Below are 248,037 nucleotides of genomic sequence, written 5' to 3'. Positions count from 1 at the left end.
TAAGTTTAGGGTCTAAGGGTCGGGTCTGGGTCCAAAACTTTAAGACCCGGACCCGGGCCCTAAAAAAATTACTTGGACCGAGACCCGGACCCTTAGGGTCTGAAAAAGTTGGACCCAGACCCTTAAATTAGGGTTGGGTCCAACATGGTCCGGGTAGGGTCCTGGACCCATGCCCATCCCTAGTTGAACCCAAGAGGGGTCCTAGTTCGATAAGGTCGTCATCTTACCTAAAAAAACTTATAATCTAATGAAAAGAAAAATCTATATCTATACTAATATATTAAAAGACGTTTCTAAACAAGAAAATGTACGTGCCATGTGACACTCTAGCTCTGAGTGTTTACTTCATGTAAACCACATACAATAAAAAAGAAAAAGAAAAAGAAAATGCATGCTATGAGATTTGTTCGCATGACTTCAAACTTATATAATTACATAATTTTAACTACTAAACCAGGTAATATTTGATATTATAACGTTAAAGTAAAATATAATTAAACGAAAATTACAATTATTCGGGACATAACCGACCTAAAACTAGTTATTGGCTTAAATAGTGAAATTTAACTCGGGCTATCATCTGCGCTAACAACGAGTTTATAAGAGAAAGAAATAAGTGGCCGTTCTTTAAATATGATATGAGAAAATATGAAAAATAGAAATTCCTAAAAATTGAAAATATTGTGAGTTGTTTGGTTAACAACAACAAAATAGCAAAATGAATGAATTAAAGATTCTAAGAATTTTGAGTTTCACCCAAAATGGAGGAAGTTACATTTCCCCATTATCAACTAAACAATTTAACCAACTTCCCATGAATTTGATTAAGTAATCTATATATATCTAAAATCCAAGACAAATAAATGTCATAACTCATAACCCATGACCTTTCATTTAATACGATAATGTACTAATCAACCACATTACAATACTCATGTTGGTCTTTGTGAGGGAAAAAATTATTTGAAGACGAGATACTATTTCTATTTTTACAGACTTCAAATATACATTGATAAATAATCCATGTTATTCATGACAAAAACTAATTTATTTCCTATAAATTACAATTTCATGCAAACGACTTCTCATGTAAACCAAACGAACATAGAGTTTTATGAGACAACATAAATCATAGCATCAACACTCTATTCACTATTCAGTCTATTCTTCTCTCTTTTTTTTTTTCCCGTCTCCACAGTCAACTGCTGAAGTGAAGAAGCAGCTTTCGATAATGGAGTCACATGGAAATCTTCCACCTTTCATCCCCAACCCATGGGATCCACCACTTCCACCACCTCCGAACTTCCAATGGGGAAATTCTGCTTTTTCCGGCGACGTTTTCCCCCAATTTCATCCCTACCACTCTCCTTCCGATCACTCTTTCGTTGCCGGCGCCGGAAATTTCTGTCCTCCGAAACCTAATTTTCCGAGAAAACGCAAGTTCGGTAAATTTCTCCCTTCTTTTCGCTTCAATGTGTTGAATACTCTATTATAGTTTGATTTTTGCTCTTTTGTTTCGAACAAGTTATTTTTGTTTTAGATCAATCATGTCTATAATCTAGCTTACTGATGTTTAGGCTTCTTTGCTGGAACAAACTCTTTGATAATTTTGTCGAAATTGTGCGTAATTTCGAATGATGGCGCTCAATTTAGTTTGCAGTGATGAATTAGGTTTTTACTGAAGAATTGATTTTTCTGTAGTTATGTTATGAATTTGAGAAAATAAATGAGTTTGGAGAGTGCTTTCTATGAGGAAGTGAATTTATATGCTTTTTTTAAAAAAATTTGAGATATGGTTGGTGATGCTATTGCTTTTTTTTTGATAGATAGAGCTGATGATGGAAACTTTGTAAAGCTCTACGTGGCCGGGGTACCGAGAACTGTGACCGAAGAGGAGGTGTGTTTATTGTGGATTCATAAGTCATTTATTTTGTTCATCTTGTGTGCTATGTCAACTCTACATTGTGTTGCATTATAGAGATTCCATACAATATGGAAGTGGGCAAGAGAAGCAAAACCTTGTTTCTAGGTAGATATGTGGATTATAAAGCTTTTTTACTATCTGTAAAATGTGTGTGACATGATTCTCGGTGTTATTATTGGAAGCATGAACGAAAATATACAACAACAATAATAAAACTTTCTCATATCTAGAATATAATTCAATAGCTATTTTCTAATAGTATATATTTGATCAGAGGGAATAACAAGAAAAATAGAAGAAGCAAATCCATGTAATTCACAGACTAATCATTTGCGTGTTTCAGATTTTGCAGCTGTTAATATCTAGCTGTTATCCTTTTACACTCCATTTCTTCTGTGTTTTATCTTACCTCTCTCCTTATGCATAAATATTCTGCAATTCCTTGTGAAGTCAGCATACTGCATACCTCAATCACACAGCTTATGACTCACATTTATTTTCTTCTTTTGACTCATATACTTCATGTATCTCAAATAACTGTCACTCTTCACTTCTTGAGAATTGCGAAAATTGTCATTTTCTCATGAAATTACTCTTGACCCCCTCCATCTGTCCACCTCGTGGTTATTTCTTATATATTTGAAGGAAGAATGCAAATTCTGTGCACAACAGCAAGAACATCCTAGTATAAATTCTGTCAAGGTATCAAGGCAATGCTTGGCGAGGTCCATATTTACTCAATCTTACTCCTAAATACTCGAAACTTCGTGCACTAGCAATAGTTATGTCTATTAAACTTTTTCCAGACTAAGGGGTAATAAAGGAAATTGAATAATCATTGTGTCATTAGCACCTTGAATTATCAGAATAAGGGGAAATGAAATCAGTAAATCCATAAAAAAAAGTCGATTTTTGTATTATCTTAGGACGTGACAATCAATTTAGATTCATTAACTCATCAACTATATAAAGAACAAGTCTTTTTTTTTTTCTTTCTCTTTTTTTTTTCTAAAATTCACAGTTCAGTATACATAAAACTCTTATGCAAGCGTATTACAATATATTACTTTATTTATCTGAGTGATCTCGCTTTTGTTCTTGACATCGTAGATTTGTCACTTGTTTGAAGCTCATGGAAATGTTATGGAGGTCGTTCTTCTTTCTGATAAACGGACTGGTCAAAACCAAGGTATATTTACATGTATGCAACCGTTAACTTGTGTGCTTTAGCATATATGATCACTTAATACTCTCTTAGTCCTTCAACATCTTCTCCCCTTTTGATTCTTGTAACGTCCCAGAGTGGTGTCCACTTCTAAATTTCTAGAAGTAAATGTTAAAAATTCATAAGCTCTCCAGATTTCCTTTGATTAATAAAAGAGTTTGCACTGTATCACATATTTATCTAGTCAGACATGTAATGAAAGACATGCATTATTTGTGGTTAATATGGAGCATTATAGATTTCTATTACAATTGGGACCTTTTTGATTGATATCTCTTTAAAAAGTTGGATCTTTCATAAGGGACACTTTTTTTAGAGGGAGTAGTAAATAGTGTTTTACCTAAACCACCATCAGCAGGAAGCCAGGAACCATACTTCTTATAGTTTTATACTTATATTCCACAAAGATTTATCTTGTGTGTGTTCAGTGTTCAGTATAGTTTGTGGATTATTTAGTGTTGTGGATGTATACAGATAGATCTCTCAAATGGTCAGCCATAGTTAGTCTGGGTTGTTATTGCTGTTTGTTTTGCGACTCTTTGGGTTGTGTATTTTTTTCTTAGTAACCTAGTATATGTGGTTTAGTTTTTTTATTACCTTACTACTACACCTTCTGGATCATAATCATAAAGGTTTGTGATAGTTTCAAGTTGTTTGCTAAATGATTCTCCTCTGCATGCCATATTTGGTAAGCTCATTTGACTTTTTTTAACTAGCAGTTGTTTTGACTCTGATTTATTCTAGAAGTTAGACAGCTAAAAATTTAAGAGCGATAAGTGGTCAAAGATTTGCCTTGAAGATCATAAAGTATCAGTCCGGGAGTTAATATGGGACATAAGTAATAGACCTTTTTCCGGTTGATGTTTTCCAAAATCTACCTTTTAAGTTCTTTTGATAATAAGGTCTCTCTAGAACAAAGAAGGGAGGTTAGGGGTGGGGGGGGGGGGGGAGGAAACGGAAATGCTAAGGGTAGAGTACTGTATTAGTTTCCAACTTAACATAACTGTGATGCTAATATTTCAAATTTTCAATGATTGCAGAGTATTGTTTTGTGAAGTATGCTTTAGTTGAGGAGGCTAACAGAGCAATAACAGCTTTGCACAACCAATTTACTTTTCCTGGAGTATGTCAATAGAACTTGTTATTAGATTTTTTTTCTTTCACTTGCTGCATGAAACCTGGAGGAACCGCCTTTAAATTACTTCTTCTGTACAGGCTGTGCTTCCCATTACAGTAAGATATGCTGATGCAGCCAAGCAGCGACGAGGTATTCCCTTAATGTGTATCATGTAGAACATATCTATGTTTTCGCTGATACTTTATGTTATATTTACTGTGATCTTTGTATATGAAGCCTGCATCCTGGGTCTGCCAAGCAGTTTTTTTTTTTTGACTTACAATTTTTCTTCCCCTGTAAATTATTCTATTTGCTATCTTTCCCCACTTCACCTTATCCTATCTTGTCTCTCCTATTTTGTTGTTTAACCCATTGGAGTTTATGATTGTTGGAGATTCAGGATGCCAAGCAGATTTTTTTTGACTTACAATTTTTCCCCCCCTGTAAATTATTCTATTTGTTATCTTTCCCTACTTCACCTTATCCTATCTTGTCTCTCCTATTTTGTTCTTTAACCCATTGGAGCATATGATTGTTGGAGATTCAGGATGAAGTACTACTGATAATAGTTTGAATATGATTTTTCTTTTAGTGTTTTGACCATTTGAAAGCATTTTTTTATTGATCATCTGGTGTTTTGTTAATAGAATAAATAGGAACAATATATGGTTTCTTTATGCACGTTTGTTCTGTTTTTCTTCCCATACTTATTCGTGCGTGCATTTTCTCAAGGTTTGGAGCGTCCTATGCAAAACGAGTTATGCCTCTCTAGATCAGGTATTTTTCTTAAGAAAGATGATTCATGTTCGCTCAATCAGTGATTAATATTTTTTTTTTGCTAAGTGCTACCTTTTTATGGGGTGTATACTTTCCAGGCTTGATGCAAAAGGAATCACCCTTTTCCGGACCAGGTATATTCTTCTTTAGAGCAGAGAATTTATGTTAATCTATTACTGATGTTCCTGCCTATTCTGAAAAGTTAAAGGATATACTGTCCTAGTGTGTTATTTGCTGAGCAGTTATCTTTGTTGTTTGTTTATTACAGAAATTGTCGGAGAGACTCTGCACAAGTTATATGTAAATGGCCTAAATAGAGAAGCATCAAAACAGGAGATTGAGGATGTATGTGTTCTTTTTGTATCCTTGGCCAATTGCTTCAGAAATAATTGATATCTTAAATCTGATGAGTTAAACGCTTATCATGCCGGAAGACATTGTAATTTTGTGATGATCGGATATCTGTCAAAGTTACACTGACACCTTTTGCCTTTTTAAATTATTTTGATGTTGGTATCTTTTAAAAGAATAGCTGTTTAATAATTCTTTTGTTTCAGATTTTTTCTTCCTATGGTGTTGTTGCTGATATTTACATGATGCGTGATGATTCAAAGCAAAACCGTGGTTTGTTTTTGTATCCTTACTTCCTTGCCTTGATACTTATGCATTTTTTGTGAATAAAACTATAAGAGTGTTAATTTGGTAATGGTTTATTGGTTTTTGTTACTGCTGTTCTTGGCCATTCTCAGCTTTCCCCTCAAAGATTCACCTTGGCTTTTATCTGTCCCACATTACTCCTTACATTTATCATAGCACGTAGAGGATAAGCTGTTATTTAGTTATCAATTGGATTTTATTGAGAAGGTAGATGTGATTGGAGTTAGTGGGGCAATATTTTATATTTATATTAGGATGAGACTTGATAGAGTGTGGTGAGTCATGTTTGAAAAGTACAAAGATCCAAATAAGGTGGGCCATGTCCAGAAATAGAAGAGTAAAGACTAAAGAGTAATGTGGGTTGAATGAAACTGGTAAGTATAAAGAATAATGTGGGACGGAGGGAGTGGAGTACTTTTTTTAATGACTTAGAATCTAATTATTTACAAGTGCTACTACTTTCGCATGATAACTTTTCTCTGTATTGATAGTTCATGATATAAAATATGTTAATCAGTTATACTATTGTCTAAGAGTTTCATTTCTATTGTTGTTCAATGTGAGGTACTATAGTAGCTATTGTTGTTTGAAGTTTTATTGAACCTCTATATGCTAACTTGGATCAGAATTTTCCACAATGAAAACAAACAATATATGCTTTTGCTTTCTACAGTAATGCAATAACTTTTAATCTTGTTAGACAATGCCAGCCCTTCTTCATCGTCATCAGGATCCTCATTGTTGGTGTGGTGGTGTTTTTCATAAAAAGAAATTTGTTCTAAATGTGTATGCTTTCCTTTGTTGACTTTGTAGAATAGTTATCTTTTCCCCTTTACTAATTCCCGTATTGTCATATTTAAAACATGCAGGATGCGGTTTTGTAGGCTTTACTCAAAGATATATGGCAGTGGCAGCAATCAACGGGTTAAACGGCAGTTATGTTATGAAAGTACACCTACATGTTTGACTTTTCTTGTTTGTTCCTAGTCCTCTATGTTGATGATTGAACTTACTCATTATAATTTTCTCAGGGGTGTGACAGACCATTAGCTGTTCGTTTTGCTGATCCGAAGAAGCCAAAGAACGGAGAATTCAGGTGGTCCTTTCCCTTCTCTCACTTGGATTTTTCCCCTGAAATTCAGACTGCTTTTGCAATCTCTAATTTTTAATGGTGCAATGCTATTGTGTAATGTATGGATGCCTCTAAATCTAGTGAAAGTGATGTTGAGTTCAAGTGAATCTTCAGTATTAGAGCACATCCAAACAGCTTATGATGTAGTAAAATGTCTTTGGTTGATTTTCTATGAGCCTATAAGGGAATTCACGTTATTTCATGAGCACATATGCTTAGATAGATTTAGAGCGGCTACAAATCTCTAGCTTTTTATCCCTGTCCTTGTGGTCGTTCTACATTCTTTGGAGACCAGCTTGTTCTCCTACGTATGCACTGTCTGTCTTTCCTTAGGACTTTAGTGGCTTCTTTTCTCTCTGACAGATTTTAATTTTTAGAAGATGTAAAAAGGGCAGGTAAGGATTGAACTAGCATTTCCTCTGTTTGGTTTAATGTAAATGCTTTCCTATTTAGTTTTTTTTAAATGATAATTAATTCATTGATTTGAAGCCATACGACATCTATAAAATAATTAAAAACCAACAAATACATATGAAATTGGTCAAACAAAATTCTATTATGCTAAAATCACGATCATTGATAAGATTTAACAATTTGACAAACCCGCTTCCACATCGTTGTTTGATACAACCTTCTATGAGGGGGTGTATTGTTCTAGAACTTGATTTGATTAAACTGATTGTAGACGAATAATTGACATGTCTCCTGTGAAGCCGTACAAATTCTTATCAACAAATCAATCTGCAAGAGAACAAAACACCAGAAGCAAAGCCCCAAATTCTTACAAGGCGAGAGATAAAATACAATATGTGGCTAGATATAACCCAATATATGGGTAGAACAACTCTTTATTAGAGAGAGAATAAAGTTTTATTGTAAACAAAAACTTAAAGAAAACGATAAAGAGAACAAACGGGGATTACCACCACAATCCCTAGATTAAAAAAGAGAACTAGGGTTTCTAGAGAGAGAATGGCTAGGGTTTTTAGACGAGACTACCTCATTTTGGATACCATCCCTATCGAGTTACTTAATTATAGAGTATTTGTTTTTTTTTTTGTTGGAGGGATTTATGTTCTGAATTTTTTATCATAAAAAATCCGCTGATTTTGGGAGGAAATAGAAGTGTGGATTCAGTAAAGAAGTAACAGACTTCTTTTTATTATTTCCGTTCCTCTACTAGTTTCCATTATTAAATTTGAGAGCAAATATGGGAAAGCTATCTTCTTATTCTTCTTCCTTTATTTTCCATCCTCTTTGTTCCTATTAAACGAGCTATAAAAGATGTCAAATTGAAACTGCTTTCGTAAGGGACTCCAACTTATGGGGACATTTTTCTTGTGGAGGTCACTGGATTTTTGTCTTATGATGGATGTTTCTGCAATTATTTTCCATCTCTCGAGAAAGAGAGAACAAATTTCTCTGAATTTAGCAATGATACATTTTTTAGCAATGATAATAATGGTACTGTCCAGCGAGCGAGTTGCTTCTAGACTCCACAGTCGATCATGGGCATATACTCTGTCCCATCTGATGGGAGGTCTTTCTGAATTTGAAAGATTATCAATGGGGATTCTGTAGGTGGAAGGGTCATTGTTCTGTGTTCTATAATGGGTGTTGGCTTCTTTTTCATTTTGTTGTTTACTTTGCAAGTTTGCATATGGCTTCCATGTATTGTCAATTATTTTGTATGCTTGCAGAATTATGTAGTATGTTTCTGCCTTGTCAAGTAATTCGTTTTGCGTCTACTTACATGATAGATTGACATACATAAGCACAAAAAGTACAAGGAAAAACAATAATATATTCATCATTGCAAACACATATAATGTTTTTTTTAGCAACTACTCAGAGACTACTTTCTGCAGGCCAGCTCCAAATCCCATGGATATGCGGGGGAATAATGTGTCTAATGGTCTACATCTGGTAACTACATACACGTAAAGTGAGCTTGCAATTATATGTTTTCTTTATTGATAATGCTGTATATAAGCATGAGCAACTTTCTGGCAAGAATTCTCTTATGATTGTTTCTCAACCTCTAATATGCAAAATCTTGAAATGCAAATGCTCTCCTGGTAATTATTTTTTGCTTAAAGTAGGTCTGCCAATTTCATTTTGATCTCCGTCATATCACCATATCTGTATTTGCAAATAACATATCAGTAAATAAGTGCTCGTTCATTCAACTATTGCCCTAACACCTTTAATAGATTTTTCCTTTTTCCCTGTTGGAAGCACCTATTGGAGACACGGCCTATAGGCTATAGGTGTATACTCTGCAGCAAGTGAATGCATACAGCAATCTTTGCGTTGGCTACTGCTTTGGGTGTCTTCTATTATCAGTTGCTTAAAGTTATGTGCATGGGCTACTGCATATATATTCTTTGCCGCAAGTAAATGCATACAGCAAATTTTATTTTGGCTGCTGCGCTGTGTCTTCTATTACCAGAGGCTTAGAGTTGTGTGTGTGTGCATCTTTGAACTTGTTCAGTTATACTTCTGTTTACTAAGTTAAGTTTGCTATGTAATATTCACTTTCGGCTTGATGGAGATTCTTTCGGATTGATGTCGGGAATCCGATATGGGTACTTGAGGTAAAATTTAAAGACCAAGTAACATTTTGTCTGGCTCCTACATCCATCCTGACTATCTCATAGTTATATTGTATGCTATCTTCATGGAATTATTCACATAAGATTCCTGCTTTGAACTTTAGCTCAATAATATGTGTCTGTGGAAGTCTGTGGCCTTCTATTAGTAGCAGGAAAATCACATCTAAGACTTATTGTGCACTGGACATATCTATAAGCTCTCATTAGCTTGATCTAGAACTCTTACACAATTCAACACCACTCTTTCTGTCCCAAAGTATTTGCTCTTGTTGACTTTTCACATATACTAGAAGTATAATTAATGAGTGGGATTTAACCAATAGTTTATTACTATAAGTGAACAGAGTCTCTATTTGATTAGTATGCATTGGTATTGACCAAAGTTGACAATAAAGTGAGAAACCAAAATCGAAAGGAATGAATTGAACACTTTGGAAGAAAGGCAGTACTACATCTCAAAATATTAGCTCTCCTCTAATTTTGACTTTTAGTTAGTTTGAAATATCGTACTGTTTTAAATGTACTCCTTTTCTTCCCATATCTAATCAATAAGTTATCTAATTTATTTATCTTTAGGTGTACTTTTTCTTTCTCTAATTTTGACTTTTAGTTTGTTTGAAATATTTATTGATGAAAATTGTATGATTTCTTTTATTCATTTATTGTTAGTAGTACCTTTTCTTTCTCTACTTTTGACTTTTAGTTTGTTTGAATATTTACCGAGTACTCCCTCCGTTTCCTAAAGATCTTCCTTGTTACTATTCCTACAGATACCAAGGAGGATCCATTTGTGTGGGGTGTGGGGTGGGTAAAGTAAGAGAGAGAAAAGGGTTAAGATAAATAAACAAATAAAAAAGGGTTAAAGTAGGAGAGAGAAAGGAGTAAAATTGAATTAATAATGTAATGGTGGACCATATGATAGAGACATGAGAGGGTAAAAAGGGGAAAAGAATTCCAAATAAGGAATAAAGTAAAAGAGGGAAGATCTTTTGGAAACGCACTTAAACGGAAAGAGGGAAGATCTTTAGGAAACGGAGGGAGTAAATCTTTGTATCATTTTTACTGAAAACTATAAATGAATTATGTAAAATCTTTAAAAAAAAAAGTCATATATGGCTATTGTTTGAAATGTAGTAGATTGCTAATATTATATAAATACTATAATTTATCTGGTTTGTGCTTTGAGGATAAATATACTTCCTCCATCCGATAGATTGTGTGATTGTCTCTTAAGTCATGATTGATATGTCCTCCTTTAATAGTTGCAAACATTTTGACTTTGCATTATTCACATACCTCACTTTGACCATATTCTTTTATTAATATATTAAAAAAAATGTAATTATGTAAAATGATGTTGAATTTGTTCTCAATGTAAATTTACAAATTATCAACTTATTCTAGTTATTTTTCCTAATAAATAGTTGAAGATCCTAATTGTCATGGTTGTGTGTTGGTAAATATAAAAGCCAAAGTGTGTCAATTTTGAAAAATAGAAGAAGTTTCTTAGAAACATTAAGGAACTTATATATTACTTCTGTGAAAGAGGACAATGAAATAAGATAAATGAAAACCAGAATTATGGCACGTCCAGATGAATAAAAGTAGTTTATAGTTAGCAATCTGGTGTAAAACAAAAATGTGATAATTGGAGGCCCTAATTACATAGTGATTTTCATTAGCAGACCTTTTGTTTCCCATCAAACTGCTTTCCAGTGGTTTGCAGCTCTTTTGGTGCATATAAAAGTGGTACCAAATGTCTCTGAACAAAATAATCTAATTTCCATGTACCAGTGAGCTCAGGAGCTGTGTTGGGATTTATTTGTTTATTTTCAAGAAATTTATATTGTGGAGGAATTTGTTTGTACATTCTGCAGGGAAACCCATCAACTTCCATGCAAATACAGTCTACAGGCATACAGGCTGACAGTTGTCCTACAGTGGCAAACAGGTTGGAGTGTCCTGTTTCCTATGAAACACAGAAACCACTTCAGCAACCAATTTCACCTTCACGGTTTTCTCAGATGTCATTACAACAGTCACAGCTTTTGCAGGGGAGCCCTCAGTCCTCCAGACAATCTGGCTTTGAATTACCGACTAAGCGAACATCAAATAGCAGCATAGAGCAGCAGCATGACCATCAGGTTTGCTTGAACTCGAAGTTAATTTGTTGCTGTGTGTGTCAAGGCACTGAGCTGTAAGTAGTTATATGTAGGGACTACAGAAGCTGGACAAATAGTAGCAGCATATAAATACCCTTAATTGGTTAGTTTGGTTAATTATGTGACTGTAGAAGTAAAAGGCTACAAATGGGGGATGGAAAGAGGACAGAGGACTGAGAAGAGTATTCACATGCCAGATGACCTTCATCCTCTGTTATAAACTTACCATGGTGCTTTTTCCTTGTAATGGACTGTGAATCCTGTTAGGCAAACGATCTCCCCACCCCCCCCAATGCAGAGAAAAATCTAACCGTCCATGGCTTAACCAATACCAGGAATGATGTCAAAACAAGGCTGCATTGTATCGTATCGCCCGTGTCATAAAGGTGTAAAAAAGCCGCATTTTAGGCGGGTTCTAGTAATATTTCATGGGTTTAGCCGATATTCGGCGGTACGACAACCGCATCATCCCCGTTCCCGTATCACATGACCGTTACCGCAATCGTAACTGAAACCGCATTTTCAAGCTATGACACCATCTAGTCTCTATAAGTTGTAACCCCTTCCAAACTCCCTCAAATAAAACTGGTGAAATATTTCTCTATAAACTATTTAGTTTCATCTGAATAGTGAATAGTTGCCTGCCCTTGTGTGACTTGTGCCGAAGGTGTCTCTGACAACATGCACACGATCTGTCACAAATCATATGTGCATTGATAGTCCACATGCCTCTTTCTTACTATCATTGGTTATTAGAGATTTGAGATGAAGATGGGGAACTTGTACTCCCTCTATCCCAAGATGACAAATATTCTCAATTTGATCGTCTCAAATCATATTTTAAAAATTTTCATGATAATTACACAATAACAAGTGATATATCCTTCTTTTCCCTGGTTTTCTAAGTATGTTTGTCTTTATGGAGCACATGTAGTATATCCATTAAACAGCTTTCTCTATGTATGAACTTTTTCCGAATTTGTATTTACTTCTTTCTCTTGTGTATTCTGTTTCCAAACACTCCAGCCTTGCAGAGATACTGGGTCAAACTCGGCTATGCTGATCTCTGAACCTGCTTCGTGCTCTCTATCTAGAAGTGATCTGTCAGAAGATCCTCTAGACTGTGATTGGAGTGAACACATCTGCCCAGATGGATGCAAGTACTACTTCAATAGTGCAACATGTGAAAGCAGGGTAATGTTTCAATTTCTCGGCTTTATTTCGTTATTTCAACTCTGGAGCTGTTCTTGCTTGTTCAATTTTTCCAAAAATTTTGTAGTGGGAAAAGCCGGAGGAGTTTGTCTTTTATGAACAACAGTTACAGAAGAGGCAGTTGCAAAATCATTCTTGTCAAGACACCCATGCCTCAACTTTGGAGGCTGCATCTATCGAAGAAGACTGTCAAATCCTAGCAGGAGAGAAGCAGAGGGAACCCCAGTTGGCAATGTCATGTGCGGTGGTTAGTGTTATTTGTGTGGCCCTTTGTTTTTATATTGTTCGCTTTGCCTGGAAAGAATTATCACATATGCATTTTTGAATATCTGGGGAAAGCTGTCACCTTTCCTGAAATTATCCTATATAGGATGTTTATGGATAGATGTTCTACTTTCCACGTAAAGTCCCTTCATCCTCTTAAATGACTCCCTCTTCTGCTTTTGCATCTCCTCACCTGTGCCACTTTGTCAATAATTTCTACTTGCCGTCCTAGAGTAGTTTGAGCACTGTCCTTTTTTTGTCTGTCCCAGATTAGTTGAGCAAATTTCATATTGGCATGGTCCCACTATTATCATATTAGTTTTCTAACATGTCTTCTTAGCCCAAAATTTTAAAGCCCATGGGCCTCCTATTCTAAAACACCCGACTTTCTCTCTATATTAATAAAAAGATGCGGATCAGCTCCTATCACTTCTACCTTTTTAGTAATATGTCATTTGATAACCACACGACAACTTATCTCCTTAAACTACGTATCTTAATAAGTGTTCAAATTATTTTGGGATGGAGTAACTTCTTACTCGTAAAATGCACGTTGAACAGATTTAGAACATCTAATTACAAATGGAGGGAGTTTGTTTTGTGATTGGACCTCTTGAAAATATCTTACAATGTCTATCCTTAGTTGAATCATGTCATATAGTTATGACTTATGACGCATTGGGATGATACAAGTATCTACACACAAAGTGAGAAGAACTCCTTGTTAGCGGATCACCCATCATACTCTTACCTTTATTTACTCATATTTGGTGTGAATCCTCTGTAGTTTGGTGCTAGAGAAAAAGTTATGTTTGAATTATGTTGCTTGGTAGTTTAATAACATAATCTGTGACGGAGTTATTCTCATTGATGGCGATCACTACTTGGTAGCCTGTAACATAGAATGATATTAACAGTGTGCCATACAGTGGGGTCTGTGGGCATTACCCCAGTGTCCAATTGTATTTGATATTAACATATCTTTTGAGATGAGTTATTTTAGTTTTTCAGGAACTGTTTTGGTCCACTATCAATTACAGACGTATTAGCTATAACTAGTAACTAGTACCATTGGAGAACAATATGGATTTTCGAATGTAAAATTTTCCCTTTGTTTTATCTTTCATTCTTTTTTGAAAAATTGGCTCGTACTACAACTTTTTCACGCTATTACTCTACTAGAGTTCTGCCGTATGCGGCCAGAGGCCTCTTGCAATTGCTTGTGAAAGTTGGATGTGAATCTATGTTTATGTTTTTCTTGTATTTACCGCAGGAACACAGTCATGACAAAGTCCAAGTAGAGAACAGTGCAATTGGTGGTCCAGCTTTTGTTCAATAGGTAGCATCTAATCTTAATTTTTTTCTTTTTATAATCTTATTTCCTTCCCTGTAACTTGTAAAATCGTGATGTTAGATCTCTATATGAACAACACAGGAAAGTGTATCGAAGAGAAACTTCTTTTTCTCAGTTTTTGTTACCTGCTAGATCTGAGTGAGCATTATCTTTGTAGTACATGTGCTCTTGCACTTGCTCATTGGTACTATAAGTTCATGAAGTCCAATAATATGTTGCTTCTGAGTTCGGTATATACCCTGGTTTAGCGCAAATTAGATCCTACAACTGGAACATGATATATATCTTGCTTTTGATAGCACATTAATTCAAAGTAAAAGATCATTGAGTTTTGAACAATGAATTTACAGTTTACGAACATAATAGTATGGTAAAAGAACTTGAAATAATTATGAAAAGAACATCAGCTGAGACTGTAATTTGCATCTTGCACTTTTTAGTCCATAGCGTCAAAGGTGGTGTTGATCTTAACAGAAGACTCTTTTAGCACGACGGAAAGCCTGTGTTCATTGTGGAATAATGTAGTTGAAATGTCCATATTTCAATTTCCTTGTTCTTATAAGTGTTTATTAATCAAGGAAGTTGCTTAGTACCGAAAAGAAAGTTGAGCAAAACATGGTTATTCAACAGTGATATGGCTTACTTGAAGAATGTATAATAAGAACCTATACTGAAGGATATAATTGTTCATTGTAAGATCACAATGACATAATAATTTATTGTAAGATCATAATGATGTTGTTTACTGTAAGGTGACTTGTCTCTTCTTTTTTCTAGAGGTAACTTTTATATGTTGCTCAATGAGTTAGTGTGAAGGGGTTTTGCGCCTCTTTGGCACCAAAAAGAAACAGTAAGGGTACGTTTGATTCAACTTATTTATCTTATCTGAATCTTATTTGATCTTATCTTATTTGATCTTATGTTATCTGATCTTATCTTATAAGATCTTAAATAAGTTAAAATAAGTGGAACAGAACATAAGTGCGAGATAGTCTCACTTGAAGAATTGCTCATTCTTAAGAATAAGTTGGTGTATTCACAGTTACATGGAAACTATATTATTCGTATCTTGTTTATTACTTCCATCTTTTCATTCATTTACTAATAATTTAGATAGAAACTGTACTCTTCCTTGATGGACAAATACTTCAAGTGGTTATTTACTTCCACATTATTCACGGCAATGTCTTGTCTGCCTGTTTATTTACATATCCCATGTAGGACACATATAAACATGAGGAATATTCCTTAACATTTAACACCAATAATCATAAAATATGTACAAACAATCGAGACAAAAGTTACAACGTAACAATGCTTTTATGTTTCACTAATGTATGCAATTTTTGAACCAAAATTCCTAGTAAAAGCTGTAATGTACTGATGTTTATAATGTTTCCACGTCTTTAACACATTCAATGAAACAAAAGTGCAAGAAACAAAGAGGAAAGAAGGTTAGGCTGCAAAGCATGCACGAAAGTAGCAAAAAGGATGCACATAACTCAGCGTGGTAGGAGTGGGTCAGTTGTTGCCTCAACCTATTATTTGCTACTGTCCTTCTGTTCGTCCTCTTTAGATGAACTCATTTACTTCTCTTCCCTCGTCAGTGAGATACTAGTAACTAGTAAGTATTACATTCGTCTGGGTCCGGTTCGTATCTAGTTTCTTTTATGAACTAAAATCTTCAGGTTTTAATATAACGATTAGATTTGCATGATACGAGAACCAGGAGTTCTTGAGTTTATTTATACTTTCTATAGTGAGATGTTGTAATATGAAGATAGGAACTGAAAGAAAATAAAATTTTGTTTGAAATTATATTATTCGAACTTATGTTGTTTAAACTTATTTTGTCTAAAATTGTCTTATTTATGTGTTACTAGGCCAAAATTGTCTTCTTTATGTGTTACTAGGCCAAAATTGTCTGAAAACATCTAATTTTGCCTGAATCTACCAGAATTTATTTTGTCTGAACCTAAGACAAAGTAAATTAAAATAAACGGATCCTTAATAGTCAAATTATGTATCAATTTGATGATGATTTGAATAAAGAAATATAAAATATAGTGTGCGACATGGCGAATTTAATGGTACCATTTACCTTGCGTAAATTGCTGTATTTTTTTTTTTCGAAATCTTAGCCTAATTGTTCACTGCCTTAAGTCTTTAATAAAATTCTTAATTAATATACCATGCTCTCCATCTCAAATAAATTTGATCTTCCCTTTTAGCATAAAGATTAAGAGTATTTTTTATTATTATAGGCTATTGCTTATATCTGCTGACTTTCACAATCAAATTATTTTTTACTTGATATTTTTAAAAGATTAGGATAATTAATTTTAACGGAATATTAATTTTGGCGGGAATTACTATCATTGATTGATTTCCACTTTTGTCTTGATTATAAATCAATCAATAACCATGAAAAATGGTATTTTTCTTAATATTTGAGCAATATAGTTTAACTCCTATTCAATTTGAAATCAAAATAGTACAAGTATCGTCTTATTAACCTAAAAATTTGTGATTCTAATCAAGGAAAAGAGTGTTTGTGGACCTTGATCTACTTTATTTAAATTTTTTTACTTTATGTATTACGCTCAATTCCCTAGATGAACAATGCAAAACCGAAAGTTTCTCTGTCTTTACGTACTTTGTTGCATCTATCAATGGCAAAACCCTAGCTCTTCCCCATTTTATCAACAAATTCAATGCATGTTCCTCCAAATAAACAAACAAAGATTTTAGCCCACATGTTCATCTTTACCATTTATAGGTCTACTTCAAGTCTCTATTTTTGTTACCAAATGTTTACCTAAACAATAATATAATGGAGAGGACAAAAGTACAAACAAAGAGGATGGCTTCATTAAATTCATAGATATAATATTCATGTATATAGAAGTTATTGAGTAGAAGATAATAAGTTCAGCAACCAATAATCAACCCATTATTATGTGTGTTATGATTATGCCTAGTGGAGTCTTTAAGAGAATTTAGACTTTGACCATGTATTAATAATATTCATTACAGTCCTACCTAATGCAATCCTTTTCATACGGATCAGGGTTAAGTCTTTAAGAGAATTTAAACTTTGATAATGTATTAGTAATGTTCATTACGTCCTACATAATGTAATCCTGTTCATACAGGTCAGGATTAAGTCTTTAAGAGAATTTAAACTTTGATCATGTATTAATAATGTTCAATATATCTGTCCTTAATAATGCAACCCTTTTCATACGAGTCGGGGTTAGGAAAAAAGTTTATATATGTGTGTATATATGTACATATATAGGAGACTTCTAGCTGTCAACTAGCTTAGTGGTAAGCCGTGTGAAGGTGAGACTGGTATTCATAACCCGCTATTTATCTTGTCTACATTAACTCTTGATATTTCTTACAAATTAAAAAATGGCATGACTTGAGAGAATCAAGTTATCGAAACTAAGGGCTTGTTTTCTTCGGCATAAAACAACTGAACTGAAATGAATAGTGATATGTGAGAGTAAAAATATTGTCCAAAGCTGAAGTAAACTGAAAATAAGCTGGAGAAAACAGGCCCTAAACGGCTAAACCTGTACATCATTCAGTTCTTGGAGAGGATTGCCTTGTATACTTCTATATCATACGTGTATGTGCGTGTAAAAATGAGAATTTCAACTAAAAAACTCATATAGACTACGAAAGAGATAAATAAAGGGAACTAAGTAGTGTTTCCCATTTCATACCCCAATAACCAAATTTGATACAATGACAAATTCCTCATATATCAAGTACACCAAATTACACTAGCTAAGATCAGTGAGAACATAACTACTAAAATTACAGACCTAGTTAGCAAATAAAATAAATAAAAGTTGAATAATCAGATAAATTACACAGCAATATATATGAATAAATACTATATATATATGATCTGATCATCTACTCTTCTTTCTTCATAATTGAAGGAACTATGTCTTGTAGAAGCCCATGATCTCTAAGCAAAGCTGCACTAACTGGTGCTAATCTTGAACAACTAGTAACCACACTAGTATTAGTATTAGTATTAGTAGAAGTGTTTGATGATGGTAAATTACCAAAATGGTTAAGCTGATGAGGAACCAAACTACTAATATAATTCATCTGGAAGTGATTACTATTAGCCATTTGCATTGGCAGGGCAAAGGGTGAGGCTGCACCGGCACCGGCACGAATACCGATGCCGGAACCGAAACCGGGGCTCGGCATAGCACCACGAGGAAGGACAGTACAAGGGTGAGTGTGCTGACCTTCATAAGTTGTGACAACAATAGAAGGGTCAGTGTAGGATCTCTCTACTCTCTTCTTCACATTACATGATGCACTGGTGCAACGGTAGTAACTCCTACATATACAACAACAAACAACAAAAAACCCATAAACTAAATTCAGTTTTTACACATAATACAACATTTGAGCTAAGAAATAAAATTGAGTACAATTAATCAATTATTATGCTTTATTTCAGTGACAAAATTTTTACACACTGAAATTCATGAGTTTTAATTGGATGGTTAAGGTAGTGTAAGAATTAATATAGTACAATAGAGTATATTATATACCTTGGGAAAGGGCTGTTTTTTACAGCTTTTTGGCCGTACTTTCTCCATCGATAACCATCTTCTAGATGATCAACCTCACTCTTTGTCATGAAAGCAAATCTTGGCTCTCTCTGCCGTTTCTGATTTGTCTTTTTAGCCTTTGTGGATCTTTAACACACCCAAAAAGAAATAATAGTATAATTAAGGTCAGAAAAACTCATAAAATTAAGAGGTTTTTTTAATTCATCAACTTATTCTATAAGTATATATAAAACTTGGCATTATTATAAAATCAAATTATGCACAAAGCAAAGACCAATATGTACAATATCATTACAGATTTAGTACCCACAATTTTTTTTTTTTTAAGAAAAAAGGGAAATCATAGAAAATAGAAAACCCCTTTTTTTCTATTTTAGTGTGCATTTCACCTAAAACAAAAAGTACCCATTTTTCCTTTCACACTTCTTTCAAATGGGTTACTCTCAAAATCCCAAAAAAACAAACAAACAAAAAAAAAAACTTACTGTTTTTTTGCCTTTTGTTGTTGTTCATCTTCATCTTCATCTTCTTCTTGCTGCTGCTCATCATTGAGACCTTCATTAGAAGCAGAGGAAATTGAAGAAGAATTTGGAGTTGTGGGAAGATTACTATTAAGCACCTCAGAAGCTTCTAGATTTACATTAGAAGTAGTTGAAGGAGGTGGAGGGGTAGGATCAGGTGCACAAGGGTCCATACAATTAGTGAAAACTTCATTATTATTGCTTCCACTATAACCATTATTCATCATCATCATATCAAACAAAGATGGGTTGATATTAATCATATCTTGCATACCCAACAACTCCATAAACCCTGTTGTTGATGTTGTTGGTGTTGTTGATGTTGTTGTTGTTGATGTTGTTGTTGTTGTTGTTGTTGTTGTTGATGAGTTGTTCATCTTCTCAAAAACTCCAACTTGAGAATCAAAAACCAAATTTGTAGATAATGATGGTGTTGTTGATGATGAATGATTTTCACTTAAATAGTGATAATTATTACTACTAAGTGAATTTCCTCCTATGAAAGTTTCCATCTTCAATGGTTCTTTCATTTCCATTTTTTTTGTTTAAAAAATAACAAGTTTTGTTTGAGCTTGATTTAAAGATTGTAGCTTTTAATTTTTTTTCACCTAAATTGATTCTCTCTCTAGCTACCACCTTAAATTTAGAGATGAGAGAGAAAAAAATGAAGATGAAAATGAAAGAGACTTGAGAAAGAGAGAGAAAGGAAGAATGGGTGTGTTTTTAGTAGTAAAGAGTTTTTTGGTTTTAGGACTCAAAAAGTGGGAATGGGTACAAAAGCAACACAAAATACAAAATTGTACTCTAGTATACGTAGTAGGTTATATATATTTATTACTAGCTATATATACTTGGTGCTAGGTTTGAAGGACTCCCTAAAAGATTTTTTAAATGTATGGTCTTGAAAATTCCAATTTGGCAAAAAAGCCCATAAATTAGGATTTGAATTCTTTACAACAGTTCTTATTATATACTCCCTCCGTCTCATAATATAGTGTCTATTTTATTTTTAATTGGTCAAATATTCTCATTAATATATACAAAAAAATCTATTCATATGAGATCTTGTTAGATTCGCCTCTGTACTTTCATAATATCAATTTTTTTATTAATACATAATTAAATATATTACTTAGCACTCCTCCTTAAGCAAACAAGTAAACAGGTCGAAGTTACATATTGGAGACCGTGTAAAAAAAAAAAACAAGCAGTATATTATGAGACGGAGGGAGTAATACAATAGTGTTATGTTTTTATAAATAGGTAAATCGAATTTCCTTGTAAGGAGAGGTTGGGAGTTCCTCTTACAATGGCTGAAAATCGAAGATGATGCATATGAAGACTATTAGCTTGATTTCAGTACAATCTATGAAGGTTTTTTATTATTTCTTGTGGGGGATGATTAATTGACAACGTAGATAATCCTCCCCCTCCATAATAAACTAGTGTGGATTTATCTCTTTTGTGTATCAAAGATTTGTTTAGTGACTCAATTTGACTATGTCAAAACATTAGTAGCTTTAATAATTTGTTTTAAATAAGTAGAAGAGTTTGGCATGTAGACTAGAATACAAATAAATGAATTGGCTTAATTAGGAAACTATATTGATTTGCTTTTGAACATAATGAGCTGCATTTTTTTTGTATTCATCTCTCTTTGCCCTTTTACATTATGGTATCCTAATAAGAATTTTAATATTCTCAGCTTCGTAAAACTAGAAAATAGAAATGACTTATACTATCATAATTAAGCTTTCCTAAAATAATTTGCACTTTTTATCGATTTTAACTGTTGGCATTTTTTTTTTGACCGGAATAGAGATGATCTTATTACGAAAGAGGCTTGTCAATCATTAAAACACTACAAACTTCCGGAGCGAGGAAAATCCTCTAACCACACTCTTAGCTTCATGGCAGATTTGCACATTTCGGTTGTAAATAACCAATCACATTTTATTTCCTTTCTAACTAGTGTTTTCATATAACACTATAAAAAGATAGTAATAAAAAATGTTTTGACCTAATGGTTAAGATTGAGGTGTTGAACGATCGTGATATATATGAATAAAAGAAACTATAAAAAGATGGTATATTCTTAATAAATTCTTTGGTGGTAGGAAGTTACATTGAAATTACTAATTAAGAGATATATTTTCACATATATTACTTCGAGCAAATAAGTGAAAAGCCTTTCTAGTAATTTGATTCTGATCTTAATCATATTCCCCCACGGCTCCATTTCTTTTTACAAAAATTATTAAAAGAGACGGTTTAATTTAATATAAAAGTAGACCTAGCTAGTTACTAAATGAATTAAATTAGTTACCGAAAGAAATTAAACTAGTCACTATTATATTAATTCTCTTTTTTATATTACGCTTATCAATGCCTAATTTTAATTTAAAAGTAGGCGGTTTCTTATAAGATAAACTCATATTAAGATAATAATATTATGAAAGTTTTTTGCTAAAATAAATCTAATGATATAATTCTTATAATATATTTTTCATATTATAGGAGATGATTATGTTTATGATTAAAAAAATCAAATTTTCAAAATATATAGTTGTCTTATAGTATTTAGTAAAGGTAATTATAAAACTACTACTATTGATGAACATTAGTGGTAATGACATATTGTGATTAATTAGTGTAAATCTCGGAGGAAAAACATGTTTAACAGACACGTGTCGGTCAACTATGAGTACGGATAGAGACGTGGCCTGGTTGGTATTAAATGCGAAAGAGTTTGGTCGACGAAAGATGCTAGCGGGTCGCCGTTTTTATACTGTTTAAGGTTTGACCAAAGATTAATATATTATACTCCATCTGTCTTAAAATATCGTTCATGTTTCTATCTTGTCTCATGTAAAATCTTGTTAGATTTTCGGCTCAATGTGTACATTTATAATATTAAGTTTTTATATTTTTTACAAATACGAAATAAAAGATATAACAAGTCAAAGTTACGTATAAAATACTGTGTAAAAAGAAACCGATGAAACTATGTTTTGGAAGGGAGATAGTAGTGGAACAAAATAAACAAAAGAAATAAAAAGTATAGTTTATGTGAGTGTGAATGGAGATTTGTGGTTTAGGGGATATTTGGCATCACGTGAATTGAGGCTCCGCCGATTAGAGGAAGAAGCTTCGCTCGTGTGCATGTGAATGTGAATCCTCCAATAATACTCTACTACCACTAAATTACCTTTAATGGTTTTTGCTTTTCAAATTTCAAAAATTTAAAATGCCATAGTGGTTTTACTTGTGTTTGTACTCCTAATATCCTCATTGTTTACTTAATGTGTACTAATATTGAATGATCTTATATATTCTAGTAGTTCTTTTGGGAGACCTTGATGGTTATGCTTGTTTGGTTGTCCTATGGTAGTTGTTGTTGTGTTCTTAAACTCTACAATGCAAAGTTTACCACCTATATTACATATAGTTACGCCTTACGGTAGGGAGGTTAGTTGCACGGTTCGATGAAGAAGTCCATCGCGTCGAAAAAGTTTGAAATGATTTCTACTTATGCCTTCGGTGTTACAATTCTTAATAAAATACCTTTTCAGAAAGGAAAACGGGTTACGCACGCAACTCACTGCTACGCTATGAATTATAGGCTTTTTAAGCCATACGAGTTCGTGTAGGTCCCAAAAATAACATTATAATAATTTCTGAATTTTGTTTTTACTTAATTTTCGTATTAAGATTTTTCTAAGACTATTTAAATGTTTTAAGCTGTCATTAGAGGTAACTATTCTTATAATAATAATAATAATACTTTGAGAGTTCATCTCTTTTCTGGTGGATTCCAAAATCTTTTGACAGATTTATCGCTTATAAACTTGTTTGTTGATACTAGGAATTGCGTTTGCTTTTACTTCATTAATTTCGACTGATTCCCACTCCAAGGTGTTATGTCACTTGTTCAATTTACTAGCTATATATGTTGGAATGGCATAGGGGTAATAATATGTGTAAGTTTGAAGTGAGAACAAGTACTAGCTTTTAATGGCAAGAGGTACACTTTCATGCACCGAGCACAAACATGCATCAAAGCACTTTAATTTGAGAAAGTAATTTCATATACCCATGCAGAAAAGGCTTTACTAAGACAAATAGACAATATGCATGACATGCATGATCCTCCAAAATCCTTTGCTTTTTTTCCCCTTTGCTTTTCTAGAAGGCCAGATTCTTTTTTCACCGATCCCTAGAAAGACTTAGGCAAAGAATATAATAGTGCGTGGGAGGATTTTGATGAATTGATGGATCAATATTATGTGCATATGTTATTGGGAATTTCTGCCAATTATACATTGCAAAAATTCCTAAAAAAGTTTAAAAGTATTATTTAGAATGTTTAAAGGTGTCAAAAATATTGGATAAAGGAGCTCTTTTCTCAAGGTACAAATGCAAATTATTAAATGAAATAATTTGGATCTAAAAAAGATAAAAGAAAAACCGTGATGGAAAATAAACGATTAACATGAAAATGTGAAAAAATAGAAAATAATAAACTTATGAAATCAAATATCTAGGACAAAAACAATAATAACGAAGAAAATTAAAGAAAGAATAAGAAAATATCATCTCCTTTTTTAGTTCAATATCAATTGCAAAACCATAAACACTAGAGATTTTTACAAATTAGTTGATTGTACGATGTGAGGCAATGGCTAACGACATAAATAGAGTAACTGATAAAAAATTACTATGGTTGTAGACTTGTAGTAGGTTATTAATTAATGCTAATATATACATAGAGTATTATTACATTCGACAAATATACTTGAAATAAAAAAATACTATCGGAATCAACTTTATACGTGTGACATATTACCAAAAAAAAGAGCCGAATCATCTTATGATTTAATTACTTGAAAAATATATACTAAAGTGAGAGAAGGGGTTTAATTAATAAAATATGCATGCATTCTAGGGCCAAAATTCAGATTCGAAGTAAGGTTTTTATATAAACTTATCCCATATGCTAAATAAGGACCATAATAAATAGCTCTTTTAATTTGCTTTGAACCTAACCCAAAAATCATGGCAAACATAATTGATAGAATTTAAAAGAGAACAAAAGAAAAGACAAAGCTTAAATTTGCAAATGCTTAAAGAAGTTAACAATAATGGAAGATAGCTGGTTTTTCTTTTGAGGCCATCCACCCTTTATTTCCCAAAAAGAAAAGTAGAAATTAATAATTTCAAAAGTTTTACACATATTTCTTACAAAGCTTCTGCACGTGTGACATAGTGTTATTTCAGGCCTGTGAATTGTGATCATCAACATGATTACGTGCTGAGGTAATTTACGTGCCTATCTTAAAGATCTTTCCCTTCCTCCCCGCCTATAATTTTGCCCTCTTTTAACTTTCTCATCTATAAATATTCTTGTTTATTTGGCATGCTCTACATGCAAATGTACTTTATCGACACTACCTCCATTTCATATTATTTGCAACAATTCGACATAAATAGAGAATGAGTAGAAATTGTCTAATTGTTGCAAATAATATGAAACAGTATAGTTTGGATAAGTAGCAAATACTTCATTTGTTTCTTTTCATTCAATTCGTTACACTTTAACTTTTACGTTTATCGATGTATTATTTTAACTATTAATATCTTTAATAGTTAATTAAAGTAAAGTATCAAAAATTGATTTTATGAAAACATGTATTGAGACGAATCTAACAACATATTACATTATAATTTTTTGATTTTATCTAATGAATTAAGGTCGAAATTCCCTTTTACTTTAGAGATTTGTATTTATTTATATCTTATCTTCTTCAACTAATATCCACTTATATTTTAATATTTTATCAATTTGCTCAATGATAATCATTTGTTTTATTGTGAAATTAAAATTTGAAGTATGGTGAACCCTACTTATCTTTCATCATTTGTGGCAAGCAATCAACTTTCATTGAGATCAGGAAACATGGAAGTTACAATTGAGATTAGATGGGTTATTAGAGTAGACATGTACGTAGACTTGATGTATTCATAATAGATAATCTGGCGGCTGGCCCTGATCTATTGTAATTGCTCTAATACTTTATTAACCAAAATAATATTATTTTAACTATATTATGTTAATGATAAGCGATCAAATATACACTTTTTGAAATTTTATATTACCTCGATTCGAAATAATTGAAACACTTACTATTTAAGTAAATGAAAAATTACTTTATTTGCTATTTACTTCTCTATATCTCTCTTCAATCTTTATCATATGGTCCCTTTTATTTCGCTCAAATCCTCTTCTCTCCTTAATCGTCGTGCCTCCCCTTTATCTTTCAATTATTTTAAAATGAAGGAAATATATCATAATAAGTAATTTTTCATGTGTTTAAGTGATTGTATGCAATGATGTAGATGATATTTAGTTAGAGATCTTGAGCAATTATAATAGTTGATACTATACAATCAATTGTGAATAGGGTGAGGAATATTAAATATAGAGGATACATAAATAATGTTGCATGGTTGCATCATCATATATTGTTCAAACTCATTTGACATTCTTCTCCTTAGATGTATGATATATTGCGTGTAATACTTTTAGTAAGAGGCCATACTAGCTAGTTTGTTCGATAGGCCGAAACATATTGTATTCATTTAACCATGGCTAACTAATGCTACGATAATACTAGTATATTATATAGCATTAATCTATATATAGAGATAATCAAGCTTGCTTGGTGGAAGTGGTGGGGAACTTACCTTATGACTTGGAAGTTATAAGTTCGAACCCCACTAACTATATATGCTTGGGAGTAGGCGTAGGGATTCCCTTACACCCCCCTACTCTCAAGCATTGACCTGTGTAGCTGGACTGGCTGACCTAAGCGAGGTGATGATCCAATAAGGTCCTTCTTCTTACTGACGGGTCTTCAATGGGGCCAAAAAAAAAATCTACATATAGAGATATATAAATATATAATTATAATCTATTTTTAGTACGTATATATTGATTCCCTCTTGATAAGTTATATTATCTTTTTAATTTTTCTAACATGCATCATATGACAATTATCATGCAGTACCTTGTATACATGCATGATCAACCGACGAATGCATGCAATTTTGTATGGGGGCCAACCGACGAGAGTGATCACTTTTGAGTATGACTTTATATTAAGTGATCCAATGAACAACCCCTTTTTATTATTGGGATCAGCATCAAATATATGGTAATTAATGATAATCTTTTTATCTTTGGTTAGGAAAATAATAAATTAAGTAATACTACCAGTAAAGTAAAACTCATCAAAAATTCTATCAATTCATGCTAAAGCAAAACTCATGATGGTTTGTATTCATCAAATTAAAGCAAATAACACCTTGAGTATGTAGCTTTTTTGGTGGACTATAAGAGGGGCATATATCAAATCAATTAGAGGGGCCAAATGGATAGGTCCTATCCTCTTAATTAAGTGACTATATGTTAGATGTGATAAATGAGGCTAGACTAATATATATATGTGTTGGAGTTAGTAGTTCACTGATAGTTTTCTCATTTCAAGTTTTGCTTCAAGAACAAAAAGCTCAATGTTTCATATTGTTGGTTTTATTGTCTAGCTCCTACATTCTTTATATAAAGTTTTCTTTTTTATATATTTGTTGAACGTTTAGAGGGAAGGAACCAGTCACCACACCTGCGTTGGATAGGTTCAGGTGTACTGTGTAGACATAAAGAAGATCGATCGACTCTCCTCTACAATTCTTAAACACGTTCTTATCATTCTCCGTTCTTTTGAAAATTGTTTGAGCTGTAAGGCAGTGTTGTTTCATGCATGCCATGACTTTCAAATATATTTGTTAGAATTGATCTTCCAATTTTAGTTCCTACGATATGTTCGTGCATGAAATCTCGAATAAGGTTAATTTGTAATTCAAATCCTTTATTGTAACTAAATTATCTCCATTGATTCAAAAGATATGGTCACTAATTTCTATCTCCTCTCAAGGATAAAAAAAATATTACACAATTTTGTTAACTGACTTCTAATCTAAATTCTTGCAATAAGAGCCTCTTAGGTCTAATTATGTGAGGGAAAGTTACCTAAGTATTAAATGTTTTTAAAAAAATAATTTAAATCTTTTTTTTTATGATTTCACTTTAATCTTACTCTATTTATATAATATACTCTTATGGTTATCTAAAGTAATGAGACAAAATCCATGCCAAAACATAAAATTAATGCTTTGGCAAGTTATGCTAACAAGTAACAAGTAAACAATACATGTCTAAATAATTTTAGCTATTTAATAATGTAAGAACTATTTAATTAGTAATCTAGAACAAGGGAATGCCTTGATGGGATTTTGTTTTCGTGAAACGAAATGGGCCACGCCACCTTCGGGCCCGGGTCGCCATCGCGTCGCGGTTCGATGCCAAAATGTAGGTGGGTTCTATCCCGTCGTTACCTCCCACGTGTATATTAATATTGAGCCCCACAAAACACATAATCCCACCACATGTTATGATCCTATGGAAGTATGGTGGTAATTCATCTTCTTCATGATAAGCACTTGCACGTGCGTATTTTGCAAATACTTCATTTAGGTGCTAATAGAGATGGCGAATAGTGCGGGTCAATCTAATCCAGTCAACCCAGTATGCTTCTTGGGTCATATGGGCTGAGCTCACAACAAGTTCAGTCCAGGTCAAAGAGTCGTAAAATTGGTGTGTGTTCTTGGGCCAATTTTTGGAGCCAACCCACGAGAGTCCACTACTAAAATTGCTCAGTCCGGTCCACAAAACAAGTCCAGCCTAGCCTATGAATCGGACCGGACCAGCTTATCCCAAGTAATTAATCAACCAAATTGTCTATATTTTAATCAAATTGTACATAGCGCTCCTTACCATTCTTGCTCAATCTTTGCAACGACTGGGAAGGCAGTCGTAGAAGCAGAGCATATTTTATATATTATAATTAAATCAAATTCGAAAATAATGAATTATTCATTAATATCAATAATTGTATATATTTTAATTAATTTTAAAGGTTTTGTGTAACAATAATAAATGATTCCAATGGATAATAATTTTGAAAAAAAAAAATCCTCATGTCGGCTTGCCAGCCCACTGTCCTAGAAACCGCCAGAATTGCTTTCTAAGCCGTGAGAATCGGTAACAGACCGATGTGAGCCAAGATTTTTCAGCCCGTGGATCAGCGCGTCCAACCGTAAATTTGACGGTCCGATCCTGGGCCGAATAATCCCAGCCCGGCCCACCATGGCCCGCTAACCAGCTCACCCAGCCCGCACTAGTGGCCATCTTAAGGTGCTTGCTTGTAGAGAAATGATAAAATGCTTATAGTGAGCGAACAATTTGTCCACTTACAAGAATAAATATAATGAGTTAATAACTATCAACTAATACAATTAACTAACAGCAATTAGCTATTCGCCAAACAAGGTCAATAACAAATTAAACGAACCATTACAAATTTTGATTTCAGTTCTTAAATGTTTAACCAAATACCCGATGTAGCTCACCTCAAATTATTTGCGTTGATATTCAGTACATTGTATTGGATGTCCCACAACAATTATATATTGTTTAGGTTATCCTGAACATACCACTAGTGGACTGATTGGTGCTTTTGCTTCTAGTTTACGTTTGGGAGCACCAAAAGGGACACAAATTGCACTACACAAATTTAAAAAATTATAAAGGTCTTTTTTTTGGTTGTGAGAAGTCACCTTCTCCTAATCGAGTTTCCCATTTATATAACAGTTACACATACATATTGACATATTGTAGTAGAAGTATGCTAAATAACACATGAATTCCCCTTTTTAATTTTTATACTATCTTCATGACTCGTATGAATAATAAAAAAAAAAACACACGACCTCAAAATGGTAAATTGAGATTATTATAAAGAGAAACGAAATTGAAAATTGATATTGTTGGTAAAGTCCTAATATTGTTCCGATTTTGTAGAATGATATATTTCGGATAGAAAATTATTTACATTCAATGATACAACTTTATTTTTGAATCAAATGAGTGGGTATATGTAGAATTTTCACACCTTCAAAATATACCAAAAGGGTGGATTGGGTATTGACTTTATTATGTAATCTTGGGTTGTTTCTACATACTACAATAGTGAATAATGACCCAACAAAGTAGGTTGCTTGTAACAATCGTTAATAAATGAATCTTGTCTTAGGCTCCCGATTATTGTTTCTTTTTGGGTTGCAAGAGGGTGATATAAATGAAAAGAATTATGTCCATGAATATTATGGTTAGATAGATATCGACATAGTCAAATAGTATATATATACCTAGTCTTTTAAAATTGGTTATTATATTAGATGTTTGAATCAAGTCATTTGAATTTAACTTTTTTTTTTGGACCAGCCATAATTATATGTATTTGGATCGATTTCACATAGGGTTAATTAATTAGGATCATGTTTCGCCAAAATTTAATCAAGTCATTTTCGATTTGGCCGGGTTAGAATTAGATCACTACATAACTATTTATTTATTTATTATTATTATTACTATTACTATTATTATTATTATTATTATTATTATTATTATTATTATTATTATTATTATTATTATTATTATTATTATTATTATTAGGATCATTATTTGTGTGTGTAATCATAAATATATAAAAATTCTTGTTTAGTCAATATTAGATCTTGTTGAGTCTTTGTGACCAAAAAATGTCTCTGCGTCTATTAAATGCCTATCCCTATCTTAATTACTAAAAGAAATGTGCTTATTGATTAGGATTAACAATTCAATTTCAAAATTATGTTCAAACTATTATGTCAACAATATTTGTTTACACGGTCTCTTCTAAATAATTTTGCTTGGATGGGACTCGGGAGTAGTTATTAACTTGTTGCAAGAGGAGAAGCTCGTAATTTTACGAGCTCAATGCAACTATCTCAAGTAAAGAACAAATTTTAACTGATTCGTTTTATAGGCGAATATAAAAGCGTTGCTAATGAACTATATCTTCAAACAAGAATAAAACATGATCATAAACAAGAATAAAACAATCATTCTATGGATAACTATTCGTCATAAAAATTAGTACTATAAGTATCTTAAAATCATACCTAGAAGAAGTAAAATCTAATTTTAGAAGGGAATATTAATACGAAAACACGTTTTCTATATATAGTAAATTTCAACTCAACCTTGGTAAATAAGATTTTGAATTCTATAATTTAGACTTTTAGAGTATTATAAATCCACAAAATTAAATAAGCTCAATAGAACTTGAAAATCAAATAGATAAATATCACAAAGCATCTGCAAGACTGAAAGTTAGTGAAATTCCTAATTATAAAACTACTTGATCGGAGAAATCTTTTTAGAGGAACTAAATCAATCTAATTGATTATTCCATGCTGTTTTTTTCCCTTTAAAAAATTATTCCATGCTTAAAAAAAATCATTGATTCCTTGATTATGGAGGAAAATATCAAATGCAGCTATCAGTTAGGTTTTTAGTGGGCCAGGCAACTATCCCAAGACTAGGCATCTGTCCTATCTAACTAGAAGATGTAGCTGATAGTCCTCCACCATTAGCGGGCTAGTCATAAAATTGATTGCCACTTGGTAATTTAAGGTACGTATATCACTTGTTTTACTTTCAACTTTTGTGTACGTATATTAATAGGGGGTGTGTATTAATATTCCATGCGATCCGTGATCCGGTCGATTCAATCCGATTGACTAAATATTTAATTTGATTTTTAAGTTTTAATTATTTTGGATAAGATATTCGAAATAGTTGATTTTCAGATTTTTCGAATATCTGGTCTAAAATATCCGAATATATCTGTCTTCAAGACCGAATATTCGAATTACTAGATGATTTGATCCGGTTACAACTTATTTTATGAATTTTTTCTTTTGAACTCTTCAATATTTAAATATCAGATATACGATCTGACCCCAAATATCGAATATCGGGTTTTTCCGGATTGGATTTGGACAACATTTTCCCCACCTGCAATTTCCAATCGAATTATTCGAAATGAATACCCCTAACGTATAGTACTAAATAGAAGTATGAAAATATCAAGTGTAGTGCTAAACATCAAGGACTATACATAAAATCAAATAATATGGTTACTAACAAAATTGATTTCTAAATATTACTTCCTTCCTCCTTAAATAATACTTGTTATATTGGATTTTGATGGTCTCCAATGTCTTACTTTGACCATTAATATCATACTACTAAAAAAAATCTCTTTTTTTTTTTCATTTTCACTTTCTTGTACGCGTTTCCCAATGTACATCTTTGAATTTAAATATATATCTTCCATTATATATTAGTAAAAATTATAATAATTGAATATTAATATAATAAAGTACTAAGTAAGACGAATCAAACAAGACTCCACATTACTATATTTTTTCTTATAAATTGAAAAAAATTGAGAAAATTCTCTGTAAGTATGAATAGTGTCAAGATTCCAAGTGAGAATGATAAAAACACAGAGGGAGTACAATATTGAAATTTAAATTAGACGAGTCAACTAAAAAATAAATAATGATATTTTCATACTTACACTAGTTAAAGTTTATGGTAAAAGATTTTGCATGGAATTGATGAAATTTGTTTTTGTCATAAATTATACGTATAATCCTTCTATATCTTTTTTTACTTTTCTCACTTGGAATCTTGACACAATTAAATAATTTTCAATCGGTAAAAGGAAGAGTCATGTGGGGTCTTGTTTGATTTGTCTCAGTTATTAGTAATTTATTAATATTCAATCGTTATGAATTTTACCGATATGTAATGATGAATGAAAGATATTTGAGTTCAAAGAAGTGTAAATAGGTTAGAAAAACCGTATATATACATATACTGTATATACTAGTGGTAGGAGAGTTTCGAAACTTTCATGGTAGTTGCACACTTATTTTTTCTAGGTATTTTCCATAATCTTGTCAAATTTTAGCCATTACAAAAATTTGCAAATTCGGAATTATACTCCCACTAGCAAATAATGGAGTAAACTTTTTGCTATGATGTATTGATGTGTACAACTCGATCTTGTTTGTTCGAAGCTGATGCTGGTTAGTTGTCGTGGTTGATAAACTATGTGGGCTTATTGATTTGTCTTCATGTGCGGGTAATAGTAATACGACGTCGATTTTCTGGCATTCTACGATGATGCTACAATTTTGAAGCACATTAAGTTTAGTTTTCAAGCCAAAGTATGTAAAAATCTTAAGCCGACATTGTCTTCTGCGGGGATATATATGCATCAAACAACTTAGCGCCCCATATGGGCGTATCCACCCAAAGGCCAAAAGTAGTGTTTTTTGGAATTGTGCAAAATATAACTCTTAGGCAAGTGAATTATATGGTGAATCAAAAGCACTGAGTTATCGGCATGTGATGTACTATCACATTTCACATACTTAAAAATGGTGTGTGTACTTATATGTTGTTTTATGATATACATGTATACTATATATCATGTATCATGAATTCATGATCTTATTACATACGCTGATATGCATAGCACACGTCGTATGTGGATGGTGTATGTCACTTACGTACCAATTCATGACATACGTATAGGGATGGCAATGGGTCCTGGACCCGACCCAGACCCACTAGGACCCGACCCATTTATAAGGGTCTGGGTCCAGAAATTTTAGATCCAATGGGTCCGGGTCGGGTCTGGGTCCCGAAGAGCATGGGTCGGGTCTGAGTCGGGTCCACGTATGCTAGACCCATACCCGCCCCGCAGACCCATTTACATATTAGAATTTTTTTTTTTTTTACCTAAACTCTAAAATTTTATGAGTTGTGATTTTGTGAACTCGTTAGTGTTGTAACTCCACTAAGATATGTAGCTTTGTAAGTTGTAACATTTTAATATTTTATGAGTTAATTCTTAAAATTTTATTTAGAGAATGCTTTAATAACCATGGATACAAGAATCTATATATATTAGGGCGAAAATTTTTAATTACATATATTCAAAAATGTGATGAAAACTTAAAACTAAGAAGGACCCATTTAGGACCCAGTAAGGACCCATGGACCCGCTAGACCCAGCGGATCTGGGTCTGGGTCTGAAAAATCTAGACCCAACGGATATGGGGCGGGTCTGGGTCTGTGAAAAATAAACGGGTCTGGGTCCAGGTGGACCCGACCCAGACCCGCCCCATTGCCATCCCTACATACGTGCATTGCACGCATGTGTATTGAAAATGCTGGTACTATATGTATGTACATGGTCGGGACTCGGGACCAATAATATATAAGTGTAGTGTTAAACGTTACTTAAACCCAATATTTCTTATGCACGTACATATGAATCGTCCCATATTGGAGAAAGAGGAGAGAAAATACCACTTTGTAAGCTAGAGAAGCTACTTCTACAATTGTCAATTGGTTTTAGTATGAAACCTTCGTTGAACTCCTTGTATGTGGACCGAATTTATCAGATACAAGAATATTTGAAAGATAAGGGGAGTTACAATCGTCAAAGACCTTTGACAACATTGATAACTAGTAAATTGTCGCCTTTTATATGGAGATGAATGTTTTCGTGCATATATATTAAAGATAGATACCTTTGTGAAGTGTTGAGGCTTCAGCTACCAGGTGCGGAGGTGTTGCCTAAGTTAATGGCAATTGCATGATGAAGGGTGCCCTTGTGATGTCGAATTAAAAAATCCCAGCTGTCGAGAAAGAAGGCGATGCGTTGGAGAGGGGAGCAACATGCTTGACGGAGCCGTCGAAGTTGAGTTTAAAGTAGTTGGGAGGTGGTTAGGGTGGGAACATGTTGTGGATGGGGTTGGCACGGTCTCTAAAAACATTTTTGGCTATTGTCATAATCATATCGTATTCTACATTATAATTTTAAAAAAATTGGTTTATCATATTGCACATTATATATCAAATATAAGTGTTTCGAAAGATAACTTTAAAATCATATTTAATTTGAAAAATATAAAGTTGCTATAATCCTAAGTCATTAATTATCAAAGTTTCAAGTTTTTGAACCACGAAAAAATAACGAGAAACTCATTTTAAAAAAAATTAAGGGTTACCATTTCTTAATAATGGAAGATAAAATTAAACAAAATTTTTAGGTGTAACTGTTACACCATAACTTGTGTAACGACCCAAAACTCCTATAATCTTATTGTTATGCACTTATGCCTATGTTAATCATAATTAGCCCTAAGTACGATTCCACTACCTCAGAATCGTGTACAAATACTCCTAACTAGTTAGTAGCTAACATGATTTGGAGCTAGGATTGATTATACTCTCAAATAACTACTTTATTAGGGAGGTGCGTGGAGAGATTGAGTACATTTGCCATGGAAATTGGAGAGCAATTAAGACACGACTAAGACATTTCTTTTCGTCGTCTAGGAGGTTGACTTAATCTTTGATTCGACAACAGATTAGATTTTACGGTTAACTCAATGTTCAGCATCTCTATTATATACTTCCTCCGATCTTTAGTAGTTTACTCATTTCTTTTATATAAAGTTTTAGGAGAAACAATATTGTGGGACATAAAAAGAAAGAAAAACTATTATTTTATGTTAAAGTTGAATGTATATGTGATGGAAAGTTAGTGGTCTCATTCCAAAAATAGAAACGAAAGAAATGAGTAAACTAATAAGGGACATCCCAAAAAAAATACGGGTAAACGAATAAAAACCGGAGATAGTATATAACAGCACATTGCGTATATATAAGACTAGTAATCTTATTAAGCTAATTCCTCTAATTATCAATGACAATGAGTCATCACTATAATCCTTTCTTAGATTTGTTGTAATATCAATAAGTAGCACATGCATGAGAGATATATTCCTCTAACTACCACGTCGGAAGTCATGGGGACACAAGTTATATAAAAGAAAATAGAAAGGATGAAGCCCGTATAATATAACAAGTTTATGCTTGCCTTGTCTTATATGATCATTAATATAATATTTTGACAAGACGAGAAATAGACAAATCAATATACATATTTGCTTAATTTACGCATTAAAGCCCATCATTCTGTGATGAGTTTGGGATCTCATGGATCAATTGTTATCAGTTAGTTTATCACTCTTACAAGTTACAATATACATATTGCTTAATATAATAATATACATAGTACTTAATTAATAAACATATAGAGTAGAAATAGACAAATCAATTTACATATTGCTTAATATACATAGTGCTTAATTTACGCATTATAGTCCTCCTATAAAATAAATGTTAACTAGATTAGTTATAAAGTCACATAGAGTAAGAGTAATATTTATGATCTAGAATTTGATGTAATTTGCACCATAATACTTAATATAATATATATTACCTTTGTTACTAAATAATAGTTACACTTCACTTTTTACGCATGTCGATGTAAAATTTTGAGTACTAATATCTCTAATTTTGTATTTGTAAAAATTATAAAACGTTGATTTTATAACAGTGCATATTTGAAATGTGTTATGACAGACGTGAGAAAGAACAAATGATTGAATGCAAAACAAAGAAATTCGCACACAGATTTACGTGGTTCACCAATGGAGTGTTGGCTACGTCCACGGACAGAGAGAGAATAGTTTTATTGATGTGAGGAAAACAAAATTACAGATGTGATTAGTGTTCTAATCGACAAAATAACAAATTAGGTTGAGGCTATTTATATCAACGGACACGGAATCGCCATCCCTCGTCAAAACGGGATCCGTCCGGTCGCCCGGGCCGGGCCAAGCTGCCCGATCGGGCCCGTAAACTGTTTTGACGATCTTTCTGGCCGACTCTCGCCCGGTCCCTGGGCCAATTCGCCTGGGCGGGCGACCCCGCCCGATCGGGCCAGACTTTACCCGTTGACCAAGCAAGCACCCATCTCCTCTTTTTTTGCCGCATTTTCACCATATTCATCAAGACATCAATCTTACAAATCTCCACCTTGACTTGAATCCTCTCACAACGAACCAGAAAATCAGATAACAAATGCATTGAATACAACCCCCAGATTCTCCTTGCAACTTGCAACCAAGTTTGCCCTGAAAGACAACCAAACCAGATTTGTCCCTTAAGGACACCAGATTAGCCCCTAAGGCCCCCAAATTTGTCCCAAAAGGTAATTAACAATCACGAACACGGGGGTTATATTTAGGTTAATATACTATATAAACCCTATTATTAACCTCTGTCTCATTCTATTCTATAATCTGTATTCTCTCCTAAACCTTATAAAACCGTTTCGCCTCTATATGTGCACGTAGCTAACATATTGTTACTAAACCACGTTAATTTTTGTGTCAATTATTCATTATTTTTGCTATTGTTAATTACATCTATCACACCATAGATCACTTATAGACGTTAACAAGTCAACTAGATGCATGAGTTACTTAGTAAAGGAGTGGGGAATCAATCCTTATCCTTACAATCTCTCTTCCATGCGTACAACTCTAACAAAACTCCACCTCTAATATTACTAATAAACAGTAGTTTTTTTTTTCTTTTCTATTTCAATTTTCCAATTATTGGAATGGTAAGATCGAAAACCAAGTTTCCCAAGGATAGCGTAAACAAGTAGAAAAAGTACAATTGCACATATCAGGCTAAAGAATCCATACTGCGGTCCAAAGCCTATGTAAAATAGGTGTGTATGTATTCTTATCAATCAATTTTTTTTTGGAGTAGGACGTTTATGGATTATATAAGCCAATTCTTTTTAAGTAGTCCATGGTGCAGCCACCACCACGACCTTCTTATAATGAAGAGATTGATACAAAAACAAAAAAGTTCTAAAATTTGCTGAGGATATTTAGCTTGAAATAAACTTAGTTAATAGTTACCCAATTCATCATAAACTCAAATTTTATTCAAGAATAGTGGATATCAGATGTCTTAGTTGCTGAAATTGTAGGAAGATCAAATTGCTTTTCTATTATTGCCATGTAGGGTTTTGGTGATTGTAGAACTACTCCTTCCGTTGTAATTTATAGTGTTTGTTTTTTATTTTGCGTAAGAATTAATTAAGGAACTTATAATTTGTTTTAAATGTTTATAGTACTTGTATTGGAAAAATAAATATTAGTATTGGATAGTACAAATGTTATAAAATGAACATGTGGTAACTGGTTATAACTTTTCATGTAAAAATGAGCATAAAACAAGAATAAAGTACCATAGGCGAAGTACTTAATATACCATTTTTTCTTTAAAAAAATGTGTCTAATTAAAACTTATCCGAACACATTTGAACTTAACTGAACTTACATATTTGAAAGTAAATCAATATAAATTGATCGAAACACTATTCAAAAAAGCAACTCCAATATTATTATTATTATTATTTAAAAGTGCTCAATTCAATTCAAAACATAAAACAACTTAAGCATGTGTACACATATATTATTATCATATTATGTATCTATTAATTAGAGATACTGAAAACAATCTTGATATTTAATTGTAATATTACCTTAATTAGTTCTGTATACTTTCTATCTCTTTTCTATTATATGAGTTCCTAATCTATTTGTATTTCTCTTTTTTATACAACTTCCTTAACAATATGTGTTAAGAATACATGTAAAAATAGTGCAGTGGAATGGAAGAAGTATATAGGAATTGAACCAAAGTTTTGAGTTTCTAGTTTTGTCTTCTACTAAGTACTAACAAAACAAAAAAAGACTAGTACACTGTACACAGTTTTCGGGCTTTACCAATAGTGGGTTACACATTGTAGATTTGCCTGAAATTTGCAAGGTATGAGGTCCATTACATTTATTGCTCAGCGTTTAAATCCAGTCCAAAAAGGGCCATCAGTGGACTATCGGTTGACCCATAGTGTTACTTATCCAACTTCTTTTTTTTTTACGAGAATCAATATACATTCTTCGTTTTTCTCATTTTACTTGCAACATTGAAATAGGAGAATTTAGGAGAGTAAAGAGATAAAACAAAAAGAATCCCATCTTCTAAAAGAGACAAGAGAAAAAGAGAGAACTTATTGCCAAAATAAAAAACATTACAAGTAAAAAAATCGAAAAAACTAGTATACGAGTTTAAATCTGTACGATTTTTTTTAGCAAAGTATGTCTATACTATTTCATTCTGAAAGAGGTTTCTTTCTTTTGAAATTTCCTTCTAAACATATCAAAAGTTAATAAATGGTTGCATTGAACTTTTAGATAGATGATTTATTGAACATAATTCACCATTTGCATTCAAAATCAAACTTTAACTGAATACTACCAATTATCTAACAGTTACAATTAAAAATAGAGTTTATTTCATAATTGCCAAGATATCTTGCATATGTGTATTAATTGGAACTCGAGCATGGCTCAGGCGTAACCCGCAACGTTACAAGTCATGTCGGCTTTCCTAGGAACGTTTCAGGAGAAAATATGGCCAGGTCCGGAGAAGTACAAAAATGACCCAAGAACAACCAAAATTGAAGGTTATAATACACGCTTTCGGAATTTCCCAAGCCCCGAGCTCCAAACGCCATGGGATTCCTCCTAAGGACATGGGAGGTCATTGGAAAAGAGTCATGTGGCTTCGAACCAATATGTCGATGTCTTTACGTTCATTTCGAGACAATTTTTGGTTTCACGAGAAATGAAAAAATGGGATGTTCATAAGCATTTCGAAACAATGCAAACAGTGCCAAGCACCCAAGCAACCTTACAAGTCACATCGATATTCCTAGGATGTTTTGGAAGAAAGATATGACCAGACCTGGAGAAGTTCAAAAATGTCACAAAACAGCCAAAAAACAGCCAAAATTGAAGGTTATATACACGCTTTCGGACTTCCCGGACATCGAGTTTCGAACGCCATGGGATGCCTCATAGGGACACGGCAGGTCATTAGAAAAGAGTCATGTGGGTTGAAACGTATATGTGGATGCCTTTACGATCATTTCGAGACAATTTTGGGTTACACGAGAAATGAACAAATGGGGTGTTCAGAAATGGGGTGCTGAGAGGCTTTTCGAGGCAATGCAAATTGTGTCAAGCACCCGCGCAACGATACAAGTTACGTCACCTCTCCTAGAAATATTTCGGGAGAAAATATGACCAGGCCCAAAGAAGTCAAAAAATATCCCAAAAACAGCCAAAATTGAAGGTTATAATACACACTTTCAGGCTTTCCCGGGGTCCGAGCTCCGAACGCCACAGTATGCCTCATAGAGACATGGGAGGTCATTGGAAACGAATTATGTGGCTTGGAACGAATATGTGGATGCCTTTAAGTTCATTTCGAGGCAATTTTGGGTTTCACGAGAAATGAGCAAATGGGGTGTTCAGAGGCTTTTCGAGGCAATTCAAATTGCGCCAAGCACCTGTGCAACATTACAAGTCGCTTCGGAAGTCCTAGGAATGTTTCGAGAGAAAAATATTACCGGAACCAAAGAAGTAAAAAATGTCACAAAACAGCAAAAAGTGAAGGTTATAATACACGCTTTTGGACTTTCCCGGGGGCCCGAGCTCCAAACTCCACGGGATGCTTTGTAGGGGAATGGGAGGTCATTGGAAAGGACTCATGTGACTTGGAATGAATATGTGGATACCAATACGTTTATTTCAAGGCAGTTTTGAATTTCACGAGAAATGAACAAATGGGGTGTTTAAAGGCTTTTCCTGGCAATAATAATGGTCTAAGCACCCACGCAACGTTACAAGTCACTTCGGCTTTCCTAGAAACGTGTCGATATATAGAAAATATGGCCAGGCCCGGAGAAATTCAAAAATGTCTTAAAACAACCAAAGTTGAAGGTTATAATACACTCTTTCGGACTGTCCCGAGGTCCGAGCTCCGAACGCCACGGGATGCCTCATAGAGACATGGGAGGTCATTGGAAAGGAGTCATGTGGCTTGGAACGAATATGTGGATGCCTTTACGTTCATTTTGAGGCAATTTTGGGTTTCACAAAAAAAATGAACAAATGGGGGTGTTTAGAGGCTTCTCAACGCAACACAAATGGTGCAAGCACCCGCGCAACGTCACAACTCACGTCGGCCTTCCTAGGAACGTTTCGGGAAAAAATATGACCAGGCCCGGAAACATCCAAAATTGTCCCAAAAACAGCCAAAATTGAAGGTCATATATACACGCTTTCGGATTTTCTCGGGGTCCGAGCTCTGAACACCACAGGATGCCTCATAGGAACATGGTAGGTCATTTGAAAGTAGTCATGTGGCTTGGAACTCATATGTGGATATCTTTACGTTCATTTTGAGGCAATATGGGTTTCACGAGAAATGAACAAATGGAGTGTTAGAGGCTTTTCGATGCAACACAATGGTGTCAAGCACCCGCGCAATGTCACAACTCACTTCGGCCTTTCTAGGAACGTTTCGGGAGAAAATATGACCAGGCCCGGAAACATCAAAAAATAGCCAAAATTGAAGGTATAAACGCTTTCAGAATTTTCCAGAGTCCGAGTTTCGAACACCACAGGATGCCTCATAGGGACATGGTCGGTCATTGGATAGTAGTCATGTGGCTTGGAATGAATATGTGCATGTCTTTACATTCATTTCGAGGCAATTTGGGTTTCACGAAAAATGAACAAATGGAGTTTTAGAGGCTTTTCGATGCAATGAAAATTGTGTCAAGGACCGACGCAACGTTAACAAGTCACCTCGGCACTACTAGGAATGTTTCGGGAGAAAATATGATCAGGCCGGAGAACTCAAAATATGTCCTAAAAACAGCCAAAATAGAAGGTTATATATACTTCACGCTTTCTGACTTTCTCGGGGGACCGAGCTCTGAACGCCACGGGATGCCTCATAGACCCATGAGAGGTCATTGGAAAGGATTTATGTGGCTTGAAAAGAATATATGGATGCCTTTAGGTTCATTTTGAGGCAATTTTAGGTTTCACGAGAATTGAACAAATGGGGTGTTTAGAAGCTTTTTGAGGCAACACAAATGGTGTCAAGCACACGCGCAACATTACAAGTCACGTTGGCCTTCCTAGGAACATTTCGGGAGAAAATATGACCAGGCCTGGAGAAGTCCTAAAATGTCCAAAAACAACCAAAATTGAAGGTTATAATACACGCTTTTGGACTTTCTCTGGGCCCGAACTCCGAAAGCCACGGGATGCCTCCTAGGGATATGCTAGGTCATTAGAAATGATTCATGTGGCTTGGAATGAATATGTGGATGCCTTTACATTCTTTTCGAGGTAATTTGGGTTTCACGAGAAATGAACAAATGGGGTGTTAGAGGCTTTTCCAGGCAATGCAAATTGTGCCAAGGACCCGCACAATGTTACGAGTAACGTCTGCACTCCTAGGAATGTTTCGAGAGATTATATGACCATGCCCTGAAAAGTCCAAAAATGTCATAAAAACAGCCAAAATTGAAGGTTATAACACATGCTTTCAGTCTTTCGCGGGGTCCGAGTTTCGAACGCCACGGGATGCCTCCTAAGGACATGGGAGGTCATTGGAAAGGAGTCATATGGCTGGTTTGGAACGAATATATGGATGCCTTTACGTTCATTGCGAGGTAATTTTGGGTTTTACGAGAAATGAACAAATAGGGTGTTCAGAGGCTTTTCAAGGCAATACAAATGTTGCCAAGCACCCGCACAACGTCACAAGTCATGTCGACTTTCGTAGGAATGTTTTGGGAGAAAATATGACCAGGCCCGGAGAAATCCAAAAATTTCCTAAAAAACAGCAAAAATTGAAGGTTATAAGTAGCAAAAACTAAAAGTGACCCAATCTGATTAAAATTTGGTTGAACTAAGACTACCTCCGTTCTTTTTTTATCACAACAATGTGTTTGGACACAATTTTTAAGGATTTGGAACAAATTAGTAGTTTAGCATAAACGTAACTCTTTAATTAACTAGAGTAGGAGAGAAATCATCCATAGAAAACAAATGTAATTTTATAAGACAACATGATTAATGATGGTTTTAATAAGATAAAGTAAAGGCAATATTGTCAATTAAAGTTGCTTTTTATACCAAAATTGGAATTGTTGCAATAGATGTGAAACTACCCAAAATACTAATTATTGTAATATAAAAAGAATGGAGGAAGTATATATATTGTAACCTCGTCTCATGTACGAATCTATAATATGTAAACTTTTGTATAATATAGGAGTTTTAGTACTTTACCATTTAATACTACCATACATCATTTATTCTAAAATAAGTAAGATTTTGATGGAGACTGTGGAATTAAAGAAAGCAAAGAGATAGGAAAAAAAAAATTGTGAGTTTGTGACCTATGTGCGGAAATAGTCAGTCTTATATTATAAGATACCATCTAATTTTAATTTAGAATTAATAAGTTTTTTTTTTTGGTAAAATGAAGGGGACTCACTTGAGGGGGAGATATGAGAAATTACTCAAATGAGTCATATGAGGTTTGATCCATATACCATTATACCTCAGGGATAACAGATGGGAAACGATACCACTAATCCACCACCTCAACGTCAAGTCGTCAATTAGGCAACTATTCAAGTTCAATATTAAGAAGAGAACATACCACTTTTTGAATACATTTAAGTTATGTCGATTAACAAAAGTAAAATTAGCTTGCAACAAGATTTGAACCCGTGACCTCTTGCTATTATAACATGACACAATTACCATGTCAGCCAACTTTTAATCATGCTTTAAATGTCCATATAATAATATTTGTATCTTTTAAATGTTGAGTTTTCCTTAATGTATTTTAGTGGGAATGGAAAAAAATGGATAGCAAGTTCAGAAACACAATACCAACTCGGGGTAACGCCCGGGCCCAATTACTAGTAATATCATGACATGGAGTATAAAATCTTGACATATTTATCAGCATGAGACAGTCCAAAATTCTTTCTTCTGTTTTTTTATATAAAAAAAAAGTACTAAATTAATAACAAGACATACTCCCTCTTTTTCAAAATATAAGACATTCATGTTTTACGAAGATTTCATTTGATCATAAATATCTCTCATAATATGATAAACAAAAAATTATAAAAATTATATTTTCTAAATTTTTTATCAACATAAATTGAGAGTAATTAAGGTCAAAGTTCGACCTCAAACATCATACATGCCTTATATTTTGAAACGAAGCTAGGGAGTACAAATTAAAATTACATACATACAGAAAAAGAGATTTCAAAATAAATAAATTATTTCAACCAATAATTTTGAATCATAGCCTCATAAAAGATGAAGCATTGAATTCCAGTAATCAATTAATTACTGGGTCCATATCAAAATAAAGTCACATTACACACAAGATTTCCAAAAGAAAAAGAAATCGAGATCATCCACTATAGCCTCTTAATAATGTAGCTAACTAAGACCTCTATCCTCCTGTTCATCAACACATAATAAGTTAATAACATAACTAATATCTGGCCTTTCTCCTACACCAGACTCTATCATATCACAATAAAAATTATAAGAAGAGAAAAAAAATAAAATTACAAAGTAAACCCAAATTGTAAAGAATGTATCAAACTTTACAAGCAATAATAAAAAGTTTTTCTTAAAAAAAATTTACTCATCATGAGCTTGAGTAGTATCCAAGACATCAACCATAATTTGCATAACCCTAACCCTCATTTGCAAAGACATAATATAAGAAGCTGTATCTCTAAATAAACCATCTAACCCTTGATCAGACTCCCGCTTAGGGATCAAACTCTTTAGGGTTTGTACCTTGCTTCTAATTCCATTTTCGTCGCGACGTCGAATCATTGATGATCTTCTTCTCTTCATCAATACCCTTCTGTTCTTCCTCAAATGCATTTGTTTCTTCTTTGTTTGCCTTAGTTTTTCAGTCCACAAAGAAGTGTTTGATATTAGGTTACTACTATTATTATTGGTAGTAGTACTAAAACTTCCCTTATTTCCTAGGACAATGCCCTTTAATTTAAGTGAATCAAGGAGAAAATTTTGAGGTGCTCCCATATAGATATATAGGGTATAATATAAAGAGCTTGTTTTGTGGAGAAGAAGGATAATGTATATTTTTACTTTGATGAGTTTTTGGGATATTTTTGTTGTTGTTGTTGTTAAGAGAAGCTACAAATGAGAGCAACAAAGGCTCCTTTTTATAGGTTAAATATGAGGAAGGTAGGGAAATGATGAGTTGTTTGGCAATTAAGGATAAACATGGGATTAGATAATATAATTAGTTTAAGAGTAAAGGACCTACAAAAATGACAATTTTATTAGAAAGGCTTTAATACTATAGGTTAAATCAATCAAAATATGCCATGTGTATATTTTTTTTTTTTTTTTGAGATTTATTATTAATTAGCTTCTTTTTTGTTCTTATTTTTAATTTTATGTTGTAATTTTAAGATTTAGCTTTTGGGCATGTTCTCCTACTCTAAAGGCACATGCTTTCACATGATTTAATTTTAGGAGCACCACTACCCCTCTAGTAGTCCTTAAGCCATGCACCATGCCTCCCTTAAAATTAGATCTTAATCTTCCTCTATTTCTTTTGCATTAGCAACCTCTAATCTTGTCAAAACACTCTGGATTATTCCTTTTCCCACTTCCAAATTCATTGCATTTTCCATTTAAGGAAATTATACAAAAATTAAGTCTTTCCAAAATTAAAACAAAGAAGAAAAAATATTAATATTTTTATATGTTTAGTTTTACAGCTCAACAAGTTATATTATGGCCATATAATTAATTTGTTAGGCAGCCTACTTTATTTAATTAATTACCTAAAATATATTGTTCTAAATGGTGAGTTGTACCAATTCTCTGCATGTTTCCAAACAGGAAACCTCTTAAATTATTAAAAATTTAAGAGTATGGTATGTAGTGTCTTGGAATTATATTTCATGTACTGTATATTAAAGTTTGTCAAAAGATTATTATTATTATAGGCTAAAATTTGAGGGGATAGGGGAGTTAAGGAATGTAATATGTATACGTCATTTCATTTTTAGGTTTGGATAAGAGGGATTTGATGATGCATGATATTCTGACAAAAGCATTCATGAATCTGATGTACTTAGGTACAATATATAATTTCCTTCTTTCTTCCTAAATCCATGCCAATTATTCATGTGATTGCCATGTCTGGTTCAGAGCACTCCACACATACACCAAAATTTTTGTTTGTAAATTCAATTTTCACACTAGTAACTTTATGCTTGTTCTTTTCGACATAAAACAATCGAATTGAACTGAAATGAAAACTGATATGTGAATGTGAGTGTAAAAGTATTGTCCAAAGCTGAACTTAACTGAATTGAACTGAACTAAAAATAAGTTGAGAAAAACATACGCTAAATTTATGATCCATTCTTTTTTATGGTACCGTCTTTACAAAAAAAGACCACCAAGTTAAATTTCATATAAGGCAAATTTACAATAATGCATTATGAGTTCGAGAAAACTTTTTGTATATGAAGGAGGTGATTTCTTACTAGCTATTCAGATTTTAATATAACTTTTAATATCTTACAAATAAACACTTGATAATTGCTGAAAGCCTGAAATGAGACACGAAACCATTTAAGATATCGACGTAAATTTGGATGTCATTTTTTTCAATAATTTTGTATCAATTATATCAGTGCCATTCTTTAGTCATTCCATGCATATTTACAAGTAAGTGTGATATTCAGATTTGTGTATTCTCCTTATATATTAATTATATGAGCCGTCATTATATAATATGTTAATGTCATTTTTCATTTATGTCATTATTTTAAGATGATAATAACAATTTTCAAGTTTATGGAAGACAAATTGTATAAGAAAATCACATGAGACATGAGTATATGTAAAATGGTTATTAGCATGATATATTAGGTGTCAAGCATACTAGTCATTCTAAGATGTGCCAAATAAAATAACCGCAATATCCTAATCAAAGCTAGTTATTATTATCCAAATCTTAATCTTAAATTAAGGCCAATAATCATACGCAAAAAGTTTGGCAGTTTTGTGTAAAACATAGGTGATTGTATGATCCCGACTTTTCATGAGCGGCTTGTTTTCTAGTAAGAAGGAGGTGACTTGTAAATGAATCTTTTTCTCAAAACTATGAACCTGTTGCTTCAAGTCTCAAACATTCAACCTATGTGGTTTTCAAGTTTTCTGGGCCAAAGAACATGCATGCACATGCATGTAACAATATACTCCCTTTCTTTCAAAATATAAGACATTCACGTTTTACGAAAATTTGCTTTGACCATAAATATCTTTTAAATACAATAAATAAAAATTATACCGTTGGATTCATCTTGAAAAATACTATAATAATATTATTTTTTAAAATTTTCTATCAACATAAATTGAGAATAATTATAGCGATCAAAGTTCGACCTCGAACATCGTGCGTGCTTTATATCGTGAAACGGAGGACGTATTCATTTACTCTCTGTCTCTTTCTATATAGGCATGCAAATCCATGCATGAACATTATAATGTGGTTCAAATTATTTAACTATATTACCTAGCTAATCAACTTCTTACATTTTCAGCTAATATGATATATAGTAATTGAAATTAGCAAAAACCAGTTTAATGGATTGTAAAAATGAGTTTTGATCATCTAAAATCGATGAGTACAAATGGTAAACATAGTACTAATAATTGAGCAAAAAATAATTTTATTAGAAATAATTAAGATAAGTTTAAATCTATAAAAAAAATTCCTTCTCAAAAAATTAATTATGTATAATCTTGTTTACATTTTAATAAATTTAGTTGAAGACAATGGTGCCGACCCTAGTAAACAAATATTCTCTTATATTGATATACAGCTAGTTTTAAAAGTTGGTGCATGAAATGACGATCAAATTCTATTAATTATTGTACATTTTCATTTGAGGTAAAAAGCAAAGAAGACAAAAATTGGCTATAATAATCTTATTGTAAACTCCTATTAGTAACAAACATATACACCTACGAACCTCACAGCTAGATTATATTCCATAATAAGATTTGGATTGGCAAATTGAGAGGAAAAGTGGGTAGCTAGAAATGTGGAATGCACCCTATCAACGTCCCATGGTTGGTATTTTAGCAATATCTTTGAGATAAGTGGTAGATTGGTAGTTTTAGTATATTAGGCAGCTATTGAAGCAAAACAATATAGGATGACGGCTGTGCACATGGATGATCGATGGATATATATCCCTTACTCAAGGTATATTGTCTAGCTAGGATTGATTATTTATTGTTTAAAATCTTACATATAGTGCGAATGTATCAAGTTTGGAGCCAAATACTATCCAAGAAAAAAAAAAAAGTAGAAGCCAAATCAACCAATCAATATCTTGTCCGTGAATTAAGCTTGTTTGGTAGAGATGGTGGGAAACTCATTTTGTAACTTTGAGGTCATAAGTTCGGATCCCAGTACCTACTTGTGCTTGGGAGTTGGGATTCCCTTATATCTCCCTACTCTCAAACTCTCAAGCATTAACCTGTGTAGCTACGCTTGCTGACTTGCAAGAGGTGTTTGTAATATTCCCCTTCTCCCTCCCTTGTTCAAGTAGTTAGGTTAGTTTGCATGAGCAGGTGTGGCCGGTTCAACGGAGAAGCGTCAGCATAGTGAAGACTTCGAAGGTTGTTTCTTAGTTATGATGATCGTTTCTTCAGTTTGGTTATGTTATGTTCTCTATTTTAATGTTAGTTTAGTCATATCCAGATCCAATTATCCTTGTCATTTTATTTATGGTTGTGCTAAGGTGATATAGCTATATAATAGTACTAGGTGGGTAATAGAAGGATCTTGGTTTCCTAAGACGAAGGATCATCTAGGAAATAATCTGATCCATATATAGTAAAGTTGCTCCTAAAATTGTACATCGACAATTGTGCGTAATCAATATGATGTATCATTTATGAAACAAAGAACAAACATATTAAATAAAGATATGTAGTAAAAAAAATTTAACCTAAAGTGAACCAAAAATTAGAAGGATTTCTTGACACAAAAGGAAGCACCATGCTGCCATGCATGTTTTATTAGACAACTAGGATGTAATGTTTATTGCTAATTGATCCCTTCAACTAGTTAAACTTGTATATTAATTTTATTTCAGAATAAATTTACATTTCCTGGCATTCTTCCTACTTTAATTTCTCACTCGATCAAGCTCATAAAACTTCTTTATAAGTAGTCCTATAAAAACATTAAGAGCACCTACATATACATACTGGAATCAAGATAAGGTGCATGCGTCAATAATATATTCTTAAAGTTCATGAAATGGTTGGCTTAGATGGGTGTTGCCAATGTATATGAATTGTATGAAAAGGTTAAGGACGTAAGGCAAATAAACTGCACATGGGCAATTAGGGTAGATAGTCATGTTATAAAATTAAATAGTAAGTAAAATATTTTAGACACCATTTAAAGAAAAAGGATTGAATCTCATCCAAATTATATTCTTCACCCATTTTGAATTGGAAATTCGACGGAAGAATTAAATGTCACTTGTTGTTATATAAAGAAACTTAAATATTCCCTCTGTTTCAAAATATAAGGCATTCACGCTTTACGAAAATTTACTTTAACCATAAATATCTCTCAAATACGATAAGTAAAAATTATAAAAATTATACTGTTGGATTCGTCTTGAAAAATACTATAATAATATTATTTTTTAAAATTTTCTATCAACGTATATTGAAAGTAATTAATAGTCAAAATTCGACCTCGAACATCGTGTGTGCCTTATACTCCCTCTGTCTCTTTTTATTTGCTACAAACACTTTATCACAAAGACCAAGGAAAAGGGGGGGGACCACTGTACAGTGTGTGTACAGTGGGTGTGCAGTGAGTGTTTTGAAGAAAAATAATGGTGGTTAATTAAGTTGTGAAAAATCAGATTAGAAGGCAAAAAAAATAGTTGGCCCACATTTTTTTTAAGGAAGGCGCCAATTACATATAAAAAGAGGGATTTCATTTCCCTCCAAAATTTGTATACAACCAATACAACTAAACTACTCCTATTCTGTTACAATTATACAACCAAAGGGAACAAAAATTTTCCCTCCAAAACATGAAAACCACCTAAACTATTCTGTTACAATTGAAATTTTACCAAGAGGCCTTTGATCTTAACAGAGCACCAGCAACATCAAGTGAAGAAGAAGAAAATAACTTCTCAGCAATGGAACATGGGAATGATGAAGAAGAGTTGGTGGCTGAATGGTTAGATGATGATTCAGATGTACACGTCTCAGAATATGAATGGACAGATAGTGGATCAGAGGAAGAACATGAAGAACATGAAGAACATGAAGAACATGAACAACATGAAGAACATGAAGTTGGGAGTCCCCACTCATCCATATTACTCAACACATGCTATTAAAACAGAGGAAATCATGAAAAGAAGAGCACAAAAAATTGGTGGCAACATGAGTATACTGGTCTTAAAAGGCATAATGTCCTTAGTATAAATCATCTGACCTCATTCATCATTGAGGAACATAGTGCACCTCTCATGTAAACTTTGTATATGTCATTAAACCAAAATTGGACAGCCAAACAAAAACCAAAAATAACACAAATGCCTCATCAATTCTTTATACTACAATTCTATTCATTTGACCACTGATTAAATGCAAAATGGAGTAACTATTTGGATGTAACATCCTATTTCATCATAGAGGATCACACCAACACACACACAAATAAAGACAAATTAACATATATATAACAAAATATCATATAAACAGAACAAATCAAGGGTCAAATGCACAAGTTTTAACAAATCAAGGCTAAATATCATATAAACAGAACAATTCAAGGATTCAATGAACATGTTTTAACAAATGAAGGCTAAATATCATATAAACACAACAATTCAAGGATAAATTTAACATGTTTTAACAAAACAGGGCTAAATATCATATAAACAGAACAATTCAAGGATTCAATGAACATGTTTTAACAAATGAAGGCTAAATATCATATAAAAACACAACAACTCAAGGCTTAAACTAACATGTTTTAACAGATCAAGTGAAAATATCATATAAACAGACCTAATGGAGGCTAAAATCAACATATATAAACAGATCAAGGCAAAATATCATAAAAACAGAACAACTCAAGGCTTAAACTAACATGTTTTAACAGATCAAGTGAAGAAATCATATAAACAGACCTAATGTAGGCTAAAATCAACATATATAAACAGATCAAGGCAAAATATCATAAAAACAGAACAACTCAAGGCTTAAACTAACATGTTTTAACAGATCAAGTGAAAATATCATATAAACAGACCTAATGGAGGCTAAAATCAACATATATAAACAGATCAAGGCAAAATATCATAAAAACAGAACAACTCAAGGCTTAAACTAACATGTTTTAACAGATCAAGTGAAGAAATCATATAAACAGACCTAATGGAGGCTAAAATCAACATATATAAACAGATCAAGGCAAAATATCATAAAAACACAACAACTCAAGGCTTAAACTAACATGTTTTAACAGATCAAGTGAAAATATCATATAAACAGAACAACTCAAGGCAAAATAAACAGAAATTAAACAAATCAAGCCAAAATAAACGGAAATTAAACAAATCAAGGCAAAATAAACAAGTTCATAAACAGATCGAGGCATAAACAACATGCGTATAAACAAATCGAGGCTAAAACATGAAAAAAACACAAAAACCTAAACATGCAATCTAATCAAACGCAACCCCACAGGCAAAGCAAGTTAAAAAAACTTCCTAAAATTTTAAAAACAAAGATTTAAGTTAAGGAGTGGACCGATCTGAGTCAAAATTTGAAAGGGGACTCTCCGAAACCATTTCGAGATGGTTTTTATACCAAGAGAGGTAAGCTCGCCATGATTTAAAGCCTTCCGGAGGTGGATCTTCCAATTTTCCAGGTTTTTTGCCCTCAAATACACCACCAAATTCAAGATCTGGTGGTTTTCTTGAAGGCGCGCCACAAGACCAACAAAACGAACCAAAATCCAACGCTTTTTTTGCAACCCTAGAATTTTTAGCCTCCGCATCTAACTCGTCCATCAAATCAAAGAGCCGTTTCTTTGATTTGGAGTAAACTCATCCATGAAATACCCAAAATCACTCAAAAATACCGAAGAAACAGGGGACTCGTTTCTGAAATCACTCCAAAATGACAAAATCTAGGTTTATAATGATCGCAGAGAAGAGTAGATAATTAATCTACTGTTTTTTTCAACAATTTTGGAGTAAAAAACCCTAGATCTGAGGGTTTGAAGAAGAAGAAGAGAGAGGAAAGTCACAGTCAGAAGGAGAGAGAGAGTCAGAAGGAGAGAGAAGAAAATGACGGAAGTTATGAGATTAGGGTTTTGGAGGGAGTGGTTATAGGGGGTTGTGGGGGTTTAAATGGAGAAGTGGGGTAATAAATTGAGTTAGGTGGGTTGGGTAGGTTTAGGGAATTTCATTAAGTGGGCTAATTTTTTGGGCTCAACTTTTTGATGTTTGTTTTATTATCATTTGTAGTAATGTTGGCAAATGTAGCAAATAAATTGAGACACCTCTAAATGGCAAAATGTAGCAAATAAAAAGAGACGGAGGGAGTATTGTGAAACGGAGGGAGTAACTTTTCTTCTTACTTTCTCGAAGAGTTTTTTTTTTTTTTTTGGTTGAGTGATCTCAGAAAGAATTACTTAACAAGTGTGAGTATTTCAGTCGTGAACTATTTCATTGTGAGCAAATAAATTAATTAAAAAAAATGCACAATCAAATTCAACAAAATCTGTTTTCGTGAAGAAAATCAAAAATTACTATTTAGGCATCATGACAATCAAGACACTTCTTTCATTAGTCATTATGAAGTTCAATTAACAACCGAACTTAATTAAGTGATAACTAAGCGAACAAATTACACAACCACCTTATTAAAATAAATACAATGGAATGAAACAAAGAGTGAACAAAAGGGCTCCACAAATTATGCGACAAAAAAGTAAAATGTTTCCCAATTGTAGCTGTTTATGGGACAAATTAGAAAGATAATACTCAACAACATGCCATTACTAAATAAAGGAGGATTCTATGTAATTTCTCGAAAGATCATATCATTCTTTGATGTGGAGTGTGGACCAAAAGAGAGTGATCAAATCATATGTATATTGTTGGAAAGCCATGTTCTTCATGTGGTTCTTCACTAACAAGAAGGTGTCACCCATGTTCATTTTTCTTCTTTTCGTGCAATTTGCACATATGCTTCTATTATGGAAAATGACTTATCAAAATTGCGCACCTTTGTTTTGTTATTTTTTGAGCTACACTACAATAGCTGTATACAAATAATTTAGTAAATTTCAAATTTTCATAAGAAAAAAATAACTGTCCATAATTGATTCAAAATTAATTTTTTATTAATAAAATTTTCGACGAATCAGTCAGGCGTCTTAAAATACATCCAAGCTAAAGCTAGAGCTAGAAGGCTAAGACTTTTCTATGGGACCTACAAACCATGGTCAGGACATCTCAGAAAGACGTCCCGAGTCCCGACCATGGCTAAGACATGTAGACATCCCATAAAGACGTCCTCAGCATGGCTTGGACTTCTTTGTAGGACGTCAGGCTAGTTTTTACAATAATATAAAATTAGATAAATATTAATTTCGACCGATTGCTGTTTTTAAAATGTAGGTTAATGTGCAAGAATATATATAATCGATACAATTAAATAGTGCAGTGATGATAATTAGGAAAATTGTAGAAAATTTTAAGAGCTTTTTTTTTAATATAAGAGTATTGGAAGGTAGAACAGAGATTAGCATTAGATTAATGAGTATTAATATAATATATATATTTGTATTTAATTATTTCAATAATAGAAATATTATCTTGTCTTCAAATAAATTTGTTTCCCCGAAAAACCAACCAATATGAGATTGTATATTAGTTTGTTACTACATTTCTATTTCAAATGAGAGGTTATGAGTTTGAGTTATATAACAATATGACACACATATTTTTATTATTTTATATGTCTCATTTGATTGTGTGGGGAAAGGGAAGAGTACATGCGGCGACATACCATATTTTTGATGATTTGGGTTATATATATGTAGATTAGAGATTGTAAAGTGGCATTTGACCGCTCACTTGTTTTAGATGATTAGATGTATCCTTAAGCATGATTATGCAAGGTACTTTATGGAACAAATTGAAGGGGCCAGGATTGCTGAAGCTAGGAAACGTGGCATATGTTTGGTTTACCAACTTGGATTATATGCCTTTCATGTGCTTATGAGGTGGTCACATGATGCTAATGATTTTTGCTAATTACTAGCATTTTTAAGCATGCCAGGGTTACGTTATTGCTAGTGAGAGCTCACCCCTTTTTCATGCGCTACTAATTAGATCTCATTCCCATCTAATTAATTAGGATAATAATCTTATCCAAACCATGCAATTTGCATTTTAATAAGACTTGTAATTTTCATTTATGCAGCGAATTGCTTATGCTCTCCAACACAATTTATGGTGTCAGAAATTTGTTTAGGTTACAAGTTGCCATATGCAAAATGAGCTCAAGCCTTACCAAGTAGATAATAATATAAGTTTTTGTGGCTTTTGAAATTGTAATTGTGAGTTGGAAGCAGATTATCACCCAATTATTATTTTTCATAAAAGTTTGACACACTTAAAAATATCATGCAAATTGTCTTGTAGTCTATGCGGAATGTTAGCATTAAACGTGATTACATGCATGTATAGTAGAGATGGTCAACAGTGCGGGTCAATCCAACCCAACCTATCTTTTGGGTTGTGTGGGCTGAGCCCGCAAAAAGCTCGTTCCATCCCAGTTCGAATCATGAAATTGGTGGGTGGATCGTGGGCCAGATTTTTTGAACCCAGCAAACGAAAGCCGACTACTAAAATCGCCCAGCCCGATCCACAAAAGCGGTCCAACCCAGCCCATGAATCGGATCAATCCAGCCCAAGTAATTATTCAACCAAATTGTGTATATTTTAATAAAATTGGATATATTATAATTCAATCAAATTCACAAATAATAAAAATTAATATTAATAATTGTATATATTTTAATTAATATTAAAGGTTTTATGTAACAATAATAAATATAACTCTGAAAAAAATTCTCATGATTCGATGAACTGATAATCGGATCGTGGGCCAGCCCCATGAACTGATAGAACCGTGAAAATTGGTAACATACCGGTGTGGACTAAGATTTTTCAGCCCGTGAACCAACCCACACAAACCGAGAATTTCACGGTCCGGTCATGGGACGTGAAATCTCAGCCCGACCCACTAGGGTCCACGGATCAGCCGCACAAGTGGTCATCTCTAGAATACCACATTTGTTCATTTCTCGCGAAATCCAAAATTGTCTCGAAATGAACATCAGGCATCCACATATTCGTTCCAACCCACATGAATCCTTTCCAATGACCACCCATGTCCATAGGAGGCATCCCGTGGCGTTTCAGGGCTCGGCCCCCGGGAGAATCCGAAAGCGTGTATTATAACCTTCAATTTTGGCTGTTTTTGGGACACTTTAGGACTTCTCTGGGCCTGGTCATATTTTCTCCCAAAACATTCATAGGAAAGCCGACATGACTTGTAACATTGCGCGGGTGCTTGACACCATTTACATTGCCTCGAAAAGCTTCTAAACACCGCATTCATTCATTTCTCGTGAAATCCAAAATTGCCTCAAAATGAACGTAAAAGCATCCATATATTCGTTCCAAGCCACTTCACTCCTTTCCAATGACTTCCCATGTCCCTAGGAGGCACCTCGTGCCGTCTGGATCTCGGGCCACGGGAAAGTACAAAATCAGGGTATTTTTGGACTTTTTCAGGCCCGTTCATATTTTTATTCCGAAAGTTTCTAAGAGTGCCGACATCACTAGTAACATTTTCCGGGTGCTTGGCACCGTTTGTGTTGCCTTGAAAACCCTCTAAACACCTCATTTGTTCATTTTTCGTGAAACTCAAAATTATCTCGCATGAACTTAAAGGCATCCACATATCCGTTCTAAGTCGCATGGCTCCTTTCCAATGGCCTCCCATGTCCCTAGGAGGCATCTCGTGGCGTTCTGAGTTCGGGCCCCAGGAAAGTCCGAAAGCGTGTTATAACCTTCAATTTTGGCTGTTTTTGGAACATTTTTGGACTTCTCTGGACCTAATCATATTTTCTCCTGAAACATTCCTAAGAGTGCCGAAGTGACTTAATTGTAACGTTGCGCGAGTGCTTGGCACCATTTGCATTACCTCGAAAAGCCTCTGAAAACGATATTTATTCATTTCTCGTGAAACCCAAAATTGGCTCGAAATGAACATAAAGGCATCCACATATTCGTTCCAAGCCACATGACTCCTTTTCGATGATATCCCGTATCCCTAGGAGGCATCGTGGGGCTTTCGGAGTTCAGTCCCTGGGAAAATCCGAAAGCGTGTATTATAATCTTCAATTTTGGTTGTTTTTCGGACTTCTCTGGGCCTGATCATATTTTCTCCCAAAACGTTCCTAGGAAAGCCGACGAGAGTTGTAACGTTGGGCGAGTACTTGGCATCATTTGCCTTGCCTCGAAAAGCCTCTAAACACCCAATTTGTTCATTTCTCGTGAAATCCAAAAATGTCTCGAAATGAACGTAAAGGCATCCATATATTCGTTCCAAGCCACATGAATCCTTTACAATGACCTCCGATGTCCCTAGGAGGCATCCTGTGACGTTCGGAGCTCGGTAACTGGAAAAATCCGAAAGCGTGTATTATAACCTTCAATTTTGGTTGTTTTTGGGACATTTTTGGATTTCTCCGGACCTGGTCATATATTGTCCCGAAAACATTCCTAGGAGTGCTGACGTGAATTGTAACGTTGCGCGGGTGCTTGGTACCATTTGCATTGCCTCAAAAAGTCTCTAAACAACGCATTTATTCATTTCTCGTGAAACCCAATGTTGCCTTGAAATGACCGTAAAGGCATCCACATATTCGTTCTAAGCCACATGACTCTTTTCCAATGATCTCCCATGTCCTTAGGAGGCATCCCGTGGTGTCCGAAACTCGGGTCCTGGGAAAGTCTGAAAGCGTGTATTATAACCTTCAATTTTAGCTGTTTTTGAGACATTTTTCGACTTCTCCGGACATGGTCATATTTTCTCCCGAAACATTCGTAGTAGCGCCGACGTGAATTGTAACGTTGCATGGGTGCTTGGTACCATTTGCATTGCCTCGAAAAGTTTCTGAACAACACATTTATTCATTTTTTGTGAAACCGAAAGGTGCATTGAAATGAACGTAAAAGCATCCAAATATTCGTTCCAAGCCACATGACTCATTTCCAATGATCTCCCATGTCCTTAGGAGGTATCTCATGGCGTTCGGAGCTCGGGTCCTGGAAAAGTCCAAAAGTGTGTATTATAACCTTCAATTTTGGGTGTTTTTGGGACATTTTTGGACTTCTCCGGACCTGGTCATCTTTTCTCCCGAAAATATTCCTAGGAGTGCCGACGTGAATTATAACGTTCCGCGGGTGCTTGGTACCATTTGTATTTCCTCGAAAAGTCTTTGAACAACGCATTTTTCATTTCTCGTGAAACCCAAAGTTGCCTTAAAATCAACGAAAAGGCGTCCACATATTCGTTCCAAGCCACATGACTCATTTCCAATGATCTCCCATGTCCCTGGGAGGCATCCCGTGGCGTCTGGAGCTCGGGCCCTGGAAAAGTTCTAAAGCGTGTATTATAATCTTCAATTTTGGCTGTTTTTAGGACATTTTTGGACTTCTCTGGGCCTAGTCATATTTTCTCCCGAAACGTTCTGAGAAAAGCCGACGTGACTTGTAACGTTGCGCAGGTTGTTGGCACCATTTTTGTTGTCTCGAAAAGCTTCTGAACACCGATTGTATAGGTAGAAATTTGCATGTTGTTATAACATCGTTATTTTTTTTTCACATTCTCCTAAATTAGAAGATAGGAAATTTGCGAAAAGATATGATACAATAACAGAAAAGGACGATGTAGTTAATTTGATGATATATAAGGTGTTAGTATATTTGAATACTAGCACTATATGCACGCGATGCGTGCGATAGTAAATTAATATTTAATTTTCATAAAAAATTGTTAAAAAACTAACTTAATAGTATAATGTTTATGGTGAATATTTTTTTCGAAAGGAATGTTTATGGTTAATATTGATGAGAGTTGTGATTATTTATTTGCATTGCTCTGGCGTAAAAAATAATGTTTTTAAGAAAGGACTATCTCAAGGTAGGATATGTTATCTTGTATTTGATAGATAATTCAACAACTCTCCTTTTAACAATGATCTAGGTTATTTTATTTATTTATTTGAAAATACATATATTTTGATTTATAGGCGTGTTTTATGAATAGTAACTTCAATTTGATTTTACTTGGTAATTGAGGTTTTTAGGCATACTATTGTGAGTAGTACTTCAATAAAAAATAAATTATAAATTGATATTATCTAATGATCTATGTTTATCTCTTTAGTTATTTATTATATAAACCGATCGTGAGCCCCAACAAATAAAACAATGAGCTATTATATAGATCATTAGATAATATCAATTTATAGTACTTCAATGTAAAATTTTAGGAAAAATTGATAATAGAGGTCTGAACTTTGGGTGATAATTTTTAAAAGGCCTGAACTATTAATTAACTTGTGTAGGTCCCAAGTCCCAACTTTAGGGGGTCTTAACTTTTAGCGGGCCTTAGTGACTTAAAACTGGCTTAATATGTCATCACTTGTAAAACTTGGATCACATCAGAAGGATTAATTGAGGGAGGGATGTAGGAACTAGGTGAGATTAATAAAAAAATCTTCAGTTTTAAGTCGTCGAGGCCCGCTAAAAGTTAAGACCCCCTAAAGTTGGGACCTACATAGGTTAATCAATAGTTCAGACCTTTTAAAAATTATCACCCAAAGTTCAGACCTCTATTATCAATTTTTCCAAAATTTTATTACTCGAAGGACAAGCGACATCTATAATAAATAGCGCAACATTTTGAAACACTTAAAAAAGGAATTCGAGCATTACATCATGGGACGAAGAGAGTAAAATTTTCCTTTTTTGTGTCTCAATATAGTTGTCAAGTTAAAAACATTAAATATTCCTCTAATCTCAACTTCTATCAGTCAAAAGTACTCCCTCCGTCCCAAAATATAGTTCCCATTTTCCTTTTTTCACGGTAATTTATGCAAGTAGAATATAAGAGGGATAATAATGATTTTTTGTTTATTTAAATAAATGTTGTATGAGGAAAGATGATTTTAGGAGAGAGAATGGAGAATAATTGGTGAAAGAATATTAATTGTAACATTTTGGTTGAATAAACAAAGGAAAAAACAAATTTCAAGAAGCAAATAAATGATGGGACACGGTTTTTCTAGACAAATTACGGGAAAATGTAGAACTATATATGGAAATAGGAACTATATTTTGGGACACCCAAAATGGAAATGGAAATTATATTTTGGGACGGAAGGAATAATATAAAAAGTGAAAACTGGAAAACACCATAATAAATGATGTTCTTTAATTTATTTTCATTCCCTTAACATGACAACTAATATAGGACAGACAAAGTAAATATATGGTTAAAATTAAAACGTAAATAGTGTAAAGTTAATACTTCCTCCGTTCCATTTTAAATGAAACGTTTGCTTTTTCACGCAATCCAACGCGCTTCTTTAGTCATTAATATCTTTAGTTGTGTACACGTAAAAAATATAAAAAAGTTATAATTTGATAGTATGCATCGAGACGAATCTAACAAGATCCCACTTGACTATGTTTTTTCTTTATATAATAGCGATAAATTGGAGTCAAAATTGATCAATAAATAGTGTCATTTCACCCAATGTTTTATTTAAAACAGAATGGAGGAAGTATGATGCATCTAGGGGAGAAAGTAGTTAGGTAGTTGTAGTTAGATTCCAATGATTCCCGCTTATAAACCCAACAAAATCCTAAAAATAGGGTTTTCTGTCTCACATTGCCGCAAAATCACATTTTTTCCTCTTCCATTTTCATTGAAACAGAGGAGCCATATTTTAAGTTTGTTCGCGGATCTAACAATTTAAATCCCTTTTCACAAATTCATCCATTAGTTGAACATTTGTTGAAGGTTTTTGTTAGATTCACGCACAAACTCGTAATTTGTCTTCTCTTTTATCTTGTTTATCTTATTCAATTGACTTCATATCATTTCAGTTGTCATTTCCCTGATTGAAATTGATTCCAATTTGGGATCTTTGATTCATTTTGGTTGGTGGGTAATTGGGTATTTTGTAATTTGAAGGTGGTTGTTTGAATCCTTAATTTTTGGTTTATTATATGATTTTTTGATGCATGAGATTTGAGTTTTATGGAGTATATGATTTCTTTTTTTGTTTTTTGATTATTGTCTATCTATTATAAGAAGCTTTATCTGGAATTTTTTGCTGATTGTGAACAGTTTGACAGTGGTAAATGTGATTTTTGTTCTTGCTTTGAGATTAGATTTATGAGGGTATGGACCTATGAACATATTGATCAGTGTTTGTGACCTTTACCTGAAATAGATTGGCTTATTGTGATTCATGATGTAGTTAGAGATCTTGGAATGTCAGTTGGGCTTTTAAGTTTTTGAAGGGGTGGGTAGTGAGCCACGTAGAGCAGTGATGCAAACGAGATTCAATCGTAGGTCACCTGATGTCTATAGATCTCTGAACATATTGATCAGTTTATGACCTTTACATGAAATGGATTGGCTTATTGTGATTCATAATGTAGTTAGAGATCTTGGTATGTTAGTGGGGATTTTAAGTTTTTGGAGGGGTGGATAGTGAGCCACGTAGAGCAGTGGTGCAAACGAGATTCAATCGAAGGTCACCTGATGTCTATAGATCTCTTGCTTTTCTTGGAAGTTCCAATGTGTTAGTGTTACTATATGAAGTAGTTTTTCTTCGCCATAAATGTTATATCTAGTACTACTAGTAGATCTCTTGCTTTTCTTGGTATGTTAGTGGGGGCTTTTAAGTTTTTGGAGGGGTGGATAGTGAGCCACATAGAGCAGTGGTGCAAACGAGATTCAATCGAAGGTCACCTGATGTCTATAGATCTCTTGCTTTTCTTGGAAGTTCCAATGTGTTAGCGTTACTATATGAAGTAGTTTTTCTTCGCCATAAATGTTATATCTAGTACTACTAGTATCTCTGTTTCTGTAATAGTCTTACCCTCTTTGATACATTTTTGCATTCATTAAGATTTTATGGGAAGAGCATAAAAATGCATCTTATCTTCCCCGATTTTTAAATTTTTTGTTAAGCATTTTTGGAAGCTTTAAACTGGAACTTGTTTCCAAAATCACACATTCATGCCCCAAACTCTTGCTTCCTTTCTATAGCCAATTGAGCTTGTTTATGTATATGTTACTGTGCTACTTGGTTTTGTAGATGCATAGGGTTGAAAACAGTGAATTAAGGGTCAAGCACTGGCTCCCCCCCCCCCCCCCCCCCTTTCTCAAGGGAGATCATTGTGCTTACTTTTCAACTAGCTTGAAGTGTGAGCTCTCATATTTCTTGGAGTACTGAGAGTCTGAGAATTATAAGTATGCTGTAAAACTCTTTTGACTTCAGTCTAGGATCTAGATCGTTGAGGGGAAAGAGTGTCACATCTGGGATCCCCCCATGTTGCGAATCATAGTATGGCTTTGGCTGGGGTTGAGATATATGTCCCAATATGTGTATTGTCCTGTACCCCATATCTTTAGGGTTTTTATTGGTGAACTTGGATGATCTAGCACAATTAGCAATTATGGGACATAGATTGGACACAAAATGGGACAGGGGATCTCTACTGATCAGTTTGGTGGCTGTATTGAGTAATACACTTAACATCAGCCAGTAGCTAGGCTTGCATACAAAAACACCTCTCTTTGGGGTTGTGTCGAGCAGCAATCTGCACCTTGGAAATGGCTTTAGGCTTCATTGTTCACATAAATTTTTACTTAAGAGCATCCTCAACTTCTCATCATCCCTAGATGTAGGTGTTTTTACTAGGAGCCATGTCTTCAGTTTAATTAGTCTCCTCTCATAAGTGGACAACTTGACATGTAGATCATGCCTAAATAGACAAGAAATAGTATATATGTCCTTGGAAATGGCTTTAGGCTTCATAGTTTACACAAATTTTCACTTGATCCTCAACTTCTCATCATCCCTAGATGTAGGTGTTTTTACTAGGAGCCATGTCTTCAGTTTAATTAGTCTCCTCTCATAAGTGGACAACTTGACATGTAGATCATGCCTAAATAGACAAGAAATAGTATATATGTCCTTGGAAATGGCTTTAGGCTTCATAGTTTACACAAATTTTCACTTGATCCTCAACTTCTCATCATCCCTAGATGTAGGTGTTTTTACTAGGAGCCATGTCTTCAGTTTAATTAGTCTCCTCTCATAAGTGTACAACTTGACATGTAGATCATGCCTAAACAGACAATAAATAGTATATATGTCCTTGTTTGGTTAAACTGGTGGATGTCTCTTATAATTCTTTGATTATGCATTACTCACTTACAAGAAGAATAAGTTATATGTCTTACAAGTAGATGAGTACATCATGATCATAGACAAGTCCTCCCATGTTTTTATCTATTACACTGGTACCATGTACCCAAAGATGATGGAGACGTACATTTCCCTGGACACAGATCCTTTGGTTGAGTGGCCTGGTCTTGGAATTTTTCAACTTCTTCATGTTGTCAACTTTCTCCATGATTTTCTATAAATTAAACTCTCACCTGCCTCTAGAAAAATCCAATTCAAAATACACAGTAATTCGTCATATGTAGTTATTGCAACACCTCATGCAGGTACAGATTTGCATATACCAAGTTTTTAGATTTCATCACATTCTATTTTACTTGAATGTTGTTAAGATGTTTCTTTTCCCCTTGACGAATATTATCTCAATTTCATTACTAGTTCTATAATGTTTGCAATGCTTGTTTAAATCAGCTTTTGCAGTTTCGTCTGGTACTAGTTTCTTGCTTCTGTCTTATTTCTGCATTCTTAAGCTGTGCTTTCCAGTTTTGTTTTTCATTTGACGATGGGCCAACCAAATGATGCTGTCTGTTCACACTTTAAACCTGAGCGTCTAGAAAATATTTTAGATTTATCCGATGATGGGAAATTCAGAGTTAAAGGTGTGAGTTTGCTCACAGACATCCCCACCAATGTCTCTTTCACTGAATACTCAGGTTTCTGTAAATCCTCTGATTCAGATGCACCTCCTGCCTTACTTCGCTTTGTCGATTCCATTTCCTATAGAGGAGGCTTCTTGGGCTTCCAAGTAGAGGTGCCCTCTGATAGGCTAACTAACTCACTAGGGAAATTCACTGACAGGAATTTTCTTAGCATATTTAGGTTCAAAGCATGGTGGTCTTCCCAATGGGTGGGAACTAATGGGTCGGATCTAGAAATGGAGACTCAATGGGTTCTTTTTGAAGTTCCCGAGATCAAGTCCTATGTTCTCATTGTGCCTATAATTGAGGGTAGTTTTAGGTCTGCCCTTCACCCAGGGGATGATGGGCATGTCTTGATCTGTGCCGAGAGCGGTTCCACCCATGTGAAATCATCATCTTTTAAGTCCATAGCTTATGTTCATGTTAGTGATAACCCTTACAACATAATGAGGGAGGCCTATAGCGCTATTAGGGTTTACCTTAATACATTTAGGCTCCTAGAAGAGAAATCTATCCCAACAATAATAGACAGATTTGGTTGGTGCACTTGGGATGCTTTTTACTTGACTGTCGATCCTTCTGGTGTATGGGGTGGGGTCAACGATTTTGCTGAGGCCGGAGTTCCTCTTAAGTTTCTGATCATCGATGATGGGTGGCAAAGCATCAGTTTCGATAGCGATGAACCTCCTCAAGACTGCAAGAACATAGTCCTTGGTCGGGAACAAATGACAGCAAGACTTTACAGACTTGAAGAAGGAGAAAAGTTCAGAAAATACAAGGCAAGATCCTTGCTTGCTCCCGATGCTTTTGCTTCCTATGATCCCATGAGGCCAAAGAATATAATTGCCAAAAGCATCGAGATCAGGGAGACCAACATTGCAAGGAATAAAGCAAATGAGTCCCAGATGTCACTGCTGGATGTAAAAGTTGATAAGTTGAAGCAAGAATTACATATGATGTTGAAAGATGTTAGAATATATGACGGAAAGGCCTGCAAAGATGAAGCATGCGGTATGAAGGCATTTACCAAAGATCTCAAAACTAAGTTTAAGGATTTGGATGATATTTGGGTATGGCATGCCCTTTGTGGTGCTTGGGGTGGTGTAAGGCCGGGAGCAACCCATCTTAATTCTAAGGTGATGCAAATTAGAATTTCCCCTGGACTTGATGGGGTGATGGAGGATGCTGCTTCAGTAAGAATAGCCGAAGGTGGGATTGGACTTGTTCATCCCGATCAAGCCACTAACTTCTACGATTCAATGCATGCTTACCTTGCTAGTGCAGGTATTACAGGTGTTAAAGTGGATGTTTTTAATGTAAGTTCAATTCTCTCTCTCTCGCTCTGTCTTGATATTAGTGATTGTTTGGTTGAACAAATGAAATTTATTTCCGAAAGTTGTTTTTAATCTTTTTTTTTCTTCCTTTTTTCTTTTTTGAGTATCTCATGTAGTTTCATCAACTAGGAAGTGCAAATTGTTAGTTTGGTGGATCTATGTACGAAACATCCTGCACTTGGTGGGAAGTATACTTCCTATGTTTTGGTCAACAAAACAAATTCTGATTCATTTCCTAGGAACTTATGCTTCCAATGTGTACTATATCAACCAAAACAACACTTAATCTATTCTTTAATTTCTAATTAGGCTATCTTTTTGATATAATCTTGATCTGACCCAAAGTTTTCTGAGACTGCTCGGTGATCTGAACTGCTCTAATCAAATTCTAAGTGGTTAACAACAAGAAGTTGCTATTTCCAGAATAAGGCTATATGCTCAAATCTTTATGTCTAATATGATTTGATATGATAAGTGTAACTCATGCATGACAGACCCTTGAATACTTGTGTGAGGATTATGGAGGTCGAGTCGAGCTTGCAAAGCGTTACTATGATGGGCTAACAAAATCAGTGAAGAAGAACTTCAGCGGCATCAACATACTCTCAAGCATGCAACAATGCAATGACTTCTTTTTCCTTGGAACCAAACAGATAGCGATGGGGAGAGTAGGTGAGCATCCTTTCTATGATTTTTATTATCACACAAAAGCTTGTATACAACATGTGTAATTTAATCACACCAAATTACAAAATTTTGCCGTTTACTCTTGGATTATATGTGCTTTGGAGAGAGTTTGTATATACACACTTGTAATCATGAATTTCATGCTCGTGAATAATAAGTTTAATCGATATCATTCTTTTCTTAACGAAAAATGAAACACTCCAACAAATGTTCTAGGGAACAAATGAAAGCAGTTAACCAACATGAATTTAAGCAAAGCTTTAGGGACATTCTTAAAATCTCGAATGTCAAAAGTGCAGCATCTTGGCTCATGATCATCTCTGATTCTTTATTTGTCAGCTGACGACTTTTGGGGAAAAGATCCTTATGGTGACCCGGAGGGAGAGCTATGGCTACAAGGGTTGCATATGGTTCATTGCTCCTACAATAGCTTATGGATGGGTCAGATAATTCACCCTGATTGGGATATGTTTATGAGTGATCATGTCTGTGCGAATTTTCATGCTGTCTCACGGGCCATCTGTGGTGGACCTGTATATGTGAGCGACTCTCTTGGATGCCATGACTTCAATCTCCTCAAGAAACTCGTTTACCTTGATGGAACCATCCCTATATGCCAACACTTTGCTCTCCCTACCAGGGATTGCATCTTCAAGAGCCCTCTTTTCAACAACACTGTCCTCAAGATTTGGAACTTCAACAAGGTAATGAAGATCTGTCTGCTCTATTAAATTTCAAATATTTTGGTGTTACCTTCCTTTATATCATAATTCTATCTTGCACCCCTGTGCATACTAGTCATAATTCTATCATGCACCCCTGTGCCTACTCAGTCAGATATTTTGGGCAACACATGCAGACCAGCCCCCTAAGTTTGGGTAATTATGAATATACAACTAGGAGTAAGGTTTATATAGCTCGGATTCTTCATTTTACCTTAAATTCTAGTGTCGGGTCCTTGACACTTCATTGTCGTCCAAAACCATGGAAATTTCTTTAATAAAAATCCCTTGTTGAACTCTTGGATATGTATCTGCACTCGATAAGAGTAATTGAGTCCAAGTAACATGGTGAAATGTAGAAGTGTTGCTTGTATGTATCATACAATCATTATATATATATTTCACTGTCCTAATTATACTTTGCTTTGGGCCGGAACAGTATGGAGGAGTGATTGGGGCTTTCAATTGCCAAGGAGCGGGTTGGGATCGGAAGGAGAGAAGGTTCAAAGGTTACAAACAATATTACAAAACTATAGAAGGTTCAGTTCATGTAAATGACATAGAATGGGATCAGAAGTTGGAAGCACTGAAAATGGGTTATGCTGAAGAATATGCAGTCTATCTGAATCAAGAAAACTTTGTTGTTTTGGTGAACCATGAATCTGATCCTATTCAAGTTGTGCTAAAACCATCTTCCTTTGAGCTTTATAGCTTTGTACCCATCAAGAAAATCAAAGAAAATGTAAAATTTGCACCTTTTGGTTTGACAAATATGTACAACAGTGGAGGAACAATCCAGGAATTAGACTACAAAGAAGAGGGCATTGCCAAACTGAAGATAAAAGGAAGAGGGTCTTTCTTGGCTTACTCAAATACATCTCCAAAGATTTGTATGGTGAATGGAGTTGAAGTTGAATTTATATGGACTCACCAAAACAAGATGGAATTTGACATTCCATGGGTTAATGAAACTTGTGGTGTTTCTGAAGTGATTGTTCGATTTTCAATTTAATGCATATATTCATGTGATGTCTTATTTTCGTTATCAAAAAAGAGAAAGGAGCACTTTAATAATGGTACTAGTGTATAAGCTAATCTCTCTTTTTTCTCTTGTTTGGTAATAATTAGTTTGTTGTTTAGTTATACTTTTTTTTAAAGCTATTTCTACTTTTTCATTTTGATTTTTTAATAAATGTTAGACAGAGTGTTGATCATGAGAACAGATCTAAAAACTTCACTATGATGTTATAACATTAAAGAATATACTTGATTACAATTGTAATTAACTCGAAACTTTATTAAGATTTCTAAACTGCTCTAATAAAAGTGTACAAGTTGAGTCAAGTAACCCCGAGCTCAAGCTTTACTTATTAAAACTTCAATGAAGGATTTTTTTTTCTTTAAAATAACTCAATTAATTTATAACTTCCAATGCTTGATATCATATAGTATAACCATCTAATATACTCTTTAATGCTTGCTTGATATTGTACACGTGACAAATAGATAAATAGAACAATATATTTCTTATCTCGCCCAGGGCGTCTGTTAGCGGGATCGATAGCATAATGTTGAATAGTTAAGGTTCTACTTCCTAGATATCACAGCCCAAACTTCTTCCACAAAGTTGACTAAAACACATCTTTAAACCTCTTCAACACCAGAAATGAGTGGAATGATTAAAAATTAAAACACACGTTCAATATCTCCAAAAATGTCATTAGTTTCTAATGAAAATCCAAAGGGTAAATGAGATTATCCAATGTGAAAATGAAATTATTGATCAGACAACTATAAGATTATCCAATTTAAATGCCACTGTATAGCTACTAATCATATGACAATAACAATCATTTCAAATTCTTGCCCATTACTTAAAAACAAAAGTAAAAGAGTATATGTATTATGCCTCATCAATAATAAAAATAAACGCTAGAAGGAGGGGTCGAACCTCCGACCTTGTGGTTAACAGCCACACGCTCTAACCAACTGAGCTATTCCAGCTTTTGTGAATTCATAATCATATTTACTATATTTATTTAATTTCTTTGGTTTATCCAGAAAATCATGGGAATTTCTCTCTTTTAGGAAGTGTGAGATGAGGTATTTATCTATACAAATATATTAAAAGGCGTGCATAACAATGTATACATGCTACGTGTCACCTCTATTATTCCACTATATATAATTATTCAATGTGTACATAAGTCACGTCGATTAACAAAAGTAAATTTAGCTTGCAACAAGATTTGAACCCGCGACCTTTTGCTATTATAACATGACACAATTACCATCTCAACCAGCTTTTAATCATGCTTTAAGTGTCCAAAATATAAAATAAATAAATCACCATATAGGAAAAGACATAATATAATAAGAAGCCACCACATAATCAACCCTCTTGGCAAAAATAAACCTGGAGGCCATCGCTTTGCATTATGAGAAAAGAAAACCTCACTTACAGAACTACATAAGTAGAAGTAAGGATGTGTAAATCAATAAACCCCGCTTTTGGAGTTTCTCAGGGCTCGAGCTCCGAACACCACGGGATGCCTCCTAGGGCCTTGGGAGGTCATTGGAAAGCAGTCATGTAGCTTGGAAGGAATATATGGATGCCTTTACGTTCATTTCGAGACAATTTTGGGTTACACGAGAAATGAACAAATGGGGTGTTCGGAGGCTTTTCGAGGCAACACAAATGGTGCCAAATACTGCCAAGGACACGCGCAACGTTACAAGTCACGTCGGCTTTCCTAGGAACGTTTCGGGATAAAAAATGACCAGATCCAAAGAAGTCCGAAAATGTCCCAAAAACAACCAAAATTGAAGGTTATAATACACACTTTCGGACTTTCCCGGGGTCCGACCTCCGAAAGCCACGGGATGTCTCCTAGGGACATGGTAGGTTATTGGAAAGGAGTCATGTGACTTGGAACAAATATGTGGATACCTTTACGTTCATTTCGAGGCAAATTCGGGTTTCACGAGAAATAAGCAAATGGGGTATTTAGAGGTTTTTCCAGGCAACACAAATGGTGCCAAGAACCCGCACAACACACTTCAAGTCACGTCGGCTTTTTCTAGGAACATTTCGGGAGAAAATGTGACCAACACCGTAAAAGTCCAAAAATGTTCCAAAAACAGCCAAAATTGAAGGTTAATACACGCTTTTCGACTTTTCCGGGCCCGAGCTATGGACGCCACGGGATGTCTCCTTGCGACATGGGAGGTCATTAGAAAGGAGTCATGTAGCTTAGAACAAATATATGCATGCATTTACGTTCATTTCGAGGCAAATTTGGGTTTCACGAGAAATGAACTAATGGGGTGTTTAGTGGCTATTCCAGGCAACACAAATGGTGCCAAGCACCTACACAACGCTACAAATCACATCAACTTTCCTAGGAACGTCTCGGGAGAAAACGTGACCAGCCCCGTAGAAGTCCAAAAATGTCCCAAAAAGAGCCAAAACTGAAGATTATAATACACGCTTTCGGACTTTCTCGGGGTCCGAGCTCCAAACGACACGGGATGCCTTTTAGGGCCATGGTAGCTCATGTGGCTTGAAACGAATATATGGATGCATTTACGTTCATTTCGTGGCAATTTTAGGTTTTACGAGAAATGAACAAATGGGGTGTTTAGAGGCTTTTCGAAGCAACACAAATGGTGCCAAGCACCCGCGCAACATTACAAGTCATGTCGGCTTTGCTACGAACGTTTTGGGAGAAAATATGACCATGCCCGAAATAGTCCAAAAATGTCCCAAAAATAGCCAAAATAGAAGGTTATAATACACGTTTTCGGACTATCCTGGGGTCCGAGCTTCGAACGCCACAGAATGCCTCCTAGGGACATGGTAGGTCATTGGAAAGGAGTCATGTAGCTTGGAACGAATATGTGGATGCCTTTCCGTTCATTTCGAGGCAATTTGGATTTCACGAGAAATGAACAAATGGAGTGTTAGAGGCGTTTTGAGGCAATGAAAATTGTGCCAAGGACCCGCATAACGTTACAAGTCACATCGGCACTCCTAGAAATGTTTCGGGAGAAAATATGACTAGACCCTCAGAAGTATAAAAATATTCCAAAAACAGCCAAAATTGAAGGTTATAATACACGCTTTCGGTTTTTCTCGGGGCCCGAGCTGCGAATGCCGCGGCCTCCTAGGGCCATGGGAGATCAATGAAAAGGAGTCGTGTAGCTTGGAACGAATATATGGATGCCTTTACGTTCATTTCTAGGCAATTTTAGGCTTCAAGAGAAATGAACAAATGGGGTGTTTAGATGCTTTTCGATGCAACACAAATGGTGCTAAGCACCCGCGCAACGTTACAAGTCACGTTGGCTTTCTAGGAATGTTTCGGTAGAAAATATGACCAGACCCAGAAAAGTCCAAAAATGTCTCAAAAACAACCAAAATTGAAAGTTATAATACACGCTTTCAGGCTTTCCCGAGGTCCGAGCTAAGAACACCATATGATTCCTCCTAGGGAAATGGTAGGTCATTGGAAAGGAGTCATGTGGCTTGGAACGAATAAGTGGATGCATTTACGTTCATTTCGAGGCAATTTGGGTTTCACGAGAAATGAACAAATGGGGTGTTTGAGGCTTTTCGAATCAATGCAAATTGTGGCAAGGACCCATGCAACGTTACAAGTCACGTCGGCACTGCTAGGAATGTTTTGGGATAAAATATGACCAGGATCGGAGAAGTCAAAAAAGTCCCAAAAACAGCCAAAATTGAAGGTTATAATACACGTTTTTGGACTTTCCCCATACCCGATCTTCGAACGACATGGGATGCCTCCTAGGGCCATGTGAGGTCATTGGAAAGAAGTCATGTGGTTTGAAACGAATATATGGATGGTTTTACGTTTGTTTCGAGGCAATTTTGGGTTTCACAAGAAAATGAATAAATGGGTGATTAGAGGCTTTTTGAAGCAATGCAAATGGTGCCAAGCAGATGCGCAACGTTACAAGTCACGTCGGCACATCTTAGAATTTTTTCGGGAGAAAATATGACAAAGCTTGAAAAAGTCCAAAAATGTCGCAAAACAACCAAAATTGAAGGTTATAATACACGCTTTCAGACTTTTTCGGGGCCCGAGCTCCGAACGCCACGAGATGCCTCCTAGGGACATGGGAGGTCATTTGAAATGAGTTATGTGACTTGGATGAATACATGGATGCCTTTACGTTCATTCGAGGTTTTGAGTTTCACGAGAAATGAACAAGGATATTTAGAGGCTTTTTGAGGCAACAAAAATGATGCGAAGCACCCGCGCAACGTCACATTAGAGTGTGCCTGGACCTAATACCATCATCTGAGAAATGTAATAACATTCGTAAAGGATATCCTAGTTATAATATATACTCAATTGGGATACAATTGTACATCGCTTTATGGTGTTCTGATGCATGTTGTACCTCATTCAACACTCTAATTTTTTTCCCCACATTTATTCTTTCACTTTTTTAAGAGTTGTATTAAGTCATTGATAGTAATTTTGTCTATTAGAATGTAGGATAAGAGAAAGGGAGAGAAATTTAATTGAAATGAGTCAATTTTTAAAGACATACTAAAATTAAAATAAGGCAATCTTGTAAGAATAAATACTAAAGAGAGTAATTTGTACCATGAGCAACATTCAAAATAATGACTCACGAGTACGCATGCATGCATGATGCATGGACTATTGCGTAATTTGCGTGCAACCGTGCTTGAATATGGTAATACCACTTGTTCTAGTCAATATGACCAATATGTAAATTTCAGAATTAGGTTTAAATCAGGATAATGTTTATATATTGCTAACTGTTAAGCGGTTAAGTTAGTTATAAGTTATGGTTGGTCGGTCGAAGGACTTTCACCCCTTTCTTCATGTCGTTTAGCAAATCAGTAGGCCATAAACATTCAGAAGTATATGCCTGCAAAGTTACACACTCTTCACGTAATTGACTTGTCTTTAGATCATATCACTGTTGGATTGATCAACTTTCTGACAGATAAGCCTCTTCTTAGGCTACTTGTTAATTAGTTGTTGGGGGGGTTTTAGTAGCTAGGAACAAAGGTTTATCCATGAATGTTTATGTAATTCTAATAGTTGGCGACTTGAGGAAGAGTGATAGCTCAATGGAGTATTATCTCGAATTTCAAGGTATTGTTCAGGCCAGGGTTCGAATTCTCATCCTGATAATATATCGGGAATTTAATTCTGGGCTATTTGGCCTTATATTCAACCTCTGAGCTGGCCTGCCCTGCAAGCGAGTAGCCTAGTAGGGGTTGGTCTTCGAACCAATTATCGTTCTTAATCAAAAAAAAAAAAAAATAGTTGGCCACCTAATAAGAGATACAAAAAGAAAAGAGTTTTTTTTGCGGGAATATATCAAGGCAATAGAGCATTTTGTGGGGGATATACGTCACTAAATTTTTTTGTGGGGATATACTAACCTAAATTTAAATTTTGTTAAAAGATACCAAAAACACTATTTTCGGCGAGAAAGTCAAGTTTTCGGCCTTTAACCAGGGCCGTCTCATAATATTAGGGGCCCTGTGCTAAATTAAATTATAAAAATTACATTTTTTTTTTTGGTAAATAGGAAGAGATGGGAGGGTCATTAATGGTCTTTTTTAGTCTTTTTTGGAGAATAGGAGGAGAATAAACACCAAACAAAAAAATAAATAAAATTTGCATCCAACATTACACTCTATAATATTGGAAATGAATAGTTTTTAATTAGAGTTAGGTTTTTTTTCTCTTTAAAAGGACAACTAATAAAACTGGGCCCCTTATATTTGGGGGCCCTATGCAGTTGCTCTCCCTGCACATGGCCTTAGCCGCCTATGCCTTTAACTATACACAAAATCAAACTTTGAAATTAAAATTTATATGCAAATTTTTCCTCATCAATCTCCACTCCAAATCATGTAGTTATACTTACAATTTACACAAGTGAATTACATAACACAATTATAATATAATGACAGAAAATAAAATAATCAAACAAAAGGATTCAATGAAACTAATAAAACCAAAATATTAGTAACTCTCAAAGTGTCCAAAGTATATGTCACTGATTCTTCATCAATATTGAACAATGACTTCAGAAACACCACCAAGCTCTTCAATCCAAGGCAAATAAGTCACCAACTTGTTCTCATCATTAGACCACTGAAATTCCACTTCCTCATTATTAACAATGCACTTCTTTGGTGCCTCATTTGAATATGCCAACAAAGTACCTTTTCCTTTGATCTTCATCTTTGCACTTAAGTCCCCAAACTCAAGTTCTTGGATAGTTCCTCCACTGTTAAACATGTTGCTAAGGCCAATTGGCGCGAACTTGACACCTTGTCCTAGCATCTTGACCGGAACAAAGCTTAAAAGTTCGAAAGATGAGGGAATCAACACGACATGAATTGGGTCGGAGTCGAGTGTCACCAACATAAGTGAGTCTACTTGGTTAAGGTATACCACATATTCGTTAGCATAACCCATTTCTATGCTTTCCAATGTTTGGTCCCACTCTATATCCTTTATACGTATCAAACCTTCCATAGTTTTGTAACATTGCTTGTAACCCTTAATTCTTCTTAGCTCCTTATCCCACCCTGCTCCTTGACAATTAAATGCTCCAATAACAGCTCCATACTTCAAACATAAAAAATACACACATGTGAGCTCTAAAATACATAAAATTAATTACTTATTCTCAATCTCTCCAAGCAAGTACCGAAACAATGATGATACAAGACATAGTCAAATAACTTTTTTGCATGTATCCAAAAAAATCCATTTATAACGCTCTGAGTTCCTTATTCTCTTGGCGAGACACTCACAAACTGAGAATGAGAGTTGTCCTATCAATTCAGAGTCCCGACTAAGAAAGAGGACAAGTGCCCTAATTTATTTTCCTATCGAAAATTATTGAACGGACAAAGAAAAAGTCTAAATAAAGTACTTTGTGTCAGTTGTTGTATTTGTTGATATATTCGAGCATGGAATTTCATAAAAATATAACCTAATAGAAGATCAAGAACAATACCTTATTGAAGTTCCATAACTTAAGAATAGATTCTTGATCAAAGAGTGGGTTCTTGAAGAGAACATCCCTAGTTGGAAGTGTAAAATGTTGACATATAGGGATGGTTCCATCAGGGTAAACAAGCTTCTCAAGGAGATCAAAGTCATGGCCACCAAGTGAGTCACTAACATAGATCGGTCCACCACAGATGGCGCGAGCACCGGCGTGGAACTTAGCACAAACGTGATCACTCTGGAACATGTCCCAATCAGGGTGGAAAATCTGACCCATCCATAAGCTATTATATGAGCAATGGATCATATGCACCCCTTGTAGCCAAAACACCCCATTTGGGTCCCCATTTGGATCTTGGAACCAAAAATCATCACCTAATTTTGATGTTTTCAACATCATAACCATCATTAAAACCGAGTTAGTACAAAAAATAAATCAATAGGATATTGAAGACCTATCTGATAGAGTATTAAACTATTCCTGAGACTCCAACCATCATCTTAAGCTTTTGGTTGAGTTGGTCATTTGACATGGTATCGGAGCCAACGTGACATAAAGGTCACTGGTTCAAATCTCATCCACCCCCTCCTTCCTAACTAGAATATTTAGTGCTAGGTGAGGGGGTATGATAGAGTATTGAACTATTCCTGGGACTCCAACCATCAACTTAAGCTTTTGGTTGAATTGGTCCTTTGACACTATCTTTCTCGACATTTGAAATAAATTCAAATAACTTCGTATAGGGAAAATTCAAGTGAAAAGAACAGATTCAATTTTCTTATTACCTACTCTTCCCATGGATATTTGTTTAGTTCCAAGGAATAGAAAGTCATTGCATTGCTCCATACTAGAAAGAAGGTTACTACCATTGAAATTCTTCTTCAAAGATTTGGACAATCCATCATAATATTTCTTTGCTAACTCTACCCTTCCTCCAAATTTCTCAGATACATATTCAAGTGTCTGCAAAAAAAATTCGACTGCAAAACTTAACATCCTATCACTATATTAGTAAGAAAATAGGAGAAATTTAAGGTTAAAAGTATAGATACTTACTTGTATAACATCAACTTTAACACCAGTAATACCAACACTAGAAAGATATGAATGCATAGAATCATACAAATCACTAGCTTGATCAGGATGAACAAGTCCAATTCCACCTTCAACAATTTTCTCCACAGCAAGATCATCCATTGTTCCAGCTAAACCAGGTGACAATTTACAAGGTATTACACTTGCATTAAGATGTGTTGTTTCAGGCCTAACACCACCCCAAGCACCACAAAGAGCATGCCAAACCCATATATCATCTAAACCCTTAAACTTTTTCCTAAGATCCTTAGTAAAAGCCTTCATACCATATTCTTCAACTTCACAACTTTGATCACTTGTATCGCCCTCGCTTTGATCATCTCCTCCCATCAACTCATCTAGCTCTTGCTTCAACATTAGGATCTTCTCCTCGAGGGCTGATAAATCGATATCAGCCCTCATTCGTTCCTTCTCAGCATGCTCGATCTCAATAGCTTTCGAGATGATCAATTTTGGCTTCATAGGATTGTAAGGTAAAGGGTTAGACCCTAACAACATACCACCTTTGTATTTCCTAAACTTTTCTCCTTCATCAAATCTATAAAGTCTCAAAGTCATTTGTTCACCACCAAGAACAAGACTCTTATTCTTATCTTCATGTATGTTATCCTCATCACAAATAACACTTTGCCATCCATCATCAATGATCAAAAACCTAATTGGAAACCCACCTTGAGAAAATTCATCCACTCCATGAAAAACACCCTTAGGTTCAACACTCAAATAAAATGCATCCCAAGTACACCAACCAAATTTATCCACAATACTAGGAATTTTCTTCTCTTCTAAGAGCCTAAATGTGTTAAGATGTACCCTAATAGCACTAAATGCTTCTTTCATTATATTATAAGGGTTATCACATACATGAACATAAACTATAGCCTTAAAATTGGACTCTATAACTTCACTAGAACCACTCTCAACACAAATCATTACATGCCCATCATCCCCAGGATGAAGGGCAGACCTAAAAAACTATCCTCAATCAGGGGCACAATGAGAACATATGACTCGATTTCGGGTACCTCGAGCAACACCCATTGAGTCTCCATTTGTAAATCTGACCCACATTTTCCTACCCATTGTGTAGACCACCATGTTTTGAACCTAAAGATGCTTAGGAAGTTCCTATCATGGAATTTTCCTAGGGAGTTAATGATCATATTGGCGGGTTCTTCGACTTCGAAACCGAAGAATCCGCCTCTATGAGAGGTTGATTGTACACGTTGAAGAAGAGGAAAAGGAGCATCTGATTTAGAGTAGTTGCAAATAGAGGAGAATTCAGTGAAGGAGACATTATTTGGGATTTCAGACAGTAAAGTCACACCTTTGATACTTAGTTTTCTATCACGGGATAAATCAAAATATTGTTCCAAGGATTTTTCTTTGATTAGACTAATGATTGGTACATCTAGGTCATTTGGGGGAGCCATGGATGAATTAAGGTAAAAAAACAGAGAAAACAGGGGAAAACAGAGGAAATATTACAGGACAAAAAGTACAAGATTTTTAACAACCAAAAAATGCAGGGATTTTTGTGCTGTTTTTTAAGAAGTTAAGCAATGAAATCAATGTTTTTAAGGTTAAAACAATAAAAAATTTGTGGGTAGTAAAGTAACTAGTAAGTATATGATATAAACTTGCAAAGGAAGTATAGGCTTGAAATTATAGTATGAAAATCGATTATATGCACAAAAAAAGATTGTGTTATAAACAATTAACACAAATATTAGCAACTTAAAACAAAGGAAGTTACTGGAAAAAGAATTAGTTGAGCTGGTAAGCAAGCAATAAAACCAAGGAAGAACTTTGGAGGAGAGAAAAATAATGAATTAGAATTCTGTGATGATAAGTGAGAAGCCAACGCAATCTATAAATAGAAGATAATGTGTAGGACCCTTTTCTGGAAATATATGTTAAGAAATTTTTTAGAGCTCAAGTATTTTCTAGATCATTCAATGGTAGCTACATACAATACTTTGTTGCTATTTTTTTTATTGGTTCTTTTAAGGGAAAAAGTGCTATGAATGTGACATGAAATGCATATGGATATAGTCTAGGTTGCAGATAAGGGTGCGGATTTGGATACAGGGACAGAAAACGGCAAGAGTTTGAAATTTTTAGGAACGAATACGTATACGGATACAGGTACGAGTACATCACCTAGAAAAAGTACTCATGCTATATAGGATATAGTAAGGTAAGGTGGCAGGGACTGAGATTAATATACATACTATCATGGCATTATTATCATCATCATAATTATATACTTCATGGATATATATTATTATTATGGATGTGAGAAGAAGTATATAATTATCATTAAGGTAACATCATGAATGTCATTTCATCATAAGTATGTGTCTATGTGACTGTGTCAATTTATCATGTTAATAAGTTCATGCATGGATAGATGTTCACTGTACATACGAAGAAGAGGAGCTGGTGGGTCATCAGATGGAAAGAAAGACACTTGGCATTGAAAGTAAATGTTATGAAAATTTTGCCAATAAAAGTCTCTTAAGATTAGGAAATAGCAAGTACTATGCATAATGTAATACTAATATTACCTTTTCAAGATTCAGATGCGTAGAGTTTATTCTCTCCTTGCATGAGATTGAGAGGACAAAGAATTATTCATGGCACCAAGTTTTACGTTATCTATACAACTATACTGAATACTGCATGATGCTATAAAGTAGTAACCGTAGACTGCATTAGGAGTTCCCTCGAGCGGAGATTCTCCTAATGTTTTTTTATCTTATTTTAGAGAAAAAAAATAATACCATAGAGTTATAGACGCGGTTTGTATTGTAACTCGAATTTTTCCTACTTCCCCTAATTATTGTGTGGAATGCCAACTTCGATCTAGGTTAAGGGTAGGCGAAACGTGCAACCTCCTCCGGGCAAGCCTATTGACCAAAAGGGAGCTAATAGTTAAACATGCAAATTATCAACAATTAAACGGGAAACATGGTATAAGTTGGAAGCTCAACTTACCCAAGCTGAAAGTCCAGTGACGCATCCAGAAATTGAGTCACGTAGGTTTCGGAATTCTTTGAACTTGAAACTCAAATTTATTGTTGTGTTAAGTTATATTTTACATGCTATTTTGTTTTTAAATATTTTTTTTTTAAATCTTAATTAAGAGCATTTCGATCTTTTTTGTTAGTAATAGAAAATTCAAAATGAGGATAACTTTTACTAATTCCTCATTTATAGTAAATTCATTTGATGTAAAAACCTCCAAACATAAGTTTTCTTGCTAGCTTTTTGACATTGGTTGCACTCGAATGTCAATTAAAATTTTGGAAATTATAGCAAGAGGCCCCTTTCATTTATATCTTTGTCTATATTTAGAAGTTTAGGTGAGTGATTGGGGGTGAGTGGTGACCAAAAATGACATGTTAGTTTATCTTCATTAGGTCGGCAAGAAAACAACAAGAAATAAAAAAAATTGGGATGTTAATTATGAAACTATGGCAATCTAGCAGGAAATTAAAATAAAATTACTACTTGAAATTAGACAAATATGAAATCTTTTCTAAATTAAATAAGGCAGGCCACAAACATTCTAGACATTTGCAAGTTGGCTATAAAGTACTTGATCAATGTGCAAAATGAAGTATAAAATAATATTATATATGTCACTCATGACTTCTTCCTCAAGAAACTAATAAAGTAAAAAAATTTAACCATCTATACTAATATATTAAAGACGTGCTTAAACAAAAAAACGGTGTCACGTGGTGACCTCCTTAAGGGAGTTTTACTCCATGCAATCAACAACAATAAAAAAAAATAGAAATTGCATAGTATAGAATTTGATCCCGAAATCTCAAAAACATATACAAAAGTCGTCTTAATCACTAGACCTGTACATTTAGCGGTTATCATCTTAAAAGTATAATATTAATAAATGAAAATTTTCCTTATTCGAGACGTAATCCAATCCTGTTTAACTTTCTAAAAATTTATTAAAATAATCATTATGGGGGTGGCGTTAGTCAACATAACTTATGAGGGGGTACCCTCTTGTAGCTTTGTCCACCTTTGTAAAGAAGGGGAGTGGATTTCTCTGGAACATTTGAGTTGGCCAATAAGGCAATGAAAGCTAGAGTATTCGTTTTTCGTAATACTATTAAAAAAAGTATATGTTTCTTTTTCAGGGTGGAAAAAAAATACAAAAGTTACCCCCATATTATTGGTAAACTAATATATGAAATGGTTTCACATGAGTAATGCATTAGACTAAAGTTACTAAACCTATTTTATGTTTACTAAACCCTAAGTATATAGAATATTTCGTTTATTTTTTTATACTTGTAATGTTTCTCATATTAAAAGTTTTTTTATTACTTGTAATATTGACAATTAATTTAGCAATATATATTTATTCTTTCTCTCTCTTAACATATAGGGTTCTTTTTCTATCTAGCTACACATCTCATTTCCTAGGTTTTTGTAGTTTGTAAACTTTTTAATGTTGCGAGTATTAAATTATAACGTAAAAAGTATATAACTACATGCGGATTCAACCTCCAAATGAGCAACTTCGTTGTTCGTTTATTATACAACACACATAATTGCTCATTACATTTCTATAATATTTGTGATTTTTTTTTATTTAAAGACATAATAATATTTCTATTTTAAAAAATTAAAAAGTATGATTAATGTAGATGTTAAATTTATATATTAACACTTTAGAAGTTAGATCTATGATATACAAGTGCACATTCAATCTCTGAAAAAGCAACTTCATTGTTATTTTATTAAGCAAAACACATAATTGTTCATCTATATTTCGAAGCATTAAAGGTCACCCTGTATTATCTGAATATACACATTAATATGGCTTGGCGATATGTAATTCAATTATTTCATTAAAAAAAAAATGAATTATATGCAATGACTCGGAACATAGCCTGAGTTAAGCCAACAATTAATTAAGTCCTAAAACAATTGAAGTGTCAATTTTTAACTACTTTTTTTATAGGATTCGAATGTAATATTTAATTATTGATCATATGCAACTTATATTAAATTATCCTAGTAAAATAAAGACAAAAGGCTACCATAAGTATTTTGTTTGCTGAGCTTAGAGGGATTCTCCTTTTTATCACTTGTGTCGAGTGGGCCAGAATTTGGCAATTGGGCTTGAGACGTATGCATGAACCAATTGAGACCAAAATCATGGCCTTACCCAAAATTATGAATTCTACAAAAGCTCATTTCTTTATTATCCGCTGATTTTGGAGGCCCATCTAGAGGTGAGTGAAAATCCAAAATACTGTCACAACTTTGTTTTGGCACACTTAGGACTCATGAGCAAAAAATGGTAGCCTAATAGGTGAAAAATGGCGAATTAGCAATGTTACTTAGAATAAGACTTTAATTTTAATATAATTTGTATGTTTTTTGCGATAATAGATATATGGATATTGAAATTGTTCGAGAAATATTCTATTAAATCACATATATATTAACTCATCAAGGATATATATCATAATAGTAGAAATTTTTTTGCACGAATAACATCCTTTGTCTTTGTAAGTCAACCTATAGACCTGATAGAATGGCCAAGACTAATTAATTATATTCAAGTGTAGATATCAAATTGATTTTTAGAGGAAAAAATATTATATTTTTTAGGAGTGCACATAGATATATGAGACAATATCGAGTTACAAAATGTTTTATGGATTTTACTAGTAAGACAATGTTAAGTTTAATATTTTATTACGAGCTAACTTTTTTTTTTTAAAGAGATCTTTGTAAACTAAATATAAGACTTACAAGCTAACTTGAATATAACACTTATGCCTTTAACGTCTTTGTAAACTGAAAAATGAGCTTATCCAACTCTATATATTTTAGGTAGTACTTATTGAATCTTCAATTAATTGCTAAAATATAAGTTGAAGGCAATTATTATATCGTGTTAGTGTATCTCAATGATTTTTTCTTTTGAAGTTGTATATGAAGGGTTTGAATTGCTATGTAATGGTATTTTGTTCAATTAACTGTCTTATCTTCTTTGCTTGAATTACATAAAATTGTTATCTGAGTAATACATATATGTACATAATATTTAATTTGGACAATGAAACAATGTAGTTTACTAATTATATGTAGCAATGTGCAAATTTTTTGTATGTAGTATCTTGATGTGTTGGTTTCATTGTCATAAAAAACTTTCTAAGAACATGTTATCTAAACAACCTTTTTGGTTCTAATATTCTAGGAAATTAGACTTATTTTTTCCCCGTAAAAAAAACTTATTTTTTTCCATAAAAAAAACTTATTCTTATGAATTAAAATGTTAACTAAATAACACCTAATCATGATATAGTTTAACTTGAGACAACTGCTTTGAATTATTATTTAAAATAGTCACTTTTTATAGTTTAACTTGCGAGGATATAGTTTTGTGAATGTTTAGTTAACATATTGCATATCTCTAAAGTGCAACGTGAACAAAGTCTAACAACAAGGTAACAAATAAAAAAGCGCAAAGTAAGACGGCAATGATTAACTAAATCATGAGCTTATGAAATTTATAAAAAAAGGAGCAGAATTCTTGATACATATTCTAAGATATCCAGAAGCAAACGATTGTGAAAGAAAAAAGAAAAGGTACTTTAGATGACCTTATTTCTTACAAAAGCTTTAGTCTTACACGGCCAAATTTACGAACTAACAATGCATGTGCATGCACATGCATGCATGGCTTATACAATACCTAACTAGCTATCATAATTGAACTACTAGTAAACGCATGATTGCCAATGGCAAACTTTCGGAGATTTTATGAGCTCTACGTTAGACGGTTCCACCTTAGTAGCCACCACCTCCATATCCTCCTCCATGACCACCACCATAGCCCCCTCCAGCTCCTCCACCGGCACCACCACCGGCTCCTCCCCCATAGCCACCTTCGTGTCCTCCTCCATAACCGCCTCCAATACCTCCTTCATGACCACCTCCATAGCCGCCACCTGCACCACCTCCATGTCCATATCCACCACCGACTCCTCCTCCTACTCCACTTCCATGACCTGCTCCGTATCCACCACCAGCACCTCCTCCGACACCACCTCCGTGACCACCACCAATTCCTCCTCCTTGGCCTCCACCAATACCACCCTCATGACCTCCTCCATAGCCTCCACCAACACCTCCTCCTACACCACCTCCGTGGCCACCACCAATTCCTCCTCCTTGGCCTCCACCAATACCACCTTCATGACCTCCTCCGTAGCCTCCACCAGCACCTCCTCCTGCACCACCTCCGTGGCCACCACCAATTCCTTCTCCTTGGCCTCCACCAATACCACCCTCATGACCACCTCCGTAGCCTCCACCAGCACCTCCTCCTACACCACCTCCGTGGCCACCACCAATTCCTCCTCCTTGGCCTCCACCAATACCACCCTCATGACCTCCTCCGTAGCCTCCACCAGCACCTCCTCCTACACCACCTCCGTGGCCACCACCAATTCCTCCTCCCTGGCCTCCACCAATACCACCCTCATGACCTCCTCCGTAGCTTCCACCAGCACCTCCTCCTACTCCTCCACCTTTGCCTCCTCCATAACCACCACCAACTCCACCTCCATGACCACCTCCTTGGCTACCTCCTCCATAACCACCACCAACTCCACCTCCATGACCACCTCCTACACCTCCTCCGTAACCACCACCAACTCCACCTCCATGACCACCTCCAACACCTCCACCCTTGCCTCCTCCATAACCACCACCAACTCCACCTCCATGACCACCACCAATACCTCCTCCTGCACCACCCCCATGACCTCCTCCATAACCACCTCCTACACCACCGCCCTCATGACCACCACCTATACCTCCTCCTGCACCACCTCCATGGCCTCCTCCATAACCACCTCCTACACCACCACCATGGCCACCTCCAATACCGCCTCCTACACCTCCTCCATGACCTCCTCCGACACCACCTCCATATCCACCACCAAGGCCGCCTCCTTGGCCACCTCCATAACCACCCCCTTTGCCACCACCAATGCCGCCACCATAACCACCTTCCTCTCCTACACAACCCTCCTTACCCACATTGCTCGTTTGCTCCAATTGTCTTCCCTCAGCCAATCCTACAAACAACACCGCAACTGATAACACTAAAAAGGACATTCCTAAAACTCTCAAAAACTTCCCCATTTTCTTTCAGCTCACTCACACACTCTACTTATCTTTTTGCTGGATTGAATACTAAATTGCAAACTTACGTACCCTATTTATAGGAAAATTAGTGCTAGGAAAATGACAGTACAACCCCACTAAATTGGATATTGCAGAGTAGTACTAGTGCTACTACTCTCTCAGAAGTGCATACGTGGTATTGTGTGCGGCAAACAGGCAAAGATCATTTTTCAAGTTGCTTGACCTTGGTTGATCCAAACATTTAATAGACGGTGCTTATTTTATTTCATTTTTGATTAAGATATATTACCTAACACCTACTTTCTACCCACTAAGAGTGTGAATTATCAGCTAGTAACTACTACGCTATACGTACACTCCTAATGCATGGAATATTGGAACACATATATTAACGTGTTAATATTACTCCAGATCATTTTATCATCAAATAATTCATATAAACTTTCGTCAAAGATAAGGTACATAGTTTTTGCAATTCCATGTGGTTCTTTAATTGTATCTTTGAAAAACTGGTAAATGTATAAACTCGAATAAAATTTAAGTTGTCACTTTTTGTCGGTCATGATCAGTCTCATGACTCATGATAATGCTTTTATGATCTAGATATTACAGCATTAGCATTGTCTTAGCTTGTTTTGGTGTTGTGATTCTGATCAAAGATATTGTAGTATTTTGCTTTAAGCCTAAAGTTTTTGTGGTGCACTTTTGGAGTATTTTTGTAACGTTATAGTAGTGTGACTAGTGTCGGCAGTAAGATTTATAACAAAAAAAGTTCAGTTCAATATATAAGCTTATGCTTCAAAGAACGTACACTTCAGTGATTATTAACTTAAGAAAAAATTTGCTAAGACCATTTCATTAGTTATACGAGGTTTTGTCTATATATATTATCTATTTAAGAAAATTTCATATTAGTCTATACATATTTGTTGTCAGTTATATCATATCAATTTATACAAATTTGTTATCAATTTATAAACTGATATAAGATATATGTATAAACTAATATATATTTGTTATCTGATCATACATATTTGTATTTAGTTTATAAATTAATATAATGTATAAGTTTAAAACAAATATGTGTAATCTTATAAATTCATACTAGTATGTTTGAACTGATAACAAAAATATGTAAATTGATAAATATTTTGCACAAAGTACTGATAACAAAACATAAATAAATTAAACTAATTAAATGGCTGAAGCTTGTCTAAGTAAAGATGCTTATATTAATGATTTGTCTTTCGGTATCATTGCAGCTTGTTTGTTTGATAGGCAGTAATAAGCGATGATAAATTAATATTACTATATATGCAATTTTGTGAAGATTGTCATGTCATATTCATGGTAAACTTTTGTCCATCTTTAACTATATACATGTGTTTTCTTTATTGAATCATTTACGCGACAGGGTATTGTAAGTGGCAGAGTGGCCTTGTGGCCACGATCCACTGAGATTCAACTCTATGTCGCTTCGATTCGCCCCCCTCCAATAACCCCTAAAATCCTAAATAAAAATGACGGTGAGGTTCGACTCGAACACTATGTGGCATCAAGCTTTTGTTATATGGTGAAGTATACCACTTAACAACAAAAGAAAATGATGGACGTTTTGCATAGGATATCTCAAAGATAAGGGAAAAGTGATTGATGATTCACCGCACCCGTGGGGTTCATGCCGCTGGTGGATATTGGATAATATCGTAAGTACAACCAATATATTTAGAACTTACCCCTTGACTATGGTTGCAATACACACATATGACATGATTACAATATACATATAAATAATCGCACACCCGTGCCTTAGAATGGGGAATGGGGAGCCATCCGGAGGCCCTCCTAGGCCGAGAGTAGGTCATCCCAAGCGAGCCAAGGGAAGACAAAATTGGGAAGGAAATGAAGTTCTGAGGCCCCATGCATGGGGGATCCTCAGGCAACCCGGGAACCCTAGGGATGTCCAGGCCGAAAACATCCGTCGGGCCTGAGAAGTCGGAAAATGGCCCAAAAAGGGAAAAATCATGGATTGTAGTCTACAAATTCGGGCGCCCGCCGGGCCTGGGCATTGGTGCCCATGGGGCGCACCCCGGGGTCGTGGGAGGCCCTCTCAAGGCACACTCATGCCCTGGAAAGGGGAAGGTGGTGCCAACCGGAGGCCCTCATAGGCCTACCGAGGGTCATGCAAAGCGAGCCAAGGGAAGGAAAAAGTTGTAAAGAACTGAAGCTTTGAGGCCCCATGGGGGATCCTTAGGCACCCCAAGGACCCTAGGAAGGTCCGGGATGAAAAAACTCGTTGGACACCGAAAAGTCAGAAAATGGCCCGAAAAGTGGAAAAATCGTGGATTATAGTCCACGAATCCGGGAGCCGGTGCTCATGGGGTGCACCCCGGGGGCGTGGGAGACCTTTTGAAAGCACACTCGTACCGTCGAAGGGTCGTTTGGTGCCATCCAGAGGCCCTCCTAGGCCGAGCGTGGGTCGTGCCAAGCGAGCTAAGGAAAGGCAAAATTGGGAAGGAAATGAAGTTCTGAGGCCCCATGGGGGATCCTCAGGCATCCTGGGAACCCTAGGGAGGTCCACGTTGAAAAAATCCGTCGGGCCCCGAGAAGTCGGAAAATGGCCCAAAAACAGGAAAAATCTTGGATTATAGTCTACGAATTAGGGCGCCTGCCGGGCCCGTGCACCGGTGCCCATGGTTTGCTGATGTGTTTTAAAATATACCGCAAGTGCACAGTGTCTGTTTAGCAGAAACTGGCAAATACGGGTCGATCCACAGGGAGAGGAGTTCTACAGATTTATGTTCAATTATCTAACTACTTCTAGAGAGGAAAAATAATTGAGGAATTAATAACTAAACTAGAATAAACTAGAACGCAGAAAAATGGGAATTTATCAAATAATTAAAGGCCTAGGGCAATTGATCGGTACATCGTGCTTATACCAGTTTAATCAATATAATAAAGTTCAACAACACTTGCTCAGGCATTAACAACTCTTAGATTAACATATGCCAGTACGGTCGCTCAACATAATCAAATCTACCTATTGTAACAAGCCTCTAATGAATACGATCTTTCGATTCTAATTCTTATTAGCTAAATATAACTCATGATATTGCGCAATTACATGAATTAAACAAGTATAACAAATCAACAGGAATTATTCTAATTCAATCCAATTATTGAAGAACATCAAACCACTATCAAAAAGGTATAAACATGCTTCCCTCTCTAACCCTAGAAATAGACTACTCACTGATGATATTAAACTCAATAAACATAATTAAAGTAAACGAATTCATTAAATTAAACTAAGTAGAGAAGAATACCGAATGATTGAAGAACAATGAAAAGGAAATCAACGATCTCTATAATCTTGTAATGTAAAAGTTCATACAAAATTAGAGAGAGAAACTAAGTGTTTAGGCCTAAAAACGTAGAAAATAAGATAGTCTAAACGAAAATATTAAAAACCTATTTATACTCTTTACAAAACCGGCTAAAAAACCCGAAAAAACGCGTCCCAAGAAGCTGCCCAGTCGACCGGGCGGCGGTGATTAGGAAATTACGACAAAGAAGCAAAACCGCCCGGTCGGGCGCGCAAGCGATTTTGGCTCTTTTCTCGCCCGGTCGACCGGGCGAGGAAACTGCAATTTTGCGTCAACTTGTGAAGGCTGTATCTTTCAAACCAGAAGTCGGTATTGGGCATGTGACATATCATTGGAAAGCCCTTGAAGTCTAGTTTCCAACCCAACTGGAATTTCTTGATTATCAATTTTCTAGCAAAAGTTATGATCAAAATAGGGAACAGGTGTCAGTTTTGACACTTCTTTCACTAACTCTTTGCTTCATTCTAACTCGAAATTGTCCCGAAAGGATGCATTGTAACCCTTGTGCAAGATATCTTCATATTTAATGATTAATAGGCTTGATCTTAGGTAATCATAATCAATTTGCATCAAAGTAACCTGAAAATGATCAAAACACGCAAACGGGAAGTAGTAGAGCACAACTTACGTAATTTATGCCATTATGCACCTAAATGCTCTAAAGGGAGTTCCAAATGCAATCAAATACATTTAAAAACTATATATAATTATGACATATCATTTGCACCCCAGGGTTGTGGGAGGCCCTCTGAAGGCACACTCGTGGCCTGAAAGGGGAAGGTGGTGCCAACCGGAGGCTCTCGTTGGCCTAAAGAGGGTCATGCCAAGCGAGCCAAGGGAAGGAAAAAGTGGGAAATAATTGAAGGTCTGAGTCCCCATGGGGGATCCTCAGGCACCCCGAGGACCCTAGGGAGGCCCGGGAGGAAAAAACTCGTCGGACCTCGGGAAGTCGGAAAATGGCCCAAAAATTGAAAAAATCTTGGATTATAGGCCACGAATCCGGGAGCCCGCGGGATCCGGCCACTGGTTCCCATGGGGTGCACCCAGGGGCCGTCGGAGACCCTTTGAAAGCACACTCGTGCCTTGGAAGGGTCATGTGGTGCCATCCACAAGCCCTCCTAGGCCGAGCGTGGGTCGTGCCAAGCGAGCCAAGGGAAGGCAAAATTCCGAAGGAAATGAAGTTCTGAGGCCTCATTATAGATCCTCAGGCACCCAAGAAACCCTATGGGGATCCAGGTTGAAAAAGTCCGTCGGGCCTCGAGAAGTCGGAAAATGGCCCAAAATAGGAAAAATCGTGGGTTATAGTCTACGAATTAGGGCGCCCGCCGGGCCCGGGCACCGGTTCCCATGGATTGCACCCCGGGGTTGTAGGAGGCCCTTTGAAGGCACACTCGTGTCCTGAAAGGGGAAGGTGGTGCCAACCGGAGGCCCTCGTTGGCTTAACAAGGGCCATGCCAAGCGAGCTAAGGGAAGGAAAAAGTGGGAAAGAATTGAAGGTCTGAGTCCCCTTGGGGGATCCTCAGGCACCCCGAGGACCCTAGGGAGGTCCGGGAGGTAAAAACTCGCCGGACCCCCGGAAGTCGGAAAATGGCCCGAAAAGTGGAAAAATCGTGGATTGAACGGTGCCCATGGGGTGCACCCCGGGGCCGTCGGAGACCCTTTGAAAGCACACTCGTGCCGTGAAAGGGTCATGTGGTGCCGTCCGGAGGCCCTCTTAGGCCTAGCTAGGGTTGTTCCAAGCGAGCCAATGGAAGGCAAAAGTGGAGTCGCCTTCCTTGTCTGCTGAGCGGCTTGTGTGGGGCGACACCTCGGGGGGGGGGGGGGCAAGGTTCCCTTATTGAAAAGAGGTCTGGGATGCATGTTGTGAAAAAACAAAGTCGATGATGCTAGGTTGTCCAAGTTGATCCCTGAACATCGAGTCTTGATCGGTAAGGGGAATGCTTCCTCGAAAGCCGCACAAGCGGTTGGTAGGGGGCTTGTTCTCGAAAGCCTTGGCGAGTCAGTAGGGGGCTTGTCCGTTGACGGTACTTGGTTGCCCAAGTTGCCTTCTGAAATCCGGTTCTCGGTAAGTAATAAATGGGTTTGCCTTTCTAAAGCCGCACAAGCGGTAAGTAACGGACGGCTTTCTGCAAGCCATTTTCTGTGTAAGTAGATGGCTTACCCTTAGATAGCCGCGCAAGGGGCCAGTAGAGGGGCTTGTCTTTCGAGAGACGCGTACGAGTGTGAAGGGGTTGTTCACCCGCACCAGGCCCTGCGAACATCCGTTGACGGCAAGTAACGGGTACGCACTCAAAAACCCGCGCAAGGGGTTTGAAAGGGCTTAGCTTGCCTTTCGAAAGCTATGTCTAGTTAGTAAGGAGGCCAGTGTATTAGTGGATGGTAACCCAAGGAACATCAGTTCATGGTAAGTAACGGGTATGTCTTTCGAAAGTCGCGCAAGCGATCAGTAGGGGGCTTGCCTTTTGAAAACCGGACGATGGTCGAGTGTGGAGGACCCCTAGTGCCGCGGTGGATGATGACTCCGGAAAATCAGTTCATGGTAAGTAAGCGCGTGCCTTTCGAAAATCGCACAAGCGGCTAGTAACGGGCTTGCCTTTTAAAAGTTGTGCTCAGTCAGTAAGGGGACCCTAGTGTCTTAGGCTTGTCGCTCACAACATTCTAATACCCTTTGGTTGTGAGTGGTATGCATGCAAATCAGGACATGATATTTACATGTAATAATCATTTGAAAAAAAAAAAAAATAGGACGAGCGATCCCTCTACAATTAGGACGTGATATATTCATATAGAAAAAAAGAAAAACAAGAGGGATCGCACACACTTACATCCTTACTTTAGTTCTTATAATCCTTTTAAAAACAATAATCATGAACGAATAACTCAATTTAGCCAAGTTTTGGTAATGTAGTTGGTGGGGAGATTGGATCCACGCCTCCACCCTAGACAGTTCTACTCTATCTTTTGTCGGTAAATACCAAAACCATTATGTTTACTGTTCTTTATTATTTCAGTTAACCCTAATAAAAAAGATACGTCCTCATTATTCTAGCTAGAAGCTAAGCTACTAATTATGGTAGAGGGACTAATAAGGGGAGTTAACTACCTAGTAAGGACCTAAAATATGAGAGTTTTTCTAACAAGGACCTCAACAATGTTTTTGATCTACTAAGGACCTCATATATACTATGGTTACATTTTCCATTCAATATTATTAACTTTGTTTTCTTTTTGTTTTAAAAAATTGAAATGGTCCCACCAACTCAATTATTCTTCATCTCTTTCCATATTCCTCTTAATTTGACTTTAACTTTTTTTTCCATAAAACAATGAGTATTTTTATCAAATTGGTACTCTAAGATACATTATTTGATCACACGAACATATTTTAAAAAATTATCACATGTGTGTATTTTCAAAGATTTTCTTTAGTCATATGAGTATTTCTTAAAATTTGGACTACTTATAAGTATTTAATAAATCTTCATTGACCATATAAGCCCTTTAGCTAATGTTATATATCCACCTCTATTTACATCTTATATATTCTTAGAGTAATTGTCACAGAAGAACTCTAAAGAATCTATAATTATATCTCTCTCAATTCTTTACCTTTTTTCTCTTTTCTCTCTCGAACACTAATAAAAAGTCTCGGGTCAGTAGTTAATGAATTCATGCCACAACTATTCACAAAAGCATGATAAAGGGCAAAAAATAAGGGGTAAAAGAAAAAAATACAGAAATATAAAGAAAAATAAGAACATGTATTTTTAATACGGAAAATGTGTTTTTAATAAATTTCTACAGCATCTTATATGTAGTCGAAATTTTAAGAAATACTCATATGATCAAAGAATGTATCTTAAAGTACCAATTTGACAAAAATACTCATAGTTTTATGAAAAAAGAGTTAACGTCAAATTAGGAGGAAGATGGAGAGCGATAAAGAATAATTGAGTTGGTGAGGCCTTTTCAATTTTTTAAACAAAAAATAAACAAAGTTAATAAAATTGGATGGAAAATGTAACCTATTGGATGGAAAATGTAACCATGGTTAATTTGAGGTCCTTAGTAGATCAAAAAAATTCTTGAGGTCCTTGTTAGAAAAAATTCTCATAGTTTAGGTCCTTATTGGGTAGTTAACTCCTAATAAGGGATTAAGGAGTAGTTATTTAGTATTTACTAGCGAGTATTGCCCAACAGCTGGTTTTTGGTAATCATTTCTTGCCAATAACTTGTGAACATAGTTATTTACCTAAATGTTCTTAACTAAACAAGAGGTATACCTTTACTTATTTAAGAAAACCATTTATTCATATATAAAACAATAAGAATGTGTAGGAAAAGGCTTTTAACAAGTTTCAAAAAGATCTAACTTTATCTTTAACCAAATACTATTAACATACAAAAAGTAGATTTTATCAAACATTCTTATCAATAGCTAATGTTAACATTTTGGTTACACAACCAATACAACAAGTATGCTTTGGCATTTTCTTCTATATGTCTATTACTGATCATACTTTAATTATAATATATATATCTGAATTAAACTTGATTACAATAATATAGAGTATATGTTGATAATGATAAATATAATAATCATAATTTAAAACTAAAAATAATCTAAAATTGTAATTAAAAAAATTACTCCCATCAACTATAAAGATACCTAGAGGCCAGCAGAGGGAATAATTATTAAGAGTTTTTCTTCTAAGAGGCCACCTATTTATCAATTAAAAGTAGGTAATAATAAGTCCAATATTAAAAAGAAAATTAGTCCATAGTGACTAGGTTAATTTCTTTCGATAACTTGTTTAATTCATTATTTAGTAACTAGGTTTACTTTTATATTGAAATTAGGTCGTCTCTTTTAATAATTTTTGAATTGATAAAGGGTGGTGGTGCTAGATTTCCATCACAAATTACACACATAGTCCTATCTAATCTTTATTAGGATTAAGTTCTATAATATTTCTCATTTCATGGCCGACGAAGTTTCTGGCTTTCTGCATAATAATTTGATAGTGGGGGTATTATATACTACTACTATATAACAACATGATGGCTTATAAGAAGTTTCTGGCTTCCTGCATATAACATTTGATAGTGGGGGATTTATAACAACATGGTGTGGTTCATAAGAAGATAGACTTATGTATTAAAGGGAGTATTTGATTTGGATGCTTAAAGTCACACTTATTAGGATACTGTCGAAAAAGAAAGGAGGCAGGCCTTCATTATAAAAAATAAAAAATAAAATAAAAAAAAGAAGTGAGTTATTATGAGAATTTTATGAGGTTCATGTTCATAAAATAACAAGAATTTGAAGTTTGAAGTCAACTATAAATAGATGAGTGAGTTTTTAAAAAAAAGTATACAAGGTCCTAATAATTGTTAACTAACATATTACTATAAAGTAGGTTATTGTGGTTACTTATAATTATTAATGCAAAATGTTTAGATTAATGTCTTAAAAACCCAAATTTAATCTAATACATATAAATCCCTATCCTGTATTAATTTTAATCAAGTGAAGCAACTCGATTTTGATTTTGCAAAACTTGTATAGAATGGCTAATATTACAACAAGTATCAATGAGAATCATATCGACTCTCAAATGACTTATCTAGGGGTGTGTAAATGATGCGAAAGGAGTTTGAGTTTGGGCTAGCTCGAGTCAATTCGACTCATCAGCATCTTGAATCGAGCTAAGTCCGGCTCAGTCGAATCGAGTTTTGACCGAGTCGAGCTTTTATCGAGTAGCTATCTTGTAAGTGTCTCGGGGTAAAAACAACCATAAGATAGAAATTATGTCAAGTTCTATAGATAATTAGGTAGTAGAACTTCTCACGTGTTTTCGAGTCCATTATTAAGTTGCTCGACTCGACAACATCTAGTCGTGCTCGAATTCGATTCGAGCTTATTCAAATCAAGTTTTAATCAAGTTTTCACCTTATCAATCTCAAATCGCTAGCGAGTTGTGTCGTCTCATTTATACGCTACACTTACCTTTCCTTTAATAGCTAGCTATACAAATCAGTCGACATAGACACATGGTCCTTCCACAAGTCAAAAGTTTTGGTAATGCTATTACAACTTGCTAAAAATATCTCATACATTTAACCAAAAGAATACTTAACCAATCATGAAAAGGAAAAGGCAATACGCGGAAAGAGATCAATTAGGAACTCCCATTAACTCAACTCAATATGTGTGACAGATTTTGCGGGAAGAAAATCTCATCTCTCAACTGCCTCCACTCTTAAATATTCAAACTTATAGCTTACTATATAGTATATTTTCTGAAGCAACCTAAACTTCTGCCATATCTCACAATTATATAAGATAAGATATACTTCTCAATCACGAACTTCTAGGCAATTTTTGAAGAAAAGAGGTAGAAAGTAAAAAGAAAAGAGACTCATGTAAGAGGAGAGAAATAAAGAGAGTTTATTGCCCGAAAAGGAAATGTAGCAAGTAATATGAAACTTCTCATAATGAAAAGTGTAGCGAGTATTATGAAACGGATGAAGTACTGTATATCAAATTGGAATGACACGCAAATTGTTGTGATTTTATTTAGAAATATTAGTTGAGTTAGTGACCCATAAGTGGTTATATAAGAGTCAATTGTGTCGGGAGTTCTGATTAATTAAAATTGTCTTATTAACCCTACTAGCTTGGTCCCTAATACTTCCATTAAATCAAAGTTTACGTAAAAAATTAACATTATTGGTGTTGGAACCCAAGGGAACACTCAAGAAAGGGGGGTTGAATTGAGTGACGAAATCTAATCGATTTTCGCAAAAATCCTTTCACAGCTCAGTGCCAGGCTCTGAGCTGAACACTCGAAAATTGCTATTTTGTGATTTTGCGAATAATAAACTTAAAAGATATTAGATTTGACACAAGATATAACGTGGTTCAATCTCACCTCTGAGATCTACGTCCACAAGAAACAAAAACTCTTTTATTTCTTTGAATCCTATAATATCAAACTTGATACAATACGATTCCCCTCACTACTAACCCTAGTAATGACTCCCCCAACACTTAACTCTAAGTGTTGGCACTCTCAATAATGTAAAAGTTACAGAAAAGAACGATCCTCAAAGATGTGCTTCTTAGTCAAGCAAATAGAGGACAATTACACTTGTGAAATAGTAACTTAAACCTAACAGCTCAGTGCTACGCTCAGTGCCAAGGAAATAGTTTTCAGATTTTTTCTTAGACTCGATTTTGCTCTCTGAAAACGTGAGATCTAAAAGTGAATTATGAATCCCTTTTATAGAACATGGGTTGGACGAATATCCTTCCAAAGGATATTTTTCAATTCCTTAATTCAAGGGATTTAATTCTTTTAGAAAATCAATCTTTATCTTTTTCATCTTTATCTTTATTCTTAAAAAGATATGTTTTCCATAACAGATTTTCTATTCAACTCAAAAGATATTTTCCAAAACAAAATCTGATTTTATGAAACTCTTTACAAACACGTTTTGGAAAATCTGGTTTTATAAAAAATCTTTTTAACAACGTTTTAAGGAAACGTGATTTTTGTAAAATCTTTTTCCTTAAAACACGTTTTATAAAATTCTGTTTTTATAAAAAATCTTTTCTTTGAAAACTTGTTTTATGAAAATCTTTTCTTTAGAAAAACACGTTTTTATCAAAAACTGATTTTTATTAAAATCTTTTTCTTAACTCGGTTTTATCAAAAACTTATTTTCCTAATCCCTTTTGATTTCTGATTTAGAAAACTTATTTCCTTTTTATATAGAAATATAATTTTAATATAATTATTTACTTTCTTAACTCAAAGAAGATAATAATTATATTAACTTTATATTTCTATATTGAGCACATTGCATATTACTAAGCATATTACATTTGAATCTAAAGTTACTATTCTAAGAAATTATAAACTCGAACTTCATTCTTGATTCTTCTTTTCTTCAAAGTCTTCGTTCATCAATTTCTTTCTTCATGCATCTGTTGCAACTGTTACATACTTTCATGCTACAACATATTATATTAATTTTCATCATCAAAACATAACATGTACATGCACAACAATTTCCCCCTTTTTGATGATGACAAACCATGAATATAATATTGTTAAATAAACATTTGTTCCCCCTTAAAGTATGCATATTGAATTTTGTTCCCCCTCAAACAATGCATGGATTGATTATTTACCCTTTTAGAACCTATCCGTACATCAGATTAATAGCTTTCAATTATTCACTTGTCCCTACATGCTCATTTATATTCAATTCACATTAGCTCAACCTAGGATATCATCAAGACACAAAGTCAATATTATATACCTTCTTTTCCCCCTTTTGTCATTCTCAAAAAGTACATAAAGACAAAAAAATCATTCACACAATCAGAAGAGTTTAAAATAATCCAATAGCTCAACTAATTAAGCTAGTGATGCTGGTGCTACAACCAACACCAATTCACAATCTCCAAAATAATCCAAAAGAACATCCAAAAAGCATCAAAACAGTTTAACAAAAACGACATGTTTTTCCAAAAACTACAAGGCATAGACAAAAGTACATAGTAGGACTAGGATAAAAGGAAAAGTGTTTATGGTTTAGACATAGGTTGGCGATGTCGTTGTGCATCTGTTTCTTCATGTCACACACTTCTTCCACCATCTTTAAGCATCCCACATACACCTCCCTTGCGTCGTGAACCCCAAACAGTCCTTTTTTAGTAACTCATCACCCATAACACATAAATCCATACGACTCAATATATTATCACTCATTACATAATCATTAACAACATGAAATATCTTGGTGAGCCACAGTCCATACAGATAATAAAGAGGGGTGATGGACAAGTTTTTCATATGGTGAAATATAAGATGTGGAAGGCTAATCGGTATCTCGTTAGTTAACAACCATATAAGTACCTGATCCATTATTAGGCACTCTCCTCTATTTTCAATCCTGGGAAGAATAGATTTAGTAATCAAGTTTCGAAGGATTTTGTGTTTGGCTGAGATTCTAAAAGAAACTTCACGACAGAATTACCTAACCACTGTGTGGGAAAGATCCGACCATATAGAACCCTTGGAGAACTTTCATATTCCGAAACGCCTAGTTGTTTAGAGGAGATAAGCTGACCGGAACTCACCCCTTTCCGTTTGCGAGAGTGAGAGGCGTCAGGAGGTGTAGCAGCGGAAGTGGTCGGAGATCGCGTAGGTCGGCAAGGAGAAGTCGCGGACGGTTTTTCTTGAGCCGATCTTGTGCCGGGTTTTGGAACGGGTTTTTTTTTTTTTTAATTTCGGGGCCGGATTCTTTTCAGGTGGAGTTTTCTCGGTTTTTTTTCTGGGCCGGATTTTTCTTGACCGGAGGTTTTTGTAGTTCGATAGTTTTCTGAGCCGGAGGTTTATTTTTTTTTTTTTTTTGAGAGGTGGGGTTTTGGTCGGTGATTTTGGGAGAGGCGGTGCGGTGATAACGGTGGATTTGGAGAAGAAGTGGCAGCGGCGGTGGGTTTCTTGGGGAACCGCCTGGTAGTCTTCCTTCCCATGGTTAGGGTTTGGAGGTGAGGAAGGAGAGAGAATGTGGAGATTTTTAGGGTTTGATGAGAGGGAGGGGGACCAGTTATTTTGAAATGATGGGAAGGTGTTTTTTAGGTTGGAGTCCACTAAGCCCTTCTAGTTCTAATGCCTTGCATAATTTTCGAAAAAAAATTTTGAAAAACAAATTTTGAAAATATTTTAGTTTTATCAAAGCAACATCAATGAATATTTTAGAAAACATGATACTTTTGGAGTTTTTCATAGAATTTTTCTAGAGCAACTTAAGTGTCAGTTATCAGGACAGCATCAATAGCCTTTTCAGGAGTCTTGGATTAAATCAAAAATCTGACTTAGTGTAGATAGAATCTTTCGAACTCTTAAGCATGTAAAGGGGTCAAATAAGCACATAAATCAACTAAGTACCAGAAATCAATCCCAAAGCTAATCTAAGTTTTTCAAATCTTTCACGAGCAAGTGGTTTAGTGAAAATATCAGCTATTTGGTCTTCAGTACAAATAAATTCAAGGGCTTCCTTTTCCTACATGATTACTTGTTTGTTTTAGGAACCCATATTTTCTGGTCCCTTTTTCTTACGTTGAGCATCTAGTATGTCTTTCCTAACCCATATTTGAGTGACATGTTTAAGTTCTTTGCAATTCGATTTTTCTTTTTGTTACAGTCTCAATTAGGTGTCCATTATTTCCACAAAAGTTGCAAATAAGATATTCAGGAAGGCCAACATATTTTCTTTTTCGAAAGTCTCTTTCGAAGGGTCTGGCACTGAGCCTGGCACTGAGTCGCTGGTCAGAATATCCTAATCCTGTTTTTTCATGTTGTTTGTGGTGCAAGTTAGGTAATTTAGAGCATTCTTCCCATTGGTCCATTTTTCGTGCATCTTTCGAGCAATAGAAAGTTGTGATTCAAATATTCAACTGAGGTGTTCAAATCACTACTTCTTTTTCGGGAAATCTCTAAGTCCTTTTTAACCTTTTCCAGTTCTTCTTTTATTTTCTCATCACTAGGTAGCGTGAGTGGACAATTTCAGATTGTTGTCTTGAATTTTTAAGTTCATTCAACTCGTGATTTAAATTTTCAATTTGTTCCTCAAGACTAGACTTTTCAGCTTGGAACTCAGTGACTGGCACTGAGTTGTTTACGAGATTATCAACTAGAGTCTTTTCTTGTTTTAGTGTGTTTATCTCTAAGTCTTTCTCGTCAATCCTTTTTATTAGAGTTTTGTTTTCTTTCAGCAATTCCTTATATTCTGTTTCTAATCCAATTTTTAGCCTGGTCAAATTTTTTATTTCCTTTTTCATGTTATCAAAATTATCATTCATGTTTTGACAATCATCAATTACGTTTTCAAGCAATATGACAAGCTTACTTTTGGAAAGAAGATGAATTGAAGGTTTTAAAGAAGTTAGACTTACCTCACTGTCTTCTTCCTCTTCAAGAGGGTTCGAACTTTTAGCCATCAAGCATAGATGTGAGTCGTCATGGCTCAGTGCCGTCTTCAGAGTGTCTGTACAGCATTCAGACATATTTTGCTTCGTGGCTCTGAGCGTGGCACTGATCTTCGTCAGAATCCGAGTCTCCCCAGACTGCTGCGATCATGGCTTTCTTGTACTCCTTCTTAGACTGCTCTCGTTTTTCTCTAGGCTTTTCTTCATCCCACAGAGGGCATTCTTTAATCCTGTGATCATACTCACCACACTTGAAACAACCAGAGTTAGTAGCACTTTTCTTAGGGTTAGAAGTAGTGCCTTTACCTTTGAAGTTTCCCTTCTCCTGAAGTTGTTGCTCCTGTTCTCTTTAAGAAATTTTGAAACTTTCTAGTTAGAGACGCTACTTCTTCATCACTTTCACTATTCCGTTTCTACTTCAGTTTTTAAGGCCAACCCTTTATTCTTTGGTTCATTTGATTTGATCTAAAACAAGTTCATGAGTCATTAAAGAGCCAATTAGTTGTTCTAGTGAGAGTTTTGTTAGATCTTAGCCTCTTGAATAGCAGTGATTTTGGGAAGCCATTTATTAGTCAAACTTCTTAACACTTTTCTAACTAAATATTCAGAAGAATAGATTTTTCCTAAGATCTTAGTTCATTAGTTATTAGTGTGAATCTGGTAAACATATCTTTAATAGATTCGTCCTTATTCATTGTGAACAATTCATATTTGGACTAGTAAATCTATCCTAGACTGTTTTACCTCGTTTGTACCTTCATGGGCCAATTCCAATGTGTCCCAAATTTCCTTAGCAGTGGTGCACGCCGAGATTCTTGAATATTCATCAGGTCCAATTCCAGATTGGAGAATACTCATAGCTTTGAAATTCTTTTCGGCCTTTCCATAGTCAACAGAATTGTACTCATCTTCCTCCTTGTCGATCAGGTTTCCTTCATCATCTTTGTTTTGAATAGGAAGAGGTCCAGTCTTTATGATTCTCCAGCATTGAAAGTCAGAACCTTGAATGTAGATCCTCATCCTAGTCTTCCACCATCCATAATCTTTCCCGTTGAAAATTGGACACTGGAATACTTGTCACGAAAGTCATCTTGGTGTTTCATGTTTCTATTCTCTAGATGTGAGTCTTACGAGAATAGCCTGCTCTGATACCACTTGTTGGAACCAAGGGAACACTCAAGAAGGGGGGTTGAATTGAGTGAGAATCTAATCGATTTTCGCAAAAATCCTTTCACAGCTCAGTGCCAGGCTCTGAGCTGAACACTCGAAAATTGCTATTTTGTGTTTTGCGAATAATAAACTTAAAAGATATTAGATTTGACACAAGATATAACGTGGTTCAATCTCACCTCTGAGATCTACGTCCACAAGAAACAAAAACTCTTTTATTTCTTTGAATCCTATAATATCAAACTCTTGATACAATACGATTCCCCTCACTACTAACCCTAGTAATGACTCCCCAACACTTAACTCTAAGTGTTGGCACTCTCAATAATGTAAAAGTTACAGAAAAGAACGATCCTCAAAGATGTGCTTCTTAGTCAAGCAAATAGAGGACAATTACACTTGTGAAATAGTAACTTAAACCTAACAGCTCAGTGCTACGCTCAGTGCCAAGGAAATAGTTTTCAGCTTTCACTTAGACTCGATTTTGCTCTCTGAAAACGTGAGATCTAAAAGTGAATTATGAATCCCTTTTATAGAACATGGTTGGACGAATATCCTTCCAAAGGATATTTTTCAATTCCTTAATTCAAGGGATTTAATTCTCTTTTAGAAAATCAATCTTTATCTTTTTCATCTTTATCTTTATTCTTAAAAAGATATGTTTTCCATAACAGATTTTCTATTCAACTCAAAAGATATTTTCCAAAACAAAATCTGATTTTATGAAACTCTTTACAAACACGTTTTGGAAAATCTGGTTTTATAAAAAATCTTTTTAACAACGTTTTAAGGAAACGTGATTTTTGTAAAATCTTTTTCCTTAAAACACGTTTTATAAAATTCTGTTTTTATAAAAATCTTTTCTTTGAAAACTTGTTTATGAAAATCTTTTCTTTAGAAAACACGTTTTTATCAAAAACTGATTTTTTTAAAATCTTTTTCTTAACTCGGTTTTATCAAAAACTTATTTTCCTAATCCCTTTTGATTTCTGATTTAGAAAACTTATTTCCTTTTTATATAGAAATATAATTTTAATATAATTATTTACTTTCTTAACTCAAAGAAGATAATAATTATATTAACTTTATATTTCTATATTGAGCACATTGCATATTACTAAGCATATTACATTTGAATCTAAAGTTACTATTCTAAGAAATTATAAACTCGAACTTCATTCTTGATTCTTCTTTTCTTCAAAGTCTTCGTTCATCAATTTCTTTCTTCATGCATCTGTTGCAACTGTTACATACTTTCATGCTACAACATATTATATTAATTTTCATCATCAAAACATAACATGTACATGCACAACAATTGGTACTGATTACCAAGGTCAAGTCTTTGCTAATTTTAGGGTGGTAAATTAATTTCTTACTGCAACTAGCATGTCATCATTTTCCTATTAATTTTGACCCTATGCTTTCATTTACTTCTAAAGTTAGTAATTTAACTTCGTTGTAGATGTATTAGTAGTTGAACATGTGCATATAATTATGTAGATCAGAGTAGTTTCCTAGTTAATATGAAACTTCTTTTGTTTTAGATATAAGGTAAATTTTGGATGTTGATATGACACCCTTTTTAAATGTTAGACAACATCCACATGAACTAATGGGGTGTTTAGCAAATATCTTTTTAGCACTTTTTTTTGTTAATATTGAGTTTTAGTTTGTTAATAAGGTGATCAAAAATGCATTTGGTTAATGTTTTTTCATTTGTTTGAGAAGTTAGCTATCTAACAAAATAAATATGAAAGGTTGATATGATGAGATTTTTGGTTTATGTTGTTGGTGATGGAAACTAGGTTTTTTGGGATTTCAACGACTTAACCAAAAATTTAAGTTGATGGTTAAAATTCCGAAAATAGTTTATACTCTATTAGTTGGCTTTTTTATGACTTGAGTTATCCATTAAAATTTCACTAGTTTGCTCCTTAATGCTTAACAAGCAAGATCAATGGAACTAGTTGGTTGAGCAAGTGAAGCATATAGTGAACAAGCTAATAGTCAAACACTGATTTATAAACAAGATCAATACGGAGCCCTTTTTAAAGGATACGATAAAATAGAAAAAGGAAAAAAAATAACAAGGATGTAATCACCTAATAATTGATTTTTTTTTTTTAAAAAAAGATAAAAAGGTGTAACAAAAAGAAGATTTACCAGTATAAACTGATTAAAAATATAAAAAACTCTAATTTATTAGATGTTATTAGCAATCAATTTTAATAATCTACATATTTTCACACGCATCGCTTGAATATAACTAATATAGACGTAGGTTTTAGTATAGATTGTAGATCACGTCCCTTAGTTAAGAGTTATTAATGACATTTTTTACATCTTAATGTTATTAATAGTAATACATGGAAATGATTTTCTTTTTACCCTAATAATAGTACTTGGAAGTAAGAATTTCCGTATGATATGGCAGGATTTACCTCCTTGATAGTGATGAACTGATGATTTGCCATGTACGACCAATATGACTTTGATTTTAGTTGGTCGAAAATGTAGTGGTTCAACAACATTATCAGATTTATTATGACTTTCCTCATTAATTCGATACCCCATCTTATAAGAAATGCTACAAGTAGAAATTACAAATAATAGTGCAATTGTTTTCGTAAGTTCACAATTATTCATTATTTTTAACAAAAATCAATAAAAACGATTCTCAATTATAAAAACAAAAATTATTAAAAGAAACGATCTAATTTTAATATAAAAGTAGACCTAGTTACTAAATGGATTAAACTAGTTACCGACAGAAATTAATCTAGTCACTATTAGGATAATTTTCTTTTTAATAATGGGTCTATCATTATTGCCTAATTATAATTTAAAAGTAAGCGGTATTTTACAAGAAACTCATATAAAAAATATCTGATGATGAATATATAGTTCTGAGTACAATAAGAAAATGATACACAAGTGGGAAAAATTGAACGTTTGTTTACTGTGTGTCGATCAAATGATGGTGTGTCATATTCAGCAACCTCATCCATGCATTATCAGCAACCATATAACAAATTAAACTTGGTAATATATATCAATACATATGATAGAGAATAGAATTTCCTTCATATCAAAATTATATATTATGCGATATTTCGTATTGCACATATCTTTTGTATTCCTAATATGATCCAACATGATACCACAATTAGGTTACATTGACTGTTATATTATTGACACACCTCATCTTGATCGTATTTTTTATTAATATATAAAACAAAAAACGAGCATCTAAAATGTTGTTGGATGTGATACAATGAATATTTTCGTAAATCAACTTTTATAACTTGATAAATACATAATTAATTAGATATATCAATATTCAAAGTTGCACATTGCCGAGCTTGAAAGTCAAATTATTGCAACATATTTAGAAATAAATGAAGTATTATCTTGAACTTGTTATGAAAATAACCCACTAGATTTGTCAATAGTCACATATATCCGAGATCAATGGATCACTGTTGGACTATATACACCACCTAAATATGCAACTCTTCCTACCTTTTGAATTAAAAAGAAATTAATAGAGCAACTGAAATTGGCGCCAAGTTTTCAGCCACAACTGAAAAATAAAAATAAAAGTAACTTCAGCCATTGAAGATATAACTTCAGATACAAACTGGAATCCAAATTGTTTGCAATTAGCAGATTTCAATGGCGGACGACGACGAATCTCTGCAACTGTGCGCAAGGTCTCTCTTTGGAAGGTGAAGCGTTTTGATGCTTTCATGGAGTCTAAAGTCTTCATAGTATACAACATGGATGACCCCTAACAGATTTTGAATACTTGTACAGTTGTACATACCTCAAGTATCACCCTATATACTTGTACAAATTATGAGTCTAGATGATAGATTTATAAGGCCTCTGGGTGAGTAGCCCTGTGCGAAGGCAGTTTAGAGGAAATTTATCTTACCACGAGTTTTCGAAAGGGGCCCCAAAAAATGCAAGAGGTATGATATAACTCTTACTATTAGGTGCTGATATCATGATATGAGATTGATTTTCTATTTTTTCAAAGAATGTTTAATGATTAAAGTCTTCTATTGCAACGCCTAGATGGTGCACACGCTTATACGTAGAGCATGATATGCACACGTACATGGCTAACAAGTTAAATGTACATGACTAACAAGTCAAATGAACATATGTACATCTCTTTTGGTATATGTTCATTGATATTGATCTTTGTGTTCATAATGATAGTCCTTGATATTCATCGTGCGCATGGTTCTCTTCCTCCGGACATATGTATATACTAATTTGGACTTCTATTGATATATTTAACAATAATAGTCAAGTCTTTGATGAGTCGAGCTATCCCGCCAAACTTTGGGTGATACACTAGTCACTAGCTCATACTCCTCAATTGACAAATAATGGTTTGAGGTTGAAGTTGACAAAATTAAACTGTTGAAATACATCTAAACTAACAATATGTTTAGATGTAAAAACCAAAAATAAATACGTGCTCATTAGAGTGTGAAGTAAACTATACCCAAATCTTGTCATTGCATCAAAATCTTTTTATCAAGTGCATTGATGAAGACTGAAAATTGAAGTACACTTGCATTGTTGTACACAAAATGAAACAAAGAACAGTTAAATGAACTTTTCTTTTACCTATTTACATCAAATTACATTTCTTCCTCTTTGTATCATCAATGACCAAAATCGAAAAGGCCGAAGACTACCATATTACTGGTGAACCTGAGTTGAAAATTTTTCGAAGTCTCAAAAACCAGGCCACCACATAATCATGGTATATGCAACAAGACCTTTCACCTCCCTCTAGAATGGGCCACGTCATACACAAAAATGGCCCAAGTTTGTAGTGAGCGAGATCATGAGAAAGCGAAACCACAAGCTGATCCTAGCTAAACTGGAATCTGCAGCAGGTAAATCCAGTCCAGTTATACAGGACCCGGGAGTGGTAGGGATGGGATGAGGGGAATCCTCATGCCAAGAACCGCAAGCGGTATGGAATAGAACCTTAAGGTCACAAGGTGAATCTCCTACCAGCTACATGAGCCAATCCCTATATAAGTTACACAAGTTACGGTATAAACACTAAACATAGATTGGCAAAGTGGATGCGTGATGTACAGATTCAGCGAGAAGCTACAAAGGAAGGGGCTCCAAGTTAGGCCTTTGGTCCAACCTTTGGTTCTCAGGCTGAGTTCTAATATCTTGAAGCAGCAGCACCGGAAGAGTACCAGACTTCTTTAACCAGGCTGTGACAGCTGTCCCCTGTGATATGAATCTACCGAGGTTGGTCTCTGCCATATGAAAAGGGGCCCCTATGCCACTGAGCAACCCTTCAATGGCTCGCTTCAGTGCTCCATCACCAACTACTTTGCTGTGTTTTCCCCACCCAGTCAGAATACTGGGATGAAGATTGGAAAAGGTAAATCATGTTAGTTAGATTAGCAACTAGCAGATACTGCTGAGTTCCCAATAATGGTTCAAGATCAAAGTTAACAAATTCTGGAAGTTTATACCGCCTCCGTTTCTTTTTAATTGTTACACTTACACTTTTCACGCATGCCGATGCACTACTTTGAGCCTTTATATCTCTAATTTTGTATTTGTAAAAAATATAAAAACTACATATTAATAAAATACATACTAATACGAATCTAACAAGATCCCACATGACTATGTTTTTATTCACGTATAAATCACAAACGAGGGTCAAAGTGCAATTTGTAAATAGTGTAAAATGTCAAAGTGTAACAATTAAAAAGAAACGGAGGTAGTATATTGGAACACATTGAGATTTATGATATGAGAGAACTCTCGTTAGATTCCTCTTTCAAAGTACTTACAAGGTGTAAAGGTTACCATTTTATTATCTCTCAACTTATTATGGGACGTTTAAACATCATCATGCATTAATTTCATTTTTACGAAAAACAGTTCAAAACTTAAAAATATGGCAATGTACCCTAACTCCATTAAAGATTGGCAATTTACTCTGACATCAATTTTTCTAGTCTCTACATAAATGACCACTACGGCATAGTTATGCCAAATAAACCTTAAGTAATTAATTGCTAACCCTTTTTTCTTTCTCTTTGTTGTGCTTATATAGTTATGTTGATTGGTGGTTTTTTGACAAACTAAACAAGAAGGTGATGAAGGGTACCTCAAAAGCTTTGGCAGCTCATGTCCTTCTAAAACGACTGAACGTATGTTTAGCAACCAAGCATGTACCATGGCCCGAGCAGCGCCAGAGGACATCAAGTGCAAATCCAAACAAGATGTGGACCACACATTTTCCCACACATTCCTGTTCTTTCCTTCCAGCACAACTAGCTGAGCACCCTGTTTCTGATGAAACAATGAAGAGTAATAAAGCATCAGAAATGTGGAAATTCCAGGAGAGGTTCATAATTTGATCATGGATTGCTCATAAAGACTTCTATAACTGTACAAGACCGAGGATAAATTGGGAGAGAAAAAGGACACCCGATGTATGTTAGTATAAACCCACATAAACAAGTGGATACTTTAACAGTAGTTTTACAGTAGAGAAACTTCCGAAAATTCCAGATTAGGCAAATCAAAAAACTTTTGGTGAACAGTTTAAGGCCTGTACATGTATCCACATTGGATACTTTTTTATTACCGGCCCTAGAGAAATTCTGGTTTTTCTCTGATATCAAACTGTTTTTTGGCAAATGACACTAATATCAAGCTTGAGCAAGCTCTCTACAGCATATCTACTGTACAAAATTACTTTCTCCATCTCCAGATACTTTACCCACATTTCTTTCTTCTTTTAGAGTTGTCTCGGAATGTTTTACCGACTTCCTTATATGTTCGGTCCACCTAATAAGATGAATAAAAATTACATCAATCCTTTGGTTTTAACTCCCCTATATAACAAATGGCCCACACAGTACTCTCTCCTATGTATTTGTATCAAACCAAATGGGTGTCGCATTGAGAGAAGGAAGGAATACAATGCGTATCTACAAAAGAAGAAGAAAACACAGTTCCACAGATTTTTAAAATTAACACCACCGCCAGAGATCTACTAGGAGTCAGGTTTCAACCGTAAATGCCTATCTACAAGAAATAAGGGGAGGAATCTAAAATCTAGATTGACGAAGCTGCTAGCAAGAAAAAAAGATTCATAGTAAGTTGAACTTACTTGACCAAAGTGCCACAATACATCAGTTAACGCATTATAAAAGGCAGATGCAGTTGATGTGTCCAGCTGCTTGACTTCATCGAACAAACACAGGGCTTGAACCCAGATCGTATCCCTGGATCCTGTGAGTAGTCCATGAGCAACACCGTAGACTCGATCATCAAACAGGCGGAGTTCTTCCAGTAGCATAGAAGCATCTTCCAATGAGTTACAACGGCTGCAGGTCGCATTCATCTATACTTGGTTAGCATTAGAACTATCAATTAAAGATTTAAAGGTCAAAAACGAAAAAATATGGCCAGCAATAAAACAAATGTGAAGCAGAAATTTATAACAAACAAAATGAAGAATGCCAAGAGAATCCTTCCATCTTCAATTTCTAATATACAGGGAATAACTTTGTATAGATCAGTGAAGATAAAAATGTTTATACTTCAGGAAAGATGATAGTTGATGACCTACTAGAAGAGAGGAAGAGTTTAGCAAGGATTATGGCACTAGTGCTCGATACTCCATACAAACATCAAGAGAATGGTATGGCAGTATTCTTTAATTAAAGATTAAGTTACAGGAATATTTCGCTTTCAAACAGGCTTATGAAGATTGCTTGGCAGAAACCAACAGTAGAATTGAACTAAGCATTTTCTTTAAGACACAATGATGCAATATTTAACCTTTCTATGGCCCTGTCAGTTAAACAGTTGAATGCAACTCCTTTTTAAGTCATTTTTACATCAAAGTTTAATGCTTGTACTAAAAAGGTCATTAGGGGAATCCCAGTGAGAAGAGAGAGGAAACCACCTGCAAGCATTTAAAATAGCCGAAAAGGTCACGACATTTGGCCTTATCTCAAGCCGGTGCATCTTCTGGAAGAGTCCTAAGATGCAGAGGAGCTCCTGCCTACTCTCATTAAATTCCCTGAAACTATGAGATTTGTCCACTGCTAGCTGCCCAAAGATCTTCATGACTCTATTATGCTCACTACCTCCAAGATGGTGCGCAGCAGCATTACATGCCATTATCATTGGTGTCTTATTCCCTGAACATCCATCCAGGGGAACGATATCATCAACCAGGTACTCTGCTCTAGCAGATCGACCAAATGCATCGATAATAGTATTGTATGTGACTACATTGGGTCGGATTCCTTCCTTTGTCATCTCGTCGAGCAAAAGCACAGCAGATTTTACCAGCCCATTTTTGCACAAAGCATCAATAAGGCCACTATAAAGAACAACATCTGCCTTTAAACCAGCCTCCTTAAACTCTCTGAAAACCTCCATTGCCTCCCTATATAGACCCCCTTTAGAATAAACATCAATCAGTGTAGAGTAAGTCAGAACATTAGGAAAAACGCGTACATTCTTCATCTGCTCAAACACTTGTCTAACTTCATCATATTTCCCTTGTTTACCAAATCCACCCAACAATGCATTGTAAGTCACTACATCCTTCCTGATTCCACAACTCTCCATCTCCTTGCAAACATTCAAAGCATCTTTAAACCTACCAAGCTTCAAAAGAATAGACAACGATGCATTGTAACAAACTCTATCAAGAGCAATTCCCGCGCACTTCATCTCCTCGAACATACCCAACGAATCCTCTAACCTACCGGCTTTAGCAAACCCATCAATCACAGTACTATAAGTAACCACATTAGGCATTATACTCTTGGCAGTCATTTCAGACATAATATCAAAAGCCAAATCCATCTTCCCAGCTTTACAAATAACATCCAGCAGTGTATTATAAGTAAACACATCTTGATCAATCCCCCTCATTCCCATCTCTGTAACCAACCTCATAGCCTCTTCCCACAATCCAGACTTACAAACAGCAAGCATTGAATTAAACGTAATTCGATCCGGGTCAACCCCATTCCTCAACATTTCATCATATATATCATTCACAACATCAAATTTAACACCAGCTTTAGCACAAGCATCAACCACAGCATTATAAGAAACCAAATTAGGTCTCAAACCTTGAGTTTTCATCATCTCAAAAACCCCAATTGCTTCTTGATACAAACCACTTCTACCATAAGCACTAATCAAAGCAGAATAAGTATAAACAGTATTACCAAAACCACCATTAACAGCATTATCAAACACAAACCTTGCAGAATCAACCTTCCCTAATCTACCCATTACACTAATCATAGTACTAGCTAATTTACCTCTCTCACTAAACTTTCTCTCTCTTTGAACAGCAAATTCATAACAAACAACAGCTTTTGAACACTCACCTCGATTTCCAAGCTCTCGAAGCAAAAAACAGTAATCTTCAGACCCAAAAAGCTTCCCTTGAAAACCCACCAATATATTCTCAAATTGGTGCTCATCAATGGCGGATTGAGTGACTTGGCGTAAAGCATCTTCAGCAACAGGGGAATGTCTGGTAGAAAAATTGGATCTTTGACGATTAAAATGAAGTTTTGACACAAAACGAGTTGATTTTTTGCCAGAAAAATCAGAAGAAAGATGGGTGTTTTTAGGGGTAGGAAGAGGAGAGAGAAAGTTTGGAGGTTTAGAGAGAGAAGTTGAAGGAAGAGGAGAAGCAGAAACTTTCTGGGAAGTGAAACGACGATTGTTAAATTTATGGGGTTGTTGTTGTTGATGAATGGCTTTTTGATATGGGGTTTGTTGGGGTTTTGTGGAGGTAGTGATTGAGCAGTGAGGAGGAGTAGAAGAAGCCATTTTTATTGATTTAGGAGAGAGAAAATGCACAAAACATGTAGAGGAAGAAGAAGAAGAAGATAGAGAGGAGAGAGAAAAAAAATAAAAAAAAAGTGAGGTGAGAAAGAGTCAAAAAAGAGTAGAAGCTGATGAGTTGGGCTTTCATTAGTTGAGAGTTGTTGTAGGTTTTGTTCAGACATTGAAAAGTGAAAGAGTTTTTTAGTATAAAAGAAATTATTAAGGTTATAATTTGTGAAAGTTTTTTTTTTTTTTTTGTTAATGTGTAGAGTTGAGATTAGAGGGGTTTTTTTTTTTGTCTTTGAAATAGTTGGGTTTGGGAGATAATGCTAGTTTGAAGACATGTTCTCCCCGATTTATTTTCAGTTTACTTCAATTCAGCTCTAGACAATTTTACTCTGATATATTTCAGTTCAGTTAAATTTAGTTCAATTCATCTATTTTATGTCAAAGAGAACAAGTCCTTATTATACAAGTGAAGATTAATTCAAACATTAATGTGATAATCTTGCTTAGAAGGTGGATGATATGATATGAGAATGCTACTTTTATTCAATGGGTTAATTACCTAGAGAATTAAAAAAAATTGATCCACCAAGTCAGCAAACAACTTCAATAGAAGAAGATTTTTTATGGAAAATCAAATAAAATCACAATGATACATTGGTTTTCCAAGATATTATTTTTCACAAGAAAGACTGGAGAAAAATGAATTAATGAGCATGTCAACCAGAATAGGGATGGGAAAAGCAAAAGATAGCGTGTAGAGGACAATGTTTTCTAATATGGAGACAACTACTTTCCAGTTTCCACTCTTTACAAATTAAATTGAGGAAAATGTGAATAGTATTTCTAATGAATAAATTAGAAACTGGATTAATCCTTTATAGTACTTTCCGAAAATAATCTTATATCCCACTTATTTATACCATTTGTATCACTTACTGATTGATGTTAATTATTCTTTACCTTGTTTATTTTTTAAAATAATAAATTTGTTTAAATCTAATAATATTGACCAATAATATTAAGTGGCGCATATATAATATAAAAAAGTGGACAGACAATTTTTATGAGAACCAGGCCAAGATTTCCCGGGCTGGCAAATCTAATTTAAGACTCCCACAACTCCATACTGGTGATTTAGGATGCCATTACATAAGAAGGGAAGAAACAAAAAAAAGAAACAGTATAATCACATTAAAATTTCTGAAATCCAAAACTGTGGCAGTGAATTCTTCCAGCACAAAACCTGCCAACAAATAATAGTAGAATTACCCCAAATGTGCACAAATATGCAACCTCAATCCAGCCATCCCATCCTGGTTAATCTCAAGCAAGATGAAGAATAAAGGAAAACACAAGTAGCTATTAGCGGATGCGATTGATGGTAAGACGAAGGACCCTACTACATTGTATCCTTCACGGGCCTGCTGAGTACAGGTACACGGCACCATGAAGCATGAAACAACCGCCAATGTGTTGATTCCAAAGTCTCATACATTATGGCTATAGCCTAGGCATGATGTCATCTTTAGCCTCTATAGTCTCTTCTTGCCAAAATCGATGAGACGAACTGAGTTATGTTACAAAGAATATCTACCTGTTTTAACAAAATTAGTTCTATTGACGGGGAAAATCATGGCTTTCACAGATCTCAGGCTATAGATTTCCTTGACATCTTTGGCTATCAGATAACAGAAGCCATAGATGTGTGCCTGAATTTTTCTCTGAGTTCCCGATCTCACCCAAGCCAGATTTGTATCAGACCAGGATCTAATTCTTGTAAGCTCTGTATGGTCACCTTTCACGGACAATGAGAACAAGGAGTGTTCAGAATGTCTTCTTTCGTACGACAGGCTTCCTTGCTTCTTTCTTTGCTGCGAAACTAGGTCCTGACATGGCTATTCCGGAAACTAAATCCTTTAATCTGTACAATAGCAGTAACAAAATGGTTACAGAAGATACAACCTCAGAAAAATGTACTTCCTCCATTCTCTAAATTTATTTCACCATTGACTTGTGCACTTTCATATAGCGCACTTTGACCATATTTTTCAAACTAACAAGTATGTGAAAATATTGGATTTGTCAAAATGCACAATTTTATAAATATCAACTTTGTATGATTTTTACTAATAAAGTTAAGATACTAATGGCGAAAGTTGTGCATTGGCCAACATGAAAGGCAAAGTGTTGCAAACTAAAAAGGGAGGAAGTATTAGCTAGTATCAAGAAGAGGGAGAAGGAATGTGGAGGGGCCACCATTTGATAGCACTACCTTGGCATACACATGAAAAGAAGCACAACTGAAACTCCAACTACAAGAGGGAAAACTGGAGCTGCTGTCAATTCCTGTGAAATAAAGTGATAAGTAAAAACAATGCAAGAGCTCCCAGAAATGAATCACAAGTAAACTGTCCTAAGACAAATTCATGAGTTCGTTTAACCACGAACTTTAACCAACCTGGGTTTGGATATCCTCTTCTATTTTGTATCGGAGAGGACCAACATGAATTTGTCTATGCTTTTGTAAGTCGACCTCAATAACGTCGGATATAAATTTGTAGGCACTCGATGAGAGACCAGATCGAAGCTGCAGCAGGTGTTTACCCTTCGGCAAGTCTTTCACCTGGAAGAAGCGTGATAATGGCAGAGGGAAGGAAGACTCAACTTTAGATGGCTCACTTGCTGACTTAATCTCCACCCAAAGTTGTGAATCCAATTCCGCAATTCTTTCACCCTCAACATGGCAACTCAGAATGCTTCTCTCCGGCTCTTCGAAAACTACGAAGTTCAACCCCTTGATGTCCTCAGAACCAACCTAAGAAGAAATCAGTGTAAATTAAATATGTACGTCAGTGACTATAATAGTAGAGAATTATTAGATAACTTCTAAGATTACAAGGAAGCTTATTATTACAAGTGCTCTCTTCATGATTCCAATATGAAGATTCACTTGTCTTATAAATACCACAGAGATCACAGACAACTATGATATGCACAGCCAAGAAAAGTTACTAGAATTTGTCAGCGGGTCAAAAATGATAGAAAGATACGAGATATGGGAGAAGTATATAATTCCAAAGCTTGAGGTCCTACTCTCAAACCATTGCAAGCAAGTAACCTCATGTCAAAAAGAACAAGAATATCAACTTGTCACAGAAAGAGTGTATAATTTCACAACCACACGAGGGGGGGGGGGGGGGGGGGGGGGGAGGGGGGGGGGGGGGATAGTCAACGAATTATTTTCCCTTCGCATACTATCATTTTCTATTAATGACAATCAAGGTCTCTCCTTATGGAATTGATAATGATATGATATTACCTTCACAGCTATAGATTCTGGAGATGCACGCTCAATTCCAACCCCAGCCAAGTCATTCTTTTTAGCTACCTTGATCATATAGGTTGTTTCTGGGAGAAGTCCTCGTAATCTATAGAATCCAGATGAATCAGTAGTTGATTCCTCATAATAGCCTTTTGACTCTGCTCTTGCCTCAATTGTAATACCCTCCTTGGGGAGGCCAGACAACAAAGTGATCACACCCATAGCACTGTAGGAAGCAAAATGTAGGTACTAAGGGTGAGATAAGATTTAATATGGATGAAACCAGCTTAACGTGATGCAAAACTTAATAGCCAAGTCACCCACCCACCCTCTTGGTGATTGATGGATGACTTAGATTAAACTCATAGAAACATTGTCTGGAACCGTGACCAATGTCTCAATCTAGGTGATAAAAAAGAAAAACTAACTTATTGAAGAAGCCATGAGAACAGTTTTGAGGCACTCTAATAAAAGCCTCTTCAGATCTAATTCTTATCTGCTGCTGGAAATATGAGTCGTGGGCAACTGCACACGGCCCAAAATATTTGGATCCTCCAATTTCTACTTTCGATATAAGTAGCTATGTACTAAATGTTCTCCATTGTTGGTGTTGAACTTCTTTATCTAATTATTTTAAATTGTGTATCAGCTAATGTGTAATTATTTGTCTTCTCATGGTGAAAAAAAAATTTAATTAGAAGAAAAAATATTCCTGCAATTAAATCTATTCTAACTTTTTAACTTCAAAATTTACAAATGACGAGTATGATAGTATTAACATTGTACAAGGCCTCCATAATAATTGAGCCCCCCCCCCCTAGCCAGCTACCTTCTAAGACAAAAATGCCAAATAGGATAGTTTCCTGTATTTCCGTCCTGACAGTCCATCATGGAGCACACAAAACGACTTCCTACTGAAGGTTTTCAATTTTTCTGTTGCTCTTTTATTCAGTTCCCGATTATATGCCAAATAGGATAGTTTCCTGTATTTCCGTCCTGACAGTCCATCATGGAGCACACAAAACGACTTCCTACTGAAGGTTTTCAATTTTTCTGTTGCTCTTTTATTCAGTTCCCGATTATTTCCCAGTTCTTCTGTTTCGCCACTATGCCTAAAAAACTTCACCTTGAAGATTACAACCCACAGATCGAAATGCAAGTGACCGAGGCACCCACTACATCGCCATTTCTTGGTTTTACAATTATTAGCGTGATTGACACCTGTAACTTATATTTCATAGACTGAAGTACAACTACCATAAATAAGATGAACCTCATTTAACAGACAGAGAGTAACAATGCACATGATTTAAATCCATTGAAGAAATTTCAAACCTGAAAGCAACACGAGTGGCTTCAAACACAACTTCTTTAGATTCTCCAGATCCAAGTTCAATTGGCTGTGCACGAGGAGAGAAAGCATATTCCTGCAAGGTGACATATTCTTCAGTAGACTGACTGAGGCGGAAAGTTGCACGAGCATAAGTCTCATAAGAAAGTCCAAGAAGTATTGCACGGTTTGCGGCAATCAAAAAGCTAATCAAGAAACTAGCATCTAATTGTCTAACTAGGAACATCCAAGGCAACCAATTTCCGTTCTTGTAAGGACGGGCAGTGAAGAATTGCTCCTGATGGCTGGGTCATTGTCATTCCAAGCATAGACCTCCCTCAAGCTCAAACAACCTCCTTTTGGATGAAGTTACTCAAAACAGATAGTAATTTAAGAATACATTCTCTGAATCTGAGATGAAGTTCAGGTACTATGCAAGATTTATGAATAAACACGGAGCACTAGCAATTGGGGCATTGAAAGAGTGATAACATCAAAACATAATTCAAAAAATGAGATCTTGATAGATCATATAAAATGTTATAATGTAATCGTTACAAAGAGGGCCCACTAGATCAAATGACATATCAATTGGCTAGAAACATGGAAGTACCTTCAGCAGAGGGCGAAGATAGAAACTGCCAGGAAATAAGTTCTCAAAAGTGAAATGTCCACCAACTCCAGTTATGGAGTTGTTCCTGTAACCATCATCTCCGCTTAGTGACAATAAAGCTGCAGGAAAAGGGTCTTCAGTGCCTTCTTTAGAAAGTATGCGCACAGAGATTTGACCAAGCTTCTGGCAGGAAAAGGAATGTGGCCCAGTAGATTTCAAATGATAACCAGGCTGCACGAAATAGAAAACACACTATGATTCACCAAGTAGACAGCAGATGTTACCTAATAATCTCCTAACAATTATAATGTTCTAACAAGCAAAAACTGCATCTGTACTCTTCACTATGTTGTCATCATTAGAAACATCGAATGACTAAGATCAATATAACACACCATATATTTACACACATGCACACATATATACATGTTAAATCATGCATATATAATATCTTGCATCATGTTAGTATAATGGGAATAGCACAGTGAAAACATGAGAAGGCATCTTCCTGAGATGAAGCAACAAAGATACTGCCTCCATCAGGAAAAGATCATCCACTCTGATACTTCAGTTTGTTGAATCAAGCCATGGCTGCTGTTAATCTTCATGTTAGACCCATAACAGACTTCACATTTACTAATTGGGAAGTCTCATAACAGACTTCACACTTACTATTTGGGAAGTCTCATATAAACTTCACACTTACTATTAGGAAGTATCATATAAACTTCACACTTCCTTTTTCAAGTTAAATGTCAAAAGATCAATAAACATTTTGAACATGCATCCTTTTTTGGTAGTTATAATGTTGCCGCCATCCATTTTATAAGTCGCTAGCTCACAGTTACCATTGGAAATTTGGAATATATCTTATCTTTCACTTAGTCTATCAGTCTATCCAGAGGCCACGGGCAATCATATGGAATTTCACCAATCTTCTACCTCAACAGTGGTTCTAAAGGATTGATAAGATGACAGTGTATAATTGATTTATACTATGATAAGAAACCAGAGTGGGTGTGGGTGCGCGTGGGGGGGGGGGGGGGGATTATTCCCTCGGAAATTTAAGGCTATCATACGTAGTATCATCAACATATAGAAGAGACATAAGAACATATCATTTCTGCTTCAAGCCTGCAACCAAATAATAGCATTAAAGGAAGTGGATGTTCAGAAAAAAAACCAAAACGAGGAGGGTTGTCAATTGTCATTACGTGAGAGAGCGCATCATACAGATATAATATCAGAAGGTAGCTAAAGATTCTTTAAGCAGGATATTCACTTAAGTACTGTGTTTCACAATTAAACTTAGAAAAGAATTGAAAGGGAGATAATAACCTTTGAACCTTCAATAATGTAACTTATGTCATCATATAAAGGGCCACCTACGAAGATACCATCAGGTCCAGTTGAAGTTTCGACAGCTAATTCACCTTTCTTGAGTGGAGCATTATGGCTGTCTCCAGCAGCCATAACCCTGATATTAACACCAGATATTGAAGGAGAAACAGATCCTTCAATATAGAGACCCAAGCGACCAGTAAATGAAGGAACTGGGCTTTGGCAACCATCATGTGTAACTGAAATCTGAAGAGGACGAGTGGATTAGAAAGTGATGACAGAAAACTCAATAACAAAGTACACGCAGCTTACCTGATGTTGTCTAGGGTAGAACAAAATCTTCTTTGATCCATTTACGTCTGAAGCTGTGCTTGAAGTCAAGGTTCTGCAAAAACAAACATATAGTCAGGTAACAAACAAAATAAACTTGAAGAGGCAACATTATGGAAACACAGAAAGGAAGAATATAAACAAAGGATGACATATCTAATGCCTCTATCATGACCCTAACAGAAAAACAATAAAGGTCGAAACATATGTTGCTTATAAAACAGTTTGATCTAGGTTACAAATATGTTTATTACATTATACTTTTTGTTTGGGTTGATAAATAAGAACCACCTAGGACTAGGAAAGCTAAAGCCTGGTCTTCTTTGGTAAATCAAGTCATTCCACCACATATACAGGACATGTTCAATATGTCTTCATTGCACAGATTAACTTGACTTGATGACATGGCATTCTAATTTCAATGTGAAAATCATTTCATGGAATCCTTGCAAACAAAATGCATTAGACTTTAGAGTGACTCACAGGTGAACTAAAAAGAGGTTTGAATATGATGATTTTGTGATATAGAGTTCATTAGTACTGTAATACAGTGAAAATCATTAAATTAGTTGGAGAGCCCGACATTAAATTAGTTGGAGAGCCCGACATTCTGTCTCAACTAGATGCTAATGGGATATGTTTTATCAGTGTTGAAAGGACTTACTCCCTGTGCCTGCACTCTGCAGTTCACCTACCTAAACTCTAAATCATTACAACTATAGAGATGCTTCATGGGTCCCACTACAAAAATGCTAAAAAAGAGTTATGAATAGTGTAACCATTTTTGTGAAAAGGAGAGAGTATATAATCTCACAGATTGAGATATGAATCAGCTACACAAATAATTAATTCTAAGAAGACCTTTCTAACCACAAACAACTGCATGTGAAACCAACAAGTATCATAGAATGGGAGAAATACCTTGAGTCAGTTGGAACAAAAGTTACTTTCTGCCCACGAGTAACCCAGACAGAATATTCATACACAGCAGCATTGGCCTCATCATTTTGATCTGGTAGAAGTCTGGCAATCGTCCCATCAACAAAATTATTTCCATTGTCAAGGACATCAACAACAATGCTCTCTGGGAGATTTAACTGTGTGACTGAGGAGTCAACAATTATTTGCCCTTTCAGGAGATACTTCTCTCCTTTCAAGTAAACAGGCTACAAACAAAATAGTAAAATGAGAAATTAGCATGTAGAGGTATTGAGCAGAAAGAAAAATTAAAAGGTCACATCAATAAAAAAAAGTTCAAAAGAAAAAAAGCAAGAACCATCAGATTTGCTGTATCAATGTTGATGGAAGAGCTTCCAAAGAAAATGCAAGAGTTGACAAACTCCAATTTATTTATCCCTGGAGACTCCACACACAAGCGTTGCGAACCTTTCTGTATTGGGAAAATCAAGGACCAGTTGTATTAGGTTACAGCTAGCCAACAACCACAAAATGAAGGTAAATGAACTCCAACCAAGGGTATATCCTCTAAAGCACCACCTTAATTTTCAGAAGTAGAGGTTCTCCATCTGGTTGAATCATGCGAGCATCTACATCATGTGAAGAAGTGATATCAACCCAGTAACCTTTTTGAGAAAACACTATCCCTTCAATATCCTCTGTTCCAACATCAACATTTACAGAACTCTTCTCCCAGCACCATCTATCTTTCTCTAAGGTAGTATCAGCAGCAGCATACTTGGCCTAGTGAATAAACGCATAACCATAAGTAGATTTATAACTAAAGCACATCCAAGTCAGAGATAATCACAATCACAACTGTCCTAAATCTTTAAAGAGTAGTCTATAGTCACATATTAGATTGAAGTCTTCAAGAATCACATAAAGGACAAGGCCATGTGCATGAGTAATTTTGTGACAACGCAGAAATTTTCCATCATAGCGCTTCGAGTAGAAAAAGGCCATTCCTAAACAATCATTTGCAGAGAAATAATGGCAAGATGCACAAATTGGTGTAGAGTGAAAATACAATGACACATGAGAACAACATCATCTTATTTTGAAGCAATATATCTATTTATAGAATCCAGAAGAGGTTTCAATAAGTCCATATGACACAATCACATAAGAACCAACTAATACAGCTTGTTTCAGCAATATATGTGGACAAAATCGCCATCCATGCATGCAGAAATAAAATATATGAACACTTAGCACCTGTATGTTCCAAGATGATTGGAGACAGACTATAAATCTGACTCAATAATTTGTATTAACCTTGATCTTAGTCACTACATGGCTCAGACACATGCTTGCCAGAAGGAGAGGCATTCAAGAGTTGGTAAACCTTAAACTTATTCTGCCATCTATTCGAGGATTCTTGCTATAATTAAGATAAACATTACACACTTTCACCTGATAATTATACCTTTGCACAAAGACACTCCAAAAGCACGAGATTGCAATTCAACAATTATATAAGCAGAAGAGAGTTTATATTCCAATTAGAATACTAGAGATTGGATCTTTCGGCATCCCGATGACCATACCAAAAGGAAAAGGCACTTGGATCACCGTAGCAAAAAGAGGTATAATCACATCATAATCTACTATGCCTAATGACCGAAAGCACCAAACATCATAGAGCAAAGATGCAAGAAATTCGACAAGCAAGCAATAGCAACATGCATCATCGTCTCATAGCACAGATTAAAGCCAAAGTGTGAAACAAGAAACTGGACAATATGTCCTGCATGAGCAAGAAATAGATTGCATTCCTTGTGTAGTTCCAGCAGTGATGATACTAGTTTGTCCTCGTTACAAGAGAACTAAAGCAACAATGAATATCAGCAGTCAATGGACTGTATGCATGAACTATACCTCGATTCTGTACTTTCCAGGGAAGACGTTTGAAAATGTAAACTTGTTATTCGCATCCAATCTGACAGTCCTCTCCCTGTTACTTCTCATACCCAATCTCACAAGTGTGATGGAAACAGATGAGCTACATTTTTCCTTGCACACAACCTCTCCATGAATATTTACTTGTGCCTGAAAATTTAATGATTGTACATCAAAAATTGACACTGAAGTTTTTCATTTGCTTCAAACGAGCAGAGTTATGACCACAAAGCAAAAAAAAAAAAAAAAAAAAAAAAAAAAAAAACATGTTAATATAGTGCGAATAAAAAAACAAAGTGGAGTTTCAAATGTTCCTATGCACCCCAGTGCCCAGCATCAATATGATACAAATCTGCCTTTCGAGGTTAGCCAGAGCATATCTTAAGCTCAAAAGTTTGAACTACAAAATATGCAGGACAAAAAAAGACCCCCGAGCAATAGGATATTGTATGCAAAGCATGCAGAAGCTGCAAGCTTTTGAAATTTGAAGCAAACCCACCTACCTGAGAAAATTCAATATTCAGAAGTGGACTCCTAACACTGACATCAGTATACGGAGGCAAAAACACAAGTTCTGGAGCATTTTCAGGTGTGGATGGCAAGGCAGACAGACGATAGTCACCTGGTGAAACCTAGATAAATGCAAAAAGTGAGATAAAAAAAATTGTTCACATTGGAATGCAAAAAAAAGAAATCAGCTAAATGTAACTTATGTAGCAGAGAAGTGCAAAATTCAAGCAGCATTGATTTCATATTTTACAAGATCAATAAACAACGCAATGAAATCCATAAATGTTAATTCCTTCAGATAGCAAAAATAAGCACAAGAAATAGGACAAAACACCAAATTACAGATAAAAGATGTAGCATCAACACAGAAGCCTGAGTTTTTTTTCACGTCTGAAAGTCCTTTCTTAGCATCAAAGTATCAAAAACTGAAACAAAGAAAAAAAGTATACCCAAGATCCGAAGCAGTGAGCACACCTGATATAGCACCCAATCATAGCAATTATTCCGCACAAGGGTAGAAACATACTACCTCCGTTTCTCAATACATGCAACATTTTCCTCTTTAGGGTGTTTCACAATACATACAACATTTCCCTATTAGGTGCGTTTTTAAGCATTAAATGACTTATATACCCTTACTTATGATACCCAACACAACTAATCACATAGGCAATAAAGTACAAAAGGAACACTCTCTATCCTCCTCCTGGTTGTCATGCCAAAAAAAAAAGTTGCATGTACTGAGAAACAGAGGTAGGATACCATACACAATAATCCACAATTACGATGGAACAAAGCTCCAGGTTCCACCAAAATCAAATTCACAGACAAAAAATTCCTTCATGCTCAACAGTTCAAGTACTCGGGAATATGTCCAACGATCAGCAAAGGTAGAAAACTAGCAAAAGCAGACCAACTATTCCACTATAGCCAGCCAAATCTCTGTTCAAAGGCCCGAAATTGGCTCTAAGGAGAGAAGGAACCGATTCTCTTCACTGGAACCATTTGATAAATCTAATATATGCATCAGAGTGCAAAAACAGCATTTACAAGTTACAGCCTGCATAACAACTATATGCAGATACATGCAAGAATCAGTTGCATAACCACATGGACTTCACAGCATGTAAAATCTAATTATCTGAAGAAAATGTTGGAAATTGTGGCAAAAGCTAGCAGATCTATTTCAAACATACCAGAAAACAGAAATTTCCATTTTCATCCGCCTGTCTCACTTGAGGTTTAACATTCTCGGGTCCATGCGTTAAAGCTACCTGAAATTCCGAAATAAATATAGTATCAGCCATTTGGCTCTTAGAATATTGGATACATAATGGGTTCCAACAGATGCTGAATCAGAAAGGATGACTTAATCTCCTCACAAATCAATAAAAGATGATTAAATGCGTCTTAAGTAACAAGCATGACGAACCGAACTTCCAACTCTCCAGAAATAATTAATTTCTAAGATCCAAAGCCAAGGATTCATCCAGTGGCCTCATAACCCTTTTAGATAAACATAATCCTCAACCTGGGAGACTCAAGGACCAAAAAGGAAACTCACAGCTATGACCTTACGGCCCTAGCCCCTACCACAACAAAACATGATATCCTTATGCAGCCAATGCTCTCAACGACCTGTCAAACAGCACGGGGAACAGAAAATGCTCTGAATGGTATAGGAGCTCACACATTTCATGCAAAAACCACAACCACAAGTCCAACCTAGTAAAAGAAAATTCTGCCAAGGGCAACTTCTAGAGAGAACCAGTCAGAACCTTACCTTTAACCAGTCAGAAACAGTAATGAGATTGCTTCTCAAAGACCCACACAAATAAACTTCCAAAAAAAATTAATTTGAATTATTTACCTAGTACTTCCTCCATTCAGAATACTTACACATTAGGAGGATGATACACAAGGTAAACCTACATATTAATTATAATAATTATGTAAATAAATAAACCAATAACTCCTCTTGTCAGTGTTTCATATTGTTTTATTAATTTATCATATAAGTTGTCTCATCTGTCATCCTCTAAAAACTGTGTGCCCAGGAGTTTGGTTGCAAGTATTGTGAAACAGAGGAAGTAATTCAATTACTAGAAAGACAATAATAGAAAAAGAAAACGGGTAGTTGATGGTAGAAGAATTCATTAAGCACAAAGAGCATATATCACAAAAACCATAACAAATACCAAGAAAGGGCAGAGTTGACAATTTGGGAAACAAAGAAACTTGGGGCCCTTCAGAGCATCAGCAGTCCTTTAAAACTGGGTCTCCCAAATTCATTTTCAGATGTGTTGCCAACCAGCTATATCGCAACTGAACAAGGGGTGAGCACATTCGGGATCAAAATAACCCATTCTGTGAATGCGTTTGAACTCAACATTATAGCTCAAGTACTAAATGAGCATAATTCACAATCAGCTGAATTCACCACCTGGGCTCATTAGCTTGTGAACTTAAGAGAAACAGTACATGTCTTTCATTTTTTATTTTTTTGAAGGGTACATGTATACTAAGTTTATATGAAATTGATAAATATCCTTTACCACAAGGCATATACATCTCATATAACTACAAAAGATAATATTAGCATGGCTTGCCCGAGTCAAGCACCAGTGCACCACCATTGAACCAAGCAGGAACAACTTTTTATTGGATTTATTGTCTAACCATTGTATATTAGGTTAAACTCAAACACTAATTCGAAATTCAACATTCAAGCCATGTTTTAGCTAGTATGTAGTTTGAGACGAACTTGAGCCCAAGCTTGAACTCGATAAAACTAAGTTAAATTGAGCCAAGACAATTTAAAGTTTGTCTCGGCTAGGCTCGTGACTAGCCGAATCTAAAGCAATTCTCTACCCCATGTTACAAGCCTTCCCATTTGGAAAGACAATGCTTTGCCCATTAATTTCTGTCTATGCTTCCCATAACCTTGGGCATTTGCCTACTGGTGCAGTTTCAGACCCCTCAGAAGGCCTTCCAAGGTTTAATGCCTAAAGATTCAATAGCCAAAGATGAAGGTAAGTCAACCTTTTGAGTGAGATGCTTGCTTGCTCGATTAAATTAATTCACTTATTCTCACTATGATTAGAAATATAATGCCAGAATGCAACTGTTATGGAAAGGCCAAGTTAACAACTGGATGAAACATATGTGTTCAAAACGATGATAAGAAACTGAAATGATAGGAGCTAACTACAAGCCTACAACTGACTTCTATGAAAATCGCATACATGGGTGTTTAGGATAAAGCACTTCTCAGGTACTTCTCATATTTATTAACAGAGAACAAAGATGCATGTGAAGTTGTGAATGCGAAATTTTTCTTGGCATCGCACGTGAAGTTTAATGGGTCATGACAGCAGAAAAGTGAAGTGAATTTGACACATGACGTAATCTTAAAAAGAGCACCATAGCAGTCTTCCTTTGAAGGAATTGAATAATTTAACAGCAAATATCAGCTAAGGTGAGATCTAATAAATTTCAGACTTCCACTCATTTCATGCCTAGTCAATTTTCTCTTTGGGAAGTCACGATCCAGAAACTCCATTTCAAGAGTCAAAATGCCTACACCACTTAATTGAAGCTACTAAAGTACTTTCACCCCTCCACAACCCCACCTACCCACCTGCCCCCAAAAAAAAAGAATGAAGAAGGGAAAAGATGATTCTTTTTTTCATCCTTCCCTCTAACATCCAAAGAATTTGTAAAGGATAATGCTAACAGGCAACTTTAAAAGCAATAAGTGAACCAAAATGATACAAAAATATGTATGACTGGTCCCAATTTCACAGTCCCAGCTTAGTGACAACACACATCCAAAATTGGACACAGAGAGGACATCATATGAACCTACCTTTGCCTTGTAGCCAGCATCAGCCATCCGCACGAAACCACAAACATCATAAGACACTGCTTTGATGTCAGGAATAGAAGCCATATTTGGTAAAACCTGGTTATAAACATAAGTAATTATAAATTCTGTATATTACAAGTAATCATATATGACAGAACCAAAAGTGAGCTCTAAAAAAATAAGGCATCTCACTCAAAAACAAGCTTTGAAACAAATGATCATTAAGAGTTTCTTACCAAGAAATCCCTCAAAATTTCAAACTTGTAATGTTTCTTGCGAGCTTCCACAGAATAACGATTAGAAGTAACCTGAAAGAAGTACCACCACTAGTTAATGAGAATGAAAAACGAACCAACATATAACAATGCTTGCCGGCATCAAAAGAAATTGCAGCAGCAACAAGAGAACAACAGCTATAAAGTTCAAAAACTACTTAAGGTGAAATATAAATTATGAACATGAAGTTTAAGCATATACGGATACGCCCTGTCCACTATTCCTTATCATGTCAGAGAAAGGACAAATAAGCAAACAGCATTTTGTATTTTAAACATAAAGTCTAAGCATATACACCCCCGTCCACTAGATGTGACTAAAGAAAGAAAAAACTAAGAAAACATCAATTCTTATGATATGTCCCACTTTATTAGTTACACCCAGTTTATATTTGGGTTTGTGAGTTGTGGCATATTAGATGCTCTTCTAAAACATGCAACATGTTCAGGGACATCCGAATCTGATAAAATCACTGGACAGAGAGAGTATTACATTCCAATATCTGGTAATAGCTGGTAGAACCTAGAGCCATAGCAGGTAAATGTGATAAAGTGCAGGCCGGAAAGGGCCTATTACCCTACTTGCATGAATATAACATATACCAGATATCATATCAGAAGTGCTATTGTTGGACATATTTAAAGTCAACAAACTGATGATTCAAAAGAAAAGAACCAACAACGTCAAAATTATAATATTGGCTATTAGAAAACACTATTTGCAAGAAGCAATACAGCAAATCTTTGTTCACGCAGAAGATTGAGCCTCAGCAAACAAGTCGATAGCTAGTACTTCACGAGTTATGTGCAGCAAAATGAATGAGAAACTAGAGAGCAGCAGTAGATGAACTCCGTCGATAGTTACCAAATTTGATGAGGCTTGGCAATGCATAATCTTGTTCAAAGCAATTTTATATGATTATAGACGGAATCTTTAACAGCATTCAATACATGCTCTAATAAGTTTGGCAGCTGGACCTAATCATACTACTAAGGGAAGGTTAATTGCATATGATAGATAAGTTATTAGATTACTTGCTAGAGATACCTGATCAAGCTTGTAATATCCACTTTCATCAGTGACAGATCTTTCTTGGCCATCTACTAGAACTTTAGCACCATCCACTCCGGCACCATTTCCGTCCACTACTCTGCCGCCAATGGAAAATCCAGTCACCTGCGGATATAATATGAAAACCACACAGCACATTGGAGTTCTATGTAACTAAATCAAACAGTGCAGAGATGAATCATGATCATGAACTCAAAAAACAAGAAATCTCTTGAGTTAAAAACAATTGAAGTTCAAGAAATTTCTCATCACTCCAAAAAGCCGATGCCTTTTACCTTAAGAGTTAAGAGATATAGATTACATTCTTTCAAAACCTACTCCTGGATAATGGATATCGACAAAAAATGTCAAAATCCAAATTCCCTCTTGGTTACTCAATGTTTTCTCCATAAACAAGTTAATATTCACACCCAAGTTCTCTAATCCATAAGCAAGTTACTATTAACACCCAGACTGTGAGAAGAGAGACAGATTTAGGCACAAAACCAAATTCAAAACCACAAACATTTTGAAAAAGCATAGATGACCTCATATTCCTCTTCGACACATGATGGCTGAGCTAACATTGCATCTGCAAGCAACCAACCAATAGGGAGCCAACACATAAACATGGTAATGGCACCAGAATTTCAACATTCACAGGCAGACTAATCGGTCTAAAAAAACAATTCTCGCGTCTTTACTCTCCTCGCTTTATAGTTTATACAGCAACAAACAAATTCTCAACAGGTTAGTGCATCCCTAGTTAGGATGTCCGGTGCCGTACAAAAAATGCTTTCAGAATATGGAAGAGCAAAGAGGGAAGAGATAGATATAAGCTTAGTTTTAAAAGGCGCAAGCGCACCGAGGAGGTGAAGGGAGGCGCAAGGCACGAGGCAAAGGCGCACGTATCCCGTAGGTGAGGCGCAACTTCGGTGCCAATAACCTTAATGATCAATGATAAAACATATTTTATGCTCAAAACAACTAACTAATTTAAATATATAATGTATTGTATGCCTATACTTTAAATTAGCTACTGTAAATTTTAGTATTGCCTATTTTTGGTGAATTGTAAAAAAAAATCTGGTTATACATATAAGAAGAAGAACAGATGTAGGACAGAATAAAAAAGAAAGGATAACGAAAAAGAAAAAAAGTAAAACACAGAAGCAGAATTGCACGACAGAAGAAAAAGATAAGGAAAAAGAAAAAAAAGTAAAACATAGAAGCAGAATTGCACGACAGATGAAAAAGATAAGGAAAAGAAAAGGTAAAAGACACGTGCTAGTTGCTACTAAGTCATAAAGGTAGAAAAAAGTTTAGAAAAACCCTCGAGATTCAAGAGTGAGGATGAAGAGAAAAGAAGACACAAAGATGAAGAGAGAATGACGGACTCACTGCTCGCCGGCGAAGGACACCAGAGCTCCGGTGCTAGGGTTGATGGTACATGAATCACCGGCAATCTCCTTCAACTCCGGCGAGTTGGTGGCCACCATTAGCTACCATATAGTGAATTAGGGTTTTATTCCCATTTAGGGATTTTTAATTGGGGTTCAACTTGATGAAATTTAACGCAATTAACAAGGGTCTTTTGCTCGAAATTAGTAAATCAAAGCAAAGGTAAGTTTCAATTAGGAGAAACTTCGGTTTTTCAACTCAAATCTGCTTTCTTTGGTGCTTCTCCACAAAAGGCGGCCAACGCAGCACGCCTTGCGCCTCTCACAAGGTGGCAAGAAGCGCACGCCTCTCATGCTGCGCTGCGACTGGGCAGAAGAATGCCTTTTTTGGTGCGCCTCCACTCACTTGGTGCCTAGGCGCGCTTTTTAAAACTAAGGATATAAGCATGCAATTGTCGATAGCTGGTGGGCACTGGAGTGCCCAAAGTCCACCATCAAAACCAGATTTTGCATGTGATTTAAACTAAATTACAAATCATAATTTATCCCCTAAATCCATTGAAGGTATACACATTACAACAAAATTTTAAAAGTTCACTTCTTGAATCCAGAAAGCAAATTATGCTTCATGATAACTCGATGGCATGAGTCTTTATTGTCCTTAGTTGTGCTTTCGTCCATGGGTCTGTGGTGTCTCTCTATTTTAATTCTTTTTTCAATTTTAAAAAAATGCAGAGATAAAACATGAGACATCAAAATTAAATTGCTGAAAACACTAAGCGGCATTTGGTTTGAGGTTTTCATGAAAGGGTAAGGTAATCAAGTAGGATGATTCCCTTACTTGTTGTTTGTTTGGTCCATTCAATCATTCTCTTTACTCTTTGGTTACCCCCAAGCTCCTCTGATTTGATTCCCCACCCCCTAAGGGTTTCAACCACCCTTTCTCTACTCTACTTCATATTCACCTTGACCACCATCCCTCCCCTTAAGCCACCACCCCTCCACTTTGAGCCATCATCATTGTACCCGAAACCACGATTTGACCCCCCCAACCCCCAACCAGCCCCTGAAAGCACCATAATTACCCACCTCGGCCCTTCGAAACCACCACATTTACCCCCCGCAACCCCACCCAGCCACCTAAACCACCACCATTATCCACCAAAAACACTACCATAGCCGCCTTTTCCACCAACTTCACCCACAGAAACCACACCCCATCACCAAAACAACCACCCCCCAGCCACTGAAACCACCAACCTCACAACCGAACCATCAGATCTACAAGAAAGAGGAGAGAAAAAGAAAACTCCAGTGAAATCCTTCGATTGGTCGGCGGGTAGGAGGGAAAAGAGAAGTATGGTGAATATGGTGATTGCGTGGTCGGCTACTACTTCCAGTCGGTGCTGGCGTAAGTGAGAGAAAGAGATGGGAGGAAGAGGGAGGGAGGAGAAGGATTCAACTTTTGTAACCGTTTCTCTTGGCTAACCAAACATATTGGTAAATTAGGGGGGGGTTGGGTTCCTTTCCTAACCCTTACTTGATTCCTTTCTTTTCCCAACTTTCAACCAAATTGCCCCCTAATGTCCAGTAAAAAGAAAAAAGTAAAAGAAAATAATTAAACACGATTAGTTATAGAACCACCCCAAAAAAATGCAATAACTTTTACAAAAGCAAAGATATTCAAAATTAAAGGGGAAGGTGCTTGCAGGCTTTATTAGTGTCTATCTCCTGGGTCTTACTTTCATTTTTTGTGGAAAATGTTTTGGCCTCCATAGGTTGAGAGGAAAAGACAACGCCTCTACACACATACACACGTGCACATGCCTGTTTATGTTCACATATGTGTATGTAACTGTGCATGCATCAACATCAGCGTATTTATACATATCCATGCACACCATAAAGTCATAATTACCTGAAACTTCTGTGTTACAGTAACATGGGAATGCTCAACAGTTATAGCCATCGTGGGTGGTGATATGTCAAAAACTGTGTTTTCTCCCTTGTGATAAGGAACAAGCTCATAAACCCCTGCAGAAACCAAAGAGAGCTGAGCTTTTTAGACAGGAAACAAATTCAAGGATAACATTTTCTAAGGAATAACTATAAGTTTCAAGCAATCCAATCAAAAAGTTGTGAACAATAATTTATCATATTTCTACAACTGGTGAACAGACTTAACAATAACCTATCCGCCTCACTTTCTCTGCAACCTTTGATGACGACTAGATGCAGTGCAACATCATCCACCACTTTCACATCCCAAATGTACCCTCTTCCTACTTATGTGTTGGTGCTAAACTGCTAATACTTCAAATTTCAGTCAGGGCATACTGGAGCCATTTAATGAGCTTAAGAGTAAACTTATGCAAACAAAGCACAAGATCCTAAAATGGAAATAAGGGGGAAATAAAGTGGAACATTGCGAGCATCCTCTTACTTATGTATTTTCTTGAAAGCTTGGATATCACTAAGCTCAACCAGAATCCAAACAGTAAGCAACTCCAAACATAAAGAGAGAGGTAAACGTCAACATTAAATCTAGGGTAGATAGCATAGATTAATCCAGTCTCGTATACGATTATAAATTAAAAAATCTAAATTTGATAATTCATTCTAATGTATAGACAATAAGCTGTGTCTTCAGAGTTCAAACAAATCAAGGGAAGAGGACATGCAAAGTCAACATATTGCACCAATGATATAGCAAACCCATATAAGAGACAAAAGGAAGCATGTACTTTACCACATGGTATAGTCTTAAATACAAACTTTCCATCTGCATCAGATACAGCATGACAGAGAGCCTTTCTTTGCCCAGGGCCATGACCAGAACCCTGGGGACATTCAACTTCCAGGACATCATCTGAATATAAATAAACGTGAACTCCCAAGATGGGATTGCCCTACATACAGACATAAGCTTGATATTGTAAGATTGCTGTAGTTGATCAGAAAAGAGGAAATCCAAAAAAAGGCATACATAATAAATATAAAAGCAATTAATGCAACTGATAGGATATCAATCATACATAATTGGAATTCACGTAGTTTTGAGGATGTAGTCCAAACATTAACCAAAAAAGCTAAAGATTAACTTCTATTGCCAGGAATGTCTAGCAATGAGAGAGAAGAAACTATCTACCTGAGCTACAACAAGTCCACGAACTTCATATCCAGGAACAGAGAAAATATCACCAATGACACCGTTCTCAAACCCCAACTCTACCTGCATTATAAAATTAATATATTAGAAAATATCTATAGGCCACTGGAAGCAAGGAATTGGTAAATGAACCAAAAAAATTGAGTAAGACTAAACCTCGGTAGGACCTCTAACTTCCACGTTCATATCAGGATGAGAAGCTCGTAATTTGTACTTCCCTGCATGACACACACATAATTGAAAAATTATGACTTGGTCATGGCCCATGGGTCAAGATGTCTCAGGGCGAGAAGCATAAGATAGGATCTGGAACATTAATCTCCAAACACAAAAAGCAAAAGATATATATTCCTTGAATATCAAAAGAATTATGATATTTCTAAAATGACCAGAAATTTCAGGGCTGATATTTCACAATACTTCAACTTAACCACTAACATGATAGGAAAGGTACAAACCAGGAGCTACATTCTTGAAAGAGTAATCTCCAGCTGTTGATGTTAATACAGAAAAGAGAGAATCGTCCGTTGAAGATAGAAGTTCTACAGCCACATTTGATGGACCGCCATTTTTTAGCTGACAACTCTGTCCACCAACAGCCCCTAGAACTCTTCCGGATAGGGAAAACCTATAACAGGCCAAAAATGCTAAGATATCCCAAAATAAACTCTTGAATATCAGCTCATAAATGCATAAGAGGAGAAACTAGAGTAAACAAATCAAAACCATTATGTAACCAAAAGGGGACCTACCCTGTGAACCGAAAGTTGATATCTTCATTTGCATTACATCCCGTATGGTCAACAACAATGGGAACCTATAATCAGTAAACTTCGGTTCAGATCAAAGTGTCTCAAAAATTATTGTTGAATAACCATAAAGCAAAAAGAGAGAAACTAACGAAGAAGATGAGAACTAAATAACCTTTTCAGGCTCCCATGACCATCCTTCTGGCCCCTGAACCTTGATTATGAAAGATCCCTGCATGAAAGGGCGTGATATAGGAAGCACATAATAAGTAAGCATTTTGTGCCTTGAGTTGGCTCTACTAGCAAATATCCAGTAGCTAGAGAAATACAGGATATAGCCATTAATATTCCTTTAAGACTATTAGATATTCAAAACAATCTCATACCATAACAAAAACCCTAAAGTATCCTCTTAAGAACTACAGCAGTAACAGCTAATCAATAACTTACACCTCTTCTTCTCTTACATCTTACAAGGCAAAATTCTTGTGTAAATGATATAGTCATTAGATAGTACTTCTCAGAACTAACATCCCTAGACACAGTTATATTGCTAGATATTTCTTCTAACAAACTTCAAATTAAACAACTAGGCTGTTCAGCCAACATATTGCAAAACAAGTTTGCACCCATGGGTGAAGGTACTTTCAGCAATTACTAAAAGAGTACAATATTAAACAAATAAGGACGAGGTAGTCCCCCCCCCCCCTCCCCTCTTTTTCTTCTTGTTTCTATTGCAAAGTTGTGTCAGAATTACCTTGTCATAGACTGGAATAAAATAGTAGCCATTAGGAGCACACTGAGTCCTATCCTTCACCAACCCATCCAAAGTTTGAAGCTCAATCTGAGAAAGAAAAAGAAATAGACTGTCAACCAGATCCATGTCTCACCACGAAGTTCTCAAAGATCATGATAAGTAGTCGAAGTGATCAATAAGATCACTTACAAAACAGATACTATAAATTATTTCACTGTTAGTGAAGAGTTGAATGCTTTATGACAGAGTAAATTCAAGTAATACCAAAACATGTGAACATTTCCACACCACAAACAAAACATGCAAACATGTAAACTGGTTGTATTTACTTATTCTGGTACTGACTTGTAGTCCACACTGCAGAAGATAAAGCCACAACTGGTATCAGCAGAAAAGAAGAATACTAATGAAGCTCAGTTGGCGTGACTGATTTGGTAACAAATCCTTGAATGTAGAAGCAAGAGTCCTACTGCTACATGAAGCACTCAAGTTTAGAAATATCAAACCAAGCCATGCTCTCAGTTTGTGGAGGAATATTTAGGGCATGCTTGGAATAAGGTTAATGCATAAAGGGGTAACAAAAAATCAAAATGAAGGTGGTTAGAGGTGATACTGAAGGCGAAGAAGTGGTGATAAAGAGAGTAAGCTAGAGTTGATAAGAAGAAAAGGGAATGAATCGGGAAATTGTTACTCTTGTTATGGGGGTAATAGTTACCTACCACCACCACACCCCAAGGGTAATTGTTAACCTTATTTAGAGGGTAATAGCTTCTTCTTTCCTCCCTTCTCATCAAAACAATACTACAGCATCCCCCTTGCAACCATCTCAACTGACCTTCACTTTCCCTTTATTAAGGTGGTTTGACTTTTATTGCTCCCCAAATTCATTACCCCCAATCCAAGCATGACTTAGTATGATCAATTCCTATGACGGTAACATTATGTCATTATAAGATAAAAGGTACTGAAGACACAAGGAGACAGGACTATGTGCAGCGAAAGAGCTCCCCTGGCAACGATTTCATGAAATTCTCCAAGCAAAAAAGTTCCCTATTTCCTGGTGCTTAGATGTTCAAACATTAAACAAAGACAGATGACGAATACACCAAAAACAAGACAAAAGATTTGCTCGAGAATGCGAATATCTATGGAAAAACTCTTATCTCCTTATTGCTTCTCTCAATTTCCAGAGCTGCTCCCAGCTACTAGACAATAACCTACAGAGGTCTCGAGCTATATTGGACCCCCAAAAAAAAAATTCGCACACCTTCCTTGACGATCAATTCCAACAATTAAAAGAATCATGCTACCCTCTCGAAAGAATTGAGTACACAAATGAAGCAAAATCATCACACGAATAGTCTTAATTTTAAAACGTTCTACCAAAAGTCTACATTTATATCAACCAGTACCGTATACTGAATCGTTCATTTTCATCAAGACAGAATCCCCAGTGTGTTATGGACTTCTATAAAGGAAAATGTTAATATTTTCCAAATACATCCTACAAAAGCCTCTAACAATGTAGAAAGCAGGGATTGCTCCTAATATTTCTTCTCAACTCTAGTTCCTAACTTTGCTAATCCGTACCAACTTAATCAGAAGAAGCTCATCTACCTCCTATACATTCTCTGCCCATCACAACTTGGGTACTTACATCTCTAAACTTCATATCTCATACATGAAGGGAATGCAACGCAATACTATCAGTACGAAAAGAAAAAAAATCCACGAAATTTAATCGAGTATTGCATAAAATACCAATTTGAGTTGGTATAATTCAAGCTCTAACAGGGAAACAGAACACAGTCCTAAACATGCTGTCTGAGTGTCGAATAAACACCTACTCAAGCTAACAATGGCTTAACAATGAGGTTTCAAAACTCCAGCACAAAAATCTCAATCCAGAAGACAAAAAATCACGCCATAAATAAGTCAACAACGAAACATTACGCATCAAATAAATACCGTAATATGAGAATAATCCAATTTCGAATCGCTCGCCTTCCTCGACTTGATCAAACTCGAACTCGCCTACAACAACAATCAAACACAACCACAAACATTCCAAATTCAGCACAATAAACCTAATTTTTCAGTGCACAATTCATCTCGGATAACAAACTCAACTAAATCAATTCGATTCAGAAATCAACTAATCGATAAAAAAAATTAGGTTTAGCATTTAAGATTGAATGAATTAACAATGAGATTGATTGATTACCTCTATAAATCCGCCACATCCATGAATAGAATCGGCAAAAGCTGAAGTGCAGTGAAGTAGTATTAATAAAGTTACTATGAAATTAAGATTCGCCATTGCCGGAAATCTAGCTAGGTTTGAGGGCGGAGAACAAAGAAGAGGAAGAAATCGGAAATCAGATCTGGTGATTAACCATAGTTGGAGGGAAATTTTTGGTTGATTGTGAGGGTTTAATTAAGGTTTTTTAAGTGATGTTTTTCTGCAACTCTTTGCACGATTATATAAGAGAGATAATAATCAACTTAATTATAATCATACTTATCCTTTCTATAAATGTCCCGTATAAGATTCGATCGTGTGATCTCAATTTTATATACTACTATCATGATCGCTAAACTAAAATATTTTCCCCTCAAAAAGAAAAAACTAAGTTATATTTGAGGTTATTATTTTAAAGTAAAATATTAATAAATAAAATTTATGATTATCTGGGAATAGTCCGTTCCTAAAAACTAGTTTTTTTCTGAAAATGATTAAGAATAAGACGGGATTAAAATAGGCTCTTGTATGAGTTATAAAAATAACTTGAAAAATAAAATGGTTGGTCATGAGTTGAGTGAATCCAATCAAACTCTAACATGGTTCGGCTCAAGCTTGGTTTAATAAAAATAACTAGTTATTAGGCCCGGGCTACCTCATGTTAGAAAAAAATTCATTTATTGATACAATTTTTTATGATAATAACACTGAATACAACTTAGCTTTGTGGTTAAGACTTTAATATATGTACTTGAGGTCTTGGGATCAAACCCTATACTATGCAATTTCCAATTTTTTTATTGTACATGGATTACATGAATTAAAACTCTCTAAGAAGAGCGTCAAGTGGCACAATTTCTTATTTATGCACGCCTTTTAATATATTTGTATATATAGAATCGAGTTTTGAACTCGGATAGTTTAAGCACGTGCAAGCAAAAAGTACTACAATGATGATGTTGTTGTTGATCGACTTTATACTAGAGTTCACATAGACTTGTTGTGTTGAAAACCCTCCAATGTTTGTTATTTAATCAATCATTCAAGTCTTGGTAGTTTTACAAAAATACTCATATAATATACTATTAATCCTTAAGTTAGGCTTGAAATAGTAATATAAGTTGTGAGGATTTAGTAGGAATTGTAAAATGTTTCAATTTTTGATTTTGATTTTAAAGGAATATCGGTTTCAGGTGAAATAGAAAAAACTATAAGATTTCACCTATAATAATATATGGTAGGGGGAAAAAATGTCTTTTAGACTTGGTTCAAGGTGTGAAATTCTCTCACCAATTGTGCAACTCTGTTCTCTGCTAAAAGACTACCCAAGACGGGAGCGACTCGCTCTCCCTCTCGTGTCTAAATTGAAATTGGTTGTCATCTATTGACAACTTCGCCCTACATCTTTTATTTTATTTATAAAATTAATTTGTCCATTTTTTATAGGGTGTCATTTTCAAGTTTTGTGATATATTCCCTCTATATCTACCATTATTATGACATATATATAAAGGTGATTATATAAACAGCTCTAATACTTAGCTGATCACGTTTTAAGGAGTTTGAGGATTATAGGAATACTATTTTTGGTGATAAAACACAAAGATTATCTCATTCCCTTTGTATAAAGACATCCTACAATCATTTTCACAATGATTTTCCTTGATAATGAACAAAGAAAAAATATCATTCTTTTTTTTTCACTTGTTTTTTACCTTACCCCACCACATTTTATCTTTCACCATACAATCATCATTATGCAATATATTTATTTCTTAATAATTATATAATTAAAAATTAACAATTACATCATAGTATTTGAAGTCGTCATTAATTAATTTGTGTTTTATGCTTTGGGTGTATTGCTTAGAAGTAGTCGACCTTACTAGTATATATAGTGCACACAGTTGTAGCATGAGAATTGTGCACCTAGGTCAAAACTGACACGCAAACGAATATTAAGTACAAGATGGGGTCCCAATGAGTTATCTTGATAGAAAGAGATATTTTTTCTGAATACTTTCACATTGAACTAGTTAATTTCTTTCTTCTCGCTTTAAAAGAAATGTTATCAATTGTTTGTTTTGTAATAAATTCATTTGTATTTTATATAGATTTAGGTTGATTTCATTTAAATAATAGTAGTACCTATGAGCAAAACTAAACATATTTCGTCAAAGAACATCTATACAAATAAAAGGTTTGTTTGACAACGGCTATGCGCCATATGGCACCCTCCTTCTGCCACTATAATTTTGCCACGTGTCTATTAATCAACAATAAGTAAGGTGATCATTATTTTTTAAAAATATATATGTTGAAGGTTGGGCTTGAACCCCTAACCTCAAGTACATATTTTCAAAGACTTACTGTTTACTCTAACATCTTTTAGTGATTTATGTTTCCACAAAATTCTAGATATATGTTGTAATTAGTAATGTGACAATCAATTTACACTTCTAGCCATAAAGTTTATTTTTCTTATTTGATTTCTTTTTTGCAGCCATTGTCTTGCCCCATCTCCCTTATCGAAATTCATCATGAACGTAAAGTCATCAACTTCGTAATTAATGGTGTAGTGTTACAAATTATTCTCGATGCTAATTAAATATTATTGTTGTTGTTCAAGAATACAAATCAGGAGATGAAGTTCAAAGGTCATAGGGCGACAATTACAAAGAAGATCAGTGAAATTGTTAATCATAGCATAAATTCCTTGATTGAAGAATTCAGGTGTGCTTTTATGTGCCATGTGGAACACTTCCTCTTGCATCAGAATTTTGTCGCGTATGCAATTAACCAACAATAAACTGGTCATCATATTTTTCGAAAAAAGTATAATAATGTCTTGAATTAACCCCATGAGACCATGACCACTATATCAAGCGATATTTAGGCGATGTTCAGTTCACCTTATTTTTGCTTATTTCAGATCTAATCAGATCAGATCAAAGACCAGATAAGATAAGATAAGATCAGATCAGAAAAAATAAGTTCAGATCAGATCATGCTTATATTTAAAAATCATTATATCTTTCATTACATATTAGTAAAAATTATAATAATTGAATATTAATAAAGTATTCATTGAGACGAATCAAACAAGACCCCACATGACTATATTTTTTCTTATATATTGAGAAATATCTAAAAGATAAGATCTTGTAATTAGATCAGATCAGAAAAATAAGTTCAGATCAGATCAGAAAAAATAAGTTCCAGTGAAAACAAACATAGCCTTAACGTAATCATTTTAAACATTATTTATAGATGAAAAATATAAGTACTCGCGGCATAACCCGGCAGGCCGGCTTAACAAAACTAGTTTAAGACTTTAAGTGAAACAAATAGAACGTCGTGGTCTCACTCTCAAACCTAAGCATGAGTTTGCGCCGTTTGACACTGAAACTCAAAGCCTGATTTCCGCCATTACTGGGAGCTCCGCACCATCATCAACTACAAACCCTTCTGATTGCTTTGCCAAAACTGGGGAGGTATCATCTCTCTCCTTCCACATCTTCTTATTTCTTGTTATTTTTCTCATGTTCCTTTCATTCTCTCAAACTCACTTACTCAACTCTTGCTTCTTCGACTGAGTTCTTTTTTTCTTCGTTTTCTTTGTTGGTTCAATACTCTGGACTTGCTTTTTAATTGTTAATGAATCTTCTTTGATGGTTTAGTATTTCATTTCTGCACGTTTGGTGAATTTCAATTGTTAGTGAATTTTAATTTTTAGTTGTTAGTTAAGGATTTATTAGTGTATTATTGTTAGTTTATTGTAATGTGGAAATAATTTATAGTGAATATTTCATTTTGGGGGGTTAATTTTAGTTGAAAAGATACATAGACTTAATTCTTAATCAAGGTTTAAGTTGAAAAGATACATAAACTTTTTGGGTGTTTCCTTGTTTCACATTATCCTGGAGTCTTTCTCTGAGTTGAGAGTGTGGTAAAAAAGAACGCAAATTTCGAATACGTGTTCTTGGGGTTTTAGGTGTTAGGAATTGGGTTGGATTCATGAAAAAATATATACAGCCTTGACTTTGCAGCCGTGAGACGGTGAGAGGTGGTTAAGGACTTGAGGCTATGATATGTTATGATGTAAAGTTGTTGAATTTTGTTCAGAGTGTAAAATGATGTTTTGCTTAAATTAAAAAAGTATATACTTCAAGCTTCAATGGCATATTCAGTGTTTAGTCCCTGCTGTATTAATGGACTCCTTTTGTAGTTTGGACTTCTTGGATGTTTTGCTGGTAGTTTTTCTTACAATCAAGGTGTGATATCAGATGATTGTTGGATCTGATACAAATTATGTTTTAAATATTGGATGTAAATTTAGCAAGGTTGTGGCTCCCATAAGTGGCTTCCATAAAATAGCTGCTTTTCGCCGTTCCAATATTGCAACTTCAATTTACGTCTTATAGGTGATGCATAGTAGATAGCAATGTTGAAAGTCGATAACGATTGAAATTTCTGCATTATGTATGTTAATCATGGCATGTTTTAGCTTCATTAATTTTACTTGGAGCGTAGTAGATAGTATCGCAAAATTACGCTACCCCTGACCTTGGATCCTGGATCTTCCCCTGGATATAGCATGTTCTCTCAGACTTAGGGGCAGCCCTTTTTTGCTGTACACTAGGAGTTTGTTTTGAAGTCTTATTATTATAGAAGTATGTTATTAATTATTATGCTCTATTTTCAAATGCTCATGTTATGTAGGGTTTAATATTGTTGGGTTTTCTTAGAAGGTTGTGTTAAGTAGGGTTTATTTGAGGTTTAATAAGAATTATAAACCTTGCTGTTCATATAGATTAACCTGTATGTGTTATTGGAGATGGTAGGATTCATCCGAGAATCTTTTAAGCAGGAGGAAGAAAGTGGTGCCAACCAACAAAAGCATAAGATATCGAACGTCCCAGAAAGTTTCAGGTTTGATTTTGAGGGTTATTCATCTGAATTTGGTGGGTTCTCTCTCGCTTCTGTTGAGCCGTTTCTTGATTTTGATTCCATTAAGGATTGGATAGAAGAAATGCAAGCCCCTGATAGTGCAGAGTCTAATAAAGCTGACATTGGAAGTGGACTTTGTGTAGAAAGTTGTTCCGAGGACCAAATTGGTAGTACTCTGGTTGACGTTGTTCAAGGTATGAATGACTCAGAAAAGCCAGGGTCTGTGAAGGCTGAATGTAGTGGCTCTGATGAGCATATGGATGGTAAAGATGGAATCGGTGGCGACGATGGTTTGGTGAAATCAGATGTAGCGAAAGATTGTAGTATAGATGATTTTATGAAGAATGCTGAATTAGGTAGTTCTGAACTTGCTGAAATCAACTCTGATGGTTATTGTGGTGACACAAAGACTTCACATGGAGATGGAGATGAAGATGAGTCTGGTATCGGGGTTTTGGGGGATATAAATCCCCATAAAATTGAAAATTTGGATTGCTCGATTGAGGAAGGATTAGAGAAGGTTACTTTGGTTGGTGATGATGGAGGCTTAGTTGCTACTGGCAGTGGCATGAAGAAAATGGATACTCCGGTTGTCAATGAGGAGAGTGACAGTGAGTCTATCTCGGACTCTGAGTGCGAGACTTCTTCATCATCATCTTCAGAATCATCATCCAACAGTGATAGTGATGACGATGATGATAAGGAGAAGATGAAAAAGAAGCTATTTGAAATCAAGAAAGAGAATGCTAAGCAGGCAGTTGATCTAGAAGAAGGTCAACTAATTGACTCTGATGCTGAACATATGGTTTCCTGGTCTGAGAACAATGAAAAGGATGATGATGAGAATTCTGATGAAAATAGTGAAGAATTTCTATTTGGAGATGATGCTATTGCTGATGAAGATGGAGATATAGTGAAGGAACCTGTGAAGTCAAAGAATGAGCTGAAGGTGATGATTTATTTACCTGTTTTATTGTATTTATTTTCTGCTGCTCCATCAAGGATGTTTGCTTTTCCACAACTAAGATACTGCGAAATTAATTAGATGCTCTATTATCTGTTTATATATAAATTGCAGGTTCTTCCTCCAGTGCCTCCAGTAGATGTTACTCTACAGCCATGCCATCAGATATCGCCCGTGGGAGTTGTCTTATCTGTAAGTTCCTATCAACCTTACGTAGGCTACCTTGGTTTGTCGGTTTTCTTATTTCCTAATTACCCTTCCATGCATAGAGGTGGATGTGATGGAGGCAGCCATCATGCTACCAACTTCTATGTGGAGGTTTTCCCCACCCCTGGTGGATTAGTGATTTTGTTTATAATTTGCCAGGTTTTAGGTGCTCAAGTTATAGTTGAAGGGTCAGAGAAGCATAATCCTCTTAGTGAGGGCTCAATATTATGGATAGCTGAAACAAGGTCGCCATTAGGCATTGTTGATGAAATCTTTGGGCCTGTCAAAACTCCATACTATATTGTGAGGTACAATTCAGAAACCGAAGTTCCCTCTGGTATTCAAAGTGGCACCTTGGTAGGGTTTGTTTTGGATTTTGTAGGGCATGTGCTGAATGATAAAAATCTTTACCAGAAAGGGTATGATGCTTCTGGTGAGAATGATGAAGAGGTGTTGGACGAGTTTGATTTCTCTGATGATGAGAAGGAGGCTGAATTCAAGAGAATGTTAAAGATGTCGAAGAGAGGCAACAATAATAATCAAGGTCAGGGACCTGGGAACAAGAAAAAGAACAGAAACAGAGAGAAAACATGGACAAAAGATCAATCATCTATGTCTCAATCCTCAACAGTCCAATCATCCCAACCTATGCAAATGCAGCAACAGATGAGACCCCCTGTATCTTCCTCAAGAGAGGGCAATCATGTGGCCCCATCTACGACTGGGTCGGTTTTCTCTAGCAGACCTGCTGTACCACCCTCAAGTCAGGGCCAGCAGTTTGAGCCATCTCCAATGGGGCAGTTTTTTCCTAGGGGGCCTAATCTGTTTCCGCAGCAGTTCCAGCAAGCTGCTCAGCAAGTCCAACAAGCTGGGCTTCTTTTAAATACTTTATTTCCAAATGGGATGCCATTTCAACAGCAGAACATGGCTTTTGGTGGTGGCTTTCAAATGAATGGCATGCCTTGGATGCAACAAAATCATCCTCAGAATCTTCAAGTGTCTTCAGGATCACCTGTACCATGGCAGCAACAGCAGCATGTTTCACAGATGCCTTTCGGAAATCAGCAGTCGTTTGATCTTAGTCAGTTGGTCAGGCCTATGAATTTTGCGGCAGGACCTACCAATGCACCTTGGGTTGGAATGTTGGGCCAAAATTTCTCCAACCAAGCTCCACTTGGTCTGCAAGGTCCAAGTTCTCAGTTGCCCACAATGCAAGGGCAGAGCTGTAGTTCCCAGCCCCCGACTAGTTTCAGTGCAAATGAACAGGATTCTACTCACTTCAGTCGTGGTTTCTCTTCTGGCAGAGGTGGCAGAGGCCGAGGAAGGAAGCCGTTTCACCACAGAGGTGGTCAGTTTGGTGGTGGAAGAGGTCGCCAGCAGCCAAACTAATTGTTTTGTTATTCTCCTTTCAAACCAGACGCTAGGGCAAATTTGCCCAATTTTAAGATGTAAGCTTATTATCAAGCATGTGCATGCACAATCTGTCTGACGAATGACGATGTCCTCTTAAAAAAATCAAAAAGTTGTAGAACAATAACATCACAATTCAACTTGTTAATTATAGCCTAATTCGAATATGGCAAATACACCATTTTGGGTGCTGCGCGGTGCTAACAATTAGTAAGAAGTTAAAAATGAAAATATTAAGTAATAAATAAACATAAGTTATATCGATTGATGTCCGACCAAACTTTTTGGGCAAAAATTGTGGGCCACGAGCAACTTAGATACGCAAACTTAGTCTAAATTTTGATTCGGCCCGAATTTGTGGGTTATGTCGCGGGAATTTTGCCTTGCGGCTTGTCCCTGCACGGTCTGGGGATTTGGCCACGAGCCTTTTTTTTAGTCAACCCCGACCCGACCTGACATTTGATCACCTCTAATGGATGTGTAATTGTGTCATTGATTTTAAAATAATACTATTTTACTATATACGAAGGTAGGTTATTTGTAGCATTCGCAATTTTATTTATCAAAACACATAAGTTCTTAACCACAAAAGTCTTAATATTCTCTATATTTTAAAAACTCAAAACATAGTTTTTTTTTTTTACAAACCCAAGGCATCTTTTGGAAAAAAAAGCTTATTTTGAAAGAACATTCTGGTCTCCATATAAGTAGACTTTTTAGAATCAAAACAAAAGTCAAATTAGAGTAAAATTAGATTAAGGCTTAAAGTTCAAAGTTACATAGCACAACAAGGATTGAGTTTTATTTCGATCAAATGCATTAACGTGGACGAGATTCAATTCCAAGTCTTAAATACCAGTTCTATAAGACTTTACCAACTTCGCTAGATCACTTTCCACCCTACTGGTCTACTAGTAACTACCATAGCCCGACATTGGTCAACAAATGTGTGCCTACGCAGTTTTCGCACTACCCAATAATAAGAAAGAGTATACTTGATTTTCATCGCACTCAAAAAAAAACACCACTACTTTAGGATGTTTCGACCTCTTTTTGTAGTACTTGTAGTAGAATTTACGCTAATTTCCACATTTGTCAACTCGCACAACGAATCGGGCGAGTGGAGTTGCGAGTCGTCCGATTCTGGTACCCAACTCGTTGCCGGGTTTCGACCCGGTGTTATTACTCTTGATGGGCACCCGGATGATTGGAAGGATGTAAATGGGTTTGATTTCTCTCTTTTCCCTGCTCTTGACCCACATGAAGATGATGCGTATAAAAATGGAAAAATGAATGTTAAGGTTTGTGTAATTTCAAAGTTTTTAGCTTTGTTTTATTTTTTTTTTATGTTTAAAGATTTGAGCTTTGATGGTTTATGTTTTTGTGGGATCTTGTTGGTTTCTGGGTTTATTTTAAATTTGTTTGAATTGATTTTTGATGTGAAATTTTAGTTTGTAAGCTGTTTAGAGTTGTGAGAATTGATTTTTTTTTTTTGTTCTGGGTATTTGATTTAAGCTGTTTGTGGGTTCATTTGGTAGTTTTGAATTTTTTGTTTGAGGAAATTTGGTAGTTTTAAATTGGATTTTTGATGTGATTTTCAGCTTTTATAAGTTGTTTTGTGTTGGGAGTTTTGGAAATTCTACCTTTTTTTTTGCTAGGATATTTGATTGAGCTTTGATTGTTTCTGCATTGTGGGTTTTTGCAAGTTTTTGGGTTCATTTGATGATTTTGATGTGAAATTAGCTTTTGAAGCTGGTTTGTTCTGAGTTGTGACTGATATATAACTTTTTCTGTAGGCACTACATGATGGTAAAGATGTATTCTTTTTGTTGGAAGTTGATGGAGAATATGCTTACTCCAAAGGGTAATTTTTGATTGATCTCTTGTACTAGTTATTTTAGAGAAATTGTTATTTTGTTGGTGAAGTATTTAGATGTGCATAACTTGATGGGACCTGTTTATTGGGGATGTTGACGGGAGGGAAGTTGACATATGAGGTAATTGTTGCCACACCCCGGACCTTAATCGCTTGAGAAGCTTGTCCGCGATACAGGAAACTTGAAGGTTTGGTTTTTGGCTGTTTCACTCACTGGTGGAATTTGTAATGCAATTCAATTTAGTTCTGGACCATGATAATAGGCTGGTCTTGTTATATGTTTTGTGCTCAAATGATATCACTTAGGTAACTTTCAGTGATTTGTTCTGGTCAAGATGGTGACTGGTGAGTTTTTACTATTTGTGGGAATTTACTGGTGATACTTATTTCAGTTGTCTCTTGAGGTGATTTGGAGGCAAAAGTATGACAAGGATTTTCCGTCCTCTAAATAGTCATCATAAGTGTTTTAATGTTTCCTTTTGTTTAGCCAATGCTTTCCCTAATATGAACTCATAAATCAGCATAGAATAATTGTTGGATTCTTTTGCTGTCTGATGGAAAAGAATTGTGAAGCAAAACCTTCATAGTAGGCTAAGTTTTAATTGCTGGTTTATCAATCAATACTGTCATTATCAGTATCTGATTTTTTTTGCCTTTTTTGGCTGCTAAAGCCTAACATTATCCAAGTGGATATATGCTGATTAATACCTTATGCTAATGCAGAAATAGTAACAAATGTCCATCTGTTGCTCTTATGTTTCAGATTGGTGAGAATGCTACATATCATAATGTAAGCATCTTTGTCGAATTCTTATACTTTTCTGTCTTTTCCATTATTTCTTCCTATCATGTAAGAATAACCACCAAATATGTCGTCGTATTTCAGATGGGTGGTTGTAAAGAGTCTCCTGGTTCCTGTACCAATAAGAGTTGTCGCGGCTATGAAGTTGACATTATGCATTTCTCGATAGGAACTGCTATACCAGGACGCTTATATGGTGGAAACTTGGTTGATGTTGGAACTGGCGGTGACAGGTGTACTATCCCGTGTTTCTTTATGATCATTAGCAAGTTAGCAACTAGCTAAGCAGTTGTTGGGTCCCAGAGTATCGTACATTGTCTTACCTTTTCTGTTCTTTCCCCCCTTGTGTAGATTTGGTCATTTGGTTGATGTTTATTCCTGGAATCCACACTGTCGATACCTTGATGGACATGGGCCTTCAGGTTGGAAACTTTTAACTCTAGGCTATGACTATGCAAGTTGCTATACTTGTCTATTATGATCTTGTTAATTGTGAGTTGTTTCTTCAAAGAACTATCCAGACTTCAGAGTTCTTTCTATTGAAAATTTCCGACTCCAGGTCTTAATCATCAGTCAGTTATGAATTATTTTCCTCTGATTTTTAAAACATGCAAAGCTATAAAGTATAAACTATAGGCTTGCATTATTATGTTTGTTATTCCACACAAAAGTCAGTATAAGTGGTAATTTGCTGAAGATCTTTCCTGACTTGCTTTTACCCTTCTCTACGTAATCTCTATAGTGTTCGGTTGAACATGTTGTTTGATACTTTGATGCTGGCATCTTTCTTCAGGTTCCAATAATACTGCTCATAATGATTGGAAAGGAGCTTGGTGGCACAGCAGCCTCGATGTTCACTCAGGTTGGGTTCTTATCACTTAAATTTGTCACATCAGTCATTGGCAAATAATTGCCTAAAAGTTGAACTGTCTCAAACTCTCATGATGTTGATATTAATATTTGAGCTCACATTGACAGGGTTTGTGGATGAAGATAGCCCATATGCATCTAACGGAAAGAAGGGAACCTATTATTTTGAATTTTCAAGGCCTTTGAGGACCATGGACCGGTTCCAACAGGTATTTCCTCTTTTTTTGCTATCATTATTTTTGATTAGGTTCTAAAACTATAGGAAAGACTGATACATTTTCAGGATCCATATGCTTCGGCATACTACTGTTTATGCACAAACCCTTATCTGTAATTATCCGAATTATATTTTCCATGTCCTCAAATTTCAAAGCACAAACTCTTGGATCATAGGTTGACTGGAAACAGCCATTTGGTTATAACAGGGTTGTGGCTGCTTGCAATGGACCACCTGTTTTGCATGATATTTCTAGAGGCATCGAGTAATATTGATATCAAACACCATTAACCTTTTTTTTCACTGGGTGTTTGCTATCAATTTATCGTCTCAAATGAAGGGTCCTAGTAACTTGATAAAAATTTGAATCGTAGCATGTGAAGTAAAATGTGTTTCTTCACAAGTTGACATCGTAGTGTTCCTATTGTGATGGCAGGATGCTCAATTCAAGATTGGTGACACGAGCAAGTTCTCTGCAGCCTTTTGGTACCCAGTGGATGGTAATCCATGGCATGGCTCGGAACATTACACTGTCAGCTGTGATTGGCTCCCATTGGATTTTATTTCTGGAGGGTCTATGCTTACTGCAACCAAGGCCACAACATCTAGCTCCTGGGATGCAGCTGTTGCTTTCTCTTTCCTACTCTCGGTGGTTGCTTTCTGCTCATCGGTTTTTGTGGGCTATCGAGTCTCTAAGCGGAGAGATGTGCCTTATACACAGATGGGTCTTTAGGATAATAGGCGATTTGTGTGTTGTATTATAATATTTTTTTACCTTAAATTTCATTTGTTTCACACTTGGTTGCCTTCTTTAGTATAGTATTCAAATGTATTTGTTATAGTTCATGTCTCGGATTACACTATACTTATGCAATGGGAGGTCTTCTTTTCTTTCTTTCTTTTATTTCTTTTTCTTTTTTCTTTTCTTTTTTTGACATTGTTTATTCTTGATATGATTTGTGGGTTATTCCCACCTCTGAATATCTTCATTGTTTGGGCTTCTTTTCCCTGCATCAGTTTTGGGTGAAAATAATTTCCAAAATTCAATTTATTGTGCATGATGCCATGGATTAACAGCATTACTGCATTACCATCTGATCCATTGTTACATGGAACGCATAACGTTCCGGAACGTGGTACGGAAACATGGAACGCAACCTCTAGAGTAAACCAGATGGAGTACCACGTTCCGTGTTCCGGGACCCGTTCCCTGGAATGTGGCCCACGTACCTCGTTCCCGGTATCAATGATCTGAATATCTGATCCATACCCCGTCTTTGGTTTTTATTCCCATGTTTGGGGCGTTTGGATGTGAATTGCTGGTTAATCAGGATTCAGGCATATATTACTGTCTCCACTCTCCAAGGATCTTTTTTAAGATTAATGAAACATGAAGATACAATTTGTCATATATGAATTTTCTGTATGTTTCTAGGACATTTCTAAATGTATATAAAAATATGTGCACTCTACTACCAGACCATACTTTTCAGATGAAAGAAGCAAGAAAAAGAAGAATCACTCAGTTTTATACATGAAATTGGGAAGAGATATCCAACTCAGTTATGTGACCATAATGCAAAGCCAGCATACTGAAGGTCATGATATAAGCATCTGAGGGTCTCAGAGTATGGAGCACATCCCTGGATCATAGCCAGAGTAAGGAGGGTACCCTACTACAGCAACAAGCTCACACTGCTTGCACCAGGATTTATTGCAGGGTGACGAGCACGGAGGGTTGGACCACTGCCTCTGTTGCTGATCGCTGTACTTCTGACATGAACCACAGTAGCAGTAGGGACCACATCTTTGCGGTTTTGGTGGACCCACACTTACGATCTCTGGGGTCTGTCCGATCTTCTTAAGCGCCTTAAAGATTGGCACTGGCTCAACCTCCCCTATAACTGTAAGGATACCCTTGTTGCCATCCATTTCCAGTTTCTCTACACCTGTTTATGAATAAATATACAGATTTTATTAGAGACTTAGAGGTTCTAACTATTCAGATGTCGGAGATTTTAACTGAGAAATGCTATTTCCTCCCCCATATAAGTTTGAACACTTTATTTCATCTGCCCTGCAGTAGTTTAAGTACTCAATTTTTCGCATTTTCCCACTAATCTATATAGAAGTACATTCTTACGTACTTCTAACATAACAATACAAACATCCAACTATTTGAAGTCACATGTACTTTTCCAATTCAAATAAAACCCAACTAGGTAACAACTTATAATCTTCTAAAACTTTGTTTACTGATGTAAGTGTTCAAACTTCAACTAAAAATTGACAGGAGTACAATCTGAAACTGTGTGTTCTTACCTTCAATTTTGGCCACTGCACTAAGTATTTCTTTCTGACTCTTCTTGCTGCTGACGTTCACTTTCAGAACAGTTCTCTGCATTACCATGTCATTGTGTTTCAATACATAACCATTGGAAGGTAAACAGTTCACCAGAAATAGAAAATATTACAGAAACTTCAATGTATGTGTAAATAACATGCTATACTAGTATGGATCTAAAATTCATACCTTTTTGCCCATTTCCGTTTGTCAAGAGTTGCAAGGTAGAATTCAACCGAAATCTTTCTGGTAGATTTTGAAGGAAAGTCTGTTTTTCTACTTCCAATTTATATTACTTGCAGTGACTTCTTCAGGAAGGGAAAAGAATTAAAGAATGACTTAGGTGACTTTGACAGAATGATATTTTCTTTAGTTTTATGGTATCATACACAGTATAATCAATATAAAAAATGGTATACATTTGGTATGTTCAATTAAAAAAATGAATTCTCTCTTGAAAGAATATACCTTGTGATTTCTCTAGCTGAGTCTTGCATAAGCTAGTTTTGTATGATGAATATTACAGTGGGATTATACCAAGTGGACTGTAGATAAGTAGCTTGTTTGAATGGTTCTTCTCTGATGTGTATTGTGTAGAAGTTGCCATCTTTTACTTCTTTCATTTTCCTAATGGATCTGAAAGCAACTTGGAATATACAGTGTCTTTTCAAGGAAAGTACAGGGTTGAATTTACAATTTATGTATTATGAAACTAAATCGTGAAGTAACGCAATTTAGATCCTACACACGGAATTGATTACACAGGCATGTTCTTTTTATACCAATAATGAATGTGTGTGTTCTTTTGACTGTATTTTTTTTTTTCACTGGTATGTTCTTTAATCAACTAGGAACATGCAAGCGTAATGAAAGAAATGCAAGCATATATAGCAAATGAACATGTAAGCGGGAGCATGATGCTGATTGTGCATCAATGCTCCTAGGTGCAGGATGTAAGCATTGGCGATGTAATGGAATGCTGACTGCTGACTTTGAGGCACAGAATAGCATTGAAGAATTCAACAAAGATTTCAGTATATAAGTTAAGCATGCTCTGTATAGAAAATTACTTTGACACATTCAACGGGATATAACGACTCCACCAACCATACTATCTGTTGGACAGAAAGTTCACATCCTTCAAGCAGAAACAAACAGATGTTTCCATCAGCTAATTGTTTATAGAGTGTGATAGTTTAAACAATCTTATAGCTCCCTTTTTCTATTAGGGAATACATACATTATACTAGGAAATAGAATTGAATTTATTAAGCTAGCTAAAAAATAAAGATGACTCGCGTTATGCTGCTCAAGGCAGTTGAAAGGAGAAAGACTTGAAAAGAGAAATTTCTCATTGATGCCTTGGTTTGAATAGGAGCTGCTTCAGTTTCCATGGATTCAGCATCTGAATAACTTTTAAGTAGTCTATGAGCCAAAAGTAACTGAAGTTCTGTTGAACATGGATTATAATCACTTGGCTAATCAAAAGCAAAATTTCAAAATCAAATAAGTTCAGCTTTTCAGGTTCTCTGGCTACGTATGGGTGAGAGATAGGAGCTCTGACTCGATCATATATTTTCAGCATAATCTGCAGCAATGGGAGTCCAATATAGTAAATTTTCCGGAGAGACTTGACCTGGTTCTTCCATTGCCAGTTTTCAAATATTTGGGGTAGAAGTGGAAAATCATGCAGACTAAAACTGAGTTCTATCAGCAAATCAACCAGCACGAAACAAGCAATTTCCATAACGTGTTTTCCCTCCTCATACAGAGACAACGTGATGATGATCGTAAGAAGAACTAGATAAACGAAAGCTAATCTCTTGAGTAAGGAGAGCAAAACACGCCAGTCTCCAAGAGTACGCGGTGTGGTGGAGGGTTCATCATCATTTAGCCTCTTTCTAAATTTAGAAACCTTGCAGAACAGCATTGCATTGAGTAATAGGGCTGTTAATGCAAGAAACTTAGCAGCATAAGCGAGAGATTTTAACACAGGTTGATATGCAAGAAGTCTATAAGCGTGATAATAAGAGAGACATTCTTTTGGTGGCAATAGAATCTCTTTACCAATGCTTAACAGAATGGTGTAGCTGAGAATTTGCATGGCAAACATATTAAGACATACTGATGAAACAATTCTTACTGCAATTCGGTCCATGTAAAGTTTTTGACTCCATATTATGGTGATTTCCATTGCAAGCACTACTACCCGAAGAACTCCTTCAAAGATATTCCGAAAGGCTACATCTCCTTCATGTTCATTCTGTTGGTATATGTAAGATGTAATTGTTTTGCTCTCAATTTTCATTGGACTAAAATAGAGAGGATCATCTGCATTTCTTTGGCTCGTTATGCTAATATCAATTTTTGAATCTCTCAACCAGCGTAACTTCTTTGCCGGGTACTGAACTTTCATTTCAATCAAGCAGTCTAAACTCCGTTCAACATGAACACCCGCGTCAGCCATTCTACACCCGATCAGATACATCAACCCACTACGAGGATCATAGAGCCCTTCCACAAATAGAGAAGTGTCAGATCTGTGGCTTCGGCTTACAGATACAATGGGTATTTCAGATATGGTCAGACACAAAGAAACATTCAGGAGACCGTTATCATTTAGTAAAGTTTTAGTATCTGCTAAAACTCCTTCATGCTGAATCTTATATGCATAGTCATAGCGTGCAAGAAATGGACCTATCGAGATCATTTCCAGCTTGATTGATTCCCCAGCTACACTAGAAACTTTAGCACTAATATATAATTCATCTGCTAGATCATAGGTTTGAGAAAGACTAAAGAAGCCTCCTGCTTCTTGAATTGCTGGATACCTCAAAACTGACTGCTGAAGAATTCTGGCGATACTAAATGACTGGCTTTGCTTCCTAAATTTATCTGCCTGATCGATCTTGGAGTAATTGTACGATAAGTAAGATTCAACATACCAACCATACCTGGATTCCAGATGGAAGGGCCTATGGATAACATTAAAAAACAAAGGTGAGAATAAACCTTCTATGCTTCCGAATACAATACTCCTCTGCCTAATAGAAAATGATCGAGGAAAATACATGGAAACTTTAGCATCCATTCCTTTCGGGACAGATCCAAGCATACATAGCATTCCCGTGGAGGAATCCCACATGCCTTCAGCCATTAGTGTCATGCTTGAAGAACCAGTCCTTGATGATGCTGTGAATCGGTCTAACTGAGCTGGAACGACTCTGAGTACTGCTGATACCTTTGCATTACCGGCTTTCCCATGAGAAGTCTCTTCCTTGCACTTCACATTCTGTATCACGAGTTTTACATTTCTATTACTCTTGTCAACGGACACACCCTCGTTCCCTAGCACGAAGGGACCTAGTTTCCCAATGTCAGTGAGATCGTAGTTTGTGTCATGACCAGGCAATATACTAAAAATCTCATTTGACATTTCTTGGAAGATTCTACAGAAATCTGAACCATTAAGATTGCTTGCACCATCTTCCATCAGCTCTTTCTGATGAGCATATGTATTACAAGAACTTGATTGACTAGGATTGAACTGACTGAACTGATACTCTGACCACCAACCCAGCTGCGAAGATATGAGGACCTTATCGAAGAATTTAAAGCTTTCTCTTTCGTGCACACTTCTTATTTCTCCATGAATGGCTCCTGCAGACAGACTAGACGTCTTTGGGTACTTGAGATCGAGCAACAACTGATCATCTTCCATAAGAATAGGGCACTGATTTTCAGGACTTGTGTTCCAATAAGCATTCGATCTTCGAGATGGAAATGTCGTATTTCCCAACAAACACAAAGCTCTCTCCCCTCCATTCTCTTTTATCTCAACATACACACCTTCAAACACTATTGTCAGAACAGACAAACCAGGGTTCATAGAGAACATTGTTCTAAGATCAGAACTGAATGACTTACTCCTTGTTATTCCTATAGACATTATCCCACCTAAACCCACTCCATTTTGCACATCATCAAGTGGATTTACATCCTTGACCTCAAAATTTATCAACTTCAAAGCATCTGATTCACTTCCTAGAGGTAAATCAGTCACATCAAAAGGCATAAGAGAGGCTAATCCATTGTTCTCTTGCTCCCAATCCCCGTTATAGAAAGATAGTTCATTCTTAATGTTCTCAATCTTGGCATCAGTCAGTTCTACTTTGGATCCTGAAGCTAGAATTCTACTGCATTGCCTTTCGATTTCAGCGAATCGCTTGTATTCAAAGACTAGAGGTTGAAGATCAGCATAGTTTATATAGGAATCTTCATAAGAAACAGAGAAGTTGAAGAGGTGAAGAAAATGTAAAATGGTCCAAAGTCCATAAACTACAAACTTGTTCTTCATTATTAGATATATATATCAATTCTCAGTTTTTGATCCCCTATATACTCCTTAGTCCTTAACAATTATCTGAAAAGAACAAGGCTAAACTTGTACAGAGCTTGAAAAAATTGGGTATGTAGGAACTTGGAAAAAGATACAAAATTTACATAAGAAGATCTATAATCTTGCATATCAAAGTTTTCTTTTGTTTTATACACTGTGTAAAGATTACAAGCATATTAGGCTAGAAACTGAAATTTAGCCACAAAAATGAAGTGGGAATAAAAGGGAAAGAAGGATTAAATGTCAAAAGATGGAATATGCATATGATCATATGCATGAAGGTGTGGTGACTGACCTTTTATTGGCTGTTTTGTCTTGCTGGTGCAGCTGAAAGTCCAGAAAATTACTCTGAAATCTGAAACTTTGGTTTGTAAAATAGAGCGACTGTGTGCAGCTTGTAGTACTACTACTACAATTGTTTAGTACTTGACAGTTGGTACCATTGACCTTGGAGAGTGTGATAGGAATCAAGATTCACCAAAGCTTTAAAGGTTGACTTTAATTTTAGTGAAATTTTCGAATAGGGTACAACGTCAAAGTGTAACAAATAAAAAGAAACGGAGTTAGTATTAAAAATTGAGTTATAAGAAAAGGAAAACGAGATTCATTTATATGTAAAAAAGAATAAGTTCTTTGAATTGAAATGCCACGAGAAGTGCATATTTTGATACAATATAAAGAAATAAATAAAATACTATTTTTGTTTAAGATGAAGATCAACATGATTATTTCAAGATGAAGATACTAAAATATTTGACGTATTGTTTATGAAATATAACTAAAGTCCTCCTTTTTTCTGGATCTCTCTCATTAATAATTCGACTCCTACCGTCTATAGGTAGTTTCAAACAAGTTTCTTTTTATGTGGATACTTAGAATATTAAGAATTCAAGTTTCATAGCACTTTAGAGGTAGGATATCCCCTAGACCTCCTACACTTCCCTTCTCAAGGGATCTTGCTAATTTAAGTTAGCTTAAACAACCTAGTAGCTCAATTGTCCAATAGTAGTGTACAAGAGTTTAGTGCATCTCCCTTCATCTTCCAAATATCATGCATTCGGACTATGATAAGCATTTGATTCTAAATGATACGTGCTACTACATCAATTCTCTCTCTCCTTTTTTTTTTTTTTTTACATTTGCATGTTCTTATACACTTCAACCAAATTAAGCTTGACTTAGTGATAAAGAAAAAACTTACCAATCTTAAAGTTGGGGTTCGATCGTCGCTAGGAGCACTTTGGGAAAAAACTCCCCCTTACCATCCCACCCACCCACAAACCCAAGTCGGGTTAACCTATGAAAAGTTTCGATTTGGGAAAATCTTTCTCAGTTTTCTTCTATAATATCAAAAATAACATAGATAAATAAAGATCTTCTCAATTCACAAGTTTCTCGAGCCGAATATAGCCGTATTCAAACTCACAAATATTTTAACCCAAAACTCGAATAGTTCACGAACTAATTAGTCTCGTACTCTCTTTAGTCATTACTTATTCTCCCTTTAATAACCATTTAGGTCAATCCGTAGATGGTGCACACGTTAGTATGGTGACTTGGTGAGAAAGGTGCGCACAATGAACATCAAATACTAAATTATAAACATAATGATCAATACCAATGAACATATATGTTCATAACCTAATATTTAATATTCATCGTGCGCACCTTCCTTACCAACAACGAATGTGTGCACCTATTACTTTGCACATTTAGGTGGTCACCGTGGCACTAACTTCCCAATTTATTCACTCTCCTTCACTCTCTACTATCAGCACTTCTAATGGCTTCCGACGCTGCCAAGCAACGTCGGCTAACTTCTACGGCGCCGCCACGAACCCTAGACGTCCGAAAATACGCCGATTCTCGAGCCGCCGAGCTAGATTCCCTTCACTCAATCGTCTCAAATCGGCTCAACAACGACTTCCGTTCTCGGCGTAACAAGCGGCGCCGCACAACTGGGTTCGACTCCAAGAGGCGCCGCCGGAAGGCGTCTATAGCCGGTGAGAAAGAGGAGAGAGAAAATGATAAAGAGGAAAAGAAGTTGTCACGTAGAATTCGCCGGAGAATTGAGTTGACGAAGAATAATCCAGAATTAGGGTTTAGTGTTTCGGGTGATGGGACAAAGAGGTTGAGAACTCATGTTTGGCATGCTAAGCGATTTACGATGGAGAAAATTTGGGGATTTTATCTTCCCCTTGGATTGCATGGCAGGTGTTCGACGAAATTCCCCTCTATTTTTTATCTTGTTGTTGTTGTTGTTGTTGTCGTCGTCGTCGTCATTGTTGTTGTTATAGTTGTCGTCGTCGTTGTTGTTAAATTATGTTGAAGGAAAGGAATTTTGGTGCCTACTTGAGCTGGTTCACTGATAACTTAAGAAAGTTTATTGTTTTTAGTAACATAATTAGCTAGTGAATTGATTTGGTTGTTCTTTAATTTGTTGCAAAAGGGGTTACATCATTTCATAGTGCGTGGGAATGTGTTGTGTGCTTTGTACTGCTTCAGTTAATTGCAAAGGTTTTGTGTTGTGCTGCATAATTATGTTGATTGAGAAATGTAAATACTTGAGGTTCTTTGATTGAAAAATAAGTGCATTGCATGATTTATGTATTTAATATGAGATAGGTAGTTATGATTTATTTAGCTCATGCTATTTAATGTAGTTGCTTTCAGAAGGATTGTATTTGAAAGAGGTTTTGCATTGGACTTGAATATATCTTTGGAACATAAGTTTGTTATTGATATAGCTGATTTAGCTCTCTTTTTTCTATCGCCGGTTTTTTGATTCAATTGTCTTACGAGGGTTGTCAGCGTTTCTGGTTCTTGTAAGTTAAGTTTTTGCCGGAATAGGGTTAGTAGCTTGTTTGCCAGGTGAAGAGACTGGTTCTTGTCACATTTGGAAGTGACCAGGTTGTCTTGGTCTTTTGGTTTGAGAGTAATCTAAACGAAGCAGAGTAGGGGATATTACATTTAATGGGTTCACAAATATGAGTTGTAGAATTATCTAGTTCATTAGTACAAGGTAGATATATAGTCATTATTACAAACATCTAAATGACATTGTGTTGAAATTATCTAAGCTTTTATTAGAGACATTAAGGTTTTTTTTTTTCACCTTATCATTTCTCTTAGAGGAATGAAGTAGTGGATATATGTTGTTAACGGGAACTTTTCTTGAGAAATTATCTTTATGGCCTCAAATTCTAATTTTTTTTTTTTTTTGAAATTTTATATGGTGTAGTGGAAGAGGATCGAGGGCTCTTCTAAAGTGGTATAAACAAGGGGCTCTTGTACATGACGCAAGCTACTACAATGCTGTTGAGTTGGAGGGTCCAGAGGCAGGCATTTCTCAATTCCTTGACCTGAAATTGTTAATATTTATGTCATTACATTAATTAATGAATAAAAATGAAGCTCTTAATATAATGTTGGGCTACTGGTTGCGAGTGGTGATGATAAATTGAGAAGTGCCGTCTAAGAAAATAATCACTTCCTCACCCCTTTTTTATGTTAGTATACTAGTACTAGCTATAAGACTATACCTATCAGAAGCATGAAGTTTCATATGAATTTTCAAATCTTAGGTTTGTAACTGCCTGCTGAGTGATCAAAACTGTAAACTATTCCTGCTAGGTTCTATATATGTAATGGGCGCCCTTCTGAATTAATAGCAGCTTTCCACAAATTTTCAGGATGCATTGTCATTGATTCTAGGCATGTTGCTGGTTCCTTCCTCGATGGATTGCTCTGAAGATATCTGCAAACGCTTACTTTCTGGAGAAATATATGGACGTGCTATGGTAGGTAGGCTTTGTGACCTTTGTCACATTATTCATGTTAGTGTTGAAATTAATGGTAGTGGTCATGATCTTTTGTCTCCTTTTGTAGCTTCACCACGACAGACAGGATGGTTATAAAGCAATATGCCCTGTAACCTTTATGTGGCGACCAGTCCGTCAGCACCTTAACGTTGGCACAGAGGATCAAGGAAGTGATGAGATTGAATCAAGCTCTCACCTGCGCCAGCTTTGGATATGGATGCATCCTTCTGCTTTTGGTGAAGGGCTTGATAGTCTTAAACTTGCTTGTCAAAAGATGGTAGCTTCCTGTTGATACCATCTTATCTTTTAGTAATAGATGTATTCCGTTTACGTTGATCTTCACTTTTCCTATCCTCAATTTAGAATTTCTATTAGGAGATGCTGATGTGTGCTAGTTTCTTATTCCCCCTCTAGAAATGTTTGAATGAGTGCTTTGACTTCCAAATATGATATTTAATACAGGAGATGCTCTTCAATATTTATTTTATGCGTTTTCTGTGATAGAAGTTTTACTTGACCCTGACTTATTGTTCATCTTGTGCCAATTTCAGATGAATGAGAAAGGTGTTTTGGTCAGTTGTGTGTCCCTTGACGGAAAACTAGGAACATTAGAAGTCATGGGATCGGGAGCATTGCAACTCCTTCAAAAGATACTGCGTCCTATTACTTTGTGCGTTATCCTTTGTTGTTGTATCATTTTTGATAAGATGTTGCAAGAACTGATGAATATATACATACCCTGTTACTGGCAGTTCGGTGGAGGATTGCTTAAAGTCAAGGACTGGTTCAACCCCAGGGCATAAGGATGGATGTGAAATACAGCAGAAGGACATCCTTGAAAAGGAAGAGTGCTTTTCTCCTGGGGCAGCTATACTACTTACAGTTGTTGACCCACGTTCAGCATGTCAAAAGGGTTCTGTGCCAGTTCCAGCTTTACCTTTAACCAATGATTTAAGGAGCTCAATGGAAGAAAAAGGCAAAGACAATTCTGCCGGAAATCTGCTTATGGAGGAAGAGGTACTTTCTACCTCGCAGTCAAAACATGACAGCAATATCTCTTTATCTAACTGCAAGGACTTGTGGGATGCCAGTATTGGGGTTCGTCCACCTGTGGAAGAGCACATTCTTTGTTTGGAGAGGCATCAAAAGTCTTTGGATTTCTTTTGCATAAAAGATATGTCTTCACCACAGTTTGTGTCTACTGATGAGGGTCACTTCTCAAGTTTCTGTCCAGTCTTGCTATTAAAAAACACTGATGAGGCAGGCCTCTATACTGGGTATGTTTCCTTACCTCTATGCACTCATGTGGGAATCATAGCTTACTAGACTTTCTGCTTTTGATATGCACAAGTTGCTTCCGGTTCCTATGTGACTAATGTTTAGACCAAAGAGTGTATAATGTACAATCTCTTTAATTGAACTTGATTTACCCCATAGGTGTGTAGTATTTTATTAAAATGCTCTATTAACTTTATGTTTTTTGTGGTAGGATGGAGGTCAGCGAGAGGTTGGGGGTGAAGGAGGGGGTGATAGTTAGGGGTTGTTTAGTCTATACAGTAGCTGGCATAGCTAGTGGAGAGGGTGTAAGAGTTAGAAATGATTAGGGGATGATTAGTCTATTTAAGTGGAGAGAATTTTCAATTGGACTGCTTAAGAAACCCAGGTGGTCTCTTATGATCTTGGTGCCCTTTTTATTATACTCCATATATGTACTAGGCTAGTGGGCTTAGTCATACATGGGGTTAGATTTTGTTAAAAAATGTATTTCTTTCTTGAAAATATTATAATGAACTGATACAACAATACAACAATTAATCAAAAATACATGTAATGGAAAGATTATATGTGATTAATTTACACCAGTACCTAGATGTCTAGACCTAGGTGCACCTATGGTTATCTTCTTACTTATTTGGATAGTTACATATGCGGAAAAAATAAGCTCAAACGAGCAGCAAGGTAGTCTTGGGTGCATAATGAACGCTCAGAGAGTAGTGCTATAGAAACCGAGTGGATAGTAGGGATCTGTCTTGATTTTAATTTGGTGGTACTTGTGGTTTGTCTTTAAGATTTTATTATTAATTTTGTCCACAAATCTAAGTTCATGTTGCTTAATAATTGACAAACTTCATAGTTCCATCGTTTAGTAACAAATTGGCTTTCCAGTTTCAGCAGCATAGCTGATAGATTGACTTGATTTTTCTGCCTCTGTTGGTATATCAAATAATATCCCACTTTCTCTTTATCTTTCAGATGGTCTATTATACTCCCTATTAATTGGGTTAAGGCTTTCTGGATTCCTCTCATTTCTGGTGGAGCTCATGCCATTGGTTTAAGAGAGAAGCATTGGGTTGCTTGCGATGTATGTGCATCTTCAACCATTTTACCTCTTGACGAGTTTTTATTCCATCCTTATATTGAACTTTTGCCTCCCGTTGTGCAGGTCGGATTGCCTAATTTTCCGTCAGATTTTCCTGATTGCAATGCAAACTCATGCTTAATGGAAAGAGAAGTAGCAGCAGTTGACAAAACAATGGAAAATTGCTCTCCTGCCATGAGACCTTTTGAAATTCCCGTACAACTTCCTTGGAACAGCAATTGGATTGCTTGTAATGGAGTTTCTGGAGAGGGTAGTGGAATTGATTATTCTAGTAATATATGCTGTAATGGAGATTATTCCGTGGACCTAGAAGGCAAGCTCAGTGACAGACCACTTGTCAATGACGGTGGATCTTCTGAAGTACTTGTAGCGAGGACATCTAAAATGCTAACTTCTTTTTTGAAGGAAATATCTGGTGATAATTTGCTATTGTTCCCCAAGGGGATAGATAGGCCGAGCTTTTCACATTTAATGATGAAAGAAATAAAAATTAGCCCCTCACATCTGGGCACTTTGATGAGTGACCGAAGGAGATTGTGTTACCTAAGAGTTGTCTTACATGCTTTTAAGGAAGGTGTATTTGAAGAGAGAGCAGTTGTTTGTGCACCTTGTTTTTCTGACATAACATTGTTAAACTCCAGGTAAATCCTTACTGTTCTTGGCCCTGAATGTACCTTTTTTGTGTGTTATTTTTATTGCATATAAGTTCGTTTTCTTCTGTTTCCAGTATCTTTTTCCCCCTTGAAAATATATTTCCTTGTTTATCTTGGTTCTTTTAACAAGTTCATGCTTTACAGACTTCCATCATATCTAGTAATTGTGATAAAATGGTTCTTCTATGGCTATTGATTCTGATGGCATGATCATGAATCTCATAGGTTGGAGAACAATGAGGACCTCCAAGTGCCTCATGCTTTTGTTGGCTCGTACTTTAAAGTGCTACCATCCGGTAAGTGGGATTTTCATTTACCCGAGGACCCTGCTGCTAGGGAGGCTTATAGGCCACCGATAGGCTTTGTCACCACTGGATTTGTTCGAGGAAGGTTCATATTTTTTCCCTTCGCTACTATATTTCGCAACTTCGTTTCCCAGTTGTTTAGCAACTTCAATTGTATACTTTTATTGAATTGAAATACTCTTTCTATCTCATAATTTATCCTTCTTTTTAGGTTGAACTTTATAAACTTAAATATTAAAACTTCTATAATTTTGTTAAAATGTGATTAAAGATATTAATGGTAAAAGGTTTGTATTGGAGACCATGAAAAATCAAATGAGCAAATAATCTGAGATAGTAGTAAATAGACTCTTGAGTAGTAGATTGTCTAATTTGCGGAACTCCATGAAGAAAACTTCAATCTATGTTTGCTGGGAAGTGAGATAAAATTGTTGCTTAGATGACTTTGCTTGACCTTATCTGCAATTAAACATTCTTGCATTTATGAAAATGCAGCAAGAGACCAGCAGCAGTGGCTCTTTGTGAAGCCGTGTTACTTGCTCGTCTTAGACATGAACAGTGGAGTCAAGTGCCTGCAAAGAAGAGGAGGAAGGAGATATTCGTATTGGTTAGAAACTTGAGGTCTACGGCATATAGACTTGCTCTTGCTACCATTGTATTGGAAGGACAAGAAGAAGATGTGAGGTCCCTATGACAACTGACAAGGTGTTAGCCTACATGCCTCAGTTTCTTTTGCAAGGAGTTCTAGGCCTTCAGCTTAAGAACTTTTCACGATGCAATAGTTAAACAAATTACCACAAACTTGTATTGCATATATTACACTCTCTATTTCTCTCACGAGGGTTGACAACCCTAAAAAATACGCATACATTTTTCTAATTTCAAGTGTGGATGGGAAGACTTGCTGAAAGAACAGAGAGGAAAAGGCGACAGATCGCAAAATACATACAGAAGTAGAGCTAGTCAGGTAGAATGTTTATGCAGGGTACTGTATATACCCGCACATTTTTCTAATTTCAAGTGTGGATGGGAAAACTTGCTGAAAGAGCAGAGGGAAAAGGCGACCGATCGCGAAATACATACAGAAGAGCTGGCCAGGTAGAATGTTTATGCAGGATACTGTTACACAATTCAGATGGTATGTGACATCAATCAGAAGTTTTTGAAGATTATATTCCTCAGTTTAGGTAAAGTCCATCTAAGAAGAAATATTTTGGCATTTCATGTATACTCTTGTAAGAAGACAAAATAGAGACAAATTGTTTGCCTTTAGATTTAGCAACCATTGGAATATAATTTACAGAAGTCTCCAAAAATTTGAGGTGGCGTTCTTTTAAAGGGACTGACTTTTGGTACTAATGCACTGCCATTTTATATCTATACTCGTCAGTGATTTGTGAGATAGTGGGGAAATTTTACTTTCTAAAGGAATGTTAAAATCATTTCGTAATTTTCTTCTAGATGACCATGAAATTTAGTGATTAACTGCACTAATTGGTAGGTAAAAGATTTTCTTTACCATGTAAAGTCTCACTTAGGAGTTTCAATACAATACTTCCGTTGTTTCATAATATAGTGCTTGTCTCTCTTTTTGAGGTTAAATTTTAAGATTTTTGACTAAATATTTTCATTAATACATACAAAAAGAAACATACTCGTATAGGATCTTGTTAGGTTCGTCTCAATGTGTAATTTCGTAATACCAATTTTTTATATTTTTTATTAATACATAATTGAAAATGTTGAAGGTCAAAGATATACCTTGGAGATCATGCAAAAAGCAAATAAATACTATATTATGCGACCGAGGGAGTATAAGATTGTTGAATTGCAATGCATTTGAATGACTATATATCTATCTTGTTAAGCTATTAGAATATCTCACTAGATCATAAAAGTTGTAATTTTCGAAGCTATTAAAATTGATTATTTGATCCTAGCAAATTTTAATTTAACTACGAACTATTCCGTTAGTGAGAAGAAAAGGTTTTATGTGTTACCCTTACTCACTTTTTGTTGAACAAATTATTTAACAGATTGACTAAACAACTAGTACTACACATATACTCCCTCTGTTTTTTTTTATCTTTCTCACTTGGAATCTTGACACTATTTATGCATAGAGAGAATCTTCTCAAATGTTCTCAATTTATAAGAAAAAACATAGTCATGTGGGGTCTTGTTTGATTCGTCTCAATTAGTACTTTATTAAAATTCAATCGTTATAATTTTTACTAATATATAATGAAAGATATTTAAGTTTTAAAACGTGCATTAGCAAACGTGCAAAGTCAAAGTAGGAATGATAAAAAAAAAACAAAGGGAGTACTAATAAAATAAGCTTGCTTTATTTACTTTTAGCTTGTATTTTGTAGACTTGTATGTAAATTTTTCCGATGTTAAGAAATGAAGAAGAAATAAGCTAGCAATGTTGATTGGATTGTCTAAAAAAGCATTTCGTGAAGCTAGCACTGTAGTATAACATATCTAATACTTGCCTGAATTGCACCCCCATTACATAGGGTACAAAATAGACTTGTGAGACCCTTTGACTGTACAACTATAGTCTATACAGTCATAACAAAGCAACAATAAAACTTGCTATGATAAAACAACATAGATAATAAATACACATACGTAAACCACTCTTATTTTGAAAAGTGGTGGTTAAAGATGGATACTTTTTTTTTAATAAAATGATAAAAGATTGTCTAGTCAACTATAGAAAAGTTCTACAAACCAAGGAAATTGAGCAAAATTTCAAACTTTCATTATGTGTTAGTATCGTTTTCAAGTGTTCTAGGTCAATATCTAGAATCTCTTATGTAGAGCATAAAAAGTGAGAAATTAAGTGGTTTGCTCTTAACCTCTTACGTTAATTTCTCGCTAGATATGTAGAGAGAGAAACTTAATCTAATTTTAAGAAAGAGCTCAAATATTATCCAAAAGAAGCTAAATTTGCAAAGGTGTTGATACATTAATGCTAACAAGCAACAACGCTTCACATAGGGTTCAAACTTCAAAGTGCCTTAAGAGCATGTCCTTGGAGATACTGTTCTATTTACAGAAGGAATCCTAACTAATGTACGAATAATCCAAATGAAGAAAGATTACCAAATATCTTATTATTTGTATAAGGATAATTATTGAACAATTGATCTCAAAATGAATTCGCAAACTGGAATGAAGAAAAATAACAAATATTAGGCATAAGTTTCATTGCAAAGAAGAATCGTACTTCCCTACAATGTTGGAATAGATGAACAACATTTTGAGTTACACTATGCTAAACTATAAATGCTAACTCAAGGCTAAAACTAGGTGAACACTAAGATAAATTATTGTTGCTACTATGTAATTGTTTTTTGGTCGAGTGACCATCTTCTTTGTAGAGGCGTCTTGTGTCAAGTATGGCTGGCCATACATCCCCCTCTCAACATTCCTTCTCAAAACCATGATTAAAACATTTTGAAAAAACCAACTGTTTATCAAATTCCAATCGAGAAATCGTTTTTTGATTGTGAAGGATAACCACCTCTTTATCTTGCACTCTAGCGTTAAGCCTTATGAAATTTGGTTATTATTTAAATAAACTTTTATCGACCCGTTAATCTGTTGATGTTGATCTTTCAGTCATAATTTCATTGTACCTCGATTTTAATTCTAAGGACTTTTAAGTACTGTTTAAACAATACGAAAAATACAAAGACAAAACATTGAGATACAAAAATTCTTGTTCACTCAATCAAATTCCTAGTCTAGACTCTAGTGTTCAATTGGTCATTGATGTGTTGTGAGACTTTCCACCAACACACATCGTTATACTGAACACTTAATTGTTTGAATACTCCTAACTTCTACTTCAATTTTGTGGAAATTTCAGAAAAATTGAAAAATACGCCCAACTCAACTAAACCTCTCAATTCCATTTATCAATTCATTCATTCATCCACCCTTTTAAGCCAACTAATATCATCTGTAGAGAGAGAAAAACAAAGTGTTATTTAGAGAGAGAAAATAAATACTGGGCAGATTCACATCTGTAAAAATAAAAACTCTCTAAAAGATTCCAACACTCCCAAATTTCCGCCGAATTTCAATTTGGGTATGTCTTCAAATCTGTGTTTTTATCTTTTTTTTGTCAATTTTATATCAAACCCAATTATGGAAACTTAATTAATAATCCTGATTGATTGATTAATTTTGATCCTTTTGTTTTCTTGGGTTAAAAAGATTTGAACTTTGAAAGATTTAAGGTAAGATGGCAAGAATAAAGCCACAAGCTTTATTGCAGCAAAGCAAGAAGAAGAAGGCACCAAGTAAAATCAGTCTTACAACAATTATTTTGTTCAGTTTGATTGTTTTCATGGTTGTGTTCTTCATTTTCTCCGCATATCGGCATTTTTCTCACAGGTGACTTTCTAATTTGAGTTTAATTTTTAATCTGTTTGTTGCTGTAATTTGGAGAGATTGTACCCTTTTGTTTAATCTTAAATTAGTTTTAGGGATTTTGGATGAATAAAAGAAAGAAACTTAAATTGGGTTGTGAAAGTAGGGTTAGAGTAATTTGGTGTAAAATTGAGATCATATGCTGTTAGTGATTTTGCTATTTTTATGTTTCAATCTGATTGCTGAAACTGGAGCATTTTTTACTGTATAATTAGTGTATACTTTTGATGGGAATTTGATTTGAGTTTGCAAAGGTAGATTTTAGAGAAGCAGCTTGGTTTGCTGTTAGGATTTTTTTTTGTGATTGTTGCTAAATTTTGGAAAAGTTGAGCTCAATTTGTATTTTATATGTGGTATTTGCTAGAGGATTCATGTATAGGACCACCATAGATAAATTCTTGACTCGTGCAGCTAATGGGTTTAAGGCTCTGACATTGTTGTTGATGTGAAAATCTAGTTGATGAATCTAAATTAGAGTTGGCCAAGTTGGGGAGAGCAAGTATGTTTGTTGTTGGGGGAGTTTTGTGATTTTTTAGCTTGATTTTGCATTTTGTCGAGGTCCAAGGCAAGATGATGTGAAGCAAAGTTGTTATCTGGTGGCAATCGAGTTACTTGTCTGGAGCTTCTTGGCTCATCCCCTCTGCCCTCTCGGCGGTGTTTCTTTCCTCCCTCAGACTCTTTCGTGCTTTGATTATGATAGGGAGTTAAATTTTGGAAAACTTCTGTCAGCTTGCATTGCTTGTATGGGTTCTAGTTGATAATTTTCAATTCGAATTCGGCCAAGTGGGTGAGAGCAATTATGTTTGTGGTTGGGGTGAATATGCCGTTCTGCTTTTGGCTCAATTTGGGAGCTTTTCAGCTTGATATGTATCAACAGTTTCTGCTTAGGAGTTTGACTGTGGGTTGCTGTAGACTTGTAGTGCATCAGTATGCTTTAACTCACAAAGCTCAAGATAATTATGAGGATAAATCATAAATTGAGGAATGCTCTTGCTTGTTGACAACATTTGTTTGAATGTCAATCTCTTTCAGGTCTGTGAACTCAGAGGAGCAAGTACGTTTTGGAGGTCGTAAGGTAAAAATGTTAGTATTGCTCAGCTAGTGTTGATCATTGTTTTCGTTGCTAATTAGTCAACTATTAGCCAGCTTTTGTAGATTAAGCCATTAGTTCATTATAGCCTCCTTTGGCAAAATTGCTTTTTACACTAGTTCGAGTTCTGATGAACATTTTCTTCATATGAATTAGGGTCTCAGTGATCTGAAGAATACAGAAGTTCCAAAATATGCGGTATGTATTGTTTTAATTTTTCTAATTAGTATTGTCTTAAGGGAACTAGTCTTGACTCCCTTCCCTTGTTATAAACTCCGTCCCTCTGGAATTAGTTGATGCGTAGACCAACCCTATGAATTTGAAATATAACAATTCCACACAAAGAACCAATTAAATAAGTTGGGTAATTCGTATTCTCTCCCTAGTGAACATATTGAGAATTTCAACCGTATTAGGAAAGGTGACACTTTATCCAGACATCCTAGAGTAGAATATATGACTATCCTGACAGAGGGAGTATCCTTTTGGTGGTTCTCATGTTTCTTTGCCTGGTCTTATTTTAGTCTCAGGAAATGCTGGTTGCTTTTCCCTTAGCTATATTTCTTTTTGTTTTGTGCCAGATCATCCATACTTCAAAAGGTGCCATTGCTGCTGAACTATTCAAGGATGGATCTCCTGAAATCGTTGATGAATTTATTGAGTTATGGTAAGTACATCAGTTTTCGGTTCTGCTGTTTACTCTCATGCTTAAGTAGTTTTTTGAGACAATATGGATTAATGGCTGCCACTTCACTAGTCTAGAGTAATTTTCAATTGTTTGTCTTGTGGCTTCTCTGTTTGTTTCGACTTTTGACTACTTTTACTCCATACAATTGTAAGAGTTCAAACACATAAATTGGTGTTATAAAGTTTAGATATTCAGTATATTCACTTATGGAAATCGGCCTATCTCTGTGTCCATCTTTCTTACCCTGTATTTTGGTCATTTAGTCTGTTAACTCTGTTTACATGTTTGTCTAGCATAAATTCAAAACTCGGCTAGGTAGTCCCATTTTGACTATATTATAAAGGTTTTCAAGCTTACTGCAACCGTGATATGAGACTGTAACAGCCTCAAACCATCTGCATTGCTCGAGTGATTCCGCAACCATTACTGCGAACACGACTGCATCCAATATTTAAAAATATGTTGTATGGTGAATGCTAGAGGATGGTCCTCAGTTATACCAAAGAGAGAGGGGGGAAATAGGGCTTATTTAGAAACTAGGGGAGAGTTTGATACTATATTCTTAATAGCTCTTGAAGGCCCTTGATGATCTTTTGTACATCCTTCTGTTTCAAAATACTTGACTTGCTACACTTCCTTAGAATGGAAATGTCACAATACTTGCTACATACTACTAAGTGAACTTTTTTTATTTTACTCCTAAACTTTCTAAAATACTCTTTACAAGTTGGTAGTCTCCCACTTTTTCCTTTATAATACCCATACTTTTTGCTTAACAAATGTTTTTTTACTCAAAAAGTGGTGGTCCTCACTTTCTTTCTCTACTTTTCTTATAATCTCCCCACTTTCTCTATATAGCAAATATGAAACGGATGAAATATACATAGGTATTCTCATATTTTTATTTAGAAACTACTACTACCCTTGGATGATGTCATGTCTGTGATATCAAGATGATTATCTCAAAGTCTGTCGCTCTAATGATTAAGTGACTAGCCCTGTTCTTTTGGGCTGAATGAACTGAATGGATATAATCTAAAACTGTGAGAGTAAACTATTTGAGCACTCCCTAAAGAACAGGGCCTTAAAAGTGTTGTTCAGAAGTTGTTTGCTGAGTAATGGAAATTTGGCTTTAACTCCCTCTTCCTCCCTTCTCTCCTCTGTCTCTGTGTTTACACTTTACAAACATATGCACGCGCTATCACACACACATTTGGACTTTAATACTTCTCTTTCCTATTTCTAGGGTTGGGGGGAGGAGTGGCAGCAAGGAATTTTTGTTTATACTCCCTCTATCCCATATTTAACTTTCCACTTTCGTTTTTGAGATGTCCTAAGAAACTTTCCGTTTTCATTTCCCTTTCAAGTCAAAGTAATTGTTTCACTCTATCACTTCAATTCTTTCTCTCTATCTTTTGCAACACTTTTTCGTACTTTTTTTTTCTTTTTAGTTTTTTTGATCAGCTTGTCACTTAGAAGTGGGAAGTTAGGTTTGGTACAGAGGGAATGAAGGATTACTAGGTATTGGTGAAGATGCTTATGTGGAACTGGGCCGATCATTTTGATTGCATAGCTACTGTACCTAGGCAGTTATACTTGCCCAAAAGATTCTGTACCAACACCTTGATCTGACAGAACTTACTTTTGCAGTCAGAAAGGGCATTTCAAAGGGATGCAATTCCACCGCGTGATAAAACATTACGTGATACAGGCAGGGGATGTACACAGTATTGGACCTGCTGAAGAATGGACTTCTAAGGGGAAGCAATACAACCAACTTGATATAAGGTCTCCTGGCTTTTAGTCTCTTAAAATTTTGCTTAATTTTTTGGTTGCACATCTATATGCATAATGCTATTATTCTGCAGTGTAAAGCATGAGGCGTTTATGCTTGGAACCTCCAAGACAAAGCACGACAATAAAGGATTCGAGCTTTATATAACAACAGCACCCATTCCCGATCTTAATGAGAAAATAACTGTTTTTGGAAGAGTTATCAAGGGAGAGGAGGTTGTCCAGGTACGATGATACTAATGTTTTTCTGTTGACCAATGTTTTCACGAAAGTGAGGCTTAATGGTTAAAGTGTTTGCCGAGGAAGTCTTAACCTCTATCAGATTAAGTCTAAAACTGATAGTACCATAAACCTTTCTATGGTATTATAAAAACCTTCTGATGGTACTAATCCATTAGAAGGCTTCTTACTTTCTTATTGTGTTCTCTTCACCTAAACAAATAATAATAAGTTTTAGGAAAAATAACTTTGTTTAAGTTCCAATAAGTTTTAACAAGTTATAGAAATAAGTTCCAATAAGCTTAGATAAATTTAGGTCTGCAGAGTTTAGGTGAAGAGAGCGCATCCTTAGCACCAACGATTACCAGTATGCCCTTTTGGTAGAGGTATATCAGCAGTCTCCGGTTTTCGAGCCTTACTACGAATATCACACTATTTATTCAAGGGTATCTTATCAATTTATACTGGCATAAATTAGTTGGATTAGATACCTAGAGTTTTTCATTTGCTAAGGAGTCTTGATTGGCTTTGCATTATCTTCAGGAAATCGAGGAGGTGGACACAGACAACCATTATGTACCTAAATCTGCCATTGGCATTATGGATGTGACCCTTGAACAGAAGTTGTAGACGAAATTTTGGTGTCTGCTTGATTTCAGAACTTCCATTCCTGGAGGTTTTTGATGGCAGAGTTTTACATATGCAAATATTGTGAGTTTCTCAATCATTGTAGTTGTTTTGTTGGAAATTTTCTAGCCCGTTATATTCCTTCCCAACTCTGCTAAAGCGTCCTGAAGTTTCTCCAACACCTCGCAAAGAAGGTGAACGAGTGAGAGAAGAAAAAAAAATGAAAACTGATGATATAGTTCTAGATTTTTGTTTATATTTTGGAATAGCAGTGAGATTACAGTAGTCATAGGAGATCTTTGATAATCAGAAACTTGTCAACTCCATGTTTTTCTTTTTGATATTGTAAGCTTAATGTTTTGTGAAGAGTTAAAAGATTCTGGCTTTGCAACTTGCAAGTTCTTTGTCTGCTGATGTCAAATTCTCCAGCAAACTATGGTTAATGCGTTTCACTGCTAAGTACTTTGCTTGTATGCACTTTGATTGAGATTTACAAGTGCAACGAAATATGATAGTTCAAGGGCGCAGATTATATTGTTAAAAGCCCAACGTATGGAGCACCGTCTTGTGTGCAAGCGCCTGATAAAAGATCAATCTACTCATTGGATAGATTACCCATTTAACGTGAAAATTATTAATGGATACTTTCTCCATATTAGATATATTACATTACTTCTTATAGGTCAAATCTTTTACACTTCGATCATGAATTCTCATTAAAGTCCAAGATTTTGCTCTAACTTGATGGATTGAGAGATATGAAAAGTTAATTTTCAAAAATGTTAAAACCATTATGTGGCGGAGGGAGTATAAATTCATACGTAAGTCGAAACATACGTCTAAATTGCATGTTATATTTTTTTTTATTAGGCAACTTGTATTTTATTTCATGTATTGTTGCACAAGAGGGCCAAGTAATTTGATTAGACTATTGTGAGAAGGTAATAAATTACTACTAGTATTTTGCACCATGATTAAAAAGCTCTATACTTCCAATAATTTAAAATGACTCCATAATCATTGACTAATAACACACCTTTTTTTTTTTATAAAGATAAAACAAATTTTCACCTAAAACGACATCATTTCAATATAGTGTCACACATGGGAAGAAATCTTCTTTTGCTTTAAGAGGACCAAATCATGATTACAACAAGAACATCTAATAAGATTAAGAATTATTTACATAAAATTCATTTCGAGAGTTCATCCTAAATTATTCTCCAAAGTAGGGAAGTTATTTTTCTTAGTGGAGTTTATAAAATGTTTTTTTGGCCTTCCTCAAAAAAATTGTCTTTTTGGCCAATTACAATTCACAATCATGAATATAATGCATGGTGTATATGTACCATTTAATATTGGTAGATGAAGAATTGATCAGTACTTCGAGAATATTGGTTAGTTGTTAAAGTGAACTCATCTTTCCTCTTTTATTAATATAGATCTTCACATGTGTTATGTGTTATACATCACAGCTTCAACATGAATATGTCTATGCCTCTATTTCCTGGATAATGAGAATTCAATTCTTGTTGGGATGAGTAAGAGTTGAGGGGGGAAAACAGTATGAAACTAATGGATTTTTAACAATTGGTTTAATTTAGCATTAGGACGATTCTAATAATGTAAGAGTATACTCCCTCTGTTTTTTTTTATCATTCCTACTTTGACTTTGCACGTTTGCCAATGCACGTTTTAAAACTTAAATATCTTTCATTATATATTAATAAAAATTATAACGATTGAATATTAATAAAGTACTAATTGAGACGAATCAAACAAGACCCCACATGACTATGTTTTTTCTTATAAATTGAGAACATTTGAGAAGATTCTCTCTATGCATAAATAGTGTCAAGATTCTAAGTAAGAAAGATAAAAAAAAACAGAGGGAGTATAACGTTAGGTAAGAAAAAGGGTCCAATTTAAAAAAAATCGAATATGTACAACAAAATACCATACAAAAACCAAACAAGCACGATTCTAAATATATAGTCATGAAAGATAGTTATGGTTATTTATGTAGATTTTTATTTTTTTCGCTTCCTTCGTGATCTTGATCACCTATAGTGCTTTATTTCTTACTTTATTGGTTACTACTTACTACTAATACTAATCCTAATTACAGATTAACGCTACCGGCAAGCTACGTTTCGTTTCGTTTTAAATGAAACAAATGGTTATTATTTTGTGAGATATAAAATATTTATTTATTGCATTTAAAACGAAACGGATGAAGTATTGAACGACTAAAGTCAGAACATATAGAAGTCTTTATACAGATTAAATGAAATGAAAACCAAATTATTACTAGGAGTTCTATCATTATGGTTTATATTTATTCAATTTGTTTGATATGATGAGAACACAAACTCCACATTTATACATCATCATGTCAAATATGCAATGTTGAATTATTCATCCACATTACAACATGACACAAGTTTTACATTACACCACTTTCTTATTTAAAGTTGTTCTACCCAACCACATTCAAATATATATTCCAATATTCAAAACTTCCTATCATTTAATTTACACCACTCGCATCAGGTGGAGCGTATTCACGAGAGTCATGCCTGCATGCAGTGATGAGGGCTTGTCAGTGCGTGAACACACGTGCCGGGATAGCGTGGCGGCAACGGAGCTAAAACTCGTAGCAATCATTGCAATCTTCGTCACAAGTGTCGCCGGAATCTCATCGCCGATGATACTTGCTAAGTCATTGGCCGGAAAACCTATCTACGAAAAGGCTATTATGGTAATTAAATGCTATGCTGCAGGGGTAATATTGTCCACGGCACTTGTCCACATGTTGCCAGACGCCCTTGACGCTCTAAGGGAGTGCGTGGTATCCACGCTCCACCCTTAAGAGGACTTTCCATTCGGCGGACTTTTCACCCTTGTGGGCGCTCTTTTAGCATTGCTAGTTGACCTCACTGCTACCTCCTCCCATGCGGACGTACACTTGCATGGGGTATACGTACCCATTGGTGGTGGACACCACCACGGAATGGTGGAAGAGGGAATGTTTGAAGGGATCTACGACGTAGAAGAGAGAGAAAATGAATTTTTCGTGGAGGAAGTAAGAGAGAAAATGAGACAAAAGATGGTGTCACAAGTTTTAGAAATTGGGATTATATTTCATTCGATAATAATTGAAGTCACTCTAGGGCTGTCTCAAAATATTTGCACCATTAGACCACTTGTGGGTGCTCTAGCTTTTCACCAAATATTTGAGGGTATGGGACTTGGAGGCTGCATTGCTCAGGTATGACCTATAAACCCCCTTAGCCTCCATTTTTTTTTTCCCTTCTACCCAAATTTATAATTAATATGTCCTTTTTCATTGAGTATTAGTGTAAGACCGTCGCCAGAAAGAAATAGTGTAAGATTGTTGTCAAAAATATACTCTAACGCTCAGGGGTGGATACAGTATGGATTTACTCGGTTCATATAAGAGTCCAATAAATTTTGAAATTTTTTTTGCCGTTATACATTTTTAAAAAAAAGATTGATCTTTGCTCCACTTTTATTTTGATTTTTTCAGTTTTTTAGCAACAAAGAACAAAAACTCCATAAATCCATAGTACAATTATAACTCAAAGAATGCAGAAGCAGAAGTATTTCATAGAGGTCCATTAGGCATTATAAGGGTCCATCAATACCACTGAATAATGAAATTACTATTTGACCTATTTAGGCTGTTATTTGGGCCAAGGTTGAGTAGTCGGGCCTTTTGCTTAACTATCAATGATATCATCTATAGATTATACATCAATGAAAAACTTTATCAAAATAATGAAAAAGAATTAGTAAAATGCAAATAGTGCAAGGTCTTGACCAAAATATATCCATACTTTTTCTGTTTCAATTTAGTTCTGATATTTTTACAATCATGGATTTTAAGGCAATTTTTGAAGAGGAGAGAGATAAGAGTAAGAAAATAAAAGGATCCCATGTATTAAGAGATTGTTACAACTAAATTGAAACTTCCTAAAATAAAAGTGTCACAAGAGAAAGTATAAAAAAATAAAAAATATTCAACTTGTATAATAATAGAACAGCACTTCTCACACAATAGTTACACTACTCTATGTCTCTACAAGACATGATGACAAATTGACAAAATACTTCGCTTACAACATATTTAGACCTTAAACTATTCAACTTATTTTTACTTGAAGTATATAAACTAATTTAAACTATTAGACCTTGTTAATTAGTCCTTATCATAACTTATTTGTGAGAGCGTAAAGTTTTGTTTATGCTATTTTCACTCAACTCAACTTATTAGACAATCAGTGGCGGATGCATATTGAATTGTTGATGGGAGTGGGGTCACTTGACCCCACTTGGGGAAAAAGAATATGGAGAAAAAACCTAATTTTTATTGTATAAATGTAGATAGAAGTGTTAATTAGCAGTAGAAGAGACCCCAGTCGACAGTAAAAAAAGGATCCCGACCTACATTAACATTATTGTTTCGGATACTTATGATTAGTGGCCCCAGTTGCATATAATTTCTAAATTCGCCACAGTAGACAATTAAACCTTATTAATTCTTATTAAACCTTTATCTGAAACTTATTTTTTTTTCTAATAATAACTCAAAATAAGGTGAACAAAACGAAACCGTACACTAGCGGGTCCGTTCGACATCATTGTAAGTTTCCAGTTTTTGGTTTTATGAATATAAAAGTTATATGATATAAGGAGAATAATAAACATAAAATTATTCATACTTATACTAAATATATCAAATTCGAAAAGTGACATTTAAAAACTAGAAACTACTTATTCTAATTTCTATATTTTTATTTTTGGTTTTAAAAAAACTGAAAACAGAAAACAATAACGAACTAGTCCGAGCCAGTATACGTAATTTGGAAGAAGTCCATGAAAGAACCCAACAGTACAAAACTTACATCATCATCCTCACACTATCACACTTAAATGTGGAAATCACACACACCAAATCACTTAAAACCCAAAAACAAAATCCAAGTACCAAAAAGAAAAAACCCAACTTTTTAATTTTCCACATCCTCCATAAATAATAACTCTCCTTAGACCCCACCAACAATAAATTCTCCTCCCATTAATTTCATAAATTTCATTTCCACACTAATACTATTCTTATATCTTCATCTTCATCTTCTTCTTCTTCATCGTCTACTACTAACTTATAAATTCCACCACAATCTTTCTCTCTCTCTCCTCACGTGACACAGCATGCCGACGTGCGGTGACGTAGACGAGATGGCACGTGCAGTCACGTGTCGAAACAGCACGTCGGCGTCTCAAATAAAGCTAATATCGACGCTTGTAATCTTCCTTACAAGCGTCGCCGGAATTTCAATTCCCGTCGTTTTAGCAAAATCATTCGCCGGAAAACCAGTGTACGACAAGGCTATTTTGGTAATTAAATGCTACGCAGCAGGGGTAATCTTGTCCACTTCTTTAGTCCACGTTTTACCCGACGCATTCGACGCGCTTGGAGATTGCGTGGTGTCCACGCGCCACCCTTGGAAGGACTTTCCTTTTGCTGGTCTCGTTACGCTTATCGGGGCGTTATTGGCCTTATTAGTGGACCTCGCCGCCAACTCGTCTCACGCGGAGTTACACGCGCGGGGCGGGTATACCCGGCTCGACGAGCCGGGGCATTGCCATGGTGGAAGTGAGGGGAAGGTGGAGATGGTAGTAGTGGTGAGAGAGAATGGCGAGGTGGAGGAGAGAGAAAATAATAAGGTAGCGATTGCAGTAGCGGATAAAGAGAGGGAGACTGCGGAGTTGGAGGAAATGAGAGAGAAAATGAGACAAAGGATGGTGTCACAAGTGTTGGAAATCGGGATTATATTTCATTCTGTGATTATAGGTGTTACTATGGGTATGTCTCAAAATGTTTGTACTATTAGACCACTTGTGGCTGCTCTTTCTTTTCATCAGATTTTTGAAGGTATGGGACTTGGTGGTTGCATTGCTCAGGTATTCTTTTTACTAATATACTATCTCTGTTTCACTATACATGCATCATTTGCTTTTAAAAGATTTTTACTAGATTGTTGCTAATTAATGAACTTAGGTAGTGAGTATATGGTTTTAGGTAGTCAATACTCACTTAGATTGAGTCAGCAAGGTAGTTCATAACTAGATTACACATAGACGGATACTGTTATGAGTGTGGATTCTGATACACGATGACAGAAAACGGCAATATTTTGAAATTTTAAGAAAAGGTACGCGTCTAGGATACATATCTTTTTGGGTACAAGTGCGGGTGAAAATATGTGACCTAGAAGTATCCATGTTACAATGGTTTTTAAAATCTTAAACAATGCTACTTGATTTATCATATCTGAACACTGATTTACTAGGGTTAGCGAATTGGGTAACACTGATTTTATCATCATTGTACTAAACAGTTGTCTTTAAAATCTTTGAGTTGTTGAAAGACATTAAATGATATTTTTTTAAAAGGAAGGAATTCTTTTTATTAATAATAAAATATGAAGTGTGAGTTATACGAGATTTTGGTAGCCACAATAATTTAGTGATGATAACATATGACAAGTCCACTAATTTACTGTTTATTGATGGGAGTATATGACTGGAGTCAATTTTAGGATGCTGATAGAGTGATAGTGGACAGACTTGTCACTTTGTCACTAGACTAGTTTTAAAGTTCTAAGCTTGAAGTGCCGTGATTCATACTATCACTTAGTTAGTTACTTTGACGAGAAATAGGGCATCATCTTTTTGTTTTTGTGGGACTAGAACAAAGATAATGTGTAGCTTAATTAGGAAACAATGGAAAAGTAATTGCTACTACATCCATTGATTTAAAGTAAAATGCTAAAGTTACAGCTTTCTAGATTAAGTGTTTCAGGATGAGTTAGGTTACGCTTCGATTAATTCTCTTAAGTTTCGTTTTCTTTAGACGTGTATTTTTTTTGGGGGGACCCTTTGGTAAGAAGAAGGACACTACTGGACCAGCACCTCGCTCAAGTCAGTCAGTCCAGCTACGCAAGTCAACGCTTGAGAGTAGGGGATGTAAGGGAATCTCTACTTTCAAGCATAAGTAGGTAGTAGGGTTCGAACTTATGACATTCAAGTCATAAGGTGAGTTCCCCACCACCTCCACCAAGCAAGCTTGGTTTTCTTTAGACGTGTATACAATGTAATTGACGTGCTTTAACTAGTGGATGTCGAGTTAGCTTGTGAAGTAGTCTTGTAGAGATAGTACTCAAGATATAGAATCGGATTTCTGTATATGTCAGTTCCTTGGCAGTTGCCTAAACTTGGTGGTTTCAATCCGAATTTATTTTTCTTGAACTTCATTGCTTAAAGGTAAGTAGAAGAAAGCCTTAATCATCATTTTGCAACTCACACATCTTTGATCTGTAGCCCTTTCTTTTGCAAGACAAATAAGAACTAGTCCAGGTTATGTTGGTTATTTGTGAGAGTATATATACTTCCTTTGTTTCGTTCTAAATGCAACAAATGGATATTATTTGTGAGATATAAAATATTCACTTGTTGCATTTAAAACAAAACGGAGGAAGTAGTAGATTTACCAGGCGAGTGACTAAAATCTTAATGCTATTTACCAGGCGGGTTTCAGCTTCAAGACAACCGCCTACATGTGCTTCATGTTTTCAGTGACAACGCCGGTTGGTATAATTTTGGGGATGATAATTTTCGCAGTAACAGGGTACGATGATAGCAGCGCTAACGCGTTAATTTCTGAAGGTCTGTTAGGCTCTCTATCATCAGGTATACTCATATACATGGCTCTAGTAGATCTCATATCTGCAGATTTCTTCCACAACAAGATGATGAGCTCAGAGGCGAAGATGAAGAAGGGTTGTTATATTGCTCTTGTTCTTGGTTCTGCATCTATGTCAATACTTGCCCTTTGGGCTTGAAATGTTTGTACATAAACTGTAACTTATGAAGAAGGGTTGTTATATTGATCTCATTAATTAGTGGTGCTCGTAAATTATACTACTACTTTCGTCTAAATTTAGTTGTCACGTTCTCATTTCAAATTACACTATTAACGTGACAATTAACTCCAGATGAAGAATTATGTTGTATTGGTTTTGATGGAATTGTCACCATGTGTGTGTATCTCAAGCCCACCAACCCAAAAAATTACACATTGCTACTCTTATATGGGTGTAATGTTCTTCCACTTTTTCAGGAAAATGTACACCATTACCTGCTTAATAATAATAATAATTCTCCAGATACTATACTCTTGTTTGTGATTATAGCAACAATATACTCTCCATAAACTATACTATACTTATGTTCCTGATTATAGTCACATTATCTCAACTCCTCTTAACTAAGCATTCATTAGTGTTTCATGAAGTGGTTGATGAACATGGCAGAAAGGTTTTGTATTTTAAATCTAGCCATGTCCGTAGCATATGCCATAATGTAGCAGTAATTAAGCCCCTTAAGAAGGGCATGCTTCAAGCATCTATATTCCATAACAGTTATGGTTGGTAGCTCTGTTACCCGATTTGCTGAATCCCATGTGAACTGAGATCCAGAAAAGCCGAACTGGTACATACAATACTACAGTTTCGAGCTAATTTTACGAAACTATGTAGCAACTAGCGAATCGTGTTCTCATCCTATTCTCGTACCACGAATTTGGTGACACTAGTTGATGACATGTCATTATAACTAGCGTACCTCAAATCCCAACCTCCCACACTCCTTTCAGAGGTTAAACAACAGCACGCCAATTTGTTAATTTCAAGGGTATACTGTTATAGATGGCTCTACCTTCAGGTATACTGACATACTGCTATAGATGGCTCTGACGTTATCGAGATTCTAGGTTAGTTATGGTTGCTTTAAAGCTTGTATATTCTCAAATCTCAACACTAGATAACCTAGTAATCTTGACAGTAAGTGTCCAAAGATAGCTAAGCAGATGGAAGTTTAATGTAGTTCTACTTGTGCAAAAGTCTTCTGCACCCCGACAGTGCTTTCATCCAGCTTTAATAGAAACAACCTTGTCACGGCTTCTTGAAGAAACTTAGCCTTATCCTTATATATCAACATCACACATTCACATGCAGTTCTATCCAAGAAATAGAGATTCTTAGAGGTTTGAACGTACAAACTATAGGGTTTCAAAACACAAATGAAACCCAGCTCTAGGTTACGGTATGTCATGTGCATCATCGTTGGCCTTCTTGGATACATTACAGGAATTACCGGCCTAACAGAGCATATGAGAAAAGGAATCCGTATCTTGGTAAGTTGGTATGCATGTTGAACTTTTGTAGGATTATATATAGTTTGCTTTCGCCTTCAAGATAGAAAAAAGCAACAGAAAAGCAAGGCTCAATGATACACACCATAAACTTAAAACCCATTAGTAATCATCATTCATCAACATTCATAATGTACAAGTCTTAGAAAAGCTACCGGTCTGATTAAAATTAGAGGGAAAGAATTCCACTACATCAACTAATAAAAGTAAACTTCCCAACAAGATGAAGTTTTTTTACTATCTAAAACTCCTAGCTCAATTAGGGCATACCTTCTCAAGCAGTTCCTCATGCTCGGTTCCAATATCTATTCCACCTTGCACCATCCTGTGACGCATTTCAGGCGCTGTTTTCCCAGCAGCTGCATAGGTCCGAAGTAACCTCAAGTAGAGCATTGATAGGAGAGGCTGAACTTTCTCTAACATTTGGCAAACTTGTTCAGCACCCTCAACATCCTTCTCTTCTATAAAGTACTCAAATAAATCATCAAGCTTCCCTGCATTACGATGCCAAGGCCATTGGTTAGCCAGCGCCACTTCTAAATGCTTTAAAGCAGATTCAATCTGGCGTTTTCGCAAGAAGTACTTCATGAAAGATAGATGGGCAGCCCATATATTTTGTCCAGCTCTATCTGTAGCATCCTTTAGCAGCAGCTCAGCCTCATTAAACATGTCATGCCTAAGGTAAGCACCCATAACAACAGCTGGTAACCTCACATCATAAGTCTTATACTTAGATCTCCATGTTTCAATGTGGTATTTGAGAAGCTCAATATTGTCCAGCTTTGACAGGGCATTAAGTATAGTTAAGTAGCTTGTGTTGTTACAAGCTTTAAATTTGGACCTTAACTTATCCCATGCCCGGACAACAGACTTTAAATCACCTATGCTGGCATACGAGGAAATTAGGATATGATAAGTAATACGTTCAGGATACACTGAAGAATCCAAAATTTCCTCTATCTTTTTTAAGAATGGTTTAGCTTTCTCATACTGTTCAGTTTTGATATATGCTGAGGCAAAGTTGCTATATATACCCCAGACGTCTTTAAGTGACTTGCATTTTTTATACTCCTCCATAACTTGTTCTAAACCCTCGAGATTATTAAGACATGCATAGCTCTGAACCCACACTTGGTAGGAGACAGTGCCTAGAGAGATATTTCTCCGCTTCATCTCCTCTATAAGATGAGGCACTTTCTCTGGTTGATCTACTTTCATATAGAGACACATAAGATTGGTGAAGGCAATCTCGTTGGATGCGTACCCCATCTCATCCATCTTTCCAAAAAGAGCCAATGCTTCTTCAATCATATTTTCAGAGCAATAGCAATTTAAAAGAGCTCCATATGTGGAGTTGTTTTTGGCAACAGGAGGAAGACTATCAAAGTACTTCTCTACTTCATGAATACCCTTAACTTTACATAGTATACTTATACGCAACGGATATTCCGAAAAATCAATTTCCCTTTTCTCCATCCATTCCATGATCTGTATGAAGCAATAACACAAGGTTCAATACTATATTATCAAAATGGACAATATTCTCCTACAACCATCACTAAAATCTGAAGGATCCATAGATAATCATGCAATGCAATCCCCTACAACATGAACATGAATACATAGCAATACAAAATGCTCACAAATCAACAAAATAGCAAAACCATCATCCAATGTGACACACACACACACACACACACTAAATAAACACTTCAATTACTCAATCAAATTCAACATCATAATAAAAAAAAGTCTCAGCAATTTTAAGGCTAAATTGTGAAAACCCACAAAAATTCAACATCATAATAAAAGAGTCTCAGCAATTTTAAGGCTAAATTGTGAAAACCCACAAAATTTTCTTCATTACCCATATCAAAAATCTAACAATCTTAATCTAATTAAGAGAAAAACAAATCTGGGCAGATGCTAAATCATTAAATTACAATTCTTTATCTTCTTAGAGAAAAAACGAAGTATAATAGAAATGGAGTGAATGAGCTAAGTTACCTCAAAGCAATGGTGGTGGCGGCCATATTTACGGAGCTTCTTTATGCAATGAACAATATCATGGCTTTCCAAAAGATTGCTGTCAAACTTATCTAAAACGTCGGAAATTTTGCCGCCGCCGGTGACCCACATTTGTGATAGTTTTTCGTAAAGTCTGTGCTTGTTGAATTTCTGGGGAATTTTGGGTGCTTTTTCGGCAGTTGAGAGACGCCGGAAAAGATGAGAAGCGCCGGAAATCAGATGGGTGTTGATGTTTGAGAGCTTCGTTTTGCATAGCAGCGCAATCATTTTTCTGAGAAAGGCTTATGTTTGAGGAGAGTGGTGATTCGCCTTAGTCGATAGTAAATATATACTACCTCCGTTTCTTAATAAGTGCAACATTTCCCTTATTTGGAATAGTCACAATAAGTGCAACCAAGCTCAAAATAGTAAAAAACGTTCAATATTATTACAAATATGCCACCAAAAAGCAAGAGGGGACCACAACTTTTTTGTTTTATCACTTGAATTACTCTACTTTATTGTGGTCCCAATTTTCTCTCTCTACATTCTTTGGTATTCCCCCACTTTCTCTATGTTGCACTTATTAAGAAACGGAGGAAGTACTTAAATTGCATAATTGCATTTATCTAAATCCTTGTTTTTTATTAAAAAATAATAATGAAACTAGTTTTGAAGCCCGTGCGTTGCACGGGCTGTTTTTTATATTTTTTTGTTAACATTATTGATTTTGTGTTACTAACGCACGGGCTGTTTTTTATATTTTTTTGTTAACATTATTGATTTTGTGTTACTGTAAAATGAGATTTTTTCAACACGATTTTATTTCAAAAAAACAACCATAATTGTCAATATTACCTTTACTTTATGTTAATAAAATCATCATTAATTATTCATCAAACTGCCTCATAAAGTTGTGCTTACTTTATTAAGGATTTACTTATCCCCTACACTTGTTAATTAAAGGAGTACCTCTATGCAAAACTACACATTTTTTTTTTCATTTTCTTAAAATCATGCCCAAATCCATTATTATAGTAGAAAAAGAATTGATAAAATATTTGTCATTATACCTTTATTTTTAGATTATCTTTAATATCTTTAATTATCTATTAATAAATTTTATAAAAAGTTGATATAAAGTTAGTATTGCAATGGTTGCTTCCATCTCTATTGAAGGCATGTTGACCGGTATTGTCAACTAACATATCAGTATATCACTATAATTTATATGTGAATCATAGTCGTAGAGTAAATATACAATATAGTAGTACTTATAATAGATTCCTAGTTATAATAGATCCCTAAAAGATTTTTTTTTTTGGTTTTTGTCATAGTTGTAGAGTGAATAAACTCTTATCTCTCAAACTCTAAATTTTATTATCTCTCAAACTCTAAATTTTATTATATCTTAATTAATTAGATGACGTGGTAATCTTAGGTGGCGCGCTCTATGTTCCCGAAAAGTTCCTCTTTTATATATATATATTGATTGAGAAACTATCTAGAAGTTGAATAAAATTACCATGTAATTTGACCTTGTTTTTCTTTATAAAATAAATTGGTAAAGGTAAGTTTTATTGTTTTTCGGTATTGTAAATTTAATATCAACACCAAATCTTTTCCTGATATTATGTAATTCTGTGTTTTGACACTTTATATTTGGTGGGAAAGAAGATTCATATTCACAAAAGAGTATTTTCAATTTGTTTTCAAAACTTTTTGTCACCTTATGATGAAAATAGGGTTAATATGAAAATACCAGATATATCCAATCTTAGTTGGCCTTTCAAATTAAACTTCCTCGAGGGAGGACTATTTGTCCTTTTCATCAAGAAATGGACGACTCTTGAATGATCTTTTGTATGGTTACGCTTGAGATGAAAATATTGTTTAGTTTAAGATACGAGATTTTCATATCTGGGCACAATGGAATGTTTAACCTACTTGCGCTCAAATTTTCGATTAAAAGACTTAAGAGCACACAGAAAAAAGAAGGTAACACTCTTTTCATAGTCCTTTTTGCTTTATATATATCTTTCGTGATGTAGGGAGCAGCTTGATTGTCACAGTGCACCAGAGTTCTTCCCACTAACTTCATGCCTAGGTCTTTTAATAGTTGTTTTAGCCACATTACTTCACAAATGGCAAGTGCCATGGACCTATACTCAGCCGCACCAGAGTGCTTCCCACTAACTTCATGCCCTAGACTGCTAATCTGGGCGGCGCCAACGCCGAGAGTGAGGAAATCGGGAATGGGGAAGGGAGGGGGTAGGCTCACCGGCGCCGGAGTGAGGGAGGGGGTTTGGCATTGGGTGGGGGGAATGGAAGGAGAGATAAAATTGGGGAGAAAGAGAGGGAAAACTTAACGGCGTTAGGGTTCCGTCCATAGTAAAAGTATCTTGAGCCCAAACACAAACCTCGAGGATATATGAGGAATTCCCCAAATGCGGGGATATATTGGGAAATACGCCAAACCTCAGAGATACCTGAGGACATTTTCCATTTTTAATTAGGAAAGATAATTGGCCCGAAGATCTAGCCTGTAACGTAAACCAGCTAAGAGGCTGGGTACAAGACTAAACAACCCATAAGTACATTATCCAACATATTATTGGGATCAGGATTTGAACCCTGTGCAATGCTCTGTAATTCGGGTGTAGTTTTTGTTAAAGGTGGCAAACGGGTCATACGGATCGGGTTATACTTATGTCGGTTTTATGTTCGGGTCCGATCTGGCATGGGTCCATGCGATTTCGAGTCGCTGGCTCATTCTTCAACAGGTAGTCAGGCATGTGGTCAGAGACACACCTCTCCCAAGCACCCATCCCACTGCTTGAGAGCTTACAGCAATTAATTTCGCTACAGCACCCGCTGCTCTAGCTAATTTTCCACTATTTCCAAGTATGATTTCTATGTTACGTATGGTCGTACCTAAGGGCATATCGGTCAAAGGTAGGATAGTAATACAATTCAATCCACTCTTTATAGACAAACTTAAAATTTACGAGCCCAGATAAAATTGATTTTAAGTTATGATATAACATGTTACACACAATACGGTTTGTTTACCCCGCTAAAATTCGTTTATACTTTTGCATGACTGTTATCTATTGTCAAAATATACAAGGCCAGCAAAGCAAAGACAGTCCTTTCATTTGTCAATTTCCCTCTATTTTTCTTTTTTTTTCTTATCACAAGCAAACTTGGTGTAATTGCTGCAATTATGCAAAACCTTTCTCATCCCCTCCATTGTCAACTTCCTCCATCCCACTCTCTCTCCTCAAATCAATACCCACATATCAAATCTTACTCTAAAATCCAAAAATTTCGCCTTTTATGTTCTTCATCATCTCCATCTAAATTGGTACATGTTTAACCTCCCCAATACTCAATTAATTCAATAGATTATACTCTTTTTATGTCAATTTTTTTTTCTTGGGCAGGTTAAAGATGAAAAATTGGGGACTATATCAGAATACAAGCCCAATTGGCTGGATGATTTCTTTCAAAATTCATTTAGGAAGAAATTGGTGGAGGTAAGATTCACTCAAATTTTATACTTCATTCGATTCGTTTTAAATGCAACAAAGTTTATTATTTGTGAGATGTAAAATATTTATTTGTTGTATTTAAAATAAAACTAAGTGTTAATACTTGTACAGAATTTATTTTAGTTTTGATGAAAATTGTTGGTGTAAATACTCATAAAATTGTGGGTGTGATGAATAATAGGAGGTTGGATGGGATTCAGAGAAGGCAGGCTATGATGGGATGATGGAACTTGTAAATGGTCTCATGATTGGCAGAACTACTCAGCAAACCAATCAGGCTGCGGTATGCATTGCTTTTTTTCGCATTTTTTATTTTACACTCGAGTGTACCATATATATATATTAATATTACACTAGTCAAGTAGTCAAGAAATTAAATGAAACAAATGGAGAAATAGTAATACTATATCTTTCCTTTGTCGATCTCAAAATACAGTTTCAAACAAATAAGATAAATTTATTAGAATATATCTTAAGATAAATTTATTAGAATATCAACCTGAGTCATTTCCTAAATGGTTGAGAGTCTTAGTTGATTTTTGACAATTTAGAATTTTGGAGCAAAAGATAGAGTTTCGGATCAGTTTTAGAGTTTTGACTAGTCAAATACTCTAAAAGGAGTGTCTAATAAAGGAGAGTTTAATAGAGAGTTTTGGAATAAAAACTCTGAAAATGAAAAAACACTCTTAATAGGAGCTTTTTTATTGGAGGATCAGGTAAAAATATATTTAATATTTTTTTTGCCTCTAATAATAATACTACACATAAGTATTGAAATGTCTACAAAAGTCATTTAATGCAAACAAATGCAAATAAGCTTTTAGCAATCAATTAAGTGTTACCGAACACATTTAATAAAAAAATTTGTCAAATTAACAGTTAAATTTATCAAACAAAAAGTCAAAAATCTAACTACTAAACTCTATTTGTCAAACAGGGCCTTAGTCTCATAAACTAGCAAGAACAAATTTCTTTGTTTTGCTTTTGTCTTTTTCAAAATTAGTAAGCAAAACATGAAAAAAAAAAAAAAAAAACGCCGTCTGTGGGGATCGAACCCACGACCACGTGGTTAAAAGCCACGCGCTCTACCACTGAGCTAAGACGGCAAGGCGATGTCAAATAACCTTCGTTAAGCTATTTGCTAAGTAGGAAGGAATCACAACCGCAAGATGCCCGAAATTGTTTTCTGAGTTAATTATCACCAAAATCCAAGCATCAACATCAATATAAGATCTTGATAATTTTTGTTCTAATACTAGCTAATAGCTATATGCCACATGTCCAACATCGCCCCTGACTAAGCTAGTGTTTTTCATCTTACCAACTTTACTATTCTCTTTGTCTCAAAATATAGTTCTCATTTCTCTTTTTTCACGGTAATTTATGCAAGTAAAATGTAAGAGATATAGTAAAGATTTTTTATTTATTTAAATAAATGTTGTATGGAAAAAGATAATGATTTTTGGTTGATTAAGCAAAGGAAAAAAAAATCAAGAAGCAAATAAATGATGGGACACGGTTTTTCTAGACAAATTACGGAAAAATGTGGAAATAAATGTGGAAAAGGGAACTATATTTTGGAACACCCAAAATGGAAATGAGAACTATATTTTGGAACATCCAAAATGAAAATGAGAACTATATTTTGGAACGGATGGAGTAATATTTTTTTTATTTTATCAAATATTTATAAACATAAAACCTATTTATTCTTTGATTATGATCATATAGGTAGGAATACTCAAATCTCTATTTCCTCCATTTTTGCTGGAGCTTTATCGAATGCTTATAACCCCAATTGGAGGGGGTAGAATTGCTGCTATGATGGTTGGTACGTGATTTTATGTAATGCATGCATGCTTAATTATCACTGGAATATAACTTGCATGATTATTATTTCTTATTTGTGTATTGTACAAGAAGCTAGGGTAACGGTATTCACTTGTCAATGGCTCATGGGACCATGCTCGATTAACTCCATTAAACTTCCGGATGGATCCTCATGCCAAAGCGGGGTAGGTTTTCCTTGTTTTTTCAAGGTCTCCGAGGCGCATTTTGACTATTAACATCTTTTATTATGTATTAGTTTTATAATCAAACAAATGATTATTTGACAATACACATTGAAATAAACGGAACTAAATCACTAATAACAAGATCGCACATGAAAGGAAGTTTATATTTATATCTTTGAGAGATCGTGTTCAAAGGTTTTAGTACATTGACCGTAATGGAATTGGCTTTCAGCAACGCATCAAACGCACTAAGAAGTGCTCCGCTTGCCTGTGTCGCTGCACCCTGTAGCTACGCTTTATTTCTGCGTCGGTATAGCTAGGATAAATGCGTAGATTTGTGTCTAGTAGACTGTAGTACTGAAGAAATTTGTTAATAATACTCCTGTCATATTAAAGTAGTAGATTAACTACTGTTTATGCTGTATGATTTGCCATTTTTGTAGGTTTTGGTAGAGAGATGCAAGTACTTGGAAGAAAGCAAATGTGTGGGAATTTGTGTTAATACATGTAAACTTCCAACTCAGGTGAGTGAAAAAAGTAGGAAAAAATTAAAGTAGACAACTTAAATTTGTGTTGTTGTGTATCAAATTTATCATCTAACAAACAACTCTTTTCTTATGTTTTTTGGTGTCTTAGACTTTCTTTAAGAACCATATGGGAATTCCACTACTAATGGAACCAAATTTCAGTGACTATAGTTGTCAGGTAAACACCCTATATTCTGAGAAAGGTTTGGTAACCAACGGTTTGAGTCCAAAAAAGACTCAAACACCCAAAATAAAACACAATGGTACCATTATAACCTGACATTGGTATCAAATTGTTATCAGGACTGGTACCAAGGTATCAATATTTTCGGAGAATGGTACCATTATAACCTAGCATTGGTACTAAGCAAATGTCAGCCACACGCACGTGAAATCTTCCAACGCATAAAATGACCAAATTACCCCCGTTTGAGTCCCCTAAGAGACTCAAACATTTGAGTCCCCTAAGAGACTCAAACGGTTGGTTGCCAAGACAAGTTCTTATATTCTCCTTTCATGCATTTTTCTTTGTTCACCTGACATTTTTTTCATGGTCCCTAATTAACATTTTTTACCTTTAATATTTTTAAATTTTTTTATTAAATATTATGATAATTTAATAATATAATAACACATGTTGAAACAAATACAAAATGATCTCACATGCGAAAGTTGTAATTAATAAAGTTACGGAAAATTCTCTAAGTTTGTAACACCATATAGAAGTACGTGCAGTGTTGCATGTATATACGGTAAAAAAAGCGACAAGATTTCTCTTATTAGACTCAATGATATCCTTTCACAAAATTTTTGAATCATTAAGAATTATACGAATTGCAGAGTACACATAGAATGAAATTTGATCGTCCTTATATTTTAAAACAAATTGATTTCACTTTTATCATGAAAAATTGAGTAAAGAAGGAAATTGCTTTGACACGGTGCTTCATATCAAAACTAGAATGCGAGAAAGGAAAAATATGCAAAAAAATTGAGAATTATTGTTTTTAATAGCTTAGGTATCATCATTGGAAGTGTGATATTTTTTTCTCCTAAAATGTACTTCATGTAGTATTATATTTCATAACAAAAATTATTAAAAGAGACGGTCTAATTTTAATGTAAAAGTAAACTTAGTTACTAAATAGATTAAATTAGTCATCGAAAGAAATTAATTAACCTAGTTACTATTGGGCTGATTCTTTTTTTAATATTAGGCTTACGGCTTACCATTGCCTAATTTTAGTTTAAAAAGTAGACAATATCTTACAAGATAAACTTATTTCATAATGCACGCTTGTGTTAAATTGCATTGCAGATAATGTGTTTGTTTTAACTGGATTTTCATACAAATAAGGAATGAATATATTTATTGATGCATGGTATTTTATTTTTGACGAATCTATTAAATATGACAGTTCAATTTTGGGATTCCCCCTCCTCTACCAGAAAATGATAATGCCTTGAAAGAGCCATGTTTGGATGGCTGCCCATATGCTTCTCGAGGTGGATCAAAAGCTATTGGTAGAATGTCAAATGCCAAACAATGCCCTAGATCATGAGGTTTCAATGTGATGTAATCCTCGAGGCTCTCTTCTTCTTCTTTCATCTATATCTATACTAATATATTAAAAGCCGTCACTAAGCAAAAAACTACGTCACGTGGCACTATCTATTCCTTAGAAATTAGAATGTTTACTTTATGTAACCACGCAAACAATGAAAAAGAAATAGAAAATGTATTTTATAAGATTTTATGTAACCACGCATACAATGAAAAAAAAAAGAAATAGAAAATGCATTTTATAAGATTTGATCCCATGACCTCAAACTTATAAATTAAAATATTAACCCCCCAAAACTAAGTAATATTTGATTTTACATTTATAAATGAATATTATAATTACGCAAGGCATAACCTAAACCTAAAAACTAGTTCTTATGCTAAAAGTTGGTTGGATTATTTTTATTTTTATTTTTCCCTCTTTCTTTGTGGTAGCATATGTTAAACTTAAACCCTTTCTTTTTACTCGCATCTAGTGTGATAAGAAAGCGCTCTTAGTTCAGCTCAGTAGAACGATTGTTAAAATTTTACACTTGAGATTAGTTTGTACTAAGACTTTAACCAAAGTCATATTTAAGGCTATGATATAGTCCCTATATTCCATTTTGATCAATTGCAAATAAGAGGAGAAATCATATGTAGTTAATTAATACCTTGCCCACCAAGTTGTAATCTGTAGAATTTTTTATATATGCTGAATTCTAGTTCAATTGAAAAGTCAAAGAAATAATGAAGATAGAAAATTATGCAAGATGACTTTGGATGCCCCTATTGTGATACACATAATCGTATAATTTATACATTCCTTAGAAATTTGGATGCCTAGTGTGACATACTCATCATTACTCATTATTATAATTAAGTGTATATTAAGTAGAGTTAATTTCATAGGTTTTAGCATGGTTAGCAAGATATGGATGAAATCAACCAAATCTCTCATAATTACCACCATTTATAGTATAAAGTAAAGTTTGATCTTGCGACATCAATATTGAAAACTTCTAAATAACGGTTTGATAAAATCTTATGGTTCTCATGTCAAAACAAATTTAATAATATTTTTTATTCAGTAATTAATTAGTCCAAACAGTGTGAGCTCTCATAAGTTCGGGGTAAGAAGGGGGATTCCAAACCATAGGGAGACTTTTAAAAATTGAAAAATTGGAGATCTATACCCGAAAGCAAATATTTGCATAAACTCCTCAAATTGGAGCTGATCAAAGTCAAACACCCAACCTTAAGGTTTGAAGGTGGAAGCTCCAACCATTAGGCTCTCACGATGACTTCACAAATGATACAAACATAATTGTTGCAATTTTATTGACAATTCTTCTGATGAAGTAGAGCTGATTAAACAATCCCGACTCGATTCTTTCCCGGGCTTGGGTTGAATTTTTTGTCTGATTTTGGGCCCGACCTTTTTTTTTTTTTTTTTTTTGTCTTTGTGACGAAATTTGGACAAGCCAAAATGATTTAGTCTAAATTTCGATCCGGCCCGATTTTGGCCCAAAATAGCGTGTTTTGGACTCAAAAACTTGGCCTGAATTTTGGCTCGCCTGACTAATGGACAAACTTTTTTTAGGGGTGTCTCACTCTAAACCCAAGTCGGTCCGTTATTTGATCAGCTCTATGGTGAAACTATAAATCGCGTTTTACACTACAACTCAAGAAATTACTCGAACCTTAATTAGACAGTACAAAGTATAAGATATTAAGAGAGGGTGATTCAAACCTGTATTCACGGCACCTCAATGTTAACCAGTAGACCAATACATTCTTGGTTGAAATCAGACAAACCTTAATTAGACAATACAAAGTATAAGAAAAGGGGATTCAAACATGTATTCACAACACCTTTATGTTAACCAGGAAACCAATACATTCTTGGTTGAAATCAAACAATATAGGCCTTATAACAAAACCATAAACAACGTTGCACATAATTTTAATAACATACGTCAAAAAATTACTCGAAGCTAATTATTATGACTAAATTAGTAAATACTAGGGAATTGACAAGCTAGTATGCTTATGCTAGGCCTCGTCACCTTGGTGTGCAAGGAAACACATAACGTTGTTCTTTTCCTTCAAAAACATTAATGACTTATTCTTTTAATTCTAATGTACATTAAAAATTATAATACAAAATTCAGTGATACATAAGTAGGGTTTTAGTGGTTCGCCGCCTCTATGTCCAACAAATTTATAATTTATTTAGAATAAAATAAATAAAAAATATATATTAAAATCGTAAAAAAAAAAAAAAAATCCTATAAATACCAAATTTCTCCTCCATATATCATCACACTTCACATCTGAATGTTTACGCTAACTTAAATCTCTTTTTCTCTCTCCTCCTCCAATATGGAAACCTAAATCTCTCTCTAAAATCTTCCTCCACCATCACCATGTCATAGCATTCAATCTTCAATCATTCCAGAAATCTACGCAAATTTGAATTCAACCATGAAACTATTGCACGAAAACACTCTTTACGAATTCACCGTCGCTCAAAGCGAAGCGACACTGTCATCATCAACAAGTGTCGAAGAATTCCAGATTGAATTCAAATACCGGAAATTCAAGCTACAATCACCAATATCACCATCATCATCATCTCCAGATTTCGAACAAGACAAATCAATATGTTTTCCTCGTAATCAACGATACATACAATTAATCATGTCGAATTTACTAGAACAAGAATTTGAAGTTCCGGAAAGAATCAATAACAATATCTCTGCTCACTTCAACTTCTTTCTCGATAATCTATCGCGTAGAAACCGCAACAATAGAGGATCAATCAACGTATTGGTCCGACTCGATGCGAAGGAAATCTCGCCACCGATAGCGGAGGCGATTCGCCGGAGAATGGAATCAGGGAGGAGAAATAATGAAGTAGAGAGAGAAAATCGTCGGATGATGGTGGAGATACCGCCGCCATTGCCGCCGTCAGTGGTGGTGGAGAGTTTGGAGAGAGAAAGAGTGATTGATGAGAATAGTGATTGTTCTATATGTTTGGAAAAATTTGAACTAGGAGAAGAGGTAATAAAATTACCTTGTTTGCATGTTTTTCATAGTGATTGTATCATACGGTGGCTTGAAAGGATCCTTATTTGCCCTTTCTGCAGATTCAAGCTACCTTGTTGATTCTTTGATTATTATTTTTTTGTTTTTTTTTTTTGGAACACGATTTTGTTGGCTTGAAGTTTTTTTTTTTTTTTTTTAATTTTGTTTAAATTGATTCCTTATTTGAGGGGTGAAATAGTCATTTAAGTTGTTCCATTTTGTGGAAGGTAGTTAATAAGTTGATTTTAAATTAAACAATGTGGAAAGATTGTTTTGAATCCGAGATTTGGGGTTTGTTTTTGTAACATGGAAATATGGAAGTGTAAATATTTGATGCAAATTCTTAATTCTAAATTTTCGATATCTTAATACTTTCTCCGTTTCGAAATAGTTGCACCATTTGGCATTTGGTTATTATTCATGAACCACCATATGAGGATTTAAATATAACTTTTTATAATTTTACTTATATGCAATTAGAGATATTAATATTCAAAAAAGCATCTTGACAAATGTAGTAAGATTATTTTGTAACGGAAAAAGTATATATAAGTTCTCATCAGATAAGTGTTTCACTTGTTTTAAAATTCGAAGTATGTATTTAATATGTTTGACCATTTATGCACCTAGAACTATCATGCACATAGTATAGTACTCTTACTGTCTTATACATTCACACTCATCTATGGCTCATTTTGTAAGTGTGTTGACACAATGAAGCAAGTAGACAAAACAATTAATGTCTCATTGATGGATTTGTGCAAAACTACAAGAAATAGAGCAAACAATATCACTTAAACCGTTAAACTTGCTCTATTAGACCAAATTTTTTAAGAAGGCCATATGCACCCTTTATAGAAACTTGACCATTGCAAATGATGCAATAACTATCTAACAATTAGATACCTAACAATAGAGAAAGTAACGGTTTTTAGCAACTTTAGTTATTATCAAGCCCGCCAAAAATGTTTTGACCTTGTAGTTAAGATTGAAGTGTTGTGAACAATAAATCTTCTTTATACTTTGTACTGCCTTCATGGCTCATATGGATAAAAAAAAAATATTATCTAGATATTGTTCAATTTCAAGAATTTTCATTTGAAGTTGAATCTTTTGACAAGCATCTCATCAAATGAGATTCGTGGCTCAAAGAGTGATGAGCTCAATATTCCCATCACTTCAATGAATCTGATGCGCCCATTATCGTCACATTGTCACCATGGAGCAGAGAACATATTTCATAGTTCATACATACAGATGCCGAAAAAATAGATGAAAGGCAAAATTTGGAAAGGAAAGCTCATAATAACTATAAATTATGATAAGCGCGAAATATGTTGATACAAACGGTATTTTTTTTTTGTACTAAAAAAGATACAATGAACAGCTTCGATTTTGTTATCTATCCCAGCCTGAAGGCCTTCTCCTTTCTCTTGGTCTCTCCCTTGTACTGCAATGTTGAGAAACAAACATTGTTCAGCAAGAGTTCTATATGCAACACATCAATATAATCCGAGACATCCAAAGCGTCAATTCTTACTATTTTAACTAAAATAGAATTGCATTTGCGACGTTACACAAACCTTTCGTTTCAAGAGTGCAAGCTAAGAAAGAGAATAAATGGAACTTTATATAGGGGTATATCAGCAACTCTTTCAAGGTATTATTGGATTTCAATATGATAGATAAATAGAACCCGAAAAAGAATGAGGAGGATCAGAGAATAGCTCACCTTTCACTGCTCTTCTGGTCAGAATTCTGACCACCAATACTCCCTCCTGATGCTGGAGCGTAATTTGTCAGAGAGGTTGATTGAGGTCTATTATCCCCACCAATAGTACCACCCGCAACGAACCCTGATAATGATGGCCGCTTGTTGACAAACGTGTTCGAATTGCTAGTCGCCTGATTCTGAGAGCTAGATGAAGCAGCCACAAAGTTGCTCTTGAACTGCGCCATCATACCTGTCCTAAGCGAATTAACGGCAGCAGTCCGAGTAGCTGGCTGAAAGGAAGCATTGTTGGATTCCGTATTATAGCCAATACCCAAACCAAAATCCACACCACGTACACCTCGACCCCCTCCTCCTCCACCTCCACCTCTTCCTTTTCCTTTCTTTCCACCTGCATAACCACGTGAAACATCATTTAGAAAAATTAAAGTAATAAATAATTATCACCAATACCAAATTACCAATCTGCATGATGCTGTAAAAGTTTTCCATGGTGTAACAGGGAGAACTCAAAAAGCAGGCATAAAACTTGAAATTAGCAAGTATTGAAAGACCACCGCGCAAATTGGGTAGAACCTTAGAAGTCATACCTCCTTTCCTTGCATCACGTTTAGACCTGAATCTTCCATCCTAAACATGATTGATAAGGTAGAAGTCAAGAAAAAGCAGACGCGTACAAGCAATAGTTAAAATATCCATACCAAAATACAATGGAGGATGAAGAGACCCCCTTACAAGCAGAAAGTACCGTCACTAAAACAGCATTCTAGTCCTAGGTCCTATTCTTGATGTACCGGCCTTTGGTCCTATTCTTGATATACCTACCTAGAGCTACAATTTTGTGTTGGCACTTGGCTCCACATATTTAAGAAAATCTCCCTAGGTAAAGATTACTAATATGGCCCAAAGGGAAAAGACAACAGTAAAACTAAAGAAAACTTAACCTTATAAGTTATAACAGAGGTAAATCAGGTACATATATTAGTTGGGGGTACCAATGGAGCAGCTAGTTAACATATGAGCTCCAAAGTAACCACCAAACAAAAAGAGAGAGAGAACCGTCTTTTTACATCTTTAAAAAGTCCTAGAATGTCGTAATTCCAAAAATCTACAATGTGCAACTAATCTTTGACAGACATACCATGGAGCAATTACAAGATACAGCATAAAGCAGAATCCTGTAACAAGTTGATCAGTCAAACCAGTAATAAAGATGACACCACACAACTAATGACCAAACGCTCAACAAGATACAAACCCTTCAGGTTAACATCAATACCATATTGTACCTCAAGCTCAACAATCAAAGATCACATTTGGAGCATTATAACAGACACAATAACAAGAATACAGAGGGAAATTACCTTCATGGCAAGATCCATCAATTCCATGGTCACATTCTGACCAGCAGCGATCAAACTATTGACCATTTCACCAGCGAACCTGGCCTCTTTATGTGTGATAAGAGTGTATGCAACCCCGTCTTTATCACCAGCACGACCTGTTCTACCAATACGATGCACATGCATATCCATATCTTTTGCAATGTCAAAGTTGACAACTGACTTAATCGACTTGATATCAAGACCTCGAGCAGCAACATCAGTAGCAATAAGAACATGGTAGGTCCCAGCCTTAAATTTCTGCAGTATCTCCATCCGAGAAGCCTGATCTTTATCTCCATGAAGAGACGCAACTTTGAACCCTTTCTGTGCAAGCTGCAACTCAAGTTCATCTACAGCAGCTTTTTTTGAAGCAAACACCAAAACATCACCTTCATCAATCATTCCTTGCAGCTTTTCTAGGAGCCAGGGTAGCTTCTCTGCATCAGATGGAAGAACTTGAACAATTTGAGTTATGTCCTCATTTGCCATGCCAACCTCTCCCACTGCAACACGCACTGGATCTGAAAGAATTTCTCTTGCCAACTTCTCAACTTTTCGGGGCATTGTGGCTGAAAAGAGTAAAGTCTGACGGTCCGGCCTAATCTGACCAACAATAGACCTTATCTGTGGCTCGAAACCAAGGTCAAACATGCGATCTGCCTCATCAAGCACCAGATAAGTTGCTCTTTTCATTGTCAATGCCTTCATTTTAAGCAAATCAATCAGTCTACCAGGGGTAGCAACAACAATCTCCGCTCCTGCCTTGAGTTCTTTGAACTGATCGAGCTTGGACAACCCACCATAGACGGCAGACACGCGCAACCCATAAGGTTTCGCAAATTTTCTAGTCTCCAGATATATCTGATGAGCTAATTCTCTGGTAGGTGCACATATCACTCCAATAGGTCCTTCCCCTTTCTCAAGCTCAGGCTGGTCCATTATATGCACAATCATCGGAAGCACAAAAGCAGCAGTTTTTCCGGAACCAGTCTTTGCTATACCAATAATATCATGCCCAGAGAGCACTATTGGCAAAGCTTGGCATTGTATGTTGGTAGGCTTCTCGTAACCTTGCTTTGTGATTGCACTCATCAGCGGTGGAGGGAAACCACAATCGTCAAAAGTTTTAACTGGCCTTGGAACCTCAAAACCAGAGACACGAATACTCAAGCTCTTCCGATAGTCTGTGACGTCCTGTTCACTCATGCCTAGAAGAAATATAAAACCGATGGGTATCATCAATGCAAGCATATTGGGACAAGATGTAGCTTTATTATAGCTATATACATAACACCAACAATTTTCCCCTAGGCCTCCTATATTGAATTAAACTTCAGAAAAAACTCAATACTAATATAGCAAATGACTCGATTTCACCAAGACGGACAGTCACGTATTACATGATAAGAATTGATACTAGAATACTAGATATTCAATCATCATTCCTCTATAAGAAAGAATTCAAGGTTTCTCCAATACTTTCCATCTACTTAAACCTTAGGTCCAAATTCTACCCTCCCTCAAAAAATTGGCATAGTCTTCGACTCAGCTAGTAAAGATCATAAATTCTTATTTTAATTCTAATCCTAATTCTAATTACAAAATGGGATTCCTTCACCAAAAACTTTGAGCAACCAATTGATTGCCACTTTCCCCTTAAACAAAAAAAGAGATAAAAACCCAACCAGCTTATATCAAACAGCACATCCTATCATATAACCTACATAGTTGCACTAAAATGACATAAACTGAAAATTGCACATTCACATATAAAAGTAAAACCAATCATATACTTTATTACTTCATGATATATATGTTTCCATTAGTAAGAATGATGATAAACTAAAAAAATATACCAGAAATAGAAGGCTTCTCCTCATAAAAATCCTTATTAAACACCTCATAATCAACCTCAGTATGATCCAAAGCAATAAGAGGCTCAATCTTCTTCTTATCAATGACCACAGGATTATCATCAGAATCATACTCAATCATCCCAGCATCAACCGCCTTCGCTGCAGCGTAAACCTCCTCATCAGAATCGTACCCGGCTCGAAGAGCATCCGACGCCAAAGCTAACCCTACATCTTTCTTAGCTCTCAAGAAACTCTCCATTGGATCATCTTCATCATCATCATCATCTCTATACTTGTCAAGCTTCTCCTTCGGCTTAGGTGGCGGAGCTTCACTCACTTCCTTGTGTATTCCCTCCATAAAAGCGTCGAGAGGATCAATTTCTTCGGAGTTTCCGACGTCGGAGATGTTATTGTTGTTGTCGTTAACGTTGTTGTCGAAGTCGATGTTGTCGACATCGGTGTCTTCGTAGTGGTCGTGAGGTCGTGAAGAAGAAGAAGGAGGGATGTAGAGACGTTGAGGTTGTGGTTGAGATCCTTCGAAGTTGTAAGTTTGTTGACGGTTGATTCCGAAACCTTCGAAGCCGAATTTGCGTTTTGACATGGTTGAATTTTGAAAGGTTGAGCTTAATTAATGGTGGAAAAAGCTTGATTTTGTATCAGTAAAACCCTAATTTTTGAGGATTGGGGATTGGAGGAGGGGGGAAAGGTGGGAGAATTGGGATATGGCGGACGGGTTGTATTTTTGTTTAACGGTGGTTTTTTCACAACTTAACCCCATCCGGTTTGGTAGTCGTTAATAAATTGCGGTAATGCGAATGAATTTTAAGTGTAATTTTATTAGGGAAATACCCTTAAAATCTCCATGGGGAGACATTATTTCTCTATGGGCAACTAATCTCACCCCTAAACTTGTGTTTTTGTCTCAAAGGGAAAGCAATTTTCATTACCACTCATTACCACCTACAAGGTGGTATTGGATGGAAATGAAAATTCAAGAAGAAAATTGGACATTTTAGGATAAATTAGCATTACCATGGGAATGGACAATGATATTTTTCACATATTTACACACAAATTCATTCTCATTACCACCATTTATGACCAACTAAACGAGCCGCTAAGGTTTCACGAAATACACCCGATATCCCTCTTATTTCATAAATACACCAAATATTCTTGTGAATTTGATAAAATGCACCAAATGTAAATCAACCTAATTACTCCAAAATAACCTATTTATTATAATTAATGTTAATTAAAATCTAATTATCTCTAGTTAAACCTAATTAATTAAATCTCCAACCATTCCACTTGCGGACCTACCCTCCTCTTTGTCCACCACCCCCGCTCAGCCTTCCACCACCCAACCCCCAAGACCACTACCTCCCATTCCCCACACCTCGCCCAACCACCCATAAACCTTGAAAACCACCCCTCCCCCACCCATCACCCTTAACCCCCACCCCTTCGAAAAATTAAAATAAAGAAAAAGAAAACAGAAAGAAAAAGAAACAAGAAAAGAAAAGAAAGGAAACGAAAGAGATATAAACTAGATGGAGAAGGAAAAGGTGATATTCTGGGTGCGGATGTCGATGAGTGGAGATGTCGACGAGTCGATAGTGGTGGTCGATGATGATGGCGTGCCGGCGAAACATAGAGGGAGTTAGCTGGTGGATTCCGCTAGTTGGTTTGCAAAGATGCTAAACGCAACGATTGTTAGGGACGTCATAAAACGACATATGTAACGGTGGCTCAGTGATGGTAGGTGCTAGTGAGTTGGGGAAGATCGAAACAACATTGGGGAAGATCGAAACACTGGGTTGTGCTCCTGAGGGGAGGGACGTGGAGGATTGCAGGAACGAAGGGGGATGGGATGGGGGTGAGGGAAGGAATGGGATGCATGGGGTGGGCTGGCAAGGGAAGGATGGTCCTTCAAGAAAGGAATCGAAAGTGAAAGTTGGTTGAGGTAGATGAATTGTTTAGGAGAGATAATGGAGGCAGAAATTGATTGAGCTAAATGTTGAAATTTTTGAAGGGAGGGGATTTCAGGGGTGGCAGGGAAGAGGGGGGAAGGGGATGAGGAAGGGAGGAGAAATAAAGGGGAGGAAAAAGAAAACATTAGGGCGATTGTGTAAATAAGCACTAACGTCGGTCTAACGACGTTCATCATTAATGGCATTTGATGCAATTCAGTCAAACCTCAGGTGCATTTGGTGCATTTTTCAAACGACGAGGGTGCCTAATGCATTTCATGAAAACTCAGGGGGACCTGGTGAAAAACCTGTTTGTTTAAACGGGTTGAAGTGGGTGGTTCGTGGTACATTGGTGAGGAGTTTGCATAGTAGAGCTGGTAAAAGGTCGTGCTTGTGTCGTGTTCATACTCGTGACATATATAAATGGATTAGAAAACTCATTAATACTAATCCAATCCATTTAATAAATGTGTCGTGTTGTGTTGATTAATTAAATATGTTGATATATCTCAGACTAATTTACTTTTTTCATTCTCGATTTATTTTGTGTTGTCGTGTTAAGCTACTTTTTGGTAATTTTAAATCAATTGTGTATATTAATATCCTATATTTATGTAGCATTTGTGTTAAATGGGTTCAAACTTGTCATATTCATATTAGAAATCTTAACACTAACTCACCCCATTTAGTAATACGTGTCATTTAGCCTATTTAAATAAACTGGTTGGAAATCCTCAACAATAATCCAATTTTTTATTTTGGTCCGGATCATGTTGTGTTGTCGTGTCATGTCTCGTTAAACTTATTTTGACTTATCGTACCTTATCTATACTTATTTAAGCTTATTAAAACTTATTTGAGCTTGTTGAAACTTACATAAATTTATTTAAGAAGTGTTAAAGTTTATTGAAACTTAACTAAACTTATTGAAACAAACCTTAACTTACTTTAATTATATTTTCCTTAAATAAGTTAAAACATATTGAATGGAACAAGCCTCATTGGAACATATACTTTATATTTATAAGGTGTATCAGACAATAAAGTTTTAGTGTATTGATTAAACTCGTACTTTTTCATTTCAGTAGTCATGTGCTCGATACCTTGCTAACTATAAAAAGTTGACATAATTGATTAAAAAAATGAATTATTTTATTGACATAATTTGATAACTATAAAAAGTTGGAAATCTATGTACTTCCTCCATTTTTTTACACGTTACACTTTGACATTTATCACAAATTTCACTTAGACCATCGTTTGTGATTTATATGTTAATATTTTCCTTAAATAAAACCGTCTACTTTAGCCCAAACCTAATATTAAGGAGAGAATGGAACATTTTTCTTAAAATAGTGACTACTTTAATTTATTCAGTGACTATTTTAATCTATTTACGGACCAGTTTAATATATTCAGTAATAGCATTATTTAATTTATTTAGTGGCTGATTTAATCCATTTAGTAACTAGTTTAATCCATTTCGTAAGACTGTCATACTATTTTTAATAATTGTTTGTTGTAATTCGAGATTCAAAGGGAAACAAAAGGAATGAGAATATAATGGACGGCTAGGATGGTGCAAGATACCAAGAAATAGTGTTAGGGTTGAGAGAAATGGAATAAACTTATTAAGAAAATGTAGACTTGAATTGTCTAATTTTATATTAAAATTAGACCGTTTACTATAATAATTTGTGCAAAAAATATAAACAACTTAGGGTATGAATATTGATAGTTTTAAGAGGAGTCTTGAGCAAAGACTATGCAATAATGTTGAAAGAAAAAGATGGAAGTCTTGGAGTGAGTTTAATAATCAAAGACTCCATCCAAGACTATGGCATGTAAGGAGTTAAATTTCTAGGTACTTAAAATTTGACATTTGTCTTTTTTTTTTTTTGTAAAATCAATTTAAAACATAGTATATGGAGAGTCTGAGGGATAAAATATAGAATTATAATGAATCTCGAGTGAGTCTATAAAATTCAAAAGTAATGTATCGTCAAAAAAAAATTCAAACATAAGAAAAAGTTGATATGACACAGTTTAGAGTTTGAAGTTGAGTATGATGGATAAACTTACGCTAACTTTAGTTTTACAAAACTAGGAAAAATAATCTGTCAACGGTCAATTCAGCAATGTAATAGACTAGGAATCAAATGAAAAATTTACTACTATCCTAGAATTAGTAAACTATAAAAAAAGGCATGAAGTATAAAATACTACTATTACAACGACCATCAGTAGGATTATATTATAGTAGTCAAAGACAGATTTCTTTTGTTTGGTATCAACGAAATGCAAGAAAGTGACATATTGCCTGTCTCTTCTGAGGAGTTAGGTTCATGGACTAGTCATTTTCCACCATAAGTAGGAGAAAATGCACAAAGAATATGGAATATTTTCAAGAAAAAATGCTCCATAATATGCAAGATTGAGAAAAAATGGCAGCAAACACTTCACTTTTATTGGGTAATTCACCCATTATTTATAGGGAACAAAAAAAAGTACTTACTTTTGAGTCTTGAAGTCTTGTTGAGTTAAATTATACTTCATCACTAATATGACTTTTTATATATTTATGTTAATTTATCGAGGATTCTTGGGTGTAATGGTATGACTTTTTATCTCGTACATGGGAGATCAAAATTTAAATCTTAGTGGAAGCAAAAAAAATTAATATTAATGGGGGTTGGGAGATATTGAGAAGGGGGTTTGGGGATTGTTGAGACTCTGGGTGAGTGGCTATGTGCGGTGACAGTGCAGAGGAAATTAAGCTTATTACGGATTATCGAAAGAGGGTCAAAAAAAATATTTATGTTTATTTAATAGGTAAATAACTATTGGCTGATTGTGCAAACAAGTTTTTCATATATATGACTATATACTCCATTCGTTAAATTTTATTCTATATACTTTGTACTTTGACTCTATTCTCCACCCATTATTTGTAGAGTTTTCGCATATTAAAAGTACGCATATAGCTCATTTAAATTCATTCCATGAAATTTGCTAATTCATGTATATTGGAATGACAAGGTTTTTGCATATCATAATTAACACGAGGGATCAATTATCATTACTTCCAATTCAAATTCACAATGGCTTCAAGATCTTATAATTGTTTTCCAAATACCCCTTTGTTCCTTATCATTGTTCTTGTTTGTTTTTCGTACAATTTTCAACGAACATATTTGAGCAACAATATTTTTAGATTCATATCATAAATAATTATAACAGATTTAATATTATAAGACTATATGTTGAGACAAATATATCTAGTAACTATATGATTATGTTTAGTTACATATATATTTCGATCAAAATAAAACTACACGCCGAGATGAATCTATCTAGTAACTATACGATTATGTTCTATTACATAGATATTTCGATCAAAACTCACAATCAAAGTTTATCTCTTCAAACGCAATAAATTTTTCCCGTAAAAACATCAAATAAGAAAGAAAGGAGTATCATATTCTTATTTCGAGGCACCACAAACTTTTTTTAATTGAAGAAACAAAACTCATAATGTAATGACTCTTACTTGGGGTACGATTGTTAGAAAAACAATATCAATTAATGTCTATTTCAAGTCTATTATTTTTAGTCATGTTGTTAGAAAAGTCAATCCAGCGACTCAAACTATGACTCACTTTATACCACTTGAGTTCTCTACACAAGCGTAGATATGAGGTTGTCCAATCATCATAGATGATATTGTTAGAGAAGCCAATCCAACAGCTCATATTATAGCTCACCTTAGCCCACTCGAGTTCTCTATATGAGTGTGGATAGTGGATTGTCTAAGTATCATAGAGGATATTGTTGTTTCTGGTTTTTGCTAGTTAATAAATAATTTCTAGGAAAAGCTAATTGAGTTCTCTCGGTTATTTTGTTGTTTTACCCATTGTCAAAAAAAAAAAAATTTTTCTACTATCCAAAAAATAAATGCTAAAAAAAACAACACAATAATTTTTTTCGAACAGCAAATTAAATTCAACAAAATCATAAAATTCTCAGCGAAGTACCACCTCGAATTTCAAAATATTGCCCAGGGTTCAAATAATCATCCCAATAATATTGTTGGGCCATTTATTTCTGAATTGTTTTGTATCCAGTCTGAATAATCTATGAGCTGATGTGTCGTGCAGACTAATAGCCTAACAGAGTAACAGGTATAAAATCTCAACTAGTAGTAAAAAGTAAAAACAGTGTACACAAACCCAACAGTCCAACACACACCCATCCTCATTCCTCACCTCTTCCTTTTTCTCTCTCCTCAACTTCGAACTTTCCCTCAATTCCCCAGATTTCATTTCCCACGATTCTCTCTCCTCTTTCTTTCAAACATCTATCAAAAATGGCGTCCAAGTTTCGAAACGTCCATCCATTTCAAACTTCTTCTCTAATCACACTTTTCTTCTTCTTTTACTTCCTTCTTTTCACTTCTCTAACAAATGTTTGTTACTCTTCTTCTTCTTCTTCATAGTATTACTACTACTAATATTAGTGCCTTGTTTGGTTTAGTTTGCTTTACTTGCAAGCTTTTTTTTAATACTCCTCACGATCTCTTTCTCAGATCCAAACACACCCTTCACTCTCATCTTTTTGTTCTCTTCGTTTGATTTATGTCGGCCATGAAAAGATTTTCTCTGAGCTTCGGTAATTTTTTTATTTATGGGTTTTATTTGATTTATGTACCCTTTTTTAGGAATTTATTATTGATTGTTATTTTATAATTATTGATTTGTTGAAAATTGGATTGTTGTCGGTGAATTTGAGAAATGTTGGGTAGTTAGCTGAAATTGATTCTGGGTGTTATTTTAGTTAGGGTTTTAATTGGATTTTAGGTTGATTACCTCATTTTTCTATAATATTAGTAGTTTGTGATTATTATATTTTGTGTTTGGTGAATCTATTTTTAGGGCATTAGTGGATTGATGAACACACTGTATTGATTTATTTAATGATAATGAGGTAGGAAATGTTGAAATTTTGAGGAATTTTTAAGCAATTGAAGCTAGGTGTAAAATTGTGTTAGTATGCCTATTGTGATAGAGGGATCAATAAGACAGACAAGGCATTATTGTTATGGATGTTTTTCAGCTTGTCGAAAGCGTCGAGACTAGAATTTGGTGTCTGATATGGATAAGTCTAGCTTTTACCTTGGTTTTCTACTATTTTCAATCACACCCTATCTGTCTTTCAAGAGTACTACACCGTTTTGGCAAGGTAGGTGAAGGATCATGGTAGCAACGATGGGAATTGGAACTTAGGGTATTGGAATTATGAAGCTTGTGCTATGAATGATTTTGTCTATGATGTTTTTGGGATTCAAGCAACATAGATATGTTACTTGGGCTACGTTACTCGTATCAAATATGGGTAGATGTCCAGGTGTCCGACTTGTTGTTTATTGATTTATACCATGATTTTGTGCCAAAATAGAGTATCGAAGTTTTCATATCCATGTGGGGGTAATGAAAATCTGACACGTGTACTTCATACAAAGATGAAGAGTCCGAGTAACATAGAAACTAGTATTTCCTTTACCTTGTATTTGATAGCTAATGTTTCATTTAGTGATTTTTTTTCAAAGTGGAAGCCTGGAAGGTTACTAAAGTTTTTGTTTTCATTGTGTTGGGAATACATCGCGGTGGCTTGGATTGGACTTTTGAGTAGTTTATTGCCTTTCCCCCCTTACATATTTAGGGTAGCACTGTTTCTTCTTCATATGATCAAGAAGTATTAAATGAATTTCATGTATATGTATAATGGGATAAATTAAAGACATACTATTGAATTGGTATGCATGTGTTTTGAAGTGGAAGTGAGGTGGTGTACTTAGGTCTTCTACTGGAGAACTTGTTGCACAAATCCTGGAATGCTTTAGTGTTGTGTAGGAAGTAAGGCATGTCCACCTTTGGAGGAGGAAGAAGAGAAAGGAAACGAGTAGAATGAAAGTTTGAAAAGTAAGGAAATTAGGAAAAGAAGTTAGGTTTGTGTTTCGAATTCTATCTTTTAAAAATTTGCATTAAATGGTATGCTAATATCATTGATAATGTTTGATCAATGATTACATTAAGGCATTAAGCAACTTAGATAGGCGGTAATAGATGGTGGTAGTGGCAAATAGCAATGAATATGTGAAGAAAGTTACTTGCTAATGTGCATGGTAATGCTCGACTATCCCCAAATAAATCCTATCCTTCTTAAATTCCATTACCATCCATTGTGGTCTTAGAGGTGGTATAGAGTAAATGGTAACTAATGAAGAAACCCATATGTTTGGGATGATGTTGAAGTACCATAGCTATTGACATAAGACTTCTATTTTTTTTTCAAATTTCTTGCTCATATATACTTCTTGCTTTTGATTATTAAGTGACTCAGAGAGAAATGACACAATTCTTAAGAAACTTAGAGAGAGAAAGTTAGGGCCAATAGTATGAAAGAAACAGCAATTTTGTAATGGCCCTTTTGTAAAAAAAAAGGGGATTTTTTTTCGCCATTAAGTGAAATCAGTCACTTGTCGTGACATTGCCATATGACAGAAGTAAGTCACGTAATAAAAAACAGAGGAAGTACATTACAAATCTATATATACATTCATTACCATTTCCACAATTTATTACTGGTTACTGAACAGGCTGTTACAAAAAACGCCAGTAGCTTAAAGTTTATTTTGTATTAGCATGAGAGTTATTTTTTGTGTGATTTCTTGATCATTGAATTAAGGTCTTCAAAAACCATTCAATTCCCAGTTCTCATATAATGTAGATCACTAGATTGTAGATGTTGGTATAAGACAATATATGTTTAACCAACTAGTGTATGGAGCATTTGCTTGTTTGACACTTAAAAAGGTGCAATTTCTACATTTAACTAGATCACTAGCTATAACAACTATAGGTTGCTTTTGTTTTACAGTATCATTATTTAGTCTCACATATATCTAACTAGATGCGAAGTCACTTGAAGATCATGAAGAGATTATGTATCCTGAATGTTAAATATCTGTGGATCTCTAGAGTGAAATGCATTACTCTAATTGCATTGCTATTTATTCAAACACGTTATTATTTAAATAAACTACTTCAAATGGTAAGAACTTGCATTTCGTTCTTGTATATTGAGGCTCTTATAGCATTTGCCACTTTCTGACTTCATCTTGCTATCCTAGTGGTTCTAGATTGTGTTATGTTCTTCGTTGACCTTTTACCGTTGCTTCTCACTTATAGATTGTTTACTTCTTCTGACTTTGCAGAATTGGCAAGTAAGCTTTTGATATGTCTGCTGGTATCATGTTCAACAGCATTCCCCATCAATGCGGAATCTCCTTTCACTACTCCCATCCTTGTTACTAATGCCAACCCACTTCTTGTTGGCCTGAAGGGTAGACACTTGACACCATTATCAAGGCGGTATCTTGCATCAGCACCTGTTCAGGTTCCATATGCACCACCACTAACAAATAGTCATCCTCCTGTTGGTTCTAGTTCATCTGAATTGGCGAAGAAGAGTGGCGAATCAGCACCACCAGTTGAAGGCCGTAGGTTGCCTCTTTTGGCTGAAGCAGCCCCTCCACAGTCTAGAATACCCGTGCCACTTGTTACTCCAGAAGTTTCAAGTAAGAGTATTTTTCGTTAGAAGTTAATGTACCATTTAGAGATGTTTGGTATGAGTATTTTAAGAGTTGGAAACGGAAACAAGAAACCTTTTATGGTACATGTTGTTAGTATGAGGGATGGGATGAAGTGAGCCACCTTGTGCTTTTCCCCCCCTGTTTTATATTAGTCTCCACGATTCTTGTCTCTGCCATTATCTCGTTTCTTTCCGTTTTGCTTCCCACTTCTTTTGGGCACTTCACTTTGTGTTTGTGAGGTATGTGCCCTCAGCCCCTCACTATTATGTGCTTCACATGCTGGGGCCAACTAACCTTCCTTTTTTATGCATTGTTAAGACATAATTTGACTAAGGCCTTGTTCAGTTCACCTTTACTTAATTTTATAATTATCTTCAATTTCACCTTAAATAATACAAGCAAAAAGTAATACATAGTAAATTTAAGTTCAATTAAGTAAGAATAAGTTCAGTTTACTAAAATTAATTCAGCAAAAATCAGTGAATTGTGAAGTGTAAGAGAAAACAATAGAGAATCACTAAAAATAAGTTCAGTTCAGTAAATCAGGTAAAGTGAGGCCTACAATTGTGACTTTGTTAAATCTTTTATTTGTGAATCTGTGCATTTCTTTAACAGCATTTCTAGTCTGTGTAACTAGCAAAGTGACACAATATATACTCCATTTGTTTATCAATATTTTTCATCTGTTGTGACTTTAGTGTGTATTCTTTATTTTCCAGACTGCTGTGGACCTGATATGGTACAGAAACGAGAGACCCCGAGCTGCCATTGTGTTTATCCAATTAAGGTTGATCTTCTGCTTTTGAATGTGTCAGAAAATCCAAATTGGAGTCTTTTCCTTGACGAATTATCTTCAAGGCTGGGCCTCCGAGCTCCTCAGATGCAAATGAATAACTTCTATTGGGTTACCTTGACAAGCTTAAATATTTCATTGGACGTTACTCCACATACTGGGATAAGTTTCTCGGCTGATGCTGCATCTGCTATGAACTCCTCGCTCTTGTTGCATAAAGTTTCCATTCCTAAATTAGCAGGTGTGGGTGATTACAAGCTTCTTAATGTGACCTGGTATCAGCCTCCTGCTCCATCACCAGGTAAATCTTTTGCAAAGACTTGTGCTGCAGGCTGCTTGGCTCCTGAATTCGTTGAGATATATTTTCCCCCTGAGGCTTATATTAGTTCTTTCCTACTGTTATTTGTGTTTTGTTATTTTACACTTGCTCTGAAAATTCGAGATGACAGCGTGTAACTTGGAATATATTTGTGCAGGAGTCTTATTTTTTATCTAAGGAACTAGGATCTAGGATATCCTTGACTTTTGTTGTGTTATTGTAATTGGCTTCAATATATGAATGTTTATGACACTAGTCTTTTCTTTGATATGCAGCGCCTTTATCTGCTGCTTCACCAATGAAAGCACCTTCTCATCAGGCTTCGTCTTCAACAACATCAGTTCCTACTAATAAAGGGAAGAACTCAAGCTTGGTTATTGTTCTCGGAATAGGGGCTGGCTTTCTTATCATTGCCATTATTTTTGTGCTAGTTATATGTTCTTGCTCGTCTCGCCAAAAGCCTAAACCATCTTTTAAAGATCCAGGTATGAGTAGCAACACTAATTTATGCTCATTAGCAGTAAATCCCTTTTTATGATCCTTGTGTGATCTTTAGTAGTCGATATCTAATTTTCAAGTTTTAAAGTAAAGGGTCACACTATGGGCTTGTTTATCTTGTCTGCTGAAGCTAGCTTGAACTTTCATTGTTTCTTCTTCTTCGACAATAAGTGTCTATGAGACTGTTATTTCATATTCGAGTCTCGATGTTGATGGTTTGAATGAAGTTGATGTATTAGACTCCTTAGTTTGTAATAAGGCATCAAGTAAGGAAGTTTAATACGCCGATAGTCAGAAAGAGACGTGGACTTAGAGAATTAGCATCATCGTCCTTGGAAAGCTTCCTGTCACATTTTTCTTTCCTTTTCTTGTTCATATCTATAATTCTTTCTCTTTTTTTGCTGTTCATATCTGTTATACTTTTATTCGTTTCACCTCTTGCAACATTGTTTCATTCATCATGATGGTCTCGTCTTCATCTATATTGTCCTTGAATTAGTTTGTTTTTATGAAGGGATTCTGATTTTGCAGTAGAGAAAAAAATGCCTTATAAGTACCTGACCTCTTTTATATAGTATCAGGGGCAGAAACTCAGATTTTAATGTTCTTAGGCTCATTTCCACCAACACCCCCCAATTTTTTTTTTCTGGTTCCCTCATATCTTCTGTATCACTATCTTTTGTATCTACAATACCGTTCGTGCCACAACCCCTTTTTTCCTTCTCTGGTTTGTTTCAGTTAGGTGTGTTATTTGATTGTTCTTCAATTTTCTGTAGAGAATTCTGCATCAAGGCCACGGACTTCAGATGCAGCCCCTACCGGAGGATCTCTTCCACACCCTAGCAGTACAAGATTTCTGTCATATGAAGAACTGAAGAAGGCAACAAATAACTTTGAAAAATCTAGCATACTTGGGGAGGGTGGGTTTGGCAAAGTTTTTAAAGGTGTTCTGAGTGACGGCACAGCTGTTGCAATCAAGAGGCTTACAAATGGTGGGCCTCAAGGTGATAAGGAATTCCTGGTTGAGGTTGAGATGCTTAGCAGGTTGCATCACCGTAACCTTGTCAAACTTGTGGGCTACTTTAGCAGCCGTGAATTTTCCCAAAATCTGCTTTGTTATGAGCTTGTCCCGAACGGAAGTCTGGAGGCATGGCTACATGGTAATTGCAATTACATGAAAAGCATTTGATAGCTTTAAATCCAAGTCACTTGTAGAAGTTTCTGCCTGAAACCTGTTTTTGTAGAGTTGTGTTATAACATAATTGTTGAACTAAAAAGCTCTCCTATACTTCAGGTCCTTTGGGCGTTAATTGTCCATTAGATTGGGACACGAGAATGAAGATTGCACTGGATGCTGCTAGAGGACTTGCATACTTGCATGAAGACTCACAACCATGTGTCATCCACCGAGACTTCAAGGCATCAAATATATTACTTGAGAACAACTTCAACGCTAAGGTTGCTGATTTTGGCCTTGCCAAACAGGCGCCTGAAGGCAGGCAAACTTATCTGTCTACTCGAGTTATGGGAACATTTGGGTCAGCCCTCGCCTTTTTTATTTTATTTTTATTTTTTTATTTTAAGGGAACCTCATCTTTGGTTACTTGCATAGTTGCATGTACCATATTAGTTCCTCATTTAATATTGTAGTTTCTGAAATGCATTTAATTGATACAAACAGGTATGTAGCTCCTGAATATGCCATGACTGGTCATTTACTTGTTAAAAGTGATGTCTATAGCTATGGGGTTGTCTTGTTGGAGTTGCTGACTGGAAAAAAACCTGTTGATATGTCACAGTCAGCTGGCAAGGAGAACCTTGTTACCTGGGTAAGTTGTATTTCCACATGGTTCTCTCTGTCGTTACTTCCAAGCTGATCTTGACTAGAATAGACAATATGACTAGATTTAACTGTTATTTACAGGCAAGGCCAATTTTGAGAGATAAGGATCGCTTGGAAGAGCTTGTGGATTCGAAGCTTCAGGGCAATTACCCCAAAGAAGATTTTTTACGAGTTTGCACGATTGCAGCTGCTTGTGTTGCACCCGAGGCGAATCAACGGCCCACAATGGGCGAGGTGGTGCAGTCTCTTAAAATGGTACAACGGGTTACCGAGTATCAAGATGCTGCCATGGGTTCTGCTAACATACGGCCAAATATTAGACAGTCCTCAACCACCTTTGAATCTGATGGGACCTCCTCAATATTCTCATCTGGCCCTTACTCTGGTTTGAGTACCTTTGATGAAAACATTTCTCGAAATGCAGTTTTCTCTGAGGATCTTCATGAAGGCAGGTGAAAGAGTTGGTAGTTAGTAGTCCATTCCCTTCATTCTTGAGTGTGAAATTGAAGAAATGGCTCATGTTAGTCACCTGGGCGGGGTTCAAAGCTTCCGAGGATGAAATCACTAATTGGTGAGGTTTGTTTAGCTGGAGATCAATGCCCTCATCTACAATAGAGAACCATTGTGATATTTCTGATGAAGTGATGAGGGCTTTTGGTGTTGCTGCATCACTGTGAAATGATGTATATATATGCTTACCCTTCGATTTAGTTCGACATGAATTTCTGGGTTAAGGGCATTCCTTCCTTTTTTCTTCACCTGATTCATCCTCTTATCTCTTGTCTGGGATCATCTTTTTACCCTGTTTGTTAAAATATAAAATCCTTGTACATCTACCTTCTCTTGTCAGAATTCATCAATTATAAAGTCAAATGTGCAGGCTTCTATTTCTTGCTCGATTACCGGAAAGTATCATCTTTGCCGATTTGTAGAACGTCGCCGGAGAACAAGTAGGTAGATGATGTACCATTACATGTAAACTATTCAGAAGTGCAGGCTGCTATCTGTGGAACCATTTACTGAATTCATACGTTAAATATTAGTCATCCAAATGATGCCATTTACCAAAAGTATGAAAGTAAAATTACATTCCATTTACTAAAAGTATGAAAGTAAAATTACATTAGCATGGTGGAGATGTAAATGCTTCAACTTTGAAAGATAACTCCTAATCAGATGTTACCATTTTAAGCGAAAAAAAGGGGAATATACCAATTCTTTTCTTGGGTGTAATATACCATGTTAATTAACATATGACCAAATCTATATTTTTTTGGTTTTTGAGGTGATTATATGGCCAATTGAATCGAACATTTTAAAATATTAAATTTACATCCATGGCAAATCAGGTGTCGAAATTTGCATGTCGTTTATAGTATGGAAAAGCATAAGAATTGAACACTTTAATGCATTTTAAAATATTAAATATATATTCATGGCAAATCAGGTGTCGAAATTACACTTAACAGTTTTACTTGTTTCATAAATTTTGTATCAAAGTTGAAGATTCAAGAGAAAAATTCCTTGCCATTTCATAAGGAAAATCTGAAAGCCAACAAGTTGGAATTCTTAGAACCTTTCCTTCAACCTAAAGCAACATTTACACAAGAATTCAATTATCTATCACAAAGTGGGGCTAGTAAAAACATTAAACATATTTGATGTAACAAAATGTTATTCCAATCCAGCTATTGTTTCCTTTCAAAAATACATCTTTCTATGCCAAACTATTCAAGCAAAGAACCAAACTTCATATATATACACCTACTAATATTTGTATCTCATTTCATCATTTGATTGTTCTAATAAGAATAATATCTTCTTTCATTCTTAATTTCTTTAATTTTAGTAGTATAATTGTTACTAATGGGTTCAGAAACCTCAAGATCAGCAGCTTTACTACTCTTGATTATCAATCTAGTCCTCTATGTCATTATTATGATAATTGCTGCTTGGGCTGTAAATCATGGAATCGAAAAATCCCATGAACAAGGTATTACTTCTATGATGATGAGAGTCGAACTCTCGACCATAAGGTTAGGAGGTGGGAGCTCCAACTATTGGGCTCCCACATGATTCTCATTCGTCTCATCTCTATACCAATCCATATATCCATTTACGTGGGTGTATATATATGATAAGAAAATCGAATCATTATTTTCTTTTTTCTATATCTATGAAGCGTCATTTTTTTCTAACACCTTTATATAACATTACTTTGTCTCTTGCACGATATTATTTACTTACGCTGCTCAACATTAATGTTTTTGTGTAGCTAATCCAATAGATTAGTCCCATACAATAATAGCGTAGTTCTTTTATGTAAGAGTTTTTGAGAGAAGTGTTTCATTCATTTTATAACAGTTGAAGTGTTTGTTTTAAAAAGTTCAATATCTTTTTTTCGAGACTAAAAATACGTGTATATATATTATGGTGGTTTTGCAGCTTCTATACTACAAACTCCTGCAAGAATATTCCCAATCTATTTTCCAATGGGAAACATGGCTACTGGATTCTTCATCATTTTCTCTCTCCTAATTGGAGTTATTGGCATAACGACGTCGCTTCTTGGAATGCTTAATGTAATGCAATGGACTGTTGCTAGTTTGTATGCTGCTTCTACCTCTTCTTTGGTGACATGGGCTCTCACACTTCTTGCCATGGGGTACTAATTATATAGCTTTATACTACTATGCTTTATGTATTTCTCTTAACAGCTACTCCCTCTGTTTCAAAATATAAGGCACGCACGATATTTGAGGTCGGATTTTGACCGTTTATTACTCTCAATTTACGTGGAAAAAAATATAAAAAATTAATGTATAATTTTTTTATATCATATTATGAGAGACATTTGTGGTCAAAACAAATTTCCGTAAAGCGTGAATGCCTTATATTTTGAAACGGAGGAAGTAAAAGTTATGTGCATAACAATCCAGATAATGACATGAATGCCCTCGATGATAAACGGCGATGAAAGTCTTTTGTGATGAGTCGGGAGTATTTATGTCTTTTAAATAGTGTCTATTTTCACATATAAAACATGACATGTTATGTTATGTGTCCGTCGAACAATCTTTTATATGATCTGAGGGAGTATATATTTTTTTCTCATGCCAAGTCTTACGAGTTACGACTTACGAGTATATCACCATGATTTTGTTCTTGCAGATTGGCTTCTAAGGAAATTGATATTGGATATACGGATTCTAACTTGGTGAGTAACTCTTCTAGTTTTACCTTTATATTTACATCATAGCTTTAAGATAAAGTTCACATATAGTGGTACAAATATTGCATGGACAACTTAACAAATACTACCCTGTTTTATTGTGTTATCTACCATCTACGTACTATTATAATCCGATATTATATTAATTAAATCACGTCTAAATGATTAAAGATATTAGTTATCGAAATTGTAATTCTGCAAGGTGTTAACTCTTACAATTTTTAGGAAATAGAGAAAGCGTTTACTAAAGAATAAAGCACCAATTACCAAAATATTCTTATCCAATATAAATGGAGTCGTGAGATGGATTATATTACCACATGTGACACAACTATATAAGAAATCTTCTATTTATCTTGAACATACATAACATATTTTAGTTATATGCTTGTTTTTTCTGCTCATTATTATGTTTATGATCCAATAAACTTAATTAAACTTGCATTAATTTTGTTTAACACCAGAGGACTTTGGAAGTAATTATGATAATTGTGAGTGGAACACAATTGCTTTGCACTGGTGCAATCCATGTTACTGCTGAAGATGTTTATGGAACTGCAAGGAGGATGCTTGGTGGTAGAGTGTAAATTTGATCAAGCATGTAATTATTTTTTCTTTTGAAATTTTTAAAAAATTTAGTTATTCTATGTAACCATTATTTTCTTCTTGTAAATGTGAGTGTTACTATGATGAGCTTTATAAAAGAGCCATCAGTCACAAAATTTCTTAAAAAAAATAATGTATAACCGTTTGGTGTTTATTTCTCTCTATTATGATTTGCGTCATGTAAAAAATAAGATTGTTTTTACATTTTTTACAATTACTGTTTCTTAATTTACATCGATTATACAATAAGAAGCACTTGCATACATCAAACGAACTCTTATGATATTATTAACTTTGGTTAATTACGATTATTAGTGAATAATTCATTTTGTGACTTGGTATTTATTCAATTCTTTATTTGAGATAAAATAATTAGTTTCGTAATAAACAAGTAATAGACAAGGTTACATTATTACTCACCATTATATTTGAAGGGAGTATCTAATTTGAACCTATTTGAACTTATTTTTTCTTAAACTTATCTTTTCCCAAGATATAAAGAACAAAAAATTTATAAAACAAACAAGTTGATTCTTTACCCCTTTAAAAATTAAAATATGTGCGCTATTATAATACGAAATCATCTTCAGTATAACGCGTCATACGGTAAATGGTGAAACATTATGAGCAATCTCATAAATATATTATCAATAATCCTATTTGTGCTTATCACTAACCCCATATATACATTAACAACGATCTACGAATGAATAATACGGTGTGCTGTATATAAGAACTTCAAAAAAACTTGAATGGACCAGATTCACAATAACTTATCATGCACGAAAAACCATATAATATAGTCAATTTTCATTTGATATAATCAATTTTCGTTTAATATAATCATTTTTTGTATGATATAATCACCTTTTATATACTCAATTTTCGTATTATACAACCAGTTTTATAACATAGTCAATTTTAATATGATGTTATCATTTTTTCTTCTCATAGAGTCAGTTTTTGTGTATAAAGTTAGTTTCAGACTTTCAGTCTATAATAAATTATTTATGTACCTGATCAACCTGATACGTTTTGTAAGAACTTGCACTTAAATATTGAAAAGAATAAAAGTGTGAATGAATGATGTTTTCCCCCCTTAAATCTAAGTCATGGTTGAATGAATAATGTTCAGTTCAATTCAATTCGATTCGATTCAACTTAACTGTTTTATGCAGCAATTCAATTCAATTCAGCTCAACTCAGTTGTTTTATGTCGAAAAAAACATTGCCCTAAGCTAGGGGAGGACATGATCTTACTCCTGTCGAACATATTTTCAGTTTTACAGCACAAGCGCAGAGAAACAGAAGAAAAAGCCTCCCTAAACCAAAACCAAAGCAACAAAAACAAAACTGTAGAGAGAGAAAGACGAAAGAGAAAGGAAAAACCTTACTGGTTGAGGAGAGAGAAAGAAAGAAAGAGTGGTCTTAGTTATTGTGTGTATTTTTTTTTTTGGAAAGACTTTATAGCAAAAAAAATGGTGAAGATTATTAGACATCTCTTCTCTTCTATACCAAAAAACAACACCATAATTCTTCTTCTTCTCTTCTTCTATTTCTCTTATTATTATTCTCTCTATCCTAAAAAAATTTACCCTTTTTTTCTCTATATTTGCCAATTTACCCTTCAAGTTTCTATCTTTTTTCCCTCTTTCTTCTCTCTCTTTTACCACTACTCTTCTTTCAGCTTTCTCTCTCATTCTCGCCGTTTCTTTGTTATTTCCCTTTTTTTTGGGTTTTGTTGTTTTCATACTTTCTTAAAGTTTCCATCTTCAAGGTAATGTTTCTTGTTACTTCTCTTTAATTTTGGTTTTTCATTTGGTTAATTTGGTTTTTTCTTTGTGTTTTGGCATCTGGGTTTTGTTTATTTGTTTTGTATGATTGAGTAATTTGGTGGGTGTTTGAAGTTTTGGCTGATTTCTGTATGACTGTATTTGTACTTATAAGATTTTATTCATATTTTAGGATCTGGGTTGTGTTTTGTGTTGTTGTATGATCGATTATTTGGTGTGTTTTTGATTATTTGATGATTAGGGTTTTTGCTAATTTTTGTTGATTGAGCTTTGTGTATGATTTGTTATTATTGTCTCCTTGTTGGATTCTTTTACTTCCAATGTTTGCTTGCATTTGGGTGTTGAGGGAAGGAATTTGTGATTCATAATCTTTTATTGGGTTTTCTAGAGTTTCTTAAATTGCTGATTTTGATGTTGATTATGCAATTAGTTATTTTGTTGGGTATATGTAATTTGATTTGTGAACTTCATTGTATCAAATTCAGGTTTTTACTGCTTTTGAAATTTCTGCATTGTTGAGTATATTGCTTTCTACTTTACAGTCACAGTGTAAGTGTTGATATTCAGGTTTTTACTGGCTTTATTTTTGTTTTGTTGAACTGTTGGTGTAAGAGTATGTTTTAAGCACATATTTGATCTTCACACTGATGCATCAATTTTGTAATGCAGTGTTGCATTGATTCTATGGGAATCACTCAATTCGTGTACTAGATAGTAGTGGCCGTATTGGAAGTCTTCTTGATCATATTATTTCCTGAATGGAAGACCTTAATTCTTCTCGATTTGAAGGCATAGGGAACACTGTCAGGAAGAAACGGTCCCATACGTCCAGGCGGCCTCGTCCTGAATCACAACCAAATTCAGATGGCCGTGATATATCATCCTTGTCCTCAACTCCTCCATCTGACGAGATAAAGGCAGGCTCCAGTGAAGATAACAGTGGCGGTGGCCACAGTTCAAGGAGGAAAGAGCTTAGTCTTAGTCAATGTGCATCGAGATTTCCCGGAGCTAGTGGCGTGGATAATGAAATACCTGTTAGAAAGAATAAGAAAGTAGAAGTAGGGCTAAATGAGTTATACAGTGGTTCTAAAGATACTATAGATCAGGGACGGAGTGGCTCGAATCACAAAAGAAGCAGTGAAGGAGTTCTTGCCCCTGCTAATTGGAAACATGCAAGCAGGGTAAAAGAAAGTCCAGAACCACAGAAGACCATGGCGTTAAATCGAAAGACTGACGAGATCCCAGGTCCATCACAGGATGGCTTGGGAAGTGAGAATAAGGTAAAAAAAGTTAAGCTCAAAGTTGGTGGTGTCACACGCACTATTGATGCCAACCCAAAGAGTTCTCGTGCCTTAGATGCTACTGTTGCACGCCAAAAGACGGCCCATAAGGTAGGTGATGCTTACATAGTCCCCCCCCCCCCCCCCCCCCCCTCCAACCATTTGATGTGTGTGTGGCTTCTTATATACATATATATGGTTGACATTTTTACTTGTAAATCTAAATTTTTTATCTTTAATTTGCATTGCCTTACTTTTTGCTTGATGACGGTGCGCGGTGTTTTGAAAATGTTGTAGAAATGGATTTGGTCCGTGGTTATTCTTGTATTTAAGAAGATCATCCCTTGTCTAAATTTGGTATTGATGTAATTATGTCATGTCGTATGCTATTTTCTGTTGACGTGGGAGGCTTATCGTGTTATTCAGTGATTGTATAACTTGAACTTACACTTTTTGCTTTGTCTTTTAGAAATTAAATATTTTCCTTTTAAGCGTGCTCTATAGTAACGGCAACTGCGGCTGTATCTCGCTTTTCCATTGTCGATTTGGTTGTGAATAGCATCTAGGGTTGATGAGAACTATAATTTCTTGTTTTTCAGGACAATATAGAAACTGATAACTCGCCGTCTAGAGAAAAGAAGGGTGGATTACAGGGAATTCCTTGGAAGGACTTCTCCAAAGTGGGCTTTACTCTTAGAAGGGAGGAATCTTCAATGAAGGGGGTCGGGAAGAATAGCTCAGGAAAGCAAGGAGACAAATCTGATTCAGCGCGTAAAAGCAAACGTGCACCCAAGAAGCGGACAGTTGATGGTTTTGATGATGACGAGGACGACGATGAAATTAGATACTTGGAAAAACTAAAGAATGCTAAATTCTTTACTGGATTGGGAGAGGATGATGAAGAATCTAGCAGAAAGCACAGAAGATTATCTAAGTTTTCAGGAAATATTCCTCACAATTCAGATCTTGTTGCTTCGTCAAGGTTAGGTAAAGATGGAAAGAAAAGATCGCCATCTGGGGACACTGACTATGAGGAAGAGGATGAAATATCTGATGGCGAGCCTGATGGCAAAAAGAGAAAGAAAGCGAGGAAGGAACCTGTTGAAGCACTTGCTGAGCCTAAACGCGAACTAACTCTCACAACTCGTCAAAGGGCACTTCAAGGAAGAGATGCCTCTGTACCTGGTGGAAGTGTGGTCGAATTTCCAAATGGATTACCTCCGGCACCACCTAGGAGTATGAGTTTTGATTTTTTCCTCTGTTTACAATCATCCCAAGAGTAAACTTTTTAATTTTTAGATCCATTAATTAATTATCTCTTGACATAATGTGGTCCACAGAACAAAAGGAGCAGCTTTCAGAAGTGGATCAACAATTGAAGAAAGTTGAGGCTGCTCAGAGACGTAAAATGCAAAATGAGAAGGCAGCTAGGGAATCAGAGGTTCTTTATACTCCTCTTTTGCTACTTATACGTCTCATGGACATTATTTAAGTTAGCTGAGCATGGATTTGTTGTTACAGGCTGAGGCAATTAGAAGAATACTCGGTCAAGACTCCAATAGGAAAAAGCGGGAGGAGAAAAAGAAGAAGCGTGTAAAAGATCTTGCCGAGGTATTAGATAGTCTATGCTCAAGTAACTTCCCTCACTTGACAGTTGTATAACTTGCAAGAGATTATTGATAAGATTGTTTGTTGCAGGGGAAAGCTGCTGATGAACTTATGCGTGCAGCAAATACTATCAGATATGTTATGGGACCTAGTGGGACAACTGTTACCTTTCCGAATGAAATGGGCCTGCCTAGTATTTTTGACTCAAAAACATGCAGGTATATTTCTCCTTTTCCTGTTCTATACTCAGTTTTCTTGAAGCTGTATGTAGTAGTCGGACTTTTAGTGTGTATGTGGTACACAAATGCAACTTTGGTGCTGAATCAACTGTTTCTATGCAAATATATTTTCGTCTTCTCATTTTAATGGATAAAGAAGATCCCAAGTCCCAACGTCACATGTAAAACCTAAGTGTGAAAGTTGGGAGACAACCGTTTAAGATACATTTTAGTGATCATGGTAAGAGTTGGTCTTTAGTAGCGAGTACTGAGTAGTAAGCTAGTAGATATTAGATCGTGTAGACGTATCTGATATATTGAAAATGTTCACTATAGGTTTGTGGTTGAGGCATCCATCACTAATCAGTCACTTCTTATGAGTATTTGAAACCGTTGTCTAGGATATTCTACTCACTTCTCTCATTTGCTGTTTTGATATGCTATGTGCTAAGAAGGCCTTTGAGATATCCTGTGCCAGTTTGAAAGCATGTAGTTATTGTGTTTATGCTCTTTGGAGCTTGATCTTGTGTTGTAGATTGCCATGATCAAGCCTGTGCTCCTGTGCCTGTGTCCGACACAGTATCCAACTCCTTAAATAGATGCAACTGCTTCTGTCTGATACTTGATTATATATCATGTCTTAAGTTGCTCAATAGTTGCAACACTTACTTTGACACTATTCATATATTAACGTTCAGTCGATGATCATAAATGTAAATATCAATAAGAATGTTATTATATAAAATGTTATTGGACTACTCTTATGTAAATGGTCAAAATTATGTGTTGGCAAAAGTGTCAAAATGTTGCAATTATGAAAGAGCGGAGGAAGTAGATAATTAAGAATAAAAGTCAAATTTAATTTTTGTTTTGGTAAATGGTAAGTGTGGAATTCAGCTTAATTTTTTGTATTTAGAATCTTTACATAATTCTTTATCCCATGTACAACACTTTTAATGAGTTCAACACTTCCAAGAGTTTGTATCATATCACATTATCACGAGTTGTTCCCCTTCTCTCATTTGTTTTTCTTTTGGGTTTCAAGAAAATGCTTCTTACTAGCTGCTTTACGTCTTTCTGGTTTTTTTCTTTTTTGCGGGATGGATTATCAGTTATCCTCCGCCACGAGAAAAATGTGCTGGCCCTTCGTGTATGAATCCGTACAAATATAGAGATTCGAAGACGAAGCTGCCGCTTTGCAGTCTCCAATGCTACAAGGCAATTCAGGGTAATGTGCAAAGTCAAGCTGCTACCTGCTGATCTATAGAAATATGTACTTCCATGTGTTACTGAACACATATCCTGTCTCAGCTGGTTTACTCTTGCAAGATGTATATCACCTGCTCATATTTTTCATATGTACTATATGAAGAGCCAGGCCATTTGGAGAACTTTTCTCCACCGAACATGAAAGCAGCGGGCGGTATTATGGTAAATCCACCCACACCAATTCCGCTATGTTTTCGTGTTTGGTGGAGAACAAGAGCCAGGCCATTTGGAGAACTTTTCTGCACCGAACATGAAAGTAGCGGGCGGTATTATGGTAAATCCACCCACACCAATTCCGCTATGTTTTCGTGTTTGGTGGAGAACAAGTTCTCTATTTAGCCTTTATACCTTTAGACGCCCACATCCCCCATAGAAGTAAATCCGAAACAATATGGTAGTTTTTTTTTCCCCTGTATGTATATCTATAGAAATAATTAGCTATGTCCATGAAAAATTGTGCTGAGATTTTTCAGCATATGGAATGAATTGTGTTGCTTTGTCAGTGTAGTAGTACTAATTGTTGATCTTTATACGCTATGGGCCCAATTTCACTTGTAATCTTTATATCTCATGGGCCCATTTCACCGACTTATTATCATTATACTTCCTCCGTTTTTTTTAATAAGTGCAACATAGAGAAGTGAGAATATCAAGAAAGGTACAGAGATAAAGTTGGGACAACAATAATATATAGTAATTCAAGTGATAAAACAAAAAAGTTATGAATCCCTTTGTTTTTTGGGTGGCATATTTGTAATAATATTGAACTTTTATACCATTTTGAACTTGATTGTACTTATTGTGACTGTTCCAAATAAGGAAAGTATTGCACTTATTAAAAAACAGAGGTAGTATTTCTTGAGCCAATTTCACCGATTTGTTAACCTAGTGACTTATTTTATTTCTATCATATTCCCTTCGGTTTTTATTATATATTTTTTCAATCGAATGTAAAATAGGCGGTATAATTTTAGTTATTTGATCATCATTAAGGGCACACATGCAATTTTGACCGCTATCGTTATACAAAATATTCTACAATTAGTTTATAGTATATACAATACATTCCCTTTGGACATGAGCACGAACGTCCAAAATGGCAAAATAAAGTTGTCACCACTAGTTTGAGCTTCACACCACCTTAATTAGCTATATACATTGCTACAAGATTAAAGAAAAGGGGGAATAAAAGGACATAAAAAGAGGGATTATCAAGCTAAAGAGGTTTTGAATTCTTTTTGGTCAAAAACATTATTGTTTCTAATGAAATCTAGCTCATTAAGTTCATCAAAGAAATCATTGTTTTGTTGTAAATATTGGTCATCTACTACGTCGAAGTTATTTTGCGAGTCGAAAGGGGTAATATTGTCAAAAGAAACTACATAAGGCTTTTCTTCATGTTGTTTTTCCATCTTTGTGGTATCATTTGAGCAATAGGTTGGAGATTGTATGTAGTGGAAATGACCTTGTTGACCTTGATCATTAGGAGTATTTTCAACATTGCCCTTGTTGTCATTGCTTGATTGTTCTTGTTTGGGTCTAGAATGGGCCTTATTGATTTGGGCTTGGAATTGGGCCTTTTTCTTTGGAGATTTGTGGGTTTGAGTTGAGGTTGGGCTTTGTGGACTTTGGGTTGGGTGGTTATGGGCTGAGAAGTAAGTGATTATGAGAATTGAAGCATCTTCTTTGCACCTCTCTACTTGTTTCTTAGCTAAACAGCCCTTTGATGTGCTGCATCGGTAATAACCCCTGCATTATCAAGAAAAGAAAATATGAAAATTTTATAATATCTCTAATATATATGCAAACTCTTGGGGACTTTGTGTAAAGACAAACTATCGCTAAAAAACATGCATTACAATTACATTCATGCATAACGTGCATATAAGACTAGTTGTTAGATAATGTAAGCTCTCCATTCTGGAGTGATTTTTATTGATTATATCTATTGTGAAAATACAAGTTATTAGTCCTGATTGTATTAATAAACCTAATAAGAAAAAAACACTATTATACAAAATATATCCTATTATGAATTATTACTGGAAAAAACATTCTATTCTTTATCAATAATAAAGAAAGATAATTTATTTGGTTGAAATTCCCACTTGAATTAAACAAAAAGTTGGACAAAGAAATAGGATATTTTCATTCTAAAAAGAAAAAAAATTATTTACCCACTTCCATTTTTTTTTTTTTGGAAAAATAAAAATATCAGAATTTCTAGTATAAGAAAAATATAGATAATACAATATACTATAACTCAAGAAACTATTAATGGAAACTCAAAAAAAAAATAAAAAATAAAAAGAAGACGATATCTTACAAAACCAACTGTAATTACTAACTTTGGATAAGGAGATCCTTTGACGAGCTTTTGTCCATATTTTCTCCAAGAGTAAGAGTCAGAAGGAGGCCCATTTTTCTTTAATTGTGAATCACCCTTTTCTGCTTCAAGCTTAATTTTCACCACTTTTTTCTCATCCTGCATCTTTCTGAATCAAACAAAGAAAATAATTAAGAGAAATTAATTACTTAACATAACAAAAATATTCATTATTATAGCTTAGTTGCATGCATCGTGCTAAGTCAACATTTCAAAAAAAAAAGGGGCAAAGTGCGAGGGTTTATCCTTGCATGTTAGCAAAAAGAAAGATCTCCTTTCATCCCAAGTCAAAACTAAGCTAGTAACGTGACAACTAAATTCAAACTAGTAACGTGACAACTAAATTCGAAAAGATGATGGTAGTACTTAATTACATGCAAATACGTGCACGTTAACTGATAAAGTCTGATAGAGTGGTACCCAAAACCTGAGATCGAATAATCTTGCCCACATTACTACCTTGAACATCATGTAACCAATAAACAAAAACAATGACATGCAAATTAAGAACTAATTTAACCAACCTTTTGTTAGAAGCTTGATTACTAGATATGGAACTATCCTTCCATATTTTTGGAGAGGTAGAATTTGAAGCACCATTCATTGTAAGATAGCTTTTTAGTTGATTTTTCTTATTATGCATGCAAACTAAACACTCATACTTTGACTCTCAAATCACAAAAACATGCATGTATGTATGTATATTTAAGAGAGTTTAGTAGTGATTAGCACAGAGTAATCGAAATCTTAAATTTCTTAGTCAAGAGAGAGAGTGAGAGCAAAGAGATGATAACATAATACTATGCATTATTATTCGTTTTGTTTTGCTGAGTCCCCCACCCCACTCACACATTTAATATGCATACTACTATACTAGAAGTTCTAGACACTTCTATATGATTAATTCTCATATTTTACTAGTATATAAGAAAAAAAATATTATTTATGTATTTTCTACGTACGTTTTTAAATAAATATACGTAATATTTAGATTTTTACACTATTTGTTAACTTTATTTATAGTTTCTACACTATTTGCATATGTATATAAAATAATATTATTATTGTTAGTGTGTAATGGTTTTTTAATGAGTGTTAATGTATATTTTTATAATATCCACTTTTTACATGTTTTTTACTAATAAATAACTAGAGGTATTAATTATCAGACTTGTGCGTTGGTTGATAAATGTAAAAGTCAAGCTGTTGTATGCATTTACTTAAAAGCAGATGAAGTATAACTATTGACTATAAATTAGCTAGCAAGAGAGAATTTTTCCAAGTAGATTGAAGATTGAATATTTTTGAAAAAAATCATCCCCAAGATTGATGAAAACAAACAAATTTTGAAATGATAAATTACAATGCAAGTACATACATTGGAATAAGGAAAAAAAATTACCTAATAAGGAACAAAAAAACACACACACATCCAAACAAGCACATAGCTCCATCTTTGATCGAACCATGTAAATTGCTTACTTGATAGAATAAGGTGCAATATATACCCAAAGGTTTCATCTAAAAGGAAGGGGATAACGAAACCTCGAAGATAAGGAAGCGAAAGCTCAATCTGCCCAACACCTTCATCTCGTTGAGCCAAAGACACAAGTCACACAAATCCCTACTCCCAAGCATACAAGTAGGTAGTAGCCGAAGTTCGAATTTATGATCTCTAATTAACAAGCTAAGGTGAGTTCTCCACCACCTCCATCCAAGCTTGGGTGGTAAACTTTGAAAACATGGGGTGCCTGGTAATTAAGAGGAAAATGATTGAAAGGAATCTTATAGACGTATACTACATTAACGTACATTGGATAAAATAATTGTTATATTATAAACAATCTTTCTGTGCACTAATTAAGAAGAAGCTGGTCACCAAGTCACCAACATGGCAACATACATAACCAATTATATGAATTCTCCTTATAATAAGTTTGGTGTAAGTTTAAGAAAGGTGCGTCAATAGTCTTTATCATGTCTTGAAAAAGTTAAGAGGATACCAAAATATTAAGAATATATTATTGACTGGTTAAACAAGCAAAGTTCATATTTTCTTTTTAAGTACTTCTGAAGTTACCAATGTTTTCATGTTAAGTATAACCATCTTTTTTCTTAAATATTCCTTGCATATATAATTATCCATTAATATTTGAAATCAAAATTAAGAAAAGAATTGCATAAAATATAATAAGTATGTATGATTTAGGACACATTCGCTATCATTTTAAAGTTATAAAAATTAATCTAGTTTTCTTAAAATTAATTACACCATTCCATAAAAACGAATAAATTCATGATTATATTATCCTAGCTTTCAAAATTTGTACACATCCTTCCATTTGAAGATTAGATATCTCATAATACATCACTTGAAACCAATCAGTTATGCATTACCAAATAATAGTGACTTGCCAACTTCCAAAATAAGATTCTACTTCAGTCCAAAATCCAAATAATGTATATGGTTCATAATCAATCCGAAATTAGTATTCACATTGTTTATTTTAATCTACAAGAGGTCGATATACCTATTATAAATCAAATCATCGTGATTATAAAAGGACTCTGTATTAATTATATTTTCTTACTCTCTTTTACTTTAGATAAAATTAGAATAAAAAAATTCATCTTAAACCATTTATTATATAGGATAGTTGATATTCGATCTAAAAATGTTAATAATTTGAACCATTAATATCTTCGAAAAACATTACGAATATAGCAAGCCAATCAGCAACATATTAGCTTCTTGTGATAAGATGAATAATTCTTAGGACCTATCTATTGGTAGAATACATCTATGATTGGTTATTGATCAATAAAATACAAACTAATTAAAATATATAATACCATGTCATTAGGTCTACTATAATAGTTCCAGATGTATATCTTAATACCATAAATAATTGATCTTATGATTTCTTCTAAATTAATTAATAAATAAATGTTTCCTTGTAACAAGATGTTAACAACAATGCTAGTAAAGCATCACATGATTAGATACAAATGCAAATCAATTATTAATTAACCATTATGGATATGTTACAGATAGATTATGAATCAAGAATCAAATATATTACTAACTTAATTATAAATTTAACCCAAATTATTTAGTATTATTCCTTCACTAATTTTATATGATTATGATTGTAAGTCAACTAACATCTAGTCGTGGCAACCACCTTTACCAGCTACCTTACCAAACTTCATTTCATTTATAAACTTTACAAATTCAATCTTCATTTTTGATCCAAATTCCAAATTTTTTTGTTGGGAAATTTTGTGTTATTTGTCACATATACTTTCTTTCTTTCTTTGTGATCAAAAATCATCAAAAAAAAAAAAAATTATGGGTTGGATTTTATGGAAAAAGAAGGTTGAAATTTTAGGAAAATTTGAGATAATTGATTATTATCCAAGTTTTGTAGAACCATTTTATGTGATTTCAATAACTCTTCTTAGCCTTCTTTTACCATTATCATTTTTGCTAATAGCAAGATTATCAAGTGCACAATATATCTTGTCATTAGCTTCAATATCTCCTCCTAAACACTTAATTTTCTCTGTTTTTCTATACACTAATCCAAATCTCCTACATGCTCTTGTGTATGTAATTAGTTTAGCAGCTTTAATCCATGCTTTAACGGGCCGAATTAGCCTAATAAGTGAGCTACCGGGGCCTATTTTTAGGCCACGTGTACACGCCGCGTGGATCTTTCTATGCACCTTACAAGTGTGTGTTGGATTAGGTATTGAGGCCACTATTAAGGCAGGGGTTGATGGGGCCGGATTTGGTGATGGGCGGTCTATGTTAAGTAAGTTGGTTTTTTTTTTGGGACTACATGAAACTATGATACATTGGTCTAGGACCATTGTACGACCCGTGGTGGACGACACAATCTTTGGTGGGGCCCGCGAGGAGCGATTGCTCGAGAGGTGGGCCCTCGCGGCGTGTTATGGAGCGTTGTCGTGGTGGAGGTTGAGGGATGAGGTGGACTCATTGGTTGTTTTGGTGGAGGTTAAGAGAGAAATGATGATGAAAGTTGGGTTGGGTGATTTTCTTGGGTTGTGGTTGTATTATTTGATTGTTGCTATTGGAATGGCTAGGATTATCAAGGCAATTATGTGGTTATGTATTAATGTTTTTAGTAGGAGAATAACAAATGATCAAGATTATGATATGGAGCTCATCAAAGAAGATGAAGATAAAGTTTAATCTTAGTAATTTGTATTGTGTTTCAAACTATTTTTATTTTTCTTTTTATTATTCCTTTGGATTTTATTCATAGCTATTTTCCTTTTCTCAAAAGTTTTTTCTTATCTTGTATCACATACACCTTTTTGAGAAGTTGTAAATGTAATTACATGAAGTAATACAAATGTAGGACCTGTTCTCTTTTAGCTTATTTTCAGTTCAATTCAGTTAAGTTCAATTCAGTTCAGCTCAGCTCTGAACAATACTTTTACTCTCACATATCACTATTCATTTCAGTTCAATTCAATTCAGTTCAACTGTTTTATGCCAAAAAGAACATACCCGTAGTTTAATTTGACTGGAAATAGATTTTGTAGCGGAAAAATCCACATACACTACAGGGCTCAACCATGAACGGTTGTCTTTATTAGGTTCCAACTATCAGTAATCCAGTTGCAGACCCAACTATGTTATGACTCGTTTTTGCGTGGGCGAAGTTTACCTATTATTGGCTGAGGCAGTCCTTTTGTAGCTAATGATTTGACAAACTTTAGCTCTTAAAGGTTGATACTGATGGATTATTGCGTATAGATGTTACTTACATCTGAGTTGAAAACTGAGATAGGGTAGATGTTTGGTAAAGTTGTATTTGGTGGTTTCTTGTTAAGCAATAGGTAAAGCAATATATATGCACTTCTAATCTCTTGGGGAATGAATTATGAGACTTCAACAGCAAGGATTGATGCATTGGTAATGCATGAAAGAAAAGTATAGTGGAGTTCCATTCTATCCTCAATGTAAATTATGGTTGGAGTAATGGAAGATGTTTATTAGAATGTCAATAATATGATTGTCATTGAAAATAAAGATATCTGAAATTTAGATATCAAGATTTTCTCTGGTAGAAAAGAATATTATGTGAGAGATATATTAGAAAAAAATATTAAGTACAGGAAACTGATTATTTGGTGGGTTGAGTTGAGATGCGATAATTGGGTACAAATTCGCATGCAAAATAATGCTGGTGTATTGTGTTGGATAGGTTTCGAGTCGGTTAGTGTGTTGGTAATAGGGATGTCAATCCAGTTTTGATCCGATCATAGTCCAATCTGCTATGAGAAAAAACATCCAGGCAAATTCCGCTAAAAAAATTTCGCATCCGACTCCGAGTCGGAGTAGGGTCGGAGTCGGATCTCATAAAAAATCCGACACCTCCGACTCCGACATAATCCAACTCCGACTTTGAGACAATTAGTCTTATTTTTTAATATTAATGTATATGTATGTATATTCTCACCTTGATTTTAACTTTCAAGGCAGTTGGTCTTAGTTTATTTTGAAAGGCGTTCCTATTAAAAGAAAGATGCGTAGGTAAAGGTGCCACATGACATGACATTCTCCAATGTAGTATGTATGTGTCACGTGACAATTGACACATTTATCAAACTTATAATACATATGCTTATGATATCATTTAAAAATATTATATACTTTTATTAGACATCAATCTTACCCATATATATACTCAATTCGATAATGGATCACCCTTATATTCTAGACCCTATAAACCTTATGACCTATATAAATAGCTAAATCTAATATAAAACTCTAATCTATTATCTAGTGTAGTTATGTGTGTACTATAATAATTGTACACAAATTATTAAAAGAGAAGGTCTAATTTTAATACTTCCTCCGTTTTTTATTAGATGTTACACTTTTCAAATCACGGACTCCTAGGTAATTTTTGGAGTGGAGAGAGATAGAGAGAATGAAAAACAAAAGGGCCCCATGTGAACATGTGATAGGAGAGAGATAGAGAGAAGTTATTACCTAAAATAAAAGTGTAACATCTAATTTAAAATTTCCTAAAATAGAAAGTGTAACATCTAAAAAAAACGGAGGAAGTATAAAAGTTAACTTAAGGCATGTTCTATTCGACATAAAACAACTGAATTGAACTGAATTAAATTGAACTGAACTGAATTGAATTGAACTGAAATGAATAGTGATATGTGAGAGTAAAAGTATTATCCAGAGCTGAACTGAACTGAAAATAAGCGAGAGATAACAGACCCTTAATCACCAAATGGATTAAACTAGTCACTGAATGAAATCAAACTCTTCGCTATTGGGCTCAATCTTTAAACTAGCTCAATCTCGGTTTGGGTTGTTAATACCCCTAATCTAACCCCTCCTTAACCCCTAAATCTTCAATTCTCATAGAAGGTGTGTAATTTTTCGCTAACCCTGCGATTGAAGGAAAATTCCCTCTCTTCCTACAGTCATATTCAGATATTCTCATACGCAAATTCTTCACTCATACGCTAATTCCAAAGCTCGAATTGCAGGTTGTTGTTTTCTTCCTTAGATGAATCTACTTGTTTTGTTGCGAAATTTGGTGTGAAATTGCGATTTTTAAGTTCTACTTCATGTGATTGGTTTTATGCGGTTGTTATTGTTTGTTTCATGAATTCAACTTATTTTTTCTTTATCTCATATATGTTATTTCATGTTTTTAGGGATAGGATAATTTACATGTTATAAACTTATGATTCGAATGAATTTCTGGTATAACTTGTTAATTCATGTTTGTTTGTTTGTTTCATGGAACTAAATGATAAGAAAATTTATGTTACAATTTGTAAATACGCATATTTGTGTTCACTTGTTCTTGTTTGATTTCATCAGATCAATTTTTCAAGTGTTGTGGCTGGAAATCAGGCCTCTAATATGACTGCTTTTTTTGGTGAACAATGAAACATAACTTATATAGGTCAGATGTTAAGTCATACAATTGAGATAACTAGGGAGTTGAGGAAGATTTCTAGCTACATTCATACTAAGATTCATCTTGCTGCGATGGCGAATTGGCGATTAAGTCCACAATGTTGTTTAGTTAGATGATCTCCATTTCATATGAAGTCTTGCATATTTCGCGATGCAAAGCACATTAAATTATAAGTCCTCAACTCCTCAATGCTTTCTATGAAGTGGAATTGGAAGTCTGGTCTGGTTTGGGATCGGGATTGACTCATCGAGTCTCTACTCTCCAAGTCTTAGGTGTGAAGATTTCTAGCTACATTCATACTAAGATTCATCTTGCTGCAATGCTTCGCCATTAAGTCCACAATTCTGTTTAGTTAGATGATCTCCATTTCATATAAAGTCTTGCATATTTCGCGATGCAAAGCACATTAAATTATAAGTCCTCAACTCCTCAATGCTTTCTATGGAGTGGAATTTGGCAGTCTGGTCTGGTTTGGGATCGGGATTGACTCATCTAGTCTCCACTCTCCGAGTCTTAGGTGTTGTGCTGTCGAGGTTCCTGTCCCCTTAGCAGTGAAGAGCCTAGGACTAATAGGCAGGCAAACATTATGTTATGGAGAGAGGTTTTCTTATCAAGTAGTCCAACCAAGATCTTTATACACGGATTGGTAGACCGATAGATTCTATACCAACTTGTCAAATATGCTTTCGCCTTTTGGCTTTTTGCAATTTTTCTGTTTTTCTTTCAGGTTTTATGTTCTTTTCTCTAAAGTGGAACTGTGGAAGGATTTTGTTTCTGGAACGATAAAACTTCCCTTCTCACTGTATGTGTGATTTTAATTTTTTTTTTCAGGAGTTAGGTCTGTTTTCTAAGAGATGAGTATAAGGGGAGGGAGTTTGGGCCTCAAGCGGAAGCGCCCAGGCTTAGATGGACCTTCAAAGGAGTTAACAAGTGATGAGCGTAATATACACGATCTGATTAAAAGCAAAGGAGATATGGGTATATGGAAGGGAGACATTAGAAAAGAGCTGAATATTGCTAACGCAAAGATAGTTGATAATTGCGTTAAGTCCCTCCAAGGAAAGCAATTGATCAAAGAAGTGCCTAATGTTCAAGCCAAAGCAAAGAAACGGCTAATGGCTATAGAGTTTGAGCCCTCAACGGAGCTAACTGGTGGTGTATGGTATCAAGACGGGTTGCTTAATGAGGATCTGATCAAAGGGCTGAAGAAATTCTGTTTATATAGACTTAGTAAACGGAAGATTGCAACAGCAGATGGAATTCGCCACGAGATTAAGAGTCATAAGGGGGTAGAGATGTCAGTTGAACAGGTGAAGGAGATACTTGATAATTTGGTTTTAGAAAAAGAGATTAGTAGATTGAAGGGTAACGGAATTGGGGAGTTGACTTCATTTCCTATCAATGCCGATTGTTATAAGTTCAAACCACAGAACACAAAAGTAGGAGCTTTCGCTGTGATACCATGTGGTGTTTGCCCTCGTATCAACCATTGTGCTCCTGACGGCATCATCTCCCCAATAAGCTGTACATACTACTCTAAGTGGTTGGAATTTTGAAAGTTAATTGAGTTGCCGATTTTCTTTAGATTTTCAGCTTTTATCTCTCTTGCAACAGAATTGAAGATCTTTTTACTAAACCTTAATATATATATCTAACAATAATCTTTTCAATCAGAGGATTGCTTTAGTGATCTTTTTTTCTATATGCCTGCGAGGCTGCAACCAGCAGTTCAGGATGTTAGCCCAATTACTTGAAAGTGCTTCATTTTTTGTATTCACAACACTAGTTATTGGAGCAACATCATGAGTGTATGGAATACATTACTTGCTATAATTTTGTGTTGAACTGTGGTAAATGATATAAGTGCTATGCTGGTTGCCTGGTCCTGAACATTGAAGCTTGAATTTTTGAACCCACTCAGTACCTTGTGAGTTTGTGACTGCGTCAAGCACCTTTATGTTCGTTTCGAAGCTGTTATGAAGGAGTATAGACCTTTATGTTCGTTTCGAAGCTGTTACGAAGGAGTATAGACCTTTATGTTCGTTTCGAAGCTGTTACGAAGGAGTATATACCTTTATGTTCGTTTCGAAGCTGTTACGAAGGAGTATAGACCTTTATGTTCGTTTCGAAGCTGTTACCAAGGAGTATAGACCTTTATGTTCGTTTCGAAGCTGTTACCAAGGAGTATAGACCTTTATGTTTGTTTCAAAGCTGTTACGAAGGAGTATAGACCTTTATGTTCGTTTCGAAGCTGTGACGAAGGAGTGTGCTATCCGCATTATGTTCCACACTCCCTCTATACAGAACCAGAGAAGCTTTTCTACTTAAAACAAATACTCTTACTTAAGAATACTGCTGCAATAGATTGATTCGTTTTGAAAGTAAGTGAGAGGTTAGAGGTTGGTAATTATTGTGATGAACATTGTTGTTTAGATTGCCTTAATTGTCTATTTCAAGGCCTTTTGCTCCTAATTTACTTTTGAGTGAATAGAAAGGTGGTCCACATTTACTCAAATTGTACTTTTCTATGAAACTTCAAGCTAACAATTACTGTTGAAAAAGATGAAAGTCTCATATTCATTTGAGCTAAAATGTACAAAGGTGAGTATACCAACTTTCTACTTGTTCATCACCTAATGTTCAACCTCAAATCTTCAACTTTTTTTTTTTGAGGGGTCAAATCTTCAACTTTTTGTTCATAGATAACACACTTTTCTTTATTATTTTACAGATTTATTACTTTATTAAGTTTAAACAATTGTTTAGCTATAGTGAATATAGAGGTGACAAAAGAATCGACGAAATTGGTTTAATTTAAATTCATTCGATTGAAGTCATATCTAGGTAGAGCTAATTTGAGTCAAGCCATCCATCGTATTTATTTATTCATTAAAAAAAATTTATTTTAACAAAAAAATAAAATATCTAGCCATCTTAACTTTCAGATTGAGTTACTTTAAACCAAATTAATATTATTTCACAATATATTTGTGCATCTAACAAGCATTTTTGGGGTGTTAAATAAGATAAATAAAAATAAAAATATTAAATGAATCCAAACATTAATCATACATATTGATGCGTGATCCTTAAATTTATTCCAAGATTTATATCATTTCTGGAAATATATTTAGTGCTTATCCAACGTCTCGAGACGTCTGTTAGCAACATCCATCTAACTATATTCATGTTAGGTCAATAAAAAATAACATACTACATCCGGTCTTTATTAGTTTACCGGTATTTCTTTTAGGGATATCCCTTACTAGTTTACCCTTTTTTTTTTCTATTTTTGAAATTGGACAACTAACTTTCTATCATACATACTTCAATTCTAACATAAAATAATAGTTTCTCTTTCCTTCATGCGATTATGTCTCATAACGTTGTTTTTCCTAAAATTTTATGAAAAAAACGGGTAAATTAGTAGAGATCGAAGGGAGTACATCTGTATGTGGCAATGTGGCATATTATTAGCAACAACAAAAATCCTATGATGAAGAGGTCAACCAAATTCCTTCCTTTAATCTAGACCCACGTAAGAAAAACATCACTCTCTTCAGGGACTATTACTACAGTTTCTTCTCCACCATCATCAAAAGGCCTGCAAAATTTTCTCTTCCATGATCACTTATTTCCAAAATTCCCACTTTCACACTTACACCCACTTTCTCTCTCTTTATGTTTTCTCTGCTTTCATGACCTTCAATTAAGGAGGTGTTATCATCTCTTAAAAGTTAGTATCTTTATCTTCCCAATATCTCTCTCTACTTTAATTTTAATTTCTATATGCTGTTATTGAAATTCTCTTATTAAAAATCCTAACTTTTTATGAACTGCAAATTTCCATTAGAATTGTTTTGTATATTTTGTGTGTTATTTATTACTTAAGGAATGTTTGGTGTGCGAACTATGATTGATTTTTTTTTTAATTGGGGAATTGGGTGTTTTTTTTTTTTTTTATGTTTAGGATGAGAGGGTGTTTTTCTGTTATTTATTGTCACGAATTTTTTTTTATGTAAGGAGAAATTTTTGGTGTATAGTGAGAGCTAGTGATGTGGAGTTGTAGACGGAATTCGATCCCAGGTTATGGGTACTACCTCACTAGACTTTACCAACTAAGCTAGATGATATTCGATAACATATGGAGAATTTAATTGAGCATAACAAAAGGGTAACAAGTTTTTCCTGAACTTGTATTTTTTTTTTTTTTGTACCTTGAGTTTCCATATATAGTTGTCCCATTTTTGGTCATTTAGAAATGTTATGCATTTTTTTTTGTTGGAGATTGAAGGGAGGCACAAAGGTTGATGATAAAACCTCAACCTCTCAGTAAGGAGACAATGCTTCTGACCATTAGAACTTATCTTAATTGAATCATCATTGATGAATGATAACGCGCGTTTACATGATGTAGAATGTGTCAAGGAGAAGGAGGTTATAAAGATCTATTATGGTCTAAGAAATATCCATTGTTAGTTAAGGAAGTGGTTTGGTTGAAAATAGGAAGTCAAATTTGTAGGAAATTGTTTATTCCAAAGTAGTTACATTTCAGGAAGTGCAAGAAGCTGCTTGATTGTTCACATGATGTAGAAATTTCCTACTTATCTAGGAGGATCTAAGTAAGACCTAGTAAGTAAGTTTCTCTATTTTGTAGGAAGTGAATTTTTTCTAGGAAGTGCAATTTCCTAGGTTTTCGTCAACCAAACAATTGTATGTAATTGTACTTCTATAGTGCTAAACATTTTGCATCATACGTTTTTATTCCATCATGTTGTAACATTTTGGAGTAGTCCAGTCCTAGGGGTTATCTAACAGGATGCTCTTTCTGGCAATCTTTTGATGTTAATGTCTGTAAGAGTTGCAAGCCTGTGCTTTTTATCATGCTATGTATGAACCTGTTTGAAATTCTGATTTATAAGAGCATTGATTTTAGACAGTTAAGGGAGGGAAACAATGAAAGATATGATTCACATAGAGCAGTTTTAGATATAAAGCTTCCAAAATGTTACATATTGACATTATTCACCTCAAGTTCGTTAATTAATAATTAGAAGGATAGAGAACAAGCAGATCGTTACGCCAATATCGAAGGACTTTCTCCTATCATAGTACATACAATGCTCGAGCTAGTTTTACGGTGAAATGACTCTCAAAAAGGAGATGTTCTTTTATATGTAGTGCAAGATTTGCAAATCAGATTATCATTCTATTGACTAATGGTTGAGAATTTAGAAATTTGTCACATTGAAATATGGTTGTAGAGGTCACCGGCTGTCATGAGGAGCTTATTTCATTGTCTTGCTCGAGTATGATAACAAAAAGTGGATCTTGATCCTTGCATATTAGAGTGGTATGAATTCGAATGGTCTGCCAACTCTTTTGATGCGGCCGTTGATCTCTTCTTACAGATTATGACCTCCGTTGTCCTTTACTTTTAAACCTAGTTACTGAACCAATCAAGGAATTCCACTTTAATTGCATCAGCTTTATTAGTTTAGAGCTGCAAGCCTTATATCACTTTCCTAAATACTCATTCACTGGTGACCATTAATCTAGGAGCCGGAGACAGTTGATGGTGTCAAGGGCTGCCAATTCTTTGTCCCAACCCAAAGTCTATCTCCTCTTCTCCTTACCCCTGTTATCTTCTTTGCCAAATTTTCATTTGATGCATATGATGTTTTATTATATGCTTCATTTTATTTCTTTTCCTTATTCTGATTTGCTTTTTGGGATTGTGGTATGTTGTGAATAATGAATACATACTGAAATAAGAATTTTCATCAAATATTAATAGCAATAGAGATTTGTACCATTGGTTTTCGTCTATCTCATTCACCTGTGGAAGTAGTAAGTTGTTGGTCGAACATATTCCTACATGGAATTTATGTGGAATCCAACCTATACATTGCTGTCCAATATGCAGTTTACTGTCAATAGAGGAAGGATGTTCTATTCCATTGACAACCTATGTGAATATAAAACTGAAACTGACTCCGTATACACAGGGAGAAGACAAAGGTCTCTAGTATAAGGTGGATAAACGTAACCATTGTCATTATCCCTCTAAATATTTTTTAATGTTTGAAATGTGATGGAGAAAAATGCGTTAGAATTATATATGATAAACAACTTACCTCTGTTTGCTCTCCTTTGATTGAATATTGTCTAAATGCATCACATGGGTGACACCCCCTTGTTATCCTTTTGTTCTTTTTATTACTCATAAATGTGTTCTTTATAACATATGAGATATGTTGCTAAGTTCATTAATTTCCAGAAATCTTTGAATGATCTGATGGAGAGTGGCTATGGAAACTTAATTTCCAAGATCAACCAGCTGAAGGAAGAAATTCAAGCAGACAGAGCATTGCAAATTAAGGTGAGCTGTTACTCAGCCCAAAATGTATTTTGCAGATATATTAACTTGTTTTTTCCAATATAGACCGACTACCTTCTTAATGGGGTATCATTTAATTGCATAACTTAGTCAGGCAAGGATTTTCAGATTATATTATGTATAAGAAATTCTTAGTGCTAATAATGATCTTATCTTTCTGAAGGAGAAACTAGAAAGGACTAAGAAGAAAGTGCAGAGTCAAATTCATGGGATCCTGTCAGCAAAAATCGTAGAACCTTCATGTGAAGTTCCTCGATTAGGGATTGAAAGCGCTCTCTGCATATTGAATGGGTTTCTTCCTGATTCAGAAGACCAAGACTTTGGTAATATCCATGAAGTCATTTTTGCAGAAAGCCCCGAACTGCCTAAAATTCAAAGGATACCCACGTATACAACATGGATTTTTTTTGATAGGTGTGGATTTTCACAATTTTCTTCTCTTCTTTCTTCTCTTATCAACTTTGCAAGCAAATAATTATTATCATCTTTGTTTACTGGTTTTGTCTGGCCAAATAATTTCTGCATAACCTTCTTTTACTATATTCAATGACGAGTTAGTCTCAGTGTTGGAGCCACTGCATAAATATTTTAATATGGTCTGACACCAACTAGACACTTGGTTACTCCGTTTTTCTATGATCATCATATGCAAGTAAGGATCTGTTCTCCTCGACTTATTAAAATAATTTTTAGCAAAAATAAGTTCAATATTTGACAATACATAAAAGAAATTGTACTTTTAACAAAAATAAGTTTCAGCAAAAAGCAGTTGAACTTTTAGACTTGATCTTTGTAAAATTACAACAGAGTAAATAGTCTTGTAAGCTCTCTGTTTTAATGACTAAGATGAAGCATCTCCACAGTTCCATGTTAATTATATATTGTTTATCTTGTAAAGTAGAAATCAGAGAATGGCGGAAGATCAGTCCGTGGTTGGAAGGAGACGCATTTACTACGATCAGTCTGGCAACGAAGCACTGATATGTAGTGATAGTGAGGATGATATTGCAGAAATTGAGGAAGATAAGCGTGATTTTTCTGAAGGTGAAGATCGTATTCTGTGGTAAGCATATATAAGGTACCTGAATCGTCAAGATGTTGTAGCATACGTGCAAAGATGCTCTTTTGTGGTGCACACATCTTCATGAAGTCTACCGATTAGGCTTTATGGTGTCTTAATTTCTAATCAATTTAATGAGCTATAATTTACTTGAAAGTTTGCTCAAAATTATATGTTGGACATGATGACCCAGTCTTATTTAGTTTCGGAGATTCTGGTTTCCAAATTAGCTATTGCTCTTTTATTTTGCTGAAATATTATTGAAGAGGAAGATCACAGTAGACACTCGGTGTGCATTTGTGTTTTGATGCACTTATATGTAGTTGTTCTACCTTTGAAGTTCTGTTTATGTGCATAAATTTGCTGTTTTAAGTTGATCGGATGTAAGAATCGTAGAGGAGCCTGTGACTAATTGAAAATTTTGAAAGAAAATACTAGATAGTTCTTTCTTCCATTCATTATATCGTTTTCATATGGAAGAGTTCTTCATATTTTTCGTGATTTTCCTAAGGGAATTTCCCCATTTTCTCTCTTTAGGACTGCTTGTGTTGTTTCTGTTTTGGAAGAATTTTTTGATATATCTTCATGGTTTAAATGTCTAAGGAACTTTCTCCTCCCCCTATCCATAGGATGGCTTTTCAGGAGTATGGACTAGATGATGATGTTGCTGATATAGTCAGCCATTTCATTGGAGGCACTGCTGTGGAAATCCAGGTAACTCTAGCTAGCCTGCTAATTATGAAATTAGTGTTGTAATATGGAGATCCAGTTTCTTATTGCTTTTTTATCCAATAACACACCTTTGTGGATAGATCCTTATTTAAACGAATTTCTCATGAAATCCCATTGCTGATTAGTGTAAGGTTATACTATCCTGAATATTGCAGGAGAGATACAATGAACTGAAGCTGAAGTCCGAGGTGTCACAAGAACAAGGTTCATCTGACAAGAACATGTTTCTGGAGAAGACACTTAGCGCTGCGTTAGATTCTTTGGACAATCTCTTTTGTCGCCGATGTTTGGTATATATCAACCTTAGGAAATATTATCCGTACAATATTATCCTGCAAAATGATGTGTGTGTGTGTTTGTGTCTTTGTCTCACTGCATCCTTACAAGATTTTCTTTTCCTTGCCCTTTTGTCATTTCTCTAACAGGTTTTTGACTGTCGTTTACATGGCTGCTCTCAGAATCTTGTTTACCCTGTGAGCTTATCTTTTGTCCTTGTCACTTCCATAGTTTTATTTCTGCATATATTCATCCCGTGATCCTTTTGCATTTGACTTTTACAGAGTGAAAAACCGCCAAGCTTGTCTGTACCTGAACGCAGAAAACCTTGTGGTGACCAGTGTTACCTCCTGGTATTTCCATGCTTTTTTCCGACCTTTTTAAGTTCCTATCATCTGTCGCATGTCTCGCACACTATGATCTCCTTTTTGTTTTAACATTGGTTTCCAATAACTGGTTTGGAGAATTCTTGGCCTCCTTGGAAATGTTTGAGGTTGCTTTGGTTTGTACAGGGATACAGGCCATTTGAATTACTAATGAAATGAATTCTAACTCCTGAGTCCTGAGTCACTGACCTTGATAAACCTCATGTTGAAGCCTATATATTTAATTTAATCCCTAGATTATTGAAGCATTGAGAATCCTCATAAGTTTCAATGGCATGACCTCATTGGATCTGCATAATAATAAATTCTACAATCAACTTATATTGCCGTCATCACTGCTTAGAGCTATCAGTTTTGGCAGCAGAGGAAAATCCCAACTTAAGGCCTCTCATAAACTTCGATGGCTACTAAGGGAAGGCTTCTAGGTCACTTATTAGACTTTAGGAATACGATGCTTCATGCCTTTGTGACTTGTTAGGCTAGCAATAAAAGAAATCGGAAACTTTAGGAAGCATGGTGATTGGTGGTATTGGCTAATGGCCATGAGGTTCATATGTAACTGGGCTGCATGACATAGGCCCTTGATTCGTGTTTAAAGACACACCTTGTTCTATAGTAAAGTTCTGGTGGAATTTACACATCTCTCGTGCTCTAAGGTGATCCTCAAGGAGTTCAAGGTCCATATGGAGTTGCAAGATTATGAATGACGAAAGGCCCTAAATGATGCACGCAAACCTCTTTTTGGAGGTTATATACCTACCACACATTCAAGATCAGCCACATCAAACATTTACGAGAATTGGGGAAGACCTATTGCCTATCGGGGTTGATCTATGGCCATTGGTTCCTTCCGTAACTCTAGCCTTAAGAGTTATTGATAGTTTCTCCATTCCAAATTAGTTGCAACATGGAGGGAGGCACAAGTTTTAAGGAGAGGAGAGAGAGAGAGAGATAAAGTGAAAGGCCCATGTGATGTGGAAAGAGATAGGAAGAACTATTACCAAATAAAGTAATGTTGCAACTAATTTGAAATTTTCTTAAAAGGGAAGTGGTGCAACGAATTTGGAAAAAAGAAAGTATATGATTTGGAATAGGTATCATCAGCTTTATGTATGAAGAATGTTTGTTAAAAGTATATTTGTATGAATTTCAATAATATACAATAATAAAAAAGAAGACCAACTAAGGACCTTGAGGACTCTAAAAGATGAGTAGAGGGAGTATGTCTAATCTTACCATGTGAAATTAAATTCTCATTTTTGTATAAGTGTATGACACCCACCCCATCTATTTCCTATGAGCCCCGTAAATCAGAGTGGTATCTTTATGGTAAACTTTTGGCTTTGTTGATTAGAGTCAAAACACCTTGCACAGCCAAATGCTGTGCTTATCTATTCTTCTCAGAGCAGGAAAGGTGTGCTGTGCACGGATAAATTTTGTTATACATGATGCTTATTAATACCAAATCGAGTCATTGTAGGCGGACTTTTCATGGCAGCCTTGAATATTATTATCATCATACTTGTGATGTTTTTGATAAGTGTTTCTGCTACATCCAAGCATATTTATTGCAAATCCGGAACTTGATTGTTGAAGTTGTGGTGTGGTGTTATCTGCTCTTGCTTGCTTGACACTGTATTGCCTTGATTTGGCTTGTTTGTGTTCAAATTGTGATATTGAACTTAGGCTGATGTTAATCCTGTCTATCCTGCTAACTTGATGTGGCTACTATGCCTATAGTACCTAAAGTAGGTTTGATGCAGTTTGTGGCTTGGGCTGTGGTGATATGCTGAGTTTCCCTTGAAGTAGAGGGTGGCCCTCCATCGTAAATTTCCACAAAACCAGGTGGTCTTCTTGTGTTTGTGCTGTCTATCATGATAACTGGTGCTTGTTGTAGTCCTCATAGCTGAATTCATCAGACTACAATAAGTGAAGAAGTGCAAGATTGTGAGTTCTAACTTCTAGCCAGATAGTTTGGGTTGACAGAGAAACCTCGTCATTATTTCCTGCAAGAGCCATGTTAGCTTTAGGGAAGTACGGTATCATGTGTTTGCGTACCTTGTAAGGAGGTAGTCATGCATCATCTTATGCTAACCAAGGCTAAAGAAACCTTAAGCGTTTAACAACCTCAAGAAAGTTTGATATTAATTCTCTCTTTTATTTTTAACCCAGTGAAACCAAGATTATCTGGACACATTTATCAAGTCCCTTAAGTGAACCATGGTATTGTTGAAATTCTAGTAAAATTCATTAAAGTAGCTGTACTTGTGATGTGTCTTGTTCTGGCGTACATCACTTATTTTTTCATATTTTGCTTTCTTTGATTGAACATGAATTTAATCCACATTGCATAAATAAACCAGATCAAATATGAGCTATTTTATCAGATTAATCAGATTGGTGTAATTCCTCTGACCACATATATATTCTATTATTCCTACCGGCCTACTTAGTAGACACAAACTTGGACTTGGAAATCTACAACGTCAAGGTCTTATTACACATAAATTCATCCAAATCCTATCAAAGGTTTATCATAAAAGCCTCGTTGGCCTCTGAACTTGCTGAGATAAAGCTAACCCCCTGTTAGTGGCAGCCACTTGAGAGGCTTTTGAGAAATGATATGTTTTAACTTTTAAAGTACATGCAATCACTTATGAATCCAAAGAATATCCTTTAGACCTTTCTTTTTTTTCAAGGAGAGCCTTTTGTTTTTCCTTTGTTTGTACAGAACTAGGACAATATAATATAAATTTGTCAAACCTGTCAGGTTCGCCAAAGCACTCAAGGATTTGTGGAAAGCTTAGACACACGTTCAATACATCAGGTGAACCTTGATTTGTTAGAAGGGGAGAACAAGGACTCAAAAGTCTTGAGTATTGAAGAGAATGTAAGCAGTGATGATGTTAGTATAGGCTGTAGTTTGGAATCTGCTACTGGGGAAGATTATTTTGGGTCTGCTTCAACTGTTGTTGCTATACCTCGGGATACAAATGTGGCAAAGCGCAAGATCGCTGATGACAATGACAGAGAGTTAGAAGATTCTCTTGATAAGAAGATGAGGAAAATTCAAGCTATAGATTCGTCAACTGCAGCTGGTGAAAGTGTATCTTCCAAAATCAGGAAATTGAGCATTGAGGCTGGCCAATCCTTAGATTATCAACTCACATGCAAACTCCCTATCGAGGGGAACACAACAAGCATTTCAAATGATATTAGTTCTCAGAAAACTTCAAGTTCCCAGGCCAATGACGCTGTCAGAGGTGAAGTCAATGACATTAATAGAAGGCTTCAATTGAAGCAGCCAGATATATCTTTCGGAGGACAAAGGAAAAAATTGTCTGGTAGCTGTGAGTGGAAGCCCCTGGAGAAAGATCTATATGTGAAAGGATTAGAGATATTTGGCAGAAACAGGTATTTATGCAATAAAATTTGCTTGCTTTGCTTTGCTTTCCAGGATAGTATCTTAGGCCATATCAACTGAGACTAGGACTTTGTCTAATAAGTTATCCTGCTCCATTCATATTCCTAATGGTCAATGCTGTCATTCGTATGTGTTTACAGTCGAAGTGTTGGCGTCGATATTTTTTGTTCATTATTGGCTAAATTCAATTTCTGGTGTGGTTGCACCATGTCTCTGCACACTTCAACAATGACTGAATCACTGAAATAACTTTTCAGATGCTTTCACAATAATGATTTAGTATGACCAATCATATCAGTAACTTTATCTTTTGGCAAGTAGAATTCCCTTGCAAGAAATGGGAGATATTGGGTATCCTTCTTGCAAGGGGTGAAAATCGAACCCCTGTCACAGGGGTGAAAGGACTAAAGGAGGTCTCAAACCACTTGGCCAACCTTGATCCTCATCATATCAGTATGAGTGGATAATATTTGTTCAATAGCATTTCATGTTTATCCTGAATCAGGCACAAAATCTTTTGTATCATTCTCATGTTGGAAGTGGGAAAGAAAATTTTCTTTTTAGGTAGAATAGAATGTCTCATCTCTGAGGTTGTATGTTATTAGATTTTTCTCAATTTACAGATGTTTTGCAGTTGCCTGATTGCCAGAAATCTGCTATCTGGTTTGAAGACTTGCAGTGAGGTGTCCAATTACATGCGTAATAGTAGGGCTTTGAGGACTCTCAGAATGGGTTTTATACGTTCTTCAGAAGACAATGCTAGAGCTGATTCAGATAATATGGTATGCATATGTTATCTTCACCTTTTTCTCCTTCAGTGATTTTGATATTTCTGTTTACTATATGTTGGTTATGTAAAGCAAGCAGCAACTTGCGTTCGAAGCTACTCCTCCAACTTACTGCAGAAGTGCGGAAGCTATCATTTCTTTTCCTCTTTATACTATCTATTCATATATCTTATAAGGCATCTAGCAAGTCTACCCGCCACATAGTGCTCTCCCTCATTCAATGGAAATCACTACAGTGATCACCATACATCTTTAAAAAGTACAAATATGGTCATTACAAGCCTTAATATTAAGATGTATGGCGATCACTGTAGTGATTTCCATTGATCCGATGACTTCTTATGGTTCTCTTCTCAAAACTAATTATAATCATGACAATATAACTTTCAAAAACTAAAAGCTAAGCATCCAAACATCTATGATTTTACCCGTGAAGCCGTAAACAGTTTTTCATTCAACGACTTGGGGTATCACCCGGTCCCAAAAACATAAAATATAGTTTCATTACTAAATCAGTGCGTATCTATTCTCTCCTTGAAGATTTTACTTTCATGATACGTTTTCACAAATGTTCATACTGGGGGGTGTAGAAACAAACTTGTCTCTAGCTCTTGGTTCCTTCTAGGTGTCAATTTATGTGGCTTTCGAGCTACCTATTTTGGGTTTTCAGTAATTCAACTATCATGGGTTAATAAGTGCATATATTCAGGAGCAGGAGCTTCTAGTGAGATCAAGGTCAAAATTATTTCGTAAAAGGGGAAGAACACGAAGACTGAAATATTCTTCAAAGTCCAACGGTCATCCATCAAGCTGGAAAAGAATTGGTGATGGAGATCACTCATGCAAACAGTATACTCCGTGTGCATGCGAATTCATGTGTGGAAAAGACTGCTCCTGTCTTAAGAACGGAACCTGTTGTGAGAAGTACTGTGGGTAGGTACACACTCCTTTCAAATTTCAACTGAAAAAAAAATGCAGTAGACAAATCCTTTTGCCGATACTTGGAGTTGCTTGTAATGAATATTAGAGGGACGAATATTATCATAAATTCATAATAGACGTTAATGTACAGGTGTTCAAAGAGCTGTAAAAATAGATTTCGAGGATGCCACTGTGCAAAGAGTCAGTGTAGAAGCCGACAATGCCCATGTTTTGCTGCTAATCGTGAATGTGACCCTGATGTTTGTCGCAATTGCTGGGTTAGGTAATTATATGTTTTGATACTCTTAATTTTGTGATATTTATCATTCTCTTTCAATATCATTAATCGCTTGTTTAAGGCTAGTATACTTGTGTTTTAAATAAGTACATCCTTAGGATGCAATGCTCTGGTTTCTTATACATCAAGAATTACCAATTCAGTTGTACTCTGTTATGATATAAAAACTGCATAGAGTTTGTTATGTGCATTTAGTGACTGCCAATCACCATATTTTTTTTACCTGACCGGATACATTGGTTCTAGTTTGTCAGAGGTAAAGTTGAAAATAACTTTGCTGTGAAACCTTAGATTGTTAAGGGAGAGTAGTGGGCGCCAATTTAGAGCTTGGTTGGGTTGGGCTTTCTAACCTTAACTACTTATCATGCAACTTATATAGCTTAGACTTCATGTGGCTTACACTAGCTGGTCAATGTAAAATCTGCTTGGTCGGCTATTCTTGGAAAAGGGGGAATCACTTGGGGGATAATATAGTCTAAATTAGGAGGTGGTTTGATGAGATGAAATAATGGTGGTTGAAGGAGGAAGGGATGAGAGAATTATCACCCACATTTTGGAGGTGGTTGATGAGATGAGATAACTAACCTTAATTCAAGAGGTAACAATTTCGCCACCCCTTCCTCTTCCTTCTACCGCCACCTCCTCCACCCATCTTCCTTCTTTATTTTGTCTCCTACGGTCCTACCATCCCATAATTCATTACCCATTCCAATCCAAGCATACCCATAAGATTTTTGTCACTTCGTCAGACAAGTTCTCTAGGCAAAAATAGATATAATTACATTGTAAATGACTCTATCCAAAAGGATTACTAATATAAAAAGGAAAGAAAGAAGGGAGAATTCAGCTACAGTGAACTGTCAAGATGTTATGAAGAAAATGTTGATTGTTCATAAAGTCTACTTAGGATTTCTATCAATAGCTTTTTTTAGTTCGAAAAATCGAGGTGAAGGGTCGTCCCAAGTTGCAAAGCCCGATGCTTGATATAGCATTTAAGTCAAGCAGGTGTCATACCCAAATAAAGATGCTCTATATTTTTAATTAATATGTCCTGCATCTGTTTCAGTTGTGGTGGGGGTTCTTTAGGTGAACCGCTAAAGAGAGGCGATGGACAATGTGGAAATATGAGGCTACTTTTGAGACAACAACAAAGGGTAGACAACTTGTACTGCTATTATAGTAATTATTTCGCTGAGATTTGATGTTGTTTATTCTTAAAAAATGTTTCATATATTTTTTGCTCAGATTCTTTTGGGAAGGTCAGATATTGCTGGTTGGGGAGCTTTTATCAAGGTTAGTAATCAATGGTACACAGTAACATATAGATTTTGTTATTTGAAGCTCCATCAGAGACCAAACAAATTTGTCATGCAATTGCAGAATGCTGTGAATAAACATGATTACCTTGGAGAATATACAGGTGAATTGGTATCACACCGCGAAGCTGATAAACGCGGGAAAATTTATGACAGAGCAAATTCATCATTTCTTTTTGACTTGAATGATCAGGTAAGTGGGATACTTTGTTTTCTGAGCATAGCTAAATAGCTATTTCACTTGGTAATTGTTCATTGCTACTATCTGAAGTGCATAATTCAACATTGATATCCATTCCACAATAGAGATGCTCCAATACAATAAGAATCATATTTACTTGAAGTTGCAGATAGCTGAATAATTTACTGTTTAAACTTGTATATCAATTTCTTGAGAATCAAACATCAATAACTTGGTTGCTTTTAAGAATTACTTGCTTCGGTTGTATAAATTGTTACGAATATTAACATTTTAAATCGCAAAGCATTAAAGATGGTCCTGGGTCAGGTCGGCTGGAAGCACGGCACGGCACAGGCCAGGCACAAGCACAGGCAAGAGTGAAACACGGCATGATATTGTGCATGCTAGGCTGTGGGCCGTGCTTTTCCCGCTTTTATGATGGGTAAACACGGTACGATCCGGCAAGGCGGTCCCGTAAATGGCGTCGTGCCATGCCAGGCCCTTGGTTTTGCCAAAACGGCACGAGCGTGTTGTCACTGTTATGGCTGACCAATCGTTAATCGTATTATGATCACATATTTCAATTTTTTTTAGTAGTATAAGAAGATCCTAAAACATTTCTTTGGATCGTAAAATTGGAAAATTCTAAAATCTTGATATTAGGCCTGTATGGCTGGAAAACCATCCCCTGCAGGCTGCAGGCTGCAGTCTGCACCCAATTAATTACATTGCCATCTTTTCTAGATGCTTGAAGTTCAACTCTTGTTTTTCCAGGTTCTCTTTCATATTTCGCGTGATAATTAGTATCATGAACTAACAACTTGTTTTGATTACAGTATGTTCTTGATGCGTGCCGTCAAGGAGACAAACTGAAGTTTGCGAATCACTCATCAAAACCCAACTGCTATTGCAAGGTATGATGATTTACGATTTGAACTCTCTTTTCCTTCCATTTCTAGGAGTTTATCAGTTCAGCTAATGTGCTACTGTGTTCAGGTAATGCTGGTGGCAGGAGACCATCGGGTTGGCATTTTCGCCAAGGAGCGAATCGAGGCCAAAGAGGAGCTCTTTTATGACTACCGTTATGGTCCTGATCAAGCACCTGCATGGGCCCGAAGACCTGAGGCCTCTAAGAAGGATGAATTCCTGCCATCTCAAGGTCGCCCAAGGAAACATCAATCTCGATAAGCTGGTATGTCAGCCATGTATGTGTTTACACAAAAATTTCACAAAATCATGGACACTGGCTGTTCTCTGAAGCTCTCGTCAGCCAACACGTGTGTGTGGTGTACGCACTTTCAATCTTTGGAGTAGGCAGATCATAATTATAAGCGCGTCCTAGTTCCCTGTACAGCAGGAAGAATTCTTGTATACCATCCATGGGAAAGTCCTTAATAGATAAATACATGAGGAATAATCAAGTTTTTACAGCTTAAGCAATAATAGGGTAATGCCCGGTTGATCCCATCGAAGAACATGGGGATCATATGATATCAAGTGGCATTTTTGTATTAAATATGAAAATAATATTCCACTGGATTGAGTAAATACATGGATAAATAATCGTAAGTGTTGAATATACAATCGAAGTTAAAGTATACTTTCGAATTTTAATATAATTTTGTTTCGTTTAATATATCGAATTATATATTAATCTCTCTTTATATAAGTGAAAAGAAAAGAAGTGATGTTGGTTGATCGTTGCCATGCATTTCATGCATGCCTTTCCATCATATGAAGCATAATTTTATCGTACTTCACATCTTTCAACATCTCAGTTGCATTTTTAGCAAATTAACTCATTTTAAGTTGGTGCAGACAATTTCAGCTGTACTCACTCTGTTCCTTGTCATCTATTTAACCAACTTCTTTTATTCCCATGTCATCAGTAATTTTACAATATCTGATGCAATATTATTGCATAACTAACAAAATCAGGCACAAAACCATCCATCCTATTTCCCCTCCTAACGTGCTCAACAGCGAACGGCAGAACCATCGCTTAATGAGTCGAGGGTCAAGGAAGGACCTTTCCGTGAAGGTTTTCTTTGTCTTGCGGGTTGGCGATTTCCGAATATAATGTAGTTAAACAAGTGAGGAATATTGAGTAATAATTATGAGGAACGGAGGGAGTATATGCGAGGTGTGTATAAACTGCAGAATGCAAAAAGAGTGATGCATTCAGGATTGTCTGTGCGGACATTACTGCAACAATGATTAGCACAGAACTGTAAGCAAAGATGTATTATAAAGAAAGAAAGATTTTTCTTTTGTTGCTCTGATTTCATTACAGTTGATTACAAGAAAACATTAACCTAACTATAGAGATCAAAAGTAAGTACAAGTTAATAAAAGAATGTAAACATGTATGATGCAATTATATCATCAGCCTAGTATCCTCTCCCCTAAAAAAGAATATACAGAAGGTACCGATCCTAAGGTGCATCACGTAATCACAACCACATTGTTTTTAAGTTATCACGACCATGATATTAGACAGCGACAGAAGCAACTCATCCACATTGCAGGGAATGGCTACTGAACCCGAGATGAGGCAGTCATTTCCGTGCTAATGAAGCCTAGAAATTGTTGATACTCGAGGTTTTCCCGTTTTAAAATCTCGCTGTTTTCTAGCTGGCATCATTCCCTAATCGAACAAATGTATTCACAAGCTAGTGTACACCTTCTGTTGTTTCAAAAGCAACTGATGATAAATCATCTCATTCCAAGTATCTGGAACCCCAGGAAGACACCAATGACTGCAATCTTCTACTGGAGATCCCTTCTTTCCTGGGCTTTTCCCATACTTCGAAGGATGACCATCTATCCTGTACGAAGATAATCCAGTAATGTTCATGAAAGTAACCGGAGTTTTCATTGAGCTGATTACCTCCTGAGCGATAACATCCTTTTCAGGATCGTTTATATACATTTCATTCAGGGGTTTCCTTGCTTCTCTACAGTGCCCACCAGTATTCCATTGCCCTCCTCTGCTCAGAAAAACCAGACAGTCTTTAGCGGGGATACGTACAAGATAATAGCATGTTTTGGCATTTTTTGCAGTGTAGAGAACAAACCTGAAATGAGCTGGTGCTGTACTTCGAAAGAAGACATGGGTTTTGCGCGCATCTACAAATTTATCGACCCATGTAGCCCAAGTTGATAGTGCTTTTCTATAGGCTGTTAAAGCATCAAGGTGGGGATAAACTTGATTACCATCCTGGTAATAGTTAATCCTGCATCCATTTACATTGTTATCATAACCTCAGATTAGACATTTAAGCATCAAAGGAAGTCCCAAAATCCCAATTATTTGCAATCAATTGTCACATTGTCCAACTCCTAATGGTTAAGGATGTGATAAGATTTCGCAAAAATATTCCCTACGATAGTTGTATTTATTTTATCCTCTTCCCTCTTCCCATCACTTAATTTCAGTAGTGGCATCAGTAATTCAATCATAAACCAATACTATCTTACATTTGTGACAACTTTCTTAGGCTTCCTGAAACATAAAGGGTACTATGAATTCCGACAACATTTCACACTGTGATTCAACCTTTCAATTTTCACACACATAAACTCACCCTGCTTTTGTTTTGAAATGAGTCCACCAATTTCCAGTATTAAAGATCAAAATATCAGCTCCTCTCCATTTTCTTGAATCTCTATCAATACTATCAATTCGCAACGTCTCCTTCCGCTTATTCCCCATCCTCGCCTTGCTTTCACGCACTAGGAAATGGCTCACATAGAATTCAACTGTACACTGATAATCCTACATTGCAAAACCACCACAACAGTAAGCAAAAACATTATGCAATAAGAACACACACAAGTTCAAACAAGGAAAAGGATCTCTAGGAGCGTAAATTCTCTAGGAGCGTAAATTCTTACCACAAATCTATAACTATAAACCCCTCTAGTCTTTGTGATTCTCCGGCCTCGTGTCTCATAGACCTTTGTAGGATCTTTAACAGCTCCCATCAGTAAACAAAGCAATGATTCCCATTGGTTCCTATTGATTGAATCACCAGCAAAGACTAGCCTCTTTCCTCTAATCAATTCCAGCATATTCGTCGCATTGAACCTAATATCCAAATCATCCAAAAAAGATTTCCAAATTCTTTAAACTATTGAAAGCACATAATGATGTCTATATCCCAGCTTAGCACACAAAATTACCTTGGAATATCACAATCTTGAGGTTGCCATCTCCACTTCATGTAATCTTTGTCCACCCTCCCATTTCCTTGGCAATTAAACCCTTCATCTATGAAAGGACATGAGAAATTTGTGTACAATGGATAACTTTCATCAAACACCCACCTCCCTTTGGAAACATCACAATCTTTCCCCCTCTTTTCTTTAATCTCCTCATCAACTTTACCAATTGAAGTCAAATTCAATTCTCTTTTTTCCTTACTACTAACATCAACTTTACCATCTAAAATTTCACTAACTTCTTCCTTAAAAATGGAAGATTTCATAAACCCAGATGAATTATGAGGTTTCCTCAAATGGGTACTCCCCAATTTCACAACTTTCACTCTAGAAACTGATAAATTTCTACCAAAATCAGTAGAACTTTCACCAACTTTTGTTCTTCTACTACCAACTTCTTCACTTTTACTAAAAGCTACTTCAATTGAACTATTTTCACCAAATCTAGAAGAAATTTGAGATCTTTTTAACTGGGTAATGTTCAAATTAGTAGAATTAGCAAGATTAAATACAGATGAATCTGAATTAAGGCTTAAACTTAATGAAGGTGTATTAAGCAGCATATAAGCTTCTTGATGAATTAAAGGGGAAGCTCTACGCATAACCCAGAAAGATAAAAATGATAAGAGAACTAAAGAGAAAGATAAAGTTAGAGAAATAACCAAAAATTTTGAGGATTTCCATGACAAACTTCTAAGTTTCTCCATCTTTTCTTCTGTAGTTAGCTTGATAAACAAAGAAATGCATCTGAATTTTTTTAAAATTGGGAATAATTTGGTTATTTGTTGTTTATACAGTTTTATTATGTTAATATAGTTATGTTTGATTGTGTTAAAAGATCGATTTTTTAGGGTGGTGGAGTGAGTTATAGTGGAAAAGAACGTGTGTAGGTCAGCATGAACATGTTTTTACATGGTCAAAAAAGGTTAGAAGTTGAGAGTTTGATTAATCTAATCATTATTATAACACATGAAGTATGAATATTATGACATGAGTGGTAGGATTAGGAAGGTGGCAAATAATATGGAGGATTAGGTTCTATATTTTAGGAGATAATATGATTGTACAAGAATGGAAGGTGGGATTTTTCGTTTAGTTAAACGGAAACCAAAAAAAATAAAAATAGGATTTAATGAATTTTCCCTAATCACGTCCTAATTTATTATAGGGTTTTTCTACATAATGCCCATGTGTTTTTCGAAATTCTGCGTTGTATCCAGTTTTTTTGAACTCTCCACATTGTACCCCTAAACTTTCTAAACGTCACACAAAATATCCTTATTAATAGAAAATCCTATTCCAAACCTCACTTAGTTTTTCATTTATCAAATCATATTTCAAACCTCAGTCAACTAACAAGGCTAAAACATCCTACTCTATCCCCACAAGGTAAGAAAGTCCCAAAATCTATTGTTTGATATCGTGTATAAGGGTATTGTGGGTAACGTTAAGAAATCTTAGGGGTACAACGTGGAAATTTTAAAAACGTCGGGCACAACATAGAATTTCGTAAAACACAAGGGTACTATGTAGAAAAACCCTTTATTATATTATCAAGGTGTTATTCATGGTTTTATCAATAGTTATGATGAATCGGTAGCTATTATACATATAATCAGGATTATGTTTTGGTTATTTCGTTGAAGGATCATTGTTTTTTTTAGTTTTAAATTCAACTGTTGTTAACTTGACTTTATGTTTAAATTTTAGATATAATTATATTTCTTTCGTCTTTTATTATTGCAACATTTTCCTTATTTGGAAGTCTCATATTAATAACAGCATTACGAAATTTGACTATATTTTCCCTCTATTTCTCTCCTTATCACATGGGTCTCTTTTTAATCTTTCTTTATCTCTCTTTTCTCGTTAAAAAATATGCAAACTCCTATATTTATAATTATTAAATAACGAAGGAAGTATAATAATTTTGACTTAAGATAAAATCTTTCTAAAGTAGGTAAAATCTCTAGGGTAGTGAACTAGTGATATACAAAGAGTCAAAGACCTTATCACTTACAATATTCCCATATTTTCAATATTGGCCCAGTGGGCAATGAGAAAGTATGGACATGCATGGATGATGCTTATCTCAATTAGGCTTTATGCAAGTATGGGGCTGCATCATTTCTTGCATTTAGCCATTTAGGGTGTACAAGTTTTTGAGTGTACGTCAAAATAAGGATTGAGATATGAACTCCAACTACTATACTGGTCTCTCTTTTCCTTAATACACATATAGAGATTTATTAGATATATGGTTTGAACATATAATAATGTATTAAGATTTCACAATACACAGTAGTTTGTTTATTTG

The 248,037-nt window shown here is 35.2% G+C and overlaps 25 protein-coding genes, 2 non-coding genes and 1 pseudogene across 41 annotated transcripts; 15 read left to right on the top strand and 13 right to left on the bottom strand.

Moving 5' to 3' along the window:
• The first annotated feature begins 1,121 nt into the window (after nt 1-1,121).
• LOC104894792 (flowering time control protein FCA) lies at nt 1,122-14,674 on the top strand. Of its 5 annotated transcripts, XM_048637666.1 has the most exons (17): nt 1,307-1,445; nt 1,831-1,897; nt 1,979-2,029; nt 3,035-3,113; nt 4,190-4,272; nt 4,365-4,416; nt 4,999-5,043; nt 5,142-5,177; nt 5,312-5,388; nt 5,601-5,667; nt 6,570-6,649; nt 6,732-6,796; nt 8,701-8,758; nt 11,325-11,591; nt 12,636-12,803; nt 12,889-13,068; nt 14,359-14,674. In XM_048637666.1, the coding sequence occupies exons 4-17, from the start codon at nt 3,068-3,070 to the stop codon at nt 14,422-14,424; spliced, it is 1,290 nt and encodes a 429-aa protein (XP_048493623.1). In that variant the 5' UTR covers nt 1,307-1,445; nt 1,831-1,897; nt 1,979-2,029; nt 3,035-3,067; the 3' UTR covers nt 14,425-14,674. The 5 variants fall into 5 exon arrangements, with proteins under 5 accessions (XP_010679418.2, XP_010679417.2, XP_048493623.1 ...); XM_010681115.4 differs by lacking the exon at nt 1,979-2,029 and having other exon boundaries at nt 1,127-1,445; nt 1,827-1,897; XM_019249822.2 differs by lacking the exon at nt 1,979-2,029.
• A 3,461-nt stretch (nt 14,675-18,135) lies between these two features.
• LOC104894791 (WRKY transcription factor 23) lies at nt 18,136-20,343 on the bottom strand. The gene is made up of 3 exons (XM_010681114.4): nt 19,535-20,343; nt 19,029-19,175; nt 18,136-18,811 (listed from the first exon to the last, which is right to left on the bottom strand). The coding sequence occupies exons 1-3, from the start codon at nt 20,104-20,106 to the stop codon at nt 18,370-18,372; spliced, it is 1,161 nt and encodes a 386-aa protein (XP_010679416.2). The 5' UTR covers nt 20,107-20,343; the 3' UTR covers nt 18,136-18,369.
• A 42,348-nt stretch (nt 20,344-62,691) lies between these two features.
• LOC104894856 (stachyose synthase) lies at nt 62,692-66,582 on the top strand. The gene is made up of 4 exons (XM_010681200.1): nt 62,692-64,143; nt 64,656-64,833; nt 65,188-65,552; nt 66,010-66,582. Exons 1-4 carry the CDS (start codon nt 62,692-62,694, stop codon nt 66,580-66,582), a joined length of 2,568 nt encoding a protein of 855 aa, XP_010679502.1.
• Nucleotides 66,583-67,500: 918 nt separating this feature from the next.
• On the bottom strand, nt 67,501-67,574 carry TRNAN-GUU (transfer RNA asparagine (anticodon GUU)). Its single transcript has one exon. It is a non-coding gene; the product is annotated as a tRNA-Asn (tRNA).
• Nucleotides 67,575-72,441: 4,867 nt separating this feature from the next.
• On the bottom strand, nt 72,442-76,540 carry LOC104894790 (stachyose synthase-like). The gene is given in 5 exon segments (XM_010681113.4): nt 72,442-73,225; nt 73,620-73,987; nt 74,399-74,576; nt 74,670-75,680; nt 75,683-76,540. Coding segments are annotated over 5 exon segments (2,583 nt in total). The 5' UTR covers nt 76,142-76,540; the 3' UTR covers nt 72,442-72,658.
• A 5,008-nt stretch (nt 76,541-81,548) lies between these two features.
• Nucleotides 81,549-82,910, bottom strand: LOC104894855 (glycine-rich cell wall structural protein). The gene has a single exon (XM_010681199.3). It carries the CDS (start codon nt 82,908-82,910, stop codon nt 81,549-81,551), a length of 1,362 nt encoding a protein of 453 aa, XP_010679501.2.
• Nucleotides 82,911-102,984: 20,074 nt separating this feature from the next.
• On the bottom strand, nt 102,985-108,875 carry LOC104894789 (pentatricopeptide repeat-containing protein GUN1, chloroplastic). Of its 2 annotated transcripts, XM_010681111.4 has the most exons (4): nt 106,462-108,570; nt 105,661-105,877; nt 104,650-104,834; nt 102,985-103,887 (listed from the first exon to the last, which is right to left on the bottom strand). In XM_010681111.4, the coding sequence occupies exons 1-4, from the start codon at nt 108,360-108,362 to the stop codon at nt 103,623-103,625; spliced, it is 2,568 nt and encodes an 855-aa protein (XP_010679413.1). In that variant the 5' UTR covers nt 108,363-108,570; the 3' UTR covers nt 102,985-103,622. The 2 variants fall into 2 exon arrangements, with proteins under 2 accessions (XP_010679413.1, XP_048493548.1); XM_048637591.2 differs by lacking the exons at nt 102,985-103,887; nt 104,650-104,834 and adding an exon at nt 104,914-105,335 and having other exon boundaries at nt 106,462-108,875.
• A 663-nt stretch (nt 108,876-109,538) lies between these two features.
• LOC104894788 (uncharacterized) lies at nt 109,539-132,432 on the bottom strand. Its single transcript, XM_010681110.4, has 27 exons — nt 132,167-132,432; nt 131,911-131,976; nt 129,943-130,029; nt 129,361-129,417; nt 129,189-129,253; nt 128,895-129,064; nt 128,593-128,654; nt 128,416-128,499; nt 128,017-128,176; nt 127,186-127,301; nt 123,865-123,993; nt 122,778-122,849; nt 122,542-122,637; nt 119,870-119,947; nt 118,667-118,795; nt 118,143-118,313; nt 116,802-117,005; nt 116,581-116,694; nt 116,226-116,470; nt 115,287-115,359; nt 114,972-115,220; nt 113,634-113,864; nt 113,026-113,117; nt 111,688-111,916; nt 110,827-111,183; nt 110,641-110,714; nt 109,539-110,289 (listed from the first exon to the last, which is right to left on the bottom strand). Exons 1-27 carry the CDS (start codon nt 132,260-132,262, stop codon nt 110,193-110,195), a joined length of 3,603 nt encoding a protein of 1,200 aa, XP_010679412.1. The 5' UTR covers nt 132,263-132,432; the 3' UTR covers nt 109,539-110,192.
• A 3,073-nt stretch (nt 132,433-135,505) lies between these two features.
• On the top strand, nt 135,506-139,798 carry LOC104894787 (uncharacterized). Of its 4 annotated transcripts, XM_010681109.3 has the most exons (5): nt 135,506-135,678; nt 137,029-137,116; nt 137,202-138,083; nt 138,213-138,290; nt 138,465-139,798. In XM_010681109.3, the coding sequence occupies exons 3-5, from the start codon at nt 137,217-137,219 to the stop codon at nt 139,692-139,694; spliced, it is 2,175 nt and encodes a 724-aa protein (XP_010679411.1). In that variant the 5' UTR covers nt 135,506-135,678; nt 137,029-137,116; nt 137,202-137,216; the 3' UTR covers nt 139,695-139,798. The 4 variants fall into 4 exon arrangements, with proteins under 4 accessions (XP_010679411.1, XP_048493612.1, XP_010679409.1 ...); XM_048637655.1 differs by having other exon boundaries at nt 137,029-138,083; XM_010681107.4 differs by having other exon boundaries at nt 137,022-138,083.
• An 854-nt stretch (nt 139,799-140,652) lies between these two features.
• LOC104894786 (hypothetical protein) lies at nt 140,653-144,384 on the top strand. The gene is made up of 8 exons (XM_010681106.4): nt 140,653-141,016; nt 141,512-141,579; nt 142,315-142,381; nt 142,478-142,626; nt 142,745-142,815; nt 143,187-143,255; nt 143,372-143,472; nt 143,917-144,384. Exons 1-8 carry the CDS (start codon nt 140,753-140,755, stop codon nt 144,211-144,213), a joined length of 1,086 nt encoding a protein of 361 aa, XP_010679408.1. The 5' UTR covers nt 140,653-140,752; the 3' UTR covers nt 144,214-144,384.
• Nucleotides 144,385-144,866: 482 nt separating this feature from the next.
• Nucleotides 144,867-146,428, bottom strand: LOC104894785 (hypothetical protein). 2 transcript variants are annotated; one of them, XM_048637657.2, is made up of 4 exons: nt 146,293-146,428; nt 146,014-146,132; nt 145,803-145,878; nt 144,867-145,429 (listed from the first exon to the last, which is right to left on the bottom strand). In XM_048637657.2, the coding sequence occupies exons 2-4, from the start codon at nt 146,023-146,025 to the stop codon at nt 145,104-145,106; spliced, it is 414 nt and encodes a 137-aa protein (XP_048493614.1). In that variant the 5' UTR covers nt 146,026-146,132; nt 146,293-146,428; the 3' UTR covers nt 144,867-145,103. The 2 variants fall into 2 exon arrangements, with proteins under 2 accessions (XP_048493614.1, XP_057251301.1); XM_057395318.1 differs by lacking the exons at nt 146,014-146,132; nt 146,293-146,428 and having other exon boundaries at nt 145,803-145,890.
• Nucleotides 146,429-147,175: 747 nt separating this feature from the next.
• LOC104894853 (hypothetical protein) lies at nt 147,176-150,181 on the bottom strand. The gene has a single exon (XM_010681197.1). It carries the CDS (start codon nt 150,179-150,181, stop codon nt 147,176-147,178), a length of 3,006 nt encoding a protein of 1,001 aa, XP_010679499.1.
• Nucleotides 150,182-151,921: 1,740 nt separating this feature from the next.
• On the top strand, nt 151,922-158,720 carry LOC104894784 (hypothetical protein). 2 transcript variants are annotated; one of them, XM_019249821.3, is made up of 10 exons: nt 151,922-152,437; nt 153,465-153,561; nt 153,916-154,023; nt 154,112-154,321; nt 154,596-154,714; nt 154,797-155,321; nt 156,298-156,406; nt 156,488-157,065; nt 157,303-157,467; nt 157,878-158,720. In XM_019249821.3, the coding sequence occupies exons 1-10, from the start codon at nt 152,007-152,009 to the stop codon at nt 158,074-158,076; spliced, it is 2,541 nt and encodes an 846-aa protein (XP_019105366.1). In that variant the 5' UTR covers nt 151,922-152,006; the 3' UTR covers nt 158,077-158,720. The 2 variants fall into 2 exon arrangements, with proteins under 2 accessions (XP_019105366.1, XP_010679406.1); XM_010681104.4 differs by having other exon boundaries at nt 152,295-152,437; nt 153,465-153,565.
• A 2,506-nt stretch (nt 158,721-161,226) lies between these two features.
• LOC104894783 (peptidyl-prolyl cis-trans isomerase CYP21-4) lies at nt 161,227-166,776 on the top strand. Its single transcript, XM_010681102.4, has 8 exons — nt 161,227-161,487; nt 161,616-161,795; nt 162,864-162,906; nt 163,078-163,119; nt 163,503-163,588; nt 165,260-165,397; nt 165,478-165,628; nt 166,166-166,776. Exons 2-8 carry the CDS (start codon nt 161,644-161,646, stop codon nt 166,250-166,252), a joined length of 699 nt encoding a protein of 232 aa, XP_010679404.1. The 5' UTR covers nt 161,227-161,487; nt 161,616-161,643; the 3' UTR covers nt 166,253-166,776.
• Nucleotides 166,777-168,711: 1,935 nt separating this feature from the next.
• On the top strand, nt 168,712-170,317 carry LOC104894852 (zinc transporter 6-like; annotated as a pseudogene).
• Nucleotides 170,318-171,184: 867 nt separating this feature from the next.
• Nucleotides 171,185-174,230, top strand: LOC104894782 (zinc transporter 6, chloroplastic). The gene is made up of 2 exons (XM_010681101.4): nt 171,185-172,237; nt 173,863-174,230. The coding sequence occupies exons 1-2, from the start codon at nt 171,485-171,487 to the stop codon at nt 174,175-174,177; spliced, it is 1,068 nt and encodes a 355-aa protein (XP_010679403.1). The 5' UTR covers nt 171,185-171,484; the 3' UTR covers nt 174,178-174,230.
• A 1,404-nt stretch (nt 174,231-175,634) lies between these two features.
• LOC104894781 (pentatricopeptide repeat-containing protein At4g01990, mitochondrial) lies at nt 175,635-177,890 on the bottom strand. The gene is made up of 2 exons (XM_010681100.3): nt 177,555-177,890; nt 175,635-177,035 (listed from the first exon to the last, which is right to left on the bottom strand). The coding sequence occupies exons 1-2, from the start codon at nt 177,840-177,842 to the stop codon at nt 175,803-175,805; spliced, it is 1,521 nt and encodes a 506-aa protein (XP_010679402.1). The 5' UTR covers nt 177,843-177,890; the 3' UTR covers nt 175,635-175,802.
• Nucleotides 177,891-180,681: 2,791 nt separating this feature from the next.
• On the top strand, nt 180,682-187,462 carry LOC104894780 (beta-carotene isomerase D27, chloroplastic). The gene is made up of 8 exons (XM_057395317.1): nt 180,682-180,921; nt 181,001-181,093; nt 181,290-181,391; nt 182,840-182,939; nt 183,032-183,123; nt 183,567-183,647; nt 183,760-183,828; nt 185,069-187,462. The coding sequence occupies exons 1-8, from the start codon at nt 180,781-180,783 to the stop codon at nt 185,210-185,212; spliced, it is 822 nt and encodes a 273-aa protein (XP_057251300.1). The 5' UTR covers nt 180,682-180,780; the 3' UTR covers nt 185,213-187,462.
• On the bottom strand, nt 182,143-182,214 carry TRNAK-UUU (transfer RNA lysine (anticodon UUU)). Its single transcript has one exon. It is a non-coding gene; the product is annotated as a tRNA-Lys (tRNA).
• A 2,106-nt stretch (nt 187,463-189,568) lies between the features above and the next one.
• On the bottom strand, nt 189,569-194,018 carry LOC104894779 (DEAD-box ATP-dependent RNA helicase 24). 2 transcript variants are annotated; one of them, XM_010681095.3, is made up of 5 exons: nt 193,257-194,016; nt 191,380-192,608; nt 190,606-190,645; nt 190,016-190,406; nt 189,569-189,733 (listed from the first exon to the last, which is right to left on the bottom strand). In XM_010681095.3, the coding sequence occupies exons 1-5, from the start codon at nt 193,855-193,857 to the stop codon at nt 189,682-189,684; spliced, it is 2,313 nt and encodes a 770-aa protein (XP_010679397.2). In that variant the 5' UTR covers nt 193,858-194,016; the 3' UTR covers nt 189,569-189,681. The 2 variants fall into 2 exon arrangements, with proteins under 2 accessions (XP_010679397.2, XP_010679398.2); XM_010681096.4 differs by lacking the exons at nt 189,569-189,733; nt 190,606-190,645 and having other exon boundaries at nt 190,097-190,406; nt 193,257-194,018.
• Nucleotides 194,019-199,445: 5,427 nt separating this feature from the next.
• Nucleotides 199,446-207,223, top strand: LOC104894778 (serine/threonine-protein kinase PBL36). The gene is made up of 8 exons (XM_010681094.4): nt 199,446-199,897; nt 202,503-202,865; nt 203,600-203,974; nt 204,268-204,477; nt 205,267-205,650; nt 205,785-206,028; nt 206,172-206,319; nt 206,415-207,223. The coding sequence occupies exons 1-8, from the start codon at nt 199,864-199,866 to the stop codon at nt 206,787-206,789; spliced, it is 2,133 nt and encodes a 710-aa protein (XP_010679396.1). The 5' UTR covers nt 199,446-199,863; the 3' UTR covers nt 206,790-207,223.
• Nucleotides 207,224-208,107: 884 nt separating this feature from the next.
• LOC104894777 (hypothetical protein) lies at nt 208,108-210,325 on the top strand. Its single transcript, XM_010681093.4, has 4 exons — nt 208,108-208,326; nt 208,779-208,998; nt 209,505-209,550; nt 210,030-210,325. Exons 1-4 carry the CDS (start codon nt 208,200-208,202, stop codon nt 210,150-210,152), a joined length of 516 nt encoding a protein of 171 aa, XP_010679395.2. The 5' UTR covers nt 208,108-208,199; the 3' UTR covers nt 210,153-210,325.
• Nucleotides 210,326-211,478: 1,153 nt separating this feature from the next.
• On the top strand, nt 211,479-216,841 carry LOC104894776 (hypothetical protein). The gene is made up of 7 exons (XM_010681092.4): nt 211,479-211,948; nt 212,634-213,355; nt 213,844-214,480; nt 214,585-214,685; nt 214,766-214,855; nt 214,943-215,070; nt 216,183-216,841. The coding sequence occupies exons 2-7, from the start codon at nt 212,723-212,725 to the stop codon at nt 216,328-216,330; spliced, it is 1,737 nt and encodes a 578-aa protein (XP_010679394.1). The 5' UTR covers nt 211,479-211,948; nt 212,634-212,722; the 3' UTR covers nt 216,331-216,841.
• Nucleotides 216,842-217,427: 586 nt separating this feature from the next.
• LOC104894775 (probable WRKY transcription factor 65) lies at nt 217,428-218,940 on the bottom strand. Its single transcript, XM_048637658.1, has 2 exons — nt 218,688-218,940; nt 217,428-218,088 (listed from the first exon to the last, which is right to left on the bottom strand). The coding sequence occupies exons 1-2, from the start codon at nt 218,828-218,830 to the stop codon at nt 217,551-217,553; spliced, it is 681 nt and encodes a 226-aa protein (XP_048493615.1). The 5' UTR covers nt 218,831-218,940; the 3' UTR covers nt 217,428-217,550.
• Nucleotides 218,941-221,947: 3,007 nt separating this feature from the next.
• LOC104894851 (uncharacterized) lies at nt 221,948-223,134 on the top strand. Its single transcript, XM_019249818.3, has one exon. The coding sequence runs from the start codon at nt 222,078-222,080 to the stop codon at nt 222,942-222,944; it is 867 nt and encodes a 288-aa protein (XP_019105363.2). The 5' UTR covers nt 221,948-222,077; the 3' UTR covers nt 222,945-223,134.
• A 1,977-nt stretch (nt 223,135-225,111) lies between these two features.
• On the top strand, nt 225,112-227,387 carry LOC104894774 (probable DNA-directed RNA polymerase III subunit rpc6). The gene is made up of 2 exons (XM_010681090.4): nt 225,112-225,274; nt 226,546-227,387. The coding sequence occupies exon 2, from the start codon at nt 226,569-226,571 to the stop codon at nt 227,268-227,270; it is 702 nt and encodes a 233-aa protein (XP_010679392.2). The 5' UTR covers nt 225,112-225,274; nt 226,546-226,568; the 3' UTR covers nt 227,271-227,387.
• A 1,856-nt stretch (nt 227,388-229,243) lies between these two features.
• LOC104894773 (histone-lysine N-methyltransferase EZA1) lies at nt 229,244-243,144 on the top strand. Of its 4 annotated transcripts, none has more exons than XM_010681087.4 (17): nt 229,244-229,450; nt 231,995-232,096; nt 232,278-232,528; nt 233,013-233,177; nt 233,804-233,888; nt 234,062-234,196; nt 234,332-234,379; nt 234,467-234,535; nt 237,339-237,982; nt 238,627-238,774; nt 239,490-239,713; nt 239,853-239,984; nt 241,066-241,153; nt 241,245-241,292; nt 241,380-241,508; nt 242,333-242,410; nt 242,493-243,144. In XM_010681087.4, exons 2-17 carry the CDS (start codon nt 232,013-232,015, stop codon nt 242,682-242,684), a joined length of 2,520 nt encoding a protein of 839 aa, XP_010679389.1. In that variant the 5' UTR covers nt 229,244-229,450; nt 231,995-232,012; the 3' UTR covers nt 242,685-243,144. The 4 variants fall into 4 exon arrangements, with proteins under 4 accessions (XP_010679389.1, XP_019105362.1, XP_019105360.1 ...); XM_019249817.3 differs by lacking the exon at nt 229,244-229,450 and adding an exon at nt 229,694-229,888 and having other exon boundaries at nt 239,496-239,713; XM_019249815.3 differs by lacking the exon at nt 229,244-229,450 and adding an exon at nt 229,698-229,888.
• A 569-nt stretch (nt 243,145-243,713) lies between these two features.
• On the bottom strand, nt 243,714-246,568 carry LOC104894772 (protein trichome birefringence-like 6). The gene is made up of 5 exons (XM_010681086.4): nt 245,682-246,568; nt 245,394-245,586; nt 245,084-245,274; nt 244,574-244,732; nt 243,714-244,486 (listed from the first exon to the last, which is right to left on the bottom strand). The coding sequence occupies exons 1-5, from the start codon at nt 246,425-246,427 to the stop codon at nt 244,162-244,164; spliced, it is 1,614 nt and encodes a 537-aa protein (XP_010679388.2). The 5' UTR covers nt 246,428-246,568; the 3' UTR covers nt 243,714-244,161.
• Nucleotides 246,569-248,037: the final 1,469 nt, after the last annotated feature.

The sequence above is a fragment of the Beta vulgaris genome, chromosome 5, assembly GCF_026745355.1.
Source record: "Beta vulgaris subsp. vulgaris cultivar EL10 chromosome 5, EL10.2, whole genome shotgun sequence".
NCBI classification, from domain to species: Eukaryota; Viridiplantae; Streptophyta; class Magnoliopsida; order Caryophyllales; family Amaranthaceae; genus Beta; species Beta vulgaris.
This window is presented reverse-complemented; position numbering and strand designations above follow the sequence as displayed.

Bases quoted from the DNA above. Each gene is read 5' to 3' on its own strand.
- LOC104894792 (XM_010681115.4), top strand. From the start codon at position 1,232: ATGGAGTCACATGGAAATCTTCCACCTTTCATCCCCAACCCATGGGAT. The intron at 3,114-4,189 runs GTATATTTACAT...CAATGATTGCAG, and splicing joins ACGGACTGGTCAAAACCAAG to AGTATTGTTTTGTGAAGTAT. The intron at 13,069-14,358 runs GTTAGTGTTATT...TATTTACCGCAG, and splicing joins TGGCAATGTCATGTGCGGTG to GAACACAGTCATGACAAAGT.
- LOC104894791 (XM_010681114.4), bottom strand. From the start codon at position 20,106: ATGGAAATGAAAGAACCATTGAAGATGGAAACTTTCATAGGAGGAAAT. The intron at 19,176-19,534 runs GTAAGTTTTTTT...GGTGTGTTAAAG, and splicing joins CAACAAAAGGCAAAAAAACA to ATCCACAAAGGCTAAAAAGA. The intron at 18,812-19,028 runs GTATATAATATA...TTGTATATGTAG, and splicing joins AAAAACAGCCCTTTCCCAAG to GAGTTACTACCGTTGCACCA.
- LOC104894856 (XM_010681200.1), top strand. From the start codon at position 62,692: ATGGGCCAACCAAATGATGCTGTCTGTTCACACTTTAAACCTGAGCGT. The intron at 64,144-64,655 runs GTAAGTTCAATT...CATGCATGACAG, and splicing joins TTAAAGTGGATGTTTTTAAT to ACCCTTGAATACTTGTGTGA. The intron at 65,553-66,009 runs GTAATGAAGATC...GGGCCGGAACAG, and splicing joins AGATTTGGAACTTCAACAAG to TATGGAGGAGTGATTGGGGC.
- LOC104894855 (XM_010681199.3), bottom strand. From the start codon at position 82,910: ATGGGGAAGTTTTTGAGAGTTTTAGGAATGTCCTTTTTAGTGTTATCA.
- LOC104894789 (XM_010681111.4), bottom strand. From the start codon at position 108,362: ATGGCTTCTTCTACTCCTCCTCACTGCTCAATCACTACCTCCACAAAA. The intron at 104,835-105,660 runs GTAAGTTCAACT...TTGTTTCATCAG, and splicing joins TATTGTGGCACTTTGGTCAA to AAACAGGGTGCTCAGCTAGT. The intron at 103,888-104,649 runs GTACCCTTCATC...TCTTCATCCCAG, and splicing joins GAGCTGCCAAAGCTTTTGAG to TATTCTGACTGGGTGGGGAA.
- LOC104894788 (XM_010681110.4), bottom strand. From the start codon at position 132,262: ATGGCGAATCTTAATTTCATAGTAACTTTATTAATACTACTTCACTGC. The intron at 129,065-129,188 runs GTAGGTCCCCTT...GGCCTGTTATAG, and splicing joins ATCAACTTTCGGTTCACAGG to GTTTTCCCTATCCGGAAGAG. The intron at 110,715-110,826 runs GTTGGTTAAAGT...TTTATTTCACAG, and splicing joins AAGAGGATATCCAAACCCAG to GAATTGACAGCAGCTCCAGT.
- LOC104894787 (XM_010681107.4), top strand. From the start codon at position 137,022: ATGGTAGGATTCATCCGAGAATCTTTTAAGCAGGAGGAAGAAAGTGGT. The intron at 138,084-138,212 runs GTGATGATTTAT...TATAAATTGCAG, and splicing joins AGTCAAAGAATGAGCTGAAG to GTTCTTCCTCCAGTGCCTCC. The intron at 138,291-138,464 runs GTAAGTTCCTAT...ATAATTTGCCAG, and splicing joins CCGTGGGAGTTGTCTTATCT to GTTTTAGGTGCTCAAGTTAT.
- LOC104894786 (XM_010681106.4), top strand. From the start codon at position 140,753: ATGTTTCGACCTCTTTTTGTAGTACTTGTAGTAGAATTTACGCTAATT. The intron at 141,580-142,314 runs GTAATTTTTGAT...ATGCTAATGCAG, and splicing joins GAATATGCTTACTCCAAAGG to AAATAGTAACAAATGTCCAT. The intron at 143,256-143,371 runs GTTGGGTTCTTA...TCACATTGACAG, and splicing joins CAGCCTCGATGTTCACTCAG to GGTTTGTGGATGAAGATAGC.
- LOC104894785 (XM_048637657.2), bottom strand. The intron at 145,430-145,802 runs GTAAGAACACAC...ATTCATAAACAG, and splicing joins TGCAGTGGCCAAAATTGAAG to GTGTAGAGAAACTGGAAATG.
- LOC104894853 (XM_010681197.1), bottom strand. From the start codon at position 150,181: ATGAAGAACAAGTTTGTAGTTTATGGACTTTGGACCATTTTACATTTT.
- LOC104894784 (XM_019249821.3), top strand. From the start codon at position 152,007: ATGGCTTCCGACGCTGCCAAGCAACGTCGGCTAACTTCTACGGCGCCG. The intron at 154,024-154,111 runs GTAGGTAGGCTT...CTCCTTTTGTAG, and splicing joins AAATATATGGACGTGCTATG to CTTCACCACGACAGACAGGA. The intron at 157,066-157,302 runs GTAAATCCTTAC...TGAATCTCATAG, and splicing joins ATAACATTGTTAAACTCCAG to GTTGGAGAACAATGAGGACC.
- LOC104894783 (XM_010681102.4), top strand. From the start codon at position 161,644: ATGGCAAGAATAAAGCCACAAGCTTTATTGCAGCAAAGCAAGAAGAAG. The intron at 161,796-162,863 runs GTGACTTTCTAA...AATCTCTTTCAG, and splicing joins TATCGGCATTTTTCTCACAG to GTCTGTGAACTCAGAGGAGC. The intron at 163,589-165,259 runs GTAAGTACATCA...TTACTTTTGCAG, and splicing joins GATGAATTTATTGAGTTATG to TCAGAAAGGGCATTTCAAAG.
- LOC104894782 (XM_010681101.4), top strand. From the start codon at position 171,485: ATGCCGACGTGCGGTGACGTAGACGAGATGGCACGTGCAGTCACGTGT. The intron at 172,238-173,862 runs GTATTCTTTTTA...GCTATTTACCAG, and splicing joins TTGGTGGTTGCATTGCTCAG to GCGGGTTTCAGCTTCAAGAC.
- LOC104894781 (XM_010681100.3), bottom strand. From the start codon at position 177,842: ATGATTGCGCTGCTATGCAAAACGAAGCTCTCAAACATCAACACCCAT. The intron at 177,036-177,554 runs GTAACTTAGCTC...TGCTTCATACAG, and splicing joins GCCACCACCATTGCTTTGAG to ATCATGGAATGGATGGAGAA.
- LOC104894780 (XM_057395317.1), top strand. From the start codon at position 180,781: ATGCAAAACCTTTCTCATCCCCTCCATTGTCAACTTCCTCCATCCCAC. The intron at 180,922-181,000 runs GTACATGTTTAA...TTTCTTGGGCAG, and splicing joins CATCATCTCCATCTAAATTG to GTTAAAGATGAAAAATTGGG. The intron at 181,392-182,839 runs GTATGCATTGCT...ATGATCATATAG, and splicing joins AGCAAACCAATCAGGCTGCG to GTAGGAATACTCAAATCTCT.
- LOC104894779 (XM_010681095.3), bottom strand. From the start codon at position 193,857: ATGTCAAAACGCAAATTCGGCTTCGAAGGTTTCGGAATCAACCGTCAA. The intron at 192,609-193,256 runs GTATATTTTTTT...TATTTCTTCTAG, and splicing joins GGAGAAGCCTTCTATTTCTG to GCATGAGTGAACAGGACGTC. The intron at 189,734-190,015 runs GTGAGCTATTCT...TCAACATTGCAG, and splicing joins GACCAGAAGAGCAGTGAAAG to TACAAGGGAGAGACCAAGAG.
- LOC104894778 (XM_010681094.4), top strand. From the start codon at position 199,864: ATGTCGGCCATGAAAAGATTTTCTCTGAGCTTCG. The intron at 199,898-202,502 runs GTAATTTTTTTA...CTGACTTTGCAG, and splicing joins AAGATTTTCTCTGAGCTTCG to AATTGGCAAGTAAGCTTTTG. The intron at 202,866-203,599 runs GTAAGAGTATTT...TTTATTTTCCAG, and splicing joins TGTTACTCCAGAAGTTTCAA to ACTGCTGTGGACCTGATATG.
- LOC104894777 (XM_010681093.4), top strand. From the start codon at position 208,200: ATGGGTTCAGAAACCTCAAGATCAGCAGCTTTACTACTCTTGATTATC. The intron at 208,327-208,778 runs GTATTACTTCTA...GTGGTTTTGCAG, and splicing joins CGAAAAATCCCATGAACAAG to CTTCTATACTACAAACTCCT. The intron at 208,999-209,504 runs GTACTAATTATA...TTGTTCTTGCAG, and splicing joins CTCACACTTCTTGCCATGGG to ATTGGCTTCTAAGGAAATTG.
- LOC104894776 (XM_010681092.4), top strand. From the start codon at position 212,723: ATGGAAGACCTTAATTCTTCTCGATTTGAAGGCATAGGGAACACTGTC. The intron at 214,481-214,584 runs GTATGAGTTTTG...TGTGGTCCACAG, and splicing joins ACCTCCGGCACCACCTAGGA to AACAAAAGGAGCAGCTTTCA. The intron at 214,856-214,942 runs GTATTAGATAGT...TGTTTGTTGCAG, and splicing joins GTGTAAAAGATCTTGCCGAG to GGGAAAGCTGCTGATGAACT.
- LOC104894775 (XM_048637658.1), bottom strand. From the start codon at position 218,830: ATGCAGGATGAGAAAAAAGTGGTGAAAATTAAGCTTGAAGCAGAAAAG. The intron at 218,089-218,687 runs GTTAGTAATTAC...TTGATAATGCAG, and splicing joins AAAGGATCTCCTTATCCAAA to GGGTTATTACCGATGCAGCA.
- LOC104894851 (XM_019249818.3), top strand. From the start codon at position 222,078: ATGGGTTGGATTTTATGGAAAAAGAAGGTTGAAATTTTAGGAAAATTT.
- LOC104894774 (XM_010681090.4), top strand. From the start codon at position 226,569: ATGAGTATAAGGGGAGGGAGTTTGGGCCTCAAGCGGAAGCGCCCAGGC.
- LOC104894773 (XM_019249815.3), top strand. From the start codon at position 229,859: ATGGAGAATTTAATTGAGCATAACAAAAGG. The intron at 229,889-231,994 runs GTAACAAGTTTT...ATTAATTTCCAG, and splicing joins TAATTGAGCATAACAAAAGG to AAATCTTTGAATGATCTGAT. The intron at 237,983-238,626 runs GTATTTATGCAA...GATGTTTTGCAG, and splicing joins GAGATATTTGGCAGAAACAG to TTGCCTGATTGCCAGAAATC.
- LOC104894772 (XM_010681086.4), bottom strand. From the start codon at position 246,427: ATGGAGAAACTTAGAAGTTTGTCATGGAAATCCTCAAAATTTTTGGTT. The intron at 245,275-245,393 runs GTAAGAATTTAC...TTTGCAATGTAG, and splicing joins TTTATAGTTATAGATTTGTG to GATTATCAGTGTACAGTTGA. The intron at 244,733-245,083 runs GTGAGTTTATGT...AAATGGATGCAG, and splicing joins CATTTCAAAACAAAAGCAGG to GATTAACTATTACCAGGATG.